The sequence below is a fragment of the Cetorhinus maximus genome, chromosome 13 (assembly GCF_964194155.1).
Source record: "Cetorhinus maximus chromosome 13, sCetMax3.hap1.1, whole genome shotgun sequence".
NCBI classification, from domain to species: domain Eukaryota; kingdom Metazoa; phylum Chordata; class Chondrichthyes; order Lamniformes; family Cetorhinidae; genus Cetorhinus; species Cetorhinus maximus.
The window spans coordinates 70346279-70634636 of NC_135891.1; the positions used below are offsets into that span (position 1 = coordinate 70346279).

General features: G+C 46.9%; 1 protein-coding gene across 2 annotated transcripts; it reads left to right on the forward strand.

The window, feature by feature from the left end:
* The first annotated feature begins 18991 nt into the window (after nt 1-18991).
* On the forward strand, nt 18992-224454 carry pcif1 (phosphorylated CTD interacting factor 1). Of its 2 annotated transcripts, XM_078555515.1 has the most exons (15): nt 18992-19137; nt 23043-23167; nt 77532-77663; nt 80270-80484; nt 119085-119239; nt 120525-120672; nt 127867-127950; nt 134614-134713; nt 174530-174692; nt 178587-178759; nt 185955-186041; nt 192129-192313; nt 202522-202615; nt 220465-220640; nt 223240-224454. In XM_078555515.1, the coding sequence occupies exons 1-15, from the start codon at nt 19011-19013 to the stop codon at nt 223466-223468; spliced, it is 2193 nt and encodes a 730-aa protein (XP_078411641.1). In that variant the 5' UTR covers nt 18992-19010; the 3' UTR covers nt 223469-224454. The 2 variants fall into 2 exon arrangements, with proteins under 2 accessions (XP_078411641.1, XP_078411642.1); XM_078555516.1 differs by lacking the exons at nt 220465-220640; nt 223240-224454 and adding an exon at nt 208631-208878.
* The last annotated feature ends 63904 nt before the right edge of the window (nt 224455-288358 follow it).

Genomic DNA, 288358 nt, shown 5'->3' on the forward strand with positions numbered 1-288358 from the left:
TTCATTATTCCAGTGTTAAAACTAGACAGAAGTATTAAGTTTGTGGAGAGTATACATTGGCCGTAGATCAGGAATTAGAAATGGGAGCGTATAGCAGGAGTAGGCCATTCAGCCCTTTGAGCCTGCTCCACCCTTCAACCAGACCATGGCTGATCATCTACCTCAACAGCACTTACCTGTGCTATCCCTTTATCCATTAATATCTTTAATATCTAGAAATCTATCCATCTGTCTTGAACATACTCAAGAACTGAACTTCCAAAGCCCTCTTGGAGTAGAGAATTCCAAAGATTCATCAACCTCTGAGTGAAGAAATTGCTCCTTGTCTCAGTCTTATAAGGTCCACCCCTTATTCTGGTTTTAGATCCCTCAGCTAGAGAAAACATCCTTCCTGCATCTACCCTGTTGTGCCCTTTAAGAATTTTGTAAGTTTCAATGAGATCATCTCTTATCCTTCAAAATTCTAGAGAATATATGTCCAGTTTTCCCAAGCTGTCCTCCTAGGATAATCCTGCCATCCTAGGAATAGTCTGGTGAACCTCCTATATAATACCTATATATCCAATTACAAATCCTGAAGCCCTATTTTCTCAGCTAAATGAAGTGCAAAATTGTTCGAGTGCCAATAGGGGCAACCTCCATCAATATGTCAGCACTATTACTCTACCAATTTATGTTGATATATTTGTTTACTATTTGGTGTTCCTTATGTTCGTTGGATTTGAAGGAACTGTGGATAATGTTTTCAGGAGGTCTTACCTAGGCTACTTGCCTGTGGCAGGGCAGGATGAATTAGAATTTGAAGACTGTTCTGATGCAAAATGTAGCAAATAAAAATGTGTTCTCCGGTAATTGGAATTTTGTTTTGGTAATGCTGAAGACCCTGATCCATGTCCCAAATTGGTCGAAGCTGATAAATAGGTCTTTTTCAGGTTGGCAAACTAATTAGTGGAGTGCCACAGGGATCAGTGCTGGGGCCTTAACTATTTACAATTTATATTAATGACCTGGATGAAAGGATTGTATTGTAACCAAATTTGCTGCTGATATAAGGATAGGTAGAAAAGCAGGCTGTGGGAAGGGTTATAGATAGGATGAGTGAGTGGGCAAAAATTTGGCAGATGGAGTATAATGTGAGGTTGTTCATTTTGGCAGGAAGAATAGAAAAGCAGAATATTATTTCAACGGGGAGAGAGAGTGCAGAATTACTGCGGTGGAGCGGGATCTGGGTGTCTTGTACATGAATCCTGAAAAGTCAGCATGCAGATACAGCAATTAATTAGAAGGCTAATGGAATGTTGGCCTTTATTGCGAGGGGGATGGAATATTAAAGTAGCAAAGTCTTGCTACAGCTGTTCAGGGTATTGGTGAGACCACACGTAGAGTATTGTATGCAGGTTTGTTCTCCTTATTTAAGGAGAGATATACTTGTATTGAAGGCAGTTCAGAGAAGGTTTGCTAGGCTGATTCCTGGGATGAATGGGTTTAGGGGTTGTCTTATGGGAAAAGGTTGGGCCTCTCCTCTTTGGAGTTTAGAAGAATGAGGAGATCTAATGAAACAAGATTCTGAGGGGGCTTGACAGGGTAGATACTGAGAGGATATTTCCCCTCTTGGGAGAATCTAGAACTGGGGGCACAGTTTTAAAATGAGGGAGCTCCCATTTAAAATTGAGATGAGGACTTAGATGGGAGCTTGCAGGTGATCATGTTCCCATTGTGTTTGATGTTGTCCTGGTGGTAGAGGCCATGGGTTTGGAAAGTGTAGTCGAAGGAGCCCTGGTGAGTTGCTGAAGTGCATCTTATAGATGGTGCGCGCTGCTGCCACTGTGCACCAGTTTGTGGAGGGAGTGAATGTTTAAGATGATGAATGGGTGCTGATCAAGTGGACTGCTTTGTACTGAATGGTGTTGAGTTTCTTGAGTGTTAGAGCTGCACTCGGGCAAGTGGAGAGAATTCTATCACACTCTTGGCTTGTTCCTTGTGTTATGACAGGATGGGAGAGTGCGTGAATTATCAAGCCCCACTACTCTACAGGCTGTACCATTAATATAAATGTTTAATTTTCTTACCGATATGGCCAATCGTGTACCTATACTTCTAGTACCCAGAAGAAAAGAGACTCTGACCAGGCTTCTTTCAAAAAACTCAATGATTAATTTAAAACAAACTTCTTTTAACAAAAACAAAAATAGCTGGAAAAACTCAGATTTCCAGCATCCACAGTATTTTGCTTTTACTACTTTTAACAAGTTGCAAATACTGGTTAACACACATTGTAATTGGGCAGTACGTTTATCTATCTCTTCTTACAGAATCCCCCCAGCACGCACGCAGGCACACACCCAGACAAACAAAGGACGAACAGTCTCTGCGGAGATGGGCTTTGGAGAATGGGAGTTATAAAACAAAGAATAAAGTTGATGGGGTGAGAACGCACCTTAGTCAAGTGATTTGGAATCAAATGTTGGCAGAAAAGACGGTGGGTGAACAATGGGCCACCTTTAAAGATAAGTTATTGCAGGCAATGTCATTGTATATTCCCTTGAAGGGAAAGGTAGGACAAATAAATCCAGAGCGCTCTGGATGACGAGAGAGAGAGAGGTGAGGATGAAAAGAAAGAAGCACATGTGCAACAGATGTCAGACTATAAGACATAGGAACAGAAGTGGGCCATTCAACCCATCGAGTCTGCTCTGCCATTCAATGAGATCTGGCAATCCTCAATTCCACTTTCCTGCTTTTTCCCCATAACCCATAATTCCTTTACCGATTAAAAATCTGTCTATCTCAGCATTGAAAATACCTAGTGACCCAGCCTCTATAGCCCTCTGCGGTAAAGAATTCCACAGATTCACTACCCTCAGGTAGAAAATACAATGGTAAATCAGGCTGACTATAGAAGGACCATGGGGAAGTGAAGAAACTAATAAGAAAAGCAAAGAGACCATGGAAAGAGACTGGCAGCTAGCATAAAATGGAATCCCAAAGTCTTGTATAAACATGTAAATAATGAGTGGTAAAAGCAATATTAGGAACAAAAAAGGGGACTTGCACATGGAGGCTGGAGAAATTGTGGAGGTATTGAACGAGTACTTTGCATCTGCCTTTACAAAGGATGAAGATGTTGTCCAGGCCGAGGTGAGAGAGGAGGTAACTGGTACACTAGAAGAATTTACATTTGAGGAGGTGGTGGTGTTAGGCTATCTTTACTTCAAATAGATAAGGACTGGATGAGATACATCCAAGGGTACTGAGGCAAGTGAGAGTGGAAATTGCAGAGGCACTAATGATAATCCTCCAGTCTTTAGACACAGGGGAGGTGCCAGAGGACTGGAGAATTGTGAATGTTATTCTCTTGTTCAAAAAGGGATACAAGGATAAAGCTGGCAACTACAGACCAGTCAGTTTGACCTCAGTGGCAGGGAAACTTCTGGAACCTATTATTCGTGATAAAAGTGATCATCACTTAGACAAGTGCAGAATAATTGAGGAAAGCCAGCGTGGATTTATTCAGGGAAAATCATGTTAACTGACTTGCTGGAATTTTTTGAGGTAACAGAGAATGTTGATAATGTAAATGCTGTTGATGTGTATATGGATTTTCAAAAGGCATTCAATACAGTGCCACACAACAGACTTTAATAAAATTCTAGGTCGTGGAATGAAAGGGAAAGTTGACACTTGGATAAGAATTTGGCTGAGTGACAGAAAGCAGAGTAGTTATAAATGGTTGTTTTTCAGATTGGAGGAAGGTTTGTAGTAGAATTCCCCATGGGTCTGTGTTGGGACCTTTACTCTTCCTGATATATATTTATGACCTAGACTGTGGCGTGCAGGGCATGTTTCAAAATTTGCAGATGATACAAAGATTAGAAATGTTGTCGATTGTGATGAGGATAGTCTTGAACTTCAAAAGGACATAGACATGTTGGTGTATTGGGCAGACAAGTGGCAGATGAAGTTCAATGCAGAGAAGTGTGAGGTGATCCATTTTGGCAAGAAGAATATAGAGAGACAGTATAGTATAAAGGGAGAAACTCTAAAGGAGGTGCAGGAACAGAGGACCTTGGTGTATATGTACATAGGTCATTGAAGATGGCAGGGCATGCTGAGAGAGCAATTAATAAAGCATATAATATCTTAGGCTTTATTAATAGGGGCATTGAGTACACGAGTAAGGAGGTTGAACTTGTATAAGACACTAGTTAGGCCTTATCTGGAGCCCTGCCTCCAGTTCTGGGCACCTTGAGGAAGGATGTGAAAGCATTGGAAAGAGTACAGAGGAGATTCACCAGAATGATTCCAGGGTTAAAGAACTGTAGCTATGAGGATATATTGGAGAGGTTGGGATTCTTTTTTTCCTTGGAGAAAAGAAGGATGAGAGGTGACTTGATAGATGTATTCAATCAGGGGTATGGGCAGGATACTTAGTGAGAACCTGTTCCCCCTCGAGAGCATCAAGAACTAGAGGGCACAGATTCAAAATAATTGACAAAAAGAGTAAATGTGATGAGTAAAAATTTTTTTCAGACCCCAACCACCCAGAGCGTAGCTTGAGTCTGGAACCAGCTTCCTGAAAAAGTGATGGAGGCAGGTTCGATCAAGGTATTCAAAAGGGAATTTGATTGCTACCTGAAAAGAAATAATGTGCAAGGTTATGGGGATAAGGCAGGGGAGTGGGACTAAGTGGAATGATCTTTCAGAGAGCCAGTGCAGACACAATGGGCTGAATGGCCGCCTCCTGCGCTGTAAAGATTGTGATTCCGGGTTTTGACGCTTTTGACTTGGAGCTTCCTTGTGTGAAGATGGGCTGCTGGTTCACAACTGAAGTTTTTTTCCTCTCAACCATGTGATTTCCAAGTTACCAATCTTTTTAGTTTTTTTCCTTCATCAGTTTGTGATTGCAGTTCAAAACAACCAGATCTTGAGTACCATGAAGGTCAAGTGATTTCTTGGAAGAGGCCTGCTTGCTGACAGTTCCAAAGTGAATTTATGACCTTTTTAAAAAAAATCCCAGGTTATCATCCAAATGTCCAGAGCATGCCATGTCCTTCCATTTTGTGAAAGAAAAATTCAGTCTTGAGAGATATGTTTCTAACATTTGGAGGTGATGGAGAGACTTTGGGGAGTCAGGTGGTGAGCTACTCGTCCCAGAATTCCCAGCCTCTGACCTGCCCTTGTAGCCACAGCAGTTCAGTTCAGTTTCCGGTCAATGTTAACCCCCAGGATGTTGGCGGGGGATTCAGAGAATAGTTACAGCACAGAAGGAGGCCATTTGACCTGTTGTCTGTACACTAAAGCCTAGTCATTAACGTATATCTGGTTAGATTCTCTCATTTTGGAGATGGTCATTGCCTGACATTTGTGTGGTGTAAATGTTACTTGCTACTTATCAACCCAATCCTGAATGTTAAAAACAAAAAGCTAAAAGCTACTGCGGATGCTGGAAATCCAAAACAAAACAAAAACAGAATTACCTGGAAAAACTCAGCAAGTCTGGCAGCATCGGCGGAGAAGAAATCAGTCAACGTTTCGAGCCTCCATGGCCCTTCGGCAGAACTGAAGCATAGTTTCAACAAGGGAGAAATATAAATTGGTTTAAGGTGGGTGGGGGGCGGGGGGGAAGAGACACATTGAGGGTGTGGTGTGAGCAGATAATAATCAAAAGATGTCACAGACAAAAGGGTCAAAGAGGTGTTGAAGGTGGTGGTCTTTGAGAAAATAACACTTTTAATTAGCACTTTTCTCAGACAAAGACCACCACCTTCAACACCTCTTTGACCCTTTTGTCTGTGACATCTTTTGATTATTATCTGCTCACACCACACCCTCAATGTGTCTCTTCCCCCCCGCCCCCCACCCACCTTAAACCAATTTATATTTCTCCCTTGTTGAAACTATGCTGCAGTTCTGCCGAAGGGCCATGGAGGCTCGAAACGTTGACTGATTTCTTCTCCGCCGATGCTGCCAGACTTGCTGAGTTTTTCCAGGTAATTCTGTTTCAATCCTGAATGTTATCTAGTCTTGCTGCATGTGGTGGGCATAGACTATTTCAGTACCTGAGGAGCTGCAAATGGCACTAAACACTGTGCAATCATCAACATCCCCATTTCTGACCTGGAGTTTGGGGGTTGGTGTGTGGTGGTGGTCATTGAAGCAGCTGAAGATGGTTGGGCTTAGGATGCTACCCTGAGGAATTCCTACAATGATTGGCCTCCCAACAACCATCTTCGTTGTTGTCCTCAAAGGTCCATCATTATCCTCCTCCTCAGTTCACAATACTTCCAAGTTTTGTGTCGCCTGCAAATTTTGAAATTGTGCCCTGCACACCAAAGCCCACGTCACTGATCAAGACCTAGATCAAGAAAAGCAGTGGTCTAATACTGACCCCTGGGAGAACCCTACTGTATACCTCCATCCGATCCAAAAAAACACACTCACCACTACTGCCACCTGTCACTCAGCCAACTTTGTATCCATGCTGCCATTGTCCCAGTGTCTGATCACTGGCATCTACCTGACAATGTGGAAAATTGACCAGGTAAGTCAACAGGAAGCAGGTGTTGTCGACAGTGCTATCAAGTGACACTTACTCAGCAATTACCTGTTCACTGACACTCGGCTTGGGTTCCGCCAGGGGTACTCTGCTCCAGACCTCATTACAGCCTTGCTCCATTCGTGGACAAAACAGATAAATTCCAGTGGTAAGGTGAGAGTGACTGCCCTTGACACCAGGAGGAAAAATATCCACTTGTTAGTGTCTTACTTAGACAAGCGGCAGACAAAACTTAATAAAACTTAGAGAGGTTCTGGTGATACATTTTGGCAGGAAGTGGAAGGAGTGGCAAAATAAAATATAACGGATACAATTCTAAAGGGGATGCAGGAGCAGAGGGACCTGAGGGTCCCTCGATTTGAAGGTGATGTCTATTCTGGGTTGTGAGTTTCTGCCATATGTCTTCATGTGACTAAACAAGCAGATTCTCAATCCACAGATTTTTAGGCACATGGGGCAGGATGTCCCGTGAGATAGGATCCCGAGTGCAGGATTTACTTCCTTTTCTTTCTGCCACTGATCTACCGCATTAAGATGTGACTCAAAGCATGATGCAGCTTGATGAACAAGTTGCTAGTTGGTAGCAAGCTCTGCCTGGTCATTAATGTATATCACTGCTGCCACACTTCAAGGAGAGCTTTAGAATATTTTTGAAGCTTTTTCTTTGTCCTCCCTGGAACGCTGGCCAGTTAAGAGTTGAGAAAACAGGACCTGTTTGACCTGGACACAGTGTCCAGCCCATCAAAGTTGATTTTGTAGGAGTTTTGCCTGAATGCTTGTGGAGCTGGCTGCATGATGGGCACTAGCATTTGTTCAGTGGTCATCCCATTTGAATTTGGAGGATGCAGCTGAGGCATTGCTACTGGAATTTCTCTAGTGTTCTTATGTGTCTCTGATACACAGCCCAGGTCTCACTGTAATACAGGAGTGTGGTAACGACAGCTACTCTGTACACTAGGACTTCAGTTGATGTGTGGCGGTCTATGTTGTCAAACACCCACTGCTGTAGTTCGTAGAAGACTGAGCTGGTGCAGTTGATCCAATGTTAGATCTCCTCGTCAATGGTGGCCTTTTGAGAGAGGTGGCTGCCAAGTTATGGGAAGCGCTCAGCATATTCCAGAGTCTCTCCTTCAACATATATTTGGTGGAATATTTGACTGACCAGGTGTGGGTTGATATGAGTTTTATTTTGGCAACATCCAAGCTTATTGTATGCGGAATCGAAAGAGATCGACATGCAATACACTCTGGTGCAGAGTGGCAACGACACTGCAGTCATCTGCAAACTGTAGATCGTGTATGTCTGTGGTGGCCAGTTTAGTTGGCACGGAGGCAACTGAGGTGAACGATTTTTCCATTTAGGTGGCATTTACTACTGACACCAGAGGGCAGCTGATCTTTGAAGTGAATAGTCACTGTCAGATTGTAAAGAGAATTGGGGCAATCTCACACCCTTGCTTGACACTTGTCTGGATTTTGAAGGTGTCTGTTTCAGATCTCCTAATCAAGACAATTGTACTTATCATCCATCACCATCATCATCGCCATGAAGCAATGGCAAGATTGTGATGAAGTTTGATCGAAAAGCAGAATACTGTGGGGCTGGAAACCTGAAATAAAAACAGAAAATGCTCAGAATACTCAACAGGCTATGGCAGCCTCTGTGGAGAGAAACAGAGTTAATGTTTCAGGTCTGTGACCTTTCATCGGATCTGGGAAAAGTTAGAAATGTAATAGGTTTTGAACAATGGGTGGGTGGGCCAAGGACAGAAGGAAGGTCTGTGATAGGGTTGGAAACAGGAAAGATTGAATGACAGAAGAGTTAGTCTTCCGGAGCGCCACGGAATGGTGACATGGGACATAAAAAGAAGCAAACTGTCTAGAGTAGGTGCGCTGCTGACTGAAAGCAAAAAGGGGGAGAAAAACGAAAGCAAGCAAAGAAAAGGAAACAGCAAATTGGGCGATCGCTTTGTGGACACCTCCATTCAATCTGATGTTTCCGTCCTTGGCCTACTGCACTATTCCAGTGAAGCTTAACGTAAGCTTGAAGAACAGCACCTCTTGTTTTGATTAGACACTTTACAGCCTTCAGGACTCAACATTGAGTTTAACAATTTCAAATCATAATCTTGGTGCCCATTTTGTTTCCTCTTCATGTGAGTCTGGAAGGCCATCAACTCAGTGAAAGATGCTCTTTGGCCTGCCAAAAACCTTTTGGTCTTCCAGTGCAAAGACTTGTTTACGACTAAGCGTTGCAGACTGCCACATTCCAAGGTCCAGGACTACATGCAGAGAGATGCAGTAAATTAGGAGCAGGAGTAGACCAGTCGGTCCCTCGAGCCTGCCCTGCCAATCAATAAAATCATGGCTAATCTCATTGTAACCTCAACTCCTCATTCCCACCTACCCCTGATAACCTTTCACCCCCTTGCTGATCAAGAATCTATCTAGGTCTGCCTTAAAAATATTCAAAGGCTCTGCTTCCACCACCCTTTTGAGGAAGAGTTCCAAAGACTCACCGCCCTCAGAAAAAAATTTTCCTCATCTCTGTCTTAAGTAGGAGACCCCTTATTTTTAAACAGTGATCCCTAGTTCTAGATTCTCCCACAAGAGGAAACGCCCTTTCCACACCCACCCTGTCACGACCCCTCAGGATATGTTTCAATTAAGTTGCCTCTGACTCTTCTAAACTCCAGCAAATACAACCCTAGCCTGTCCAACCTTTCCTCATAAGACAACCAGCCCATTACAGGTATTGGTCTAGAAAACCTTTTCTGAACTGTTTTCAATGTATTTACACCCTTCCTTAAATAAGGAGACCAGTATTGTACACAGTACTCCTGATGTGGTCTCATCAATATCCTATATAACTAAAGCATAATCTCTCTACTTTTGTATTCAATTCCCCTTGCAATAAACAATATTCTATTAGCTTTCCTCATCACTTGCTGTACCTGCATATTAACTTTTTACAATTCATACTCTAGGACACCCAGATCCCTCCATCTTCCGAGATGTAATCTCTCATCATTTACATAATATGCTGCTTTTTTATTCTTTCTACAAAAACGGACAATTTCACATTTTCCTACATTATACTCCAATTGCCAGATCTTTGCCCACTCGCTTAACCTATCTATATCCTTTTGTAGCCTCCTTATGTCCTCTTCACAACTTACTTTCTTGTCCATCTTTGTGTCATCACCAAATTTAGCAACCATGCCTTCGGTCCCTTCATCCAAGTCATTTATATAAATTGAGGAGTTGAGGTCTCAGCACTGATCCCTGTGGCACGCCACTCATTAGATCTTGCCAGCCAGAAAATGACCCATTTATGCCTACTGTTTCCTGTTAGCAGCTGATCTTCTATTCATGCCAAGATGTTACCCCTTACACTGAGCTTTTATTTTCCGCAATAACGCGGGCAGCTAGTGCAATGGGGAAAGGCCATTGTCAAAGGCCTTTCAACCATAGTACAGAGAGGCTGGACACTGAAGGACATTGTTAATATTGACTGTAATTGTAAATGTAGTAAGTAACATACAGTATTGGAAAAAAACTGGGGTTTTTTTGCACTTTATGTAATGTCAATTTTGGTCATGTACCTTTATAAATTGTATGAATAAAGTAAGTTGCTGAATTGTTTACTAAATACTTGTGTGCTTGGTTAGATATCAATTTTTTTTAACCTTATTGGTACTATTCAAAGCCAGGTGACACACCTAGAGAATAAAAGTACTTCAGTGGAGATTGGGTGCTAGTGTCAGCTGATGTTTAGTGAAATAAGTTGGAAGATTAAGGTTTCTGGAGTTACTTTTGGATTGGATGGGAATAAGTTATAGTAGATGCTTGTAACTAAAATTGTTTTTTCAATATTTAATGTTAAGTATTGGAAATGTAGATAAATCCATTTCTTCTATCGAACTTAACTCTTATTCGAACTTAACTCTTGATCTATTCAATTTCTGTTACACTGGGTTCTGTCATATTGAAAATTTAATAATACTATCTTGTAGACAAAAAGATAGAAGTCGTGTAATTTAAAGTTGCCGGGAAGGTGATTTAACTAACATGAAATGTTACCTTTTGTGAAAGGCTTGCAGGTTTGAACTAAGGGTTGTTTGTCCATTTTTAGGGTGATCTTCACTGATTACTTATTGAATATGTTTTAGGGGTGGGATAGTAGTAATTCCATTTAAGTAATATTGAATTAGTCCTTTGGCAGTGCAGACCTTGAGTATTGCTGGAAAAAGAGACTTTTTTGTTGAAGCTTTTCATCTTGCACTCAGGACAATTCACAAGAAAATACCAATGTCAGGGGAAACACCATATTTATACTGTATGAGAAGAGTGTGCTGATTGGTTGGCAAGTACACTCTGGTAGAGGCGTTGTCATGGAGATTGCACCAGTTGATGGTGGCCGACGTTAACTGCCAATCATTGTTTGAAATTTAAACCAGGCAGCTTAACTCTGGTCAAAACATTGTCCTGGGGAATGAACCAGCGAATGGATGTCACTTATTTTGTTTAGCTGAAACAGATGCAATGTGTGTACATGTTCTTTCTGCCTGTAAAGTACAGGGCCCTGTGTATTAATATATGTAGCTTCCAGTACATTCAAATGTGCCACACTGTGAGCCTGACTGACAATCTTAAATTGGTTGTCAGCATAATTCTTAGGTTTAAATTACAAACACTGCTTGGCAGTTAACTGTCGGTCGCCATCACCTGGTGCATTCTCCATGGAAACACCACCTCCACCAATCAGAGTCCACTTGCCAACCAATCAGCACCCTCTTCTCATACAGTATAAATGTGTTGTTTCCCCTGACATGGGTATTTTCTTGTAAGTGCAAGATGAAAAGCTTCGACAAAATATCTAATTTTTTCTGAAGTTTTGACTTTGTGCTTCTCTGCAGTTTGCAAACCAAATGAGGTGCCCATGCAGGAGTCCAGGTTAGATGGCCTGCTCTTGTTGCAGAAATGTCATAAATACACTCTCAGTTAAGGCAGATTGTATATATGAAGCACAACATCATTGAACTCCGTCATAGCTTTTGGATGGGTTCAGATCTAGTCCATTATATTTTGTTTTCCCCAAATATCTGGTATGGCTCATTGTTGATAATTGTCACCATTGCTGTTGTGGCTGATGCAGTCTGAGGTTTCTCAGATAAACTAGAGCTAATCAAAGAATAATTCTGCATGTCAGAAGAGCGAATATGGACAAACTTATTGCCTGATGGCCCCTCATTTCAGTCTGGGTAGCAGTGCTTTATTAACTGGCAAGGAAAATAATTGAGGCCCATATGTTGCATCTCCCTGTTACAGAGGGACAGGAAATGGGCATTTAAACCCTCGAACGTGTTCTGCCATTCAATGAGATAATGGCTGATCTGTGATCTAACTCCACACACCTGCCTTTGCCCCATATCCCATAATACCTTTAGCTAACAAATCTTGTAAGTTTTAAATCTAAGACTTATTGTTGATCTAGCATCAGTTGCCAATTGTGGAAGAATGTTCCAAACTTCTAACACCTTTTGTGCGAGGAAGTGTGTTTTCACTCCTAATTTTTCCCTAATTTCACTCCTGAAAGGTCTGGCTGTCTTGGGCTATGCCTTTTTGACCTAGATTCCCTAGCCAGCAGAAATAGTTTCTATTCTATCTGTTCCCCTTAATATCCTAATGTTTCATCAAATCACTCCTTAACTTTCCAAAATCCAGAGTATACAACTCTAGTTTGTGTAATTAATCCTTCTAATTTAATTCTTGGTGTCTAGATATCATTCTGCTAGATCTAAACTGCACTCCTTCCAAGGCCAATATAGTAAGCCCGTTTTAAGTTGCCCCATTTTTAGTTCTTCCGCTTTAACATCAATAGATTAATACGGCCTGTATTTATGTTTAACATTGAGCTTTGTTTTAATGTCTTTTTGCGCTGGGCCTGACCCAGTTGGTGTTCCTCTCCTCCCTGACCCTCCCACACTGGTTGTGGCCAGCTGGCTTTCCCTCCCCCTCAGCCGTGGCCAGCCCTCCCCTTCCCTTCCCTCCCTGTCATGGCTGCCAGATGAGCCGCAGATAAGTAAAAGGAGTTAGCATATTCCTTTTATATTTTAAATTTTAAAAAGTTTTTTTCTTTTACAAATATACAAATTTAACAATGTAAAGTATGTCAGCTTGCAGGGTACAATGTTTTGATGTATATATTCTGATGATAAAGGTTCTGTAGAACCTAACTACAGCTTTTACGATGGCTATAATGGGAAAATCTTAACATGTTTCATTTCAAGTTGCACCTTTCAATAATGCAACTACACTGATAATCAAGGACTTGCTGTATATCGTTCCTACGGCTCAGAATTGCGCACAGTGCACCAGGTGAAGTCTAACCAGGGCTTTGATTAACTGAAGCCTATCTCCTACCTCCTTGTATTCTAGTCCTTTAGATAGAAGGACCAGCATTCCATTAGCGTTTTGGATTTTTTTGTAAATTTTACAGGGTGTACATGAGCCTCCAAGTCTATTTTGGATCTCCAGTATTTCTGGTTTTTCACCATTTAGATTATCCTTGTCTATCTCTTTTAGATCCACATTGGATGACTTTCCATTTGCCTGTTCAGTAAATGGGAACTTTGCAATCATGCAGCAGCACCCTGCTGACTAAACTGTTAACTGCACGGCAAGGGCCACTTGCCCTGCTGAATAACTCCAACACACTATGCATGTTATGCTGTTAAATTAGCCTCTGTTCCAATAAATGAGTGATGATTTTGCCTTATTGTATCACATGTACTGCAGAACTTTTTTTTACAAAAAAGCACCTGCATTATTTTTGTTTTATCGGGATTTATGTGGTTGAATTGCTGAGTCTTTTCTTGCTTGACTTGAACCTGCAGACTTGATCAGCTGAATATTTAATGACCGCCCAGTTTTCTTTACTGTGCAGATGATCAGAGGTCTAGACTTCCCACCTGTGATCCTGTTATTTTTTTGGTGGGTCTGGGTGAAGTTGGAAAGGTTCTTTTAAATATATATAATATATTTTTACGTATACTATGGAAATGGAGGAAATTTGAGATTGCTGCTTTTGGAAGACATAAGGTATCCCTGTTAGGCTCAAGTACTCGGGAGAGGGAGTAGATCCCTTTTCTGGAGCATGTGCCTGTAGAAGTACTGACGGCATCATATTGCATAGGCTGAAAAAGATGACTTTTTTTTCAAGTTCACGATTTAGCAGGTGACATGAAAGCTTTATTCCAGTGCTGTGGTGAGTTTGAGTTGTGTATTAAAAACCCCAACTCCATTTCATCAGGACATCTCCTTCCTGCATTTAAATGAACCCCCACCCTAAAGTTCAGGTGGGGTTAAGGACGTATCTCAGTGGTGTATGGAAGTCCTGCCCTACTTGGGATGTTCCCAAGCAAAAGGAAGCTAGAAAGTCAAGGCCATAGTGTTCAGATGTATCTGCATTGGACAGATTGTGGACTTCACAAGTTGTTCCACTGTATGTTTACTGTTTTGAGATTCTCATTTGTACTTTTGACATCTTATCCTCTACAAACAAACAGTGCACTTCTTTACAAGTCCTGCCTATGCAGAGATAATTAGCCACGTTGGACAATAGGTATCTCTGTGTTGGAGATGGGTGGTTATACAGCTTGAGGGTCTCTACCCTGCATCAAGCATGAGGAAAGGTAGGGAGGCAGGCCTCCATGAACTACCAGAGCCTGTCTGGGTATTGAACCTGATGGGTTGGCATCGTTCTGCATGACACTTTAGCCGTCTAGTGACTCCTCAGATACTGCAGCAGTCTATGTCTATATGCAGCAAGACCTGGACAGTATTCAGGCTTGGACTGATAAGTGGCAAGTAACATTCGTGCCACAAGTGCCAGGCAATGACATCTCCAACAAGAGAGAATTTAATCATCTCCCTTGACATTCAATGGCATTACCATCACTGAATTCCCCACTATCAACATCCTGCGGGTTACCATTGATCAGAAGCTGAACTGGACTAGCCATATAAATACTGTGGCTACAGAAACGGGTGGGGGGGGTGGGTGGGTGTGGGTGAAGGGGGTTGGGGGGGGTGGGGGTGCGGTGTTGTCATTGGATTGGTAATCCAGAGACTCAGGGTAAATCCCACCACGGCAGATGGTGGAATTTGATTCGAATTCCACCATGTCTGATGGTGGAATTTGAATTCACTAAAAATCCAGAATTAAAAGTCTAATGATGACCATGAAACCATTGTCTTAAAAACTCATCTGGTTCATGATGTCCTTTAGGGAAGGAAATCTGCCATCTTCACCAGGTCTGGCCTACGTGTGGCTGCAGATCTGCAGTAATGTGGCTGACTCTTAAATGCCACTCAGTTGTATATAACCGCTAAAAAGGCAATAAAAAAGAATTAAACCAGACGGACCACCGGAAATGACAACAGCAAACCCAGCCCTGTCGACTGTCCTTACTAACATCTGGGGGCTTGTGCCAGAATTGGGAGAGCTGTCTCACAGACTAGTCAAGCAACAGCCTGACATAGCCATACTCATGGAATCATACCTTACAGGTCACGTCCCAGACACCACCATCACCAAAAGAGGTTGCGACACAGTGGTATACAGTCGGGAGCGGGTTGCTCTGGGAGTCCTCAACATCAATTCTGGATCCCATGAAATCTCACATGGGCAAGGAAACCTCCTGTTGATTATCATATTCCTCCCCCCCACCCCCAACCCCCCCTTGCTCAGCTGATGAACCACTATCTGCCCATGTTGAACACCGCTTGGAGGAAGCACTGAAGGTGGCAAGGGCACACTGTAATCTGGGTAGGGGACTTCAATACCCATCACCAAGAGTGACTTGGTAACACAGACTGAGCTGGCCGAGTCCTAAAGGACATAGCTGCTAGACTGGGTTGTGGCAGGTGATGAGGGAGCCAACAAGAGGGAAAAACATACTTGCCCTTATCCTCGCCAACCTGCCTGCCGTTGATGCATCCGTCCATGATGGTATTGGTAGGAGTGACCACAGCACAGCCCTTGTGGAGACAAAGTCCTGGCTTCACACTAAGGATACCCTCTGTTGTTGTGTGGCACTACCACTGAGCTAAATTTGATAGATTCTGAACAGATCTAGCAACTCGAGACTGGGCAACCATGAGGTGCTGTTGGCCATCAGCAACAGCAGAATTGTACTCGACCACAATCTGTAACCTCATGGCCCAGCATATCCCCCACTCTACCATTATCACCAAGCCAGGGGATCACCCCTGGTTCAATGAAGAGTGCAGGAGGGCATGCCAGGAGCAGCACCAGGCATACCTAAAAATGAGGTGTCAACCTGGTGGAGCTACAACATGGGACTACTTGTGTGCCAAACAGGATAAGCAGCAAGTGATAGACAGAGCTAAACGATTCCACAACCAATGGATCAGATCTAAACTCTGCAGTCCTGCCACAACCAGTTGTGAATGATGGTGGGCAATTAAGCAACTCCCTGGATGAGGCGACTCCACAAATATCCCCATCCTCAATGATGATGAGGCCCAGCACATCAGTGCAAAAGTTTAGGCTGAAGCATTCGCAACCATCTTCAGCCAGAAGTGCTGATCGGATGATCCATCTCGGCCTTCTCCGGAGGTGCCCAACATCACAGATGCCAGTCTTCAGCCAATTCGATTCAATCCATGTGATATCAAAGAACAGCTGAAGGCACTGGACACTGCAAAGGCTATGAGCCCTGACACCATTCCAGCAATAGTACTGAAGACTTGTGCTCCAGAACTTGCTGCGCCCCTAGCCAAGCTGTTCTAGTACAGCTACAACACTGGTATCTACCCAGCTATGTGGAAAATTGCCCAGGTTTGTTCTGTAGACACAAAGGATAGATTTATCCTGGCTAATTACCGCCCCATCACTCTACTCTCCATCAGTAAAGTGATGGAGGGGGTCACCAACAGTGCTATTAAGCAGCACTTGCTTAGCAATAACTGGCTCACTGATGGTCAAGTTTGGGTTCTTTCAGGGTCACTCAGCTTCTGACCTCACTACAGCCTTGGTTCAAACATTGACAAAAGAGCCGAATTCCAGAGGTGAGGTGAGAGTGACTGCCCTTGAACAAAGCAACATTTGACCAAGTGTGGCATCAAGGAGCCCTGGCAAACTGGAGTCAGTGGGAATCAGGGGGATAACTCTCTGCTGGTTGGAGTCATACCTAGCACAAAGGAGGATGGTTGTGGTTGTTGGAGGTCAATCATCTCAGCTCCAGGACATCACTGCAGGAGTTCCTCAAGGTAGCGTCCTAGGTCCAACCATCTTCAGCTGCTTCACCAATGACCTTCCTCCATCATAAGGTCAGAAGTGGGGATGTTCGCTGATGATTGTGCAATGTTCAGCACCATTCGCGACTCCTCAGATACTAAAGCAGTCTATGTCCAAATGCAGCAAGACCTGGACAATATCCAGGCTTGGGCTGACAAGTAGCAAGTAACTTTTGTGCCACACAAGTGTCAGGCAATGACCATCTCCAACAAGAGAGAATCTAATCATCACCCCTTGACATTCGATTATTAGTATTACCATTACTGAATCCCCTGCTATCAACATCCTGGGGGTTACCATTGACCAGAAACTGAACTGGATTAGCCATATAAATGCTATGGCTACAAGAGCAGGTCAGAGGCTAGGAATCCTGTGGCTAGTAACTCACCACCTGACTCCCCAAAGCTGTCCACCATCTATAAGGCATTAGTTGGAGGTGATAGAATACTCCCCACTTGCCTGGTTAAATACAGCTCCAACACTCAAGCTCGACACCATCCAGTACAGAGTCCTGCTTGACTGGCACCCCATCCAGCACCTTAAAGATTCATTCCCTCCACCACTGACGCACAGTTGCAGCAGCGTGTACCACCTATCAGATGCACTGCAGGAATTCACCAAGGCTCCTTCGGCACCTTCCAAACCTGCTACCTCTACCCCTAGAAGGGCAAAGACAGCAGACACATGGGACCACCACCACCTGGAAGTTTCCCTTCAAGCTGCACACCATCCTGACTTGGAAATATATCACTGTTCCTTCACTGTCGCTGGGTCAAAATCCTGGAACTCCTTCCCTAACCGCACTGTGGGTGTACCTATACCATGTGTACTGCAGTGGCTCAAGAAGGCAGCTCACCACCTTCTCAAGGGCAATTAGGGATGGGCAATAAATGTTGGCCCAGTCAGTGAAGCCCACATCCCATGAAAGAATAGAAAAGAAACTGAGCTAACATACCCCCACCAGAGGGAACTTTTCCCAGAGTTAATACTAGCCTTTTAATTGCAGGAAACTGCCTATTAGGTTTTCTGTTGCTATGTTCTATGTATTCAGTCTCTTAATTACAGAACCAGAGTTGTGCAGAGTTTATTTAACAATTAATATACACACATGCTTTAGGATTACCTGAGCTATGACACCAGAGCTAGGGGAATAGTAAGCACACCAATCAATGTTTGCGTACAGTTTGGAAAGCCCATTAAGGTATAAATCTGACGTGTCTTTCTCCAGGAGAAAAATAGTTATAATATTTTAACAATATCAAGCTCTCTTCCCCTCTTCCCTCTTTATTGTTCCTTGGAAACCACCTTCCTCCAATTTTGTTTGACGCACTTGTGAAGTGCAGCGGGAAGTTTATTACGTTAAAGGGGCTATATAAATGCAAATTGTTCTTGTTGACTAGTGACTTGAAATTGATCTTTTCTCAGCATCAAGAGTCTCCCTCTTTAAACACTGCTTCTCTGGCAGAATTCCATGCGCAAGGAACTATATCGTTTGACCCATCGTCAAAACAGTCTCTTCAATGTTGTTCTAACATGTCATACAAATTATTATGGAAGACATCACTGAACACTAATAAGGACCCATTCAGAATTAAACAACTGGTATACTCAGTGAAAATATCTACCTCCAAATGTTTACTCCCCCACCCCCCCCCACCCCACCCCGACAACCAGATTGTTCCTTGTTTAAAGAATAGATTAGCAGCCTGGGATAGATGAAACCATCTGTGTGTGTTCTGTAACATCCATGAGGCCTATTTTACATTGCTTAGTAACGGAAAAATACATGCACAACTGCTATCAAGCTGTGTACGATTTAAAACAGTAGTATTATCAGCTAGTTGTCAGGCTATATAGTAGGATGTAAAGCCTGTATCGTCAAGTGCTAGACACTTGCATCTTTGGTACTGGTTACTGTTTTTTTGCATTTTAATTTTACATTACATAGAATTAATGTTTGATTAGCTTGATTGTCTTGGGATTTAACAGATGGAAGTTTTACAAGCAGAAAAGCAACTCAATAAAATTCCAGCTCAAATAGGATGTTAACTGGCTGCTTGGAACAGTGTGTGATGTGGAGTGACTCTTGTTTTTATCCTCTTAGTTTGCAGGACAGATGTAAAAGAAATGGCAAGTGAAAACCACAGTGGTCTGCAAGTGGACCCCACGGTTATTGTCCAGCCAGTGGGTACAGCTAACAAGGGACAGCCCTCATCACCAAAGTCTGTCAAACCAGTGGCACAGGATCTGCCAGGTGAGAGCTGAGCCCCTCATTAATTCTAGACTCTGCTCTTTATTTCTGTTTGTAGCTCTAATCTCTCCATATATTCACTGGTTGGTACCCCACCTTGCAATCATTCTGTGGATACACATCCATATGTAGATGCCTAACATCTTTGGATGCAATATAGAATAGAAATTCTGATGAAAAGATCTTGACCTGAGATGTTAACTCTGTTTCACTCTCTACAGATGCATGACCTGTTGAGTATTTCCAGCATTTTCTGTTTTTATTTCAGATTTCCAGCACCCACCTTATTTTGCTCTTGTATTAGGATAGAGATAGCTGGCCAATTGTATATTTAGACATGTTTGCTACAGAAACTAGCTGCTCTATTCGGGTGTAGGAGGCACAGGAACCAGAGGGTTTAGTGATTTTTGGCATTTGTCTACAGTAATTTTACACTTCTAGACCTGGTCCCGACTCATGTGGCAGCAGTTTGGCTGTAATTAGCTCATAGTTTATATGAAGGACATAGGCGACCCAGTGAGTTGAGAGTTACAAAACATCGCTAACCTATTGAGAGCAGTATTGTGTTTGGGTGGCCTTATTTGGTACTGAGGGATGTTAATGGTTCTGTCCATGTGTTTAGGAGCAAATACTGTTGAGCCTGGGAATCGGACATTAAACCAAGGACCCTTTCTGTCATCCTGGGTGAACATGAAGATTCCCATGGCACTGGTTGAAGATCAGAAGAATTCTCTTGGTGTCCTGGCCAATATTTACCATGCAACCAACATGTCCACAAACATTTTAATCATTCATCTCTCTATCTGTGGGACCTTACTGTGCAGAAATTGACTGCTGCAGTAACTATACATCAACAAAAGTGAAATGATTTGGGATGCCCAGAGTTTGTGAAAGGTGCTATAGAAAATATAGATTGATCTGTTCCTCTGTTGACTGTGAAGCTCCTTGTGGTTTTCAACAAGAATTGTGCTGTACAAATCCAAGTTGTCAAAGGCATTGGAAAGCCTTTGAGGAGATGTTAGGAAATGGTGAGTATCAGTGTGTTTAGGGCGTGTCCAATTAAGGAAAGTGTTAGGGAGTTGGAAGGGGTTTTGATGAATTGCTGGTTGCCTAGGCATAACTATCAATGAGGTGCAAGTGCTGCTAGGTTCCTAAGTGCAGGTTTAAGAGGGATCTTTGAGTTCCTGTATGTCTATTAAAGATGGGCTAGTGAGAAGCAGCCAGTTTGTGCACAGTCAGCTCCCACAAATAAAAATGAGAAATTACTGGAGTATCTGTTTTAATATTTTGGTTAAAGAATAAATATTGACCAGGACACTAGGAGAACCAATTTTGGGGCTGTAATCCTTATTGTTGGTTTTAGCCTCCCTGTAAAGCTAATATTTATTAGGCTTTAGAGAGATTTTCATGTATCCTGACTCCTCTGCCATTTTTATACACTGTGCCTTCAAAATTGTTTCTTGTGAATCCATTCTGCTTCTGATGAAAAGTATTTCAGACAATGCCAATTTCTCTCAACGTATCATTTAACTTTGTCAAACACACTGTCTCATAATATAACTTCACCAATTTCTTTAACACAGCTGCATTCTATTCAGGAGAATGTATATCTTGTAACCTTTTCAGTGATTACAGAAGAGTTCGAAAAAGAGTATGCTTGGAGCACTGACACTATTTCTTCATAACTTTTCCCACTAAGTGTTTCTGCAGGTATCCGTCTGAGTAATAAAATTTTGCCATTTAACACATAGTAAAGCAGCAATTTGATTTTGTAAATGAACAACAAAACACCAGATAAATAACAGCCTCTGTCAGGAAGATATAATAATATTATTGGAATTTATTGGAAAATAGTGATGTGTGTGTGTGCGACTTAATTGGATTAAAGGCAGCTGGTCTGGAGGCTTTGATGTAACAAAAGAATAAGTTAGGTTTGAAATATTAAGTAGTTAAACATGGGGAAAGTTTAGAATGTAAGGTGTAAAAGAACATTTGCATTTTTAAATAAACCAGACTTGATAGTTTTCAGAGGAAGAGTGAAATGTGTCACCCAGCCAGGTGAAGTTCAGAAACCGTGTGTTTATTTTTCCCAAAGATTACTGGTAAAATTGGCACCATGATAAATTTTTATGATCAGGGAGTTGAAGTCCAAAGACAGTGAAATAGTGGGAATTTGCATTCAAAGGGGAAAATATGTATAAAGGAGCGAAGGCTGTGTGCAAAGGCAGGCATTTTTAAGATCTGAGAAGTGTGAAACACCTTCAGCATCTAAGCCTCAAGCTGCTGTCAACAAAGAGCTGAAGTTAAGGAAACTCACTTTGAATTGGATAGTTCAGGGTATCCTGTTTCTTTGCCTGGGTCTTTTAAAATCTATGTGTATTACTGTTGCCTTAATGAAGGTGTAACTGGGAGTCAGATTAATTAGGGGATTTGGAAATTTCTAGGTATATGTATGTGCTTAAAATCATTTCTCTTTTTAATAAATGTTTAATCTAGTTTTGTATAAACCTGTAAGGCCTGGTGGTCTTATTACTACTGAATTCAAAGCCCGCACCTCGAAACATACAAAAATAGTTGTGGCAGTTGTCTCAGGCTTCCCTCTGGGATTTGAACAATTTAGCATTTACCATCAGCTATGCCATAACAGCCTTGTGGTACTTTGATCACTTGCTGTTTTGTGACATGCCCTGTTTCTAATCTAATGTTGCCAGCAAATGGCAAACTAAATAAATGGAGCTGGCAAAGCATCAGAATGTTCTCGAAATGCATTGCCCATGGTAATAACCAGATCCACTGACTGCAAGAAGTGTAATTAGGAATTTGCCATCATTTTTTCCTGTTAACACTGTATAAGTGGAGATTTATCCTGAATCTTAGAAGACTGTCACTATGTGTTTTAGCTTTTTCAGATAGCAAAAGGCACTGTTGGAATTTGGTTTGATATACCTTAAAGCTGTTTGCCTAAACTCCCATTCTGAACTGCTGTAATGTTTGGTCTGTCCAGCTTGTTGCTGGCATAATGCTATCTATGAAATGAAATCTCCTGAAATAGGATGAGGAAGAATTTCCTATGCTTTATATCCAGATGTTATCAGTAAGATCATACAGTTGATTGGTATTGAATGTAGAGGTGAGTTTGCAGGGTGAAAATGCAGTTGATTAAAGCTCATCTAGGTAGAAGTGCCTCAATGGCTGATTCAATAATTTTTATGTGGTGACAGACTGAACCCTGCAGATCAGGAGGTCACAGTGAGCTTTCCACTTGATGCTGAGTTAAATGATCTCAGCAAGGAGGATGGAGTGGCACTAAATTGGGTTTGGAACCCTGTCTGCACATGCAGAATGTGGAGTGAGAATAAGTCTTTTTAACCAAGGTCTGCTGTGTGCCAACACGAGTTGTGATTAGTTTCATGTGGTCCCTGTTCTCCTGAATCTAGCCCAAACGTCACCAAGGGAAGATGGGGACGGGGTTAAAAAAAAACTGGGAAAAACAAAGCACTCAACTACTCGGACACATTTTACTGAAGATTCTTTCATTAGAAGTTGGAGAACAATGGGTTTAAGGGAGCCTTATATCAATCTCCCACCATTGATAGAAATCTTTAATCCCTTCTGCTTATTCTGAATTAGTGACTGCTACAGTAGGTTATCAACCCTGTAGTGGATAGATGAATCTCTTCCCTCAAAACAGCTGGCACAAGTTGTAGAGGTGTATGCCATGCCATATGCATACTTTTAAGCTAACCTAATAGAGCTATGATGCCTTGCCTCGATTCTGACTCAGCTATGGTTAAAACAAATTTCATAAGATTGTCATCTGGTGATGTTCATTTGTGGTTGACAGAAGGTGCATGTGTCTGTTAAATTTATTTAAACCAAAGCAGAGTTTTGATTATGATTATTTTCAGATGAACTGGTTCAGGCAGGATGGTCAAAGTGTTGGAGTAGGAGAGAAAACAGGCCATATTACTTCAACAAGTTCACCAACCAATCTCTCTGGGAAATGCCTGTGTTTGGACAGCATGACATCATTGTGAGTAACCAAGTTTTCTCTAACTGTACCCCGCAGGTCTTGCATATCAGTCAAACTGATTACCTCTTCCTGTTTGGCTTCAAACTTTCTGTAGTGGCTATTGCTAATGCAAAAAGCATTCTGTTTTCAGTGAACATGGGATCGGACACGTTCTCTAGCTGTGTGTGTCAGAAAATCATCTCCCAGGCATTTATAAAAACAGGGAATTGGTAAGTGTCAGTCATGGCTCAGTTGGTAGAACTCTCACCACTTGAGTCACAAGGTTCCAGGTTCAAGTCCCACTCCAGGACTTGGGCATAAAAATCAAAGTTGACACTTTACTCCAGCACTGAGGCAGTGCTGCACTTATGGAGGTGCAGTGTTTTGGATGAGAAATTAAAATGAGGCCCCATCTACCTGCTTGGGTAGATGCAAGACACGATTTGAACAGGGGGAGTTATTTTCAGTGTCCTGGCTAATCTGTCAATTAGCATCACTAGATCAGATTATCTGGTCATTATCACATTGCTGTCTGTGGGAGTTTGCTGTGCGCAAATTAGCTACTGCATTTCCTACATCAGTGACCTCACTTCAAAAGTATTTCACTGACTGTAAAGCACTTTGAAACGTCCAGTTAGGATGGTCACTGACTGACCTCGAGCATACCACATATGCGGCCACGCATTTGCAGACTTCTATTAAAATAAATTAAAAGTATTGATTTGAATCTTTCGCTCAAATGATTGAGAATACCTTACATAATCAACCCCATTATAGTGAGCTAAATTTGGGGAACTTAGCACATTTCCAACTTGTGGTCGGTGTTTTCTGGCCCTGTCGCGGGTGGGACCCGCCGTGGGCGAGGCGGCGCCCCAGCCAGAAGTCCATTGACTTGCAGTGGGACCGGAAGATTGCGGCGGCGGGCGGGGTGCAGAAAATCCCACCCTATAATGAGCCTTGGAGGGACTGAAGCACAATTTTAAAAAGCATCACCTGAGTTTTTTTTTTAACAGGAGCTATGTACAAATGTTGAGATTGCCAGTAACCTGATCTATTTTATGGACAACGCTAACCGGGTTGAGAATAGGAGAAAGGCACAGACACACATGGAGAGTTTTGACAGACATGGAGAGTTTTACCAGACTGTTCTTGTGTGTCTCCTCATGTCAGTTACTCGAAAGCAGTGTGCATCAGTGTGGCTCTAAGTCTATATTAAGCACGGGCAAGGTAGCGTGAGGGCGTCGTAAGGACACACACATGAATATGCCTGATCGGATCTTTGTGTGGACTGAGTTTTCGCAGGCACAGGCAGGACTAATAATTTTGATTTTAAATGCTTCCCCAAAGGCTGGGTGCTTCAAAATAAAAGTACCAGATGATAAATTGGTCAGTTCAAATTGGGTACTGGACAGAAGACAGACTACCTGAAAACCAACTGTCCAGTATCGAACCAAATAAATGGCTGCTCAAGCCCAGTGGCCATGAAATGTGCTATATAAATGCAAATCATTTTAAAATATTAGTTACTAATATTGGTATCTTACAGGCTGAACAATGTGATGGGGCCAATATTACAGAATAACCCTGAGCTTTCACAGATATCACAGTTGCCCTACATTTCATTCTGCCCTTTTCAGAGGGTTTTACCAAACACACAACTCAGCATCTGGAAATTAGACAGTTTTTTTCCTCATCTGTGTCCAGACAGATTACTGTAGCACTATCAGAATGTGATTTGGACAGATGAAAAGCCTGTGCCTGACTGGTTAGTTGGCCTTGCCCAATGCATTTTGACTGATTGGCTTGATATTTGCATTTAGATCATGCTACAATGCATATCCCAGAGATGTGTTTCTGTATAAATCTTTTAACTATTTCTTAGCAGGGATAGCCTTTGGCTTCCAACAGTTGCTACTGGTTTCACAAGGAATTGGTTTGACTGCACGTTCTGTACAAGTATAGCAACAAAGTACAGCTAATAATAAAGACACTAGCCTTATCTTCTAATTTGACATCACTAATTTATAGCCCATTTCAACAGTGCTTTTTTAATGTTCTATGCCCCCTCACACTATGGTGCCAGCGTTCCATTGGTATGTTGATTGTGCAGTGAATGTCATGAAAGCTATTTGTGCATCAGAACCAAATCTCATGCTGATGTACCAACCCACCACACACAACAGAAGTGATCCAGGAGTGTAGGACCATTTACCCTTGCCTAACCTGCAGAGCCCTACTGCTGTTCCAGCTGATATCAGCTAATTCCACATAGGTTGAACTTGGGAAGGTCCTGATCTGTGGCTCAATATTGCTTGTATGTTTGCATGATGCAATGTGCTGATTTGGCCCACTGAGTTATTGCAGGGTCATAAACCTTCAACAGGTTTGCAATGCATTATGTAAACGCACAGTGTCGTGAGTAAGGTTGGTGAGTTACAAACACATATAACTCTGAGAATATCATGTAGTGACATTAATGGAAATATGGCTTAAAAATGGTGAGGATTGGATGCTTAATATTCACAAGTACAAAGAGTTCAGAATAGATAGGGAAGGAAAAAGGGAGGTGGGATGTCAGTTCTGATTATGGAAGAAATTTTAGTGTTGGAAAGAGGATGCCTTTGAGGGGGCAAAGACAGAATCCATTTGGTACAAGTTAAGAAAAAAAGTATATGATCACACTACTGGGGCTATTCTGTAAGTCTCCAAATAGAGAGGGGAGCTAATCTGCAGGGAAATCAGATGTGCAAGAACTATAGAATCGTGATACTGAGGGACTTAAAGGGTAAGGAGGGGAAGGAATTTGGGAAATGTGTTCAGGAGAACCTTCTTGACCAGTAGTTTCTCGGTCCAACTAGGAAGAAGGCATTGCTGGACCTGGCGCTGGGGAATGAGGTGGACCATTGGACCAAGTATCTGTGGAGGAACACTTAACGTAAGAGTGGTCACCGTAGATTAGCAATGGAGAAGAGCAAGGAACAATCTAAAGTAGAACTTCTAAATTAGAAAAGGACTTACTTTAACGGGCTGAGAAAGGATCCAGCCAGGATAAAATGGAACCAAAAGAAAATCTGCAACGGAACAATGGGTGATCTTTAAGGAAATGTTTCAGGTACAGACTGGGTACATTCCAACAAGAGGGAAAAGCAGAGGAATCAAAGCCTTGGATGACGATTGAGACAGCATATGATGAAACAAAAATAAAGAAGGTGTATGATGCATGTCAAGTGAATTCTTCAAGCGTAAACCAGAGAAAATACAATAAGTTGAGAGGGAAAGTGAAGAGGAAAATAGGACTGGCAAAGAAAGAATATGATAATAGGATGGCAATTAACATAAAAGGGAATCGAAAAATCTCCTCTGGTATGTAATAGTGGGTGGTATGAGGTGGAGTAGGTCCTATTAGGGACAAAGAGGGTGATATAAGCTTAGAGGCACAGGGCAAGACTAGAATATTTGATGAGTATTTTGTATTAGTGTTTACTAAGGAAGAAGATTCTGACAAAATATCGTAGGTAATAGATGGGTGAAAATTGATAGGAAGGATGTACTGGAAAGGCTGGCTATGCTTTGATGGATAAGTCACCTGGTCCAGATGGCTTGCTTAAGGAAGTGGGATGGAGATAGCAGAAGGCCTTGCCTTAATCTTCCAATCTTGCCTAGATACAAGGGAGGTGCCAGAGGATTGGAGAGTTGAAAATGTGACACCCCTATTCAGGGTGTGAGGGCATTCCTAGTAACTATAGGCCAGTCTGTTTAACATCAGTGGTGGTAAGGTTTAGAAACAATAATCAGGGAAAAAAATCAACAGGCACTTGGAGAGGGTTGAATTAATTCAGGAGAACCAGCACAGATTTGGAAAAGGCAGATCATGCTTAACTAATTTAATTCTTTAATAAATTAACAGAGAAGGTTGATGAAGGAAATGCAACAGATATTGCCCATATAGATTTTAATAAAGTGTTTGACAAAGCACCACATAAAAGGCTGGTTGGAGGCCCAGGGATAGGAGGATCAGTGTCAGCTTGGATAAAAAAATTAGCTCAAGAAACCAGTGAGTTATGCTAAATGGTTGTTTTTCAGACTGGAGGATGGTAGACAGTGGTGTTTTCCAAGAGTCACTGCTGGGATCACTGCTTTTTTTTCTGATATATATAAATAACTTTGATATTGGAATGCAGATTAAAATTTCAAAATTTGCTATTGACACCAAACTTGGGAGGTGTGGCAAACAGGGAAGAGGAATGATGCATACCAGTCAATTGCAACATGACATAGGCTAGCAGAATGGGCGGACAAGTGGCAGGTGGAATTTAATATAAAAGTGAGAGGTGATGCATTTTGGCTAAATGGTTAGGGAGAGGTAATATAGATTTAATGGCACAGTTCTAAAGAGAGTGCAGGGACAAAGGGACCTGGGAGTTCATATGCATAGATCATTGAAGGTAACAGGACATTTAAAGAGAGTAGTTTGCAAAGTATATGGGATTTTGGCTTCATAAATAGAGGCATTGAGTACAAAAACGGGCAAGTTATGCAAAAGTTTTATAAAACTGTCGTTAGGCTGAAACTAAACTATTGAGTCTAGTTCTAGCACTTTAGGAAGGATGTGAGGATCATTGTGAGGGTGCAGAGGAGATTTACCTGAATGGTTCTGGGGATGAGGGATTTCAGCTACAAGGTTAGGTTGGGGAAGCTGGGATTGTTCTGCTTGGAATAAAGGAGATTTGATGGGAGGTGTAGAAGATTAATTTATAATAGGTATAGATGAGATAGACAAAGAAAAACTTTTCCCATTAGCTGATGTAGAAGGACCAGGGGGCACATTTAAGGTTTTGGGCAAGAGATGCAGCGAGCTGTAAGGAAGAACTTTTTCTGGCAACAAGTGGCAATTACCTTGAACTCAAAGCTTGGCCAAAGATGAAGGTTTTGAGGAGCATCCTAAAGGAGGAGAGAGTGGCGGAGAGGTTTAGGGAGTGAATTCCAGAGTTTAGGGCCTAGGCTACTGAAGTCTCCATCGCCAATGGTGAAACAATTAAAATCAGGGATGCTCAAGAGGCTAAAGTTAAAGAACAGATATCTTGGAGGGTTGTGAAGGCAGAACTCGGTGTGAGTTAGAACATAGGCAACAGAGCTTGGGATGATCGATTTTGGGATGATCAAGTTTGCTGAGGGTAGAATGTGGGAGGCTGTCCAATAGTATTTTGGAATAGTCCAGTGTAGAGGTAACAAAGGCAGATTTCTGCTTACCCAGTATTGGAAATCAGACAAACAGTCTGATAATTTAGAGACAGTGGAAGAGCTGGGTGTCGTCAGCGTACATGCGAAAACTGATGCTGTGTCTTTTCGGATAATGTCGTTGAGGGGCGCATGTAGATTAGAAATGGGTGGGGGCCAAGGATTGATCATTTGGGGGACACCAGAGGTAACAGTGTGGGAGCAGGAAGAGAAGCCATTGCAAGTGATTCTATGGCTACGATTAGATAGATAGGAATAGAACCAGGTGAGGGCAGTCCCACGCAGCTGAATAACAGTAGAAATGCGTTGGAGGAGGATGGTGTGGTCAACCAGGTCAAGAAGGATGAGGAGGGCTAGTTTATCTTTGTCATTGTCACATGGGATGTCATTTGTGACTGATAAAAGCTGTTTCGGTACTGTGGTAGGGGTGGAAAGCTGACTGGAGGGATTCCAGCATTGAGTTCTGGGAAAGATGGGAACGGATTTGGGAGACAGCAAGGAGTTATTGTAATGTATATTCTTGTCGTCTTTTATAATTATCACTCAGGTATGATTTTCGTGAATTGTGAACATTTCAGTATGCAAATCTAAGTAATGTATGTACTATCAATGAAGGCTCTTATTTGTATTACACCTTCGGAAGGAGAGGCAAAATGAAGGAAACTTAACCAAAAGAAGGCAGTTTGATGCTGAGGTAGAATTTCTCTCTGGTTGAATGTTGCAGCAAATATTTGGTTCTCTGAGTTTAAGATTAAGTACAGTGAAATGGACTCTAACTCAGCAATTAATGTCAACTGTATCTAGGGAGAATGGATCCAACTGGGATCATCAGAGAAAATGGAATGAGCAGCAGAGGGAGAATACCTCTGCTCAGGAGACTATTGGGCCACAGCGCACCGACCTACAGGTAGTGAGTGAAAGTCTAATTTCGAAGTGGTGTGCAAGATTCTAGAATCAATTATTCGGGATAGAATTAGTAGTCACATGGAAAATAATGGGTCGATAAGGAAGAGCTAGCATAGATTTCTAAAGGGGAAATCGTGTTTAACTAACTTGCTGGAGATTTTTTAACAGGTAACAGAAACGGTTGATGAGGGTAATGTTGTTGATGTGGCATATGTGGACTATGAAAAGGCATTTGATACTGTGCCACACAACCGACTTGAAAAAAGCTATTGCTCATGGAATAAAAGGGACAGCAATGTGGATACAAAATTGGCTGAAAAATAGGAAGCAGAGAGTAATGGCCAATGGATATTTTTCGGGCTGGAGGAAGGTTTGTAATGGAGTTCCCCAAGGGTTAGTATTGGGACCCTTGCTTTTCCTGATTTATATTAATGATCTAGATCTTGGTGTGCAGGGGACAATTTCAAAGTTTGTGGATGATACAAGCTGGGGAGTGTTGTGAACTGCGAGGTGGACTCTGTGGAACTTCAAGAGGACATAGACAAGTTGCTGGAGTGGGCAGATAGGTGGCAGATGAAGTTCAATGTGGAGAAGTGTGAGGTGATGCATTTTGATAGGAAGAACGTGGACAGACAATATAAAATAAGTGGTGAAATTTTGAAGGGGGTGCAGGAGCAGAAAAACTTAGGGGTATGTGTGCATAGATCATTGAAGGTGGCAGGACAGGTGGAGAGAGCAGTTAATAAAGCATATAGTATCCTGGGCTTTGTTAATAGGGGCATAGAGTACAAGAGCAGGGAGGATATGCTGAATTTATATAAGATACTCATTAGACCTCAGCTGGAGTATTGTTTGCAGTTCTGGGCACCACATTATAGGAAGGGTGTGAACACATTGGAGAGAGTGCAGAAGAGGTTTACAAGAATGATTCCAGGGGTAAGAAACTTGAGCTATGAGGATAGATTGGAGAGGTTGGGACTGTTTTCCTTGGAGAGGAGAAGGCTGAGAGGAGATTTGATAGAGATGCTCAAAATCATGAGGGGGCTAGACAGAGTAGATGGGCAGAAGCTTGTTACAACTCGTAAAGGATCAAGAACGAGAGGGAACAGATTTAAAGTGATTTGCAAAAGAAGCAAATGTGACGTGAGGAAAAAACTTTTTCACACAACGAGTGCTTCGGGTCTGGAATGCACTGCCTGGAAGTGTGGCGGAGGCAGGTTCAATTGAGGCATTCAAGAGGGCATTGGATGATTATTTGAATAGTAACAATGTGCAGGGGTACGGGGAAAAGGCAGGGCAATGGCACTAGGTCATAATGCTCATTTGGAGAGTCGGTGCAGACATGATGGGTCGAATGGCCTCCTGTGCTGTTAAGATTCTGTGAACTTCTGAGTTGAGCCTTGGGCCAAAATATAATTTGTTTTTCTCCAAGCTCTGTAGATTTCCAACTCTATAATGCTCAGTAGTACAACCTTGTAAATAAACCTGGGACAGAAACCCGTTAATTTTGGTTTTGCTTTTTCTTTACATTGTGTGGCTACTTGTTGCAGGCTTCACATTTTCACTGAAACTGATTTCTACTTCAATGCTGTGGACCTGTTTAAAAAAAAACTTTCCACAGAACATTCCCGTTATGGCAGTTACTGTTCCATGTTGAGTATCTTAAATTAATGTTCTTGTTTTGCAACTCTCTTCCTAAATATGAATTGTGGATAGATTCTGATGGCTGTTCAGTGCACTAATTATAAATATATTCTGTCATTTCTTTAAAGACCATGAAACTGTTGGATTGTAAAAACCCATCTGATTCATTAGCATCAATAATGTAATAAAATTTTCTGTCCTCACCCAGTCTTACGTGTGGCTCCAGACCTATAGCAATTTGGTTGATGCTTAACTGCCCTCTGAAATGGCCTAGCAAGCTACTCAGCTGTACCAAACCATTACAAAAAAGTTGGAAAGGTACAAACTGGATGGAGGACTCAGCATTGACTTAGGCACTGGAAGCAACTGTGCAGTTGACCCTGCAAAGTCATCCTCACCAAATCTGGGGACTTGTCCCAAAATTGGGAAGGCTGTCCCAGTAGACTAGTTGAGCAACAGCCTGACATCATAATGCTTAAAGAATCAGACCTTACAGCCAATATCCCAGTCTCCTCTATCATCATCCCTCTACGTCCTGTCCCATCAGAGGTGGTGACACAGTGGTTGTACAGTCAGGACGGAGTGCCTCTGGCCCTAGACCCGTGCCGTCTCCTGGCATCAGCTTAAACATGGGCAAGAAAACCTGCTGCGATTACCACCTACCTCTTTCTATCAGCTGATTAATTAATACTCCATGTTGAACATCACGTGGAGGAAGCACTGAGGGTGACAAGGACACAGAATGTACTCTGGGTTGGGGACTTCAATGTCCGTCACCAAGAGTGGCTTCATAACACCAATACTGACCAAGCTGGCTGAGTCCCGAAGGACATATCCACCAGACTGGGCTTGTGGCAGGTGGTAAGGGAACCAATCTACCTGTTGCAGATGCATCTGCCATGACAGTGTTTGTAGGAATGATCATCACACAGTCCTAGTGGAGACAAAGTCCTCCCTTCACACCCAGGATACTGTCCATTGTATTGTGTGGCACTACCACCATGCAAAATGGGATAGATTCAGACTAATGAAAGGTCATGACCTGAAACGTTAACTCTGTTTCTCTTTCCACAGATGCTGCCAGACCTGCTGAGTTTTTCCAGCATTTTCTGTGTTTATTTCAGATTTCTAGCATCCGCAGTATTTTTATTTTTTCTTTAGATTCAGAACAGATGTAGCAGCTCAAAACTGGGCCATTGGCAGCAGAATTGTTTTCGACCACAACCTGTAATCTCGTGGCTCCGAACAACTGTCACAACCGTTACCATTAAGTCGGGGGATCCACCCAGTTTCAATGAGAAGTGCAGGAGCAGCACCAGGTGTACCTAAAAATGACGTACCAACCTGGACTATATGCATGCTCAGCAGTGGAAGCAGCTTGTGATGGAGCAAAGCAATCCCACAACCAATGGATCAGATGAAAGCTCTGCAGTCCTGCCACATCTAGTTGTGAATGGCGGTGGATAATTGAACAACTAACCAGAGGAGGAGGCTCCACAAATCTCCCCATCCTCAATGGGGAAGCCCAGCATGACAGTGCATGAGATAAGACCGAAACATTTGCAATCATTTTCAGCCAGAAGTGCCAAGTGGACGATCCATCTTCCTTTGGGACTCAACCAATTTGGTCAGCAGTCATGCTATCGAGTCACTCTTAGTGATGGAGATTGAAGCCCCCCCATCCAGCGCAGATGCCAGTCTTCAACCAATTCAATTCACTCCATGTGATATCAAGAAACTGCTGATGGCACTGGCTATAGCAAAAGCTATAAAGCCCTGACCACATGCTGGCTGTGTACTGAAGACTTATGTCTAGAACTAGCCACGCCTCTAGCCAAGCTGGTCCGTCACAGCTACAACACTGGCATATACTGGTCATGTGGAAAATTGCCCAAGAATCTTTGGTCACAGAAGCATCCTATGAATCCCATCTGGCCAATTGCTGCCCCATCCAACTACTCAATCATCAGCAAAGTGATGGTGTCATTGATGGTTATCATGTGGTACTTACTCAGCTGATAACCTGCTCATCGATGCTCGTTTTGAGTTCCACCATCGCCTGTTGGCTCCTGAGCTCATTGCAGCCTTGGTCCAAACATGGACAAAAGAGGACACCTCCAGAGCTGCAGTGAGTGACTATCCTTGACATCAAGGCAGTATTTGAGTGTGTGGCATCAAGGAACTCTAGCAAACTGTAGTCAACGAGAATCAGAGGGAATATTCTCCACTGGTTGGAATCATATCTAGCACAAAGGAAGATGGTTATGATTGTTGGAGGTCAATCGTCTTGGCCCAGGACGTTGCTGCAGGAGTTCTTCAGGATTGTGTCCCAGGCCCAACCACCTTCAGCTGTTTCATCAGTGACCTTCCCTCCATCATAATATCAGAAGCAGGGATGTTCAGTGATTCCACAGTGTTCAATAACATTCGCGATTCCTCAGATACCGAAGCAGTCTGTGCCTGCGTGCAAGCAAGACTTGGACAACATTCAGGCTTGGACTGATAAGTGGCAAGTAACATTCATACCATTCAGGTGCCAGGCAACGACATCTCCAACAAGAGAGAATCTGATCATCTCCTCTTGACATTCAAAGGCATTACCATCACTGAATCCCCTGCTTTCAACAGACTGCGTTACCATTGACCAGAAACTGAACTGAACTAGCCATATAAATACTGTGTACAATAAGAGCTGAGCAGAGGCTGGGAATTCTCAGCTGGCTGCCAGAGCCTGTCCCCTATTTACAAGGCACAAGTCAGGAGTGTGATGGAATCCTCGGAACTTGCCTGGATGAGTGCAGCTCCAACAACACTCAAACTTAACACCAACCAGGACAAAGCAGCCCGCTTGATTAGCACCCTAATCACCAACTTAAACATTCACTACTTCCGCCACCACCAGTGCACAGTGGCAGCAGTGTGTACCATCTACAGGATGCGCTGCAGCAACTCACCAAGCCTCCTTCAGCAGCCCCTTTCAAACCTGCAGCCTCTGCCACCTAGAAGGACAAGGGCAGCAGACACATGGGAGCACCACCACCTGCAAGCTCCCATCCGAGCCATCCACCATCCTGACTTGGAGCTATATTGCAGTTCCTTCACTGTCGCTGGGTCAAAATCCTGGAACTCCCTTCCTAACAGCACTGTAGGTGCTCCTACACCACACGGACTGCAGAGGTTCAAGAGGATAGCTCACAACCACCTTCTCAAGGGTAGTTAGTGATGGGCAAAAAAGCTGGCTTAGCCAGGGTAACCCGCATCCCATGAATGAATAAAATAAATACAGACCTAGTTAGGAAATTGGCTGAGCAGCAGGAGACAAAGTAGGGATAGTGGGCTAATACCCTATTCTAATGGATGTGACTAGGGTGTCCCACAAGGATCTGTTTTGGGGTCTCAACCCTTCCATATATATTAATGACTTTGAGATAAAGAGAGACATATCCAAGTTTCTCAATGCCATCAAGATAGGCTGCATTGCCAGTAGTATAAATGGAAGCATCATATTACAAGGTTATTGGTAGATTAAGTGAATGGGTAAAACTGAAATGAATTTCAATATAGGCAAATGTGAGGTCATCCACTTTGGACCTAAAAAGGAAAAAACAGAGCACTTTTTCTAAAAAAAATAGTAACAGTGGAGATCCATAGAGCCTTGGGGGTGTAGTTACATGGATCATTAAAATTTCATGAATGGGCATGGAAAATAATCTGAAAGGCTAATGGAATTCTGGTCTTTTATATCTAGAGGACTAGAATACAAGGGGCTGGAAACCATGCTGCAGCTATACAAAACCCTGGTTAGACCACACCTGGAGTCACTGATTAATTCTGGGCACCACACCTTAGGAAGGATGTATATTAGCCTTTGAGGGATTTCAGCCTAAATTTACCTGTTGTAGTTAGTGAGGTGTGTTGGTGATTGAAGCTGAGACCATGACAACCTTCAACAGGCACCACAGAGCACCGGAGGAGTACCACCTGTGGTGCCTTCATGAGATCCTCCAAATCAGGTGGTCAGAAAGGCAGTTCAACAGCAGCATCCTCTCCAAGCCAACTTGCCCAGCATTGAGGCGCTAATCACTCAAAACTAGCTTTGATGGGCCAGCTGTGTAGTTTGTGTCTGACAGCAGACTCCTGAAACAACTGCTCTACTTTGATCTTGCTCACAGCAGGAGACTCCCAGGAGGACAGCCAAAATGCTTAGGGATGTCTTCAAAGCATCCCTGAAGAGGTCAACCATCCCTGCTAACTCATGGGAGTCCCTGGCTTGTGGCCAACCAAAATGGAGAGGACTCATCGAGTGATCCATTTTTAGGAAACTAACAGAATATAGAGATGCACAGTCCTAACTGTAGGGTACAAATCTAGAGATTATATTAAATTTTGTAAAACACTGCTTGAGCCACATACTGCCGTCTGTTGCCCTTAGTGTATTCTATATTTATGTTCAAGTCATCATGTAGCCTTAGAGCTTTGTCATTGGTTCTCATGCATTTCATTACTCTAGGAAGGTACTAATTCCAGTTGCAACTTACAATTGAAAGCCTTGGTGCACTCATGCTGAAAGGTATAAACCTAGCTGTATGGTGAATGATTACTGACTGCTAGGTAACATTGGCTGCTGGATGGGTATATGTCTGTCACTCTTGTACATGCTCCTTCAACCTGTGTGTGTATGCTGCTCTGCTGTTTGACCTGATGCTACAAAATCTAAGGGAATGGACATTTTAAATTCTACATTCATTTGAAAACAACATTTAGTGTCCTTGCCACTGGGCTGAATAGGGACTCCCTCCATCACCAGCACTCTATGGTTGCATTATGTCTAATGTACAGAACACACTGCAGCATCTTACCAAGTTTATCTGAACAGTAACTCCCTCCTCTGTAGCTCCTACCACCGTGAAGGACAAGAGCAGCATCATCTTGAGAACACCGTTACCTCCAAATTCCCCTTCAAGTCACATATCATCTATGACTTGGACATATGTCACCATTCCTCCTTTGTGCTGAGTCAACTCAAATTCCCTATGTACCCATAATGTGCTATACCTTCACATGGACTGCAACAGTTCAAAGAGCAAACTTACTACCACCACCACCTTAGGAGCTAGAGCGGGCAATAAATGCTGGTAAAGAAATAGAATATAGAAAGGGAAGTGTCCATTGGGCACTTCATTTCCCCCCTTGTAGCAAATGCCATCTAGCTCTCAGGTCTGGTTCCCTTTCTGACTTGCTCCCAGATAACCCCACACGGGCGTACAATCTTGTACTGCAAGCTCTGCTGAATTTAACTTTGAGCCACTGTTTTCACATTTGTCCCTTTTCTAATATCATAGGCCTTGAAGTCCCTGTAAAGTGTCCCCCTTAACTGTAACATTCTTTATAAGTAGTTGCACCTTACCTGTACCACCATCTATAAAGTGGTTACAACCTTACCTGTAGTATTCTCTTTAAACACTTGCTCCTTACATGTGGCATCAGTTGTGGCTCAGTTGGTAGCACTGTTGCCTTAGGGGCACAAGGTGGTGGATTTGTGCCCCACTTCAGGGCTTGAGTACAAAAGCCAAGGTGCATACTCCAGTGCAGTACCGAGGAGGTGCTGCATTGTCAGGGATGCAGTCTTTCAAATAAGACGTTAAACTGAAGCCCTGCCTGCCCCCTCAAGCAAATTTCTCTGGCACTATTTCAAAGAAAAGCAGGGGACATCCCTTGTTTCCCATCCATTTTTGTTTATCCATCACAAAAACTATATCTGGTCATTATCAGATTGCTATTTATGGGAGCTCGCTGTGTGCTGGCGCATTTCCTACATTACAACAAGACTAAACTTCAAATGTACTTCATTGGCTGTGAACTGCTTTGGGATGTCCTGCGATCATGAAAGGCACAGTAATAATCAATCTTTCTTTTTTTGCTGTAAAAGATTCCACTGTACTGTGCTTTCATGGATAATGTCTTATTTGCATACAGTGAAATGTGCACAGGTACAGTAGGCTCCATTTGTGTGTTTTATTTTCTGTGAAATGATGTTTGCATTGAAGGTGATATATAATGGTGTATTTTGCCTGACCTGGAATTCATAATGGCAATTTGGGTGCAAATGCACTTTTAAGGACTGTTGTTCCATTCAGTTCCTGCAGGTGGTGCTACTTAGCCTCTGAAAGTTAGTATTAAGAACATCACCACCTAGGGGGACCCAGACCTGCTACACCCAAGGGACAGTTGAGGGTGTGATGGTGGGGAGTGAAATAGGGCGTTGAAACTAGGCCAGAATTTGCTGTCTAAACAGAAGGGGTAATAGCTCTTTCCGTTATTTAAGGGTAAATGGTACAACAATTTCAGGCGAGTAGCAAATGCATGGTTAAATGTGAATATTCATGAGTTGCTGTGAGTTGTGTTCCTCTGCCATTGCCTTTATAAAAATGACAATTCACCCTTAGCCTCCCTGTTATTTTTAGGAACTTGCTGTTTTTGCCTATTAATTTCCCATTAAGCTCACCACAAAGTAAGTCTTGTCGTTAAACCTAGGTACCATTTTAATATCATTTTACATTGCTGCCAACCTCTATGGTACCATGAGTTAATTATTACAAATGTAGAGCCTCATTCCTTCAGATTTTGAATTTTTCAGGGAAACTAAAAAGTTAGATTTTCGTTTTTTTTCTTTTTCTTTCTGTCTCTCTTAATCCAACCTCTTTCCTTCTCTTTATTTATCTTTCTGTACCTGTACATTACATTCACCTTCCTTCTCAGTCCTTCTGTTTATTTCCCAATTCTTAAATCTGATTTGTTAAGATACCCTGTGGATTGCCTTATTCAGGTCCCAGATGCCTTGCTTCCCTTGTAGCACTTTTACTATCCCACACTTTCACTAACTTTGTGGGCAAAAGTATTTTAGGCTGAAGAGTAACAGGAGCAACTCTAACTGGTGGCACATTCTGTTAGATGCCCTGCTACAGCAAATTAAATCCATTGCTTTATGGTGCTAATTTTCTACTTGACTCTTATTCGTGGCCCTGAATATTCTGAGTTTACTGCATTGTTTGTTTATGATTCAGTCAGTACGATGTACCAGCACCAACATTTTTATCAAAAATGAACAATCTCCCATTGTGCTATTGTTGAGTTTGTGATCTAAATAGCTTTTTTTTCAGTTCTAGGCAAAGTAATATTGACAGTTTGCTACTGCATTGGTAAGTCTGATGGTTGAACCTGGGATACACTGATGACATTGTAATTTATCTTTTGTCCCTGAGGAAGCCTGTCCTTATCTATGGTTCTTAGAGTGTATGGGTAAAAAGAGAAAAAAATAAAAAGCTGAAATACAGACAGTGCTGGAAGTTACAGTAGGTCAGTTAACAAGTCAGGTTATCATTTTGGAGATGCGTCTTTTCATTAAATCTGAACATCAGCTCTGTTGAAGCATCACTGACCAGAAACAAAATAACCTGCCCTTGCTCTTTACAGATACAGACTGCTGTAGCATGCATTAACAACATTTTTTTTACTATGGGTACTCACTTCAAAACTTTGTCATTTTCACGTTTGCAATTGGCTAGCCATACTAAGCCAACTACATACAGGTGACTATATGCAGCATAAGTTGTGCATCAATCACGCCTTTCACACTGAATAAAACACTGCAAGATCTTTCTCACTCAGCGGATTCATATTTTTCTCTTGGGTGATCCCTCGGATCAAGGATAACTTCAATCCACTCCAGTTCAGTGGGTTCTGAGACAGAAAATAAATTTGCCCAACATGGGGCTTGAACCCATGAAACTGAGGTTAAGATAAAAGCAAATTTAGTGTGGATGCTGGAAATGTGAAATAAAAACAAGAAGTGCTGGAAATACTCAGCAGGTCAGGCAGCATCTGTGGAGAGAAACAGAGTTCATGTTTCAAGTCAAATATAACTTCAGAACTAAAGGGAGGTAGAAACGTGATGGGTTTTATACTGTTGAAAGCAGGGTGGGGGGGGGGAGGTGTAGAAAAAAAGGGAAGGTCTGGGATAGTGCAGAAGGCAGGAAAGATTAAATACCAAAGATACACAGAACAAAAGGCAATGGGAGTGGTAATGGTGGTTGTAACGAAAAAAGCATTGGTCCAGAATGTTCATGGCAGAAGAATGGACAGCTCTGTCTGAAAGCAAAAATATGATAGCGTGATAATTGCCAAAAAAAAATCAAAATGGAGGGCTGAGTGCATGATCTGAAGTTGTTGAACTCCAGAAGGCTTGTTGAGTCCAGAAAGCTGTATGTTACCTAATTGGAAGATAAGGTGCTGTTTCTCCTGTTTGCGTTAGTGTTCACTGGAACACTGCAGCAGGCCAAGTGCATAAATGTGAATGTGAGAGCAAGGTGGCAGATTAAACTGGCAAGCGACCAGAAGGTTGGGATCATCTTGCACACTGAGCAGATGTGTTCCACAAATAGTACTTCTGACATGTCTTCCTTTTTGCTGAACCAAGATTCCCCCTACCGGGGTTGACAGGGCTTTCAACCATGTCCGACACATTTCCCACACTTCTGCTCTCATCCCTTCCCCTCCCAGAATCTTGATAGGGGTTCCACTTGCCCTCACTTTCCACCCCACCAACTTCCATATTCACAGGATCATCCTCTGCCATTTCTACCACCTCCAGCATGATGCCACCACCAAACATATATTCCCCCTCTCCTCCACCCCTCCCCTGTCCCCTGTCAGCATTCCGAAGAGGACATTCCCTCCGTGACACCTTGGTACACATCTTACACCCAATAGCTTGCTCTTCGCATAGCATCTTCCTGATCAATTTCAGGAGCTGTAACACCTGCACCTTTACGTCCTCCCTCCTCACTGTCCAAGGCCCCAAGCACTCCATTCAGATGAAGCTGCGATTCACTTGCACTTCTTTCAATTTGGTCTGCTGCATTTACTGCTCACAATCCAATCTCCTCTACATTGGGGAGACTAAACGCATACTGGGTGACCGTTTTGTGGAACACCTTGGCTCAGTTCGCAAACATGACCCTGACCAGTGAAGCTCAACACAAGCTTGAGGAACAGATGGCATCTTCTGATTAGGCACTTTACAGCCTTCCGGTCTCAACATTGAGTTCAATAACTCCTATGAACCATGAACTCTGACCTCCATTTTGATTCATTTTTTGTCAACTGCCAGTCTCTGTCTTGTTTTCGTGTTTTTGTTTCAGACAAAGCTGTCCATTGTTCTACCATTAACACTACTCTGGACCAATGCTTTGTTTCTTTACTACAACTATTCCTACCCCCTTTGCCTTTTGTTGCCTGACATTTTTGTTGTTTAATCGCTCCTGCCCTTTAACCTATCCCGAGCCTTCCCTTTTGTTCTACCTCCCCTTCCCCTTTCAACTGTATAAAAATTATCACAGTTCTACCTCATTCGACTTGAAATACTAACTCTCTTTCTCTCTGCACAAATGCTGCCAGATTTGTTGAGTATTTCCAGCACTTTTGTTTTTACCCTGCAATTAAGATCCTCATGCTCTACCAACTGAGCTAGCTGGCCATATCCTACATTCATACAGCAGGATATTCCTCACTGAACAGACTCTCAGAAGCCATGAATACATTCTGCTGATAACGTGCTGCATAATCCTCAATAAGTATTGTGGAATTGGCCGAAGGCTGAGCTAGCACGTTGGAGGCAATGTTGAATTTTGTCACCTATGTCTGACCTCATCGAGTGGAGGCTCCCAAGATATGGAAATTAGACCACATTTTTCAGAACCTAACTCTTGACCTTAATGGATAGGGTGGGAGAGTTGTTGTTCTGTGGGAGCTGGTTGGAAGAGGACCTTCTGGGTGTTTAGTGAAAGGCCCATTTTTTCATATGCTTCCAAGAAGGAGTCAACAATGACCTGGAGCTCAGTTTCTGAGTCTGCATGCACACATGTGTCATCTGCATACTGAAGCTTGATGACTGAGGTTGGAGTGGTATTGGTTTTGGATTGGAGGCTGTGTATGTTGAACAGCTACCCCATAGTTTTGCAGATTATCTCCACGACTGTGCGTAATTTGCTAGAGGTGAGGTGCAGGATTGCAGTGAGGAAAATAGGGAAGAGAGTTGGTGCAGTGGCACAGCCTTGTTTGACCCCAGTCTTCACTGAGATAGGGTCTGTGTGGTTCTGTTGGTGAGGATCACAGCTTGCATGTCATTGTGGAGGATGATGACAAATATGGGGGCAGCCAAATCTGATGAGGATACTCCATGAGACTAAAGTCACGGTTTACCGGGCAGCAGCGATCTCCGCATTCCTATATGCTTCAGAGACTTGGATAACCTTCAGAAGGCACCTCAAAACACTGGAGAAGCACCACCAGGGGTGCCTTTCCAAGTTCCTCCAAATCTGGTGGCAAGAAATGTGGCCCAATTGCAGCATTCTCTCCTAAGCCACCTTGCCTAGCATCAAGGTGCTAATCACTAAAAACCTGGACTCCCAAAGCAACTGCTCGATTTGGAACTCAGTTGTGGCAGGAAAGGCAGGGAGCTCCCAGGAGGATATTGGAAACGCTTTTCAAGGGTGCTTTGAGGACATCTCTAGAGGTCAGGTGTCTCCACTGATTCATGGGAGTTGCCTTATGACTGGCCAAAATGGAAGGCACCAAACACATTGAGAGACTTCGTCAAGGAATGTGCAGAGGCAAAGTCATGGCATCGAGAAACATAAACTTCCAAACATTCCACCTGCCCAACCCTTCAAACACCACCCGCCCTGCATGTGGCAGAATCTGTAGATCTCTCATTGGATTTATCAGCCATCTCATTGAACCGAAGTGCAATCAAGTCATCCTCAATCCTGAGGGACTACCTAAGAGAAGAAGATTGTGGGATACTTTTCAGAGTGTGTATATGACTTCTCCCAAATAATTCATTCCATGAATCTTTTTGACCATTTGTCATGCACATAATTTATTTGCTTTCTTTCTGCCTGTAATCAGTATGTTTTATATGGAAAGAGGTGTGTCTTTTCTTACCCTTGGAAAGTGTATTCCAATTAAATAATTAAACAGCAAGCTTTTGTGAGTTTAAAATAAAGATTATTATTTATTCTCACATACTTATCCAAAATTAATGCAATTTCGCACACACAGTCTTCCTCCCTCTCTCTCGAACACACACATATATACATAAAGGATAACGATAGTGCACTTTTACAGATTACAGTTAATTCAGTCTCTAATTTACAATTTCTTGTCTCCCACATGGGAGGCCTGTGGTTTCTTGAATGATTTGGTGATTAAAAGTTGAAGTGAGGGTTGTGTAAAGCGAAGGGTTCACAGCAGGGTGTGAGATTTCTTATAGTCGAATATCTAGGAGGTTGGTTCTTAGGTGAGCTTTGAAACTGAAACAAGTTAAGTACTTTGGCTGCTTGATGACTTCCAGTTCATTTCAGAGTCTGGTTCTCAGACTGGCTGATGACTGATGGATCTGCTGGGCCCTGAATAAAAATGTGCAGTCCCTGAAACCAGTTTGATCACATGACCGCTGGGTTAACACTTATGAGGCCCACCTGATCTAGTTTGGATGGGAGAGGCCAACGTGATACAATGTACAATGGAAGTTGATGGTGGCCATTGAGTTTCGATCTTCTCTTTTGTCCAGTGTGAAACATGGGGTGGAATCTTCTGGTCCTGCCAGCAGCAGTGACCATGGTGGACGGGGGGAACTTAATTTGGCATAAGGCCAAATATCTGTTTTTCCAACGTCGGAATAAATTGTTGGAATTTTGTTCTCTGGATTTTCAAGGCGGGCAAAGCTTCCAACGAACAATGTGAGGAAGCCCTTCTGCGTGCTCATTAAAAGGCCACCTCGCCAAAATTAAGTTTCCCCCTCCAAGCCCTGCCAGTGAGAATTTAGAACGTTCAGTTTTACGACTGTATAAATGTGGCATGCACCTTGTGAACTTATTTCTTCCATGACTTTGAGATCAGTAGATGCTGCTTTTGCATTTTGGGGGACTGCTTGTGACCTCGCTCATAACCTCATTCATATCGGGTGCCAGTAGCAAAAGCTGGATATGGGAGGCAGGACCGGGGGGGAAGATTAGGCTGGATGGGGGTTGGGTGAGCAAGGATCAGCATAAGTGTGGGAGGCTGTTCTGGGAAGGAAAACAGAGTCTGGGCATGTTTAGAAGGGTGTCCTGGGAAGGAAATTGGATTCTTTGGGGCATCTTTAGAATGACATCATGGGAAGGAAGCTAGACTGATGCTTCGGGTTTTCAGTGGGTGAATGGCTGTCCAGGTGCCCTTTAAATGTGGTGCCGGACCTTCGAGTCCATGAGCTAACTGCGGGAGGGCGACTTGCTGCCTGCCCACGCCACAAGATTCACTGTACTTCACAGGGACACATATTTAATGAGCTGAACAGTGCAAGATTGCACGTGGTCAGTTGTCCTTACCCCAGCGGGAATCGTTCCACTTCCCTGCCTGCCGTTGAGCTTAGACTTCAGAATGGAAGAATCCGCCCATGGGGACAGGTAGTCTGAAACTCCATAGTCTATAGGTGTTGCCCATCCTTAAACAATGAGATGTGTGAATTCCACAAATGGCTGTGAGGTACCCTCCCCTATGTCCATATTTAATTAGGTATTCGCCAGAGATTTGACACTCTCTATAGTCCAAATGTCAGAAGCCACATGAATTCCAGCAGCCATCTTAACGTCTTGTTTGTGCCCAATTTTTAAAAGTATTGACTGAAAGTTCATAATATGATGTGCCTGTACTGGGCATGACACAAGATAGTGGCACAATTCATTTGTACAGCCATTGGGACAGCACTGTCATTGCCGAGTCACACTAGGTGTAGACAGCACCTTACTTCATACCTCAACATACTGTAGCAGAGTTAGTGATACCACTATTGAGCTAAACACTTAACATGGTACTGTTCTAGGCCCATGTTCCTTAATGTGGGTGATATTGTTATTGATTTGTGTTTCTTAGTGTGAGGGATACCACCCTAGACTCATGTTCCTTAATGTGGGTGATACCATTCTCGACTTACATTCTGTAGTGTGGGTGACATTGTTCTGGACAGATGTTCCTTTTGTGTGGGTATTATTGCTCTAGACTGACATTCCTTATTGTGGGTGATACTATTCTAGACTGATGTTCCTTAGTATGGGCAATGCTATTCTTGACTGATGTTACTTTGTGTGGGCAGTATTGCTCTAGAGTGGTATTCCTTAGTATGGGTGATGCTATTCTAGGTTGGCACTCCTTATGTGTGTAGTCCTGATGTAGACTGATGTTCCTTATTATGGAAGATACTGACCTAGACTGCTGTTCCTTTTGTATGCGTGATACTGCTCCAGACTGACTTTCCTTAGTATGGATGCTCTGTAATGGTCAGTATGATAAATGCAGTGCAGCACTGTGGGAATGCTGTTTTTCTGTCAGGACAGTAAATCAAGAGCAATGCATTTCTCCGAGTGATCTAGACAACATTTATCCCTCGACTAATATCACTAAAATGGTTTACCTAGTAATTTACCTCATTGCTATTTGTGAAACCTACCTGTGCTAGAATTGACTGTTGTATTTTCTTAATTTTATATTGACTATATGTTAGAAAAGTCCTAATTTTTTGTAAAGTTGAGAAGTCCTGAGACCATGAAAGGCTTGAGATAGAATCACAGAATCATATCAATGAAAATTATTTCTTTTATTTTCTATTGTAGCCTAGGTTTCCAACTGAAATTTTACTGATGGTGTTATCTGTTTAAAATTAATGGTTTAAACTTGTGTTATGACAGCACCAGTCTGAAATCCTGAACTCTTTCTTTGCTATGTGAGGAAGTCTAGTGGAGCAGTGGGTAGTGTCCCTGCCTCTGAGCCAGAATCTCCAGACTTGATGGCCATGGAGGGTGCATTCATAATTTGGACAAAAAATTTGATTATCAACCTGTAAATCCTTCCAATATGCCTATGGCAGGCAGTAAGAGTGGGAGAGTCTCCTGGTTAGTCATGCTTGATGCGGAGTGGTGTTCCCTCAAGCTATAGCCTCTGGTGACAGGCTAGCGACCTGTTCCAGGAAAAAAACTAGCTATGGAAACAGACCCAAGCATGTGTGCTTTACCTGCCTCATGGGCCACGAGGCGTGGGAAGAGAAAAGAAGAAATAAGGCCTTGCTATGAGCTGTGCAATACCCTATATAGCAATTTCACACCATTTCTTTCCTCTTTATCTTTTGAACATTGCAGGAATTTTCGATGCCTAATTCTCTATGTATCTTAGTAATGGTTGGCAAGGAGATTTCACTCTCGCCCCAATATTTTCAGCAAGGGTGCAGGGGAGGAAAACCGCTGAAGAACTTGGCAAAGCCAAGAATGTAGAACTGCTGCCAAAGTTAGTGTCAGGAGTTAGTTATCATTTTTGTGTTCTACTTCCCTCCCAGCATCTGCCAAATTGTTAGTCTGGCTAGAAGCTGGGTGGGAAAACAGCAGCAAGAGGCGGCAAGAAAGTCAATGAATGCGGCATGGCGGAGGGACATCGACCTTTGGGACTGGAAGGGGAGGGTAACTATTGGGGCTGGAGGGGGAGGAGGTTAACTATCGGGGCTGGAGGGGGAGGAGGGTAACTATCGGGGCTGGAGGTGGAGGAAGGTAACTATTGGGGCTGGAGGGGGAGGAGGAGGATATCAGTGCTGGAGGGGGAGGAGGGTAACTATCGGGGCCGGAGGAGGCGAACAGTAATTATCGGGGCTGGAGGAGAAGGGTAACTATCAGGGTTGGAAGAAGAGGAGGGTAACTATCAGGGCTGGAGGGGGAGGGGAGCTATTGGGGCTGGAGGAGGAGGAGGGTAACTATTAGGGCTGGAGGGAGAGGGTAACTCTCAAGCCTGGAGGGGGAAGGGGGAGAGGGGCTCTCAGGGCTGGAGGGGGAGGAGAGTAATTGTCAAGGCTGGAGGAGGAGGGTAACTATCAGGGCTGGAGGAGGAGGAGGGTAATGGGGCTGGAGGAGGAGAAGGTAATTATCGGGGCTGGAGGAGGAGAAGGTAATTATCGGGGCTGGAGGAGGAGGGTAACTATCGGCTGGAGGAGGAGGAGGGTAATGGGGCTGGAGGAGGAGAAGGTAATTATCGGGGCTCGAGGAGGAGGGTAACTATCGGGGTTGGTGGAGGAGGAGGGTGACTATCAGGATTGGAGAAGGGTAACTATCAGGGTTGGGAGGAGGAGGGTAATTCTCGGGGCTGGAGGAGAAGGGTAACTATTGGGGTTGGAGGAGGAAGGTAACTATCGGAGTTGGAGGAGGAGGACGGTAACTATTGGAGTTGGAGGAGGAGAAGGGTAAACTATAGGGGGAGGAGGGTAATTATTGGGGGTGGAGGAGGGTAAACTATCGGGGTTGGAGGAGGAAGGTAATTATCGGGGCTGGAGGAGGAGGGTAATTATTGGGGCTGGAGGAGGAAGTTAATTATTGGAGCTGGAGGAGAAGGGTAACTATTGGGGTTGGAGGGGGAGGATGGCAATTATCGGGGTTGGAGGAGGAAGTTAATTATTGGAGCTGGAGGAGAAGGGTAACTATCGGGGTTGGAGGGGGAGGAGGGTAAACTATCGGGGTTGGAGGGGGAGGAGGGTAGAAGGAGATTTGGAAAATAGTTTGACAATTCTTATATTGCTTTAATGAAACAATGAGATGAGAGCAATGGGAAAGCAGAGGCAGGAAAGTCTGAGGCTTTGGTAGGCCTGAGTGGCAGATACAAATGTGGGAATCTGGAGTCCCAGCTGGTGAAGGAAGAATTGCTGAAATACTAACAGATTGTAATTTAGTCACCAGGAAACAGCTTTCCTTTCCTATATTCTGAAATTTCTTTTTTGAAAGGCAATTTCTGTTTTTTAATCTTAGAAAAAACTTCTGATTGAACACCTCATAACTCCAGTGACATGAAACCCAATAAAAACGCCAACCTAATTTAGTGCTGATAAAATAATCAGATGGCATGAGAAATTGTTCAACAGTCAGCAGGACCAAAGCTGGTTGGTATTGAGGAACTGGGAATTCAATAAAAATGTTAATTAAAGAAGTTAGCATTTTCATTACTGGTGGGAAGGTTCTCAACAACACTAAAACCACCAGTCACTAATTACATTAACAGAATAAATGACAAAAGGAGGCTTACCTGCTGTAAAGATGATGAAGCAGCCAGCAGTAAATCAGATGGAAGCGTTTTACAGTCCTCCCCGGTGTTACACTGCCACGGAAGGCAGACACACAGTCAGTGTCTCACATCAAACGGCACAGAAGCAGGCCGCATCACTGCTAGTATTGATTATCTACCCTCCACTGTCTCATCTTCCAGTATGTGCACTGAAGCTACTCTGATGTGGAAGGAGATCACCCTCTCGGTGCAGGGAATGCAGTAAGGATAAAGAGAAATATTAATGCTGTAAATCTGTCCTAAAAGCAGAAAATATTGGGAATGGACAGCAGGTCAGTGGATATGCGAAAGATAAAGATCAGTTAAGAAAGGAGTATGAGCTGATAGAGTGGGTTAAACGGTATCTTTTTATCTTTGGCATCTGGCTTTAAATCCCCGCCCAGTTGATGGCTCTAAGGATCCACAATGCAGATTTTTTTTCAGTCATGGAATCCCTGCATGAAAGTGCGCCTAAATTGACAATCAAATGATCGAAGCCAAAGGACAGCTACTCTGTGGGAAACAGGAAAATAATATGCTGGGTTGTACCTCTGAGATTGAGCTTTACCCTTTCACTAACCCTGTGCTGTACCTGCCCTGGGGGAGTTCGTTGGGGACAGTGTAGAGGGAGCTTTACTCTGTATCTAACCCTGTGCTGTACCTGCCCTGTGAGTGTTTGATGGGGACAGTGTAGAGGGAGCTTTACTCTGTATCTAACCCTGTGCTATACCTCTCCTGGGAGTGTTTGATGGAGACAGTGTAGAGGGAGCTTTACTCTGTATCTAACCCTGTGCTGTACCTGCCCTGTGAGTGTTTGATGGGGACAGTGTAGAGGGAGCTTTACTCTGTATCTAACTCAGTGCTATACCTCTCCTGGGAGTGTTTGATGGAGACAGTGTAGAGGGAACATTACTTTGTATCTAACCCAGTGTTGTACCTGCCCTGGGAGTGTTTCAGGGGGCAGTGGACAGGGAGCTTTACCCTTTGTCTAACCCCATGCTGTACCTGTCCTGGGAGTGTTTGATGGGGACAGTGTAGAGGGAGCTTTACTCTGTATCTAACCCTGTGCTGTACCTGCCCTGTGAGTGTTTGATGGGGACAGTGTAGAGGGAGCTTTACTCTGTATCTAACCCAGTGCTATACCTCTCCTGGGAGTGTTTGATGGAGACAGTGTAGAGGGAACATTACTTTGTATCTAACCCAGTGTTGTACCTGCCCTGGGAGTGTTTCAGGGGGCAGTGGACAGGGAGCTTTACTCTGTATCTAACCCTGTGCTGTACCTGCCCTGGGAGTGTTTGATGGGGACAGTGTAGTTCAAGACTTAATCTTACCCCATGTGTACCTACCTGCCTTTGGAGTTTTTGATGGGGGCAGTGTAGAGGGAGTTTTACCCTGTGGTGTATCTGTCCTAGAAGTGTTTGATGGGATAGTGTAGAGGGAGCTTTTTATTGTATCTTAATGCATGCTGTACCTGCCCTGGAAGTGTTTGATGGGGACAGTGTAGAGGGATCTGCCTCTGTATCTAACCCCTGCACTGTCTCTGCCCTGGGAGTGTTTGATGGGGACAGTGTAGAGGGAACATTACTTTGTATCTAACCCAGTGTTGTACCTGCCCTGGGAGTGTTTCAGGGGGCAGTGGACAGGGAGCTTTACCCTTTGTCTAACCCCATGCTGTACCTGTCCTGGGAGTGTTTGATGGGGAGAGTGTGGAGGGAGCTTTACTTTGTATCTCACCCGTGCCGTACCTGTCCTGGGAGTGTTTGATCGGGACAGTGTAGAGGGAGCTTTAATTTGCAGCTACCCTGTGCTGTATTTCTGCTGGGAGTGTTTCAGGGGGCAGTGGACAGGGAGCTTTACCCTTTATCTAACCCCATGCTGTACCTGTCCTGGGAGTGTTTGATGGGGAAAGGGTAGAGGGAGCTTTACTCTGTATCTGACCCTGCGCTGTACTTCTCCTGGGATGTTTGATGGGGACAGTGTAGAGGGAGTTACCAGTGCTGTACCTGCTCTGGGAGTATTTGATGGTGACAGTGTAGAGGGAGCTTTACTCTGTAACGAACCCTGTGCTGTACTTCCACTGGGGGTGTTTGATGGGGACAGTGTAGCGGGAACTTTACTCTATATCGAACCCCGTGCTGTACCTGCTCTGGGAGTGTTTGATGGGGAGAGTGGAGTGGGAGCTTTACCCCATATCTAATGCTGTGCTGCCCCTGCCCTGGGAGTGTTTGATGGTGAAAGTGTAGAGGGAGCTTTACTGTTTCTAATCCCATGCTGTACTGGTTCTGGGAGCGTTTGATGGGGAAAGGGTAGAGGGAGCTTTAGTCTGTACCTAACCTTGTGCTGCACCTGCCGTCAAAGTGTTTGTTGAGGACTGCGTAGAGGGAGCTTTACTCTGTATCTAACCCCGTGCTGCACCTCTCGTGGGAGTCTTTGATGGGGACAGTGTAGAGGGAACTTTGCTCTATATCTAACCCCATGCTGTACCTGCCCTGGGAGTGTTTGATGGGGCCAGTTTAGAGGGAGCTTTACACTGTATCTAACCCCATACTGTACCTACGCTGTGAGTGTTTGATGGCGAGAGTGTAGACGGTGCGTTACCCTGTATTGAAACCCTGGCTATACCTATCCTGGATGTGTTTGATGGGGATAGTGCAGTGGTAGCTTTATCCTGTGTCTAACCCCATGTTGTACCTGCCCTGGGAGTGTTTGATGGGGACAGTGCAGAGGTAGCTTTATCCTGTGTCTAACCCCATGCTGTACCTGCCCTGGGAGTGTTTGATGGTGACAGTTGGAGTGAGCTTTACCGTGTATCTAACCCCATGCTGCACCTGACCTGGAAGTATTTAAAAACAAAAAGCTAAAAGCTACTGCGGATGCTGGAAATCCAAAACAAAAACAGAATTACCTGGAAAAACTCAGCAGGTCTGGCAGCATCGGTGGAGAAGAAATCAGTTAACGTTTCGAGTCTTCACGACCCTTCGGCATTTGATGGGAACAGTGTCGAGGGCGCTTTACTCTGTATCTAACCCCATTCTGTACCTGTCCTGGGAGTGTTTGATGGTGACACTGTTGATGGGGCTTTACCCTGTATGTTAGCCCCAGCAGTACCTACCCTGGGAATGTTTGATGGGGCCAGTGTAGAGGGAGCTTTATTCTGCATCTCACGCTGTGCTCTACCTGCCCTGGGAGCGTTTTTTTGGGGATAGTGTAGTTCGAGCCTTCATCTGTATCTAACCCCATATGTACCTGGGAGCGTTTGATGGGGACAATGTAGAGGGAGCTTTGCTCTGTATCTAACCCCGTGCTGTACCTGCCCTGGGAATGTTTGATGGGGCAGTTTTTTTTTCATTTTTAAAATTTGTTCTTGGGATGTGGGTTTCGCTGGCTGGGCCAGCATTTATTGTCCATCCCTAGTTGCCCTTGAGAAGGTGGTGATGAGCTGCCTTCTTGAACCGCTGCAGTCCATATGGTGTAGGTACACCCAGAGTGCTGTTAGGAAGGGAGTTCCAGCATTTTGACCCAGCGACAGTGAAGGAAGGGCAATATATTTCCACGTCAGGATGGTGAGTGACTTGGAGGGGAACTTCCAGGTGGTGGTGTTCCCATTTATCTGCTGCCTTTGTCCTTCTATATGATAGTGATTGTGGGTTTGGAAGGTGCTGTCGAAGGAGTCTTGGTGAATTCCTTGTGTAGAGGGAGCTTTACCCTGTATCTAACCTCATGCTGTACCTGCCCTGGGAGTGTTCGATGGGAACAAGGGATAAGGAGCTTCACTCTGCATCTTACCCCTGTGCTGTACCTTCCCTGGGAGGGTTTGATGGGGACAGTGTAGTGGGGAATTTACTCTGCATCAAACTGTGCTGCATCTGTCCTGGACATTTTTGATGGGGACAGTGTAGAGGGAGCTTTACCTTGTATCTAATCCCTTGCTATACCTGTTTGATACTGACACTGGAGCTTCAAGTTTCTTCCCAGTCGTATCAGTATTACTGGTTGTCATCAATGAAGTTGGTGCATGCTGGCTTGTTTACCCAGTAATTTCACCCTATGGTCTTTTCAGTTGCTGTATGCTGGTTCTGAGTGGAGCCTAACCATTCATACATCCAGTATGGTAGTAAGGAACAGAAACAGAATTACCTGGAAAAACTCAGCAGGTCTGGCAGCATCGGTGGAGAAGAAATCAGTTAACGTTTCGAGTCTTCATGACCCGCTTTTTGTTTTTATGGTAGTAAGGAAGTTTAGGTGGTCTGTTCACATTGTCAGTTCTTGGTCTGAATTTCCCCTCAGTGGTATTTGCACCCAATGTAAAGAGGTATTTTTTAGAAGCTGGTTGCAGCACAAATTTAGAAAAGGTGAAGAAAAGTATTTGAAATTGAGTGTATAATTTTTACCTTTGTAAAGACAATATTCCCAATGTTACTTTGGGATACGTGTTGGGGGGTGTGTGTGTGTGCGTGCGTGCGTCTGTGTGTGTGTGTGTCTGTGTGTGTGTGTGTCATGTGAGAGTGACTAATTTAATTAAACTGATGGTAGTCAGACTGCAACTTTAAATCATCAAAGGGGTAAGGTGTAAAAGCAGGCATTTTGAAGTAGAGATGGACAAGCTTAGATGGGATCCCAGTAGATACAGCATGAATAGGAATTTGCATTAGGAGATAGATAAAGAGTTGAATTTTTAGCTGTTGAATTTCAAAGAGACATAACAGGAAGTTTTACAACTGGCAAAGATCATAAATAAATAAAACAAAGTTATTTAGTTTATTTTTCCTGAAAGTGGTGGCCATAATGACAACATGAAAGATTTTTAGATTCTGGGAAAGGTAACTTTCAAAAGAAGGTTAAGAACAATGGGCTTAAAGATAAATGGCGAGAAAATATATTTATCGAAAGATTAAAAGCTGTATGAGGTGTCGCCATGTGATCTTGAAGAGTGTGCTGTGCGAATACAGTCCTGTGAAAAAGCAGCTCCCAGCCATCCCAGAGAAGTGTCTGATTGGTTCAGAAAGCAAGTTTCAAGCCTTGGATTTCCATTGTCGAGTGAGAAGGAGAGAGAAGCTTATGAAATACCTCCCCTATAGCAACGTTGGGTACCTTGCGGTAATATTACTGGATGTTGTATAGATTAAGAATCCATAAGGATTGTTGCCTGGAAAAGGGTGTTTATTGGTGAGTCTAGCTAAGTCGAAATCTTTTGGGAAAAGTTGTAAGACTAAATTTAACTGTATAACTAATCTTGTGTGTTTAAGTTTTCTTTTGTTAATAAATGTTTTAATTTAATAGTTAAAATCTCCAAAAGTGGCACTAGGATCTTTACTTCTACATATACCTCCTTGTAATAAATACAAATTGCAAAATCATTGTGATAGCCTGACCAAGTTTCCCTTTGGGATTTGGGCAGCCCGGTAAATACCACCTACCATATCACAACACCTTTCAGCTAACTTTTGATGTATTAAATGTATTTTGTCATTGAATGTATAATGATTTCTAGATCAAACTAAGAGAATATTGGTGTAAGGAGAGAAGCAGCTGGATCATTTGTTACAAACATTACTGAGAAGCTGACTGTACAAAAACTCATGCCAACAGTCCTTCAGACAAGCAAGTCCTTTAAGGATATGGGGCCTGAATAGTGTTTCCTCTGGTATTAATGTACAAACCATCTCAGGGTGTCCCACTGCCTCCAACTAGGAGCCCCCAGTCATAGCGTTACATGTTTCAGGTGGGATATGGGATCAGGGAGGTATAAGGGAAATAGAGTGGAAGTAATATAAACATTGGCACAGGCTGCTGAAGTGAGTGGACGGTTTCTATGTTGGCGATTCTATATGATTCTACATCCGTGGTAGAAAATGAGAGGAGGCTTGACCCAGAGAGCTGTAGACACCAGGGTGGCTGTACCTGCCATGATGCCACCAACCCGTATGTACACATCCTGGTGCACTTACCTTAGGAATGACTGTGGTAGATCGATTCTGCAGGCTGCCAGTCAGCACACTGCCACTTTCTGGTTTGTTTTATCCCGATGTAGAGAGACCATTGGTATAATACTATCTGTGACAGGCAACATTGTTTCCAATGCACTCAACATTTCAGCTTTCATTTCCTTCCAGTCTCATAATGGGCTTATCTGCACAATCCTCCAATTTCTTACCCATGACTGCACAGCAGAGGGCTCAACATTGCTATCTGTTTCATCTCCCTTGCCATTCCATCCCTTGGCTATACTTCATTTCCTCTCCTCATGTTGTATCTGCCACAAGCTTTGTCAGTTCATATTTTGCCCCAAAAGGCACATTTTAAATAACCTTCATAAAAATGAACACCTGCCTTGAATAATCGCATACCCTTTTTTGACTTTTGCAACGCAGTTAAGGATTAGCACATGGGCATAAAATTCCCCTTGGTATCTGAAATGGAACATGTTCCATTAGCCAAGAGGATAGGGTGTAACAGAGTGTTCTAACAGCAAGCTCATAATCAGGTTACTGGGGTGTTTAACAGAAGGAAGCATTATAATGAGTAGGATTTTAACAGTATGATAGCTAACAGACTCACAATGATGATGGTAGTAAATAGTCTGAATGGAGAGCCTTACATTGAAGGTGAGTTGTATGATGATAACTGAGCGGTATGTTATTTAATCTATTTCTCAAGTTTTTCTAAACCTGTAATACAATGTAACAAAATTCCTTTTCAATTTTATTACAGCAAATTATTAAGGATTTTTTTTTTGCTGACTATGAATCATTCTTGGGTATTGGGTCACGTCAGCCTGCATTGACACTCTGACCTTGGTCAAACAGGTCTAGGCTTCTGTCTGATACCAGTGCTCAATTTCTATATCCTGCGTACAAGGTGCTAACCTTGGCTCCTTGCTAGAACTCCTACCTCTGAGTCAGAGGATTGAAGATTAAAGAGACTTGAGCCCAAATCCAGGCTGATACTCCAATGCAGTACTGAGGGAGTGCTTCACTATCAGAGCTGCTGTCTTTTGGATAAGATGTCAAACAGAGGCCTTATCTGCCCTCTCTGGTGAATATAAATTATCCTCTGGCGCTATCGGTAAAAGCAACAGGTGTTCTCCTGGTATCCTGGTTAATATTCATCCCTCAGAATACATCACTAAAGCAGATTAACATTGCCATTTGTGGGACCTTCCTGTGCACAAATTGCCCATCCTGTCTCCCACATTGCATTATATGAATCACTACATTTCAAAAACACTTGATTGACTGAGTTTGTTCTTTGTTTCTTTTCTTCTGAGGACCCTTTCCAGACTAATATGGTACTACCTACATTGTCTTCTGTCCTTGCATAGCTTTTTGAAATGTGATGCCAGCTCAGAACTTAGCACAGTGGCTGAACGTGCTGGTTACTTAGGTTGTTAAATTCAGTTTCCACATACTTGAGAACTTTAAAGTTAGTTTGGAACAGAAATGTTCTCCTTAACAAGCGTGATAAGGAACTGACTGCAGTGCAGCATGCATCCTATAGAGGATGCAGCAAAAAGTACACAGAGCACAGGGCATGTAGTGAGTGGAGAGCGGTGAGTACAGAGGGTATAGCATAGGACGGTAGAGAGTCCAGTGATGGGAGTGTATGTAATTAGAGGAGCGCAGTGCTTCCCAAGCTGCTTTCCAATTTGACCCCATCTTAATACTTGAAAATTAACGTGACCCCATTATTGATCAACCTATAATAAATCATATGATAATCTGTATTTTTAAAGTACTTTGTAAAATGTTATTATTTTATGTATTTACCAGTCCATTACTTCAGCTGAGCCATTCCAGCTCATGGACCTTGGCCAGAAAGGAACGGATACTATTGACGTACACATTCAGTAATACTGATTTATAGTAACATCATACCAGGGTTCCCTAAAGCACCTTGACATCATTGATTTTAACATATGAATCAAATAAACTTTCAATTTTCTGTTAAGGATTTCAAATGAAAGAACAATATTTAAAGTCCCAGAAGTTGCAGTTTCACTCTGCATTGTTCTACACACAATGTAGCTTTGAATCAAATGGATTTAATTCACAAGGGAAGGGGCTTCTCTGAATGCGGAGCTGTGAACCTCTCATCCCAGGGAAAGTGGATAAGGAAGTGCTTTTGAACAGGCATTAAACATAATGTGTAACAGTTATTCGCCACTGTGGTTTCAGCCATGCTCTTTATATTCCCCAGCGAAGGATCAATGAAGGCCCTCTCACCCTCTCTGACCACACCCACTGTAATCAGTCCCTCTGCCCCCACACACACACTGTAATTGATCCCTCTCCCTGCTGCACACACTGTAGTCAGTCTTTATCCCCTGCATACAAAATATAATCAGGTCCTCTGCCCCCGACACATGGTGTAATCAGGCCCTCTCCTGCCGACACATGATGTAATCAGGCCCTCTCCTTCCGCACATACTGTCAGCCCCTCTACCCCAACACACACACTGTAACCTGTCCCTCTCCCCCTGCACACACACTGTAATCAGTCCTTTTCCGCTCGTGCACACATTGTAATGAGTTCCACTTCCCCTACGTGCACACTGTAATCAGCCCCTCTCCCCCTGTTCACACACTGTAATCAGTCCCTCTCCCCCTGCACAGACTGTAATCAGCCGCTCTCCCCCCGACACACACACGCACTGTAATCCATCCTTCACCCCGCGCACACACACTGTAATCATCCCCTCTCCACTGTGCGCACAGTAATCAGCCCCTCTCCCGTCACACACACACTGAAATCAGTCCCTCTCCCACCTGCATACAAGCAGTAATCTGCCTCTCTACCCCCCGTGCACAAACTGTAATCAGCCCTTCTCCCCCCACGCACACACTAATCTGCCCCTTTCCCCCACACACGAATTGTAATCAGCCCCTCCCCCCATGCGCACACACTGTAATCGGCCCCTCAACTCCCCTCCCCAACAAACACACTGCAATCAGCCACTGTCCCCCCACACACACGCTCTCCACCCCCCAACGCACACACTTTAATCAGACCCTCTCCCCCCGCACACAGACTATAATCAGTCCCTCTCCCCGAGCGCACAAACTGTAATCAGTCCTGCTCCACCACCCCCATGCACACACCATAATCAACTCCTCTCCCGCAAGCTCGCACACACACACACACACAGTCATCAGCCCCTCTGCCCCCTGCACACACACTAATGTGTTCCACTCCCCCTGCACGCACACTGTAATCAGTCCCTCTCCCCTACGCACGTGTTGTAATCAGCCCCTCCCCCACAGGCACACACTGTAATAAGCCCCTCTACATCCACCCCCCAACAAACACACTGTAATCAGTCCCTCTCCCCCCGCAGACACACTGTAATCAGCCCCTCTGCACAGACTGTAATCAGCCCCTCTCCCCCCACGCATACACTGTAATCAGCCCCTCTACCCTTGTGCGCACACTGTAATTAGTCCCTCTCCCCTGCACAGATGTGATCAACTCCTCCCCCCCCACACACACTGTAATCCGTCCTTCACCCCGTGCACACACGCTGTAATCATCTCCTCTCCAAAGTGCACACATTTATCAGCCCCTCTCCCGTCACACACACACTGAAATCAGTCCCTCTCCTTGGTGCATACACGCAGTAATCTGCCTTTCTTCCCCACACACACAATATAATCAGCCCCTCTCCCCCCGCGCACTCACTGTAATCAGCCCTTCTCCCCCCGTGCACTCAGTGTAATCAGCCCCTCTTCCCCCATGCACACATGCTAAGTAGTCCCTTTCCCCCATGTGCGCATTGTAATCAACCCCTCCCCCATGCGCACACTGTAATCGGCTCCTCAACCCCTCTCCCAGGAACACACGATAATCAGCCCTTCTCCCCCCGCGCACACACTGAAATCAGCCCCTCCTGCCTGCATATGTGCAGTAACCTGCCTCTCATCCCAACATACACACTGTAATCAACACCTCTGCACCTGCACACACATTGTAATCAGTCCCTCTTCACCCGCACTCACATAGTAATCAGTCCCTCTTCAACCGCATCCCACGCACACACTGTAATCATCCCCTTTTCCCTCCCGCACACACACTGTAATCAGCCCCCCTCCCCCCATGCACAGTTTGTAATCAGGCGTTCTCCCCCACACACACACACACTGTAATCAGTCCCTCTCCCCCCGCAGACACACTGTAATCAGCCCCTCTCCAACATGCACACATTTATCAGCCCCTCTCCCGTCACACACACACACACGCTGAAATCAGTCCCTCTCCCACATGCACACACGCAGTAAACTGCCTTTCTTCCCCTCACACACAATGTAATCAGTCCCTCTCCCCACCGTGCACTCACTGTAGTCAGCCCCTCTCCCCCCGCGCACTCACTGTAATCAGCCCCTCTCCCCCCGTGCACTCACTGTAATCAGCCCCTCTTCCCCCGCGCACACATACTAAGTAGTCCCTTTCCCCCATGTGCGCATTGTAATCAACCCCTCCCCCATGCGCACACTGTAATTGGCTCCTCAACCCCCCTCCCAGGAACACACGGTAATCAGCCCTTCTCCCCCCGCGCACACACTGAAATCAGCCCCTCCTGCCTGCATATGTGCAGTAACCTGCCTCTCATCCCAGCATACACACTGTAATCAACACCTCTCCACCCGCACACACATTGTAATCAGTCCCTCTTCACCTGCATCCCACGCACACACTGTAATCATCCCCTTTTCCCCCCGCACACACACTGTAATCAGTCCCTCTTCACCCGCACACACATTGTAATCAGTCCCTCTTCACCTGCATCCCACGCACACACTGTAATCATCCCCTTTTCCCCCCGCACACACACTGTAATCAGCCCCCCTCCCCCCATGCACAGTTTGTAATCAGGCGTTCTCCCCCACACACACACACTGTAATCAGTCCTTCTCCCCACTACAGACACACTGAAATCAGCCCCCCTCCAACATGCACACATTTATCAGCCCCTCTCCTGTCACACACACACACGCTGAAATCAGTCTCTCTCCCACATGCACACACGCAGTAAACTGCCTTTCTTCCCCTCACACACAATGTAATCAGCCCCTCTCCCCTCGCACACACACTGTAATCAGCCACTCTCCCCCCACACACACTATAATCAGCCCCTCTCCCCCCGGCGCACACACTGTAATCAGCCCTCTCCCCCCGCGCACTCACGGTAATCAGCCCTTCTTCCCCCGTGCTAACACTGAAATCAGCCCCTCCTGCCTGCATATGTGCAGTAACCTGCCTCTCATCCCAGCATACACACTGTAATCAACACCTCTCCACCCGCACACACAATGTAATCAGTCCCTCTTCACCTGCACTCAGACTGTAATCAGTCCCTCTTCACCCGCATCCCACTCGCACACTGTAATCATCCCCTTTCCCCCCCCATGCACGGTTTGTAATCAGGCGTTCTCTCCCCACACACTGTAATCAGTCCCTCTCCCCCCCGCAGACACACTGTAATCAGCCCCTCTCCCTCCATGCACACCTGTAATCAGCCCCTCTCCAACATGCACACATTTATCAGCCCCTCTCTTGTCACACACACACACGCTGAAATCAGTCCCTCTCCCACGTGCACACACGCAGTAAACTGCCTTTCTTCCCGGCACACACACTGTAACCAGCCCCTCCCCTCCACACACACTGTAATCAGCCCCTCTCCTCCCACACACACACTGTAATCAGCCCCTCTTCCCCCGCGCATACACTGTAATCAGCCCCTCTCCCCCCACGCACAAACTGTAATCAGCCCCTCTCCCCTCACCCGCACACACACCGTAATCAGCCCCTCCCCCCACAGGCACACACTGTAATCAGTCCCCCTATATCACCCCCCCCGTCGAACACACTGTAATCAGCCCCTCTCCTCCCATGCATACACTATAATCAACCCCCCGCCACGTGAACACACTGTAATCAGATCCTCTCCCCCCCACGAACACACGGTAATCAGCCCCTCTCCCGCCTGCATACATGCAGTGAGCTGCCTCTCTTCCCTACACACACTGTAATCATCCCCTTTTCCCCCCCATGCACGGTTTGTAATCAGGCGTTCTCCCCCCACACACTGTAATCAGTCCCTCTCCCCCCGCAGACACACTAATCAGCCCCTCTCCCTCCGTGCACACCTGTAATCAGCCCCTCTCCAACATGCACACATTTATCAGCCCTTCTCCTGTCACACACACACATGCTGAAATCAATCCCTCTCCCATGTGCACACACGCAGTAAACTGCCTTTCTTCCCCGCACACACACTGTAATCAGCCCCTCCCCCCCACACACACTGTAATCAGCCCCTCTCCCCCCACACACACACTGTAATCAGCCCCTCTTCCCCCACGCACACACTGTAATCAGCCCCTCTTCCCCCGCGCACACACTGTAATCAGCCCCTCTTCCCCCGCGCACACACTGTAATCAGCCCCTCTTCCCCCGCGCATACACCGTAATCAGCCCCTCCCCCCACAGGCACACACTGTAATCAGTCCCTCTATATCCACCCCCCCCGACGAACACACTGTAATCAGCCCCTCTCCTCCCATGCATACACTATAATCAACCCCCCGCCACGCGAACACACTGTAATCAGATCCTCTCCCCCCCACGAACACACGGTAATCAGCCCCTCTCCCGCCTGCATACGTGCAGTGAGCTGCCTCTCTTCCCCACACACACTGTAATCAGCCCTTCTCCCCCTGCACACGCACTGTTATCAGTCCCTTTCTCCCACATCCCAAGCACATACTGTAATCAGCCCCTCTCCCCCCGTGCACAGTTTGTAATCAGTCGTTCACCCCCCACACACACACTGCAATCAGTCCCTCTCCCCCCGCGCACACACATCTCCCCTCCAAAGCGCACACATTTATCAGCCCCTCTCCCGTCACACACACAGTGAAATCAGTCCCTCTCCTTGGTGCATACACGCAGTAATCTGCCTTTCTTCCCCTCACACACAATGTAATCAGCCCCTCCTCTCCCATGCACTCACTGTAATCAGCCCCCTTCCCCCGCGTGCACACACTGTAATCGGCACCTCAACCTCCCTCCCACGAACACACGGTAATCAGCCCTTCTCCCCCCGTGCACACACTGAAATCAGCCCCTCCTGCCTGCAGATGTGCAGTAACCTGCCTCTCATCCCAGCATACACACTGTAATCAACACCTCTCCACCCGCACACACATTGTAATCAGTCCCTCTTCACCCGCACTCGCACTGTAATCAGTCCCTCTTCACCCGCATCCCACGCACACACTGTAATCATCCCCTTTTCCCCCCCCGCACACACACTGTAATCAGCCCCCCTCCCCCCATGCACAGTTTGTAATCAGGCGTTCTCCCCCCCCCACACACACACACACACTGTAATCAGTCCTTCTCCCCCTGCAGACACACTGTAATCAGCCCCTCTCCCTCTGCACGCCCTCTGTAATCAATCCCTCTCCCCCTGCACAGACTGTGATCAGCTCCTCTCCACCCCCCACACACTTTAATCAGTCCCTCTCCCTCCGGGCACACATGGTAATCAGCCCCTCTCCCGTTGAACAGAAACTGAAAACAGCCCCTCTCCCGCGTGCATACGTGCAATAACCTACCTCTCATCCCAGCATACACACTGTAATCATCACCTGTCCCCATGCGCGCACACTGTAATAAGTCCCTCTCCCCCTGCAGACACACTGTAATGAGCCCTTCTCCCCTCCGCAAACACACTGTAATTAGCCCCTCTCCCTCTGCACACCCACTGTAATCAGTCCCTCTCCCCCTGCAGAGACTGTGATCAGCTCCTCTCCCCCACACACACACTGTATTCCATTCCTCACCCCGCGGCACACACTGTAATCATCCCCTCTCCCCTGCGCACACGGTAATCAGCCCCTCTCCCGTCGAACACAAACTGAAATCAGCCCCTCTCCCTCTGCACACACACTGTAATCAGCCCCTCTCCAACGTGCACACATTTATCAGCCCCTCTCCTGTCAGACACACACACGCTGAAATCAGTCCGTCTCCCACGTGCCCACACGCAGTAAACTGCCTTTCTTCCCCTCACACTCACTGTAATCAGTCCCTCTCCCAACGCACGCATTGTAATCAGCCCCTCCCCCCCCTACACACTCACTGTAATCAGTTCCTCTCCCAACGCACGCATTGTAATCAGCCCCTCCCCCCCACACACTCACTGTAACCAGTCCCTCTCCCCATCACATACACACTGTAATCAGCCCCTCTTCCCCCGTGCACGCACTGTAATCAGCCCCTATCCCCCCGCACGCACACATACGAAGTAGCCCCTTTCCCCGATACGCGCATTATCACCCCTCCCCCCATGCACGCACACTGTAATCGGCTCCTAAACCCTACTCCCCAATGAACACACTGCAATCAGCCCTTCTTCCCCCCGCACACACAGTGTAATCAGCCCCACTATACTTCCCCCCCCCTCCCGTGGACACACTGTAATCAGCCCGTACGCCATGCGCACATACTGTAATCGGCTCCTCAACCGCACTTCCCAACGAACACACTGTCCCTCTCCCCTCCCGGACACACTGTGATCTGTCCCTCTCCCCTCCCGGACACACTGTGATCAGTCCCTCTCCCTTCGCGGATGCACTTTGATCAGTCCCTCTCCTCTCCTGGATACACTGTGATCAATCCCCCTCCCCTCCCGGACACACTGTGATCAGTCCCTCTCCCGTCCCAGACACACTGTGATCAGTCCCTGTCTCTTCCCGGACACACTGTGATCAGTCCCTGTCCCTTCCCGGACACACTGTGATCCTTCCTTCTCCCTCCCGGACACACTGTGATCAGTCCCTCTTCCCTCCCGGACACACTGTGATCAGTCCCCCTCCTCCCGGAAACACTGTGATCAGTCCCTCTTCCCTCCCGGACACACTGTGATCATTCCTTATCCCTCCCGGACACACTGTGATCAGTCCCTCTTCCCTCCCGGACACACTGTGATCAGTCCCCCTCCTCCCGGAAACACTGTGATCAGTCCCCCTCCCCTCCCCGACGCACAGTCCCTCTCCCCTCCTGGACACACTGTGATCTGTCCCTCTCTCCTCCCAGACACAGTCCCTCTCCTCTTGGAAACACTGTGATCAGTCCCCCTCCTCCCGGAAACACTGTGATCAGTTCCTCACCCCTCCCGGACACACTGTGATCTGTCCCTCTCCCTTCCCGGACACACTGTCATCAGTCCCCCTCCGCCCGGACACACTTATCAGTCCCCCTCCACCCGGACACACTGTGATCTGTCCCTCTCCTCCCTGATACACTGTGATCAGTCCCCCTCCCCTCCCGGACACACTGTGATCAGTCCCCCTCCTCTCCCGGACACACTGTGATCGTCCCTCTCCCCTCCTGGACACACTGTGATCAGTCCCTCTTCCCTACTGGAAACGCTGTGTACAGTCCCTCTCCTCCTGGACACACTGTGATCAGTCCGTCTCCTCTCCTGGATACACTGTGAACAGTCCCTCTCCTCCTGGACACACTATGATCAGTCCGTCTCCTCTCCTGGATACACTGTGATCAGTCCTCCGCCTCCCGGACACACTGTGTTTAGTCCCCCTGCACCCGGACACACTGTGATCTGTCCCTCTTCTCCCGGACACACTGTGATCAGTCCGTCTCCCCTCCTGGACACACTGTGATCAGTCTCTCTCCCCTCCTGGTCACACAGTGATCTGTCCCACCCCTCCCGGACACACTCTGATCAGTCCCGCTCCCCTCCCGGACACACTGTGATCAGTCCCACTCCCCTTCCGGGTGCACTGTGTTCAGTTCATCTCCTCTCCTGGACACACTGTGATCAGTCCCTCTCCCCTCTTGGTCACACTGTGATCTGTCCCACTCCTCCCAGATACACTGTGATTTGTCCCTCTCCCCTCCTGGATACACTGTGATCTGTCCCACTCCTCCCGGACACACTCTAATCAGTCCCTCTCCTCTCCCGGACACACTGTGATCAGTCCCCCTCCACTCCCGGACACACCGTGATCAGTCCCTCTCCCCACCCGGACACACTGTGATAAGTTCCTCTACCCTGCCGGATACAGTGTGATCAACCTTTTCCCCTCCCGGACACACCGTGATCAGTCCCTCTCCCCACATGGACACACTGTGATAAGTCCCTCTCCCCTCCTGGATACACTGTGATCTGTCCCTCTCCCTTCCCGGACACACTGTGATCAGTCCCCCTCCCCTCCCGGACACACTGTGATCAGTCTCTCTCCCCTCCCGGACACACTGTGATCACTCCCTCTCCCCTCACGGACACACTGTGATCAGTCCCCCTCCCCTCCCGGACACGCTGTGATCAGTCCCCTTCCCCTCCCCAACGCACTGTGATCAGTCCCACTCACTTCCCAGACACACTGTCATCAGTCCGTCTCCTCTCCTGCACACACTGTGATCAGTCCATCTCCCCTCCCCGACACACTGTGATCAGTCCCTCTTCCCTCCTGGAAACTCTGTGATCAGTCCGTCTCCCCTCCCGGCTCCACTGTGATCAGTCCCTCTCCCCTCCTGGACACACCGTGATCAATCCCCCTCCCCTCCTGGACACACTGTGATCTGTCCCTCTCCCCTCCCGGAAACACTGTGATCAGTCCCGCTCCACTCCCGGACACACTGTGATCTGTCCCTCTCCTCCCGGACACACTCTGATCAGTCCCTCTCCCCTCCCGGACGCACTGTGTTCGGTCCCTCTCCCCTCCTGGATACACTGTGATCTGTCCCTCTCCCCTCCCAGACACACTTTGATCAGTCCCCCTCCCCTCCCGGACGCACTGTGTTCAGTCCCTCTCCACTCCTGGATACACTGTGATCACTCCGCCTCCTCCGGACACTCTGTGATCTGTCCCTCTCCTCCCGGACGCACTGTGATCAGTGCCTCTCCCCTCCCGGACGCACTGTGATCAGTCCCTCTCCCCTCCCGGATGCACTGTGATCTGTCCCTCTCCACCCGGACACACTGTTATCAGTCTCTCTCCCCTCCCGGACACACCGTGATCAGTCCCTCTCCCCACATGGACACACTGTGATAAGTTCCTGTACCCTGCCGGACACACAGTGATCAGTCTCTCTCCCCTCCCGGACACACAGTGATCAGTCTCTCTCCCCTCCCGGAAACACAGTGATCAGTCCCTCTCCCCTCCTGGACGCACTGTGATCAGTCCCTCTCCCCTCCTGGACTCACTGTGATCTGTCCCTCTCCTCTCAGACACACTCTGATCCGTCCCTCTCCCCACCCAGACAGACTGTGATCAGTCCCTCTCCCCTCCCGGACACACTGTGATCAGTCCCCCTCCCCTCCCCAACGCACTGTGATCAGTCCCCCTCCCCTCCCGGACACAGTGTGATCAGTCTGTCTCCTCTGCCGGACACTCTGTAATCAGACCCTCTCCCCTTCCGCACTCACTGTGATCGGTCCCTCTCACTTCCCAGACATACTGTCATCAGTCCGTCTCCTCTCCTATACACATTTGATCAGTCCATCTCCCCTCCCGGATACACTGTGATCCGTCCCTCTTCCCTTCTGGAAACTCTGTGGTCAGTCCCTCTCCCCTCCCGGATACACTGTGATAAGTCCCTCTCCCCTGCTGGACACACTGTAATCTGTCCCTCTCCCCTCCCGGACAACACTGTGATCAGTCCCCCTCCACTCCCGGACACACCGTGATCAGTCCCTCTCCCCACATGGACACACTGTGATAAGTTCCTCTACCCTGCCGGACATACTGTGATCAGTCCCTCTCCCCTCCCGGACACACTGTGATCAGTCCCCCTCCACTCCCGGACACACCGTGATCAGTCCCTCTCCCCACCCGGACACTCTGTGATCGGTCCCTCTCCCCTCCTGGATTCAGTGTGATCACTCCCCCTCCTCCGGAAACACTGTGATCTGTCCCTCTCCTTCCGGACACATTCTGATCAGTCCCTCTCCCTTCCCGGATACATTGTGATCAGTCCCCCTCCCCGCCCGGACACTCTGTGATCAGTCTCTCTCCCCTTCTGCACTCATTGTGATCAGTCCCTCTCCCCTCCTGGACACACTGTGATCTGTCCCTTTCCTCCCGGACACACTGTGATCACTCCCCTTCCACTCCCGGACACACTGCGATCAGTCCCCTTCCACTCCCGGACACGCTGTGATCAGATCCTTTCCCCTCCCGGATACACTGTGATCAATCCCCCTCCACTCCCGGACACACTGCGATCGGTCCCTCTCCCCTCCCGGACACACTGTGATCATCCCTTTCCCTCCTGGACACACTGTGATCAGTCCCCCTCCCCTCCCGGACACACTGTGATAAGTTCCTCTACCCTGCCGGACACACTGTGATCAGTCCCTCTCCTCTCCCGGACACACTGTGATCAGTCCCCCTCCACTCCCGGACAAATTGTGATCAGTCCCTCTCCCCACCCGGACATATTGTGATAAGTTCCTCTACCCTTCCGCACTCACTGTGATCAGCCCCACTCCCTTCCCAGACACACTGTGATCAGTCCCTGTCCCCTCCCGGACACAGTGTGATCAATTCGTCTCCCCTCCCGGACACACTGTGATCAGTCCCTCTTCCCTCCTGGAAACGCTGTGAACAGTCCCTCTCCTACTGGACACACTGTGATCAGTCCGTCTCCTCTCCTGGATACACTGTGATCAGTCCCTCTCCCCTCCTGCATACACTGTGATCACTCCACCTCCTCCCGGACACACTGTGGTCAGTCCCTCTCCACCCGGACACATTGTGATCTGTCCCTCTCCTCCCGGACACACTGTAATCACTCCCTCTCCTCTCCTGGAAACACAGTGATCAGTCCCTCTCCCCTCCCGGACGTACTGTGATCAGTCCCTCTGCCCTCCTGGACACACTGTGATCTGTCCCTCTCCTCCCAGACACACTCTGATCAGTCCCTCTCCCCTTTCGGACACACTGTGATCAGTCCCCCTCCCCTCCCCAACGCACTGTGATCAGTCCGTCTCCTCTCCCGGACACTCTGTAATCAGTCCCACTCCCCTTCCGCACTCACTGTGATCAGTCCCCCTCACTTCCCAGACACGCTGTCATCTGTCCGTCTCCTCTCCTGGACACACTGTGATCAGTCCATCTCCCCTCCCGGACACACTGTGATCCGTCCCTCTCCTCTCCTGGACACACTGTGATCAGTCCCTCTCCTCTCCCGGACAAACCGTGATCAGTCCCTCTCCCCACCCGGACACATTGTGATAAGTTCCTCTACCCTTCCGCACTCACTGTGATCAGCCCCTCTCCCTTCCCAGACACACTGTGATCAGTCCCTCTTCCCTCCTGGAAACGCTGTGAACAGTCCCTCTCCTACTGGACACACTGTGATCAGTCCGTCTCCTCTCCTGGATACACTGTGATCAGTCCCCCTCCTCCTGGACACACTGTGGTCAGTCCCCCTCCACCCGGACACACTGTGATCTGTCCCTCTCCTCCCGGACACACTGTAATCAGTCCATCTCCCCTCCTGGAAACACAGTGATCAGTCCCTCTCCCCTCCCGGACGCACTGTGATCAGTCCCCCTCTCCTCCTGGACACACTGTGATCTGTCCCTCTCCTCCCAGACGCACTCTGATCAGTTCCTCTCCCCTTTTGGACACACTGTGATCAGTCCCCCTCCCCTCCCCAACGCACTGTGATCCGTCCCATCCCCTTCCGCACTCACTGTGATCAGTCCCTCTCACTTCCCAGACACACTGTCATCAATCCGTCTCCTCTCCTGGACACACTGTGATCAGTCCATCTCCCCTCCTGGACACACTGTGATCAGTCCCTCTCCCCACATGGATACACTGTGATAAGTTCCTGTACCCTGCCGGATACACATTGATCAGTCTCTCTCCACTCCTGGACACACTGTGATCAGTCCATCTCCCCTCCCGGACACACTGTGATCCGTCCCTCTTCCCTCCTGGACACACTGTGATCAGTCCCTCTCCCCTCCTGGACACACTGTGATCTGTCCCTCTCCCCTCCCGGACACATTGTAATCAGTCCCTCTCCCCTCCTGGACACATTGTGATCTGTCCCTCTCCCCTATCCGGACACACTGTGGTCAGTCCCCCTCCACCGGACACACTGTGATCTGTCCCTCTGCTCCCGGACACACTGTAATCAGTCCGTCTCCCCTCCTGTAAATACAGTGTTCAGTCCCTCTCCCCTCCCGGACGCACTGTGATCCGTCCCTCTCCCCTCCTGGACACACTGTGATCTGTCCCTCTCCTCCCAGACACACTCTGATCAGTCCCTCTCCCCTCCCGGACACACTGTGATCAGTCCCGCTCCCCTCCCCAACGCACTGTGATCAGTCCCCCTCCCCTCCCGGACACAGTGTGATCAGTCCGTCTCCTCTCCCGGACACTCTGTAATCAGTCCCACTCCCCTCCCAGACACACTGTGATCCTACCCTCTCCCCTCCGGGACACACTGTGATCAGTCCCCCTCCACTCCCGGACACACCGTGATCAGTCCCTCTCCCCACATGGACACACTGTGATAAGTTCCTCTACCCTGCCGGACACACTGTGATCAGTCTCTCTCCCCTCCTGGACACACTGTGATCTGTCCCTCTCCCCTCCCGGACACACGGTGATCAGTCCCCCTCCACTCCCGGACACACCGTGATCAGTCTCTCTCCCCTCCTGGACACACCGTGATCAGTCCCTCTCCCCACCCGGACACACTGTGATCAGTTCCTCTCCCCTCTCGGACACAGTGTGATCAGTTCGTCTCCTCTCCTGGGCACACTGTGATCAGTCCCTCTTCCCTCCTGGAAACGCTGTGAACAGTCCCTCTCCTACTGGACACACTGTGATCACTCCCCCTCCTCCCGGACACACTGTGGTCAGTCCCCCTCCACCCGAACACACTGTGATCAGTCCCTCTCCCCTCCTGGACACACTGTGATCTGTCCCTCTCCTCTCAGACACACTCTGATCAGTCCCTCTCCCCACCCGGACAGACTGTGATCAGTCCCTCTCCCCTCCCGGACACGCTGTGATCAGTCCCACTCCCCTCTCGGACATACTGTGATCAGTCCCCCTCCCCTCCCCTCCCCTCCCCAACGCACTGTGATCAGTCCCCCTTCCCTCCCGGACACAGTGTGATCAGTCCGTCTCCTCTCCCGGACACTCTGTAATCAGACCCTCTCCCCTTCCGCACTCACTGTGATCGGTCCCTCTCACTTCCCAGACATACTGTCATCAGTCCGTCTCCTCTCCTGTACACACTGTGATCAGTCCATCTCCCCTCCCGGACACACTGTGATCAGTCCCCCTCCACTCCCGGACACACCGTGATCAGTCCCTCTCCCCACCTGGACACTCTGTGATCTGTCCCTCTCCCCTTCCGCACACACTGTGATCAGTCCCTCTCCCCTCCCGGACACACTGTGATCAGTCCGTCTCCTCTCCTGGATACACTGTGATCAGTCCCACTCCCCTCCTGCATGCACTGTGATCACTCCCCCTCCTCCCGGACACACTGTGGTCAGTCCCCCTCCACCGGCCACACTGTGATCTGTCCCTCTCCTCCCGGACACACTGTGATCAGTCCGTCTCCCCTCCTGGAAACACAGTGATCAGTCCCTCTCCCCTCCCGGACGCACTGTGATCAGTCCCTCTCCCCTCCCGGCCGCACTGTGTTCAGTCCCTCTCCCCTCCTGGATACACCGTGATCAGTCCCTCTCCCCTCCTGGTCACACTGTGATCTGTCCCATTCCTCCCGGATACACTGTGATTTGTCCCTCTCCCCTCCTGGATACGCTGTGATCTGTCCTTCTCCTCCTGGACACACTGTGATTAGTCCCTTTCCCTTCCCAGACACACTGTGATCAGTCCATCTCCCCTCCTGGATATACTTTGATCACTCCCCCTCCACCCGGACACACTGTGATCTGTCCCTCTCCTCCCGGACACACTGTGATCAGTCCCCCTCCCCTCCCGGACACACTGTGATCAGTCCTTCTCCCGTCCTGGATACACTGTGATAACTACCCCTCCTCCCGGACACACTGTGGTCAGTCCCCCTCGCCCCGGACACACTGTGATCTGTCCCTCTCCTCCCGGACACATTGTGATCATCCGTCTCCCCTCCCGGAAACACAGTGATCAGTCCCTCTCCCCTCCCAGACGCACTGTGATCAGTCCCCCTCCCCTCCTGGACACACTGTTATCAGTCCCTCTCCCCTCCCGGACACACTGTGATCAGTCTCTCTCCCCTCCTGGACACAACGTGATCAGTCCCTCTCCCCTCCTGGATACGCTGTGATCTGTCCCTCTCCTCCCGGACACACTGTGATCAATCCCTCTCCCTTCCCGGACACACTGTGATCAGTCCCTCGCCCCTCCTGGTCACACTGTGATCTGTCCCACTCCTCCCGGACACACTCTGATCAGTCCCGCTCCCCTCCCGGACACATTTTGATCAGTCCCTCTCCCCTCCCGGACGCACTGTGTTCAGTCCCCCTCCTTCCGGACACACTGTGATCAGTCCGTCTCCCCTCCTGGACACACTGTGCTCAGTCCCTCTCCACTCCTGGATACACTGTGATCACTCTGCCTCCTCCGGACACACTGTGATCTGTCCCTCTCCTCCCGGACGCACTGTGATCAGTCCCTCTCCCCTCCTGGACACACTGTTATCAGTCCCTCTCCCCTCCCGGACACACTGTGATCAGTCCCTCTCCCCTCCTGGACACACTGTGATCAGTCCCTCTCCCCTCCTGGTCACACTGTGATCTGTCCCTCCCCTCCCGGACACACTCTGATCAGTCCCTCTCCCCTCCTGGATACACTGTGATCTGTTCCTCTCCTCCCGGACACACTGTGATCAATCCCTCTCCCTTCCCGGACACACTGTGATCGGTCCCTCTCCCCTCCTGGACACTGTGATCACTCCCCCTCCTCCGGACACACTGTGATCTGTCCCTCTCCTTCCGGACACACTCTGATCAGTCCCTCTCCCTTTCCGGATACGTTGTGATCAGTCCCTCTCCTCTCCTGGATATACTGCGATCAGTCCCCCTCCCCGCCCGGACACTCTGTGATCAGTCTCTCTCCCTTTCCGCACTCACTGTGATCAGTCCCTCTCCCCTCCCGGACACACTGTAATCTGTCCCTCTCCCCTCCTGGACACACTGTGATCTGTCCCTTTCCTACCGGACACACTGCGATCACTCCCCCTCCCCTCCCGTACTCTCTGTGATCAGTCACTCTCCCCTCCCGGACACACTGTGATCACTCCCCCTCCCCTCCCGGACACACTGTGATCAGTCGTTTTCCCTCCCGGATACTCTGTGATAAGTCCCTCTCCCCTCCTGGATACACTGTGATCTGTCCCTCTCCCCTCCCGGAAACACTGTGATCAGTCCCCCTACCCTCCCGGACTCTCTGTGATAAGTCCCTCTCCCCTCCTGGACACACTGTGAACAGTTCCTCTCCCCTCCCGGACACACTGTGATCAGTCCGTCTCCCCACCCGGACACACTGTGATAAGTTCCTCTACCCTGCTGGACACACTGTGATCAGTCCCTCTCCTCTCCCGGACACACTGTGATCTGTCCCCCTCCACTCCCGGACAAACCGTGATCAGTCCCTCTCCCCACCCGGACACATTATGATAAGTTCCTCTACCCTTCCGCACTCACTGTGATCAGACTCTCTCCCTTCCCAGACACACTGTGATCAGTTCGTCTCCCCTCCCGGACACACTGTGATCAGTCCCTCTTCCCTCCTGGAAACGCCGTGAACAGTCCCTCTCCTACTGGACACACTGTGATCAGTCCGTCTCCTCTCCTGCATAAACTGTGATCCCTCCCCCTCCTCCCAGACACACTGTATTCAGTCCCCCTCCACCCGGACACACTGTGATCTGTCCCTCTCCTCCCAGACACACTGTAATCAGTCCGTCTCCCCTCCTGGAAAGACAGTGATCAGTCCCTCTCCCCTCCCGGACGCACTGTGATCAGTCCCTCTCCCCTCCTGGACACACTGTGATCTGTCCCTCTCCTGCCAGACACACTCTGATCAGTCCCTCTCCCCTTTCGGACACACTGTGATCAGTCCCCCTCCCCTCCCCAACGCACTGTGATCAGTCCCCCTCCCCTCCCCTCCCCAACGCACTGTGATCAGTCCGTCTCCTCACCTGGACACTCTGTAATCCGTCCCACTCCCCTTCCGCACTCACTGTGATCAGTCCCTCTCACTTCCCAGACACACTGTCATCAGTCCGTCTCCTCTCCTGGACACAGTGTGATCAGTCCATCTCCCCTCCCGGACACACTGTGGTACGTCCCTCTCCCCTCCTGGACACACTGTGATCAGTCCCCCTCCACTCCCGGACACACCATGATCAGTCCCTCTCCCCACATGGACACACTGTGATAAGTTCCTGTACCCTGCCGGACACACAGTGATGAATTTCTCTCCCCTCCCGGAAACACAGTGATCAGTCCCTCTCCTCTCCTTGACACACTGTGATCTGTCCCTCTCCCGTCCCGGACGCACTGTGATCAGTCCCCCTCCCCTCCCCAACGCACTGTGATCAGTCCCCCTCCCCTCCGCAACGCACTGTGATCAGTCTGTCTCCTCACCTGGACACTCTGTAATCAGTCGCACTCCCCTTCCGCACTCACTGTGATCAGTCCCTCTCACTTCCCAGACACACTGTCATCAGTCCGTCTCCTCTCCTGGACACACTGTGATCAGTCCATCTCCCCTCCCGGACACACTGTGATCCGTCCCTCTCCCCTCCTGGACACACTGTGATCAGTCCCCCTCCACTCCCGGACACACCATGATTAGTCCCTCTCCCCACATGGATACACTGTGATAAGTTCCTGTACCCTGCCGGACACACTGTGATCAATTTCTCTCCCCCCCCCTGGAAACACAGTGATCAGTCCCTCTCTCCTCCGGACACACTGCGATCAGTCTCTCTCCCCTCCCGGACACACCGTGATCAGTCTCTCTCCCCTCCCGGACACACTTTGATCAGTCTCTCTCCCCTCCCGGACACACTTTGATCAGTCCATCTCCCCTCCCGGACACAATGTGATCCGTTCCTCTTCCCTCCTGGAAAGTCTATGATCAGTCCCTCTCCCCTCCCGGATACACTGTGATCAGTCCCTCTCCCCTCCTGGACACACTGTGATCTGTCCCTCTCCCCTCCCGGACACATGGTGATCAGTCCCCCTCCACTCCCGGACACACCGTGATCAGTCCCTCTCCCCACATGGACACACTGTGATAAGTTCCTCTCCCCTGCCGGACACACTGTGATCAGTCTCTCTCCCCTCCTGGACACACTGTGATCTGTCCCTCTCCCCTCCCGGACACATGGTGATCAGTCCCCCTCCACTCCCGGACACACCGTGAACAGTCCCTCTCCCCTCTCGGACACAGTGTGATCAGTCCGTCTCCTTTCCTGCATACACTGTGATCACTCCCCCTCCTTCCGGACACACTGTGGTCAGTCCCCCTCCACCCGGACACACTGTGATCTGTCGCTATCCTCCCGGACACACTGTGATCAGTCCCTCTCCCCTCCTGCATACACTGTGATCACTCCCCCTCCTTCCGGACACACTGTGGTCAGTCCCCCTCCACCCGGACACACTGTGATCTGTCCCTATCCTCCCAGACACACTGTGATCTGTCCCTCACCCCTCCCGGGCACATGGTGATCAGTCCCTCTCCACTCCCGGACACACCGTGATCGGTCCCTCTCCCCGCATGGACACACTGTGATTAGTTCCTCTCCCCTCCCAGACACACTGTGATCAGTCCCTCTCCACTCCCGGACACACCGTGATCAATCCCCCTCCCCTCCCGGACACACTGTGATCAGTCCCTCTCCCCTCTCGGACACAGTGTGATCAGTTCGTCTCCTCTCCTGGGCACACTGTGATCAGTCCCTCTTCCCTCCTGGAAACGCTGTGAACAGTCCCTCTCCTACTGGACACACTGTGATCAGTCCGTCTCCCCTACTGCATACACTGTGATCACTCCCGCTCCTCCCGGTCACACTGTGATCACTCCCTCTCCTCCCGGACACACTGCAATCAGTCCGTCTCCCCTCCTGGAAACACAGTGATCAGTCCCTCTCCCCTCCCGGACGCACTGTGATCAGTCCCCCTCCCCTCCTGGACACACTGTGATCTGTCCCTCTCCTCTCAGACACACTCTGATCAGTCCCTCTCCCCACCCGGACAGACTGTGATCAGTCTCTCTCCCCTCGCGGACACACTGTGATCAGTCCCCCTCCCCTCCCGGACACACTGTGATCAGTCTCTCTCCCCTCGCGGACACACTGTGATCAGTCCCCCTCCCCTCCCGGACACACTGTGATCAGTCCCCCTCCCCTCCCCAACGCACTGTGATCAGTCCCCCTCCCCTCCCGGACACAGTGTGATCAGTCCGTCTCCTCTCCCGGACACTCTGTAATCAGTCCTTCTCCCCTTCCACATTCACTGTGATCGGTCCCTCTCACTTCTCCGACATACTGTCATCAGTCCCTCTCCCCTCCTGGACACACTGTGATCAGTCCCTCTCCCCACCCGGACACTCCGTGATCTGTCCCTCTCCCCTTCCGCACACACTGTGATCAGTCCCTCTCCCCTCCTGGACACAGTGTGATCAGTTCGTCTCCTCTCCTGGACACACTGTGATCAGTCCCTCTTCCCTCCTGGAAACGCTGTGAACCGTCCCTCTTCTACTGGACACACTGTGATCAGTCCGTCTGCTCTCCTGGATACACTGTGATCAGTCCCTCTCCCCTCCTGCATACACTGTGATCACTCCCCCTCCTCTCATACACACTGTGGTCAGTCCCCCTCCCCTCCTGCATACACTGTGATCACTCCCCCTCCTTCCGGACACACTGTGATCAGTCCGTCTCCCCTCCTGGAAACACAGTGATCAGTCCCTCTCCCCTCCCGGACACACTGTGATCAGTCCCCCTCCACTCCCGGACACACTGTGATCAGTCCCTCTCCCCTCACGGACACACTGTGATAAGTTCCTCTACCCTCCCCGACACACTGTGGTCAGTCCCTCTCCCCTACCGGACGCACTGTGATCAGTCCCTCTCCCCTCCTGGACACACTGTGATCTCTCCCTTTCCTCCCGGACACACTGTGATCACTCCCCCTCCCCTCCCGGACACACTGTGATCAGTCCCTTTCCCCTCCCGTACACACTGTGATCAGTCGTTTTCCCTCCCGGATACTCTGTGATAAGTCCCTCTCCCCACCTGGATACACTGTGATCTGTCCCTCTCCGCTCCTGGACTCTCTGTGATCAGTCCCTCTCCCCTCCCATACACACTGTGATCAGTCGTTTTCCCTCCCTGATACTCTGTGATCAGTCCCTCTCCTACCCGGACACACTGTGATCAGTCCCTCTTCCCTTCCGGACACACTGCGATTAGTCCCTTTCCCCTCCCGGATACACCGTGATCTGTCCCTCTCCCCTACTGGACACACTGTGATCAGTCCCCCTCCCCTCCCGGACACACTGTGATCAGTCCCCCTCCACTCCCGGACACACTGTGATTAGTCCCTCTCCCCTCACGGACACACTGTGATAAGTTCCTCTACCCTCCCCGACACACTGTGGTCAGTCCCTCTCCCCTCCCGGACACACTGTGATCTGTCCCTCCCCTCCCGGACACAGTGTGACCTGTCCCTCTCCCCTCCCGGACACACTGTGATCATCCCTTTCCCCTCCTGGAAACACTGTGATCAGTCCCCCCTCCTCCCGGACATACTGTGATCAGTCCCCTCCACCTGGATACACTGTGATCAGTCCCTCGCCCCTCCCGGACACAATGCGAACAGTCGTTTCCCCTCCTAGATACACTGTGATCTGTTCCTCTATCCCTGACACACTTTGATCAGTCCCGGTCCCTTCCCGGACACAGTGTAATCAGGCCGTCTCCCCTCCCGGAAACACTGTGATCAGTCCCTCTCCCCTCCCGGACGCAATGTGATCAGTCCCTCTCCTCTCCTGGGTACACTGTGATCAGTCCCTCTCCCCTCCCAGACACACTGTGATCATCCCTTTCCCCTCCTGGAAACACTGTGATCAGTCCCCCCTCCTCCCGGACATACTGTGATCAGTCCCCTCCACCTGGATACACTGTGATCAGTCCCTGTCCCTCCCGGACACACTGTGATCAGTCCCTCTCCCCTCCCGTACACAATGCGACCAGTCGTTTCCCCTCCTAGATACACTGTGATCTGTTCCTCTATCCCTGACACACTTTGATCAGTCCCGGTCCCTTCCCGGACACAGTGTAATCAGGCCGTCTCCCCTCCCGGAAACACTGTGATCAGTCCCTCTCCCCTCCCGGATGCAATGTGATCAGTCCCTCTCCTCTCCTGGGTACACTGTGATCAGTCCCTCTCCCCTCCTGGTCACACTGTGATCACTCCCCCTCCTCCCGGACACAATGTGATCAGACCCCATCCACCCGGTTACACTGTGATCAGTCCCCCTCCCCTCCTGGGCACACTGTGATCAGTACCCTCTCCCCTCCCAGACACACTGTGATCAGTCACCCTCCCCTCCCGGACACACTGTGATCAGTTCCTCTCCCCTCCCGGACACACTGTGATCAGTCGTTTTCCCTCCCGGATACTCTGTGATAAGTCCCTCTCCCCTCCTTGTCACACTGTGATCTGTCCCTTTCCTCCCGGACACACTCTGATCAGTTCCTCTCCCCTCCCGGACACACTGCGATCAGTCCCCCTCCCCTCCCGGACTCTCTGTGATCAGTCCCTCTCCCCTCCCGTACACACTGTGATCAGTCGTTTTCCCTCCCGGATACTCTGTGATAAGTCCCTCTCCCCTCCTGGACACACCGAGATCAGTCCCTCTCCCCTCCCGGACACACTGCGATTAGTCCCTCTCCCTTCCCGGATACACCGTGATCAGTCCCTCTCCCCTCCTGGACACACTGTGATCAGTCCCCCTCCCCTCCCGGACACACTGTGATCAGTCCCTCTCCCCTCATGGACACACTGTGATAAGTTCCTCTACCCTCCCCGACACAGTGTAGTCAGTCCCTCTCCCCTCCCGGGCACACTGTGATCAGCCCCTCTCCTCCCGGACACACTGTGACCTGTCCCTCTCCCTTCCCGGACACACTGTGATCATCCCTTTCCCCTCCTGGATACACTGTGATCAGCCCCCCTCAACCCGGACACACTGTGATCAGTCCGTCTCCCCTCCTGGTAACAGTGTGATCAGTCCCTCTCCCCTCCCGGACACACTGTGATCAGTCCCTCTCCCCTCCCGGACGCACTGTTATCAGTCCCTCTCCTCTCTCGTACACACTGTGATCAGTCGTTTTCCCTCCCGGATACACTGTGATAAGTCCCTCTCCCCTCCTGGATACACTGTGATTTGTCCCTCTCCTCCCGGACACACTGTGAGCAATCCCTCTCCCCTCCCGGAAACACTGTGATCAGTTCCTCTCCCCTCCCAGACACACTGTAATCAGCCCCTCTCCCGTCCCGGACATACTGTGATCAGTCCCTCTCCCTTCCCAGACACACTGTGATCAGTCCCTCTCCCCTCCCGGACATACTGTGATCAGTCCGTCTCCTCTCCCGGACACACTGTGTTCAGTCCCTCTCCCCTCCTGGACGCACTGTGATCAGTCCCTCTCCCCTCCTGGACATACTGTGATCAGTCCCTCTCCCCTCCCGGACACACTGTGACCAGTTCTTCTCCTCTCCCGGACACACTGTGACCAGTCCCTCTCGTCTCCCGGACACACTTTTACCAGTCCCTCTCCTCTCCCGGACACACTGTGACCAGTCCCTCTCCTCTCCCAGACACACTGTGACCAGTTCCTCTCCTCTCCCCTGCGCCTCCGCGCCTCCCCCCCCCCCCACCCCTGCACAACATACAGACACTGTAATGATCCACTCTTTCCCCACCCCATTCACCCACACACATGCATCATCCAACTGATGGTGGGCAGCGGGGAGGTGCACAGATCTGGCAGCCCTAGCCAATGTTTGGCTGCAGCACTGAAGGCGAGATTTTTAAATGACCTGTAGAAGGTGAAAAGCATTCCTGAGACAGTTCAAGGTTAGGGTGGGTGCTCCCTGGGCCTTGGTGCGGGGTGCACTCTCAGTGGAAAGAGAGCTCGTGACCCCAATCGTTGTTTCTGTGACCCCAGTTTGTGTCGTGACCCACAGTTTGGGAACTGCTGACAGAGAGGGTACAGCATAGGGAATTCAAAGTTTTTCAACATGTTAAGAGTTTAATACACATTGTGGCAGCACTAAAGATTTGATGGAAAAATCTTCATTATACATTCATGTAATATAACTAGTATTTTGTTTCTCTTGTAGTCTGATCCTCTTGGCTTAAATGCAACTGTGGAGTCAGGTGAAGGAGATTCAGCAGCTGATAGTGGACAACGGAAACGACGACATTCTGAGGATACCCAGCAGCAATCAGCGAATAGCTTCAAAAAACCCCGAGTACGTTTTACCTGATGTTTGAATGTGGTCTGCAAAAAGAAAACGTTGCATTCTCTCAGATCTATGTATCTGTCAATGAATATTTTATGCCCCTTTTACTTTGGCAACCTAGAATTCAGCAACAGAACTGCCATGTACATGAGTTTTTGTTGTAATGTAAGTGGGATGGTGTTGGAATATAGAATCATGTAAATTTGCAGCTTATAAGGAGGTGATTTGCACTATTGTGCCTATGTCTGCTCTTTGGCAGAACTATCCTGTTAGTCCCACTCCCCTGCTTTTTCACCATAGCTCTGGAAATTTTCCAACTTATTTGTCCAATTCTCTGAAAGCATTAATTGAATCTGATCCCACCACCCTTTCAGGCAGTACGTTCTCGATCATAACTAGCTGCATATAAATGAATTTCTTCATGTCATCTGTGACTCTTTTGCCTCTGTTCAAACCCAACTTCTCCAGCCTCTCCATATAACTGAAGTCCCTCGTCCCTTGCACCATTCTAGTACATCTTTTTAGCACCCTGTCTATTCTTAGATCTATTCTAGTTCTCATCTTCATTATCAGAAAATATAATGTCAGTTTCCATATGTATGCTGTGGATAGCCAGAACACCTCATCACCACAACTTTCTTGACTCTTTCATTGTGTCAAAATTGTCAGACTCCTGTCAGCACCCAATACTGGGTGGACTGAAATTTTCTCCCAACTAAATATTTGAAGACTGAAGCCATTGTCATTGATCCCTTGCTTCCCTCTCCTTGACAGCTGTATAAGGCTGAATCATTCTGTTTGCAATCTTTTGATCCTGAGATGAGCCACTGACCACATATCCATGCCAACTCTAAGACTGCCTATTGCCACCTCAGTAATATCGCCTGGCTCTGCCCCTGTGAAGAGGAGATGTTACACTCTCCGATCCCGCAACGACCACAGAGACTCAGGCTTCCTTTTAACCGGTTTTATTCAAGCATATGCAAGGGAGCCGCAATCATTCCTAAGAATGAAGACCCAGCTCCCTGATTGATTACATTTCATTACTTTTGTATCTTTTCTTATCATAACACATTTGAATACATTTGAATACATCCAATTGGTAGCCGACACACCAGTTCCATACTAACTCTATCCTATTGAGTACATAAACATGTGATTTTGCCAACCAATTATTCTAAAGAATGTATACATAATTATATTATCCAATCAGAATTAAAACACGTAGTCAAAGACCTTGGTTCTTACAACTCAAGACTGTTTGTGTTTCATCAAAGCCCCCTCTTTCATCTTTCCATATCTAAGCTAAAACCATCTGCCCCTTCCCCATGTGATTAATTTATGTCATACTTTTGTCTCCAGTCTGACTCTCAAGGCTGTGCAATGTTCATCTGGTAATCTTCAACTCTTAATATGTTTAGCAGCTATGTCTGCCTGGAGATTTTAGGGGTTTTTCAGTAAATTCTTGCTGTATTCTTTTTTTTAATATTTGTATATTTAATTCCCCCTAACACCCTGTCTCAGCTCATCAGTTGAACTCCTCATCCATGACTTTGTTACCTCGAGGATTGACTATTCCTGATTGACCTCCCATCCTTTTGGGGACCCGGCAGATGGTGGAATTTGAATTCAATAATAATCTGGAATTAAAAGACTAACAATGACAATGAAACCATTATTGATTGTCATAAAACCCCATCTGGTTCACTAATGTCCTTTAGGGAAAGAAATGTGCCGTCCTTACCTGGTCTGGCCTACATGTGACTGCAGACCCACAGCAATGTGGTTGACTCTTAAGTGCCCTCTGAACAAGGGCAATTAGAGATGGACATTAAATGCTGGCCTGGCCAGCAACACCCACATCCCATGAATAAAAAAAAAAGGCTGGGGATGGGGATTTAAGGTTGAAGTTGAGGGAGGAAAGAACAAAAGCCTGTGATAGGATAGAAAGCAGGATTGCTTAAATGACGAAAGGGATTATGGTGCAAGATAAAATGGGGTGGTCATGGGACAAGTAAACAGAAGATGAATTAAGATGTTGGGAGCTTCTTGTCTGCTTTTCAGCTGAAAATGTTATTAAACATTTGTTCCCTCTAACCAGCTAAAAATTTCAAGGTCTTCAAATACGCTATCTTTGACTACAGACTTTTAACAATTTCCTAACAACAGATGTTGAGCTAACTGGTCTATAAAGTTTGCTGACTTTCCCCTGTCACCTTTCTCAACTTGTGCCTTCATTAGAATGGTTGGGGACAATTTTCCTTTCACATTTAGTTGTGCACAGCCAGTTTTCTTTCGTGTTTTCAGGCACATGATCTATCATTTCCAGGTACCTGTCTGGTTGCACACCCATGCAGCTTATCAAGAACATTAGCTGTAGGTGAAATTAATGAAACTAATAAAAAAAATTGCTGGCTTTGACATAAAATGGTCTGTTTATTCATTCTCACCTGTTTGACGCTACAGAGCTATTTCACCTGTTGTTTCTACAAACTTATAGCTAAATGCTGCCATCGGTTAGGTTTACTGGATACAAATAATTTTCCTTGGGCTTAACTGTTGCAGAATGTTGTGATTGGACATAAAATATTATTTTTATTTTCATTTTCCTACAGACAATTGCACCATTAACTCCCACAACTCCGATAATTCCTATTTCTCCCATTGCTGTTGGCACTCCTAGCACACCTGTATCTCGAACAAGTGGAACTAATTTAGCTGAAGAAAAGCAACAGGCGGCACCGACATCGACACAAGCAGTGGCAGCAGCATCCTCCTCCTCATCATCATTGTCATCTATCCCTGCAGCTGCACCTATCCGTCCTACAGCGTAAGTGCATATCGTCAAATTCAGACTGCCAGGGAGTGCGAATCTCTGGGACTTTTAATCTTTATATTTATCACACAAAATTATATGCAGTATATTCATACAAACATTCAAATTAGGAGCAGAAGTAGGCCATTCGGCCCCTCGAGCCTGCTCTACCACTCAATGAGATCATGGCCGATCTGATTGTCGTTTCGAGTTCCACGTTCCCATTTACCTCCGATAACCTTTGATCCATTGCCTAACAAGAATCTATCTACCTGTGCCTTAAAAATATTCAATGACTCCAACTCCACCACATTCTGAGGCAGAGAGTTCCAAATATGCACAAGTCCCTGAGAGAAAAAATTTCTCCTCATCTCTGTCCTAAAAGGTCAACCCCTAATTTTAAAACAGTGCCTCCTACTTCAGGACACACCCACAAGAGGAAACATCCTTTCCGTATTCACCTTGTCGAGATCATTCAGGATCTTGTATACTTCAATCAAATCAGCCCTCACTCTTCTAAACTCCAGTGGAAACAAGCTCAGTCTGTCTAAGCTTTCCTCATAAAACAACCCGCTCATTCCAGGTATCAATCTAGTAAAGCTCCTCTGAACTGCCACCATTGAATTTACATCCTCCTAAAATAAGGAGACCAAAACTGCATGCAGTATTCGAGATGTGGTCTCACCAATGCCCTGTGTAACTGAAGCATAACATCCTTACTTTTATGTTCAATCCCTCTCGTAATAAAGGATAGCATTCCATTAGCCTTCTCCATTACTTGTTGTACCTGCAAACTAACTTTTTATGAGCCAAGCACAAGAACAACAAGATTACTCGGCACCTCGGAATTCGGCAGTCGTTCTCTATATAAGTAATACTCTGCTTTTTTATTCTTCCCGCCAAAGTGAACAATTTCACACTTGATTAGTGATCAAATGCAAACTGGAGTAGCATTAATGATGCAATCCAAACTGAGTAGAATTAGTGATTAAATCCAAACTCGAGTAGAGCTAATGACTAAATACAAAGTGGAGTAGGACTAGTGATCAAATGTAAACTGGAGTGATCAAATTCAAACTGGAGTAGGATTAGTGATCAAATCCAAACTGGAGTAAGACTAGTGGTGAAATCGAAACTGGAGTAAGACCCTAGTGATGAAATTGAAACTGGAGTAGAATTAGTGATTAAATCCAAACTGGAGTAGGATTAATGATCAAATCCAAACTGGAGTAGAATTAGTGGTCAAATTTAAATAGGAGTAGGATTAATGATCAACTCTAAACTAGAGTAGGATTAATGATCAAATCCAAACAGAAGTAGGATTAGTGATCAAATTCAAACTGGAGTAGGATTAGTAAACAAATCCAAACTGGAGTAGAATTCATGATAAAATCCAGGCTGGAGTAGGATTAATGATCAAATTCAAACTAGAGTAGGATTAATGATAAAATCCAGACTGGAGTAGGATTAATGATCAACTCCAAATTGGAGTAAAATTACTGATCAAATCTGAATTGGAGTAGGATGAATGATAAACTCCAAATTGGAGTAGAATTATTGATCAAATCCAAACAGGAGTCGAATTAATGAGCAAATCCAGACTGGAGTAGAATTAGTGACCAAATCCAAATTCAAGTAAGATTAATGATCAAATTCAAACTTCAATAGGATTAATGATCAAATCCAAACTGGAGTAGGATTAATGAACAAATCTATACGGGAGTAGGATTTCTGATCAATTCCAAACTGGAGTAGAATTAATTATCAAATCCAAACTGGAATAGGATTAATGATCAAATCCAAACTGGAGTAGGATTAATGATCAAATCCAAACTGCAATATGAATTAGTGATCAAATTCAAACTGGAGTAGAGTTAGTGATCAAATCCAAACTGGAGTAGGATTTGTGATCAAATCCAAACTGAAGTAGGATTAATGATCAAATCTAAACTGCAGTAGAATTAGTGATCAAATTCAAACTGCAGTAGAATTAGTGATCAGATTCAAACTGGAGTAGAATTAATGATCAAATACAAACTGGAGTAGGATTAATGATCAAATCCCAACTGGAGTAGGATTAATGATCAAATTCAAACTGGAATTGGATTTGTTATCGAATCCAACCTGGAGTAGGACTAGTGGTGAAATCGAAACTGGAGTAGGAGTAGTGATCAAATCCAAACTGGAGTAGGACTAGTGATGAAATCCAAACTGGAGTAGAATTAATGATGAAATTGCAACTGGAGTAGAATTAGTGATTAAATCCAAATTGGAGTCGAATTAGTGAACAAATCCAAACTGGAGTAGAATTAATGATCAAATCCAAACTGAGTAGGATTAATGATCAATTTCAAACTGGAGGAGAATTAGTGACCAAGTCCAAATTCAAGTAAGATTAATGATCAAATTCAAACTTCAATAGGATTAATGATCAAATCCAAACTGGAGTAGGATTAATGATCAAATCCAAACTGGAGTAGGATTTATGATCAATTCCAAACTGGAGTAGGATTAATGATCAAATCCAAACTGGAGTAGGATTAATGATCAAATCCAAACTGCAATATGAATTAGTGATCAAATTCAAACTGGAGTAGAGTTAGTGATCAAATCCAAACTGAAGTAGGATTAATGATCAAAGCTAAACTGCAGTAGAATTAGTGATCAAATTCAAACTGGAGTAGAATTAATGATCAAATACAAATTGGAGTAGAGTTAATGATCAAATCCAAACTGGAGTAGGATTAATGATCAAATCCCAACTGGAGTAGGATTAATGATCAAATTCAAACTGGAGTATAGTTAGTGGTCAAACCCAAACTGAAGTAGGATTAATGATCAAATCCAAACTGAAGTAGGATTAATGATCAACTCCAAATTGGAGTAGAATTACTGATCAAATCCAAACTGGAGTAGGATTAATGATCAAATCCAAACTGCAGTAGAATTAATGATCAAATGCAAACTGGAGTAGAATGATTGATCAAATTCAAACTGGAGTAGAATTAATGATCAAATCTGACCTGGAGTTGGATTAATGAGCAAATCTAATCTGGAGTAGAATTAGTGATCAAATCCAAACTGGAGTAGGATTAATGATCAAATCCAAACTGGAGTAGGATTGATGATCAAATCCAAAATGCAGTAGAATTAATGATCAAATCCAAACTGGTGTATATTCAGTGATCAAATCCAAACTGGAGCAGGATTAATGATCAAATCCAAACTGCAGTATGAATTAGTGATCAAATGCAAACTGGAGTAGAGTTAGTGATCAAATCGAAACTGGAGTAGGATTAGTGATCAAATCCAAACAGAAGTAGGATTAATGATGAAATCTAAACTGCAGTAGAATTAGTGATCAAATCCAAACTGGAGTAGGATTAATGATCAAATCCAAACTGTTGTAGGATTAATGATCAAATTCAAACTGGAATAGAATGACTGATCAAATCCAAACTGGAGGAGAATTAATGAGCAAACCCAAACATGAGTAGAATTAGTGACCAAATCAAATTCAAGTAACATTAATGATCAAATTCAAACTGGAGTAGGATTAATGATCAAATTCAAACTGGAGTAGGATTAATGATCAAATCCAAACTGCAGTAGAATCAGCGATCAAATCTAAACTTGAGTATATTCAGTGAACAAATCCAAACTGGAGTAGGATTAAGGATCAAATCTAAACTGCAGCAGGATTAATGATCAAATCCAAAATGGAGTAGGATTAATGATCAAATCCAAACTGAAGTAGGATTAATGATCAAATCTAAACTGCAGTAGAATTAGTGATCAAATTCAAACTGGAGTAGACTTAATGATCAAATCCAAACTGGAGTAAGATTAATGATCAAATCCCAACTGGAGTAGGATTAATGATCAAATTCAAACTGGAATTGGATTTGTGCTCAAATCCAACCTGGAGTAAGACTAGTGGTGAAATCAAAACTGGAGTAGGAGTAGTGATCAAATCCAAACTGGAGTAGGACTAGTGATGAAATCCAAACTGGAGTAGAATTAGTGATGAAATTGAAACTGGAGTAGAATTAGTGATGAAATCCAAATTGGAGTCGAATTAGTGAACAAATCCAAACAGGAGTAGAATTAGTGATCAAATCCAAACTGGAGTAGGATTAATGATCAAATCCAAACTGTTGTAGGATTAATGATCAAATTCAAACTGGAATAGAATGACTGATCAAATCCAAACTGGAGGAGAATTAATGAGCAAACCCAAACATGAGTAGAATTAGTGACCAAATCAAATTCAAGTAACATTAATGATCAAATTCAAACTGGAGTAGGATTAATGATCAAATTCAAACTGGAGTAGGATTAATGATCAAATCCAAACTGCAGTAGAATCAGCGATCAAATCTAAACTTGAGTATATTCAGTGAACAAATCCAAACTGGAGTAGGATTAAGGATCAAATCTAAACTGCAGCAGGATTAATGATCAAATCCAAAATGGAGTAGGATTAATGATCAAATCCAAACTGAAGTAGGATTAATGATCAAATCTAAACTGCAGTAGAATTAGTGATCAAATTCAAACTGGAGTAGACTTAATGATCAAATCCAAACTGGAGTAAGATTAATGATCAAATCCCAACTGGAGTAGGATTAATGATCAAATTCAAACTGGAATTGGATTTGTGCTCAAATCCAACCTGGAGTAAGACTAGTGGTGAAATCAAAACTGGAGTAGGAGTAGTGATCAAATCCAAACTGGAGTAGGACTAGTGATGAAATCCAAACTGGAGTAGAATTAGTGATGAAATTGAAACTGGAGTAGAATTAGTGATGAAATCCAAATTGGAGTCGAATTAGTGAACAAATCCAAACAGGAGTAGAATTAGTGATTAAATCCAAACTGGAGTAGGATTAATGATCAAATCCAAACTGGAGTAGGATTAATGATCAAATCCAAACTGCAGTAGAATTAATGATCAAATGCTAACTGGAGTAGGACTAGTGATGAAATCCAAACTGGAGTAGAATTAGTGATGAAATTGAAACTGGAGTAGAATTAGTGATTAAATCCAAACTGGAGTACGATTATTGAGCAAATCCAATCTGGAGTAGAATTAGTGATCAAATTCAAATTGGAGTCGAATTAGTGAACAAATCCAAACTGGAGTAGAATTAGTGATTAAATCCAAACTGGAGTATAGTTAGTGATCAAACCCAAACTGAAGTAGGATTAATGATCAAATCCAAACTGCAGTAGAATTAGTGATCAAATTCAAACTGGAGTAGAATTAATGATCAAATCCAAACTGGAGTAGGAATGAGTGATCAAATTCAAACAAGAGTAGGATTAATGATTAAATCTTAATTGGAGTAGGATTAATGATCAAATCCAAACTGGAGTAGGATTCATGATCAAATCCAAACTGGAGGATAATTGGTAATCAAATTCAAACTGGAGTTGAATTAGTGAACATATCCAAACTAGAATAGAATTCGTGGTTAAATCGAAACTGGAGTAGAATTAGTGATCAAATGCAAACTGGAGTAGGATTAATGATCAAATCCAAACTGCAGTACAATGATTGATTAAATTCAAACTGGAGTAGAATTAATGATCAAATCTGACCTGGAGTTGGATTAATGAGCAAATCCAATCTGGAGTAGAATTAGTGATCAAATCCAAACTGGAGTTGAATTAATGAACATATCCAAACTAGAGTAGAATTCGTGATTAAATTCAAACTGGAGTAGAATTAGTGATGAAATCCAAACTGGAGTAGAATTAATGATCACATCCCAACTGGATTAATCATCAAATTCAAACTGGAATTGGATTTGTGATCAAATCCAACCTGGAGTAGGACTAGTGGTGAAATCGAAACTGGAGTAGGAGTAGTGATCAAATCCAAACTGGAGTAGGACTAGTGATGAAATCCAAACTGGAGTAGAATTAGTGATGAAATTGAAACTGGAGTAGAATTAGTGATTAAATCCAAATTGGAGTCGAATTAGTGAACAAATCCAAACTGGAGTAGAATTAGTGATTAAATCCAAACTGGAGTAGGATTAATGATCAAATCCAAACTGCAGTAGAATTAGTGATCAAATTCAAACTGAAGTAGGATTAATGATCAAATCCAAACTGGAGTAGAATTAGTAATGAAATTGAACCTGGAGTAGAATTAGTGATTAAATCCAAACTGGAGTACGGTTATTGAGCAAATCCAATCTGGAGTAGAATTAGTGATCAAATTCAAACTTCAATAGGATTAATGATCAAATCCAAACTGGAGTAGGATTAATGATCAAATCCATACTGGAGTAGGATTTATGATCAATTCCATACTGCAAAATGAATTAGTGATTAAATTCAAACTGGAGTAGAGTTAGTGATCAAATCCAAACAAGAGTAGGATTAATGGTTAAATCTTAGCTGGAGTAGGATTAATGATCAAATCCAAACTGGAGTAGCATTCGTGATTAAATTCAAACTGGAGTAGAATTAGTGATGAAATTGAAACTGGAGTAGAATTAGTGATTAAATCCAAACTGGATTACGATTATTGGGCAAATCCAATCTGGAGTAGAATTAGTGATCAAATTCAATTTGGAGTCGAATTAGTGAACAAATCCAAACTGGAGTAGAATTAGTGATTAAATCCAAACTGGAGTATAGTTAGTGATCAAACCCAAACTGAAGTAGGATTAATGATCAATTCCAAACTGCAGTAGAATTAGTGATCAAATTCAAACTGGAGTAGGAATTAATGATCAAATCCAAACTGTAGTAGGATTAATGATAAAATCCAGGCTGGAGTAGGATTAATGATCAAATTCAAACTGGAGTAGGATTAATGATCAACTCCAAATTGGAGTAGAGTTACTGATCAAATCCGAATTGGAGTAGGATTAATGATCAAATTCAAACTGGAATTGGATTTGTGATCAAATCCAACCTGGAGTAGGACTAGTGGTGAAATCGAAACTGGAGTAGGAGTAGTGATGAAATTGAAACTGGAGTAGGACTAGTGATGAAATCCAAACTGGAGTAGAATTAATGATGAAATTGAAACTGGAGTAGAATTAGTGATTAAATCCAAACTGGAGTAGGATTATTGAGCAAAGCCAATCTGGAGTAGAATTAGTGATCAAATTCAAATTGGAGTCGAATTGGTGAACAAATCCAAACTGGAGTAGAATTAGTGATTAAATCCAAACTGGAGTATAGTTAGTGATCAAACCCAAACTGAAGTAGGATTAATGATCAAATTCAAACTGGAGTAGAATTAATGATCAAATCCAAACTGGAGTAGGAATGAGTGGTCAAATCCAAACAAGAGTAGGATTAATGATTAAATCTTAACTGGAGTAGGATTAATGATCAAATCCAAACTGGAGTAGGATTCATGATCAAATCCACATTGGAGGATAATTGGTGATCAAATTCAAACTGGAGTTGAATTAGTGAACATATCCAAACTAGAGTAGAGTTCGTGGTTAAATCGAAACTGGAGTAGAATTAGTGATCAAATCCAAACTGGAGTAGTATTAATGATCAAATCCAAACTGGAGTAGGATTAATGATCAAATCCAAACTGCAGTAGAATTAATGATCAAATGCAAACTGGAGTAGGACTAGTGATGAAATCCAAACTGGAGTAGAATTAGTGACGAAATTGAAACTGGAGTAGAATTAGTGATTAAATCCAAATTGGAGTCGAATTAGTGAACAAATCCAAACTGGAGTAGAATTAGTGATTAAATCCAAACTGGAGTATAGTTAGTGATCAAACCCAAACTGAAGTAGGATTAATGATCAAATCCAAACTGTAGTAGAATTAGTGATCAAATTCAAACTGGAGTAGAATTAATGATCAAATCCAAACTGGAGTAGAATTAGTAATGAAATTGAAACTGGAGTAGAATTAGTGAACAAATCCAAACTGGAGTAGGATTAATGATCAAATCCAAACTGCAGTAGAATTAGTGATCAAATTCAAACTGAAGTAGGATTAATGATCAAAGCCAAACTGGAGTAGAATTCGTAATGAAATTGAACCTGGCGTAGAATTAGTGATTAAATCCAAACTGGAGTACGATTATTGAGCAAATCCAATCTGGAGTAGAATTAGTGATCAAATTCAAATTGGAGTCGAATTAGTGAACAAATCCAAACTGGAGTAGAATTAGTGATTAAATCCAAACTGGAGTATCGTTAGTGCTCAAACCCAAACTGAAGTAGGATTAATGATCAAATCCAAACTGCAGTAGAATTAGTGATCAAATTCAAACTGGAGTAGAATTAATGATCAAATCCAAACTGGAGTAGGAATGAGTGATCAAATCCAAACAAGAGTAGGATTAATGATTAAATCTTAACTGGAGTAGGATTAATGATCAAATCCAAACTGGAGTAGGATTCATGATCAAATCCAAACTGGAGGATAATTGGTGATCAAATTCAAACTGGAGTTGAATTAGTGAACAAATCCAAACTAGAGTAGAATTCGTGATTAAATTCAAACTGGAGTAGAATTAGTGATCAAATCCAAACTGGAGTAGGATTAATGATCAAATCCAAACTGGAGTAGGATTAATGATCAAATCCCAACTGGAGTAGGATTAATGATCAAATTCAAACTGGAATTGGATTTGTGATCAAATCCAACCTGGAATAGGACTAGTGGTGAAATCGAAACTGGAGTAGGAGTAGTGATCAAATCCAAACTGGAGTAGGACTAGTGATGAAATCCAAACTGGAGTAGAATTAGTGATGAAATTGAAACTGGAGTAGAATTAGTGATTAAATCCAAATTGGAGTCGAATTAGTGAACAAATCCAAACTGGAGTAGAATTAGTGATTAAATCCAAACTGGAGTAGGATTAATGATCAAATCCAAACTGCAGTAGAATTAGTGATCAAATTCAAACTGAAGTAGGATTAATGATCAAATCCAAACTGGAGTAGAATTAGTAATGAAATTGAACCTGGAGTAGAATTAGTGATTAAATCCAAACTGGAGTACGGTTATTGAGCAAATCCAATCTGGAGTAGAATTAGTGATCAGATTCAAACTTCAATAGGATTAATGATCAAGTCCAAACTGGAGTAGGATTAATGATCAAATCCATACTGAAGTAGGATTTATGATCAATTCCATACTGCAAAATGAATTAGTGATTAAATTCAAACTGGAGTAGAGTTAGTGATCAAATCCAAACAAGAGTAGGATTAATGATTAAATCTTAGCTGGAGTAGGATTAATGATCAAATCCAAACTGGAGTAGCATTCGTGATTAAATTCAAACTGGAGTAGAATTAGTGATGAAATTGAAACTGGAGTAGAAATAGTGATTAAATCCAAACTGGATTACAATTATTGGGCAAATCCAATCTGGAGTAGAATTAGTGATCAAATTCAATTTGGAGTCGAATTAGCGAACAAATCCAAACTGGAGTAAAATTAGTGATTAAATCCAAACTGGAGTATAGTTAGTGATCAAACCCAAACTGAAGTAGGATTAATGATCAATTCCAAACTGCAGTAGAATTAGTGATCAAATTCAAACTGGAGTAGGAATTAATGATCAAATCCAAACTGGAGTAGAATTAATGATAAAATCCAGGCTGGAGTAGGATTAATGATGAAATTCAAACTGGAGTAGGATTAATGATCAACTCAAATTGGAGTAGAATTACTGATCAAATCCGAATTGGAGTAGGTTTAATGATCAAATTCAAACTGAAATTGGATTTGTGATCAAATCCAACCTGGAGTAGGACTAGTGGTGAAATCGAAACTGGAGTAGGAGTAGTGATGAAATTGAAACTGGAGTAGGACTAGTGATCAATTCCAAACTGGAGTAGAATTAGTAATGAAATTGAAACTGGAGTAGAATTAGTGATTAAATCCAAACTGGAGTAGGATTATTGAGCAAATCCAATCTGGAGTAGAATTAGTGATCAAATTCAAATTGGAGTCGAATTAGTGAACAAATCCAAACTGGAGTAGAATTAGTGATTAAATCCAAACTGGAGTATCGTTAGTGCTCAAACCCAAACTGAAGTAGGATTAATGATCAAATTCAAACTGGAGTAGAATTAATAATCAAATTCGAACTGGAGTAGAATTAATGATCAAATCCAAACATGAGTAGGATTAATGATTAAATCTTAGCTGGAGTAGGATTAATGATCAATTCCCAACTGGAGTAGGATTAATGATCAAATTCAAACTGGAATTGGATTTGTGATCAAATCCAACCTGGAGTAGGACTTGTGGTGAAATCGAAACTGGATTAGGAGTAGTGATCAGATCCAAACTGGAGTAGGACTAGTGATGAAATCCAAACTGAATTAGTGATGAAATTGAAACTGGAGTAGAATTAGTGATTAAATCCAAACTGGAGTACGATTATTGAGCAAATCCAAACTGGAGTAGAATTAGTGATCAAATTCAAATTGGAGTCGAATTAGTGAACAAATCCAAACTGGAGTAGAATTAGTGATTAAATCCAAATTGGAGTATAGTTAGTGATCAAACCCAAACTGAAGTAGGATTAATGATCAAATCCAAACTGGAGTAGGAATGAGTGATCAAATCTAAACAAGAGTAGGATTAATGATTAAATCTTAACTGGAGTAGGATTAATGATCAAATCCAAACTGGAGTCGAATCACTGAACAAATCCAAACTGCAGTAGAATTAGTGATCTAATCCAAACTGGAGTAGGATTAGTTATCAAATCCAAACTGAAGTTGGAGTAATGATCAAATCTAAACTGCAGTACAATTAGTGATCAAATTCAAACTGGAGTAGGAATTAGTGATCAAATCCAAACCAGAGTAGGATTAATGATCAAATCTTAACTGGAGTAGGATTTAGGATCAAATCCAAACTGGAGTAAGATTAATGATCAAATCCAAACTGGACTAGGATTAATAACCAAATCCAAACTGGTGTAGGATTAATGCTCAATTTCAAACTGGAATTGGATTCGTGATCAAATCCAAACTCGTGTAGAATTATTGCTCAAATCCAAACTGGAGTAGAATTAATGAACAATTTCAAACTGGAGTAGATTCTGTCAACAAATCCAAACTTCAGTACGATTAATGACTAAATCCAAACTGGAGTAGATTTAGTGACCTAGTGCAAATTCAAGTAAGATTAATGATCTCATTCAAACTTTAGTAGGATTAATGATCAAATCCAAACTGGAGTAGGATTATTGACCAAATTCAAACTGGTGTATATTCAGTGATCAAATCCAAACCAGAGTAGGATTAAGGATCAAATCCAAACTGGAGGAGGATTAATGATCAAATCCAAACTAAAGTAGGATTATTGATCAAATCCAAAGTGCAGTAGAATTTATGATCAATTCCAAAATGCAGTAGAATTTTTGATCAAATGCAAACTGGAGTAGGACTAATGATCAAATACAAACTGGAGTATGATTAATGATCAAATCCAAACTGGAGTAAGATTAATTATCAAATTCAAACTGGAGTAGATTTAGTGAACAAATCCAAACTGCAGTCGGATTAATGACTAAATCCAAACTGGAGTAGAATTAGTGACCAAATCCAAATTCATTTAGTATTAATGATCAAATTCAAACTGGAGTAGGATTAACTATCAAATCCAAACTGGAGTAGGATTAGTGATCAAATTCAAACTGGAATTGGATTCCTGATCAAATCCAAACTCGTGTAGAACTAATGATCAAATCCAAACTGGAGTAGGATTAATGACCAAATCGAAATTGGAGTAGGATTAATGACCTAATCCTAACTGGAGTAGGATTAATGACCAAATCCAAACTGGAGTAGGATTAACGATCAAATTCAAACTGGAATTGGATTCCTGATCAAATCCAAACTCGTGTAGAATTAGCGATCAAATCCAAACTGGAGTAGGATTAATGATCAATTTCAATCTGGAGTTGATTCTGTGAACAAATCCAAACTGCAGTAGGATTAATGACTAAACCCAAACTGGAGTAGAATTAGTGACGAAATCCAAATTCATTTAGTATTAATGATCAAATTCATTAATGACCTAATCCTAACTGGAGTAGGATTAATGACCAAATCCAAACTGGAGTAGGATTAATGATCAAATACAAACTGGAGTAAGATTAATGATCAAATTCAAACTGCAGTAGAATTAATGATCAAATCCAAACTGGAGTAGGATGAATGATCAAATCCAAACTGGAGTAGGATTAATGATCAAATCCAAACTGAAGTAGGATTATTGATCAAATCCAAAGTGCAGTGGAATTTATGATCAAATCCAAAGTGCAGTAGAATTTATGATCAAATGCAAACTGGAGTAGATTCAGTGAACAAATCCAAACTGGAGTAGGACTAATGATCAAATACAAACCGGAGTAGAATTAGTGACCAAATCCAAATTCATTTAGTATTAATGATCAAATTCAAACTTTAGTAGGATTATTGATCAAATCCAAACTGGAGTAGGATTAACTATCAAACCCAAACTGGAGTAGGATTAGTGATCAAATTCAAACTGGAATTGGATTCGTGATCAAATCCAAACTCGTGTAGAATTAATGATCAAATCCAAACTGGAGTAGGATTAATGACCAAATCCAAACTGGAGTAGGATTAATGACCTAATCCTAACTGGAGTAGGATTAATGACCAAATCCAAACTGGAGTAGGATTAACGATCGAATCCAAACTGGAGTAGGATTAGTGATCAAGTTCAAACTGGAATTGGATTCCTGCTCAAATCCAAACTCGTGTAGAATTAATGATCAAATCCAAACTGGAGTAGGATTAATGATCAATTTCAATCTGGAGTTGATTCTGTGAACAAATCCAAACTGCAGTAGGATTAATGACTAAACCCAAACTGGAGTAGAATTAGTGACGAAATCCAAATTCATTTAGGATTAATGATCAAATTCAAACTTCAGTAGGATTATTGATCAAATCCAAAATGGAGTAGGATTAATGATGAAACCCAAACTGGGGTAGGATTAATGATCAAATTCAAACTGGAGTAGATTCAGTAAACAAATCCAAACTGGAGTAGGACTAATGATCAAATACAAACTGGAGTAAGATCAATGATCAAATCCAAACTGGAGTAGAATTAATGATCAAATCCAAACTGCAGCAGGATTATTGATCAAATCCAAAGTGCAGTAGAATTTATGATCAAATACAAACTGCAGTAGAATTAATGATCAAATCCAAACTGGAGTAGAATTAATGATCAAATCCAAACTGGAGTAGGATTAATGATCAAATCCAAACTGAAGTAGGATTAATGATCAAATCCAAACTGGAATCGATTCAGTGATCAAATCTAAAGTGGAGTTAATTCTTCAGTGAACAAACCCAGACTGGAACATGTTTAATGATCAAAGCCAAACTGGAAAAGGATTAATGATCAAATCCAAACTGTAGAAGAATTAATGATCAAATCCAAACTGGAGTGGGATTAATGATCAAATCCAAACTGGAGTAGGACTAATGATCAAATACAAAGTGGAGTAAGATTAATGATCAAATCCAAACTGGAGTAGGATTAATTATCAAATTCAAACTGGAGTAGATTTAGTGAACAAATCCAAACTGGAGTAGAATTAGTGACCAAATCCAAATTCATTTAGTATTAATGATCAAATTCAAACTGGAGTAGGATTAACTATCAAATCCAAACTCGTGTAGAACTAATGATCAAATCCAAACTGGAGTAGGACTAATGATCAAATACAAAGTGGAGTAAGATTAATGATCAAATCCAAACTGGAGTAGGATTAATTATCAAATTCAAACTGGAGTAGATTTAGTGAACAAATCCAAACGAGTAGAATTAGTGACCAAATCCAAATTCATTTAGTATTAATGATCAAATTCAAACTGGAGTAGGATTAACTATCAAATCCAAACTGGAGTAGGATTAGTGATCAAATTCAAACTGGAATTGGATTCCTGATCAAATCCAAACTCGTGTAGAACTAATGATCAAATCCAAACTGGAGTAGGATTAATGACCAAATCGAAATTGGAGTAGGATTAATGACCTAATCCAAACTGGAGTAGGATTAATGACCAAATCCAAACTGGAGTAGGATTAACGATCAAATTCAAACTGGAATTGGATTCCTGATCAAATCCAAACTCGTGTAGAATTAGCGATCAAATCCAAACTGGAGTAGGATTAATGATCAATTTTAATCTGGAGTTGATTCTGTGAACAAATCCAAACTGCAGTAGGATTAATGACTAAACCCAAACTGGAGTAGAATTAGTGACGAAATCCAAATTCATTTAGTATTAATGATCAAATTCATTAATGACCTAATCCTAACTGGAGTAGGATTAATGACCAAATCCAAACTGGAGTAGGATTAATGATCAAATACAAACTGGAGTAAGATTAATGATCAAATTCAAACTGCAGTAGAATTAATGATCAAATCCAAACTGGAGTAGGATGAATGATCAAATCCAAACTGGAGTAGGATTAATGATCAAATCCAAACTGAAGTAGGATTATTGATCAAATCCAAAGTGCAGTGGAATTTATGATCAAATCCAAAGTGCAGTAGAATTTATGATCAAATGCAAACTGGAGTAGATTCAGTGAACAAATCCAAACTGGAGTAGGACTAATGATCAAATACAAACCGGAGTAGAATTAGTGACCAAATCCAAATTCATTTAGTATTAATGATCAAATTCAAACTTCAGTAGGATTATTGATCAAATCCAAACTGGAGTAGGATTAACTATCAAACCCAAACTGGAGTAGGATTAGTGATCAAATTCAAACTGGAATTGGATTCGTGATCAAATCCAAACTCGTGTAGAATTAATGATCAAATCCAAACTGGAGTAGGATTAATGACCAAATCCAAACTGGAGTAGGATTAATGACCTAATCCTAACTGGAGTAGGATTAATGACCAAATCCAAACTGGAGTAGGATTAACGATCGAATCCAAACTGGAGTAGGATTAGTGATCAAGTTCAAACTGGAATTGGATTCCTGCTCAAATCCAAACTCGTGTAGAATTAATGATCAAATCCAAACTGGAGTAGGATTAATGATCAATTTCAATCTGGAGTTGATTCTGTGAACAAATCCAAACTGCAGTAGAATTAATGACTAAACCCAAACTGGAGTAGAATTAGTGACGAAATCCAAATTCATTTAGGATTAATGATCAAATTCAAACTTCAGTAGGATTATTGATCAAATCCAAAATGGAGTAGGATTAATGATGAAACCCAAACTGGGGTAGGATTAATGATCAAATTCAAACTGGAGTAGATTCAGTAAACAAATCCAAACTGGAGTAGGACTAATGATCAAATACAAACTGGAGTAAGATCAATGATCAAATCCAAACTGGAGTAGAATTAATGATCAAATCCAAACTGCAGCAGGATTATTGATCAAATCCAAAGTGCAGTAGAATTTATGATCAAATACAAACTGCAGTAGAATTAATGATCAAATCCAAACTGGAGTAGAATTAATGATCAAATCCAAACTGGAGTAGGATTAATGATCAAATCCAAACTGAAGTAGGATTAATGATCAAATCCAAACTGGAATCGATTCAGTGATCAAATCTAAAGTGGAGTTAATTCTTCAGTGAACAAACCCAGACTGGAACATGTTTAATGATCAAAGCCAAACTGGAAAAGGATTAATGATCAAATCCAAACTGTAGAAGAATTAATGATCAAATCCAAACTGGAGTGGGATTAATGATCAAATCCAAACTGGAGTAGGACTAATGATCAAATACAAAGTGGAGTAAGATTAATGATCAAATCCAAACTGGAGTAGGATTAATTATCAAATTCAAACTGGAGTAGATTTAGTGAACAAATCCAAACTGGAGTAGAATTAGTGACCAAATCCAAATTCATTTAGTATTAATGATCAAATTCAAACTGCAGTAGGATTAACTATCAAATCCAAACTCGTGTAGAACTAATGATCAAATCCAAACTGGAGTAGGACTAATGATCAAATACAAAGTGGAGTAAGATTAATGATCAAATCCAAACTGGAGTAGGATTAATTATCAAATTCAAACTGGAGTAGATTTAGTGAACAAATCCAAACTGGAGTAGAATTAGTGACCAAATCCAAATTCATTTAGTATTAATGATCAAATTCAAACTGGAGTAGGATTAACTATCAAATCCAAACTGGAGTAGGATTCGTGATCAAATTCAAACTGGAATTGGATTCCTGATCAAATCCAAACTCGTGTAGAACTAATGATCAAATCCAAACTGGAGTAGGATTAATGACCAAATCGAAATTGGAGTAGGATTAATGACCTAATCCAAACTGGAGTAGGATTAATGACCAAATCCAAACTGGAGTAGGATTAACGATCAAATTCAAACTGGAATTGGATTCCTGATCAAATCCAAACTCGTGTAGAATTAGCGATCAAATCCAAACTGGAGTAGGATTAATGATCAATTTTAATCTGGAGTTGATTCTGTGAACAAATCCAAACTGCAGTAGGATTAATGACTAAACCCAAACTGGAGTAGAATTAGTGACGAAATCCAAATTCATTTAGGATTAATGATCAAATTCAAACTTCAGTAGGATTATTGATCAAATCCAAAATGGAGCAGGATTAATGATGAAATCCAAACTGGAACAGATTCAGTGATCAAATCTAAAGTGGAGTTAATTCTTCAGTGAACAAATCCAAACTGGAACATGTTTAATGATCAAAGCCAAACTGGAGACGGATTAATGATCAAATCCAAACTGCAGTAGAATTAATGATCAAATCCAAACTGGAGTAGGATTAATGACCAAATCCAAACTGGTGTAGGATTAATGCTCAATTTCAAACTGGAATTGGATTCGTGATCAAATCCAAACTCGTGTAGAATCATTGCTCAAATCCAACCTGGAGTAGAATTAATGATCAATTTCAAACTGGAGTAGATTCTGTGAACAAATCCAAACTTCAGTATGATTAATGACTAAATCCAAACTGGAGTAGAATTAGTGACAAAGTGCAAATTCAAGTAAGATTAATGATCTCATTCAAACTTTAGTAGGATTAATGATCAAATCCAAACTGGAGTAGGATTAATGATCAAATCTAAACTGGAGTAGGATTTAGGATAAAATCCAAACTGGAGTAGGATTAATGATCAAATCCAAACTGGAGTAGGATTAATGACCAAACCCAAACTGGAGTAGTATTAATGATCAAATCTGACCAGGAGCAGGATTAATAATCAAATCCAAACTGGAGTAGAATTAACGATCAAATGCAATTTGGAGTAGAATGATTGATCAAATTCAAACTGGAGTAGAATTAATGATCAAATCGAAACTGGTGTAGGATTAATGATCAAACCTGACCTGTAGTAGGATTAGTGAGCAAATCCAATCTGGGGTAGAATTAGTGATCAAATCCAAACTGGAGTAGGATTAATGATCAAATGCAAACTGCAGTAGAATTCGTGATTAAATCCAAACTGGAGTAGAACCAGTGATCAAATCCAAACTGAAGTAGGATTATTGATCAAATCCAAAGTGCAGTAGAATTTATGATCAAATGCAAACTGGAGTAGGATTAATGATCAAATTCAAACTGGAGTATATTCAGTGAACAAATCCAAACTGGAGTAGGACTAATGATCAAATCCAAACTGGAATAAGATTAATGATCAAATCCAAACTGCAGTAGAATTAATGATCAAACCCAAACTGGAGCAGGATTAATGCTGAAATCCAAACTGAAGCAGGATTATTGATCAAATCCAAAGTGCAGTAGAATTTATGATCAAATGCAAACTGGAGTAGGATTAATGATCAAATCCAAACTGGAGTAGGATTAATGACCTAATCCCAACTGGAGTAGGATTAATGACCAAATCCAAACTGGAATAGGCTTAATGACCAAATCCAAACTGGAGTAGGATTAATGATCAAATACAAACTGGAGTAAGATTAATGATCAAATTCAAACTGCAGTAGAATTAATGATCAAATCCAAACTGGAGTAGGATTAATGATCAAATCCAAACTGGAGGAGGATTAATGATCAAATCCAAACTAAAGTAGGATTATTGATCAAATCCAAAGTGCAGTAGAATTTATGATCAATTCCAAAGTGCAGTAGAATTTATGATCAAATGCAAACTGGAGTAGATTCAGTGAACAAATCCAAACTGGAGTAGGACTAATGATCAAATACAAAGTGGAGTAAGATTAATGATCAAATCCAAACTGGAGTAGGATTAATTATCAAATTCAAACTGGAGTAGATTTAGTGAACAAAGCCAACTGCAGTCGGATTAATGACTAAATCCAAACTGGAGTAGAATTAGTGACCAAATCCAAATTCATTTAGTATTAATGATCAAATTCAAACTTCAGTAGGATTATTGATCAAATCCAAACTGGAGGAGGATTAACTATCAAATCCAAACTGGAGTAGGATTAGTGATCAACTTCAAACTGGAATTGGATTCCTGATCAAATCCAAACTCGTGTAGAATTAATGATCAAATCCAAACTGGAGTAGGATTAATGACCAAATCCAAACTGGAGTAGGATTAATGACCAAATCCTAACTGGAGTAGGATTAATGACCAAATCCAAGCTGGAGTAGGATTAATGATCAAATTCAAACTGGAGTTAGATTAATGATCAAATTCAAACTGCAGTAGAATTAATGATCAAATCCAAACTGGAGTAGGATTAATGATCAAATCCAAACTGAAGTAGGATTATTGATCAAATCCAAAGTGCAGTAGAATTTATGATCAAATCCAAAGTGCAGTAGAATTTATGATCAAATGCAAACTGGAGTAGATTCAGTGAACAAATCCAAACTGGAGTAGGACTAATGATCAAATACAAAGTGGAGTAAGATTAATGATCAAATCCAAACTGGAGTAGGACTAATTATCAAATTCAAACTGGAGTAGATTTAGTGAAGAAATCCAAACTGCAGTCGGATTAATGACTAAATCCAAACTGGAGTAGAATTAGTGACCAAATCCAAATTCATTTATATTAATGATCAAATTCAAACTTCAGTAGAATTATTGATCAAATCCAAACTGGAGCAGGATTAACTATCAAATCCAAACTGGAGTAGGATTAGTGATCAAATTCAAACTGGATTTGGATTCCTGATCAAATCCAAACTCGTGTAGAATTAATGATCAAATCCAAACTGGAGTAGGATTAATGACCAAATCCAAACTGGAGTAGGATTAATGACCTAATCCTAACTTGTGTAGGATTAATGACCAAATCCAAACTGGAGTAGGATTAACGATCAAATCCAAACTGGAGTAGGATTAGTGATCAAATTCAAACTGGAATTGGATTCCTGCTCAAATCCAAACTCGTGTAGAATTAATGATCAAATCCAAACTGGAGTAGGATTAATGATCAATTTCAATCTGGAGTTGATTCTGTGAACAAATCCAAACTGCAGTAGGATTAATAACTAAACCCAAACTGGAGTAGAATTAGTGACGAAATCCAAATTCATTTAGGATTAATGATCAAATTCAAACTTCAGTAGGATTATTGATCAAATCCAAAATGGAGTAGGATTAATGATGAAACCCAAACTGGGGTAGGATTAATGATCAAATCCAAACTGGAATAGATTCAGTGATCAAATCTAAAGTGGAGTTAATTCTTCAGTGAACAAACCCAAACTGGAACATGTTTAATGATCAAAGCCAAACTGGAGTAGAATTAATGATCAAATCCAAACTGCAGTAGAATTAATGATCAAATCCAAAATGAAGCAGGATTATTGATCAAATCCAAAGTGCAGTAGAATTTATGATCAAATGCAACCTGGAGTAGGATTAATGATCAAAACCAAACTGGAGTAGGATTAATGATCAAATCCAAACTGAAGTAGGATTAATGATCAAATCCAAACTTGAATCGATTCAGTGATCAAATCTAAAGTGGAGTTAATTCTTCAGTGAACAAACCCAGACTGGAACATGTTTAATGATCAAAGCCAAACTGGAAAAGGATTAATGATCAAATCCAAACTGCAGTAGAATTAATGATCAAATCCAAACTGGAGTAGGATTAATGATCAACTCCAAACTGGAGGAGGATTAATGATCAAATCCAAACTAAAGTAGGATTATTGATCAAATCCAAAGTGCAGTAGAATTTATGATCAATTCCAAAGTGCAGTAGAATTTATGATCAAATGCAAACTGGAGTAGATTCAGTGAACAAATCCAAACTGGAGTAGGACTAATGATCAAATACAAAGTGGAGTAAGATTAATGATCAAATCCAAACTGGAGTAGGATTAATTATCAAATTCAAACTGGAGTAGATTTAGTGAACAAATCCAAACTGCAGTCGGATTAATGACTAAATCCAAACTGGAGTAGAATTAGTGACGAAATCCAAATTCATTTATTATTAATGATCAAATTCAAACTGGAATTGGATTCCTGATCAAATCCAAACTCGTGTAGAACTAATGATCAAATCCAAACTGGAGTAGGATTAATGACCAAATCGAAATTGGAGTAGGATTAATGACCTAATCCTAACTGGAGTAGGATTAATGACCAAATCCAAACTGGAGTAGGATTAACGATCAGATTCAAACTGGAATTGGATTCCTGATCAAATCCAAACTTGTGTAGGATTAATGATCAAATCCAAACTGGAGTAGGATTAATGATCAATTACAATCTGGAGTTGATTCTGTGAACAATTCCAAACTGCAGTAGGATTAATGACTAAACCCAAACTGGAGTAGAATTAGTGACGAAATCCAAATTCATTTAGGATTAATGATCAGATTCAAACTTCAGTAGGATTATTGATCAAATCCAAAATAGAGTAGGATTAATGATGAAATCCAAACTGGAATAGATTCAGTGATCAAATCTAAAGTGGAGTTAATTCTTCCGTGAACAAATCCAAACTGGAACATGTTTAATGATCAAAGCCCTACTGGAGAAGGATTAATGATCAAATCCAAACTGCAGTAGAATTAATGATCAAATCCAAACTGGAGTAGGATTAATGACCAAATCCAAACTGGTGTAGGATTAATGCTCAATTTCAAACTGGAATTGGATTCGTGATCAAATCCAAACTCGTGTAGAATCATTGCTCAAATCCAACCTGGAGTAGAATTAATGATCAATTTCAAACTGGAGTAGATTCTGTGAACAAATCCAAACTTCAGTATGATTAATGACTAAATCCAAACTGGAGTAGAATTAGTGACAAAGTGCAAATTCAAGTAAGATTAATGATCTCATTCAAACTTTAGTAGGATTAATGATCAAATCCAAACTGGAGTAGGATTAATGATCAAATCTAAACTGGAGTAGGATTTAGGATAAAATCCAAACTGGAGTAGGATTAATGATCAAATCCAAACTGGAGTAGGATTAATGACCAAACCCAAACTGGAGTAGTATTAATGATCAAATCTGACCAGGAGCAGGATTAATAATCAAATCCAAACTGGAGTAGAATTAACGATCAAATGCAATTTGGAGTAGAATGATTGATCAAATTCAAACTGGAGTAGAATTAATGATCAAATCGAAACTGGTGTAGGATTAATGATCAAACCTGACCTGTAGTAGGATTAGTGAGCAAATCCAATCTGGGGTAGAATTAGTGATCAAATCCAAACTGGAGTAGGATTAATGATCAAATGCAAACTGCAGTAGAATTCGTGATTAAATCCAAACTGGAGTAGAACCAGTGATCAAATCCAAACTGAAGTAGGATTATTGATCAAATCCAAAGTGCAGTAGAATTTATGATCAAATGCAAACTGGAGTAGGATTAATGATCAAATTCAAACTGGAGTATATTCAGTGAACAAATCCAAACTGGAGTAGGACTAATGATCAAATCCAAACTGGAATAAGATTAATGATCAAATCCAAACTGCAGTAGAATTAATGATCAAACCCAAACTGGAGCAGGATTAATGCTGAAATCCAAACTGAAGCAGGATTATTGATCAAATCCAAAGTGCAGTAGAATTTATGATCAAATGCAAACTGGAGTAGGATTAATGATCAAATCCAAACTGGAGTAGGATTAATGATCAAATCCAAACTGGAGTAGGATTAATGACCTAATCCAAACTGGAGTAGGATTAATGACCAAACCCAAACTGGAGTAGTATTAATGATCAAATCTGACCAGGAGTAGGATTAATGAGCAAATCCAAACTGGAGTAGAATTAACGATCAAATGCAATTTGGAGTAGAATGATTGATCAAATTCAAACTGGAGTAGAATTAATGATCAAATCGAAACTGGTGTAGGATTAATGATCAAATCTGACCTGTAGTAGGATTAGTGAGCAAATCCAATCTGGGGTAGAATTAGTGATCAAATCCAAACTGGAGTAGGATTAATGATCAAATGCAAACTGCAGTAGAATTCGTGATTAAATCCAAACTGGAGTAGAACCAGTGATCAAATCCAAACTGAAGTAGGATTATTGATCAAATCCAAAGTGCAGTAGAATTTATGATCAAATGCAAACTGGAGTAGGATTAATGATCAAATTCAAACTGGAGTATATTCAGTGAACAAATCCAAACTGGAGTAGGACTAATGATCAAATCCAAACTGGAATAAGATTAATGATCAAATCCAAACTGCAGTAGAATTAATGATCAAACCCAAACTGGAGCAGGATTAATGCTGAAATCCAAACTGAAGCAGGATTATTGATCAAATCCAAAGTGCAGTAGAATTTATGATCAAATGCAAACTGGAGTAGGATTAATGATCAAATCCAAACTGGAGTAGGATTAATGACCTAATCCCAACTGGAGTAGGATTAATGACCAAATCCAAACTGGAATAGGCTTAATGACCAAATCCAAACTGGAGTAGGATTAATGATCAAATACAAACTGGAGTAAGATTAATGATCAAATTCAAACTGCAGTAGAATTAATGATCAAATCCAAACTGGAGTAGGATTAATGATCAAATCCAAACTGGAGGAGGATTAATGATCAAATCCAAACTAAAGTAGGATTATTGATCAAATCCAAAGTGCAGTAGAATTTATGATCAATTCCAAAGTGCAGTAGAATTTATGATCAAATGCAAACTGGAGTAGATTCAGTGAACAAATCCAAACTGGAGTAGGACTAATGATCAAATACAAAGTGGAGTAAGATTAATGATCAAATCCAAACTGGAGTAGGATTAATTATCAAATTCAAACTGGAGTAGATTTAGTGAACAAATCCAAACTGCAGTCGGATTAATGACTAAATCCAAACTGGAGTAGAATTAGTGACGAAATCCAAATTCATTTATTATTAATGATCAAATTCAAACTGGAATTGGATTCCTGATCAAATCCAAACTCGTGTAGAACTAATGATCAAATCCAAACTGGAGTAGGATTAATGACCAAATCGAAATTGGAGTAGGATTAATGACCTAATCCTAACTGGAGTAGGATTAATGACCAAATCCAAACTGGAGTAGGATTAACGATCAAATTCAAACTGGAATTGGATTCCTGATCAAATCCAAACTTGTGTAGAATTAGCGATCAAATCCAAACTGGAGTAGGATTAATGATCAATTACAATCTGGAGTTGATTCTGTGAACAATTCCAAACTGCAGTAGGATTAATGACTAAACCCAAACTGGAGTAGAATTAGTGACGAAATCCAAATTCATTTAGGATTAATGATCAAATTCAAACTTCAGTAGGATTATTGATCAAATCCAAAATAGAGTAGGATTAATGATGAAATCCAAACTGGAATAGATTCAGTGATCAAATCTAAAGTGGAGTTAATTCTTCCGTGAACAAATCCAAACTGGAACATGTTTAATGATCAAAGCCCTACTGGAGAAGGATTAATGATCAAATCCAAACTGCAGTAGAATTAATGATCAAATCCAAACTGGAGTAGGATTAATGACCAAATCCAAACTGGTGTAGGATTAATGCTCAATTTCAAACTGGAATTGGATTCGTGATCAAATCCAAACTCGTGTAGAATCATTGCTCAAATCCAACCTGGAGTAGAATTAATGATCAATTTCAAACTGGAGTAGATTCTGTGAACAAATCCAAACTTCAGTACGATTAATGACTAAACCAAACTGGAGTAGATTTAGTGACCTAGTGCAAATTCAAGTAAGATTAATGATCTCATTCAAACTTTAGTAGGATTAATGATCAAATCCAAACTGGAGTAGGATTAATGACCAAATCCAAACTGGAGTAGTATTAATGATCAAATCTGACCTGGAGTAGGATTAATGAGCAAATCCAAACTGGAGTAGAATTAACGATCAAATGCAATTTGGAGTAGAATGATTGATCAAATTCAAACTGGAGTAGAATTAATGATCAAATCGAAACTGGTGTAGGATTAATGATCAAATCTGACCTGTAGTAGGATTAGTGAGCAAATCCAATCTGGGGTAGAATTAGTGATCAAATCCAAACTGGAGTAGGATTAATGATCAAATGCAAACTGCAGTAGAATTCGTGATTAAATCCAAACTGGAGTAGAACCAGTGATCAAATCCAAACTGAAGTAGGATTATTGATCAAATCCAAAGTGCAGTAGAATTTATGATCAAATGCAAACTGGAGTAGGATTAATGATCAAATTCAAACTGGAGCATATTCAGTGAACAAATCCAAACTGGAGTAGGACTAATGATCAAATCCAAACTGGAATAAGATTAATGATCAAATCCAAACTGCAGTAGAATTAATGATCAAACCCAAACTGGAGCAGGATTAATGCTGAAATCCAAACTGAAGCAGGATTATTGATCAAATCCAAAGTGCAGTAGAATTTATGATCAAATGCAAACTGGAGTAGGATTAATGATCAAATCCAAACTGGAGTAGGATTAATGACCAAATCCAAACTGGAGTAGGATTAATGACCTATCCCAACTGGAGTAGGATTAATGACCAAATCCAAACTGGAGTAGGATTAATGACCTATCCCAACTGGAGTAGGATTAATGACCAAATCCAAACTGGAGTAGGATTAATGATCAAATACAAACTGGAGTAAGATTAATGACCAAATCCAAACTGGAGTAGGATTAATGATCAAATACAAACTGGAGTAAGATTAATGATCAAATTCAAACTGCAGTAGAATTAATGATCAAATCCAAACTGGAGTAGGATTAATGATCAAATCCAAACTGGAGTAGGATTAATGATCAAATCCAAACTGAAGTAGGATTATTGATCAAATCCAAAGTGCAGTAGAATTTATGATCAAATGCAAACTGGAGTAGATTCAGTGAACAAATCCAAACTGGAGTAGGACTAATGATCAAATACAAACTGGAGTAAGATTAATGATCAAATCCAAACTGGAGTAGGATTAATTATCAAATTCAAACTGGAGTAGATTTAGTGAACAAATCCAAATTGCAGTCGGATTAATGACTAAATCCAAACTGGAGTAGAATTAGTGACCAAATCCAAATTCATTTAGTATTAATGATCAAATTCAAACTTCAGTAGGATTATTGATCAAATCCAAACTGGAGTAGGATTAACTATCAAATCCAAACTGGAGTAGGATTAGTGATCAAATTCAAACTGGAATTGGATTCCTGATCAAATCCAAACTCGTGTAGAATTAATGATCAAATCCAAACTGGAGTAGGATTAATGACCAAATCCAAACTGGAGTAGGATTAATGACCTAATCCTAACTGGAGTAGGATTAATGACCAAATCCAAACGGGAGTAGGATTAACGATCAAATCCAAACAGGAGTAGGATTAGTGATCAAATTCAAACTGGCATTGGATTCCTGCTCAAATCCAAACTCGTGTAGAATTAATGATCAAATCCAAACTGGAGTAGGATTAATGATCAATTTCAATCTGGAGTTGATTCTGTGAACAAATCCAAACTGCAGTAGGATTAATGACTAAACCCAAACTGGAGTAGAATTAGTGACGAAATCCAAATTCATTTAGGATTAATGATCAAATTCAAACTTCAGTAGGATTATTGATCAAATCCAAAATGGAGTAGGATTAATGATGAAACCCAAACTGGGGTAGGATTAATGATCAAATCCAAACTGGAATAGATTCAGTGATCAAATCTAAAGTGGAGTTAATTCTTCAGTGAACAAACCCAAACTGGAACATGTTTAATGATCAAAGCCAAACTGGAAATGGATTAATGATCAAATCCAAACTGCAGTAGAATTAATGATCAAATCCAAAATGAAGTAGGATTATTGATCAAATCCAAAATGCAGTAGAATTTATGATCAAATGCAACCTGGAGTAGGATTAATGATCAACTTCCAACTGGAGTAGATTCAGTAAACAAATCCAAACTGGAGTAGGACTAATGATCAAATACAAACTGGAGTAAGATTAATGATCAAATCCAAACTGGAGCAGGATTAATGCTGAAATCCAAACTGAAGCAGGATTATTGATCAAATCCAAAGTGCAGTAGAATTTATGATCAAAGCCCTACTGGAGAAGGATTAATGATCAAATCCAAACTGCAGTAGAATTAATGATCAAATCCAAACTGGAGTAGGATTAATGACCAAATCCAAACTGGTGTAGGATTAATGCTCAATTTCAAACTGGAATTGGATTCGTGATCAAATCCAAACTCGTGTAGAATCATTGCTCAAATCCAAACTGGAGTAGAATTAATGATCAATTTCAAACTGGAGTAGATTCTGTGAACAAATCCAAACTTCAGTACGATTAATGACTAAACCAAACTGGAGTAGATTTAGTGACCTAGTGCAAATTCAAGTAAGATTAATGATCTCATTCAAACTTTAGTAGGATTAATGATCAAATCCAAACTGGAGTAGGATTAATGACCAAATCCAAACTGGAGTAGTATTAATGATCAAATCTGACCTGGAGTAGGATTAATGAGCAAATCCAAACTGGAGTAGAATTAACGATCAAATGCAATTTGGAGTAGAATGATTGATCAAATTCAAACTGGAGTAGAATTAATGATCAAATCGAAACTGGTGTAGGATTAATGATCAAATCTGACCTGTAGTAGGATTAGTGAGCAAATCCAATCTGGGGTAGAATTAGTGATCAAATCCAAACTGGAGTAGGATTAATGATCAAATGCAAACTGCAGTAGAATTCGTGATTAAATCCAAACTGGAGTAGAACCAGTGATCAAATCCAAACTGAAGTAGGATTATTGATCAAATCCAAAGTGCAGTAGAATTTATGATCAAATGCAAACTGGAGTAGGATTAATGATCAAATTCAAACTGGAGCATATTCAGTGAACAAATCCAAACTGGAGTAGGACTAATGATCAAATCCAAACTGGAATAAGATTAATGATCAAATCCAAACTGCAGTAGAATTAATGATCAAACCCAAACTGGAGCAGGATTAATGCTGAAATCCAAACTGAAGCAGGATTATTGATCAAATCCAAAGTGCAGTAGAATTTATGATCAAATGCAAACTGGAGTAGGATTAATGATCAAATCCAAACTGGAGTAGGATTAATGACCAAATCCAAACTGGAGTAGGATTAATGACCTATCCCAACTGGAGTAGGATTAATGACCAAATCCAAACTGGAGTAGGATTAATGACCTATCCCAACTGGAGTAGGATTAATGACCAAATCCAAACTGGAGTAGGATTAATGATCAAATACAAACTGGAGTAAGATTAATGACCAAATCCAAACTGGAGTAGGATTAATGATCAAATACAAACTGGAGTAAGATTAATGATCAAATTCAAACTGCAGTAGAATTAATGATCAAATCCAAACTGGAGTAGGATTAATGATCAAATCCAAACTGGAGTAGGATTAATGATCAAATCCAAACTGAAGTAGGATTATTGATCAAATCCAAAGTGCAGTAGAATTTATGATCAAATGCAAACTGGAGTAGATTCAGTGAACAAATCCAAACTGGAGTAGGACTAATGATCAAATACAAACTGGAGTAAGATTAATGATCAAATCCAAACTGGAGTAGGATTAATTATCAAATTCAAACTGGAGTAGATTTAGTGAACAAATCCAAATTGCAGTCGGATTAATGACTAAATCCAAACTGGAGTAGAATTAGTGACCAAATCCAAATTCATTTAGTATTAATGATCAAATTCAAACTTCAGTAGGATTATTGATCAAATCCAAACTGGAGTAGGATTAACTATCAAATCCAAACTGGAGTAGGATTAGTGATCAAATTCAAACTGGAATTGGATTCCTGATCAAATCCAAACTCGTGTAGAATTAATGATCAAATCCAAACTGGAGTAGGATTAATGACCAAATCCAAACTGGAGTAGGATTAATGACCTAATCCTAACTGGAGTAGGATTAATGACCAAATCCAAACGGGAGTAGGATTAACGATCAAATCCAAACAGGAGTAGGATTAGTGATCAAATTCAAACTGGCATTGGATTCCTGCTCAAATCCAAACTCGTGTAGAATTAATGATCAAATCCAAACTGGAGTAGGATTAATGATCAATTTCAATCTGGAGTTGATTCTGTGAACAAATCCAAACTGCAGTAGGATTAATGACTAAACCCAAACTGGAGTAGAATTAGTGACGAAATCCAAATTCATTTAGGATTAATGATCAAATTCAAACTTCAGTAGGATTATTGATCAAATCCAAAATGGAGTAGGATTAATGATGAAACCCAAACTGGGGTAGGATTAATGATCAAATCCAAACTGGAATAGATTCAGTGATCAAATCTAAAGTGGAGTTAATTCTTCAGTGAACAAACCCAAACTGGAACATGTTTAATGATCAAAGCCAAACTGGAAATGGATTAATGATCAAATCCAAACTGCAGTAGAATTAATGATCAAATCCAAAATGAAGTAGGATTATTGATCAAATCCAAAATGCAGTAGAATTTATGATCAAATGCAACCTGGAGTAGGATTAATGATCAACTTCCAACTGGAGTAGATTCAGTAAACAAATCCAAACTGGAGTTGGACTAATGATCAAATACAAACTGGAGTAAGATTAATGATCAAATCCAAACTGGAGTAGAATTAATGATCAAATCCAAACTGGAGTAGGATAAATGATCAAATCCAAACTGAAGCAGGATTATTGATCAAATCCAAAGTGCAGTAGAATTAATGATCAAATACAAACTGCAGTAGAATTAATGATCAAATCCAAACTGAAGTAGGACTATTGATCAAATCCAAAGTGCAGTAGAGTTTATGATCAAATCCAAACTGGAGTAGGATTAATGACCAAATCCAAACTGGAGTAGGATTAACCGTCAAATCCAAACGAGTAGGATTAGTGATCAAATTCAAACTGGAATTGGATTCCTGCTCAAATCCAAACTCGTGTAGAATTAATGATCAAATCCAAACTGGAGTAGGATTAATGATCAATTTCAATCTGGAGTTGATTCTGTGAACAAATCCAAACTGCAGTAGGATTAATGACTAAACCCAAACTGGAGTAGAATTAGTGACGAAATCCAAATTCATTTAGGATTAATGATCAGATTCAAACTTCAGTAGGATTATTGATCAAATCCAAAATGGCGTAGGATTAATGATGAAATCCAAACTGGAATAGATTCAGTGATCAAATCTAAAGTGGAGTTACTTCTTCAGTGAACAAATCCAAACTGGAACATGTTTAATGATCAAAGCCAAACTGGAAAGGATTAATGATCAAATCCAAAGTGCAGTAGAATTTATGATCAATTCCAAAGTGCAGTAGAATTTATGATCAAATGCAAACTGGAGTAGATACAGTAAACAAATCCAAACTGGAGTAGGACTAATGATCAAATACAAACTGGAGTAAGATTAACGATCAAATCCAAACTTGAGTAGGATTAGTGATCAAATTCAAACTGGAATTGGATTCCTGATCAAATCCAAACTCGTGTAGAATTAATGATCAAATCCAAACTGGAGTAGGATTAATGACCAAATCCAAACTGGAGTAGGATTAATGACCTAATCCTAACTGGAGTAGGATTAATGACCAAATCCAAGCTGGAGTAGGATTAACAATCAAATCCAAACTGGAGTAGGATTAGTGGTCAAATTCGATCTGGAATTGGATTCCTGCTCAAATCCAAACTCGTGTAGAATTAATGATCAAATCCAAACTGGATTAGGATTAATGATGAAATCCAAACTGAAGTAGGATTATTGATCAAATCCAAAGTGCGGTAGAATTTATGATCAAATGCAAACTGCAGTAGAATTAATGATCAAATCCAAACTGGAGTAGGATTAATGATCAAATCCAAACTGAAGTAGGATTATTGATCAAATCCAAAGTGCAGTAGAATTTATGATCAAATCCAAAGTGCAGTAGAATTTATGATCAAATGCAAACTGGAGTAGATTCAGTGAACAAATCCAAACTGGAGTAGGACTAATGATCAAATACAAACTGGAGTAAGATTAATGATCAAATCCAAACTGGAGTAGGATTAATTATCAAATTCAAACTGGAGTAGATTTAGTGAACAAAGCCAACTGCAGTCGGATTAATGACTAAATCCAAACTGGAGTAGAATTAGTGACCAAATCCAAATTCATTTAGTATTAATGATCAAATTCAAACTTCAGTAGGATTATTGATCAAATCCAAACTGGAGTAGGTTTAACTATCAAATCCAAACTGGAGTAGGATTAGTGATCAACTTCAAACTGGAATTGGATTCCTGATCAAATCCAAACTCGTGTAGAATTAATGATCAAATCCAAACTGGAGTAGGATTAATGACCAAATCCAAACTGGAGTAGGATTAATGACCAAATCCTAACTGGAGTAGGATTAATGACCAAATCCAAGCTGGAGTAGGATTAATGATCAAATACAAACTGGAGTTAGATTAATGATCAAATTCAAACTGCAGTAGAATTAATGATCAAATCCAAACTGGAGTAGGATTAATGATCAAATCCAAACTGAAGTAGGATTATTGATCAAATCCAAAGTGCAGTAGAATTTATGATCAAATCCAAAGTGCAGTAGAATTTATGATCAAATGCAAACTGGAGTAGATTCAGTGAACAAATCCAAACTGGAGTAGGACTAATGATCAAATACAAAGTGGAGTAAGATTAATGATCAAATCCAAACTGGAGTAGGACTAATTATCAAATTCAAACTGGAGTAGATTTAGTGAAGAAATCCAAACTGCAGTCGGATTAATGACTAAATCCAAACTGGAGTAGAATTAGTGACCAAATCCAAATTCATTTATATTAATGATCAAATTCAAACTTCAGTAGAATTATTGATCAAATCCAAACTGGAGCAGGATTAACTATCAAATCCAAACTGGAGTAGGATTAGTGATCAAATTCAAACTGGATTTGGATTCCTGATCAAATCCAAACTCGTGTAGAATTAATGATCAAATCCAAACTGGAGTAGGATTAATGACCAAATCCAAACTGGAGTAGGATTAATGACCTAATCCTAACTTGTGTAGGATTAATGACCAAATCCAAACTGGAGTAGGATTAACGATCAAATCCAAACTGGAGTAGGATTAGTGATCAAATTCAAACTGGAATTGGATTCCTGCTCAAATCCAAACTCGTGTAGAATTAATGATCAAATCCAAACTGGAGTAGGATTAATGATCAATTTCAATCTGGAGTTGATTCTGTGAACAAATCCAAACTGCAGTAGGATTAATAACTAAACCCAAACTGGAGTAGAATTAGTGACGAAATCCAAATTCATTTAGGATTAATGATCAAATTCAAACTTCAGTAGGATTATTGATCAAATCCAAAATGGAGTAGGATTAATGATGAAACCCAAACTGGGGTAGGATTAATGATCAAATCCAAACTGGAATAGATTCAGTGATCAAATCTAAAGTGGAGTTAATTCTTCAGTGAACAAACCCAAACTGGAACATGTTTAATGATCAAAGCCAAACTGGAAATGGATTAATGATCAAATCCAAACTGCAGTAGAATTAATGATCAAATCCAAAATGAAGTAGGATTATTGATCAAATCCAAAGTGCAGTAGAATTTATGATCAAATGCAACCTGGAGTAGGATTAATGATCAAATTCAAACTGGAGTAGATTCAGTAAACAAATCCAAACTGGAGTAGGACTAATGATCAAATACAAACTGGAGTAAGATTAATGATCAAATCCAAACTGGAGTAGAATTAATGATCAAATCCAAACTGGAGTAGGATAAATGATCAAATCCAAACTGAAGCAGGATTATTGATCAAATCCAAAGTGCAGTAGAATTAATGATCAAATACAAACTGCAGTAGAATTAATGATCAAAACCAAACTGGAGTAGGATTAATGATCAAATCCAAACTGAAGTAGGATTAATGATCAAATCCAAACTGGAATCGATTCAGTGATCAAATCTAAAGTGGAGTTAATTCTTCAGTGAACAAACCCAGACTGGAACATGTTTAATGATCAAAGCCAAACTGGAAAAGGATTAATGATCAAATCCAAACTGCAGTAGAATTAATGATCAAATCCAAACTGGAGTAGGATTAATGATCAACTCCAAACTGGAGGAGGATTAATGATCAAATCCAAACTAAAGTAGGATTATTGATCAAATCCAAAGTGCAGTAGAATTTATGATCAATTCCAAAGTGCAGTAGAATTTATGATCAAATGCAAACTGGAGTAGATTCAGTGAACAAATCCAAACTGGAGTAGGACTAATGATCAAATACAAAGTGGAGTAAGATTAATGATCAAATCCAAACTGGAGTAGGATTAATTATCAAATTCAAACTGGAGTAGATTTAGTGAACAAATCCAAACTGCAGTCGGATTAATGACTAAATCCAAACTGGAGTAGAATTAGTGACGAAATCCAAATTCATTTATTATTAATGATCAAATTCAAACTGGAATTGGATTCCTGATCAAATCCAAACTCGTGTAGAACTAATGATCAAATCCAAACTGGAGTAGGATTAATGACCAAATCGAAATTGGAGTAGGATTAATGACCTAATCCTAACTGGAGTAGGATTAATGACCAAATCCAAACTGGAGTAGGATTAACGATCAAATTCAAACTGGAATTGGATTCCTGATCAAATCCAAACTTGTGTAGAATTAGCGATCAAATCCAAACTGGAGTAGGATTAATGATCAATTACAATCTGGAGTTGATTCTGTGAACAATTCCAAACTGCAGTAGGATTAATGACTAAACCCAAACTGGAGTAGAATTAGTGACGAAATCCAAATTCATTTAGGATTAATGATCAGATTCAAACTTCAGTAGGATTATTGATCAAATCCAAAATAGAGTAGGATTAATGATGAAATCCAAACTGGAATAGATTCAGTGATCAAATCTAAAGTGGAGTTAATTCTTCCGTGAACAAATCCAAACTGGAACATGTTTAATGATCAAAGCCCTACTGGAGAAGGATTAATGATCAAATCCAAACTGGAGTAGGATTAATGACCAAATCCAAACTGGTGTAGGATTAATGCTCAATTTCAAACTGGAATTGGATTCGTGATCAAATCCAAACTCGTGTAGAATCATTGCTCAAATCCAAACTGGAGTAGAATTAATGATCAATTTCAAACTGGAGTAGATTCTGTGAACAAATCCAAACTTCAGTACGATTAATGACTAAACCAAACTGGAGTAGATTTAGTGACCTAGTGCAAATTCAAGTAAGATTAATGATCTCATTCAAACTTTAGTAGGATTAATGATCAAATCCAAACTGGAGTAGGATTAATGACCAAATCCAAACTGGAGTAGTATTAATGATCAAATCTGACCTGGAGTAGGATTAATGAGCAAATCCAAACTGGAGTAGAATTAACGATCAAATGCAATTTGGAGTAGAATGATTGATCAAATTCAAACTGGAGTAGAATTAATGATCAAATCGAAACTGGTGTAGGATTAATGATCAAATCTGACCTGTAGTAGGATTAGTGAGCAAATCCAATCTGGGGTAGAATTAGTGATCAAATCCAAACTGGAGTAGGATTAATGATCAAATGCAAACTGCAGTAGAATTCGTGATTAAATCCAAACTGGAGTAGAACCAGTGATCAAATCCAAACTGAAGTAGGATTATTGATCAAATCCAAAGTGCAGTAGAATTTATGATCAAATGCAAACTGGAGTAGGATTAATGATCAAATTCAAACTGGAGCATATTCAGTGAACAAATCCAAACTGGAGTAGGACTAATGATCAAATCCAAACTGGAATAAGATTAATGATCAAATCCAAACTGCAGTAGAATTAATGATCAAACCCAAACTGGAGCAGGATTAATGCTGAAATCCAAACTGAAGCAGGATTATTGATCAAATCCAAAGTGCAGTAGAATTTATGATCAAATGCAAACTGGAGTAGGATTAATGATCAAATCCAAACTGGAGTAGGATTAATGACCAAATCCAAACTGGAGTAGGATTAATGACCTATCCCAACTGGAGTAGGATTAATGACCAAATCCAAACTGGAGTAGGATTAATGACCTATCCCAACTGGAGTAGGATTAATGACCAAATCCAAACTGGAGTAGGATTAATGATCAAATACAAACTGGAGTAAGATTAATGATCAAATCCAAACTGGAGTAGGATTAATGACCAAATCCAAACTGGAGTAGGATTAATGACCTAATCCTAACTGGAGTAGGATTAATGACCAAATCCAAACGGGAGTAGGATTAACGATCAAATCCAAACAGGAGTAGGATTAGTGATCAAATTCAAACTGGCATTGGATTCCTGCTCAAATCCAAACTCGTGTAGAATTAATGATCAAATCCAAACTGGAGTAGGATTAATGATCAATTTCAATCTGGAGTTGATTCTGTGAACAAATCCAAACTGCAGTAGGATTAATGACTAAACCCAAACTGGAGTAGAATTAGTGACGAAATCCAAATTCATTTAGGATTAATGATCAAATTCAAACTTCAGTAGGATTATTGATCAAATCCAAAATGGAGTAGGATTAATGATGAAACCCAAACTGGGGTAGGATTAATGATCAAATCCAAACTGGAATAGATTCAGTGATCAAATCTAAAGTGGAGTTAATTCTTCAGTGAACAAACCCAAACTGGAACATGTTTAATGATCAAAGCCAAACTGGAAAAGGATTAATGATCAAATCCAAAGTGCAGTAGAATTTATGATCAATTCCAAAGTGCAGTAGAATTTATGATCAAATGCAAACTGGAGTAGATACAGTAAACAAATCCAAACTGGAGTAGGACTAATGATCAAATACAAACTGGAGTAAGATTAACGATCAAATCCAAACTTGAGTAGGATTAGTGATCAAATTCAAACTGGAATTGGATTCCTGATCAAATCCAAACTCGTGTAGAATTAATGATCAAATCCAAACTGGAGTAGGATTAATGACCAAATCCAAACTGGAGTAGGATTAATGACCTAATCCTAACTGGAGTAGGATTAATGACCAAATCCAAACTGGAGTAGGATTAACAATCAAATCCAAACTGGAGTAGGATTAGTGGTCAAATTCGATCTGGAATTGGATTCCTGCTCAAATCCAAACTCGTGTAGAATTAATGATCAAATCCAAACTGGATTAGGATTAATGATGAAATCCAAACTGAAGTAGGATTATTGATCAAATCCAAAGTGCGGTAGAATTTATGATCAAATGCAAACTGGAGTAGGATTAATGATCAAATTCAAACTGAAGTAGATTCTGTGAACAAATCCAAACTGGAGTAGGACTAATGATCAAATACAAACTGGAGTAAGATTAATGATCAAATTCAAATTCAAGTAGGATTAGTGATCTAATTCAAACTGGAGTAGGATTAGTGATCCTATCCAAAGTGGAGTAGCACTAGTGATCAAATCCAACCTGGAATTTTATTAGTGATCATTTCTACCATGAGCTTCCAGTGTTTCCCAAATTTCAAAGTGGTTATCCCTTAACATATCTCGATGTTTGATGTGCCTGTTCTGCCTAGGGCATGATCCTGATCCAATTCCTGAATACTCTCCAGATCCCAACACAGACCACTCTAGATCCCACTCCAGATCTCATCCAGAGCACACTCCAGACCATGCTCCAGATCCAGTTCCACATCACTCTCCAAATTCTATTCCAGGTCACTCTCCTCAAATCCCATTCTAGGTCACATGCCAAATCCCATTCCAGATCACACCTCAAATCCCATTCCAGGTCATGTTCCAGATGCCATTCCAGGCCACTCCAAATCTCATTCCAGGCCACACTCCAAATCCCATTCCAGGCCCACACTCTAAATCCCATTCCAGGTCATGTTCCAGATGCCATTTCAGGTCACCCTGCAGAGTGAAGCCCAAGCTCAGCTCTCATAATAAACGTGTTGAAGATGGGAAATTTACTGTTGATGATTTGGTGCAGTTAGAGGTGGGAGGTCATGTGATGAAACCTCCAGGAATATGGCCATCCAGAGTTGGCAACTCTAGTGAAGGTTGAATTCATTCAACGGATGAGGAACCTGTATTTAAGACTGGTTATGTCAGATGGTGCAAAAGAAAACAGTTCTCAGATGTGAGTGGGAAGTTGCATAAAGGCTGCTGAACCACGGTGCGTTGGGGCTGAACCACGGTGACATGGGGCTGAACCACGGTGCATTGGGGCTGAACCACGGAGCACTGGGGCTGAACCACGGTGTGCTAGGGCAGAACCACGGTGCACTGGGGCTAAACCACGGTGCATTGGGGCTGAACCACGGTGCATTGGGGCCGGACCACGGAGCACTGGGGCAGAACCGCGGTGCACTGGGGCAGAACCGCGGTGCACTGGGGCTGAACCACGGAGCACTGGGACTGAACCACGGAGCACTGGGGCTGAACCACGGTGCACTGGGGCTGAACCACGGTGCACTGGGGCAGAACCACATTGCACTGGGGCTGAACCACGGTGCATTGGGGCTGAACCACGGTGCATTGGGACAGAATCACGGTGCACTGGGGCTGAACCACGGTGCACTGGGGCTGAACCACGGTGCACTGGGGCTGAACCACGGTGCACTGGGGCTGAACCACGGTGCACTGGGGCTGAACCACGGTGCACTGGGGCTGAACCACGGTGCACTGGGGCAGAACCACGGTGCACTGGGGCAGAACCACGGTGCACTGGGGCAGAACCACGGTGCACTGGGGCTGAACCACGGTGCATTGGGCCTGAACCACGGTGCATTGGGGCTGAACCACGGTGCATTGGGACAGAATCACGGTGCACTGGGGCAGAACCACGGTGCACTGGGGCAGAACCACGGTGCACTGGGGCTGAACCACGGTGCACTGGGGCTGAACCACGGTGCACTGGGGCTGAACCACGGTGCACTGGGGCTGAACCACGGTGCACTGGGGCTGAACCACGGTGCATTGGGGCTGAACCACGGTGCATTGGTGCAGAATCATGGTGCATTGGGGCAGAATCATGGTGCATTGGGCCAGTAACTTGATCTTTTTAAATTATAATATAATAAAAGCAAAATACTGTGGATGCTGGGAATCTAGAACAAAAACAAAAATACCTGGAAAAACTCAGCAGGTCTGACAGCATCTGCGGAGAGGGATACAGTTGACGTTTCGAGTCCGTATGACCCTTCATCAGAACTAAGACATATAGAAATGAGATGAAATATAAGCTAGTAGAAGGGGGTGGGACAGGAGAGCTTGATAGGGGGCCAGAGATAGGTGGAGGCCAAGAAGAGACTGCCAAAAATGTCATAGACAAAAGAACAAAGGGGTGTTGACGGTGGTGATATTATCTAAAAGATGTGCTAATGGGGACATTAAGGGAAGCAAGCTAGTGGCAGATGGCCCTAGTGCATGTGGGGTGGGGGGAAGGGATCGAAATGGGCTAAAAGGTGCAGATGAAACAATAGATCGAAATAAATTTAAAAATAGGAGGGAAGAGAAAAAAATAGTTGTAAAAAAAAAAGATACATTATTGGAAAAGGGGGGATCGGAAAGGGGGTGGGGATGGAGGAGAGAGTTCATGATCTGAAATTGTTGAACTCAATATTAAGTCCGGAAGGCTGTAGAGTGCCTAGTTGGAAGATGAGGTGCTGTTCTTCCAGTTTACGTTGAGCTTCACTGGAACATTGCAGCAGGCCAAGGACGGACATGTGGGCACGAGAGCAGGGTGGTGTGTTGAAATGGCAAGCGACAGGGAGGTCTGGGTCATGCTTGCGGACAGACCGAAGGTGTTCTGCAAAGCGGTCACCCAGTCTGCGTTTGATCTCTCCAATGCAGAGGAGACCGCATTGGATTAAATTATTGGATTTAAATTATTACTGCTGAATCACGGTGCATTGGGGCAGAATCACGGTGCATTGGGACAGTAACTTGATCTTTTAAAATTATTTATGTACAGGTTCAGCTAAACACAGCTATTATCAACAGAGTTTAAATGAGAGAGTTTGATTATAGTAGTGACATGGGACTATATGGAGTTCAGCCTTGTTTGTTTTACCTAGATTTTCAGTGAATTGACTCTGTAACCTCGGATTATGTGAAGCTCAGTTTACAATCTCTGTGTTGCAGTGTGTACTGGGACCTTGATATTTCAACTAATGCAGTGATTAAGGAGCGCCCTCCGATCGAGCTGCTTCCACCACACCCAGATGTGGAGATATTAAGAGCACAGCTGACAGTGAAACTGAGGCAACACTACCAGGAGCTCTGCCAACAAAGAGAAGGTAATCCCCACAGCTGGCAAGGGTTTAAACATGTTCTGTTCCATGCACTGATGTTACTCATCCTGATGAGCACAAAAAATAATTAGAAAGCAAAAAATTGATGTTTCCTACTTCAGGCTTTTTTCCAGTATAGAGAGCTTTATTTTCCCATTCTTTCTATTTTCCATATGGGATTTAGGCCCTTTGACAAACAATACCTATACTTAGAATAAAAGCAATTAGTCTGCACTATTTGTGCAACACAATCCCCATTTAACGTTGTGCTAAAATTTTTCTCTGGTCCAAAGGTGTTAGCTGCAGCTCAGTGGCAGCACTTGCGCCTCTGAACCAGAGGGTTGTCAGTTCAGAGTTGAGTACCTAATCTAAGCTGACCATCCAGTACTGGGGGAATGCTACACTGTTGGTGATATCTTTATTTGGGTGAGCCATTAAACGGAGGCCCCATCTGCCCTCTCTGTTGACCTAAGAGATTCTGTTGCACTACCTGAATAAGCGAAGATCTTTTCCAGGGTCCTGAGCAATATATATCCATTACTCGTCACCACTAAAACAGATTACCTGGTCATCTATTGTGTTGCTGTATGTGGGCGCTTGCTGTGCATAAATTGACTGTTATATTTCCCTAAATTGCAACAGTAGTGATACTTCCAAAGTACTGCATTGGATGTAAAGAACTTTGGGTGTTTGTAAGTAACTTTTAGTCTACATATTGCTTTACGTGCTGGCCTAGGCATTGAATATTATAGACAAGTTAACTTTGGAGGGTATCACAGCCAAACTGACCCTGTCCTCATCCAACATCCAATGTGAACTTCCCAGCCCCTCATTGCACAACAAGTGGAAGGAGCAGGAATATTGGCATCCTACCATTGAGACAAGCTGTGGTGCCTTCACTGCCATCTTGACTTTAATCAAACAACTCAGCACAGACCAAAAATCAAATTTTGGAATATTTTACTGCCTCTACCAACAAAAGGAATTTGTCAGGGAAAGATGTTCTTCTGACTTTTCACATCTTTCATTGCTTGTGTGGCGCCTGTTTTCATTTAAAGAACTATGATTACACTACTTGATTTACTCAGGCATTAGTTAATGATGGGCTAGTTGTGGTAAGGTTTTGCCATATAATGCCTAGTAGGTACCGCTTGAACTAAGAGGAAATGGAATTTTGATCCTCCTTCCATAGCAACCGTAGAAACATTCCATCTTCAGACAAGGTTTCCAACTGTTGGATATGAGAAGGGTCTGTGAATCCTGCTTAACACCAGTTTGATTGCTCTGGCAGGGATTGACCCACCTCGCGACTCTTTTAATCGCTGGCTCCTGGAGCGCAAGGCGATCGACAAAGGCAAGGACCCATTGCTACCCAGTGATTGTGATCCTATCGTCTCTCCCTCTATGTTTCGTGAAGTAATGAATGACATTCCCATCAGGTAACCGAATATTTCCTTTTGTGATACAGGCTATGAGAAATATTATGCCTTCTAATGAAGTAAAGCAAGTTTCCTCCATACAAATCCCTTTCACATATAAGCCTTCCCTAGCAGTGTCACCTCCAAACATGCCTGGCTCCATACAGCAACCCCTGCATCACCACCACCCCCAACAGGTGCTGAGTTTTTCCAGCTATTTTTGTTTTTGTGTAAAAAAAGGTTCGTCTGTGCACCATTTTTCAAGCAAGTTATTGCAGCATGAAGCAGCTTCAAATCTGATTTACTGGCTGTGTTTCAGTACTGTTATACCATTGCTTTTCCTTCTCTTGGTAACATTTAATCCTGCTGATAACAATTCTAATAATCCATTGACAAATGCAGAAAACTATTGTCAGCGTGGTCTGCCTGCTGCTCCAACAGCCACTTGTTCTGTAAAACAGTGAGAAAATAAAATAGGAGTAGTTTAAGATATGGCAGAGCAGGTGTGTGTCTGAACTGAAGAATATGGGAGTTTGTGGACATTGACATTGCCTCGAGCAAACATGTCTGCAGGAGATCTCTCCATCTTGAATCTCTCAGGCTCAGAGCTGCATAAGAAATACGGAGGAATTTCTGGACAGTTTTATCCTCAATACAGTCACACCCCAGAGTTTCCCCCCTACACATTCTATACTCTTCTAGGGCTTCCGGTGTTTTGAGCCCTGGTATCTGCCATAAGCCTCCCTTTTTCTCTTTATCCAATCCTGTATGTCCCTCGACATCCAGGGTTTCCTGGATTTGTTGGTCCCACCCTTTATCTTTACTGGAATATGTTGGCCCTGTACTCTCCCTGTTTCCTTCTTGAATGAGTCCCACTGCTCTGACGCAGATTTACCTGAAAGTAGCTGCTCCCAGTCCACTCTGGCCAAATCATATCTGATCTTATTAAAATCAGCCTTCCCCCAATTTAGAACACTGATTTCTGGCCCATCCTTGTCCTTTTCCATAACAACCTTGAATATAACGGAGCTATGATCACTATCCGCAAAATGCTCCCCACTGATACCTCCACCACTTGCCCGGCTTCATTCCCTAAAATTAAGTCCAGGACCACCTCCTGTCTTGTAGGACCTCCTACGTACTGACTTAAAAAGCTCTCCTGGATGCATTTTAAGAATTCTGCTCCCTCTAAACCTATCAACTATGACTAACCCAGTTAATGTTGGGGAAGTTGAAATCCCCCACTATTACTATCCTATTATTTTTACACTTCTCTGAAATTTGCCTACGTATCTGCTCTTCTATTTCTCTCTGACTGTTTGGGGGCCTATAGTACACTCACAGCAATGTGATTGCTCCTTTTTTGTTTTTCAGTTCTACCCATATGGCTTCATTTGAGGAGCCTTCTAAGATGTCATCCCTCCTTACTGCTGTAATTGATTCCTTGATCAATATTGCGACACCCCCTCTTTTACCTCCTTCCCTGTCTCTGCTGAAGACCCTATATCCTGGAATATTGAGCTGCCAATCCTGCCCCTCTCTCAACCATGTCTCTGTGACAGTAATGACATCACACTTCCATGTGTTCATTTGTGCCCTCAACTTACCTGCCTTATTCGTCAGACTCCTTGCATTAAAATAAATACCATCCAACCTTGCCAAACTCCCTTGTGCCTTAACTGGCCTATAATTTCTATGCCTTATTTTATTTCTCATTTCTAGATGTTCTTCTATTCTCTCCTTCAATAGGCATTACATTAGTTTTCCTACCACTGATGATAAGATGACTGGTCTATAATTAATTCCCTGGGCAAGTTCTGTTCCCACTTCTTAAATATTAGAATTACATTAATTATTTGCTAGCCTTTGGGCACTACACCTTTTTCTAATGAATTATTAAGTATGAGTAGTAGTGCCTCTGCTATCTCTTCCCTAGATTATTTTAAAATACATGGATGCAATCCATCCAACAGGGGCCTTATCCTCTGAGTTTGATTCGTTTATTCATTACATCCAGTTGTTTTTTATTTTAAATGCACTTATCTCATTTCTCAGCTCATCATTCAATATCATGTCTGCCTGTTCTATCTCCCTGGTAAAAACCAAAGCAAAATAATTAGTTAATATTTCTGCCATCTCTCTGTAGTTTCCTGTGGTATTATCTTGTCTTTCCCTTAATAGTCCTATTCCCAATACAGCCCTTTTTGATGGATATGCCTGTAAATTATTTCACTATTTTGTTTTATGCTCCTTATTAATTTAATTTCATAGTTCCTCTTTTCCTTCCTCATTTTTTATTATTACGCAATTCCCTAATTTATCTGCATGTCTCTTCCTCCCCCTCCCTTCCACTGTGAGGTGGTCTGTAGTTGACACTGATCAGTGAGATCCTTTTTCTTTTCTCTCTGTCCATATGGATTCTATTTTTGTTTTGCTGATAGCTGTGTTCCTTTTTTCTACTGTCACTGCTACCATGAATAAGTACAGCTACTTCACCTCCCCTTTTTCTTCTCTATCTTCTCTAAATATGTTATAACCGGCAATGTTTAATTCCCAGACCTGACCGTTCTGTATCCATGGGAAGAATTTTCCCCCCGGCGTTGGGGTGGGGGGGGGGGGTGGAGGAGTTCAGGAGCGGGCGCGTGCAGGTGCGCCTCCGATCAAGGGCGCGCTGCCATTTTATGTGGGCGGGCCTTCCCATCGTGACGTCTGCCAGGAATCGCTATGCACTCCCTGTGCTGGGGGGGGTGGGATTCCCTCAGCCGGGAGTGCACTCTTTTGCACGTGCGCGCGAAAGAGTGCACTCATCTCACTGAAGCTAAGTGCTGCCTCAGGGAAATTGGCGCCAAATTCAAAAATGGTCAATGCACAAAATTAAAATTTCCCTGATATGTCCCCTCATGTGACACTGTACATGAGTTAGGACATGTCCATAACTTTCATTCAAACTTTTATTAAATTTTTAAAAACCGACATGAAACTTCACCCCACCCATGGTTGAGGTTTCATGCTTTTTCTGAAGCCCGCTAGGGCTCCCGGCCTGCCCGCCAACCTTAAGGTTGGACGGGCAGGTTCATTAACTAGCTCAATTACTTATTAAATGGCCTCAATTGGCCATTGACAGGTCGGCGGGCGCGCAGCTGATTCGGCTGCGCCCCCGCCGACCTGAAACTGAAAATGGAAATGACGCGGGTGACGTCGGAATTTCTGCCCGACATCATCCCACGTCATTTTACGCATCGGCGAGCGGGCCCCGGCCCTGCTCGCCGACCTCAATATCCTGGCCCATGTCTTTGTAATCCCAACTATGTCTGGTTCCTCCCAACACATGATTGCCTCCAGCTCCCTGTTTTATTATGGACAGTGTGTATTTCTGTACAGACATTTTAACTAATTTTTAACAGGATTTCCTCTCACTTTATGTTTAAGCATCTTTTTAGATTCCCATTCTATACCACCATTGATTCCCTTGCCATCAATGTCCTCCCTTATTTACTATGTTCTCTCACCCTGTTTTGTTTACATTTAGGCTGCTTCCGTTTCTTGGAGATCCCTCCCCACATCTTACCAGTTTAAAGCCTTTGTCATCTCCCTATTTACCTTTTCTGCCAGGGCACGAGTCCCATCCCAGTTCAGGTGGAATCCATCCTATCGGTAAAGTTCCTTCCTGTGCCAGAACTGGTGCCGGTGTCCCATGTAAAGGAGCCCCTCTTTCCCACACCATCCCTTTAGCCATGTTAATTCTGATCTATCTGCTCCTATGCCAATTTGACATGTCTCAGGTATTAATCCAGAGGTTATTACCATCAAGATCCTGATTTTTAATTTAGGTTCAAATTCCTGACACTCTTTCAGCAGAACTCTCTCCCTGTGCCTGTCTTTGTCATTTTTTCCAACATGGACCATGACAACTGGATTTCCCCCCTCCCTTTTGAAGTTCCTCTCCAGTCACCATGAGTTACCCCTTACCCTGGCACTGGGTGAGCAACACACTCTTCGGGATTCTTGTTCTGGGCTGCGGTGGACCCTGTCTATCCGTCTAACTATAGAGTTTCCTATTATTGCCATCAAACCCCCAGTCAGGCTGCTGAGCTACGGTGCCTTGGTCTGCAATTTACCTGTTCTCCCTTCAGTCTTTTTCCTTGTCCTCACAGGTAGCAAGTACATCGTACCTGTTAGGACCAGTGAATGCACCTGTGCCTCCTCCTCAAACTTTCTAAATCCCCGCTACGTGGCTCCCTATCAGTCACGCTTACCTTTTCCTCTGGGGTGTAACTGTATTCAGCCCTGGGGAGATGTCCTTAACCCTGGCACTGGGCAGGCAACACAGCCTTCAGGACTCACGCTCACTGCTGCAGAGAACAATATCTATCCCCCTAATTATACTGTCCCCTACCGCTACTACATTCCCATTTCCTCCCTCCACTTGAATGACTCCCTGTACCATGGTGCCGTGGTCATTTGACTCATCCTCCCTGCCATCCCTGCTCTCATCCACACAACTTGCAAGAACCTTGTAACTGTTGGACAGTTGCAGGGGCCGAGGCTCCTCGAACGCTTTCCCCTGGGTCCCTAAATCTGCTTCACCTGCGGTCACACTCTCCTGTTCCTGATCATAGACCAAATTTGAATTACCTAATCTGAGGGGTGTGAACGCCTCCTGGAGCAAAGTGTCCAGGCAACTTTCCCCCTCCCTGATGTGGCGCAATGTCTGCAGCTATGACTCCAGCTCCTTAACTCGGACCTGAAGTTCCTTAAGCTGCAAAGAAAAGGTATTGCAGGCAATGTCAAGGTATATATTCCTTTGAATGGGAAAGGTAGGACAAATAAATCCAGAGTGCCCTGGATGATGAGAGAGATAGAGGTGAAGATGAAAAGAAAGAAGTGCGCATACGACAGATGTCAGGTAGAAAATACAATGGGGAATCAGGCTGAATATAGAAGGACCAGAGGAAGTGAAGAAACTAATAAGAAAAGCAAAGAGAGAGCATGAAAAGGAGGCTGGCAGCTAACATAAAATGGAATCCCAAAGTCTTCTACAAGCATGTAAATAATAAGAGTGGCAAAAGCAATATTAGGGCTGATTAGGAACAAAAAAGGCGACTTGAATGCGGAGGCTGAAGGAATAGTGGAGGTATTGAACGAGTACTTTGCATCTGTCACTACAAAGGACGAGGATGCTACCCAGGCCGAGGTGACAGAGGAAGTAACTGGTACACTAGAAGAATTTACAATTGAGAAAGAGGAAGTGTTAGAAAGGCTATCTTTACTTAAAATAGATAAGGTACCAGGACCGGATGAGACGCATCCAAGGGTACTGAGGTAAGTGAGAGTGGAAATTGCAGAGGCACTAGTGATAATCTTCCAGTCTTCCTTAGACACAGCGGTGTTACCAGAGGACTGGAGAATTGCGAATGTTACACCCTTGTTCAAAAAGGGGTGCAAGGATAATGCCGACAATTACAGAGCAGTCAGTTCAGCCTCAGTGGCAGGGAAACTTTGGAATCTATAGTTCGGGATAAAATCGATCGTCACTTAGACAAGTACAGGATAATTAAGGAAAGCCAGCATGGATTCATCAAGGGAAAATCATGTTTAACTAGCTTGCTGGAGTTTTTTGAGGAGGTAATGGAGAAGGTTGATAAGGGAAATGCTGTTGATGTGGTGTATATGGATTTTCAAAAGCATTTGATACAATGTGACGCAACAGACTTGTGAGTAAAATTCTAGGTCATGGAATAAAAGGTAAAGTAGGCACTTGGATAAGAAATTGGCTGAGTGACAGGAAACAGAGAGTAGTGATAAATGGTTGTTTTTCAGATTGGAGGAAGGATTTTGGTGGAGTTTCCCAGGGGTAAGTGATGGGACAATTCCCCTTCCTGATATATATTAATCACAGATTCTTTACAGTGCAGAAGGAGGCCATTCGGTCCATTGAGTCTGCACTGGCTCGCTGAAAGAGCATTCTACCTAATCCCACCTAGACTGTGATGTGCAGGGCGTGATTTCAAAATTTGCAAATGATACAAAGATTAGAAATGTCGATTGTGATGAGGATAGTCTTGAACTTCAAAAGGACATAGACATGTTGGTGGATTGGGCAGACAAGTGGCAGATGAAGTTCAATGCAGAGAAGTGTGAAGTGATCCCTTTTGGCAGGAAGAATATGGTGAGACAGTATAGTATAAAGGGAGAGACTCTAAAGGAGGTGAAGGAACAGAGGGACCTTGGTGTATATGCACATAGGTCATTGAAGATGGCAAGGCATGATGAGAGAGTAGTTAATAAAGCATTTAGTACCTTAGAATTTATTAAAAGGGGCATTGAATACAAGAGTAAGGAGGTCATGTTAAACTTCTATAAAACACTAGTTAGGCCTAATCTGGAGTACTGCATCCAGTTCTGGGCACCATACTTGAGGAAGGATGTGAAGGCATTGGAGAGAGTACAGAGGAGATTCACAATAATGATTCCCGGGATAAGGAACTATGGCTATGAGATAGATTGGCGAGGTTGGGATTCTTTTTCTTGGAGAAAAGGCGGCTGAGAGGAGACTTGATAGAGGTATTCAAGATCCTGAGGGGTATGGACAGGGTAAATAGTGAAAAACTGTTCCCACTCGAGAGCATCAAGAGCTAGAGGGCACAGATTCAAAATAATTGGCAAAAGGAGTAAATGTGATGTGAGGAAAAAAATTTCCACCCAAAGGGTGGTTGAAGTCTGGAACGAACTTCCTGAACGGGTGGTGGAGGCAGGTTCGACTGAGGTATTCAAAAGGGAATTGGATTGCTATCTGAAAAGAGAGAATATGCAGGGTTACTGGGATAAGGCAGGGGAGTGGGACTAAGTGGAATGCTGTTTCAGAGAGCCAGTGCAGAGTTGATGGGCCAAATGGCCTCCTTCTGCACTGTAAAGATTCTGTGATTCATTGAGACACCCCTAGTAAAAAAACTCCTCCCATTAAAAAACTCCCCATACTGAGACCCCCGATTAAAAAACTCACCACACTGAGACCCCTGACAGCCAAACACTCTCCACACTTGGACTTGTATCCAAACAGCTTCCCTTTTTGTGAAGATCTGTTGGAAGGATCAAGCTATAATTGATAAAGATTTAGCTTCAAGCTTTGTTATGAATTTTTTCAATGTGGCATTGCTTTCTGCGTTTATGGTGGAATGCTGAAATTGACATGTAGCTTTGTACTTACTTTTATAGATTGTCTCGCATTAAGTACAGGGAGGAAGCCCGGAGACTGCTTTTCAAATATGCTGAGTCTGCAAAGCGAATGATTGAATCCAGGTATTTTCTGTTTATTTGTTTTTGGGATGTGAGCATCGCTGGCAAGTTCAGCATTTATTGCCTATCTCTCATTGCCCTTGAGAAGGTGGTGGTGAGCCGCCTTATTCAAGTGCTGCTGACCATCTGGTGTAGGTACACCTACAGTTCTTGTGCTGTAGCAGTTTGTCACAACTCAGTGGGTTGCTGGTCTGTTTCATAGGGCAGTTGAGAGTCAACCACATGGCTGTGGATTTGGAGTCATATGAAGGCCAGAGTGGGTAAAGATTGCAGATTTCCTTCACTGAAGGACATTCCTGAACCAGATGGGTTTGATGATCATGATCATTATTACGAGACTCATTTTATGGCAGATTTATTAATTAAATGTAAATTCATCCAGGTACCTTTGTGAGATTTGAACTTATGTCTCTGGAGCATCAGTCTGGGCCTCTAGACTACTAATTCAGTAACAGGAACATTATGCTACCGTTGCCTTTCTCAGGGTCAGCCTTTTAGACAAACTCTCATGGATTTTGTGGGGTCAGATAAATTCAGACTCTGGGATTTCTCAGGGTCACATATGCAGACAGATACTCTCTGCGATGCTTTCTGGGTCAGATATTAAGACAGGCTGTGATTTCTCAGTGTCGGATGTTCTGGGAATTCTCGATGTTGGATATTCAGGCAGATTCTGGGAAAACAGTGTTGGATAGTCAGACAGACTCTGGGAATTCTCAGTGTTGGATAATCAGACTGACACAGGGAGTTCTTGATGTTGGATATTCCGACTGATTCGGGGAATTTTCAGTATTGGATATTTAGACAGATTCGGGAATTCTCAGTGTTGGATATTTAGACAGATTCGGGGAATTCTCAGTGTTGGATTTTCATATAGATTCGGGGAATTCTCAGTGTTGGATATTTTGACAAATTCAGGGAATTCTCAGTGCTGGATATTTAGACAGACTCTGGGAATTCTCAATGTTGGATATTCATATTGATTCGGGGAATTCTCAGCATTGGATATTTAGACAGACTTGGAATTCTCGATGTTGGATATTCAGACTGACTGTGGGAATTCTCAGTATCAGATATTCAAACCTACTACATACGAACATACGAAATGGGAGCAGGAGTAGGGCATTCAGCCCCTCGAGCCTGCTCCACCATTTCAGCTCCACGGCTGATCTGATTGTGGCCTCAACTCCATTTTCCTGTCTACTTCCATACCCTTTGACTCCCTTGTCAATCGAGAATCTCAGCCTTAAAAATATTCAGTGACCTTATCTCCACTGCTCTCTGGGGCAGACCAATGACCCTCTGAGAGAAAACTCATCTCCATCTCTAGTTCTAATCTCTCCCACAAGGGGAAACATCCTCTCACCATCCCCCCTATCAATTTCCCATAGGACCTTATATGGTTCCATAAGATCATTTCCCATTCTTCTAAATTCCAATGGATACAGACCCAACCTGTCCAACCTCTCCCCAAAAGGTAACTCCTTCATCCCAGGACTCAGTTGAATGAACCTTCGCTGAACTGCTTCTAATGCATCTTTTCTCAAGTAAGGAGACCAAAACCATGCGCAGTACTCCGGATGTGGCCTCACCATGTCCTATACAATTTTGGCAAAAACTCCCTACTTTTATATTCCATTCCCTTTGAAATATTCCATTTGCCTTCCTAGTCACTTGCTATACCTGAATACTAACGTTTTGTGATCATGTACCAGGACACCCAGATCCCTCTATACTGCAGAGTTTTGCAATCTTCTCCATTTAAATAATACATTGCTTTTCTATTCTCCCTGCCAAAGTGGACGAGTTCACATTTTCCCACATTATACTCCATCTGGCAATTCTTTGCCCACTCACTTAACCTGTCTATATCCTTTTGTAGACTCTTTATGTCTTCCTCACAATTTATTTTCCTATCTATCTTTGTGTCATCAGCAAATTTAGTAACCATACATTCAGTCCCTTCATCCAAGTCACTTATATAGATTATAAATTGTTGAGGCCCCAGCATTGATACTTGTTGCACTCCACTGGTTACACCCTGCCAACCCGAAAATGACCCATTTATCCCTACTCTCTGCTTCCTGTTAGCTAACCAACCTTCTACCCATGATAATGCTACCCCCCTACACCATGAGCCCTTACTTTGCATTAAGGTTTTCTAAGTGCCCTGCTATAACCTGCTTAATAATAGATTCTAACATTTTCCCTGTGACAAATGTTAAGCTAACTGGCCTGTAGTTACCTGCTTTCTGTCTCCCTCCTTTCTTGAATATTACTATTTTCTAGTCTGTTGGGACATTTCCAGTATCTAGGGAATTTTGGAAAATTATAACCAATGCATCTACTATGTCCACAGGCACTTCTTTTAAGACACTAAGATGAAGTCCATTAGGTTCTGACGACTCGTCAGCCTCTAGCTCTAATAATTTTCTCAGTGCCTGTTCCCTGGTGATTGTAATTAGTTTAAGTGCCTCCCATACTTTCACTTCTTGATTTAGAATTATTTCTGGGATGTTATTTGTGTCTTCTACAGTGAAGACAGACACAAAATATCTGTTCAACGCTTCAGCCATTTCCTGTAATTAATTCCCCAGGATCACTCTCTAGAGGACTCCTGCTCCGTTTAGTTGCTCTTTTCCCTTTTAAATAGCTATAAAATCTGGGAATTCTCAGTGTCAGGTAGTCAGACTCAGGAATTTGTCGATGTCAGATATTCAGACAGACTCAGGTGAGACATTCGGACAGATTGTCTTTGGAACATTATCAGCGTTAGCTATTCAGACAGACTCTCTATGGGGTGTTCTTGAGATCAAACATTCAGACAGGTTTTGGGATTTCTCAGTGTCAAATATTAAAACAAACACTGGAATGTTCTCAGGGTCAGAAAATCAGGCAAGCTATGGGATGTGATGAAAGACTATGGGATGTACCCAGCATCAGTATTCATACAGACTTTATGGGCAGAATTTTGCCTTCATCGGGTGGGGGTAGTCTTGAAGCCCACGATCGGGGCCAGACCGCGATTCCACACTGGCGGGCCAATTAAGGCCCACCCAGCATGAACTAGGTGCTGCAGCGCTCAGTGCTGCCTGTGTGGGGGGGGGGGTGGCAGGTGAGGAGGGTGAGCGCGCAAGTTTGCACATGTGTGCAGGTACATGCTCAAAAAGCTCCCTGAGGCAGCTCCGTACCTCAGGGAGATGAACAGTTTTGAAAATAAAAAATAAAGAATTTTAAGGCGTTAAAACTCTGTCACATGAAGGACCAGAGGGGAAGTAAGGATGTGACTTTGTCACATGAAGGACCAGAGGGGAAGTGAAGATGTGACTCTGTCACATGAGCAGGAACATGTAAGAAATTAGAACGAAATTTAAAAAAAATTTTTAATGACGGATTGAAACCTCATCCCGCCCGTGGATGAGGTTTCGCAAAATATGCAAAAGCTGCCTGGCAGTTTTGCCTGCCGGCCAACTGTATGATTGGACGGGAGGCAAAAAATTTAATTTAATTGGATTGTTAACGGCCTTAATAGGCCTTTTAATTTTCAGCGGGCGCACTGCCAACTCCCGCGCGTGCCCGCTGACCGAAATATCGCACAAGTGCTCGATGACGTCGGGACTCTCACCCGATGCCATCACATGCCATTTAGCGCTCGAGCGGGTTGGGTGCGTGCCCACCCGCTCAGTGAAAAATCCTGGCCTATGGGAAGTCAGACGCTGAGTGATCCACATGTGCTTCAGTAAGTGTCACTGGGTAGGAATGATCCTGGGGTTTGGAAACACACTGGTTCGATTAACTTTTCTTACCTTGTGCATTTGAACTGTGAACTCATGCAGCAATGCAACTATAGCTTCTTTCCTTCCAAACTTGGTTGCTGAGAACATTACAAGCTAGCATGTGCTGCATATTGTTACAGGCCTCTTAGTGGGCCATGAATATTTGGAATTCTCTACCGAGAGAGCTGTGGATATATGTTGAATATATTCACAGCTGAGATCAATAGATTTTTGCGCAGTAGGGAAATTAAGGGATATAGGGATCAGGCTGAAAAGTGGAGTTGATGTAGAAGTTCAGCCATGATCTTATTGCATTGTGGAGCAGAGTCGAGGAGCTGTATGACTTACTCCTACTCTTATTTATTATGTTGTTATCATAAACACAGAACATAATGGTCTTGAGTTTCCAGATTAGACAGAATTGGCAATCTGGGTTCAGAGTCCACCAAAATTACGCTAGTTTTGAAGTGCCTTTTTCTCATTGGTTTCTGGTCAAATGTCGCTAAACATAACAAAAACAGAAACAGAAATACCTGGAAAAACTCAGCAGGTCTGGCAGCATCGGCGGAGAGGAGCACAGTTGACGTTTCGAGTCCTCATGACCCTTCAACAGAACTAAGTAAAAATAGGAAAGGGGTGAAATATAAGCTGGTTTAAGGGGACTGGGGGTTGTTGGGACAAGAAGCCAGTAATAGGTGGAGATAACCAAAAGATGTCACAGACAAAAGGACAAAGAGGTGTTGAAGGTGGTGATATTATCTAAAGGAATGTGCTAATTAAGGGTAGAAAGCAGGACAAACAAGGTACAGATAGACCTAGTGGGGGTGGGGTGGTGAGAAGGAATACTAAAAAGGCTAAAAGGTAGAGATAAACAATGGGTAGAAATACATTTAAAAATAATGGTAATAGGTGGGAAAAGAAAAATCTATATAAATTATTGGAAAAAACAAAAAGGAGGGGGAAGAAACGGAAAGGGGGTGGGGATGGAGGAGAGAGTTCATGATCTAAAATTATTGAACTCAATATTCAGTCCGGAAGGCTGTAAAGTGCCTAGTCGAAAGATGAGGTGCTGTTCCTCCAGTTTGCATTGAGCTTCACTGGAACAATGCAGCAAGCCAAGGACAGACATGTGGGCATGAGAGCAGGGTGGAGTGCTGAAATGGCAAGCGACAGGGAGGTCTGGGTAATGCTTGCGGACAGACCGAAACATTGTCTCTAAATTTTGTCGCTAAACATAAAATCTGCCATGAACCATCGCAATTCAACAGTGTTTTAGAAAATAATTTAAGAGGAAAATTTATTTTAAAAATATTCCTTGCTGTACTTAAGAGTGGTAGCTTGGTGCAGTTTTATTAATATAGCTGAAACTGGGTTTATCACAAAAAAATAAGCACTTTTAATCAGTGTTCCGTTTGCCATCTGTGAGTAACTCAGTTTTAAATAACTGAAAATGACAGTAAAACATTATACTGAGCCATTTACTAGTTGTATTGGTGTACAGTAGTCAGTTTCTTAGTAAATGAACGAATAACTCTGAAGGCTTTTAAAACATTTCTGGTAATGTCCTTGCACTGAAAAAAAAGGATTAATTTTAGGAGCTTCCTCGAAGGCTTGCAACTGGGTACAGTGATACGCTCTGCATGATCCTTCTACCACGCTGAAGGCAAATTTGTAACACATCATGAATGAGGAAACTCTCAAGACCTGGAATGGCAGCTGCTGGAATGTGTTACTTGGAGGCCAAGTCTGAAAACATGAAAGCTTACATATGAACAGTTTGGTGCCCAACATATTCAGCAGAGACACTTTTCTTACCTCGTGCATTTGAACTGTGAACTCATGCAGCAATGCAACTTTAGCTTCTTTCCTTCCAAACTTGGTTGCTGAGAACATTACAAGCTAGCGTGAGCTGCATATTGTTACAGGCCTCTTAGCAGGCCATGGATATTTGGAATTCAAGTGCTGCTGAAGCCGTGTTTTTTCCCCAGCTGGATCCATTGTTTGATGTGATGTGATTATATCATAGACAGGAGATTGTGGCAGAGCTTTCACACTTTCTTTGGGAAATTGTGCTGCTCAAAGTGCCAATCATGAGAATTTCTGGTACCTGCTGTCCATTAGGCAAAACACTGAAACCTGTGCCAATCACATATCTAATGACTGATTAGTAACTATCATTTGGGGAGGGAGAGACATGAGGTATCTTTGAGCTTAAATGGCTTCCAGGTAGGTGCACATCTGCCAATGAAATATTGGCAGATGACCTGTATGGCAGACAATGTAATCTGATAGCCAAGTTAAGTGGACCCACAGTACTGTTGATTGAGAAGGACATTGTTAATGATTTAGCAGCCATCCTGGCTATTACCAAGGTCTCTGGTATGAATGCCACCAAGAGCTGGGATATTTCCCAGTTGACACCGACTGTAAACAGTGCTGAAATGAATAAAGTGATCCAAATGAGACGAGGTATGTGCACAAACTTGGGCAGGGGGAGGGGATGATGCAGACCCTAAACCTTATATCTTGCCATCCTTTGCTTCTGGATGTATGTAGGTGACATGTTACCTGAAAGAGAAGGATGTATGCATCATCCTGATCAGGCAGTGGATTTCTCATATCTAGTGAAGCCTGTAATTGTGGCGATAGATTTCTGCACATGTCAGACAACAGATGGACCAGAAAAAAACGCTAACATCTTTTAGTTGTACTGGAATTTTTCCCAAAGATGTTGAAGGCGTACACGGAATAGATAATAATAAAAGAAAGAGGCTTTCAGGCCATGGGAAGGATCTTGGCTCGTCCTATTGTGCAGTCAATAGATCTGTGTATGTCAGTAACCAATGTGTGCCTCTTTCTGTCCTGCTCACTGAATCTGGTTCCTCCCCAGAAATGCTACCCCAGATGTCAGGAAAACTGTGAAGTGGAATGTTGAAGATACTTTCAACTGGCTACGAAAGGAACCATCTGCCACAAAGGAAGATTATATGGTAAGGGCAAGATTACAAGGTAAGAGGACAGTGGTTGGGTAAGGGGGTGGTGCCCAGGTCAGTAGTACCAGGGGGATATGATGGACACGTCAGGGGAATGACGGCTGGGTCAGGGAACCAGGGGATACGATGGCTGGGTCAGGGGAGCAATGGCTGAATCAGGGGATACGATGTCCAGATCAAGGGATACAATGGCTAGGTCAAGGAAATGGTGGTCGGGTCAGAGAACCAGGGAAACAATGGCTGGAGGGGAGTGATGGCCGAGTCAGGGGAACGTTGGCCAGGTCAGGGGAATGATGGTTGAATTAGGGGATACGAAGGCCAGATCAGGGATATGATGGGCAGGTCAGGGGAATGATGGCCGGGTCAGGGAACCAGGGATACGATGGCCGGGTCAGCAGATATGATGATTGGATCAGAGAACCAGGGGCATGCTGGCCGAGTCAGGGAAACAGTGGACGGGTCAGGGGATACAACAGCCGGGTCTGGCATATGATGGACAGGTCAAGGGATACGATGGCCGGGTCAGGGGAGATGATGGCCGGATCAGAGGATATGTAGCCTTGATCTGGCCATCGTATCCCCAAATAGGACATCGTATCGCTTGACCCAGCCATCGTATCCCCTGACCCGGCCATCGTATTCCTTGACCCGGCCATCGTATCCATTGAACCAGCCACCTCTTGCCTGACCCAGCCATTGTATCCACTGAACTGGCCATCACTTCCTTGAACCAGCCATCATATACCCTGACCCGGCCGTTGCTCCCTTGGTTCCCATACCCGACCTGAGCCGGCCACTGTATGCACTGAACCAGCTATCTCTTCTTTGACCTGCCATCGTACCCTGATCTGGCCATCATATCCATAATCTGGTCATCATATCCCTGACCTGGCCATTGTATCCACAAGGCGGCCATCCTATCCCTTCACCCAGCCATTGTATCCTCTGTCCTGGCCATCATATCTCCTGACCCAGCAATCGTGTCCCCGGTTCCCTGATCTGACCACCATATGCCCTGACCTGGCCATTGTTTCCCTGGTTCCCTGACCGATTAGGAGAATAGTGGTCGGGTCAGGGAACCATGGGAACACAGGCTGGGTCGGAGAAACAATGGGCAGGTCTGGGATAGAATGGCTGGGTCGGGATACGATGGCCGGGTCAGGGAATACGATGGCCGGGTCAGGGGATACGATGGCCGGGTCAGGGGATACGCTGGCGGGTCAGGGGATACGATGTTGGGGTCAAATGATACAATGGCCGGGTCAAGGGATACGATGGCCGGGTCAGGGGATACGATCGCTGGGTCAAGGAATAGGATGGCCAGATCGGTGATACAATGGCTGGATCAATCTGTACGATGGCCGGTTTGGGGATACAATGGCCAGATCAGGGATACGTTGGCGGGTCAGGGGGCATGATGGGCCAGTCGGGAGAATGATGGTCGGGTAAGGAAGCCATGGGAATGCTGGCCAGGTCAGGGTAGCGACGGCCGAATCAGGGGAACAATGGCAGCTCACTGTATATGATGGCCGGGTCAAAGAAATGATAGCTGGGTCAGGGGAACAATGATGGATCAGGGTATACGATGGTCGGGTCAGGGAAACGATAGCCGGGTCAAGGAAGTGATGGCTGGGTCAGGGATACAATGGACAGGTCGGGGGATACGATGGACAGGTCAAGATATACAACGACGGGGTCAGGAAATACAATGGCCGGGTCAGGGGATATGATGGCCGGGTCAGGGGATACAATGGCCGGGTCAGGGGATACAATGGCCGGGTCAGGGGATTGGATGGCCAGGTTGGGGATACGATGGCTGGGTCAAGCAATACTTTGGCCGGTTTGGAAATACGATGGTGGGTCAGGTGATATGATGGGCCAGTCAGAAGAATGATGGCTGGGTCAGGGAACCATGGGAATGCTGGCCAGGACAGGGTAGCGATGGCCGAATTGGGAACAATGGTGGCTCACTGTATATAAGGCCGGGTCGGGGAAACGATGGCCAGGCGGGGAAACGATGGCCGGGTCAGGGAAACGATGGCCGGGTCAGGGAAACGATGGACGGGTCAGGGGATACGATGGTGGAGTTAGGGATACAATTGACTATCGGGGATACAATGGCCGGGTCAGGGAACCAGGGGAATGACGGCCGGTTCAGGGGATATAATAGCCGGGTTGGGAATACAATCACGGGGTCAGGGGATAGGATGGCTGGGTCAAAGAATACGATGGCCATGTCAGGGAATACGATGGCCGGGTCAAGGGATTGGATGGCTGGGTCAAGCGATACAATAGCCAGTTTGTGGACACAATGGCCAGATCAGGGCTATGATGGTGGATCAGGGGATTTGATGGGCCAACTAGGAGAATGATAGTCGGGTAAGGGAACCATGGGAACGCTGGGCGGGTGAGGGTAGTAATGGCTGAATCAGGGGAACAATGGCAGGTCAGGCTATATGAGGGCCGGGTCAGGGAAACAATGTCCGGGTCAGGGAAATGATGGACGGGTCTGGGGAAACGATAGACAGGTCAGGGGAAACGATGGTGGAATGAGGGATACAATTGACGACGGGGATACGATGGCGGAGTCAGGGGATATGATGGTCGGGCTGGGGATACGATGAACAGGTCAAGGGATGCAATGGCGGGGTCAGGGGATATGATGGCCGGGTCAGGAAACCAGGGGAATGATGGCCAGGTCAGGGGATACAATGGCCGGGTCGGGAATACAATGACGGTGTCAGAGAATATGATGGCTGGGTCAAGGAACACAATAGCCGTGTCAGGGAATACGATGGCCGGGTCAAGGGATTGGATGGCTGGGTCAAGCGATATAATGGCCAGTTTGTGGACACAGTCGCCAGATCAGGGCTATGATGGTGGATCAGGGGATACGATGGGGCGATTAGGAGAATGATGGTTGAGTTAGGGAACTATGGGAACGCTGGGGACATCTGGGTAGCGATGGTTGAATCAGGGGAACAATGGCGGGTCAGGCTATATGATGGCCGGGTCAGGGAAACAGAGTCCGGGTCTGAGGATATGATGGCTGGGCCAGGCTACATGATGGCCAGGCCGTGGTTACGACGGCAGGCTCAGGGGTTATGATGCCAAGTCAGGGGAACGATGGCCTGGTCAAGGGATATGATGGCCGGTCAATAGACACGATAGCCGGTCAAAGGATACGATGACTGGGTCAGGAGATACGATGGCTATGTAAAGGGATACGATGGCCGGGTCAAGCAGTACAATGGCTGATTTGGGGATACGATGGTCAGATCAAGGCTACGATGGTGGGTCAGGGGGTATGATGGGCCAGTCAGGAGAATAAAAACAAAAAACTACTGCAGATGCTGGAAATCCAAAACAAAAACAGAATTACCTGGAAAAACTCAGCAGGTCTGGCAGCATCGGCGGAGAAGAAAAGAGTTGACGTTTCGAGTCCTCATGACCCTTCAGCAGAACTGAGTATAGTTAGGAGAGGGGTGAAATATAAGCTGGTTTAAGGTGGGTGGGGGGGAGAAGTTGAGGGGGGTGGTGGTTGTAGGGACAAGCAAGCAGTGATAGGAGCAGATAATCAAAAGATGTCACAGACAAAAGGATCAAAGAGGTGTTGAAGGTGGTGATATTATCTAAGAAAATGTGCTAATTAAGAATGGATGGCAGGACACTCAAGGTACAGCTCTAGTGGGGGTGGGGTGGAAAGACTGACAAGGTATTAGTTGTAGATTTTAAAATAATGGAAATAGGTGGGAAAAGAAGAATCTATATAAATTATTGAAAAAAACAAAAGGGAGGGGGAAGAAACGGGGTGGGGATGGGGGGAGGGAGTTTAAGATCTAAAGTTGTTGAATTCAATATTCAGCCCGGAAGGCTGTAAAGTGCCTAGTCGGAAGATGAGGTGCTGTTCTTCCAGTTTGCGTTGGGCTTCACTGGAACAATGCAGCAAGCCAAGGACAGACATGTGGGCAAGAGAGCAGGGTGGAGTGTTAAAATGGCAAGCGACAGGGAGGTTTGGGTCTTTCTTGCGGACAGACCACAGGTGTTCTGCAAAGCGGTCGCCCAGTTTGCGTTTGGTCTCTCCAATGTAGAGGAGACTGCATTGGGAGCAACGAATGCAGTAGACTAAGTTAGGGGAAATGCAAGTGAAATGCTGCTTCACTTGAAAGGAATGTTTGGGCCCTTGGACGGTGAGGAGAGAGGAAGTGAAGGGGCAGGTGTTGCATCTTCTGCGTGGGCATGGGGAGGTGCCATAGGTGGGGGTTGAGGAGTAGGGGGTGATGGAGGAGTGGACCAGGGTGTCCCGGAGGGAACGATCCCTACGGAATGCCGCCAGGCGGGGTGAAGGGAAGATGTGTTTGGTGGTGGCATCATGCTGGAGTTGGCGGAAATGGCGGAGGATGATCCTTTGAGTGCGGAGGCTGGTGGGGTGATAAGTGAGGACAAGGGGGACCCTACCATGTTTCTGGGAGGGAGGAGAAGGCGTGAGGGCGGATGCGCGAGAGATGGGCCGGACACGGTTGAGGGCCCTGTCAACGACCGTGGGTGGAAAACCTCGGTTAAGGAAGCAGGAGGACATGTCAGAGGAACTGTTTTTGAAGGTAGCGTCATCGGAACAGATGCGACGGAGGCGAAGGAACTGAGAGAATGGGATGGAGTCCTTACAGGAAGCGGGGTGTGAGGAGCTGTAGTCGAGGTAGCTATGGGAGTCGGTAGGCTTGTAATGGATATTGGTGGACAGTCTATCATCAGAAATTGAGACAGAGAGGTCAAGGAAGGGAAGGGAAGTGTCAGAGATGGACCATGTGAAAATGATGGAGGGGTGGAGATTGGAAGCAAAATTAATAAATTTTTCCAGGTCCAGACGAGAGCATGAAGCCGCACCGAAGTAATCATCGATGTACCGGAGAAAGAGTTGTGGGAGGGGGCCGGAGTAGGTCTGGAACAAGGAATGTTCCACATACCCCATAAAGAGACAGGCATGGCTGGGGCCCATGCGGGTACCCATAGCCACACCTTTTATTTGGAGGAAGTGAGAGGAGTTAAAGGAGAAATTGTTTAGTGTGAGAACAAGTTCAGCCAGACGGAGGAGAGTAGTGGTGGATGGGGATTGTTCGGGCCTCTGTTCAAGGAAGAAGCTAAGGGCCCTCAGACCATCCTGGTGGGGGATGGAGGTGTAGAGGGATTGGACGTCCATGGTGAAGAGGAGGCGGTTGGGGCCAGGGAACTGGAAATTGTTGATGTGACGTAAGGTGTCAGAGGAATCACGGATGTAGGTGGGAAGGGACTGGACAAGGGGAGAGAGAAGGGGGTCAAGATAACAAAAAATGAGTTCCGTGGGGCAGGAACAGGCTGACACGATCGGTCTGCCGGGACAGTTCTGTTTGTGGATTTTGGGTAGGAGGTAGAAGCGGGCTGTCCAAGGTTGGGCGACTATCAGGTTGGAAGCTGTGGGAGGAAGATCTCCAGAGGAGATGAGGTCAGTGACAGTCCTGGAAACAATGGCTTGATGTTCAGTGGTGGGGTCATGGTCCAGGGAGAGGTAGGAGGAAGTGTCTGCGAGTTGACGCTCAGCTTCCGCGAGGTAGAGGTCAGTGCGCCAGACAACAACAGCACCACCCTTGTCAGCAGGTTTGATGACAATGTTGGGGTTGGACCTGAGAGAACGAAAGTCAGGAGAATGATGGTTGGGTAAGGGAACCATTGGAACATTGGCCAGGTTAGGGTAGCGATGGCCAAGTCAATGGAGCAATGGCGGCTCACTGTATATAATGGCCGGGTCAGTGGAACGATGGCCGGGTCAAGGGATACATTGGCCGGGTCGGGGATACAATGGCCAGGTTATGGGATACGATGGCTGTTTCGGGGATACGATGGCTGGCTCATGCGATATGATGACCGTGTCGGGGTTACGAAGTCCCGGTCAGGGTTTTGATGGCCGGGTCGGGGATACGATCGCCGGGTTAGAGGTTACAATGGTCAGGCTAGGGGATGCGATGGCCTGGTCAAGGGATTGGATCGCCGGGTCAGGGGATACGATGGCCGGATTGGGGATAAGATGGCTAGATCATGGCTATGATGGCGGATCAGGGGATATGATGGGCCAGTTAGGAGAATGATGATCAGGTCAGGGAACTGTGGGAACCGGGTAGCGATGACTGAATCAGGGGAACAATAGACGGGTCAGGGTATATGATGGCTGGGTCAGGGAAACAATGGACGGGTCAGGGAGATACGATGTCCGGGTCGGGGATATGATGGCCGGGTCAGGGGATACGATGGCCGGGTCACGAATACGATGGTGGGGTCAGGGTATGCGATGGCTGGATCAGGGAATATGATGGCCGGGTCAAGGAATACAATTGCTAGGTCAGGGGATTGATTGGATGGCCGGGTCAGGGTTACGATGGTTGGCCATGCGATACAACGGCCAGTTTGGGGATAGGATAGCCAGATCAGAGCTACGATGGCAGATTAGGCGATACTATGGCCAGGTTAGGGGATACAATGTCGGGGTCAAATGATACGATGGCCAGGTCAAAGGATACGATGGCCGGGTCGGGGACACGATGGGCCAATTGGCAGAATAATGGAAGGGTCAGGGAACCATGGGAATGCTGGCCAGGCCAGGGTAGTGATAGCTGAATCAGGGGAACGATGGCGGCTCACTGTATGTGATGGTTGGTTCAGGGAAACGATGGACAGGTCGGGGGATACGATGGCAGCGTCAGAGATACAATGGCCAGGTTGGGGATACGTTGGACAGGTCAAGGGATAAGATGGACAGGTCAAGGGATACAATGATGGTGTCAGGAGATACGATGGCTGAATCAGGGGATACAATGGCCGGGTGAAGGGATACAATGGCGGGGTAAGGGGATTCAATGGCCGCATCGTGGATATGATGTCCAGGTCAGGGAGCCTGGGGAGCGATGGCCAGGTCAGGGGATATGATGGCACATCGCGGATACGATGTTCGGGTTAGGGAGCCAGGGGAGCGATGGCTGGGTCAGGGGATACAATGGCCCCGTCAGGGGTTTGATGACCGGGTCAGGGGATAAAGTGTCAGGGTCAAATGACACAATGTTCGGGTCAAATGATGCGATGTCCGGCTCAAACGAAACAATGGCCGGGTCAAGGGATACACTGGCCGGGTCAGGGGATATGATGGCTGGGTCAAGGGATACATTGGCTAAGTCAAGGGATACAATGGCTGGGTCAAGGGTTTGATGGCCGGGTCATGGATACGATGGCTAGGTCAAGCGATACTTTGGCCAGTTTGGAGATACAATGGCGGGTCAGGTGATACGATGGGCCAGTCAGGAGAATGATGGCCGGGTCAGGGAACCATGGGAATGCTCTCCAGTTCAGGGTAGCGATGGCCGAGTCAGGGGATCAATGGCGGCTCACTGTATATGATGGCCGGGTCAGGGAAACGATGGCCGTGTCAAGGGATACAATGGCCAGGTCGGGGATACGATAGCTGTGTCAAGCGATACGATGGCTAGGTCAAGGGATACGATAGCCAGATCAGGGGATATGATGGTCGGGTCAAGGGATACATTGAACGGCATGGCACTGGGAAGTTCTGAGGAACAAAGGGACCTTGACGTGTGCGTCCATAGATCTCTGAAGGCAGAGGGGCATGTTAGTGGGGTGGTGAAAAAGGCATATGGGACACTTGCCTTTATCAATCGAGGCATAGATTACAAAAGTACGGAGGTCATGTTGGAGTTGTATAGAACCTTGGTGAGGCCACAGCTGGAGTACTGTGTGCAGTTCTGGTCGCCACATTATAGGAAGGATGTGATTTCACTGGAGGGGATGCAGAGGAGATTCACCAGGATGTTGCCTGGGATGAAACATTTAAGTTATGAAGAGAGGTTGGATAGACTTGGCTTGTTTTCGTTGGAGCAGAGAAGACTGAAGGGCGACCTGATCGAGGTGTACAAGATTATGAGGGGCATGGACAGGGTGGATAGGGAGCAGCTGTTCACCTTAGTTGAAGGGTCAGTCACAAGGGGGCATAAGTTCAAGGTGAGGGGCAGGAGGTTTAGGGGGGATGTGAGGAAAAACTTTTTTACCCAGAGAGTGGTGACGGTCTGGAATGCACTGCCTGGGAGGGTGGTGGAGGCGGGTTGCCTCACATCCTTTAAAAAGTACCTGGATGAGCACTTGGCACGTCGTAACATTCAAGGCTATGGGCCAAGTGCTGGTAAATGGGATTAGGTAGGTAGGTCAGGTGTTTCTCACGTGTCGGTGCAGACTCGATGGGCTGAAGGGCCTCTTCTGCACTGTGATTCAAGGGATACAATGGCTGGCTCAGGGATACGATGGCCGGGTTATGGGATACGATGGCTGTTTCAGGGATATGATGGCTGGCTCATGTGATACGATGGCTGGGTCTGGGTTACGATGGCCAGATCGGGGTTATGGTGGCCAGGTCAGGGGTTATGATGGCCGGGTCAGGGGATACGATTGCAAGGTCAAGGGATACAGTGGCCGGGTCAGGGAATACGATGGCTGGTCAAGGGATACAATGGCCGGGACAGGAGTTACGATGGCCGGGTCGGGAATACGATGGCTGGGTCAAGGAAAATGATGGCTGGGTCAGGGGATACGATGGCCGGGTAAAGGTATACGATGGCCATGTCAGCGAATACAAAGGGATACAATGGCTGGGTCAAGGGAAACCATAGCCGGGCAGGAGATACGATGGCCGCATCAGGGATTCGATGGACAGGTCAAGGGATACGATGGCCGGGTCAAGGGAATGATGGTTGAGTCAAGGGAATGATAGCAGATCAAGGAAACGATGGCTAGTTCAGGGAAACGATGGCCTGGTTGGGGGATACAATGGCCGGATCGGGGAAATGATAGCCTGGTCAGGGGATATGATGGCTGGGCGAGGGAATACGATAGCCGGGTCAGGGTATATGATGCACCGAGCAGTGGAAGATTATAGATAAGGAAAGGGGCAATTACACCGTAAAGATTACATAATACCTCTTGAATTAACAGAGTGGGTAGCTGAATGCAGTGCACATATGGACTTTCAAAAGGCACCTGATAAAATATCTTATATTAGACTTGTTCACAAAATTGAAGCACGTGTGATTAACAGGACAGTAGCAGCATGGATACAAAACTGGGCAAAGGACAGAAAGTGGAGAGTAGTGAGGAACAGTTCTTTTTCAGACTTGGGTGAAGTATATAGGGGTGGGTATTGGGACCACAGCTCTACTTGTTATAAGTTAAGGACCTGGACCTGGGTAGGCAGGGCATAATTTCAAAATTCAGACGAGCAGAGGGAAAAACTATGAAAGACTATGCTTCCTAGCCGTAAATCCCCCAACACGTGGAAAGTTTCTCTCTATCTACCCTATATCTTCCACTAAATATCTTAAAAGCTTCAAACTTTCTAAATTCCAGGGAATAAAACCCTAGTTTGTGTGATCTGTCCTCATAATTTAACCCTTGGAGTCCAGATATCTTTCTGGTAAATCGATGCTGCACTCCCTACAATGCCATTACGTCTTCCCAAAGATGTGGTGCCCACTCAGGTGTGGTTGGCCCAGTTGGCTGGATGGCTGGTGTGGATCAGCTGGTGCCAACAGCTCAGAGTTTGATCCTCGTTCCAGCTGGGGTGGATTCGGGATCTACCTCCTTGCCCTATCCATGGTGGAGGTTGTGGCACTGTGGGTCAGACCTGCCTTTGGGCAGAGAACTGAAGAAGAAGATATAAAGACTAGCATCCCATTAGCCATTTTGATTATTCTCTGTACTTGTTCGTGTCACTTCAATGACCTATGTACCTGGACCCCCACTCTCCAGTCTCTTTGGACCTCCTTTCTAGCTTTTCACATTTACCAAGTTTCAGATCCAGTGATTGATCTTGCATTTATCTACATTGAAATCCAATTGCCACAGTTTTACCCATTCATTTGATCTTTCCATATCTCTGTAATTTTATGCTTCCATTCACACTGCTTCACATTGCAGTGGTTGCTGGTTTTGAGACACTGTACCTAGATCAGTGTCATTAGCACTTTAGCTAACAGTCTGTTATAAGGGACCTTGTCAAATACCTTCTAAAGATCTTTAGAAATAATATCCACAGACTTTTCCCTGTCTACCACTTTAGTCACCTCATCAAAAAATTTGGTTACATTCGTCAGACATAATCTACTCTTTATAAATCCATGTTGGTTCTCTCTGATCAGCAGAAAATTTTCAGGGTCTTCAGTCACCCTATCCATAATTATAAGCTCTCCAATTTCCTAACAACAGATTTTAGGCTAAGCAGTATGTAATTTCCTGGTTTTCCTGTCACCTTTCTTACTAAGTGGAGTGACATGGGCAATTTTCCAATCTAAAGGAAAGGTTCCTGAATTGAGAGAACTTTGAAAGATTATAGTTAGGGCATCTACGTCGATCTCACCGGCTTCCTTTAAAACCCTGGGACGGAAACCATCTGGTCAAGAGAATTTGTTACTCTTTAATGCTGTTGTTTTCTTCATTTATGATATTTTGTTTACATTAATTTTGGTGAGTTCAGGTCTCTGATTCAATATCAGTTTCCTTGGGCTGTATGACCTGCCAACCTATTTCTCTACTGTAAACAATGATACAGTAATTATTTAGTTTTTTTGCCATTTCCTGATTTTCATGGAGAATAACACCGTTACAGGTAGTGTCTCAAATCTGGATTTCTGAAAACTGGCGATATCCAAAAAAGGGAATTTTATTTAAGTTCCATGCATGAATTTTACTTATTATTAGATGAGTAGAATAACTTACCAGCTAGCTTGTCAGCTAGGTGCTGCATTGGCGTGGTGGCACACCAACTAGTTATCAGCCTTGCATGTCTATCTTTTTCCAGGCTCCAAGTGGTCTGAGTGATCTTTGAGCCATACCAACCTGGCCTGAACTGCCTGACCTGAAAACCAGCAAGTTCTGAAATCTGGCATGGTCTGGGTCCCGTGGTTGCTGGTTTTAAGACACTGTACCTAGATCAGTTTTCAAGAAGCAGACATTGCTCCCTGCCTCCCCCCCTCACCCCCACCTGTCTCATTAGTTTGAATCAGCCTTAGTAGCTGTTTTACCTTCCTACCTTTCAAACACTTCATTGAACTCAGTCTTATTATGATGGCTATTAGATAATTGTCCATTAACCATTAGGCTGTTAACTAAATCTGGTTCATTGCTCAGAACTAAATCTAAATTGGCATTCCCCTCGTTGGTCTAAGGACATACAGTCGCAAAAAACTATCCTGGACATACTCAAGAAATTCACTGCCCTTCACGCCAGGGAGAAGAGACGTAAAGCGATGAGTGCTAATGGGGAAGTCAGGCTCCTAGAGAATTTGGTGTTAATGGGGAAATTAGGGCCATAGGGTGTTATTTTATGCCCTTCCCCTTGGTGAGTTTGGATGCAGGAATGGCATTTAATCAGGCAGGATGATGGCGAATGGTGACTCCACCACTTTCCCGCCTCCACCCCAATTAAGTCTTTGGCGGGAAGGCCCATGGTAGGCCTTCCTGCCCCGCTGCCAACTGCAATTAATGCCCACTTAAGGGTCTCATCCCATTGCCACTGGTAAACCAGCAGTAGGCAGGCCTATCACCACGCAGGGGGCATGACAAGCAAACCCATGCAAATGGTCACCCAGTGCCCCGTCCCTTGTTCAAAGACACTCTACCTGATTGAGGGACCCAGCATTGGGGAAGGAGCGCAGTTGCTGAGAGCCATTCCTCCCCTGAGAGCCACTCCTCCCCCTGTCTTTGCTGCCAAACCCCAATACCTGTTTCCCCTGTGACTCCCACCCCACAAAACCCCTCTTGCCATTATTTACCTCTGGTCTGGGTAGATCCACGACCCTGGTCTTCCATTGAGTGTATTTCCTGCAGCAGCCACCGCTTTCCCAGTGGCTCTGCTGAGCAAAAGAACTGCCGGCCTCTGATGAGCCAGCAGCTTTCTGGAGCAGGACCTCCTGCCCCCAGGGTCCTTGAATCTGTAGAAGGGCCACCATGGACTGTTAATTGCCTGATTGGCTTGTAATTTGGTGGGGCTTCCCCACACAAGACAATGTGGGTCTCTCGCCTGCTCTCTAGCCAGTGGACAAGACCCTCATCGCTTCCATGAGATTTCCCCCCGCAGATTGATGGGCGTTAATGGGGAAACCAGGGTCATAGAGGGATCGGTGTTAATGTGGTAATTTGGGTATTAGGGAAATGTGTGTAATTAGAGTACCAGAGACATGTGTCCTTGGGGGAGTTAGGTTCATGGAGGGCAGGGCATTAACGCAAGTGCCAGAGGGATGGGTGTTAATGAAGGATTTGAGGTCATAGAGGGACAGATGTTGATGCGGTAATTAGGATCAAAGAGTGTTAATGATGGATTCAGGATATTTGAGGGATGGTGTGATTTGGGTACTAGAGGGATGGGCATTAATGGAAGAATTTAGGTCAGGATGACGGACGGTGATAGGAGAATTAGGATCAGAGAGGGATGGACATTAATGAAAATATAAGGGTCATTGAGAGATGAGCGTTAATGGTGGAATTAGAGTACTAGACAAATGGGCAGTAATGAAGGAATTAGGGTCAGATGGATGGGTGTTAATTGTGGAATTCAGGACTACAGGAATGTATGTTAATGAGGAAATTAGGGTCATAGAGGGACTACCATGAGTGGAAAAATTAGGGTCAAGGGGGCAGGTGTTAATAGATAATTGGGGTATAGGATTTAAGAAAGTGAGCGTTAATCAGAGAATTAGAGAATGAGAGGGATAGTATTAATGGCAAAATGAGGCTGTGGAGAGATGGATGTTAATGAGAGCGTTGCGGCACTAGAGGGACAGGCATTAATGAGAGAATTAGTGTCTTAGAATGATGAGCATTAATGGTGGATTTAGGGTATTAAAGGAATATCTTAGTGGAGGAATTGGAGCACCAGAGGAATGGACATTAATGTGGTATTAGGACATTAGAGGACTGGATATTAATGGGGTATTAGGGCACTAGAGAAATGGATATCAATGGGATATTAGGGAAATAGAGGAATGGATATTAATGGGGTATTAGGGCAGTTGAGATCTGGATATTAATGGGGGTATTAGGGCGCTAGAGGAATGAATATTAATGGGGTATTAGGGCACTAGAGGAATGAATATTAATGGGGTATTAGGGCACTAGACAAATGGATATTAATGGGGTATTAGGGCATTAAAGGATGGATATTTATGGGTTTAGTGCCCTAATACCCCATTAATATTCATTCCTCTAGTGCCCTAATACCCCATTAATATTCATTCATTCATAATGGGGTATTAGGGCACTAGAGATTGGATATTAATGGGGCATTAGGGCACTAGAGGTATGCCCCATTAATATCCATCCTCTAGTGCCCTAATACCTCATTAATATCCAATCTCTAGTGCCCTAATAACCCATTACTATCCAATCTCTCGTGCTCTAATACCCCATTAATATCCATCCTCTAGTGCCCTAATACCCCATTAATATCTGCCCCTCTAGTGCCCTAATACCCCATTAATATTTGCCCCTCTAGTGCCCTAATACCCCATGAATACATCCTCCAGTGTCCTAATTCCCCGTTAATATCCATCCTCTAGTGCCCTAATACCCATAAATATCCATCCTTTAATGCCCTAATACCCCATTAATATCCATCATCTAGTGCCCTAACACCCCATTGATAACTGCCCCTCTAGTGCCCTAATACCCCATTAATATTCATTCCTCTAGTGCCCTAATACCCCATTAATATTCATTCATTCATAATGGGGTATTAGGGCACTAGAGATTGGATATTAATGGGGTATTAGGGCACTAGAGATTGGATATTAATGGGGTATTAGGGCACTAGAGGTTGGATATTAATGGGGCATTAGGGCACTAGAGGATGGATATTAATGGGGTATTAGGGCACTAGAGGTTGGATATTAATGGGGTATTAGGGCACTAGAGATTGGATATTAATGGGGCATTAGGGCACTAGAGGTTGGATATTAATGGGGTATTAGGGCACTAGAGATTGGATATTAATGGGGCATTCGGGCACTAGAGGTTGGATATTAATGGGGTATTAGGGCACTAGAGATTGGATATTAATGGATTATTGGGGCACTAGAGGGGCAGATATTAATTGGGGAATTAGGGCAATAGAAAGCAAATTAGGATCATAGAAGAATGGACTTTTATGGGGAGTGAATACACTGGAATTTTTTTCTTTTATGGGCTAATTAGAAGGTAATAGAAGGTTGCTTCTTCGTGTGACAAAGTAATACTAGTGGGAGTGGCTTTAATGCAGCAGTGAAGGTACACGAATGGTGGGCTTCAATGGAAAAATTAGGGTGCTACAGGGTTGTACCTTAATGGGATCATTTTAGTACAAGAGGGATTGATGTTGATTGAAGAGTGACAGTGGGAATTTCCTTGGGGCTTCTCTTATTGCAATGATACAAGTTTGCATGCATAAATGTTTTATACACTGAATTTACAGCGGCTAAATGGGCAAAGCTCCAAGGAAATTCATATTGTTAATACATCAGCAAGATGGGTGTCAATGAAGGAGTTTGAGTTTTGGAAGAAGTGATGAGTTGGAAATTTATAGTTCTTGATTAATAGCTTGGGTGCTAGGATGGATTTAGAGGGACTAAATTATGTTTTCTTACACTTGACTTCTCTTACCCTCTCACGTAAGCATATATTCCTCACAACATCCCCCAAAAAGGACAGTTAGGATAGCCATCTCTCCACTTCTGCACAAACTCAACCATCTCTCCACTCCTGGTCAGGCACAGGCAGCTCTAGAACCCTGGTCAGGCAAAGGCAGCTCTCCAAACCTGTTCAGGCACAGGCATCTCTCCACTCTTGGTCAGGCGCAGGCAGCTCTCCACCCCTGGTCAGGCAAAGTCATCTCTCCGCCCCTGGTCAGGCACAATCAGCTCTCCACCCATGGACAAGCACAGTCAGCTCTCCACTCCTGGTCAGGCACAGTCAGCTCTTTACTCCTGTACAGACACATTTAGCCCTCCACTCTCTTCAGGCACAGTCAGCTCTCCACGCCTGGTCAGGCACCGTCAGCTCTCCAACACTGGACAGGAACAGTCAGCTCTCCACCCCTGGACAGGGACAGTCAGCTCTACACTCCTGGTCAGGCACAATCAGCTCTCCAGTCCTGGACAGGCACAGTCAGCTCTCCACTCCTGGTCAGGCACAGTCAGCTCTCCACTCCTGGTCAGGCACAGTCAGCTCTCCACTCCTGGTCAGGCACAGTCAGCTCTCCACTCCTGGACAGGCACAGTCAGCTCTCCACTCCCTGTCAGGCACAGTCAGCTCTCCACTCCCTGTCAGGCACAGTCAGCTCTCCACTCCCTGTCAGGCACAGTCAGTCCTCCACTCCTGTACAGACACAGTCAGCTCTGCACTCCTGGACAGGCACAATCAGCTCTCCAGTCCTGGACAGGCACAGTCAGCTCTCCATTCCTGGTCAGGCACAGTCAGCTTACCACTCCTGGAGAGGCACAGCCAGCTCTGCACTCCTTGACAGGCACAGTCAGTTCTGCACTCCTGGTCAGGCACAGTCTGCTCTCCACTCCTGGTCAGCCACATTCTGCTCTCCACTCCTCGTCAGTCACAGTCAGCTCTCCACTCCTGGACAAGCACAGTCAGCTCTGCACTCCTGGTCGGGCACAGTCAGCTCTCCACTCCTGGTCAGGCACAGTCAGCTTACCACTCCTGGAGAGGCACAGTCAGCTTACCACTCCTGGACAGGCACAGTCAGCTCTGCACTCCTGGACAGGCACAGTGAACTCTCCACTCCTGGACAGGCACAGTCAGCTCTCCACTCCTGGTCAGGCACAGTCAGCTCTCCACTCCTGGTCTGGCATAGTCAGCTCTCCACTCCTGGTCAGGCACAGTCCGCTCTCCACTCCTGGACAGGCACAATTAGCTCCCCACTCCCGGACAGGCACAGTCAGCTCTGCACTCCTGGACAGGCACAGTCAGCTCCCTACTCCTGGTCAGGCACAGTCAGTTCTCCACTTCTGGTCAGTCACAGTCAGCTCTCCACTCTTGGTCAGGCACAGTCAGCTCTCCAGTCCAGGACAGGCACAGTCAGCTCCCCACTCCTATACAGACACAGTCAGCTCTCCACTACTGATCAAGCACAGTCAGCTCTCCACTCCTGTACAGACACAGTCAGCCCTCCACCCTGGTCAGGCGCAGGCAGCTCTACACCCCTGGTCAGGCAAAGGCAGCTCTCCAACCCAGGTCAGGCACAGGCATCTCTCCACTCCTGGTCCGGCACAGTCAGCTCTCAACCACTGGACATGCACAATCAGATCCCCACCACTGGACAGCCACAATCAGCACTCCACCCCTGGTCAGGCACAGTCAGCTCCCCACTCCTTGACAGGCACAATCAGCTGTCAACCGCTGGTCAGGCACAATCAGCTCTCCATTCCTGGTCAGGCACAGTCAGCTCTCCACTCCTGTACAGACACAGTCAACCCTCCATTCCTGGTCAGGCACCATCAGCTCTCCACTCCTGGACAGGCACATTCAGCTCTGCACTCCTGGACAGGCACAGTCAGCTCTGCACTCCTGGACAGGCAGAGTCAGCTCTCCATTCCTGGTCAGACACAGTCAGATTACCACTCCTGGAGAGGCACAGTCAGTTCTGCACTCCAGGACAGGAGCAGTCAGCTCTGCACTCCTGGTCAGGCACAGTCTGCTCTCCACTCCTGGTCAGCCACATTCTGCTCTACACTCCTCGTCGGCACAGACAGCTCTCCACTCCTGGACAAGCGCAGTCAGCTCTCCACTCCTGGTCAGGCACAATCGGCTCTCCACTCCTGTACAGACACATTTAGCCCTCCACTCTCTTCGGGCACAGTCAGCTCTCCACCCCTGGTCAGGCACAGTCAACTCTTCACCACTGGACAGGCACAGTCAGCTCTGCACTCCTGGACAGGCACAGTCAGCTCTGCACTCCTGGACAGGCACAGTCTGCTCTCCACTCCTGGTCAGCCACATTCTGCTCTACACTTCTCATCAGGCACAGTCAGCTCTCCACCACTGGACAGAAACAGTCAGCTCTCCACGCCTAGATAGGGACAGTCAGCTCTACACTCCTGGTCAGGCACAATCAGCTCTCCAGTCCTGGACATGCACAGTCAGCTCCCCACTCCTGTACAGACACAGTCAGATCTCCACTACTGCTCAGACACAGTCAGCTCCCCACTCCTGGTCAGGCACAGTCAGTTCTCCACTTCTGGTCAGTCACAGTCAGCTCTCCACTCCTGGTCAGGCACAGTCAGCCCTCCACTCCTGTACAGACACAGTCAGCTCTGCACTCCTGAACAGGCACAGTCAGCTCTCCAGTCCAGGACAGGCACAGTCAGCTCCCCACTCCTATACAGACACAGTCAGCTCTCCACTCCTGGTCAGGCACAGCCAGCTCTCCACTCCTCTGCAGACACAGTCAGCCCTCCACCCTGGTCAGGCACAGTAGTCTCTCCACCCCTGGTCAGGAACAGTCAGCTCTCCACCCATGGACAGGGAAAGTCTGCTCTCCACTCCTGGACAGGGACAGTCAGCTCTCCAGTCCTGGACAGGCACAATCAGCTCCCCACTCCTGTACAGACACAGTCTGCTGTCCACTCCTGGTCGGGCACAGTCAGCTGTGCACACCTGGACAGGCACAATCAGCTCTCCACTACTGATCAAGCACAGTCAGCTCTCCACTCCTGTACAGACACAGTCAGCCCTCCACCCTGGTCAGGCGCAGGCAGCTCTACACCCCTGGTCAGGCAAAGGCAGCTCTCCAACCCAGGTCAGGCACAGGCATCTCTCCACTCCTGGTCCGGCACAGTCAGCTCTCAACCACTGGACATGCACAATCAGATCCCCACCACTGGACAGCCACAATCAGCACTCCACCCCTGGTCAGGCACAGTCAGCTCCCCACTCCTTGACAGGCACAATCAGCTGTCAACCGCTGGTCAGGCACAATCAGCTCTCCATTCCTGGTCAGGCACAGTCAGCTCTCCACTCCTGTACAGACACAGTCAACCCTCCATTCCTGGTCAGGCACAATCAGCTCTCCACTCCTGGACAGGCACATGCAGCTCTGCACTCCTGGACAGGAACATTCAGCTCTGCACTCCTGGACAGGCACAGTCAGCTCTGCACTCCTGGACAGGCAGAGTCAGCTCTCCATTCCTGGTCAGGCACAGTCAGCTTACCACTCCTGGAGAGGCACAGTCAGCTCTGCACTCCTGGTCAGGCACAGTCTGCTCTCCACTCCTGGTCAGCCACATTCTGCTCTACACTCCTCGTCGGCACAGACAACTCTCCACTCCTGGACAAGCACAGTCAGCTCTCCACTCCTGGTCAGGCACAATCGGCTCTCCACTCCTGTACAGACACATTTAGCCCTCCACTCTCTTCAGGCACAGTCAGCTCTCCACCCCTGGTCAGGCACAGTCAACTCTTCACCACTGGACAGGCACAGTCAGCTCTACAATCCAGGTCAGGCACAGTCAGCTTACCACTCCTGGAGAAGCACAGTCAGCTCTGCACTCCTGGACAGGCACAGTCAGCTCTGCACTCCTGGACAGGCACAGTCTGCTCTCCACTCCTGGTCAGCCACATTCTGCTCTACACTCCTCATCAGGCACAGTCAGCTCTCCACCACTGGACAGGAACAGTCAGCTCTCCACCCCTGGATAGGCACAGTCAGCTCTACACTCCTGGTCAGGCACAATCAGCTCTCCAGTCCTGGACATGCACAGTCAGCTCCCCACTCCTGTACAGACATAGTCAGATCTCCACTACTGCTCAGACACAGTCAGCTCCCCACTCCTGGTCAGGCACAGTCAGTTCTCCACTTCTGGTCAGTCACAGTCAGCTCTCCACTCCTGGTCAGGCACAGTCAGCTCTCCACTCCCGGTCAGGCACAGTCAGCCCTCCACTCCTGTACAGACACAGTCAGCTCTGCACTCCTGAACAGGCACAGTCAGCTCTCCAGTCCAGGACAGGCACAGTCAGCTCCCCACTCCTATACAGACACAGTCAGCTCTCCACTCCTGGTCAGGCACAGCCAGCTCTCCACTCCTGTACCGACACAGTCAGCCCTCCACCCTGGTCAGGCACAGTAGTCTCTCCACCCCTGGTCAAGAACAGACAGCTCTCCACCCATGGACAGGGAAAGTCAGCTCTCCACTCCTGGACAGGGACAGTCAGCTCTCCAGTCCTGGACAGGCACAGTCAGCTCCCCACTCCTGTACAGACACAGTCTGCTGTCCACTCCTGGTCAGGCACAGTCAGCTGTGCACACCTGGACAGGCACAATCAGCTCTCCACTACTGATCAAGCACAGTCAGCTCTCCACTCCTGTACAGACACAGTCAGTCCTCCACCCTGGTCAGGCGCAGGCAGCTCTACACCCCTGGTCAGGCAAAGGCAGCTCTCCAACCCAGGTCAGGCACAGGCATCTCTCCACTCTTGGACCGGCACAGTCAGCTCTCAACCACTGGACATGCACAATCAGCTCCCCACCACTGGACAGCCACAATCAGCACTCCACCCCTGGTCAGGCACAGTCAGCTCCCCACTCCTTGTCAGGCACAATCAGCTGTCAACCCCTGGTCAGGCACAATCAGCTCACCATTCCTGGTCAGGCACAGTCAGCTCTCCACTCCTGTACAGACACAGTCAACCCTCCATTCCTGGTCAGGCACCATCAGCTCTCCATTCCTGGTCAGACACAGTCAGCTTACCACTTCTGGAGAGGCACAGTCAGTTCTGCACTCAAGGACAGGCACAGTCAGCTCTGCACTCCTGGTCAGGCACAGTCCGCTCACCACTCCTGGTCAGCCACATTCTGCTCTACACTCCTCGTCGGCACAGTCAGGTCTCTACTCCTGGACAAGCACAGTCAGCTCTCCACCCCTGGTCAGGCACAGTCAACTCTTCACCACTGGACAGGCACAGTCAGCTCACCAATCCAGGTCAGGCACAGTCAGCTTACCACTCCTGGAGAAGCATAGTCAGCTCTGCACTCCTGGACAGGCACAGTCAGCTCTGCACTCCTGGACAGGCACAGTCTGCTCTCCACTCCTGGTCAGCCACATTCTGCTCTACACACCTCATCAGGCACAGTCAGCTTACCACCACTTGACAGGAACAGTCAGCTCTCCACCCATGGACAGGGAAAGTCAGCTCTCCACTCCTGGACAGGGACAGTCAGCTCTCCAGTCCTGGACAGGCACAGTCAGCTCCCCACTCCTGTACAGACACAGTCTGCTGTCCACTCCTGGTCAGGCACAGTCAGCTGTGCACACCTGGACAGGCACAATCAGCTCTCCTCTACTGATCAGGAACAGTCAGCTCTCTACTCCTGTACGGACACAGTCAGCCCTCCAACCTGTATAGGCCCAGGCAGCTCTACACCCCTGGTCAGGCAAAGGCAGCTCCCCAACCCTGGTCAGGCACAGGCATCTCTCCACTCCTGGTCCGGCACAGTCAGCTCTCCACCACTGGACATGCACAATCAGGTCCCCACCACTGGACAGCCACAATCAGCACTTCACCCCTGGTCAGGCACAGTCAGCTCCCCACTCCTTGACAGGCACAATCAGCTGTCAATCCCTGGTCAGGAACAGTCAGCTCTCCACTCCTGGTCAGGCACAGTCAGCTCTCCACTCCTGTACAAACACAGTCAACCCTCCATTCCTGGTCAGGCACCATCAGCTCTCCACTCCTGGACAGGCACATTCAGCTCTGCACACCTGGACAGGCACAGTCAGCTCTGCACTGCTGGATAAGCACAGTCAGCTCTCCACTCCTGGTCAGGCACAAACAGCTCTCCACTCCTGTACAGACACATTTAGCCCTCCACTCTCTTCAGGCACAGTCAGCTCTCCACCCCTGGTCAGGCACAGTCAACTCTTCACCACTGGACAGGCACAGTCAGCTCTCCAATCCAGGTCAGGCACAGTCAGCTTACCACTCCTGGAGAAGCACAGTCAGCTCTGCACTCCTGGACAGGCACATTCTGCTCTACACTCCTCATCAGGCACAGTCAGCTCTCCACCACTGGACAGGAACAGTCAGCTCTCCACCCCAGGATAGGGACAGTCTACTCTCTACTCCTGGGCAGGCACAGTCAGCACTACACTCCTGGACAGGCACAGTCAGCTCCCCGCTCTTATACAGACACAGTGAGCTCTCCACTTCTGGTCAGGCTCAGTGAGCTCTCCACTCCTGGTCAGGGACAGTCAGCTTTCCCCCCCTGGACAGGCACAATCAGCTCTCCACTCCTGGACAGGCACAGTCAGCTCCCCACTCCTATACAGACACAGTCAGTCCTCCACCCTGGTCAGGCAGAGGCAACTCGACACCCCTAGTCTGGCAAAGGCTGCTCTCCCACCCTTGACAGGCACAGACAGCTCTCCACACCAGGGCAGGCACATTCAGCTCTCCACTGCTGGACAAGGACAGTCAGCTCTGCGCTCCTGGGCAGGCACAGTCAGCTCTCTATTACTGGAAAGGCACTGTTAGCTCTCCATTCCTGGACAAGCACTTTCAGCTCTCCAATCCTGGACAGGCACAGTCAGCTCTCCACCCCTGGAAAGGGACCGTCAGCTCTCCACTCCTGGGCAGGAACAGTCAGCTTCCAATCCTGGACACACACAGTCAGCTCCCCACTCCTTGATAGGCACAATCAGCTGTCAACCCCTGGTCAGGCACAGTCAGCTCTCCACTCCTGGTCAGGCACAGTCTGCTCTCCACTCCTGTACAGGCACAGTCAGCTCTCCACTCCCGGACAGGCACAGTCAGCTCTCCTACCCTAGGCAGGCACAATCAGCTCTCCACTCCTGGTCAGGCACAGTCAGCTATACACTCCTGGTTAGGCACAGTCAGCTCTCCATCCGTTGACAGGCACAGTCAGCTCTCCAGCCCAGGGCAAGCACAGTCAGCTCTCCACTCCTGGGCATGCACAGTCAGCTCTCCACTCCTGGACAGGCACATTCAGCTCTCCACCTTTGGACGGGCACAGTCAGCTCTCCACACTTGGACAGGCGCAGTCAGATCTCCACTCCTGGACAGACACAATCAGCTCCCCACTCCTATACAGACACAGTCAGCTCTTCACTCCTGGTCAGGCACAGTCAGCTCGCCACTCCTGGACAGGCACCGTCAGCTCTCCAATCCTGGTCAGGCACAGTGAGCTCGTCTCCTGTACAGACACAGTCTGCCCTCCACCCTGGTCAGGCACAGTCTTCTCTCCACTCCTGGACAGGCACAGTCAGCTCTCCACTCCTGGGCAGGCAAATTCAGCTCTCCACTCCTGGACAGGCACAGTCAGCTCTCCACCCCAGGGCAGGCACAGTCATCTTCCCACTCCTGGGCAGGGACAGTCAGCTCTCCACTCCAGGACAGGCATAGTCAGCTCTCCACTCCTGGTCAGGCACAGTAGACTCTCCACTCCTGGTCAGGCACAGTCTGCTCTCCACTCCTGGACAGGCACAGTCAGCTCTCCACTTCTGGTCAGGCACAGTCAGCTATCCACTCCTAGTTAGGCACAGTCAGCTCTCCACCCCTTGACAGGCACAGTCAGCTCTCCAGCCCAGGGCAGGCACAGTCAGCTCTCCACTCCTGGGCATGCACAGTCAGCTCTCCACTCCTGGACAGGCACAGTCAGCTCTCCACTTCTGGTCAGGCACAGTCAGCTATCCACTCCTAGTTAGGCACAGTCAGCTCTCCACCCCTTGACAGGCACAGTCAGCTCTCCAGCCCAGGGCAGGCACAGTCAGCTCTCCACTCCTGGGCATGCACAGTCAGCTCTCCACTCCTGGACAGGCACAGTCAGCTCTCCACCCTTGGACGGGCACAGTCAGCTCTCCACACTTGGACAGGCACTGTCAGATCTCCACTCCTGGACAGACACAGTCAGCTCCCCACTCCTATACAGACACAGTCAGCTCTCCACTCCTGGTCAGGCACAGTCAGCTCTCCATTCCTGGAGATGCACAGTCAGCTCTCCACTCCTGGACAGGCGCAATCAGCCCTCCACTCCTGGTCAGGCGCAGTCAGCTCTCCACTCCTGGACGGGCACCGTCAGATCTACACTCCTGGACAGGCACAGTCAACTCTCCACTCCTGGTTAGGCACAACCAGCTGTCGCACTCCTGGTCAGGCACAGTCAGCTCTCCACTCCTGGTCAGGCACAGTTTGCCCCCCCAGTCCTGGTCAGGCACAGTCAGCTGTACATTCCTGTACCGGCACAGTCAGCACTCCACTCCTGCAGAGGCTCAGTCAGCTCTCCGCACCTGGGCTGGCACAATCAGCTCTCCACTCCTGGTCAGGCACAATAGACTCTCCGCTCCTGGTCAGGCACAGTCTGCTCTCCAGTCGTGGTCAGGCGCAGTCAGCTCTGCACTCCTGGACAGGCATAGTCTGCTCTCCACTCCTGGTCAGTCACAGTCTGCTCTCCAGTCCTGGTCAGGCACAATCAGCTATCCTCTCCTGGTCAGGCACACTCAGCTCTCCACCCCTGGTCAGACACAGTCAGCTCTCCACTCCTGGACAGGCTCAGCCAGCTCTGCGCTCCTGGACAGGCACAGGCTGCTCTCCACTCCTCGACAGATACAGTCAGCCCATGACAGGCACAGTCAGTTCTCCACCCCTGAACAGGCACAATCAGCTCTCCACCCCTGGTCAGGCACAGTCAGCTCTCCACTCCTGGTCAAGCACAGTCAGCTTTCCACTCCTGTACAGACACAATCAGCCCTCCACCCTGGTCAGGCACAGTCAGCTCTACACTCCTGGACTGACAGAGTCAGCTCTCCACTCCTGGACAGGCACAGTCAGCTCTGCACTCCTGGACAGGCACAGTCCGCTCTCCACTCCTGGACAGGCACAGTCAGCTCTGCACTCCTGGACAGGCACAGTCCGCTCTCCACTCCTGGACAGGCGCTGTCAGCTCTCCAGTCCTGGTCAGGCACAGTCAGCTCTCCACTCTTGGTCAGGCCAAGTCAGCTCTCCTCTCCTGGTCAGGCACAGTCAGCTCTCCACTCCTGGTCAGGTACAGTCTGCTCTCCACTCCTAGGTAAGCATAGTCACCTCTCCACTCCTGGACTGTCACAGTCAGCTCTCCACTCCTGTACAGGCACAATGAGCTCTCCACTCCTAGAGATGCACAGTCAGCTCTCCACCCCTGGGCAGGCACAATCAGCTCTCCACTCCTGGTCAGGCACAGTCAGCTCTCCACTCCTGGTCAGGCACAGTCTGCTCTCCAGTCCTGGTCAGGCACTGTCCGCTCTCCACTTCTTGACAGGCACAATCAGCTGTCAGGCACAGTCACCTCTCCAGTCCTGGACAGGCACAGTGTGCTCTTCACTCCTGGACAGTCACAGTCAGCTCTCCACTACTGGACTGTCACAGTCAGCTCTCCACTCCAGTACAGGCACAGTCAGCTCTCCACTCCTGGTCAGGCACAGTCTGCTCTCCAATCCTGGTCAGGCACTGTCCGCTCTCCACTTCTTGACAGGCACAGACAGCTCTCCACCCCTGGACAGGCACAATCAGCTCTCCAATCCTTGACAGGCACAATCAGCTGTCAACCCCTGGTCAGGCACAGTCAGCTCGCCACTCCTGGGCAGGCACAGTCAGCTCTCCACCCCATGACAGGCACAGTCAGTTCTCCACCCCTGGACAGGCACCATCAGCTGTCCACCCCTGGTCAGGCACAGTCAGCTCTCCACTCCTGGACAGGCACAGTCATCTCTTCACTCCTGGACAGGCACAGTCAGCTGTCCACTCCTGGTCAAGCACAGTCAGTTCTGCGCTGATGGACAAGCACAGTCAGCTCTGCACTCCTGGACAGGCACAGTCAGCTCTCCATTCCTGGAGATGCACAGTCAGCTCTCTACTCCTGGACAGGCTCAATCAGCCCTCCACTCCTGGTCAGGCACAGTCAGCTCTCCACTCCTTAACAGGCACCGTCAGCTCTACACTCCTGGACAGGCACAGTCAACTCTCCGCTCCTGGTCAGGCACAGTAGACTCTCCGCTCCTGGCCAGGCACAGTCTGCTCTCCAGTCGTGGTCAGGCGCAGTCAGCTCTGCACTCCTGGACAGGCATAGTCTGCTCTCCACTCCTGGTCAGTCACAGTCTGCTCTCCAGTCCTGGTCAGGCACAGTCTGCTCTCCGGTCCTCGTCAGGCACCGTCTGCTCTCCAAACCTGGTCAGGCACAGTCTGCTCTCCACTCATGGACAGGCACAGTCAGCTCTCACTGCTGGACGGGCACAGTCAGCTCTCCACTCCTGGACAGACTCAGTCACATCTCCACGCCTGGTCAGGCACTGTCAACTCTCCACTCCAGTTCAGGCACATTCTGCTTTCCACTCCTGGTGAGGCACAGTCATCTCTCCACTCATGTACAGGCACAGTCAGCTCTCCACTCCTGGTCAGGCACAGTCAACTCTCGACTCCTGTAGAGACACAGTCAGCCCTCCACCCTTGTCAGGCACAGTCAACTCTCCACTCCTGGACAGACACAGTCAGCTCTCCACTCCTGGACAGACACAGTCAGCTCTCCACTCCTGGACAGGCACAGTCGGCTCTGCACTCCTGGACAGGCACAGTCAGCCCTCTACTCCTGGACAGGCACAGTCAGCTCTCCATTCCTGGATTGGCACAGTCAGCTCTCCACTCCTGGATTGGCACAGTCAGCTCTCCACTCCTGGAAGGCGCAGTCAGCTATCCTCTCCTGGTCAGGTGCAGTCAGCTCTCCACACCTGGACAGGCGCTGTCAGCTCTCCGGTCCTGGTCAGGCACAGTCAGCTCTCCACTCTTTGTCAGGCAAAGTCAGCTCTCCTCTCCTGGTCAGGCACAGTCAGCTCTCCACTCCTGGTCAGGTACAGTCAGCTCTGCACTCCTGGACAGACACAGTCAGCTCTCCACTCCTGGACAGACACAGTCAGCTCTCCACTCCTGGATTGGCACAGTCAGCTCTCCACTCCTGGACTGGCACAGTCAGCCCTCCACTCCTGGACAGGCTCAGTCAACTCTCCACTCCTGGACAGGCACAGCCAGCTCTCCACTCCTGGTCCGGCACAGTCAGCTCTCCACCCCTGGACAGGCACTGTCAGCTTTCCACTCCTGGACAGGCACAGTCAGCTTTCCACTCCTGTACAGGCACAGTCAGCTCTCCACTCCTGGAGATGCACAGTCAGCTTTCCACCCCTTGTCGGGCACAATCAGCTCTCCACTCCTGGTCAGGCACAGTCTGCTCTCCACTCCTGGTCAGGCACAGTCTGCTCTCCAGTCCTGGTCAGGCACTGTCAGCTCTCCAGTCCTGGATTGGCACAGTCAGCTCTCCTCTCCTGGACAGGCGCAGTCAGCTATCCTCTCCTGGTCAGGCACACTCAGCTCTCCAATCCTTGACAGGCACAATCAGCTGTCAACCACTGGTCAGGCACAGTCAGCTCTCACTCCTGGACGGGCACAGTCAGCACTCCACTCCTGGACAGGCTCAGTCACATCTCCACGCCTGGTCAGGCACTGTCAGCTCTCCACTCCTGTTCAGGCACATTCGGCTTTCCACTCCTGGTCAGGCACAGTCATCTCTCCACTCATGTACAGGCACAGTCAGCTCTCCACTCCTGGTCAGGCACAGTCAGCTCTCTACTCCTGTACAGACACAGTCAGCCCTCCACCCTTGTCAGGCACAGTCAGCTCCCCACTCCTGGACAGACACAGTCAGCTCTCCACTCCTGGACAGGCACAGTCGGCTCTGCACTCCTGGACAGGCACAGTCAGCCCTCCACTCCTGGACAGGGACAGTCAGCTCTCCACTCCTGGACAGGCACAGTCAGCTCTCCACTCCTGGACAGGCACAGTCAGCTCTCCACTCCTGGATTGGCACAGTCAGCTCTCCTCTCCTGGACAGGCACAATCAGCTCTCCAATCCTTGACAGGCACAATCAGCTGTCAACCCCTGGTCAGGCACAGTCAGCTCGCCACCCCTGGGCAGGCACAGTCAGCTCTCCACCCCATGACAGGCACAGTCAGTTCTCCACCCCTGAACAGGCACAATCAGCTCTCCACCCCTGGTCAGACACAGTCAGCTCTCCACTCCTGGACAGGCACAGTCATCTCTGCAGTCCTGGACAGGCACAGTCAGCTCTCCACTCCTGGTCAAGCACAGTCAGTTCTGCGCTGATGGACAAGCACAGTCAGCTCTGCACTCCTGGACAGGCACAGTCAGCTCTCCATTCCTGGAGATGCACAGTCAGCTCTCCACTCCTGGACAGGCACAGTCAGCTCTGCACTCCTGGACAGGCACAGTCCGCTCTCCACTCCTGGACAGGCGCTGTCAGCTCTCCAGTCCTGGTCAGGCACAGTCAGCTCTCCACTCTTGGTCAGGCCAAGTCAGCTCTCCTCTCCTGGTCAGGCACAGTCAGCTCTCCACTCCTGGTCAGGTACAGTCTGCTCTCCACTCCTAGGTAAGCATAGTCACCTCTCCACTCCTGGACTGTCACAGTCAGCTCTCCACTCCTGTACAGGCACAATGAGCTCTCCACTCCTAGAGATGCACAGTCAGCTCTCCACCCCTGGGCAGGCACAATCAGCTCTCCACTCCTGGTCAGGCACAGTCAGCTCTCCACTCCTGGTCAGGCACAGTCTGCTCTCCAGTCCTGGTCAGGCACTGTCCGCTCTCCACTTCTTGACAGGCACAATCAGCTGTCAGGCACAGTCACCTCTCCAGTCCTGGACAGGCACAGTGTGCTCTTCACTCCTGGACAGTCACAGTCAGCTCTCCACTACTGGACTGTCACAGTCAGCTCTCCACTCCAGTACAGGCACAGTCAGCTCTCCACTCCTGGTCAGGCACAGTCTGCTCTCCAATCCTGGTCAGGCACTGTCCGCTCTCCACTTCTTGACAGGCACAGACAGCTCTCCAACCCTGGACAGGCACAATCAGCTCTCCAATCCTTGACAGGCACAATCAGCTGTCAACCCCTGGTCAGGCACAGTCAGCTCGCCACTCCTGGGCAGGCACAGTCAGCTCTCCACCCCATGACAGGCACAGTCAGTTCTCCACCCCTGGACAGGCACCATCAGCTGTCCACCCCTGGTCAGGCACAGTCAGCTCTCCACTCCTGGACTGTCACAGTCAGCTCTCCACTCCAGTACAGGCACAGTCAGCTCTCCACTCCTGGTCAGGCACAGTCTGCTCTCCAATCCTGGTCAGGCACTGTCCGCTCTCCACTTCTTGACAGGCACAGACAGCTCTCCACCCCTGGACAGGCACAATCAGCTCTCCAATCCTTGACAGGCACAATCAGCTGTCAACCCCTGGTCAGGCACAGTCAGCTCGCCACTCCTGGGCAGGCACAGTCAGCTCTCCACCCCATGACAGGCACAGTCAGTTCTCCACCCCTGGACAGGCACCATCAGCTGTCCACCCCTGGTCAGGCACAGTCAGCTCTCCACTCCTGGACAGGCACAGTCATCTCTTCACTCCTGGACAGGCACAGTCAGCTGTCCACTCCTGGTCAAGCACAGTCAGTTCTGCGCTGATGGACAAGCACAGTCAGCTCTGCGCTCCTGGACAGGCACAGTCAGCTCTCCATTCCTGGAGATGCACAGTCAGCTCTCCACTCCTGGACAGGCTCAATCAGCCCTCCACTCCTGGTCAGGCACAGTCAGCTCTCCACTCCTTAACAGGCACCGTCAGCTCTACACTCCTGGACAGGCACAGTCAACTCTCCGCTCCTGGTTAGGCACAACCAGCTGTCGCACTCCTGGACAGGCACAGTCAGCTCTACACTCCTGTACCGGCACAGTCAGATCTCCCCTCCTGGAGAGGCACAGTCAGCTCTCCACCCCTGGGCTGGCACAATCAGCTCTCCACTCCTGGTCAGGCACAGTAGACTCTCCGCTCCTGGCCAGGCACAGTCTGCTCTCCAGTCGTGGTCAGGCGCAGTCAGCTCTGCACTCCTGGACAGGCATAGTCTGCTCTCCACTCCTGGTCAGTCACAGTCTGCTCTCCAGTCCTGGTCAGGCACAGTCTGCTCTCCGGTCCTCGTCAGGCACCGTCTGCTCTCCAAACCTGGTCAGGCACAGTCTGCTCTCCACTCATGGACAGGCACAGTCAGCTCTCACTGCTGGACGGGCACAGTCAGCTCTCCACTCCTGGACAGACTCAGTCACATCTCCACGCCTGGTCAGGCACTGTCAACTCTCCACTCCAGTTCAGGCACATTCTGCTTTCCACTCCTGGTGAGGCACAGTCATCTCTCCACTCATGTACAGGCACAGTCAGCTCTCCACTCCTGGTCAGGCACAGTCAACTCTCGACTCCTGTAGAGACACAGTCAGCCCTCCACCCTTGTCAGGCACAGTCAACTCTCCACTCCTGGACAGACACAGTCAGCTCTCCACTCCTGGACAGACACAGTCAGCTCTCCACTCCTGGACAGGCACAGTCAGCTCTGCACTCCTGGACAGGCACAGTCAGCCCTCTACTCCTGGACAGGCACAGTCAGCTCTCCATTCCTGGATTGGCACAGTCAGCTCTCCACTCCTGGATTGGCACAGTCAGCTCTCCACTCCTGGAAGGCGCAGTCAGCTATCCTCTCCTGGTCAGGTGCAGTCAGCTCTCCACACCTGGACAGGCGCTGTCAGCTCTCCGGTCCTGGTCAGGCACAGTCAGCTCTCCACTCTTTGTCAGGCAAAGTCAGCTCTCCTCTCCTGGTCAGGCACAGTCAGCTCTCCACTCCTGGTCAGGTACAGTCAGCTCTGCACTCCTGGACAGACACAGTCAGCTCTCCACTCCTGGACAGACACAGTCAGCTCTCCACTCCTGGATTGGCACAGTCAGCTCTCCACTCCTGGACTGGCACAGTCAGCCCTCCACTCCTGGACAGGCTCAGTCAACTCTCCACTCCTGGACAGGCACAGCCAGCTCTCCACTCCTGGTCCGGCACAGTCAGCTCTCCACCCCTGGACAGGCACTGTCAGCTTTCCACTCCTGGACAGGCACAGTCAGCTTTCCACTCCTGTACAGGCACAGTCAGCTCTCCACTCCTGGAGATGCACAGTCAGCTTTCCACCCCTTGTCGGGCACAATCAGCTCTCCACTCCTGGTCAGGCACAGTCTGCTCTCCACTCCTGGTCAGGCACAGTCTGCTCTCCAGTCCTGGTCAGGCACTGTCAGCTCTCCAGTCCTGGATTGGCACAGTCAGCTCTCCTCTCCTGGACAGGCGCAGTCAGCTATCCTCTCCTGGTCAGGCACACTCAGCTCTCCAAACCTTGACAGGCACAATCAGCTGTCAACCACTGGTCAGGCACAGTCAGCTCTCACTCCTGGACGGGCACAGTCAGCACTCCACTCCTGGACAGGCTCAGTCACATCTCCACGCCTGGTCAGGCACTGTCAGCTCTCCACTCCTGTTCAGGCACATTCGGCTTTCCACTCCTGGTCAGGCACAGTCATCTCTCCACTCATGTACAGGCACAGTCAGCTCTCCACTCCTGGTCAGGCACAGTCAGCTCTCTACTCCTGTACAGACACAGTCAGCCCTCCACCCTTGTCAGGCACAGTCAGCTCTCCACTCCTGGACAGACACAGTCAGCTCTCCACTCCTGGACAGGCACAGTCGGCTCTGCACTCCTGGACAGGCACAGTCAGCCCTCCACTCCTGGACAGGGACAGTCAGCTCTCCACTCCTGGACAGGCACAGTCAGCTCTCCACTCCTGGACAGGCACAGTCAGCTCTCCACTCCTGGATTGGCACAGTCAGCTCTCCTCTCCTGGACAGGCGCAGTCAGCTATCCTCTCCTGGTCAGGCACACTCAGCTCTCCACCCCTGGTCAGGCACAGTCAGCTCTCCACTCCTGGACAGGCACTGGCTGCTCTCCACTCCTGGACAGATACAGTCAGCTCTCCACTCCTGGACAGGCACAGTCAGCTCTCCACACCTGTTCAGGCACAGTCAGCTTTCCACTCCTGTACAGACACAATCAGCCCTCCACCCTGGCCAGGCACAGTCTGCTCTACACTCCTGGACTGACACAGTCAGCTCTCCACTCCTGGACAGGCACAGTCAGCTCTGCATTCCTGGACAGGCACAGTCAGCTCTCCACTCCTGGACAGGCGCTGTCAGCTCTCCAGTCCTGGTCAGGCACAGTCAGCTCTCCACTCTTGGTGAGGCCAAGTCAGCTATCCTCTCCTGGTCAGGTACAGGTAGCTCTCCACTCCTAGACAAGGATAGTCACCTCTCCACTCCTGGATAGGCACAGTCTGCTCTTCACTCCTGGACAGTCACAGTCAGATCTCCACTCCTGGACTGTCACAGTCAGCTCTCCACTCCTGTACAGGCACAGTCAGCTCTCCACTCCTGGAGATGCACAGTCAGCCCTCCTCCCCTCGGCAGGCACAATGAGCTCTCCACTCCTGGTCAGGCACAGTCAGCTCTCCACTCCTGGACAGACACAGTCAACTCTCCACTCCTGGACAGGCACAGTCGGCTCTGCACTCCTGGACAGGCACAGTCAGCCCTCCACTCCTGGACAGGCACAGTCAGCTCTCCAATCCTGGACAGGCACAGTCAGCTCTCCAATCCTGGACAGGCACAGTCAGCTCTCCACTCCTGTAATGGCACAGTCAGCTCTCCACTCCTGGACAGGCGCAGTCAGCTATCCTCTCCTGGTCAGACACACTCAGCTCTCCACCCCTGGTCAGACACAGTCAGCTCTCCACTCCTCGACAGATACAGTCAGCTCTCCACTCCTGGACAGGCAAGGTCAGCTCTCCGCTCATGGTCAAGCACAGTCAGCTTTCCACTCCTGTACAGACACAATCAGCCCTCCACCCTGGTCAGGCACAGTCAGCTCTACACTCCTGGACTGACAGAGTCAGCTCTCCACTCCTGGACAGGCACAGTCAGCTCTGCACTCCTGGACAGGCACAGTCCGCTCTCCACTCCTGGACAGGCGCTGTCAGTTCTCCAGTCCTGGTCAGGCACAGTCAGCTCTCCACTCTTGGTCAGGCCAAGTCAGATCTCCTCTCCTGGTCAGGCACAGTCAGCTCTCCACTCCTGGTCAGGTACAGTCAGCTCTCCACTCCTAGGCAAGGATAGTCACCTCTCCACTCCTGGACAGGCACAGTCTGCTCTTCACTCCTGGACAGTCACAGTCAGCTCTCCACTCCTGGACTGTCACAGTCAGCTCTCCACTCCTGTACAGGCACAATCAGCTCTCCACTCCTAGAGATGCACAGTCAGCTCTCCACCCCTGGGCAGGCACAATTAGCTCTCCACTCCTGGTCAGGCACAGTCAGCTCTCCACTCCTGGTCAGGCACAGTCTGCTCTCCAGTCCTGGTCAGGCACTGTCCGCTCTCCACTTCTTGACAGGCACAATCAGCTGTCAGGCACAGTCACCTCTCCACTCCTGGACAGGCACAGTGAGCTCTTCACTCCTGGACAGTCACAGTCAGCTCTCCACTACTGGACTGTCACAGTCAGCTCTCCACTCCAGTACAGGCACAGTCAGCTCTCCACTCCTTGAGATGCACAGTCAGCTCTCCACCCCTGGGCAGACACAGTCAGCTCTCCACTCCTGGTCAGGCCCAGTCTGCTCTCCAGTCCTGGTCAGGCACTGTCCGCTCTCCACTTCCTGACAGGCACAGCCAGCTCTCCACCCCTGGACAGGCACAATCAGCTGTCAACCCCTGGTCAGGCACAATCAGCTGTCAACCTCTGGTCAGGCACAGTCAGCTCGCCACTCCTGGGCAGGCACAGTCAGCTCTCCACTCCTGGTCAGGTACAGTCTGCTCTCCACTCCTAGGTAAGCATAGTCACCTCTCCACTCCTGGACTGTCACAGTCAGCTCTCCACTCCTGTACAGGCACAATGAGCTCTCCACTCCTATAGATGCACAGTCAGCTCTCCACCCCTGGGCAGGCACAATCAGCTCTCCACCCCTGGTCAGACACCGTCAGCTCTCCACTCCTGGACAGGCTCAGCCAGGTCTGCGCTCCTGGACAGGCACAGGCTGCTCTCCACTCCTCGACAGATACAGTCAGCTCTCCACTCCTGGACAGGCACAGTCAGCTCTCCACTCCTGGTCAAGCACAGTCAGCTTTCCACTCTTGTACAGACACAATCAGCCCTCCAACCTGGTCAGGCACAGTCAGCTCTGCACTCCTCGACTGACAGAGTCAGCTCTCCACTCCTGGACAGGCACAGTCAGCTCTGCACTCCTGGACAGGCACAGTCCGCTCTCCACTCCTGGACAGGCGCTGTCAGCTCTCCAGTCCTGGTCAGGCACAGTCAGCTCTCCACTCTTGGTCAGGCCAAGTCAGCTCTCCTCTCCTGGTCAGGCACAGTCAGCTCTCCACTCCTGGTCAGGTACAGTCTGCTCTCCACTCCTAGGTAAGCATAGTCACCTCTCCACTCCTGGACTGTCACAGTCAGCTCTCCACTCCTGTACAGGCACAATGAGCTCTCCACTCCTAGAGATGCACAGTCAGCTCTCCACCCCTGGGCAGGCACAATCAGCTCTCCACTCCTGGTCAGGCACAGTCAGCTCTCCACTCCTGGTCAGGCACAGTCTGCTCTCCAGTCCTGGTCAGGCACTGTCCGCTCTCCACTTCTTGACAGGCACAATCAGCTGTCAGGCACAGTCACCTCTCCAGTCCTGGACAGGCACAGTGTGCTATTCACTCCTGGACAGTCACAGTCAGCTCTCCACTACTGGACTGTCACAGTCAGCTCTCCACTCCAGTACAGGCACAGTCAGCTCTCCACTCCTGGTCAGGCACAGTCTGCTCTCCAATCCTGGTCAGGCACTGTCCGCTCTCCACTTCTTGACAGGCACAGACAGCTCTCCACCCCTGGACAGGCACAATCAGCTCTCCAATCCTTGACAGGCACAATCAGCTGTCAACCCCTGGTCAGGCACAGTCAGCTCGCCACTCCTGGGCAGGCACAGTCAGCTCTCCACCCCATGACAGGCACAGTCAGTTCTCCACCCCTGGACAGGCACCATCAGCTGTCCACCCCTGGTCAGGCACAGTCAGCTCTCCACTCCTGGACAGGCACAGTCATCTCTGCACTCCTGGACAGGCACAGTCAGCTGTCCACTCCTGGTCAAGCACAGTCAGTTCTGCGCTGATGGACAAGCACAGTCAGCTCTGCGCTCCTGGACAGGCACAGTCAGCTCTCCATTCCTGGAGATGCACAGTCAGCTCTCCACTCCTGGACAGGCTCAATCAGCCCTCCACTGCTGGTCAGGCACAGTCAGCTCTCCACTCCTTGACAGGCACCGTCAGCTCTACACTCCTGGACAGGCACAGTCAACTCTCCACTCCTGGTTAGGCACAACCAGCTGTCGCACTCCTGGTCAGGCACAGTCAGCTCTCCACTCCTGGTCAGGCACAGTTTGCCCCCCAGTCCTGGTCAGGCACAGTCAGCTCTACACTCCTGTACCGGCACAGTCAGCTCTCCACCCCTGGACAGGCACTGTCAGCTTTCCACTCCTGGACAGGCACAGTCAGCTCTACACTCCTGTACCGGCACAGTCAGATCTCCCCTCCTGGAGAGGCACAGTCAGCTCTCCGCCCCTGGGCTGGCACAATCAGCTCTCCACTCCTGGTCAGGCACAGTAGACTCTCCGCTCCTGGCCAGGCACAGTCTGCTCTCCAGTCGTGGTCAGGCGCAGTCAGCTCTGCACTCCTGGACAGGCATAGTCTGCTCTCCACTCCTGGTCAGTCACAGTCTGCTCTCCAGTCCTGGTCAGGCACAGTCTGCTCTCCAGTCCTCGTCAGGCACCGTCTGCTCTCCAAACCTGCTCAGGCACAGTCTGCTCTCCACTCCTGGACAGGCACAGTCAGCTCTCACTGCTGGACGGGCACAGTCAGCACTCCACTCCTGGACAGACTCAGTCACATCTCCACGCCTGGTCAGGCACTGTCAACTCTCCACTCCAGTTCAGGCACATTCTGCTTTCCACTCCTGGTGAGGCACAGTCATCTCTCCACTCATGTACAGGCACAGTCAGCTCTCCACTCCTGGTCAGGCACAGTCAACTCTCGACTCCTGTAGAGACACAGTCAGCCCTCCACCCTTGTCAGGCACAGTCAACTCTCCACTCCTGGACAGACACAGTCAGCTCTCCACTCCTGGACAGACACAGTCAGCTCTCCACTCCTGGACAGGCACAGTCGGCTCTGCACTCCTGGACAGGCACAGTCAGCCCTCTACTCCTGGACAGGCACAGTCAGCTCTCCATTCCTGGATTGGCACAGTCAGCTCTCCACTCCTGGATTGGCACAGTCAGCTCTCCACTCCTGGAAGGCGCAGTCAGCTATCCTCTCCTGGTCAGGTGCAGTCAGCTCTCCACACCTGGACAGGCGCTGTCAGCTCTCCGGTCCTGGTCAGGCACAGTCAGCTCTCCACTCCTGGTCAGGTACAGTCAGCTCTGCACTCCTGGACAGACACAGTCAGCTCTCCACTCCTGGACAGACACAGTCAGCTCTCCACTCCTGGATTGGCACAGTCAGCTCTCCACTCCTGGACTGGCACAGTCAGCCCTCCACTCCTGGACAGGCACAGTCGGCTCTGCACTCCTGGACAGGCACTGTCAGCCCTCTACTCCTGGACAGGCACAGTCAGCTCTCCATTCCTGGATTGGCACTGTCAGCTCTCCACTCCTGGATTGGCACAGTCAGCTCTCCACTCCTGGAAGGCGCAGTCAGCTATCCTCTCCTGGTCAGGTGCAGTCAGCTCTCCACACCTGGACAGGCGCTGTCAGCTCTCCGGTCCTGGTCAGGCACAGTCAGCTCTCCACTCTTTGTCAGGCAAAGTCAGCTCTCCTCTCCTGGTCAGGCACAGTCAGCTCTCCACTCCTGGTCAGGTACAGTCAGCTCTGCACTCCTGGACAGACACAGTCAGCTCTCCACTCCTGGACAGACACAGTCAGCTCTCCACTCCTGGATTGGCACAGTCAGCTCTCCACTCCTGGACTGGCACAGTCAGCCCTCCACTCCTGGACAGGCTCAGTCAACTCTCCACTCCTGGACAGGCACAGCCAGCTCTCCACTCCTGGTCCGGCACAGTCAGCTCTCCACCCCTGGACAGGCACTGTCAGCTTTCCACTCCTGGACAGGCACAGTCAGCTTTCCACTCCTGTACAGGCACAGTCAGCTCTCCACTCCTGGAGATGCACAGTCAGCTTTCCACCCCTTGTCGGGCACAATCAGCTCTCCACTCCTGGTCAGGCACAGTCTGCTCTCCACTCCTGGTCAGGCACAGTCTGCTCTCCAGTCCTGGTCAGGCACTGTCAGCTCTCCACTCCTGGTCAGGCACAGTCAGCTCTCTACTCCTGTACAGACACAGTCAGCCCTCCACCCTTGTCAGGCACAGTCAGCTCTGCACTCCTGGACAGACACAGTCAGCTCTCCACTCCTGGACAGGCACAGTCGGCTCTGCACACCTGGAGAGGCACAGTCAGCCCTCCACTCCTGGACAGGGACAGTCAGCTCTCCACTCCTGGACAGGCACAGTCAGCTCTCCACTCCTGGACAGGCACAGTCAGCTCTCCACTCCTGGATTGGCACAGTCAGCTCTCCACTCCTGGATTGGCACAGTCAGCTCTCCTCTCCTGGACAGGCGCAGTCAGCTATCCTCTCCTGGTCAGGCACAGTCGGCTCTGCACACCTGGAGAGGCACAGTCAGCCCTCCACTCCTGGACAGGGACAGTCAGCTCTCCACTCCTGGACAGGCACAGTCAGCTCTCCACTCCTGGACAGGCACAGTCAGCTCTCCACTCCTGGATTGGCACAGTCAGCTCTCCTCTCCTGGACAGGCGCAGTCAGCTATCCTCTCCTGGTCAGGCACACTCAGCTCTCCACCCCTGGTCAGGCACAGTCAGCTCTCCACTCCTGGACAGGCACTGGCTGCTCTCCACTCCTGGACAGATACAGTCAGCTCTCCACTCCTGGACAGGCACAGTCAGCTCTCCACTCCTGTTCAGGCACAGTCAGCTTTCCACTCCTGTACAGACAATCAGCCCTCCACCCTGGTCAGGCACAGTCTGCTCTACACTCCTGGACTGACACAGTCAGCTCTCCACTCCTGGACAGGCACAGTCAGCTCTGCATTCCTGGACAGGCACAGTCAGCTCTCCACTCCTGGACAGGCGCTGTCAGCTCTCCAGTCCTGGTCAGGCACAGTCAGCTCTCCACTCTTGGTGAGGCCAAGTCAGCTATCCTCTCCTGGTCAGGTACAGGTAGCTCTCCACTCCTAGACAAGGATAGTCACCTCTCCACTCCTGGATAGGCACAGTCTGCTCTTCGCTCCTGGACAGTCACAGTCAGCTCTCCACTCCTGGACTGTCACAGTCAGCTCTCCACTCCTGTACAGGCACAGTCAGCTCTCCATTCCTGGAGATGCACAGTCAGCCCTCCTCCCCTCGGCAGGCACAGTCAGCTCTCCACTCCTGGTCAAGCACAGTCAGTTCTGCGCTGATGGACAAGCACAGTCAGCTCTGCACTCCTGGACAGGCACAGTCAACTCTCCACTCCTGGAGATGCACAGTCAGCTTTCCACCCCTTGTCGGGCACAATCAGCTCTCCACTCCTGGTCAGGCACAGTCTGCTCTCCACTCCTGGTCATGCACAGTCTGCTCTCCACTCCTGGGCAGGCACAGTCAGCTCTCCACCCCATGACAGGCACAGTCAGCTCTCCACCCCATGACAGGCACAGTCAGTTCTCCACCCCTGGACAGACACAATCAGCTCTCCACCCCTGGTCAGGCACATTCTGCTCCCCACTCCTTGCCAGGCACAATCTGCTGTCAACCCCTGGGCACAGTCAGCTCTCCACTCCTGGGCAGGCACAGTCAGCTCTCCACCCCTGCTTAGGCACATTCAGCTCTCCAGCCCATGACAGGCACTGTCTGCTATTCACCCCTCAGCAGGCACAGTTCATCCTCCACTACTGGTCAGGCACAGTCAGCTCTCCACTCCTGGAGAGGCACAGTCAGCTCTGCACTCCTGGACAGGCACAGTCAGCTCTCCACTCCTGGATTGGCACAGTCAGCTCTCCACTCCTGGTCACGCACAGTCAGCTCTGCGCTAAGGGACAGGCACAGTCAGCTCTGCACTCCTGGACAGGCACAGTCAGCTCTCCATTCCTGGTGATGCACAGTCAGCTCTCCACTCCTGGACTGGCACAATCAGCCCTCCACTCCTGGTCAGGCACAGTCAGCTCTCCACTCCTGGACAGGCACCGTCAGCTCTCCACTTTTGGACAGGCACAGTCAACTCTCCACTCCTGGTCAGGCACAGTCAGCTCTCCACTCCTGGTCAGGCACAGTCTGCTCTCCACTCCTGGACAGGCACAGTCAGCTCTCCACTCCTTGTCAGGCACAGTCAGCTCTCTACTCCTGTACAGACACAGTCAGTCCTCCACCCTTGTCAGGCACAGTCAGGCCTCCACCCCTGGTCAAGCAGAGTCAGCTCTCAACTCCTGGACAGGCACAGTCAGCTCTCCACTCCAATACACGCACAGCCAGCTCTGCACTCCTGGTCAAGCACAGTCAGCTCTCCACTCCTGGACAGGTACAGTCAGCTCTCCACTCCTGAACGGGCACAGTCAGCTCTCCACTCCTGGACAAGCACGGTCACATCTCCACTCCTGGACAGGCACAGTCAGCTCCCCACTTCTATACAGACACAGTCAGCTCTGCACGCCTGGACAGGCACAGTTAGCTCTGCACTCCTGGACAGATACAGTCAGCTCCCCACTCCTGGACAGATACAGTCAGCTCTCCACTCCCGGACAGATACAGTCAGCTCTCCACTCCCGGACATTCACAGTCAGCTCTCCACTCCTGGACAGGCACAATCAACTCTCCACTCCTGGATTGGCACACTCCGCTCTCCACTCCTGGTCAGGCACAGTCAGCTCTCCACTCTTGGTCAGGCACAGTCAGCTCTCCATTCCTGGTCAGGCACAGTCAGCTCTGCACTCCTGGACAGGCACAGTCAGCTCTCCACTCCTGGATTGGCACAGTCAGCTCTCCACTCCTGGACAGGCACAGTCAGCTCTCCTCTCCTGGTCAGGCGCAGTCAGATCTCCACTCCTGGACAGGCACAGTCTGCTCTCCACTCCTTGACAGGCACAGTCTGCTCTCCACTCCTGGACAGGCACAGTCTGCTCTCCACTCCTTACAGGCACAGTCTGCTCTCCACTCCTGGTCAGGCACAGTCTGCTCTCCCCTCCTGGTCAGGCACAGTCAGCTGTCCACTGCTCAACAGACACTGTTACATACCCAAATGTATGCATTTCACCTCAACGGGCCCCTCACACTCTATCTATTGCTTCCCGAGATCTTTATGAATGCAGTTGCTTCCCCGTTCTGCACCAATGGAAAGGTAGATTTCTTCCACTTTGCACTTAACGCACTGACAGCCCGCGTCCACACGAGCTCAGAATTATCTTTAACTTTGTGCAGATTTTATTGCCACTCATATCCATATATGTAGAACTTCCTTTCCACATGTCATATCCATACCATGAGAGAGTACATGAACAGGATTGATGCTTGATGCTGAGAAACTGGAGTTCATTACTGAAGAGGCATGACAACAGGGAGAATGGAAATGACTCTTTTAACACCCTTTACAGAAGTTGGTTTCCAGATGTGTGCAGTCACCTGCTCTGTTGAACAAATTCCTGACTCAGACTTTTGCTTGAATGCAGGAGAGACTTGAACACTTGCGGAAACAGTGTGGGCCCCATGTGGCAGCAGTGGCTAAAGATTCTGTGGAAGCAATCTGTGGGAAGATCTACTACATATCTGGTGAATACGTGAAGCGAGTCCAAGAGAAGCATTTAGCATTACTCAAAGAGTGCAATATATCAGGTGAGAGAGCCACACAGGCAGAAATGGAAAACTGCTGCTGAAGCTGAAACCATGGGCAGAATTTTGCCCTTGGCGGGGGTGCTCGACGGGGGCGGTTGGGAAGTCGACCACCGCCTGCAATCGGCACCACACCGCGATTTAACGCGGGTGAGGCAAGTTAAGGCCCGCCCAGCATGGAACACAAGCGGCAGCGCCGAGAGCTACCTGTACGGGTGAGGAGAGGAGGGCGAGCAGGCATAGCACGGACTTCACACATGCGTGCGAAAGAGTGCTTCAATCTCCCTGAGGCACAGAGCTGCCTCAGGGAGATGAAGCACTGTTTAAAAAAAATTATGAAGAAAATTAAAATGTCATAAAACATGTCCTCTCATGTGACATGTTTTTAATTCAAGTGTAAATTTTTTTTTTTTTTTTTTTATTTGCTTTAGGAAACCTCAACCCACCCGTGGAAGAGGTTTCCTAAAAAATGCAAAGGCTGCTTGGCCTTTTCCCCTGCCCCTCAACCGCCAGCACAATCGTTAACTTAATGGCCTTAACAGGCCTTTTAATTGTCGACCGAACTATCGCGAGTGTACACGATATCAGCACGCTTGGCTGACGTCAACACGCTTTATTTCACGCTCGGGCGTGTCGAGCATGTATCTGCACGCTGAGCGAAAACTCCTGCCCCCTGTAGCAAATAAGCACATTTAAAAGCAGACTTATATCTTTGCAAATCACCAATTTTTGTTTAATTCATTCTCGGGTGTGGTGTTACCTGGAAAGTTGTTGAGTCTTTTCAGAGAGCAGTTATGAGTCAACCATGTTGAAGTCACATGTTAGCCAGACTGGGTAAGGAGATTAGTGGGTTTTTACTACAGTCCAGTGGCCTCATGGTCAGTTTTACCTACACCAGATTTTTAAAACTAAATTCAAATTTATCAAACTGCTATGGCAAGATTTGAACTCTTCAGCATTAGTTGAAGCCATTGGATTACTCGGCAAGTATCATAATCATTAAACCACCGTTCTGCTGTAAACCACAATGTTCTTAGAAAGCACAGTGTTTGACATTCTTTTAATCATTCAGCACTGTTCATCTTTATCTCTCTTCCATTGTGTTGATTGATCTCTCTCTGTGTCACTCTGTGTTGGGTCATCTCATAAGAGCAGGATTTGGCTGTTTAGCCCCTCAAACCTGTTCCACCATTCAATGATCTGCAACCTAATTCTGTACACCTGCCTTTACCCCATATCCCCTGATCCTCGAAGACCTTTGGTTGACAAAAATGATCAATCTCAGTTTTAAAATTAACAATTAATATCAATTGCCATTTGTGGCAGAGAGTCCCAAACTTCTACTACTCTTGTGTGTAGAATTGTTCCTAATTTCACTCCTGGCCCACATTTTTAGACAATGCCCCCCTCATCCTAGACCCCCCCCAGCAAATTATAGTTTCTCTCTATTTACCCTATTTGCTCCCTTTAATAGCTTCAAAACTGCAATCAGGTTACTCCTTACCTTCTAATGTTCAGTGAATACAGCTCTAGTTTGTCTCCCCTGTATCACCCTCTGCTGCTTCAGTTCATCTCTCCCGGTATCACTCTCTGTTGGTTCATCTTCCCACTCCCCCTGTTTCACTCTCTGATAAAACAGTGTGTGGAAGAAGTGCAAAATCCTCATCAGTTAGTCAATCAGAAATGAGTTTGGTATATAGGCCAAGTCCTAGGCTTGAGGCATGACCATTACCGTGGATGGGAGGGGAAGTAAGGACAGAAATAACCTCAGCTTTCCTACAGTGATCTCAGTGAACATGGGGTAAGAGTGGTGTGTCTGTTTTGCTGTGGCCCTCCAACCCTTCTGGCCAACAGAAGCTGGAATATCACTTCTAAGGAGGAAAGGATGGTACAATATTACTTTTTCAGCTACTGATCTCAGGAAGTGGGTGGTTGCATTAGTTTTCTTTCACTGTACTCGGGCCAGTTTGCAGCTTCATTGGAAATATGAGGCATTAGCAGGTATCTACTTAAACGCTATTATGATGGCTTCTAAGGATCTCTCGTAAGGGTTAGTAAAGTTATTGATTTGCTGGTGATTGGAGTTTACACAGTAGACAGGGAAATTGAGACGAGAGCTGATCAGGACAGGGAAACTAAACAAAATCTTACGACCAGTTAAGACAGTTTGCTGCTAATAATGACATTACTGTTCATTCTTTTATGTCCTATGACATCTGTGTAATTACCAAACTTTAAACAATAGAGATTGAATAAAAAAGGAGTTCCATTTATATAGCACTTTTTAGGACCACCAGACACATCAAACCACTTTACAGGCAATGAAGTAATATAGGACATGCAGCAGCCATTTTAAACTCAGCAAACTCCCACAAACAGTAATGTGATAATGACCAGATAATGTTTTTATTTTATGTTGAATGAGGGTAAAATACTTGCTAGGATATTGAGGATAACTCCATTGCTCTTCCTCAAATAGTGCCATGGGATCTTTTACAACCACTCGAGCAGGCAGATGGGGCTTCTGTTTAAGGTCTCACCTGAAGAATGGCACCTCCCACAGCGCAGCACTCTCCCAATACGGAACGGAGTGTCCGCTTTGATTTTTGTGCTCAAGCCCCAGACTGGAATTTGAACATGAAACGTTGTGGCTCAGAAGCGAGAGTGCTACCAGCTAAATCGAATGTATCAATGATTTAGACTTAAATGTAGGGGCATGAATAAGAAGTTTGCAGATGATACAAAAATTGGCTGTGTGGTTAATAGTGAAGAAGAAAGCTGTAGATTTCAGGAAGGTATCACTGGACTGCTTGGGTGAGTAGAAAAGTAGCAAATGAAATTCATTCTGGAGAAGTGTGAGGTAATGCATTTGGGCAGGGCAAAGAAGGCAAAGGAATGTATAATAGTATGTTATTGAGAAGAATGGAGGAACAGAGGGATCTTGAACTGCATGTCCACAGATCCCTGAAGGTATCAGGATAGGTAGGTAGGTAGTTAAGAAGGCATACTGGATACTTCCCTTTGTTAGCTGAGGCATAGAATATAAGAGCACGGAGGTTATGCTAGAAGTGGATAAAACACTAGTTAGGCCACAGCTAGAGTACTACATACAGTTTTAGTCACTACTTTACAGGAAGGATGTGATTGTAATAGAGAGGACACAGAGGAGCTTTACAAGGATGTTGCCAGGAGTGGAGAATTATAGCAATGTGGTAAAATGGGATAGGCTGGGTTGTTTTCTTTAAAACAGAGGGGGCGGAAGGGAGGTTTAATTGAATGTGTAAAATTATCAGGATCCTAGATGGGAAGGGCCAATTCTATTGAAAGGTCAGTGATTCGGAGCATAGACTTTTGGTAATTGGTAGAAGATTAGAGGGGAGTGGAGGAGTTTTTTTTTACCCAAAGGGCGTTGGGGGACTTGAACTCACTGCCTGAAAGGGTGTTAGAGGCAGAAACACTGCATTTAAAAATACTTGGATATTTACTTGAAGCATTGTAGCAATTGTTTCCTCTAAGCTGCATGGAAGCCTATGCAACACAGAGGTTCCTGCACAGGTCAAGCACAAGTCGTCCCTTCTAAGTTACTGCAATGAGTGACAGTGTAAAAAGAATTTAAGGGCCTGTGCACTTAAGTGAATAGGCCATGCACAAGCAAAAAAAAATGAGGGAACGTTGGCTGTAACACACACAGCTACAGACCAAGAACTGGAAAGTAGGATTAGGCTGGATAGCTCTTTTTCAGCTAGCACAGACGTGATGGACCAGCTGGCCTTCTATGCTGCAAAATTCTATGATTTTGCATTATATCATTAATTTCAGGTTTCATTTTCTCTACAAACGTTGCTCTGGTTTCTAATTGATAGTTATGAACCCGCCCTGCTGTTTGCTTTCCCACAGAAGAAGTGGAGAGACCGGAGGTAATGGACAGATTGGTATACTGTTACCCTTTAAGACTCGCATTCCCCACAACCCCACTCCCACGTGTTGATTTGCACTTTGAGAATGAAGTTGCCTGTATACGGTATAAAGGAGAAGTTAGAAAAATCAGCCGGAACTACTTGAATAAACTGGTAAGTCATTGATTTATTATTTTACCTGACCATGCATGGTGGGAGAGTATGAAATGTCCTTTGCTTTGCACTACCTGAGAGATGATAGTTCTTCTGCTATGATGTAGAGTTACATATATTTACAGCACAGGAAGAGGCCATTTGGCCCAACTGGTCTATGCCACCGTTCATGCTCCACATGCGCCTTCTCCCACTCAACTTCAGCTAATCCTATCAGCATATCCTTCTATTCCTTTCCCCCTACTGTGCTTATCCAGCTGCTCCTTAAATAATCTCATTTATCTCAACTATTCCCTGTGATAGCAACATCCACTTTTTTACCACTCTTTGCTTAAATTAGTTTCTCTTGAATACCTGATTGGATTTATTGGTGATCATATTATGTCTCCTAATTTTGATCTTTCTCACAAATAGAAACATCTTCTATACCAAGCCCCTGAGTAATTTTAAATACCTCTATCAGATCACCCACCTGTTTTCACTTTTTGAGAGAAAGGAGCCACAGCCTGCGCAGCCTTTCCTGGTCAATATAACCTTTCAGGTCTGGTGAATCTTCCTTTCATCTTCTCTAATGCCTCTATATGCTTTTTGTAATATGAAGACCAGAACCGCACCCCATATTCAAATTGTGGTCTAACATGACTTCTCTGCTTTTCAATCCTACTCCTCTAGAAATGAAACCCTTTGCTTTCAACAGCCATGTTAACCTGGATCACACTTTTTATTGAATTCTGTATCCTTAGATCCCTTTGCTATTTGCATCCCATTGAGATGCTTATATCCAAGCAGTAGGCAGCCTTCATATTCATCCTTCCAAAGTACTACACATATCCAAAAAACTGAGAGGACATGCAAGGATTTGTGCTATTCTTATGAGCAATTTATGGTATCAGGTGTTTTGCTTGTCCCTGGCCATTGCTATATTTATAAGAGAACGGACAAGGTTTTCATCCAGCATTCTACCTGAAATTAGGCATTACAGCAGTGAGAAATGAAGACAATAGAAAGCATGTTTAAGTTGGTGGGGGTAAAAGTCTCTTGGGCCTTTCTGCCCCCATTAAGTTGCCACCGCCTCCTCCTGGTACTGCAGCAGGTGTACCCTTGAAACACTGCCGAGCAGCTGGGGGCTAAATAAAAACGCAGAACCGTAAGGGTAATAATCTCTGGATTACTACCTGAGCCACTTGCAAATTGGCATAGGGTAAATAGAGAGGTAAATGTGTGGCTCAAAGATTAGTGTGGGAGAAATATGTTCCAATTCGTGGGGCACTGGCACCAGTACTGGGGAAGGAGAGAGCTGTTCCGTTGGGACGGGCTTCATTTGAACCATGCTGGGACCAGTGTCCTGGCGAATTGTAAAACTAGTGTTGTAGATAGGACTTCAAACTAATTAGTGGGGGGGGGGAGGGTTCAATTGAAGGGAAGTTTAAAAAATCAAAAAGAAATGAGAAAGCAGAGGTGCAGGGTAGAAAAGAGGCGAACGATAATCAAAGTGTGACAGGAAGGGGCAGAAAATATAAGAAGAGTCCATCAGAAATTAGAACCAGAATGAGTAATAATGGTAAAAAGTCAAAGCTTAAGGCTCTTTATCTGAATGCACGCAGCATTTGTAACAAGATAGATGAGTTGACGGCACAAACAGAAATAAATGTATATGACTTGATAGCTATTACAGAGACGTGGTTGCAGGGTGACCAAGACTGGGGACTCAATATTCAAGGGTACGTTGTGGAAAAATAGGCAAAAAGGAAAAGGAGGTGAGGTAGCTTTGTTAATAAAGGAAGGTATCAGTGCAGTGGTGAGTAGTGATATAGGTGCAATAGATTGTGACGTGGAATCAGTTTGGGTGGAAATAAGGAATAACAAGGGAAAGAAGTCATGGGTGGGAGTCGTCTGTAGGCCCCCGAAGAGTTGCCTCACTGTAGGACCAAGTATAAATCAGGAAATTGTGGAGGCGTGTAAGAAGGGCACTGCAACTGTCATTGGTGATTTTAATCTGCATGTTGACTGGGCAAACCTGATTGGCAGAGGTAACGTGGAAGATGAATTTGTTCGGTGCATCAGGGATTGTGTCTTAAGAGGAATACGTTGCAGACTCTACTCGGGTCAGGCTATTTTAGATCTAGTAATGTGTAATGAGGTAGGATTAATAAGAGACATCATAGTTAAGGATCCTCTATGGAGTAGTGATCACAACATGGTAGAATTTCAAATTCAGTTTGAGGGCGAGCAACTCGGGTCTCAAACCAGTGTCCTGATCTTAAATAGGGGCAGTTACAGAGGTTTGAAGAAAGAGTTGTCTAAAGTGGGCTGGGAAAATAGATTTAGGGGAAGGTCAGTGGATGAGCAGTGGCAACATTTAAGCAGATATTTCATAAAGCTTAGCAAAAATTTATCCCGGTCAAAAAGGACTCGATAAAAAGGATGAACCACCCGTGGTTAACAAAGGCGGTCAAGGAGAGTATCCAATCAAAAACTAAGGCATACAAAGTGGCGAAAACTAGTGGTAGGTCAGAGGATTGGGAATTTTTTAGGAACTAGCAGCAGATGACTAAAAAGCTAATAAAGAGGGAGAAAATTGATTATGAAAGTAAATTGGAAAGAAATATAAAAACAAACAGCAAAAGCTTCTACGGATATATAAAAAGAAAAAGAGTAGCTAAAGTGAGCATGGGACCATTGGAGGATGCGACTGGAGAATTGATAACAGGGAACAGGGAAATGGCAGATAACTTAAACCAATATTTTACATCGGTCTTCACCGTGGAGGACACTATAAACATCCCAAAGATATCAGACAAGCAAGGAGTTAATAGGAGGAAAGATCTTATAACAGTCTTTATCATGAGGGACAAAGTATTTGACAAACTAATGGGACTAAGGCAAACAAGTCGCTAGGGCCTGATGGCCTGTATCCAAAGGTTTCAAAGGAAGTAGCAGCAGAGATAGTGGAGGCATTGGTCGAAATATATTCCAGAACTCACTGGATTCCGGGAGGGCCCCAGCAGATTGGAAAACCACTGTTCAAGAAGGGAGGGAGACAAAAAGCAGGAAACTATAGGCCAGTCGGCCTAACATCTGTCATTGGGAAAATGCTAGAGTCCATTATTAAGGAAGAAATAGCAGGACATTTCGAAAAGCTTAACGCAATCAAACAGAGTCAACATGGTTTTGTGAAAGGGAAATCATGTTTGACAAATTTGCTAGAATTCTTTGAGGTTATAACAAGCAGAGTTGATAAAGGGGAACCGGTAGATGTAGTGTATTTGGATTTCCAGAAAGCATTCGATAAGGTGCCACATATAAGGTTATTGCACAAGATAGGAGCTCATGGTACTGGGGTTAATGTATTAGCATGGATTGAGGATTGGTTAACACACATAAGACAGAGTTTGGATTGATGGGTCTTTTTCAGGTTGGAAAGACGTAACTAGTGGAGTGCCACAAGGATCAGCCCTAGGGCTTTAATTATTTGCTATCTATATTAATTTGGAGGAGGGGAAGAGTGTAATGTATCCAAATTTGCTGACAGTACAAAAATAGGTGAGTGGGCATGACTGCGATGAGGACATAAGGAATCTGCAAGGGGACATAGGTTGAGAGAGTGGGCGAAAACTTGGCAGATGGAGTTTAATGTAGGGTAGTGTGAGGTCATGCATTTTGGTAGGAAGAATCAAAAGGTGGACTATTATTTAAATGGAGAGAGACTCCAAAAAATTGCAGCACAGAGGGGTCTGGATGTTCTAGTGCATGAAACACAAAAAGTTAGCATGCAGGTGCAGCAAGTAATTAAGAAGGCAAATGGAATTTTGGCCTGCATTGCTAGTTTAAAAATAAGGAAGTCTTGTTAAAACTGTACAGGGTGTTGTTGAGGCTGCACCTGGAGTACTGTGTACAGTTTTGGTCCCCATATTTAAGAAAGGATATAGTGGCATTGGAGGCAGTTCAAAAGAGATTCACTAGGTTGATTTCAGGGATGAAGGGATTGACTTACCAAGAACGGCTAAACAGATTAGGCCTTTATTCATTAGAGTTTAAAAGAATGAGGGGTGATCTTATTGAAACATACAAGATTCTGAGGGGGCTTGACAGGGTAGATGTTGGGAAAACATTTCCACTAATGGGAGAATCTCGAACTAAGGGAGATAGTTACAGAATAAAGGGACACTCATTTAAAACTGAGATGTGAAGGAATTTCTTCTCTCAGAGGGTAGTGAATGTTTGGAATTCTTTACCCCAGAGAGTTGTGGAGGCTAAATCACTGAAAGTATTTAAAGAGGAGCTGGATAGATTTTTGAAATATCGGGGCGTTGAGGGCTATGAGGAGCTGGAACGAAAGAGGAGTTGAGGCCCGGTTCAGATCAGCCATGATCTTATTGAATGGCAGGGCAGGCTTGAGAGGCTGAATGGCCTACTCCTGCTCCTATTTCTTATGTTCTTATGACTTCTGTCCAGTACCTACCAACAATAAGGCACTATAGTCAGACACAGACCAATACTGAGGCACTGCTTGAATAAATAGATAATTTGCTTAACCCTACCCCAACCCCAGAATCTAACAACCAGATTTTCCCTGATTCCCATTGACTCCACTTTTGCTAGGGCTCCTTGATGCCACACTCAGTCAAATGCTGCTTTGATGTTAAGGGCAGTCACTCTCACCTCACCACTGGAGTTCAGCTCTTTTGTTCATGTTTGGACCAAGGCTTTTAAGAGGTCAGTAGCTGAGTGACCCTGGCGGAATGCATACTGAGCGTCAGTGAGCAGGTTATTGTTAAGCAAGTGCTGCTTGATAGCACTGTTGATGACCCTTCCATCACTTTACTGATGATGGAGAGTAGACTGATGGGGCGATAATTAGCCTGGTTGGATTTGTCTTGCTTTTTGTGTACAGGACATACCTGGGCAATTTTCCACATAGCTGGATAGTGTTGTAACTGAACTGGAACAGCTTGGCTAGGGGCGCGGAAAGTTCTGCAGCACAAGTCCTCAGTACAATTGCCAGAATATTGTCAGAGCCCTTAGCCTTTGCAGTAACCAGTGCCTTCAGTCGTTTCTTAATATAGTGTGGAGTGAATCGAATTGGCTGAAGATTGGCATCTGTGACGCAGGGGACCTCTGGAGGAGGCGGAGGTGGATCACCCACTCGGCACTTCTGGCTGAAGACTTGCAAATGCTTAAGCCTTATCTTTTGCACTGATATGCTGGGCTCCTCCATTATTGAGGAAGGGGATATTTGTGGAGCCTCCTCCTCCAGTGAGTTGTTTAATCATCCACCAACATTCTCGACTGGATGTGGCAGGACTGCAGAGCTTAGTTCTGATCCATTGGTTGTGGAATCACTTAGCTCTGTCTATCACTGCTGCTTATGCTGTTTGTCATGCAAATAGTCCTGTGTTGTAGCTTCACCAAGTTGATACCTCATTTTAGGTATGCCTGGTGCTGCTCCTAGCATGCCCCCCTGCACCCTTCATTGATCCAGGGTTGATCCCCTGGCTTGGTGGTAATGGTAGAGTGGGGGATATGCCGGGCCATGAGGTTACAGATTGTGTTAGAGTACAATTCTGCTGATGCTGATGGCACACAGCGCCTCATGGTTGCCCAGTCTTAGGTTGCTAGATCTGTTCGAAATCTATACCTTTTAGCATGGTGGTAGTGCCACACAACACGATGGAGGGTACCCTCAATGTGAGGATCCACAAGGACTGTTCGGTGGTCACTGCTACTGATATTGTCACGGACAGATGCATCTGTGGCAGGCAGGTTAGTGAGGACGAGGTCAAGTATGTTTTTTTATCTCTTGTTGGTTCCCTCACCACCTGCCGCAGACCTAGCCTAGCAGTTATGTCCTTTAGGACTCAGTCAGCTCGGTCTGTAGTGGTGCTACCGAGCCACTCTTGGTGATGGACATTGAAGTCCCACACCCAGGGTACATTCTGAGCTCTTGCCACCCTCAGTTCATCCTCCAAGTGGTGTTCAACATGGAGGAGCACTGATTCATCAGCCGAGGGAGGGTGGTACGTGGCAATCAGCAGGAGGTCTCCTTGCTTGTATTTGACCTGATGCCATGAAACTTCATGGGGACCGGAGTCGATGTTCAGGACTCCCAGGGCAATTCCCTCCCGACTGTATACCACTGCACCACCACCTCTGCTGGGCCTGTCCTGCCGGTGGGACAGGACATACCCAGGAATGGTGATGGTGGTGTCTGAGACATGATCTGTAAGATATGATTCCGTGAATATGACTGTATCAGGCTGTTGCTTGACTCGTCTGTGAGACAGCTCTCCCAATTTTGGCACAATCCCCCAGATGTTAGTAAGGAGGACTTTGAGGGATCTACAGGATTGGGTTTGCCGTTGTCATTTCGATGCCGGTTTCATTCCTTTTTATTGATTTTTGTAGCAGTTTGATACAACTGAGTGGCTTGCTAGGCCATTTCAGAGGGCATTTAAGAGTCAACCACATTACTGCAGATCTGAAGTCACATGTAGGCCAGACAAGTAAGGACGGCAGATTTCCTTCCCTAAAAGACATTAGTGAACTAGATGGATTTTTATGACAATCGGCAATGGTTTCATGGTCATCATTAGACTTTTAATTCCAGATCTTTATTGAATTCAAATTCCGCCATCTGCCTTGGTGGGATTCAAACCCATGTCCCCAGAGCATTACCCTGGGTCTCTGCATTACCAGTCCAGTGACCATACCACTATGCCCACTGCCTTCCCCTTTTTGATGATGGATTAGTTAATTCATTGAATGAGACACTTTCACCCTGGCTTGGACACTGTTCATTCCTTTTGGAAGCTTGGGTTTAAATCTCGACCTGACTAACAAGGTGAATTAGTTCTAAGTGATATGGGCAAGCAACTGTGACCTACTTTCTGTTGAACATGAAACTACAGCATGGAACAGGATTCACTGACAAACATATTGCAAGTATAAGTAATTAGACATTTTTGACAAAATTAGCAGAGCTGTACTCACTGCACTGCAGGGCTAAAAGTTGGCACCGTACTCTTCCATTGCAACCTCCAAATCATGCACCCATCGAATCAAGTGAAGCCACGGCTATAGTGCAGGACTTCCTATTTCAATACTTCTCTTGTACAAACTTGCTGACTTTGTTTTTGGATGAAATCAACAAAACAATTATTTAGAAATTAAAAGTATTCTGTCATGTCATTTTTAGGAACAGCTCTATAGGTACAGTTGTGTTGATGATGTGCGATTTGAAAAGTTCTTGACAAGAGTCTGGTGCTTACTCAGGAGATACCAGGTAAACTGCAAACCTCTTTCTGAAAGTTATTAATGTCTTCCTGTATTCTGTCACATTCTTCCTCAGTATTAACTATACTCCAATTTCCAGTTGGCTGCAAATTTTGAATTTGTACTTCTGATAATTGAATCCAGATCATTTATAGAGATGCGGACCCATTGCACTGGTCCCAGCAATGACACTATTTCTCACCTTTTACCAATTGGAATAACTACCTTTAACCCTGCTTTCTGTTTTCTGATGTGTAGCCAACTTTCCATTCCACTACTTACTCATCTTATTCATCTTACTGATCTTACATCTTACTGATCATGCTTACTGATCTTACTCATGTTGTATGTTATCGAACCTTTTGGAAATACAAATATATTACATCTTCTACAACATTTGTTTACTCTTTATGTTACCACTTCAGGGGATTTAATAAGGTTTATCAAGCATGACCTTTCAGTCATGATAATAGGTTAACCAGCTCTGAGGAAATAAAATAGGGGGCATTTTGATTGGGGAGGGGTGGTTCTTGATAACCCATTCATAAAATAATTAGGTTCCACGTGTGAGACACCATTTAACAACTGATGATTGCACTCCTAGAAAAATTTGTACCCTTTTTACTGCATCACCAGAGAGATCCTCTATTAATTCAGATAACGTGCATCATTTTTGGATTTCAGAGGCGGACTGCACCTCTAAGTAAACCTACTGCCATCTCAAACCATCATTGTGTAATGCTGCAGAGGGCAGGGTGTTTCATCCAAGTGATTGAATTTGAGCTGAGAGGAGACAATATTCAACATTCCAAGTTGGTTAGTTTAGCATCTATGTCACATGGCTCAATGTGAATGGCAGCATTAAGGGAAAAGCGGCATCCCTGGTATGACTGAAAATACAGTGAACACTTATATAGGAAACACAGTGGACAATTTGTACATGGTAAGGTCCCAAAAAAGTAGTGAGATAATGACCTGATAATTTATTTTAAATGATGCTCATTAAGCAATAACTACTCAGTAGAATACCAGTGATAACTTCACTGCTATTACTGGAATGGTGCCGTGGAATCTTTGACATTCACCTGAGAGGGCAAATGAAGCCTCGGTTTGACACCTCAGATAGCGCAACACTTCCTTAGTACTACACTGGAGTGTCAGCTTAGATTATGTGCTCTAGCCTCTGGAGTTGGATTTGAACCCACAAGCTTCTGATGCGGAGGTGAGAGTGTCTCAAAATAAGCCAAAGTTTCATGTTAGTCTATTTTTGTTACCATAAACGCTTGAACATTGCACACATTTTCTAAAGACAAAACTACACAGTTAAAAGCATTTGTTAAAGGCTGCTAAAGACACAAATTCCACCTAATCAAAGACACCTGCTCTCCCAACAAACCATTCTTAACCCACCACCCAACATCAACTAAGATAAAAGCAAAATACTGCGGATGCTGGAAATCTGAAACAAAAACAAAAATACCTGGAAAAACTCAGCAGGTCTGACAGCATCTGCGGAGAGGAATACAGTTGACGTTTCGAGTCTGTATGACTCTTCATCAGAACTAAGGAAATATAGAAATGAGGTGAAATATAAGCTGGTAGAGGGGGGTGGGACAGGTAGAGCTGGATAGAGGGCCAGTGATAGGTGAAGGCAAAGAAGAGATTGCCAAAGATGTCAAAGACAAAAGGACAAAGGGGTGTTGACGGTGGTGATATTACCTAAGGACTGTGCTAATGGGGACATTAAGGGTAGCAAGCAGAACATGCTAGTGGCAGATGGCCCTAGTGGGTTCACCCACTAGCTTGTCCTGCTTGCTACCCTTAATGTCCCCATTAGTACATCCCTTAGATAATATCACCACTGTCGACACCCCTTTGTCCCTTTGTCTATGACGTCTTTGGCAAACTCATCTTTGCCTTCACCTATCACTGGCCTTCTATACAGCTCTACCTGTCCCGCCCCCCCTCTACCAGCTTATATTTCACCTCATTTCTATATTTCTTTAGTTCTGATGAAGAGTCATACAGACTCGAAACGTCAACTGTATTCCTCTCCGCAGATGCTGTCAGACCTGCTGAGTTTTTCCAGGTATTTTTGTTTTTGTCCCAACATCAACTGTTCGATGCAACCATGATCAGTTTTACTCTGCAAAGAATTCAACTCAACAGAAAGTGTGGTTAAGTCCAATATATTCCCCTCCTCTCTTCAATGGAAATGAAGTACATTTCTGAACTGTTTGATCCGAGGGCCCTTTCAGGATCTCTGCTTGTTTCAACATCAGGCAAATTTGGACGAACCGAAGAAGTGAATAGTAACTTAGCAAAAGCCACTCGTCTGTTTCTAAACTGCAGTTAATGCTGCAGAATCTACAGGTTTTGTGATTCAGAATCCAGAGTTTGAGTTAAATCTGGGTCCAGATCAAGATGAGCAAATGGTGGAACAGCAAATAGCAGCTTGACATCGAGGTGAGGCACACATGGCAGAAGGGACTGATGAAGCACCAGGATCAAGGAGTGGAGACTCCAGAGTCCCTGACAGCAGACTGATGGCTTGCAGCCCAGAGGTACAAATGCTGAAAGGAAGCTGTTACAAGCAACTCCAGTTCCTGAAGCATAAAGCAGACCCAGGTGCCAGTGGAGACCCTCAAAGGATATGCGGATTTTTATCTAAATATGCAAGTGTTCATTCATGAAATGCCAATAATGATTTGACAGTAAATTGGAACATGAAAGATTGAACTCACTTGAATTTAGTGATTTAAGAATTGATTTATTTTATTCCAATATTTGGAGTAGCTAGCAATATCATTGTTTGGAGTTGAAAGAATCAAACAGGAAATTGTTATAAGTGTCTAGTGCAGAAACGATGGGCCAAATGGCTTCCTTCTGTGCTGCAACAATTCTGTGAATCTGTGTAATACCAGAAAAATCATAGATATGTTTTCTGTCTGATAGGGAGATATATCATGCTGATACCTGAGTTCACACACAATCAGTTATTTAATACTATACAGTACTCAGGTATTAGATACTGTAAGGGATTCCATTATCTTTCCTAGTACTGAGATTAGGCTAAATGGTCTACAATTTACTGGATGGTGTTCTCCCTCTTTATATAAGGTTATTACATTAGTTGTTGATCAGTCCTCTGCCACAGTTTCCTTTGCTAATGATTTTATATATATATGTTGTAGGGCCTCTGCTATCTCCTAATTTATTTTAATTTGCGCAGATCCAATCAAAGACATCCAAAGTGTTTGTTTACACCTAAAACACCACAACAAAATCCCTGCCACTTACCTGAGGCAAGCACCCAAAATAGCCTCCCCGTAATATGTAAACGACCTGACCCTGAAATTTCTGGCCTTTGTTTTATAGTGGGACTGTCAGCCCAGCATATACATTGGTCATAGACATTAATTTGCACCCATGCTGTTCCTGCATGATGTTGAGGAAAAAATCTGTGAGGGAGTCCTGCCCCAAAATTCCGGAACTCCCTTCCAGACAACACAGTGGATGTACCTACATCGCATAGACTGCAGCGGTTCAAGAAAGCGGCTCACCACCACCTTCTCAAGAGCAGTTGGAGATTGGCAACAAATGCTAACCACGATGCCCACATCCCATGAAAGAATAATTTTTAAAATTGCGGCACAGATGGAGGACATATGGCTAATTGAGTCCATTTCGGAGAACTGTGCAATACAATAGTCCCTGACAGTGCAAGAGCCCCTTGCAATGCAATCATACCATGCAGTGCAGTAGCCCTGTGCATTGGAATAGCTCTATACAATGCATAGTGTCATGCCAGTAAAGGCATGTTATATTCATAACTTTTAAAACATCAACTGTGCTCAGTGTTGAATCTTCTGGAAATAACCTTTCTTTTCAAAGTGGATAATGATGGGCTGCAAAAGATGGCAGCTGAGGGTCACCTGACTCACGGTCTGTGGATTCAAAAACTGCCACACTATCTCAAAAGGACACATTCCAGACTAGAGGTGTCAGTACCGATCTCCTGAAACCATCCAGAAGGGTATTTCCTGACTTGAATGGGTCGTTCTGAATATAAGACGATGATTGTCTGAAACGCACACCCCCAGCCCCCCAAAGCTGCATGCCTGCAAACAATAACCCAGGTTGTGGCAAAGCAACCTAAGCCCACAGTATTTGGAGAGGGAAACTGAGAAATCACATGGTAAGATAGTCATGTTGGTCTCCCTAATTAAATTTTTAATTGCTGTCTGCACAACAACTGCAGAAGCAGAAAGAGCAGTAACCATACCATTAAGAGCTGGAGACAGTAATATCGTAAGGTCTCCAAGCCTGTTCCTTTTCAAGTTCAACAATACAGCCAAACAACCTCCTGGTAACAAGGCTACAAGTAACTTTCTTTTCTTTATTCTTTAATGGGACGTGGGTGTTGCTGGCAAGGTCAGTATTTGTTGCCCATTCCTAAATGCCCTTGAACTGGCTTGCTAGGCAATTGCAGAAGGCAGTTAAGAGTTAGCCACATTGTGTGGGTCTGGAATCACATTTAGGCCAGACCAGGCAAGTTTGGCAGATTTCCTTCCATAAAGGACATTAGTGAACCAGATGGGATTTTATGACAATCAATGATAGTTCCATGGTCACCATTACTGAGATTAGCTTTCAATTCCAGATTAATTAATTGAATTCAAATTCCACCAGCTGCCTTAGCAGGATTTGAACCCATGTCTCCAGAACATTAGCCTGGGCTTCTGGATAACTGGTCCAGTGACATTACCACTATACCACCATCTTCCCCCAACTAACTCTGTGACCTAGAGGAAGACCATCTCCTCGAGAGAACCCTGCAACAACTCTACTTCAGCAATTGAATTCCCCTTCAGGAGTGGAAAAACCTCTTCTTCACCAGGCCTGCACTGTGTTTTCCAAGACAAGCCAATCATGTGAATTATGAACTATTCTTTTGTTTATAACTGTAAATTTTTTAAAAATTCATTCACGGGATGTGGGCTTCACTGGCTGGGCCAGCATTTATGGCCTTCCCTAGTTGCCCTTGAGAAGGTGGTGGTGAGCTGCCTTCTTGAACCACCGCAGTCCATGTGGTAAATGTGCACTATTCTCTTTAACTGTGTGTATGTGTGTGTTTCTGAGTGAGCGAGTGATGTTGTGTTAGATTCTCGGGGTGAACGCGTGAATAAATAATCCTCTTTATTTAAACTCACGAAAAGCTTGCTGCTGATTATTCAAATTGTCCACACACTCAGGGATTAAGAAACGCACACCTCTTGTCAAAAAAAACACTGATTACGAACTGTAAGGGAAGGTAACAGGGATTTCAGTTCTCTCTCATCCATGCCTGTAACAGTAGCCTTGTGCAGTTGAATAGCATCTTGCAGTGCAATAGTCACTTGCACTGCAGTAACCCTATGCAATGCAATAATGTCTTGCAATATATAGACCTGTGTGATGCAATTAGGCCCTTACAGTGTAATTTCTCCTTGTGGTTCAATTACCCCTTGCAATGCAACAGCCATTATATAGTCATAGAGTCACTACAGCACAGAAGGAGGACATATGGCTCATTGAATTCATGCCAGCTCTGTTGAGGAATCCAATCAGTCTCATTCCCCTGCTCTATCCCCATAGATTTATAAGTTCACTTCTGTCAAGTGCCCATCCAGTTGCCTCCTGACCACCATTGACAAACACAAGCTCCTTGCATTGTAATAACCCTTCACAGCCCATTGCAATGACCAGGGTGCTGTTTATAATTTTGAAACTGCACCAGTTTTCTTCTATTTCAAGCTGACATGAGGAATCTGTGTAATGTACATGTTACAAAAATGCCTGTAAAACAAAGAAATAGGGTTACTAGAAACATTGATATTTGGCTGGCTATATTATGGAGAATTGTTAAAGCAGCATTGCAGGAGCACCTGTACAATTCTGAGAAAGTTGGTCACTGCTGTAGTATTTTTCTTGATAGCTACACAACAGTAAGTTTCAATACTGTGATTGACTACAGTTTATCATCAGTAAATGATGCAGGTTGTGCTAACAATTGATAGTGTAAGGATTTTACAGTGCAGTATTTGTTTTGTTTCAGTCCATGTTTGGTGTTGGGATACACGAAGGCACTGGTTTTCAGGGGGCTCTACCAGTATCTGTGTTTGAAGCTCTGAACAAACAATTTGGCGTAACATTTGAGTGTTTTGCCTCACCACTGAACTGTTATTTCAGACAGTACTGCTCTGCGTTTCCTGACACCGATGGCTACTTTGGATCCAGGGGGTGAGTCGAACTTAATCACTTAATTCTAGTATATTGAGAATATTGTAGATGTCTCAGTATGTTGGAGAAGAAATCAGTCAACATTTCGAGTCTTCACGACCCTTTGGCAGAACTGAAGCATAGTTAGGAGAAAGATGAAATATAAGCTGGTTTAAGGTGGGGGGGCGGGGGGAGAGAGAGAAGTTGAGGGTGTGGTGATTGTGGAGATAAGCAAGCAGTGATAGGAGCAGATAATCAAAAGATGTTACAGACAAAAGGATCAAAGAGGTGTTGAAGGTGGTGATATTGTCTAAGAAAGGTGCTAATTAAGAATGGAAGACAGGACACTCAAGGTACAGCTCTAGTGGGGGTGGGGTGGAAAGACTAACAAAGTTTTAGTTTTAGATTTAAAAATCTAAAACTTTGTTAGTCTTTCCACCCCACCCCCACTAGAGCTGTACCTTGAGTGTCCTGTCTTCCATTCTTAATTAGCACCTTTCTTAGACAATATCATCACCTTCAACACCTCTTTGATCCTTTTGTCTGTAACATCTTTTGATTATCTGCTCCTATCACTGCTTGCTTATCTCCACAATCACCACACCCTCAACTTCTCTCTCTCCCCCCGCCCCCCCACCTTAAACCAGCTTATATTTCATCTTTCTCCTAACTATGCTTCAGTTCTGCCGAAGGGTCGTGAAGACTCGAAACGTTGACTGATTTCTTCTCCACCGATGCTGCCAGACCTGCTGAGTTTTTCCAGGTAATTCTGTTTTTGTTTTGGATTTCCAGCATCCGCAGTAGCTTTTAGCTTTTTGTTTTTATCTCAGTATGTTGTGTTCAGTCTGTTAATAAACCTTCCGTCAAAAGCCAGGAGGGGTGCTTTGGTTATTTTTTTTCTGGGTCTTTTTTGTAATTTTATAACTTCTAAAGTTTCTTATCTTGACTGTGATGATTTGCACTTTATTAATTTATTTCAGGAATGTTTTTTGTATGTGTTTTTTCTCTTGGGTCTTTCTTACCTACTTCATATCAGTTTCTGATATCTGTCTCGCATATCTCTCTTGTTTCCCTGTGTGTCTCCATTTTTCAAATTTCCCTTTTCATGCTTCTCAATCTCATGCATTTCATTTTTCATCTGTGCCTCTCGCTATGGGGTAATTTTCACCTAATCTGCCTGGAAGGAACAGAACCTATTTGGGTCATACTCTTGTTTTATTCCTGGCCTCATTTTATTCTTCATTAGATTCAATGGAGTGCAAAATCAGGCAGGGTGTAAATGTGAATGTCTCTTATATGAACGTCACTCTGTATCTCTTGTTTCCCCCTCTCTGGTGCCTCTTACTTTCTTGTTGTTTATGTATCGCTCACTGTTGTATTTTTAATATGACTTTTATTTCTTTTTCTTTCTCTCTCTCTCACTCCCATATCTCTCTTTCATGTCTCTCATTCCCATGTGTCTCTTTCTTTCATCTCCATGTCGGGTTGTCTCCCTCTGCCACCTCTATGTTGCTCATTCTCTTTCACTCCCAGATAACTGTCTCTCACTTCTATCTCGCTCTCTCTCTTGCTCTCAGGGATTCTATGGGCAGAATTTTGCCCTAGTTGGGCATGGTGGGTGGGCCTGAGAGCGGTCGTGAAAGTGACCGCCGCCTGCAATTGGGGCCCGACCGCGATTTCACACTGTCTGGCCGATTAAGGCCCGTTGAGTGTGAAGCACGCGCTACAGCACTCAACGCTGCCTGTGGGAGAGGAGCGGGAGTTCGCGCATGCACGCGGGTGCATGCAGGAAAGTTCCCTGAGACACAGAGTAGCCTCAGGGAGATGAAGATTTTTGAAAGTAAAAAAGAAAGATTTTAAAAATGTTAAAAACATGTCCCCTCATGTGACTCTGTCACATAAGCAGGGACATGTTATAAATGAATTTTAAATGTTTATTTTATTTTATTTGCTGTTGGAAACCTCATCCCGTCCGTGGATGAGGTTTCTTAAAAAATTCAAAGGCCGCTTGGCCTTTTCGCCTGCCAGCCAACCATAAGGTTGGATGGGCAGCAAAAAATTGAACTTGGCTATTACTTTAATGGAGTTAATAGGCCGCTTAATTGTTGGCGGGTGCACTGTCAACTCCCATGAACGCCCACCAACCGAAATATTGCACGATGACGTTGGGATGCTTGCCCATCGTCATCGTGCGTCATTTTACACTCGTTCGGATCCGTGCGCCCGCCCAACAAGCGCAATATTCTGCCCCATGATATTTTGCATTCTCCTCCATGATTTGTACTTCCTTAGAATTTTTCATCTTTTATTGTTACTTTAAAATTTGCACTTTATGGTGATCGCTTACTGAGATGAAGAACATCAGAGGTGGAGAACTGCACACTTTGAGCATTTCCATGCCAACAGCAAGTGTCCTGGGGAAGTGTAGCACAAGTTAGATGTAAAGTTTTCTGAGCCATCCTATAAGCACTCCTGGTTAGGTCCATGATCGTTCCATCTATTCCATCCCCAGAAAATTGCCAAGTTGATTATAATATTAAAACAGGAAATTCAGGCCAAAACAGCATCTATGGAGGACGGAATAAAGTTAACGTTTCAGACATAACTCCTCGATCCAATGGAAAGATATTTGAGATGATTGGTTCATCTATAATATCTTCCTCTTGTGTAGAAAGTGCAGATGTCCTGTAGCAGACCTTAAAACAGATCTGTGGCTTTGTCAGCTATTTGATACCTAGCCACTTTTACCTGCATATATTCCATGTCGTACAACTCACTGGCGATCCCTGTCTGATGGGTGAAGCGAGTTTTCAGACCTCTACAAATGGCATTTAATTTAACTGTCAGAAGATGTGCATAGGTTTATTTTATTTTACTAATTCCTTGTGAGAATTACCTTGCTTTAACAAAGCACCTTGCCACTCACCTCTTAATCTAACCTCTTTCAACACTTTCTTCTTTGCACAATCTTAATTCTTTCCTGCTGGCTTGTACAGAAATAAATTTCATCAAATCATCACTACAAAGCCATGTATATAAAGTTGCAAACTCTCTTATCCAGTAAATCCATATCAATACCCAGTGTACCCATATAACAGCACTCCAAAACTGATGCCTAAACAGTGGTTTTTAAATGTTTAGGATAACTTCCTTGCTTTTCTATGAATCTATGCACAAAGCCTAGGGCCACATAGGTTTTTTTTAAAAGCTTTATCAACTTGTCCTGCAACATTCAAAGATTTCTGTATGTACCCACTCAGGTTGGATAGGAATTTTTCAGTGTTTCTTCCCCCTTATTGGTCCTAGGTTTTTCTGTTTTTGCCCCTCTCAGAAGATTTCATGGCTGCGAGAGGGTAAGAAGTGTCTAGAACCAGCCATCATGAGTATGGAGCTTGGTGTACCTGCATCAATTCCCAATATTTTTGTATCTGTACCCGGCGTCCAATCCTCAGTGCTGGGCATCTCAGTATTAATATCTGTAAACCCATGATCAATACCTAGGGGCAGTAGTATAAATAATGAGAGTACTGAAATGAATGGTAACATTTTAATTAGGATACAGGAACAGAGAGATATACGTACAGAATTGAACGACTAGTAAGACCAACTGTTCCATCAAGCTTGCCAACGCTCATGATGCACAGTATTCAGAATGTACCAGCAATGTCGCCCTGACAAATCCCTTCAGACTATCACATATCTTGTTTGGAAGATATTGATTACTAACCAAACCAAATTAGTCAATGGTAGATGAATCATAGTCCAACAATAAGTGAAGAGCAGCTGAGCAAACCTGAGGTGCATGCAGCATTATATCACTAGGACTGCTTTATTTAATGTTAAATATTAACTATTTCACTAAAAGTAATTTGATTATTAACAATTGGCAGAATCTAAATCATTGAGAGCCTATTTCACTATGATGTAGTTGGATGTCTCTTAGTGATAAGGTGACAGGGTCTATCCGAGATAACAGTTCAGTTTTAGTGAGTTTAAGTTCAAACTCTTACATTCAGTGCATCACCTCTAAACCTCAAGTTTTGAGGCTGCTTCCTATTGATGTGAGCATAAAAATCATTGAATGAAAAGAAAAATACTGCAGAAGCTGGAAATCTGAAATGAAAACAGGAATTGTTGGAAATGTTCAACAGGTCAGGCAAGTTCTATGGAGAGAAGAAGAAAGTGTAAGTGTTTCAGGTTGATGACTATTCCTCAAAACCCCATTGCTGGCCTGTATAAGTAGCAGCAGCAACAGCCTTGTGAAATACTGCTTTCATCTATGAAGCTCTGTGCCTTTTTAGCTGTGAACCATTGTTAACACCTTTCTTCAGCCATACTCTTTTGACTTATCTAAACTGACCTGTGCTGTAATCTTTTCAAACAGTTGTTCTATTGTACTTAACACACAATACCTCAAGGATCTATCATTTTTATCCAAGGCCCAAATATGATTGATCCAAAGAGGATGAATCCCTTTTTGTTTGGTCAGTATCACCTGCTTCTCTTTGCAGGGAGCTGACATTTTACCTGCATGCTGGAAACATATATGCTAACTGATATACCTCTGCTCAGACATTCCTATTTTTCCCATTTCTTGGAGAGCTAGAATGTATAAGAAGCACAATGTGTGGACACTGAGCAATTACAAAGCAGATCTCCACAGCTTTGCCTCCATTGGATGAAACTGACTCTCAACCTGCTTCAAGCATTTTCGGAGTAAATTTCACCCCTCTGTCCAAAACCATTCAATTTTGTTGTTTTTTTATGTGGAGCGTGAGTAAACCAGGTAGAATGATAGATGTATCCAGCTTGGATCACGTTAGATTTTCCACCCGTGGTATGCTGATCCTTATTATTTGAATGCAAATCAGCTTCCTCCTACAGAGCTCGCTTGCAACTTACTCTTTCCTTTGTAACCTACTGGGCTGGTATTCCTGTGTATTCCAGGATGAGTGCAGCACTGTTCAGGACAGGAAATCTGAAATAGACTGTATTTCTGAGCTGGTGCTATTTTTTACAGGGAGAGAGAGTTTATACAGTGAGCGGGTTTATATAGTGAGTAAATTTACAACAGCAGCTTGCATTTATGTGGCACTTTAATGTATAAAATGGTCCAAGCTGTGTGGCAGATACATAATCAGATAAAAATTGACACTAAGCTAAATAAGGTAAGGTACATAAGATGACTGATGGCTTGGTCAAAGTAGTACATATAGGAACATAGGAACAGGAGTAAACCATTTAACCCCTCGAACTTGTTCCACCATTCAGTGAGGTCATGGCTGATCTGTGGCCTGGCTCCACATACTTTCCTTTTCTCCATATCCCTTAATACCATTGGATATAACACAATCTTTCGATTTCACATTTAAAATTTGCAATTGGTCTAGTTTCAATTACCCTTTACAGAAGAGAGTTCCAAACTCCTACCAGCCTTTGTGTGTGCGAGTGCTTTCTAATTTCACTCCTGAAAGGGCTGGCCCTAACCAGCAGAAATAGGTTCTTTCTACCTACCCAATCTGTTCTCCTAATGTCATGAAAACTTCAATCAAATCACTCCTTGGCCTACTAGATTTCAGGGATTATTTATGTAATCTCTCTTCATAATTTAACTCTTTGGGTTCAGGCATCATTCTGGTAAATCTCTGCAGCACTGCATCCGAAGCCAATACATCCTTCCTGAGATGTGGTGGCCTGAACTGCTCAAAGTGTTCCAGTCTAACCAGGGCTGAAGCTTGCCTTTTAATCCCTTGTATTCTGCTTCTCTAGATATATAGGAATCATTAGACTTTTTCTGATTATTTTCTATATCTGTGATATTTTCATGATCTATGTACCTGGACACCCAAGTCTCTATCGATCTCCACTGTTTCTAGATTTTCACCATTTAGAAAGTATCCTCTGGGTGACCTCACATTTGCCTATAGTGAAATCATTTTGCTATAGTTTTGCCCATTCACTTAATCTATTGATATCTCTTTATAATTTTTAAATTCCATCTACACTGTTTACAGTGCTGCCTATCTTTCTGTCTTTGGCAAATTTGGATATGTGGCTTTCTATTCCATCATCTAAGTCGTTAATGAATACAGTGGAGTCCTCAACTCAGATCCTTATAGGACACCACTAGCCACATATTACCCATTATTCTTACTCTGTCTCCTGCTACTACACCAATTTTCCTAACCAGATAATAACTTGCCTTCAATTCCCTAGGCTTCCACTGTAGCTAACAGTCTCTTATGAGGGATTTTGTCAAATGCCTTCTGGAAACCATGCAACTAACATCCTTTGACATTCTGCTGTCCCCTACTTTAGTTGTTTCTTCAAAAAATTCAGTCATATTCGTCAGGTATGGCCTACCCTGTACAAATCCATTCCAGCTATCTCAGACCAGCTGAAAATTTTCAAATGTTCAGTCAATTTTATCTGTAATTCATTCATGTCTGCTCTGCCCGAAGGTATGTCCTTTGTTCATTGTCTGCTGTTATTTTATCCTGAGCTGTTTTCTTGGCAGTTTTTTTGTCAATACTGGTTTGCCATTACCTTCCATTCTCAGGAGCAGTGCGCAGCGGCAGGTGCCAAGTGTACCTCAGCTGGAATGGGAATCGAACCTACGCTGTTGCCGTTAATCTATTTCACACACTAGCCATCTAGACAATAGAGCTAATGACACCCCCCTCCCCACCCTTAATTATAGACCGTAGTAATTTTCCGGTAACAGATGCTAGGCTAATTGGTCTAAAATTCCCTAATTTTCCCCTCTTACCTTTCTTAAATAGCAGGGTGATATGTGCAGATTTTCCAATCTAAAGAAATGGTTCCTGAATTCAAGAAAACTTTAGAGGATTACAGTGAGAGCATCTGCAGTTTTTTTCCCTACTTCCTTTAAAACTCTAAGATGGAAACCATCTGGTCCTGGGGATTTGTCGATCTTTGGTGCCACTGTTTTCTTCATTATTGTTACTTTGCTTGTTATTTTTGGTGAGTCCCTGTCCATGATTCAATATTACTTGGGATGTCTGACATGCTGGCCTCTTCCTTTACTGAAAATATTAACACACAAGAATATTCAAGATGCCTACCATTTCCTTATTTTCAGTGACAATATCACTGTATCCAAGGGGTCCACCTTGCTCCTGACCAACCTCCTTTTCCTAATGGTAAAAATTATTTGTGCTAATTTTGACATCCCTTTGCAAGTTTCTTTTCATATTCTCTTTTCGTAGCTCTTAGTATCTGCTTTGTCACTCTTTGCTGATCTCTGTGTCTTCCCATTTGCCAGGATCTGTGGTATTTTTGTATGCTTTCTCTTTTAATCTTATGTTGTCTCTTACCTCTTTAGCTGTCCATGGCTATGTCTTTTGACAAGTAGAGTTCTCGCCCTTTAGGATATAAATTGGTTCTGTACCATGTTAAATTCTTTTCGAACACCTCCCACTGATCTTCTGCTTTTTTCACACATTAACAGGTTTGCCCATTTAACTGTGGACACTCTCATCATATGGAAGGCAGCCATACTTAAATCTAGAACTTAGTAGCTGATTTGCCTTTCTCTCTTTCAAACACTGTGTTGAACCCTATCATATTATGATCGTTTCTAGATAAATGTTCACCCTGTTGGGATAAGTGTTAGGCTGTTAGCTAAATCTGGTTCTTGCTCATTACTGCATCTAATCTGGCCTGCCCCCTTGTTTGTTCTAGAACATATTGTTGCAGAAAACTCCAGGGCACACTGAGGAAATTCACTACCTTTCTGCCATGTGGTAGTGTACTTATACCAATCTATATGAAAGTTAAAATTCCCCAATACAACCACCCTGCCTTTGCTACATGCTTGTCTAAACTCTGCATTTATATGATCTACTACTTCACTGCTGCTACCAGGAGGCCTTTCCCAAACTCTCTTTACAATCTTAAATCCTTTCCTATTTCTTAATTCTACTCAATGTCTCCACTGCCTGTTTACGTCTCATTATATCCCCTCTTATCACTGAAGTGATTTCATCTTAATGACTAAGGCTGCTTCTCCCCATCTATCATTTTCCCGATCTTTCCTGTGGACCTTATAACCCGGAAGATTTAGTGCCCAGCCCTGACTGTCTTGCATTCGTGTCTTAGTAATGGTTACCGCATCATCATTTCCAAGTTGAATTTATGCCTGCAATTTATTCAGTTTGTCCCTTCATACTCCAAACCTCTGTTTAAGGAATGCTTATTTGGGCTGAATACCCTAACTTCTCTTTTAGCTCCAATGTTTCGTTCACATGTTTCTTATTTCCCTCTCATGGTTTAATCATTTTACATCTTTGTTTTCCCTTTACCTTCATTGCCTGTTACTCTATTCCCTTCCATTTTATTTACTTTTTGAACGATTATTATTACTACCCCTTCGTGGCCCCCACTCCCCCTCTCCACCCACTCCCCACCTAATTTACTAGTTTAAAGTCCTCCTGACCACCCTATTAATACTTTCATTCTTTCTGTGAGGACCCTGGTCCCAGCCTGATTCGGGTGGAGCCATTCTAACAGTACAGTTTCTTCCTGTCCTAGTACTAGTGCCTGTGTCTCATGAAATGGAACCCTCTTTCCCACACCACTCCTTCTGCCACAAGTTCTCCCCCACCCTCCCCATTCTGCTTAGCCCTATACTAATTTGCACGTGGCTCAGGTAATGATCTAGAGATTATAATCCTTGAAGTCCTGTTCTTTAATTTAGTTCCGAGTTCCTGGAACTCTCCAAACAAGACCTCTTGCCTACTCTACCCTATGTTGTTGGTTCCAACATGGATCACAACAACTAGATCCTCCCTCCCTCACTCTCCAATATCCTTTCAGTCTGGTTCGAGCGGTCCCTCACTTTGGAACCAGGTAGGCAACATACTATGTGGGATTCTCAATCCTGCTTATACAAGGATGCTGTTTATCCCCCTTTTTTATTGAGTCCCCTCCAAATACGATTTTATGCTTCCCTTCCTCCCCCCCTTACCCCCATTGGACAGCCACCTGCTCCAAGGTGCCAAGGTCCACATTCTGTCTGTCCTTCTGACAGTCTTTATTCTTCTTCTCACAAGTAGCAAGTACAATTGTACCTGTTGAATAGGATCAGTTTCAGTGGTTCCTCGTTCTCTAGCTTACCTAGGTCCCCATTGCTCTGCACAGTATGTACACTATCAGTCACACCAGCCCCATTCTGAATCTGCACCTCTCTATGAGGGGTGACTGAAGTCTGGAACAAAGTGGCCAGATACTGCCCTGCCTCCCTTACGTGTCAGAGTGTCTCCAGCTCACATCCAGCTAAAGGACTCTAACCCAGGGAGATTCAAGATGGAGACATTTACTGGAGATGTGTTGCTCTGGATAACCTTGCTGTCCACATACTGCAGTACTGCAGCCTGTTCTGCCATATTGTTTACATCTATTTGTTAGCTTGTTGTAAGATTTTTTTCTACACACTAACTTACACTAAGCACTAAAACACTGGAAACAAATTTTAAAATACTTACTGCCTCAAATTTTCACAAACCATGACAAGTATTGTAGACAAATTGCAACCCCTCTTTCCTCTCTGCATCAAGCCCCCACTTGTACCAACTTCACAACTTCTGCACTGTTTTTTGATCATTTTGAGTGTCAAAAAGAAGTAGAGATTTAGAGAGGGAATTTCAGAGTTTAGAGCTTCTGTATTTAAAGGCATGGCCGCCTGTAGAGGGGTGAAGGGAGCTGGGATGCATCAGAGGACAGAATTGGATGAATGCAGAGTGCTCAGATGGTTTTAGTACTGGAGAAGATTACAGACAAGTGAGGAGTGAGGCAATTGGAGGGATTTAAATACAAGGATGAGAATTATAATATTGATGCATTGGCTCCTGGTCCACCAAGTAGTCCTTCACGCAATAGTTTGCATGGAGAGAGGGATGAAGAATCACTTTGCACAATGAGAGACGGTTTAGACACAGTGAAATATGGTTCATCCACAGCTGTGGGAGAAGGTCAGATCCCTGAGACTGTGCTGTGAGTGAGGGTCTGATCGCTGTGTTTGAGCTGTAAGTGTTAGGTCTCTGTGTTTGCTGAAGATGATGGTTTGATTGTGCTATGTGCAAGTATGTTCTGATTGTTCCACAGTGTGAGGGACCATGTCTTATGTGTGTTGTGCCTTTTCCTGTATACCTGTCTGTTGAGCTGATACTGAACAGTGTGAAAGCTGCCACTTGTTTTCTCTTTTACAGCTCATTCTTGACTTTCTCACCAGTCAGCGGCTCCTTTGAAGCAAATCCTCCGTTTGGTGAAGAACTGATGGAATCTATGGTCACACACATGGAGGTGAGGGTCTGAGGTGTTAGCCTGCACTATCAAAATGGACTGGGTATAGGACAAGGCTTGTATCAATGCTCAGTTGAAGTGTTTTGTTTAAAGTATCAAGAACTTTAATAGCAAGTTGTATGACCACAGATCTGATAACATCACTGGAAAAAATGAATGACTTGCCCAAATGAATGATTTCTATTTGGAGGTCAGATTATGATGAGAGTATTATTTCTGATATTCATTGTGAAACCTTGCCTTTAGGCAGGTTTTAGCTTACAGTGTAATGATGTTCATGTACTTCAGATGACCAAAGGCCATCAGTCTCATTCATAGTTGCCCCAATTACTCGCTTCGCAGTCCAGTTACCAATTGAGGAAATCTGTGTCAAAAATCCCTCTCCAGCCACTGTAAAGCAATGAGGCAAACACTAGGAGGCCCCAACCTCTTGGTTATTGGCCTAAAATCCTCCCTTTGATCTCCTAGTTCTCCAGAGATATGCAGAATGCCACCTTGAAGGGAGTCAGCCCTCATTAGCACCTCCGGGATGCTGTTCCAGACACAGTGGGAGAAAAGTAAAACTCTCATATCCAACCTCACTATCTGATGCCTCAATTTAATGGGTGGTTTCAAACTGTGCCAGCCCTAACAGCTCAAATAACCTGTGCCCTAAATAATTGTAGTTTGAATCAGAATCTTTCGAAGTGAATTGAAACCTAAGGCGTAAAGCTTATCTTATACTCAGCCGGCGGGATTTTCCACACCCGCCTGCTGCCGCGATCTTCCAGTCACGCCACAAGTCAATGGACTTCTGGCTGGGGCACCACCTCACCCACGACGGATCGCACCTGCAACGGTGCTGGAAAATCCCGGCCAGTGTATTTAAGCTAAAATTAACTTTGTTGCCCTTCTCTGTACCATGTCAAGAGCCAAGATGGCCTATTTGAGGTGGGAAGGGAATGGGGCTATAGTACTTGAATTATTAGTGCACTATCAGTGACCAATCCAAGACTTTCTACCCTTCGGTCACCTTTAACTTATGCCCACCCATTTTATACTCTATGCATGAAATCTTTGAATTTTTGTGCATAACTGCACACTTACCTATATTGAAGGACATTATGGAAAAAGAATATTCAACATGCTCAGGTGAAGTCATATATCTACAGCTTTTAGTGTTGTGTTCTAAAAATGGCATCCATTTTTACATATAAATCATTTAAAGCATGTGATTACCATCAGCTTGCACTAACCAGTGATGTGTTGTAATGGTGAACGTACCACTTGCTCTCCTGGTGTTACGTGATACGATTGATGTGAGCGGGCCCTGAGATGTCAGATGTGTTGGGCATGGGCCCGGATTTGCATCTCTGAGGTGGGAATTGAGGGATGAGAATAATCCCTCAGCCATGATCCCACCTCCGTCACCAGGCTGCCGGGAAACAGGACTTTCCAGCAGCCATAGTCTTGATTGACCTAGAGTTGGACCTACCACTGGAGACAGCAGGCCCGAGGGGGGTCAGAAGTAGGATGATTCCAGAATGGGCAAATTAAAAGGCCTGGAAAAACTCAGCAGGTCTGGCAGCATCGGTGGAGAAGAAAAGAGCTAACGTTTCGAGTCCACATGACCCTTCAACAGAACTGAGTGAAGTTAGGAGAGGGGTGAAATATAAGCTGGTTTAAGGTGGGGGGCGGGGGGAGAGAAGTTGAGGGTGGGGTGGTTGTAGGGACAAGCAAGCAGTGATAGGAGCAGATAATCAAAAGATGTCACAGACAAAAGGACCAAAGAGGTGTTGAAGGTGGTGATATTATCTAAGAGAATGTGCTAATTAAGAATGGATGGCAGGACACTCAAGGTACAGCTCTAGTGGGGGTGGGGTGGAAAGATTGACAAGGTATTAGTTGTAGATTTAAAAATAATGGAAATAGGTGGGACAAGAAAAATCTATATAAATTATTGAAAAAAACAAAAGGGAGGGGGAAGAAACGGGGTGGGGATGCGGGGAGGGAGTTTAAGATCTAAAGTTGTTGAATTCAATATTCAGCCCGGAAGACTGTAAAGTGCCTAGTCGGAAGATGAGGTGCTGTTCCTCCAGTTTGCGTTGGGCTTCACTGGAACAATGCAGCAAGCCAAGGACAGACATGTGGGCAAGAGAGCAGGGTGGAGTGTTAAAATGGCAAGCGACAGGGAGGTTTGGGTCTTTCTTGCGGACGGACCGCAGGTGTTCTGCAAAGCGGTCACCCAGTTTGCGTTTGGTCTCTCCAATGTAGAGGAGACCGCATTGGGAGCAACGAATGCAGTAGACTAAGTTAGGGGAAATGCAAGTGAAATGCTGCTTCACTTGAAAGGAGTGTTTGGGCCCTTGGACGGTGAGGAGAGAGGAAGTGAAGGGGCAGGTGTTGCATCTTCTGCGTGGGCATGGGGAGGTGCCATAGGTGGGGGTTGAGGAGTAGGGGGTGATGGAGGAGTGGACCAGGGTGTCCCGGAGGGAACGATCCCTACGGAATGCCGCCGGAGGGGTGAAGGGAAGATGTGTTTGGTGGTGGCATCATACTGGAGTTGGCGGAAATGGTGGAGGATGATCCTTTGAATGCGGAGGCTGGTGGGGTGATAAGTGAGGACAAGGGGGACCCTATCATGTTTCTGGGAAGGAGGAGAAGGCGTGAGGGCGGATGCGCGGGAGATGGGCCGGACACGGTTGAGGGCCCTGTCAACGACCGTGGGTGGAAAACCTCGGTTAAAGAAGAAGGAGGACATGTCAGAGGAACTGTTTTTGAAGGTAGCGTCATCAGAACAGATGCGACGGAGGCGAAGGAACTGAGAGAATGGGATGGAGTCCTTACAGGAAGCGGGGTGTGAGGAGCTGTAGTCGAGGTAGCTGTGGGAGTCGGTAGGCTTGTAATGGATATTGGTGGACAGTCTATCATCAGAAATTGAGACAGAGAGGTCAAGGAAGGGAAGAGAAGTGTCAGAGATGGACCTTGTGAAAATGATGGAGGGGTGGAGATTGGAAGCAAAATTAATAAATTTTTCCAGGTCCCGATGAGAGCATGAAGCAGCACCGAAGTAATCATCGATGTACCGGGGAAAGAGTTATGGGAGGGGGCCGGAGTAGGACTGGAACAAGGAATGTTCCACATACCCCATAAAGAAACAGGCATAGCTGGGGCCCATGCGGGTACCCATAGCCACACCTTTTATTTGGAGGAAGTGAGAGGAGTTAAAGGAGAAATTGTTCAGTGTGAGAACAAGTTCAGCCAGACGAAGGAGGGTAGTGGTGGATGGGGATTGTTCGGGCCTCTGTTCAAGGAAGAAGCTAAGGGCCCTCAGACCATCCTGGTGGGGGATGGAGGTGTAGAGGGATTGGACATCCATGGTGAAGAGGAAGCAGTTGGGGCCAGGGAACTGGAAATTGTTGATGTGACGTAAGGTGTCAGAGGAATCACAGATGTAGGTGGGAAGGGACTGGACAAGAGGAGAGAGAAGGGAGTCAAGATAACGAGAAATGAGTTCCGTGGGGCAGGAACAGGCTGACACGATCGGTCTGCCAGGACAGTTCTGTTTGTGGATTTTGGGTAGGAGGTAGAAGCGAGCCATCTGAGGTTGGGCGACTATCAGGTTGGAAGCTGTGGGAGGAAGATCTCCAGAGGAGATGAGGTCAGTGACAGTCCTGGAAACAATGGCTTGATGTTCCTCCTGCCTCTCCCTGGACCATGACCCCACCACGGAACATCAAGCCATTGTTTCCAGGACGGTGAAAATTAAGACACTTAATCTGGGGCGTGCTCTCAATGATCTGCAACAATTTTAAATGGGTCATTAATAGGAGTGGGTTTGGTTTCCACCTCTGCCCTTTCCTGCACTGTGCAAAATGGCATTGGGTGAAAACAGAAAGTGGTGTCCAGCTGCCCCACTTAGCGGCCCTTTCTTGCTGTTCCACCTTCGTTTGGTCCTGTTTCAGAACTGCAAAATCTGGCTCATGGTGTTAGATGTTGCAGATTATCTGTCTGCAGTCCAGTAAACTTACTTATTTGAGATGGAGACTGGATGGTTAATAGGAAATCTATAAAAGCATAGAAAATAGAAACTAGGTCATTCGGCCCTTCAAGCCTGCTCCGCCATTCAATATGATCATGCCTGATCCTCTATCTCAACACCATACTCCCGCTCTCTTCCCATACCCCTTGACGCCTTTAAAGTCCAGAAATCTATTTATTTCCTTCTTAAATATATTCAGTGACTTGACCTCCACAGCCTTCGGTGGTGGAGAATTCCACAAGTTTATCACCCTCTGAGTCAAGAAATTTCTCCTCATCTCAGTCCTAAATGGCCTACCCTGTATCCTGAGATCGTGACACCTTATTCTAGACCCCCCAGCCAGAGGAAACACCATCCCTGCATCCAGTCTGTCCAGCCCTGTCAGAATTTTATATGTTTCAATGAGATCCCCTCTCATTCTTCTAAACTCCAGTGAATACAGGCCTAGTCAACCCAATCTCTCCTCATACGAGAATCCTGCCATCCCAGGAATCAGTCTGGTGAACCTTCGCTCCACTCCCTCTATGGTAAGTATATTGTTTCTTAGGTAAAGGGACACCTAAGCAAGGAGACCAAAACTGCACACAAAACTCCAGGTGTGGTCTCGCAGTAAGACATTCTTGTTCCTGTACTCAAATCCTCTTGCAATGAAGGCCAATATACCATTTGCCTTCCTAACTGCTTGTAACTTTTTTTATTTATTCATGGGATGTGAACACTGCTGACTAGGCCAGCGTTTATTACCCATCCCTAATCTCTCAGAGGGCATTTTTAAAAGTCAGCCACATTGCTGTGGGTCTGGAGTCACATGTAGACCAGACCAGGTAAGGATGGCAGATTTCCTTTCCTTAGTGTCTTTATGACAATCAGCAATGGTTTCATGATCATCATCAGACTTTTAATTTCAGATTTTTTTTAAATTGGATTCAAATTTCACCATCTCTCATAGTGGGATTTGAACTTGTGTTCCCAGAGCATTACCCTGGGTCTCTGGATTACTAGTGCACTGACAATACCACAAAGCCACCACAAGGACACCCAGGACCCTTTGTACATCAACATTTCCCAATCTATCACCACTTAACTAATACTCTGCCATTCTGTTTTTCCTGCTGAAGTGGATAACTTCACTCTTATCCACTTTATATTGCATCTGCCATGTATTTGCCCATTCACTCAACTTGTCTAAATCGCCTTGAAGCCTCTTTACATCCTCCTCAGCACTCACATTCCCACCTAGTTTTGTGTTGTCAGCAAACCTGGAACTACAATAAATTCCCACCGTTTGTGGGGCTTGCATTCCCACAAAATCTCACAAACGACGAAATAGTGAATGGGGAATGTGTTTTTGAATAGGACTCAATTAGATAGGTTCCAGCCATTGCAAGGGCAGCATTGGTTTGGGCAGTATTGTGTGCAGTACCTGTATACAACAGACAGGGGAGCCTCTGAGCAATACATCAGTGAAGATTTCAAATTGAATCGGGTATTAGTTTTGATGAAAGATCTTTTGGTAAATGATATTTTCGGTTGGAGGGAAAGCAGAAAACCCAAAGGATTTGAGTATTATTTCATCACAGTGGTGTCACCGCAATGACAATTGGGTATTTTGCTTGGACTTCTATAAAAAAATACTCAACCCACTATCCCCTTGCACCGCTACCCTGGTTTCTACTGTCTACTGGCTCGATGTTGCAGCCAGATGAATTCATTCCCTTCCTGACTGGTGGGCTGCCTCAGAGTCTTTTAAGCAGTCGCAGCTCTTGTTAATGTGGCTGATGTTAATGCGGCCCAACCACCAAGTTGGTTTAAGCTTCTCGCTGAACCTATATGTACATCGCTTGACCAATCACTGCAGAAAACTAAAAACATATCCCTTTGCTTAAATATGCTGAGAGTATGGCCGAGATTTTCAATTCTGGATTGAGAAGCTGCCCGCCAGTTCAGTTCAAGGTACAATCCTCACATGCCGTGTTCCTGACATTCCCACCCAGATTTTCAAATGGCCATGCCAATTAATGGCAGGGAGGGCTTCACGATCCCATAAAGGATGGCAGGAAGGCTTCCCGAGAGCTGGAGGGCCAAAGGGAGGACCTCCAGCCCTGACATATCGGCAGCCCCTCTGGTTGAGGCAGGAACTGGCTGCCCACGATGCAGAAAGAGAGGGTGTCTCAATATGAAGAAACCGCGGATAACTGAACATTGCTCACGCAATGAGCGAAGCGGTGTACAGAGAACAAAGCGTGGGTAAGTGAAAACGCAAGCCAGGAAGGTGCGAACGATGGGACTTTACTGTGTTACATTTGGTTCCCTCATCCAAATCATTGATATACATTGTGAGTAGCTGGTGCCCAAGCACTGATCCCTGCGGTACCCCACTAGATACCGCCTGTCACTCCGAAAAAGACCCATTTATTCCTACTCTGTTTCCTGTCGGTTAACCAATTCCCAATCCATGCCAATATATTATCCCCCAATCCCATGTGCTTTAATTTTGCACATTAACCTCTTACGTGGGACTTTATCAAAAGCTTTCTGAAAATCCAAATACACCACACCCACTGGTTCTCCCTTATCTATTCTACTAGTTACATCCTCAAAAAACTCCAGTAGGTTTGTCAAACATGATTTCCCTTACATAAATCCATGTTCACTTTGTTTAATCCCATTGTTATTTTCTAAGTGTCCTGTTATTGCATTCTTTATAATAGACTCTAGCATTTTCCCTACCACTGATGTTAGGCTAACTGGCCTGTAATTCGCTGTTTTCTCCCTTCCTCCTTTTGTTAAATAGTGGGGTTACATTTGCTACCCTCCAATCTGCCGGGACTGTTCCAGAATCTACAGAATTTTGAAAGATAACGACCAACGCATCCAGTATTTCCATGGCCATTTCCAGTACCCTGGGATGTAGATTATCAGGCCCTGGGGATTTATTGGCATTCAGTCCCATTAATTTCTCCAGTACTATTTTTTTACGAATAATAATTTCCTTCAATTCCTCCTTCTTACTAGACCCTTGGTTCCCTAGCATTCCTGTGAAGTTATTTGTGTCTTCTTCCATGAAAGTAGTTGTTTAATTGCTCTGCCATTTCCTTGTTCCATATTATAAATCCTGCTATTTCGGACTGTAAGGGACCTACATTTGTCTTCACTAATCTTTTTCTTTTCCATACTTATAGAAGCCTTTACAGTCCGCTTTTATGTTCCTTGCAAGTTTACTCTCATACTCTATTTTTCCCCTCTTAATCAATCTCTTGGTCCTCCTTTGATGGATTCTAAACTACTCTCAATTCTCAGGTTTGCTACTTTTTCTAGCAACTTTATATGACACCTCTTTGGATCTAATACTATCCTTAATTTCTTTTGTTACCCATGGTTGGGCAGCTTTTTCTGTTGTGTTTTTGTGCCAGAAGGAAATATACAACTGTTGCAATGCATGCATTTGATCCTTAAATATTAGTCATTGCCTATCCACCTTTTAATGAAGTTCCCTAATCTATCGTAGCCAACTCTCATACCTTTGTAGTTTCCTTTGTTTAGATTTAGGACCCTGGTTTTAGATTGGATTACTTTCCATCCTAATGAAGACTTCTATCATGTCATGGTCACTCTTCTCTAAAGGATCCTGCACAACAAGATGATTAATTAACTCCTTCTCATTGCACAATACCAAATCTGGGATAGCCTGTTCCTTAGTTGGTTCCTCGACGTACTTGTCAAAAAAACACCTCGTACACACTCCAGGAATTCATCCGCCACAGTATTATTGCTAATTTGGTTTGCCCAGTCTATATGTAGGTTAAAGTCACCCATGATTACTGTAGCACCCTTGTTACATGTATCTCTAATTTCCTGTTTAATGCCATCCCCGACCTTATCACTACTGTTTGGAGGCCTATAGACAACTCCCACTAATGTTTTCTGCCCCTTGTTGCTTCTTAGCTTCGCCCAGACTGATTCTACATCTAGATTTTCTGAGCCAATATCCTTTCTCATTATTGCATTGATTTTGTACTTAACTAACAACAACACCCCACCTCCTTTTCCTTTTTGCCTGTCCTTTCTAAATATCAAATATCCTTGGATATTCAGTTCCCAGCCTTGGTTCACCCTGCAGCCACATCTCCGTAATCACAATCATATCAAACTCATTTACATCTATTTGTGCTGGTAATTTGTTTATCTTATTGTGAATGCACCATGCATTCAGATACAGTGCCTTTAGACTTGTCTTTTTAACAGTTTAACATTTTTTTTTGTACTATGACCCTATTTGCTGCTAGCCCTTGTTTCCTCTGCCTTCCATTTTTGCTTTCTATTTTTACGTCTTTCATTTCTATCTTTGTTTCCCTCTCTTGTATCTCCTCGCTCAGGTTCCCATCCCCTTGCCAATCTAGTTTAAACCTTCCCCCACAGTACTAGCAAATACACCTGTGACGATATTGGTCCTGGTCCTGCTGGGGTGCAACCCATCCAGCTTGTACAGGTCCCATCTTCCCCAGAATTGGTACCAATGCCTCAGGAATCTAAATCTCAACCTCCTACACCATCTCTCCAGCCACGCATTCATCTGATCTATTTCCCTATCCCTGATCTCACTAGTGGGTGGCACTGGGAGTAATCCTGAGATTACTACCTTTGAGGTCCTGCTTTTTAGTTTATTTCCTAGTCTCCTATATTCTGCTTCCAGGACCTCATCCCTCTTTTTACCTATGTCATTGGTATCGATATGGACCACGATCTCTGGCTGTTCACCCTTCCCCCTTCAGAATGTCCTGCAGTCACTCAGTGACATCCTTGAACCTGGCACCAGGGAGGCAACATACCATTCTGGTGTCATGTCTGCAGCCATAGAAATGTCTATCTGTTCCCCTTACAATCAAATCCCCTATCACTATTGCTCTCCCACTCTTTTTTTCTCCCCTTACCACTCGTGATGCCACAGACTTGGCTATTGCTGCATTCCCCTGAGAAGCCCTCGTCCCCAGCAGTATCCAAAATGGAAAATCTGTTAGAGAGGGAGATGGACCCAAGGAGTTCCTGCCCTACCTGCCTGGTGCTTTAACTCTCTGGCGGTCATCCATTCCCTTTCCGCCTGTGCACTCTTTACTTGCGGTGTGACCACCTCACTGTACATGCTATCCGCGAAGATCTCAGCCTTGCGATGCTCCACAGTGACTCCAGCCGCAGCTCCAGCTCTGAAATGTGGATTTCAAGTAGCTGCAGCTGGAGACATTTCCTGCACACGTGATTGCTCTGGACACTGGAAGTGTCCCTAACTTCCCACATCTCACAGGAGGAGCATTCCACATGGCTGAACTGCCCTGCCATGGCTTACCCTTAAATTATTCTCTTTGCTTTCCCTTCCTCCCCTAATTCCCATAATCACCCAACTCCCAGACTCTCTATTCCAAGTTGCACTCAAGTGCTAAGTCATACTAAGTTGGCTGGTTTTATATGTTCCTAAGACAAAGGCTAGCTGACCCAGCTACAGAGGAACCAGTTTCAGCTGCTTCTTTAATTGACTAAGCCCAACCGCTCACCCAATGGAGAGCTTGTTAAAACCCAGGCTAAGGTGGGAACTTCAGAATTTAAACTGTAGATTTCAGTTAAATGCTCACTACATACAAAATTAGATTTTTACAAAAAGATTGAAAAAAATTAAGACTCCTTACTCACCATCCACCAGCCTTCTGTCCTCCTATCCATAGTGTTGAGTACTTTGGGAAGTTAGCAGTGGCAGAGAAGCTGAGCGCTAGTAATTGTCCCTTAACCATAATACATGAAATCACCTTGTCTTCACTTAAAATCATAAGAGTTTATAAAAATCAAAAAGGGGAAACTGTTTTATTTTTATTATTTCTCCCCCAGCAAAGAGGTAAATATTAATGGCAACCTATTTCTGTTAATTCTGAGAGTGCTTAGGAACATAGGATGAGACCATTCAGACCCTCAAGCCTGTTTCTTTGCCATTCAATTGGATCGTGACTGATCAGTGTCATAACTCCATCTACCTGCCTTGGTTCTGTAACCCTTAATACCCTCGCCAAACAAAAACCTATCAGTCTCAGTTTAAAATGTTCAATTGATCTGCAGCCTCAAGAGCTTTTTGCAGGGTGAGGGTTCTAGATTCCCACTACTCTGTGTGTAGAAGTGCTTTCTGACGCCACCCTTGATTGTCCTAGCTCTAATTTGAAGGTTTTGCCCCCTTGTTCTGGACTATGATTTGTTTACTATATTACAGCCGCCATGGTGCAATGTAGTGATCTCAGTGCTGAGCTATGTACGGGGAGAGTAGTACTTTAGTCTACCCAGCGTTCTGTTATTGGAAAGCAATTTCCCTATATTACAGCAGTTACTACACTTCAAAAATATTTTACTGGGGTGAATCATTTTGGGATATCCTGATGCCATGAAAGACACACTTTCAACATAGGTCCTTTCCTTTCATTTAATGGAAAGTGAGGCAGTCCGTGAGGTTGGTTGTTAATTTTCTCAGACCGTATTCAAATTAACATTCTCAACAGGAACTACTTGCATTTATATAGCACCTTTAAAGAAGTAAAACATCCCGAGGAGCTTCACAGGAGCACCATCAAACAAAATTTAACACCAAGACACAAACGGAGTAATTAAGACACATAAGCAAAAACTTAGTCACAGAGATAGATTGTAAGGAACATCTTCACAATGGAAAAAGAGGCAGAGAGGCTTAGGAAGGAAATTGCATAATTTAGGGCTTTGGTTGCTGAAGGAAAATGGAGATGTGCAAGAGGCCAGAATTAGAGGAGTGCTCATGTCTTGGAGGGTTGTAGGGCTGGAGGAGATTACAGGGATAGGGAGGGTCTAGACCATGAGGGATTTATAAGCGAGGATGCTGTGCAACACTGCAAAATCTGCCCCCACCCTGTGCTTTAACCTATTCATCCAAATGTAGAACATAAATGTCATATCTGACTTTGCTTTTCCCACAATGGCACATAGTGGAATTCCTGGATGGGTCCAGCCATTTTAATTAATAGAAAAATATTGCACAGTATGAGACTGACTCCTCCTTTCGGAAGTGCAAGGTCAAAGGGTTACTTCAGTGAATCTGGGAGGGTATAGGAGAGTCTGAGCTAACCAGGGGCCTCATGCTAGTTCTTTTAAACAGAAAAGACCAAGAACTGTAAAAAATTAGCAGCAGAAAAATTTGTCAACCTAGTTAGGGGGAAAGAACATGCAAGACTGACCCATTAAGAGTTTATTCCTAATACAAAGCATATAACCATGGTTCCCTTCAACTCCTACTCTATTCAGTGTTGTAGCTCAGCTGCTTGTCTCCCAATATTAGCAACAGTTCCATTCTGTTGCTGATGCAGGTGCAATCCCAACGTTCTCCTCCAGTGAAAAACAAAAAAGCAGTTCCATGTACTATAAGATTGATCTTATTGGCAACCTTGTAAATAAGGCCCAAACCATTTGCTCACCATGAAAGTTTGATGCTGAAATAGGGCACATCAAAGACATCCTGCAGGATAATGGCTACCCTGACCAGATCATTTCGCACTGTATATCGTGCAAACTCATGAACAGCCCTGAAAAGTGCCCAGTCTACCTCAGATTACCCTGGAAGGGCAAGGTACCCTAAAAGTTTGAGCAACAGGTGAAACTAGTTGCTATGCAGTAGCAACCTGAGTGGTATTCGCCACTAACACAATGCTGCCGCCAAGCCAAAAAGACGTTCTGCCTATCACACAAATGGGTAATGTGGTACATGAATTTCAGTGCCAGTGCGATGCCAGGTATGTAGGCCATACGTCCCAAAGATTGGCAGATCATATCAAACAGCATGTCCCTTCCGCTGTTTGCAACAGGCAGTGTACAGACCGTACCCAACCAACCTGTCCTTGCAAAACTCAAAACGCAGTGTCCAACATTAGATGTGATTCCGCGATTGGACAACATTTGCTAAATATTCCTCAGTGTGCTAAGAATTATGCTGACGACCAATTTAAGATTGTCAGTTGGACTCACAGTGTGGCACATTTGCGTGTACTGGAAGCTACATATATTAATAGGCAGGGCCCTGTTCTTTGCAGACAGAAAGAACGTGTACACACATTGCGCCTGTTTCAGCTAAACAAAATAAGTGACAGCTATTCCGTTGGTTCATTCCCCAGGCCAATGTCTTGATCAATCAGAGTCAAGCTGTCTGGTTTAAATTTCAAACAATGCTTGGAAGTTAACTGCCAGTCACCATCAACTGGTGCATTCTCCATGGCAACTCCAATCAGAATCCGCATGCCAACCAATCAAAGTCCACTTGCCAACCGATCAGCATTCTCTTCTCACACAGTATATGTTGTTTCCCCGACACTGGTATTTTCTTGCGAATTGTCCTGATGAGTGCAAGATGAAAAGCTTCAACAAAAATGTCTCTTTTTTCAGCAAAAGCACTTCTTTTTATTCGTCATTAATAACCTGCTGATGGAATCACAGAAATCATTAGCAGGCTGTTAAGCCGAGATCAAAGAAACACTCACCCTTTCCATATTTCACGAACTGAATGCTGTAACCCATTCAATTTCCAAATCTACCAGACCTTTGAGTTACATACACTCCAACTGGATGTTTACAATGTTCGTTGCACTATCTGATAGAGAAGAAGCAAAACATTAGAATCAGATCTAACCCACACTATTTGGAAGAGAAATACAGAAAATCTAAAATTGCTGGATAGCACAGTCCATATACTTATCAATCCTTTTTCAAAGTAGTTAAACCCTAAGATCCCTCAGCAACATGTGTAGGCACCCTGAACTGCCATGACGGCATCTGGGAGACAGCATCCCAGCCCTCACTCCTCATTACAGTGATAACCCCAACAAGACCATGAAATCATAAATCAATACCTGATCCATATACCAAAACAATAACTGTAAAATTATACACGAAGACCATATAATTATGTACAAATAGTAAAACTACAAAATGATATAGCAAAATAGAACAATTGATTGGTATCCCAGTACAATAATTTGCAAACCATAGGTCATTGCCATAACTGCAAAATGATACATAAATATCATAAAATATTACAGCTGTAAAGGTACCTAACCATGAAATTATATACCATAACCACTAAATCATAAAGTAAACTAACATTGGCACCAAATTGACATCCCTCTCGCAGACCAGTATGCAGTCAAGATGTTAAGATGGCTTGAGTCATGAGGAGAGTCAAGATTTGGACGATCTACAGACTCATTTGATTGTACTAGATCTCCAGATGGCTGTTTCGAAGACTATAAGGTGAAAAAATCCACTACCACATTAAGTGTTGCTAAACTTAAAACAGCCAGAATGAAAGATCGCTTCCATGAATCTTTGGAAAATCAAGTCAGTATTGTCAACACGACTTCCAGCAACATTCAAATGAACTGGAAAAACTTTAGGGATGCTTTTGCAGCTAGTTAAGACCCTACGACCACAAACCAGAAAACACCATGACTGGTTTGATGAGAGCAATATAGAGACGCTGAATTGCTCTGTGAAAAATTGACCCTTTGTCAAACATCTGTCATCAACACCAGAGAAAGTTGTATATAACAGTCAAAATAATGAGCTATCAAAGAAAGTTGAGGACATCCAGATGATTACTGACATGCATGAAAAGGTTCTATGAGATACTGCAAACTGTCTGTGGCCTCCTGTCTCCTGATAAGTGTTGATGACTACACCTTATTAACTGACAATATCCTAATTTTGGATAGTTGGGCTAACCATTCTAACCATTTTAAGAGTCTACTTAACTGGATGGCCTGCATAGAAAATAAGGTCATAAATCAGCTATCTCCCAGTCCATTAGTAATGCCTCTTGCTGAAGAAACTCATGTTTCTTGAGATCATTAAGGCAGTAGAGTCTCTCCAGTGGCAAGGCACCAATGCTACGCTTGCTGAGATATATTAAGCAGGGGGGCACCAACCGGTTCACTCTCTCATCTTTACCAGTTGATGGGCAAAAATAAATCATCCTGCAAGAGTGTAGAGATGCATCCATTATCCATCTAATCAAACACAAGAGCAGTAGGTATCTTTGTAAAAATCCCTTCTTATCATTGCAGGGAAAATCCTTGCTAGGATCATTTTAAACTGTTACATCAGGAATTTAGCTGCTAAGTTGTTGCCTGACAGCCAGTGTGGATTGAGAAGAGGCAAAGGTACGACTGATATGGTCTTTACCGCCATACAAGCTCAGGAAAAGGCTTGAGAACAAAACACTGGGCCTTTATTGTGTCTTTGTTGATCTTACAAAGATCTTTGATACAGTCAGCAGAGAGGGCCTTTGCAAAATGCTGGCCAATGTTGATTATCTCAAGCAGCTTAACCTGATGATGCAACAGTCCCATAATGGAAGATAGTGACGTTTCCATCCCCTTACCTGTCTCCGATGGAGTTCAACAGGGTTGTATTCCAGCTCCCATCTTAGTACCTTGTTTGTTTCTATGCTTGCTTATGCCTGGAGGAACCTGGATAAAGGAGTGCTCGTTCACTTCAAAATGAATGGCAATGTACAATTTCCATCATCTACACTCAAAAACTCAGATCTCTGAAAAATTGTTTGGGAGTTCTCATTACCTGTTGATTGCGCTGTGGGTGCCCACACTGAAGAGGGCCTTCAAGTCATACTCAATCATTTCTAGATTCTTGTAAAAAATATGGCCCCACCATCAATCTGCAGAAGACAGAAGTTATATTTCAGACAGCTGATCTGGAAAAACTTATGAGCCACCCAATATTACTATTGCATATGCTATCTGCAGTGGACAGGTTCACCTACCAAGGAAGCATCATGTCACGTACTGTATTCTTAGATGGTGAAGAGAATTGTAGGTTTTTTTTTTCAAATCCAGTAATATCATTGGAAGGTTCCATGTGAGGTAATGTGATTAAAAGAGCATTAAATTATCAACAGAAGTTAAAGTCTAGAAAGCAATTGTTAGACAGCTTACTTCGTATGTGCAATAGCTAAAGGATGTACAGTCGCCAAACAGAAAACTCAGTCACCTCCACCTCAGAAAGATGGTGAATATTCAACAGTGGTTTAGGATTACGAACACTGAGAAAGATTATATATGTCAAACAGAGAGACAGTGGTAGTAAAAGCACAGTCAAGGTGGGGTAATCACATAGTCCAAATACCTGATACTAAACTTCCCAAGAAGATGACATGAAGCTTGGTAAATGCTCTTGTGGAAGTCCATTCAAAAGATAAAAGGGTTGCCTAAAGACCAATCTAAAATAATGTGGCATTTCAGCTGACACATGGAGTTATGATGCTTACTTTAAGAAACTGGCAACAAATAATTAATGCTTGCACAAGAAAGCTTGAAGCAAGATGTGGCTAGCTAGCCAAAGAAGAACCCAAAGGAAATCAAGGAAAGGTCAGCCTAATTTGAAAAGAAGTGGTGTGCAATTTGGATTTATTTTAAGGAGACCTTGAGGAATATAGTGTGAGTTTATATTGAAGCAGGCTTTATTCCTAATTGGGTATGGAACTTGGACAGTTGTGCACGTATAGTCACCACACTGATAATCCAATAAAGTCTTCATAGCCACTGTGAAATTTGGAGACAAAACAAACACCAACATGTACAAACCACCTAAGGTCAAGTGCCCCCCTTTCAGTATTACCCTTTACCACTCATTCTGAAGTCCTTGCTGCCGATTTCAACAGCCATTACAGCCATGGGGATGGAATCCAGTTGATGAAGCAGGTGAACAACTGTTAGCCTGGGTCCACTGCTGGTGGTCGCCATCTACTCCATGATGCCAAGCAACCAGGCACCTTCCACTCATGTAGATGGAGAAAGGATTACAATCCAGATCTCTGCATTGTCTCTAGGGATGGTAACAGGTGCCCTCTTCTTGCATCGTGGAAGATCCTTCCTCACTTTTTCACACACAGCATCGGCTAGCCTTGATCAACAGTAGAATAAAGGTGCCTCTAATTACATCCGAACCTATGCCAGAGATAAGGGAGGTAACCAGACCAGTTTTGAGCTAAAGCTAAGAGATATCTTGGACTCGAGTTGGTTAAGAGCGCAGTGATACAGACTTCATTCCAACAAGCTGCTTGATTTCACAGGTAACATGAACAGACAGGATAAAGTTTACAGTGAAATTCAATATACTTCTGAAAATTCCTCAGATCATAGACAATAACAAAGCATGCCACACTATCTCTGTTAATGAACTAATCTTACTTTACTGACTGAAATTAGTTGGTGCCAAACTTGGAGACAGAGTTCTCTTTTCTGCGGTTGACACAATTCCAGATTACTAGAAGCTAGAGATGGTCCCCCTTCTTAACTGGACAGGAAACCAAAAGCCAAGTTCCTGACCCTACCATGGCTCTCTGTGTCAAAGTATTGGCCAGTTGACTTATCAATCACACTGGCCACCATCATCAGAGGTGTAGGATTCCCGTCAGTTATCACCCACTGGGGTCTCCTGAATCCATTCATTGCACAATAAAAACTTGTGTGTTCTGTTGATTTAACCTCATGCTGAATTTAATTTGAGATGAATTACCTGAAATGCCTTACAGGTTAACTAGCCAATATTCCTGAAACATGACAAGCTGGATGCATTGGTAGAGGGATTAGGTACAAATAAAAATGAATGCTTAGTTGCTTCCTAAGGTGTTGATCAAACTCTTGTAGATAGTGTGTCATTCAAGGCAAAAAGATGTTTTTCCTCAGATGAGGAATTGGAATTGTGAGGTTCCACAATTGTGTGGGCTTGTTTCAATGAAAAGAAGAGATTTTATGGTGATATATTGGAAATTTTCAAATTGTTTAGTATGATAAAGCATTCATAAAAAGACAACAGTAAGGGGAGCAGTTAGTCTTGCATAATTATACTCTGAGTAATAGAATTGTAGACTTAGGTTCCAGGAAATCTCATTCAAGTAGATGATGGGAAGGTAAATAGTTGTTGCCAACGGATATGGTCAGAATGTGAATAGATGAGTTGAGAGGTATGATGAGAAGGTGGGAGGGTGATATTGAGGATATGATGAGAAGGTGTAGAGATGAAGTTGAGGGATATTCTGAAAAAGTGGATTCTGAAGGCTGGTGGGTTTGAGAGGGTGGTGGTTTGAGAGGATGATGAGTTTGAGAGGATGTGAGGGTGGTGGGTTTGAGAGGTTGGTGAGTTTGAGAGGTCGATGGGTTTGAGAGGTTAATGAGTTTGAGAGATTGGCGGGTTTGAGAGGTTGGTGAGTTTGAGAGGTTGGTGAGTTTGAGAGGTTGGTGAGTTTGAGAGGTTGGTGAGTTTAAGCGGTTGGTGAGTTTGAGAGGTTGGTGAGTTTGAGAGGTTGGTGAGTTTAAGCGGTTGGTGAGTTTGAGAGGTTGGTGAGTTTGAGAGGTTGGTGAGTTTGAGAGGTTGGTGAGTTTGAGAGGTTGGTGAGTTTGAGAGGTTGATGAGTTTAAGCGGTTGATGGGTTTGAGAGGTTGATGAGTTTAAGCGGTTGATGGGTTTGAGAGGTTGGTGAGATTGAGAGGTTGGTGAGTTTGAGAGGTTGGTGACTTTGAGAGGTTGGTGAGTTTGAGAGGTTGTTGAGTTTGAGAGGTTGGTGAGTTTGAGAGGTTGATGAGTTTAAGCGGTTGATGGGTTTGAGAGGATGGTGAGTTTGAGAGGTTGGTGGGTTTGATGTGAGGGTGGGTTTGAGAGATTGAGGTCATTCAGAAAGGCACTGACTTGCCCTGTGGATGAAAACTCTGAAGTTGGGTGACCTATGAACCTGTTAACCTATTCCTTTTTTTTTGCCTTCAAACAGGAGCTGTTGGGAAGCTCTAGCGAGCCACTTTCATTCATAGTGTTCATCCCTGAATGGAGGAACCCTCCAACAGCAGCTCTCGTCCGAATGGAGGAGAGCAAGTTTAAACGACACCAAATCCTTGTTCCAGCCTATGAGCACGAGTACAGGAGCGGGGCACAGCACATCTGCAAAAAGTAAGATTTACAGCATCACCTGGTCATGGCATGGCTGGCAGACAAATGGGCTGTGTGATCTATGTTTATCTTATTTACAAATTATATCTACCTGTCATGGACTGAGGATGGGGATTGTGCACAGAGTAATTAATAATGATGGGAGAGTCACAGGATGGGGGAGGGCCACAGGGTGAGAGGGAAGAGTCACAGGATGAGGGGCGAGAGTCACGGGGTGAGTGGGGAGAGTTACGGGGTGAAGGGGGAGAGTTACAGGATGTGGGGGAGAGTTACAGGGTGAGGGAGAGTGTGTCATGGGGTGGGGGGGAGAGAGTCACGGGGCGAGGAGGGAGTGTCACAGGGTGTGGGGGGAGAGTCATGGGGTGAGGGGGGAGAGTCACGGGGGGAAGGGGGAGAGTTGCGGGGTGAGGGGGAGAGAGTCGCGGGTGAGGGGCAGAGAGTCGCGGGGTGAGGGGGAGAGAGTCGCAGGGTGAGGGGGAGAGAGTCGCGGGGTGAGTGGGAGAGAGTCGCGGGTGAGAGGGAGAGAGTCGCGGGGTGAGGGAGAGTCGCGGGGTGAGGGGGGGAGAGTCATGGGGTGAGGGGGAGAGAGTGGCAGGGTGAGGGGGAGAGAGTCACGCGGTGAGGGAAGAAGGTCGCAGGGTGAGGGGGAGAGGGTCAAGGGGTGAGGGGGAGAGAGTCGCGGGGTGAGGGGAGAGAGTGGCGGGGTGAGTGGGAGAGAGTGGCGGGGTGAGGGGGAGAGGTTCACGGGGGGAGAGGGTCGCGGGGTGAGGGAGAGGGTCGCGAGGTGAGGGAGAGTGGAGGGGTGAGGGGGAGAGGGTCACGGGGTGAGGGGGAAAGGGTCACGGGTGAGGGGCAGAGAGTCGCGGGGTGAAGGGAGAGTCGCGGGGTGAGGGGAGAGAGTCACGGGGTGAGGGTCACAGGGTGAGGGGGAACAGTCACGGTGAGGGGGGAGAGTCACGGGGTAAGGGGAGGGGACGAGGGGGGAAGTCACAGGGTGAGGGGGAGAGCCACAGGGTGAGGGTCAAGGTGAGGGGGGAGAGTCACAGGGTGAGGGGGGGAGTGTCACGGGGTGAGGGGGGAGAGTTACGGGGTGAGGGGGAAGAGTTATGGGGTGAGAGGGGAGAGTTACAGGATGAGGGGGAGAGAGTCACAGGATGAGGGGGAGAGAGTCACAGGGTGAGGGGGGAGAGTCATGGGGTGAGGGGGAGAGTCGCGGGGTGAGGGGGAGAGAGTCATGGGGTGAAGGGGGAGAGAGTCGCGGGTGAGGGGCAGAGAGTCGCGGGGTGAGGGGGAGAGAGTCGCAGGGTGAGGGGGAGAGAGTCGCGGGGTGAGTGGGAGAGAGTCGCGGGTGAGAGGGAGAGAGTCGCGGGGTGAGGGAGAGTCGCGGGGTGAGGTGGGGAGAGTCATGGGGTGAGGGGGAGAGAGTGGCAGGGTGAGGGGGAGAGAGTCATGGGGTGAGGGGGAGAGAGTCACGCGGTGAGGGAAGAAGGTCGCGGGGTGAGGGGGAGAGGGTCAAGGGGTGAGGGGGAGAGAGTCGCGGGGTGAGGGGGAGAGAGTCATGGGGTGAGGGGGAGAGAGTCATGGGGTGAGGGGGAGAGAGTGGCAGGGTGAGGGGGAGAGAGTGGCGGGATGAGGGGGAGAGAGTGGCGGGGTGAGGAGGAGAATGTCGCGGGGTGAGGGGAGAAAGTGGCGGGGTGAGGGGGAGAGAGTGGCAGGGTGAGGGGAGAGAGTGGCGGGGTGAGTGGGAGAGAGTGGTGGGGTGAGGGAGAGAGTGGCGGGGTGAGGGGAGAGAGTGGCGGGGTGAGGGGGAGAGGTTCACGGGGGGAGAGGGTCGCGGGGTGAGGGAGAGGGTCGCGAGGTGAGGGAGAGTGGAGGGGTGAGGGGGAGAGGGTCACGGGGTGAGGGGGAAAGGGTCACGGGGTGAGCGGGAGAGAGTGGCGGAGTGAGGAGGAGAGGGTCACGGGGTGAGGGGGAGAGGGTCGCGGGGTGAGGAGGAGAGGGTCACGGGGTGAGGGGAGAGGGTCGCAGGGTGAGGGGGAGAGGGTCGCGGGGTGAGTGGGAGAGGGTCACGGGGTGAGGGGAAGAGGGTCACGGGGTGAGGGGGAGAAGGTCACGGGGTGAGGGGTAGAGGGTCATGGGGTTAGGGGGAGAGGGTCTCGGGGTGAGGGGGAGAAGGTCATGGGGTGAGGGGAGAGAGTCATGGGGTGAAGGGAGAGGGTCTCGGGGTGAGGGGGGGAGAGGGTCATGGGGTGAGGGGAGAGGGTCACGCGTTGAGGGGAGAGGGTCAAGCGGTGAGGGGAGAGAGTCACAGGGTGAGGGGAGAGGGTCACGCAGTGAGGGGGAGAGGGTCTCGGGGCGATGGGAGAGAGTCATGGGGAGAGGGTCACGCGGTGAGGGGGACAGGGTCTCGGGGTGAGGGGAGAGGGTCTCGGGGTGAGGGGAGAGAGTCATGGGGTGAGGGGAGAGGGTCACGCGGTGAGAGGGGAGGGTCACGCGGTGAGGGGAGTGGGTCACGTGGTGAAGGGAGAGTCACAGAGGAGAGGCTGCCCATTATGATTTGAGATGAGCGATCTAAAAACTGTGTTTTGTTTATTTGTAGGGAGGATATCTATTATAAAGCTGTGCACTCTACAGCTCTCATCTTCCTGCAGAATGATGCTGGGTTTGCGAAATGGGAGCCCTTGCCAGAGCGGGTCCAGCAGCTAATGGCAGCCTATAAATTGACAGGAAAGTCATCCTCCTCCTCGTCCTCGTCCTCCTCATCGACAGCTGGTGAGAAAGACCAGGAACAGAGTCGGGACCAAAGCAGCAATACCGAGCATCATTGAAATGCGATTGAGGGCGTGTGCAAGACATAAGCAGCTCAGAGCAGTTAATACCGTGCGTGGTTCTAAACAGGTGGACTCAATACAAGCTGCAAAACCATTGTCGTCACCAGCAAGCAATGTACATAATGTACAGTGTCTTTCAAAACAGAACCAGAGTTCTGGGTTCTTAATGTTTCTGTTTGTTGTTTTTATTTTTATTGAGGTGTTTAGGGGAGCGAAGCAGAATATGTCTGTGTAATATATTCCATGGAAATATTTCATAACAGAATACCGTGTCAGTTTTATCAGCTTTCTTTTTTTTTTGAGATTATGCAATTCTGCCTAATATTTTTTTAAACTTTACGAATAGTGGCTGCAGACATTTTCCATTTAACGCAGGAATTTCTTTTCAATGCAGAGAATTAAGTGTAAGTGTACAAACTGATGGATAGGAATTGATTGGTGTTTCTGTAAGAAGTGTTGCTTCTTGTTGACCTGTGTAGACTGTATCTCTGAATTGTTCAACGGCAGCTCCACTCACTGAACGTTTGAATGTACAGCATCCAGCACAGCCCTCACATTTAACCCTTCACTGGCAAAGGGGAATTAGATAAACTTCTGAAGGGAAATAATGAAGGCTACAGGGAAAGAACAAGGATATGGGATTATGGCAGAGCGCTCCATATGAACGGTAGGCAGCATGGGCTCCTTCTGTGCTGAGTCCTCTTCAATCAGGTTCGAGGAGATTCTCATTAAGCACCCAGATTCCTGTCTATGTGGTTAGTTTCATTGATTGTTTAAATAATAAGGTCTCCCAACTGTGCAGCAACCTGTGGATGCAGAGCATTCGATTCAGGTAAATGGGAACCCTCTGCCAGTGATGAACTTTTAGTGATGATTATAGAGTAACTAGAATTCAGTACTATTCTCAGCTAGGCCAGCCAGCAAAGGGTTAAATATAGAGTTGCTCCACTTGAAAGGTGTGGCTCAATAAAATGTCCTGTTAAAGAGCAACTGAGACTGTAAGGTATTGTATACCCATACGTTGCTTCAACTACAGACCCAAGCACCAGAAAGGCCAGATTATCAACAATTTTGGTTCTTGACTTTTGCTATCTCGCTAAGAGGACCTGATATCAAAATGGCAGGGCAGCACTGGTTACTCATAATGAAACCACTTGACAGGTTCAGCTACACAGGATTGTGAGTAATGGTTCAGCGCTGTACTGCAGACTGAACACCCATCCCTTAGCGGTTACTGTCACATGTGGAGATCTGGCTGATCTGTGCAAGGCTGTAACCCAAGCAATATCCTGACAGTCTTACTGTAACAGTACACAACATCACGTTGAGATTGTTTCTAATTAACAGAGTCCATTGACCCTTACAGGTTGAATAAGCAGCTTCCAATTACAAAACTTTAAAACAGCAACTGTGCAAAGTGAAGGGCTGGAGTGTGCTTGTAGTTAATTTGTGTGGCAAAAGAGAGCATTGGGATAGCTGAAGAGGATTTGACTGTGCTACAATTAAATTTTTTTAAATAGATAGTATATAAACACAAAATGCTGGAAATACTCAGCAGGTCTGGCAGCATCTGTTGAGAGAGAAACAGAGTTAACGTTTCAGGTCTGAAACCCTTCGTCAGAACTGGAAAATGATACATCCGATGAAGGCTTACAGACTAGAAACTTTGACTCTGTGATTCTCCCCACAGATGCTGCCAGACCTGCTGAGTATTTCCCTTTTTTTTTCAGATTTGTAGCATTTTACTTTGGATATATAGCTTAGTTTATTCCCCAGTAACGGCACAGAATATCCTATCACAACACGCATCCAATCTGTCAGTTTAAGCTGGTTATCTCAGCTTTGTCATTACTTGGCATGGGATTATCCATCAGCCTGTAATCCAGATACTGTCTTGTCACCTTGTTGCTCCATTACCCTATGGCCCACTCACTGTCCTGGAACTGCATAAAGAAACCTTTTAGTCAGTGTTCATTTTATTAAAATTGTATACGGTAGCAACCATGTGTAATGAGGAATGCAGTTAAGAGTTTAATAACAAACAACTTCTTTCTGGATCTGAAGTGTGGGAGACCCTTAAAATCACCACTATGGCACAATCCACATGACTTGTATCCTACATTACACTCAATCTAATCAGAGTGCTGGTCTTTATTTACCACTCCTATCCACTGGATCTCCTGGTGCCCTGTTTGGAGTGCCTCTAGTTTCCTGTTGTAGGACCTCCCTCACATTGCTGTTCAATGTTAAGATGAACATTCTTACAGGTGGCTTTTGACACTATGGGCTAGATTTTACACTCCCTTGCTGGAGGGTTTGATCGCGGGAGAGGGAGCATGTAAAATCCAATGCATGGCCTTCCTGACCTGTCTGAAGTTTTACAGGGGGTGGGGTAGCCTGTCCACCCTTGGGCCACTTAAGGGTTTCATCCCACCCCTGCTGATATTTTACCTCCCCGCGGTGGGAGGCCATCGCCATGCAGGAAGCCCAACAGCTTTAGCTGGGTGTGCTGGTGTCAGGCAAGGGGTCAGGAGCCTCCTTTGCAGGCCCCTGAGCCCATCGGAGACCCCCCAAAGGTCATTTTCCCCTTTAACCCTCCACTCCTGGCCTTTTGAACCCAGACCTCACCCTCCCCACTCCCCCTCCTTGCTGCAACCCTGTCTGTGGAGGATCCTCAACATTGGGGGATACCTGTAGTCCCAGCAGTGGATCCCGGTTGCGCAGCTGGGACTACTTGATTGGCTGACAGCTATATAAGGCAGGACTTCCTTCTGAGATAGGGGTGGAAGACTCACCTTAAAACAATTAATGTTGCTCCCAGTGCTACGTTGCTGTGGGGCAGCCATTGGGATCATGGGAGGGCTTTTATCCAGGTGGGGATGTGGTTGGGGGAAGGGACCACGACGCCCCATAAAATCCAGCCCGATAATATATATGTAGTATATATGAATCTGTATAGACACAATATACTCCATAAAACCCTCTCTTCCTACTTGCCTGCTTTCTGTCTGGCTGTTTTACAAATTTCTTTACAGTCTTTTGTCCCTTATGTTTGTTTATTTCTTTCCATTGATTGCCTCTTTCTTTCAGGTCAGTAGCCTTTAATGCAAGACAATGCATTGGGTACTATTCAACAGACTTCTTGAACTCACCATCCAACCCTATCCCGCCTTCTGCTGATGTGTGCACTCTGCCACCATCACTATCCTGCAGATCACAGGCTCTTGTGTTTACACTTTTGGTCCTATTGTACCACAGTGGCTGAATTGCTGCATCTTCATCCCTTCTGTGCACTTTAATGGAGCAATCAAATCTTGTTTGTTTCTTCATATCTCTCGCAAATCTCAATTCTTACCTTGGATGCCTCCACATGTTGACCTTCTAGACCTTACTATCTCCACTGACTCCAAGAGGAAGCTCTTCCTCACTAAATTTGCACCAGGATGCCAAATTCATCCTCAGAAACTCCAATAACTATAAAACCCTAATTTATACAAAAATTGAGTTCTGTCTCTATCTAACACATTTGCATATTAAATCTGAACAGAAGCCTCTAGTTCTCGACTCCCCAACCAGGAGAAACACCCTTCCAGCAATTACCCTAACAAGGTCTTTAAGAATCTTATATTTCAATGATATCACCTTTTATAAACCCCAGGGTATCTGGTCCCTGTTTACACAATCTCTCCTCACACGACAATCCCCTCATTCCAGGAATCAGTCTAGGACACCTACATTACGCTCTCTCTAAGGCTAGTATATCCTTCAATGGGTAAAGAGACCAAAAGCACACAGTGGTCGAGGTGTGATCTCACCAAGGCCTTATATAATTGTAGTGTCTTCTTCAATCAAACACTCCAATCCCTTTGTAATTAAGGCTAATATACCATTAGCCTTCCCAGTTACTTGTACCTGCATTATAACTTTCTGTGATTCATATACAATAAAGTGCAGGTCTCTGAATAACATTTCCTAATCTCTCTCAATTTAAATTAAATTAGAAGTTAATCAGTGTTCTCACCCCGCCTGACTCCTTGTTCTGTGGCATCATTTGACAGTTTATCCCTGTTGTGTTATTGGGTCATTACCGCTCTCGCTGTGTTCTCGATTATTACTGCTGTCACTGTGTTTTCGATCATTACTGCTCCCGCTGTGTCTTCAGTTCATTACGGCTCTCGCTGTGTTCTCGATTATTACTGCTCTCGCTGTGTTCTCGATCATTACTGCTCTCGCTGTGTTCTCGATTATTACTGCTCTCGCTGTGTTCTCGATTATTACTGCTCTCGCTGTGTTCTCAATCATTACTGCTTTTGCTGTGTCTTTGGATCATTACTGCTCTTGCTGTGTTTTCAATCATTATTGCTCTCGCTGTGTTCTTGATCATTACTGCTCTCGCCGTGTTCTCGATCATGACTGCTCTCGCTGTGTTCTCGATCATGACTGCTCGCTGTGTTCTCGATCATTACTGCTCTCGCTGTGTTCTCGATCATGACTGCTCTCGCTGTGTTCTCGATCATGACTGCTCTCGCTGTGTTCTCGATCATTACTGCTCTCGCTGTGTTCTCGATCATGACTGCTCTCACTGTGTTCTCGGGTCATTACTGCTCTCGCTGTGTTCTCAATCATTACTGCTTTTGCTGTGTTGTCAATCATTACTGCTCTCGCTGTGTTCTCGATCATTACTGCTCTCGCTGTGTTCTCGGGTCATTATTGCTGTCCCTGTGTTCTTGGGCCATTACTGCTGTCCGTGTTCTCGGGTCATTACTGCTGTCCCTGTGTTCTCGGGCCATTACTGCTGTCCCTGTGTTCTCGGGTCTTTACTGCTCTCACTGTGTTCTCGGGTCTTTACTGCTCTCACTGTGTTCTCGGGTCATTATTGCTGTCCCTGTGTTCTCGATCATGACTGCTCTCGCTGTGTTCTCGATCATTACTGCTCTCGCTGTGTTCTCGATTATTACTGCTCTCGCTGTGTTCTCGGGTCATTACTGCTCTCGCTGTGTTCTCGGGTCATTACTGCTCTCGCTGTGTTCTCGGGTCTTTACTGCTCTCACTGTGTTCTCGGGTCATTATTGCTGTCCCTGTGTTCTCGGGTCATTACTGCTCTCGCTGTGTTCTCGATCATTACTGCTCTCTGTGTTCTCAGGTCATTATTGCTCTCGCTGTGTTCTCGGGTCATTACTGCTCTCGCTGTGTTCTCGATCATTACTGCTCTCGCTGTGTTCTCGATCATTACTGCTCTCGCTGTGTTCTCGGGTCATTACTGCTCTCACTGTGTTCTCGGGTCATTACTGCTCTCGCTGTGTTCTCGGGTCATTACTGCTCTCACTGTGTTCTCGATCATGATTGCTCTCACTGTGTTCTCGATCATGACTGCTCTCACTGTGTTCTCGATCATGACTGCTCTCGCTGTGTTCTCGGGCTATTACTGCTCTCGCTGTGTTCTCGGGTCATTACTGCTCTCACCGTGTTCTCGGGTCATTACTGCTGTCCCTGTGTTCTCGGGTCATTACTGCTCTCACCGTGTTCTCGGGTCATTACTGCTCTCATTGTGTTCTCGGGTCATTACTGCTGTCCCTGTGTTCTCGGGTCATTACTGCTCTCACTGTGTTCTCGGGTCATTACTGCTCTCACCGTGTTCTCGGGTCATTACTGCTGTCCCTGTGTTCTCGGGTCATTACTGCTCTCACCGTGTTCTCGGGTCATTACTGCTCTCACCGTGTTCTCGGGTCATTACTGCTGTCCCTGTGTTCTCGGATCATTAATGCTGTCCCTGTGTTCTCGGGTCATTACTGCTCTCGCTGTGTTCTCGGGTCATTACTGCTCTCGCTGTGTTCTTGGGTCATTACTGCTCTCGCTGTGTTCTCGGGTCATTACTGCTCTCACCGTGTTCTCGGGTCATTACTGCTGTCCCTGTGTTCTCGGGTCATTACTGCTCTCACCGTGTTCTCGGGTCATTACTGCTCTCATTGTGTTCTCGGGTCATTACTGCTCTCACTGTGTTCTCGGGTCATTACTGCTGTCGCCGTGTTCTCGGGTCATTACTGCTGTCCCTGTGTTCTCGGGTCATTACTGCTCTCCCTGTGTTCTCGGGTCATTACTGCTCTCGCCGTGTTCTCGGGTCATTACTGCTGTTCCTGTGTTCTCGGGTCATTATTGCTGTCCCTGTGTTCTCGATCATGACTGCTCTCGCTGTGTTCTCGATCATTACTGCTCTCGCTGTGTTCTCGATTATTACTGCTCTCGCTGTGTTCTCGGGTCATTACTGCTCTCCCTGTGTTCTCGGGTCATTACTGCTCTCGCTGTGTTCTCGATCATTACTGCTCTCGCTGTGTTCTCGATTATTACTGCTCTCGCCGTGTTCTCGGGTCATTACTGCTCTCCCTGTGTTCTCGGGTCATTACTGCTCTCGCTGTGTTCTCGGGTCATTACTGCTGTCCCTGTGTTCTCGGGTCATTACTGCTGTCCCTGTGTTCTCGGGTCATTACTGCTCTCCCTGTGTTCTCGGGTCATTACTGCTCTCCCTGTGTTCTCGGGTCATTACTGCTCTCCCTGTGTTCTCGGGTCATTACTGCTGTCGCCGTGTTCTCGGGTCATTACTGCTGTCCCTGTGTTCTCGGGTCATTACTGCTCTCCCTGTGTTCTCGGGTCATTACTGCTCTCGCCGTGTTCTCGGGTCATTACTGCTGTTCCTGTGTTCTCGGGTCATTACTGCTCTCGCTGTGTTCTCGGGTCATTACTGCTGTCCCTGTGTTCTCGGGTCATTACTGCTGTCCCTGTGTTCTCGGGTCATTACTGCTCTCCCTGTGTTCTCGGGTCATTACTGCTCTCCCTGTGTTCTCGGGTCATTACTGCTGTCCCTGTGTTCTCGGGTCATTACTGCTCTCCCTGTGTTCTCGGGTCATTACTGCTGTCCCTGTGTTCTCAGATTATTGTTTCTCTCGTTATGCTTTCGGATCATTCCTCCTCTCGCGTGTTCTTGGGTCACTGATACATCTTAATGTCTCATCACTAACTTTCTGTGATGAATGGATAAGGACACATGGCTCCCTCTGAATGCAGGCCTTTCCTAGTCTCACCATTCAAAAAATATAGTGCTTTCTAATTTTTTTTCCTAAGTGGATAACTTCACCCTTCCCCAGATTATATTCCATCCACCAGGTTCTTACCCACTCACCCAACTTGTCTGTATCTCTTTGCAGCCTCCATACAGCTTACTTTCCCACCCAACTTTGTATTGTCTGCAAACTTGGACTCTCTCTATGTTCTGTCCCTCACTGGCTTGGCTCAGGATGTGAGGGTGTGTGGATAATTGCACATTCTTGGATTGTTGATGAACTATGTTGTCCACTTGCCAGTACCTTCACTTTGTGCAGAGGTTGTTATGTTTTGTCTTCTAATTGTTTCTGGTTGATTTGAAGAAGTTAGAAAAGGGATACAGCCAACCAGAACACTTCTGAATTACTAGTGACCGTAACCTTGCACTGATGGCACATGGCTCAATGTAGTTGTGTATCTGAAAATCGCACTTATTATTGAGCATGCATCGAAATGGGGATTGTACAGATCTGAGGCTGAACTGAGCCTGTACAGTGATGTGTTATCCAGTCCTGGACTCGGCAGTGTGTGCACAGTGGCGCAGTCCTGGAGTGAGGCATCTTATGCGCAGCAGGAACACTCAACACTAACTCAGTTCTCCAGCATTGCAGTATCAGTGTCTGTTATCAGACTGTGTGGGATTCTGGTGGGAAGATGATGAAAGGCTCAGTTCTCCCACTGCCTCTCCTCGACATGTTTTATCTGTAGTGTTTATTTTTGTATTTATTTTGTTACTCTTTTTAAATTGTATTTTAAGAAATACAGATTTAAGTATATGTGCTGACTAATTGGTAAAAAGATTGATGGTGCTTTGTGGTCAGGTTTGGGATCATATTGAGATAATGTCACATGCAGTGGGATCCTGGCACTGAACCAGGCACCTGTTTTCTATTAACACTAGTGAATGTCATGTGAACCCACATCTAATCGATCAACTCTGTAAAGTCATGTCCAATGATCCAGTTGACCTCTTTTTCTAAGTAACACATAGATCAGATCCCCTTGTTGGTTTCAAAATCTTTACTTACAGAAGGAAAATTTCAACACCAGAATTAAAAATATACTGAGATTAGAATTGTCCTAATTTCTTTTGGAACAAAGTGTGAATTAAGATAAGTCAGGCTCTCAAATCCCCTCACTGGAAACAAACAGATTATCTCAACAGGTGAGAAACAGCAATGCTTTCTACAATTACAACCTGACAACAAGTAGATCTCAGAGTCACTCTGTGCTGGATATCAGCTCCCGGGATCACACTGTGCTGGATATCAGCTCCCGGGATCGCACCATGTTGTAGTTCAGATCTCGGGATCACACTGTGTTGGAGTTCAACTCCAGGGGTTACAGTATGCTGTAGTTAAATTCAACTCCTGGAGTCACTCTGTGCTGAGCTCAGCTCCGGGAATCACTCTGTGCTGGGCGCAGCTCTGGGAGTCACTCTGTGCTGGGCGCAGCTCCGGGAGTCACTCTGTGCTGGGCACAGCTCCGGGAGTCACTCTGTGTTGGGCGCAGCTCTGGGAATCACTTTGTGCTGGGCGCAGCTCTGGGAGTCACTCTGTGCTGGGCACAGCTCCGGGAGTCACTCTGTGTTGGGCGCAGCTCTGGGAGTCACTCTGTGCTGGAGTTCAGTCCCGGGAGTCACTCTGAACTGGAGTTCATCTCCAGGGGCTACGGTATGCTGCAGTTCATTTCAACTCCCCGAGTCACTATGTGATGGAGTTCGGCTCCAGGTGTCGCTCTGTGTTACGGTTCAACTGCCGGAGTCAATCTGTTCTGGACTTCAGCTCCCATAGTCACTCTGTGCTGGAGTTCAGCTCCATGAGTTAAACTGTGCTGGGTTCGGCTCCATGAGTCACTCTGCGCTGCAGTCCAGGTCCAGGAGTCACTCTGCACTGTGCTCAGCTCCTGCAGTCACTCTATGCGGGGGCTCAGCTCCGGGAGTCACTCTGTGCTGGGGTTCAGCTCCAGAAGACAGTCTGTGCTGAGATTCAGCTCCTGGAGACACTCTGTGTGGGAGTTCAGTTCCTGGAGTCACTCTGTGCTGGAGTTTAGCTGCTGGGATCACTCTGTGCTGGAGTTCAACTCTGGGAGTCGCTCTGCTGGAGTTCAGTTCCTGGAGTCACTCTCTGCTGGAGTTCAGCTACGGGAGTCACTCTTTGCTAGGATACAGCTCCGGGAGTCAATCAGTGCTGTGGTTCAGCTCCCAGAGTCAATCTGTGCTGGGGTTCAGCTCCGGGAGCCACCCTGTGCTGGACTTAAGCTCCAGGGGTTATGGTGTGCTGGAGTTCAGTTCAAATCCCGGAGTCATTCTGTGCTGCAGTTCAGGTCCAGGAGTCACTCTGTGCTGGGGCTCAGCTCCCAGAGTCACTCGGTGCTGGAATTCAGGACCTGGGATTGCACTGTGCTGGAGATCAGATCCCATAGTCACTCTGTGCTGGAGTTCACCTGTAGTCACTCTGATGGAGTTCAGCTCCGGGTGTCATACTGTGCTAGGGTTCAGCTCCCTGAGTCACTCTCTGCTGGACATGAGCTCCCGGAGTTAATCTGCATTGGACTTCAGATCTCGTAGACACTCTGTGCAGGAGTTCAGCTCTGGGATACAGTCCGTACTGGGATTCAGCTCCTGGAGTCGCTCTTTGCAGGGGTTCAGCTCCTGAAGCCACTCTGTGCTGGAGTTCAGCTCCCTGAGTCACTCTGTGCTGGAGTTCAGTTCCTGGAGTCATTCAGTGCTGGGGTTTAGCTCCTAGGATCACTCTGTGCTGAAGTTCAACTCTGGGAGTCACTCTGCTGGGATTCAGCTCCAGGAGTCACTCTGTACTGGGTTCTCGATCATTACTGCTACAGTCACTCTATGCGGGAGTTCAGCTCCGGGAGTCACTCTGAGCTGAAGTTCAACTCTTGGAGTCACTCTATACTGGAGTTCAGTTCTCCGGAGTCACTCTGTGCTGGAGTTTAGCTCTTGGGATCACTCTGTGTTGGAGTTCAACCCTGGGAGTCACTCTGCTGGAGTTCAGTTCCTGGAGTCACACTCTGCTGGAGTTCAGCGACGGGAGTCACTCTGTGCTGGAGTTCAGCCTCGTGAGTCACTCTGTGCTGGAGTTCAGCTCCTGGAGTCACTCTGTGCTGGAGTTCAGCTTCCGGCGTTACTCTGTACTGGGGTTTAGCTTCCAGGGTCATTCTGTGCTGGGGTTCAGCTCCCGGAGTCACTCTGGCATGGATTTCAGCTCCCCGAGTCTGTCTGTGCTGGGGTTTTGCTCCCTAGATCACTCCGTGCTGGAGTTCAGCTCCAGGGGTAACAGTATACCGTAGTTAAGTTCATCTCCTGGAGTCACTCTGTGCTGGACTCAGCTTCGGGATTCACTCTGTGCTGGTTTCAGCTGCAGGAGTCAATCTGAACAAAGAACAAAGAAAAGTACAGGACAGGAACAGGCCCTTCGGCCCTCCAAGCCTGCGCCGATAATATTGCCCGTTAACTAAAACATTTTGCACTTCCAGGGTCCGTATCCCTCTATTACCATCCTATTCATGTATTTGTCAAGCTGCCTCTTAAACACCACTATCGTACCTGCTTCCACCACCTCCTCTGGCAGCGAATTCCAGACACTCACTGCCCTCTGCGTAAAAAACTTGCCCCGCACATCTCCTCTAAAGTTTTCTCCTCTAACCTTAAATCTATGTCCCCTAGTAATTGACTCTTCCACCCTGGGAAAAAGCTTCTGACTATCTACTCTGTCCATGCCACCCATAATCTTGTAAACTTCTATCAAGTCGCCCCTCAATCTCCGTCGCTCTAGTGAGAACAATCCGAGTTTCTCCGACCTCTCCTCATAGCTAATAACCTCCAGACCAGGCAGCATCCTGGTAAACCTCCTCTGCACCCTCTCCAATGCCTCCATATCTTTCTGGTAATGTGGCGACCAGAATTGCACGCAATATTCCAAGTGTGGCCTAACCAAGGTTCTATACAGCTGCAGCATGACTTCCCAGCTTTTATACTCAATACCCCTGCCAATGAAGGCAAGCATGCCATATGCCTTCCTGACTACCTTATCCACCTGCGTTGCCACTTTCAGTGACCTGTGGACCTGTACACCCAGATCCCTCTGCCCATCCATGCACTTAAGGTTTCTGCCTTTTACTGTATAATTCCTAACTGTATTAGACCTTCCAAAATGCATTACCTCGCATTTGTCCGGATTAAACTCCATCTGCCATTTCTCCGCCCAAGTCTCCAACCGATCTATATCCCGTTGTATCCTTTGACAATCCTCTTCACTATCTGCAACTCCTCCAACCTTAGTGTCATCTGCAAACTTACTAATTGCTCAGTTACATTTTCCTCCAAATCATTTACGTATACTACAAACAGCAAAGGTCCCAGCACTGATCCCTGCGGAACACCACTAGTCACAGCTCTCCATTCAGAAAAGCATCCTTCCACTGCTACCCTCTGTCTTCTATGACCAAGCCAATTCTGTATCCATCTTGCCAGCTCACCTCTGATCCCATGCAACTTTACCTTCTGTACCAATCTGCCATGAGGGACCTTGTCAAAGGCCTTACTGAAATCCATGTAGACAACATCCACTGCCCTTCCATCGTCGATCATCTTTGTAATTTCCTCGAAAAACTCGATCAAGTTAGTGAGACACGACCTCCCCTTCACAAAACCATGCTGCCTCTCACTAATACGCCCATTTGCTTCCAAATGGTAGTAAATCCTGTCACGAAGAATCTTCTCCAATAATTTCCCTACCACTGATGTAAGGCTCACCAGCCTGTAATTTCCTAGATTATCCCTGCTACCCTTCTTAAACAATGGAACAACATTGGCCATTCTCCAGTCCTCTGGGACCTCACCTGTAGCCAGAGAGGATACAAAGATTTCTGTCAAGGCCCCAGCAATCTCCTCCCTTGCCTCCCTCAGGACTCTGGGGTAGATCCCATCTGGACCTGGGGACTTATCCACCTTAAAATTCTTCAAGACGCCTCACACCTCCTCCTTTTTGATCTCAATATGATCTAGGCTATCTACACACTTCCCTAAAAAAAAAGAGAAATCCTTCTCTTTGCTGGAGATAAGGTCCCGGAGTCAATCTGCTCTGGACTTCAGCTCCGTAGTCAGTCTGTGCTGGAGTTCAGCTCCAGGAGTCACTCTGGGCTGGATTTCAGCTCCCGGAGTCAGTCTGTGCTGGAGTTCAACTCCTGGAGTCATTCTGTGCTAGCGTTCAGTGCCGGGGGTCACTCTGTGTTGAAGTTCTGCGAGTCAGTCTACATGGGAGTTCAGCTGCTGAAGTCACTCTGTGCTGAAGTTCAACTCCTGGAGTCACTTTATGCTGGAGTTCAGTTCCAGGATTCACTCTGTGCTGAGTTTAGCTCCTGGGATCACTCTGTGCTGGAGTTTAACCCTGGGAGACACTCTGCTGGAATTCAGTTCCTGGAGTCACTCACTGCTGGAATTCCGCTCCCGGAGTCAGTCTGTGCTGGAGCTCAACTCCTGGAGTCACCCTGTGCAAGCGTTCAGCTCCAGGAGTCACTCTGTGCTGAAGTTCAACTCCCCGTGTCAGTCTGGGCTGCAGTTCAACTCCTGGAGTCACATTGCTGAAGTTCATCTCCTGTGCTGAGCTCAGCTCCCAGATTCAATCTGTTCTGGATGTAAGCTCCCGTAGTCACTCAGTGCTGGCGTTCATCTGCAGTCACTCTGTGCTGGACATCAGCTCCCGTATCTACTCTCTGCTGGAGTTCGGCTCCTGGAGCCACTCTGCGCTGGAGTTAAGCTCCTGGAGTCACTCTGTGCTGGAGTTCGGCTCCTGGAGTCACTCTTTGCTGGGCTTGAGCTCCAGGAGCTACTCTATGCAGGAGTTCAGCTCCTGGAGTCACTCAGTGTTGGAGTTATGCTCCCAGAATCACTCCGTACTAGAGTTTAGCTCCCTGGATCACTCTGTGCTGGAGTTACATTCAACTCCGGAAGTCACTCTGTGCTGTCCTCAGCTCCGGGAGTCACTCAGTGTTGGAGTTCAGCTCCTGGAGTAAATCGGTGCTGAGCTCAGCTCCCGGAGTCAATCTGTTCTGGATGTAAGTTCCCGTCATCACTCAGTGCTGGACATCAGCTCCCGTATTTACTCTCTACTGGAGTTCAGCTCCTGAAGTCACTCTGTGCTGGATATCATCTCCAGGAGTCATTCTGTGCTGGTGTTCAGTTCCTGGACTCTCTCTGTGCAGCGCTTTAGCTCCTGGGATCACTCTGTACTGGATTTCAACTCTGGTAGTCACTCTGCTGGAGTTCAGTTCCTGGACTCACTCTGTGCTGAAGTTTAGCTCCTGGGATCACCCTGTGCTGGATTTCAAATCCGGGAGTCAATGTGCCGAAGTTCAGTTCCTGGAGTCACTCTGTGCTGGAGTTCAGCTACGGGAGTCACTCTTTGCTGGGTTTGAACTCCAGGAGTCACTCTGTGCTGGAGTTCAGTTCCAGGAGTCACTCTGTGCTGGGGTTCAGCTCCCGGAGTCAGTCTGTGCTAGCGTTCAGCTCCAGGAGTCACTCTGTGCTGAGGTTCAGCTCCTGGAGTCACTCTGTGCTGGACGTCCGCTCCCGGAGTCATTCTGTGCTGGAGTATAGCTCCTGGGATCACACTGTGCTTGAGTTCAACTCCTGGAGTCACTTTGTGCTGGAGTTCGGCTCCCGGAGTTACTCTGTGCTGCACTTTCACTCCTGGGATCACTTTGTGCTGGATTTCAGCTCCAGAAGTCACTCTGTGCTGGAGTTCAGCTCCCAGAGTCACTCTGTTCTGGAGTTCAGTTCCTGGACTCACTCTATGCTGAAGTTTAGCTCCTGGGATCACTCTGTGCTGGATTTCAAATCCGGGAGTCAATGTGCCGAAGTACAGTTCCTGGAGTCACTCTGTGCTGGAGTTCAGCTCCCGTAGTCACTCTATGCGGGAGTTGTGCTCCGGGACTCACTCTGTGCTGAAGTTCAACTCCTGGAGTCACTCTGTGCTGAAGTTCAACTCCTGGAGTCACTCTGTGCTGGAGTTCAGTTCCAGGAGTCATTCTGTGCTGGAGTTTAGCTCCTGGGATTACTCTGTGCTGGAGTTCCACCCTGGGAGATAATCTGCTGGAATTCAGTTCCTGGAGTCACTCACTGCTGGAATTCCGCTCCCGGAGTCAGTCTGTGCTGGAGCTCAACTCCTGGAGTCACCCTGTGCAAGCGTTCAGCTCCAGGAGTCACTCTGTGCTGAAGTTCAACTCCCTGTGTCAGTCTGGGCTGCAGTTCAACTCCTGGAGTCACATTGCTGAAGTTCATCTCCTGTGCTGAGCTCAGCTCCCAGATTCAATCTGTTCTGGATGTAAGCTCCCGTAGTCACTCAGTGCTGGCGTTCATCTAGAGTCACTCTGTGCTGGACATCAGCTCCCGTATCTACTCTCTGCTGGAGTTCGGCTCCTGGAGTCACTCTGTGCTGGGGTTAAGCTCCTGGAGTCACTCTGTGCTGGAATTCAGCTCCTGGTGTCATTCTGTGCTGCAGTTCAGCTACGGGAGACACTCTTTGCTGGGATTTAGCTCCCGGAGTCACTCCGGGCTGGAATTCAGCTCCCAGAGTTAGTCTGTGCTAGTGTTAAATTCCCGGAGTCACTCTGTGCTGGAGTATAGCTCCTGGCATCACGCTGTGTTGGAGTTAAACCCTGCGAGTCACTCTGCGCTGGAGTATAGCTCCTGGCATCACGCTGTGTTGGAGTTAAACCCTGCGAGTCACTCTGCGCTGGAGTATAGCTCCTGGCATCACGCTGTGTTGGAGTTAAACTCCGCGAGTCACTCTGCGCTGGATTTCAGCTCCTAGAGTCTGTGCTGGAGCTCAACTCCTGGAGTCACCCTGTGCAAGCGTTCAGCTCCAGAAGTCATTCTGTGCTGAAGTTCAACTCCCTGAGTCAGTCTGGGCGGGAGTTCAACTCCTGGAGTCACTGTGCTGAAGTTCATCTCCTGTGCTGAGCTCAGCTCCCGGAGTCAATCTGTTCTGGATGTAAGATCACGTAGTCACTCAGTGCTGGCGTTCATCTTGAGTCACTCTGTGCTGGACATCAGCTCCCGTATCTACTCTCTGCTGGAGTTCAGCTCCTGGAGTCACTCTGTGCTGCAGTTCAGCTACGGGAGTCACTCTTTGCTGGGATTTAGTTCCGGGAGTCAGTCTTTGCAGGAGCTCTGCTCCCAGAGTCACTCTGTGCTGGAGAACAGCTCCTGGAGTCACTCTGGGCTGGAATTCAGCTCCCGGAGTTACTCTGTGCTGCAGTTTCATTCCTGGGATCACTCTGTGCTGGATTTCAACTCCGGAAGTCAATGTGTGCTAGAGATCAGCTACGGGAGTCACTCTTTGCTGGGATTTAGCTCACGGAGTCACTCTGTGCAGGAGTTCAGCTCCCAGAGTTACTCTGTGCTGGTGTTCAACTCGCGGAGTCACGCTGTGCTGAAGTTCAACTCCTGGAGTCACTTTGTGCTGGAGTTCAGCTCCTGGAGTTACTCTGTGCTGCAGTTACACCACTGGGATCACTCTGTGCTGGATTTCAACTCCGGAAGTCACTTTGTGCTGGAGTTCAGTTCCCAGAGTCACTCTGTGCTGGGGTATAGCTCCTGGGATCACACTGTGCTGGATTTCAGCTTCGGGAGTCAATCTTTGCTGGGATTGAGCTCCGGGAGTAACTCTGTGCTGAGTTCAGCTCTGCGAGTCAGTCTACGTGGGAGTTCAGCTCCTGGAGTTACTCTGTGCTGCAGTTTCACTCCTGGGATCACTCTGTGCTGGGTTTCAAATCCGGGAGTCACTGCCGAAGTTCAGTTCCAGGAGTCACTCTGTTCTGGACTTCAGTTCGAGGAGTCACTCTGTGCTGGAGTTTAGCTCCTGGGATCTCTCTGAGCTGGAGTTCAACCCTGGGAGACACTCTGCTGGAGTTCACATCCCAGAGTCACTCTGTGCTGGAGCTCAACTCCTGGAGTCACCCTGTGCAAGCGTTCAGATCCAGGAGTTACTCTGTACTGGAGTTACTCTGTGCTACAATTTCACTCCTGGGATCACTCTGTGCTGGATTTCAACTCCGGAAGTCAATGTGTGCTGGAGATCAGCTACGGGTGTCACTCTTTGCTGGGATTTAGCTCCGGGAGTCACTCTGTGCAGGAGTTCAGCTCCCAGAGTCACTCTATGCGGGAGTTTTGCTCCGGGACTCTCACTGTGCTGAAGTTCAACTGCTGGAGTCACTCTGTGCTGGAGTTCAGTTCCAGGAGTCACTTTGTGCTGGAGTTCAGCTCCCGGAGTTACTCTGTGCTGCAGTTTCACTCCTGGGATCACTCTGTGTTGGATTTCAACTCCGGAAGTCAATGTGTGCTAGAGATCAGCTACGGGATTCACTCTTTGCTGGGATTTACCTCATGGAGTCACTCTGTGCAGGAGTTCAGCTCCCAGAGTTACTCTGTGCTGGTGTTCAAATCGCGGAGTCACTCTGTGCTGAAGTTCAACTCCTGGAGTCAATTTGTGCTGGAGTTCAGCTCCTGGAGTTACTCTGTGCTGCAGTTACACCACTGGGAGCACTCTGTGCTGGATTTCAACTCCGGGAGTCACTCTGCTGGAGTTCAGTTCCTGCAGTAACTCTCAGCTGGAGTTTAGCTCCTGGGATCACTCTATGCTGGGATTTCAGCTACCGGAGTCATTCTGTGCTGGAGTTCAACTCCTGGTGTCAGTCTGTGCTGAAGTTCTTCTCCCAGAGTTACTCTGTGCGGCACTTTCACTCCTGGGTCACTCTGTGCTGGATTTCAACTCCAGAAGTGACTCTGTGCTGGAGTTCAGCTCCCTGAGTGACTCTGTGCTGGAGTTCAGATCCCCGAGTCACTCTGTGATTGAATCAGCTCCTGGAGTCACTCTGTGCTGGAATTGTACTCCTGGAGTCACTCTGTGCTGGCGGGCAACTCCAGGAGTCACTCTGTGATTGAATCAGCTCCGGGAGTCACTCTGTGCTGGATATCATCTCCAGGACTCATTCAGTGCTGGGGTTTAGCTCCTGGGATCACTCTATGCTGGTACTTCAGCTACCGGAGTCATTCTGTGCTGGAGTTCAACTCCTGAAGTCACTCTGTGCTGGAATTGTACTCCTGGAGTCACTCTGTGCTGGAATTGTACTCCTGGAGTCACTCTGTGCTGGAATTGTACTCCTGGAGTCACTCTGTGCTGGCGGTCAATTCCTTGAGTCACTCTGTGCTGAAGATCAACTCTTGGACTCAACCTGTTCTGGACTTCAGTTCCCGTAGTCATTCTGTCCTGGAATTATGCTCCGGGAGTCACTCCGTACTGGGATTCAACTTCTGGAGCCACTCTATACGGGACTTCAGCTCCTGGAGTCACTCAGAGTTGGAGTTAAGCTCCGGGAGTCACTCTGTGATGGAGTTCAGATCCCAGAGACACTTTGTGCTGGAGTTTAGCTCCTGGGATCACACTGTGCTGGAGTTCAATTCCAGGAGTCACTCTGGGCTGGAGTTCAGCTCCGGGAGTCACTCTTTGCAGGGATTGAGCTCCGGGAGTCACTCTGTGCTGGATATCATCTCCAGGACTCATTCTGTGCTGTAGTTCAGTTCCTGGAGTCATTCAGTGCTGGAGTTTAGCTTCTGGGATCACTCTGTGCTGGATTTCAACTCCGGGAGTCACTCTGCTGGAGTTCAGTTCCTGCAGTAACTCTGAGCTGGAGTTTAGATCCTGGGATCACTCTATGCTGGAGTTCAATTCCAGGAGTCACTCTGGGCTGGATTTCAACTCCGGGAGTCACTCTGTGGAAGTTCAGTTCCTCGAGTCACTCTGTGCTAGATTTCAGCTACGGGAGACACTCTTTGCTGGATTGAGCTCCGGGAGTCACATCGTGTTGGAGTTCAGCTCCGGGAGTCACTCTGTGCTGAGGTTCAGCTCCCGGAGTCACTCTGGCCTTGATTTCAACTACCGGTGTCACTGTGTGCTGAATTTCAACTTCTGGAATCACTCTGTGCTGGAGTCCAGCTCCGGGAGTCACTCTGTACTGAAGTTCAACTCCTGGAGTCACTCTGTGCTGGAGTCCAGCTCCGGGAGTCACTCTGTACTGAAGTTCAACTCCTGGAGTCACTCTGCTGGAGTTCAGTTCCTGGAGTAACTCTGAGCTGGAGTTTAGCTCCTGGGATCACTCTATGCTGGGATTTCAGCTCCTGGAGTCACTCTGTGCTGGAGTTCAACTCCTGAAGTCACTCTGTGCTAAAGTTCAACTCCTGGAGTCACTCTGTGCTGGAATTGTACTCCTGGAGTCACTCTGTGCTGGAGTTCAACTCCTGAAGTCACTCTGTGCTAAAGTTCAACTCCTGGAGTCACTCTGTGCTGGAATTCAATTCCAGGAGTCACTCTGGGCTGGATTTCAACTCCGGGATTCACTCTGTGCTGGAGTTCAGCTCCCAGAGTCACTCTGTGCTGGAGTTCAGCTCCCAGAGTCACTCTGTGCTGGAGTTCAGATCCCAGAGACACTTTGTGCTGGAGTTTAGCTCCTGGGATCACACTGTGCTGGAGTTCAATTCCAGGAGTCACTCTGTGCTGGAGTTCAACTCCTGGAGTCACTCTGTGCTGGAATCAGCTCCTTGAGTCACTCTGTGCTGAAGATCAACTCTTGGACTCAACCTGTTCTGGACTTCAGTTCCCGTAGTCATTCTGTCCTGGAGTTCAGCTCTGGGAGTCACTCCGTACTGGGATTCAACTTCTGGAGCCACTCTATACGGGACTTCAGCTCCTGGAGTCACTCAGAGTTGGAGTTAAGCTCCGGGAGTCACTCTGTGGTGGAGTTCAGCTACGGGAGTCACTCTGTGCTGGGTTCGGCTCCGCGACTCATTCCACGTGGGAGTTCAGCTCCATAAGTCACTCTGTGCTGGAGTTCAGCTCCCACAGTCACTCTGTGCTGAAGTTCAACTTCTGGAGTCACTCTGTGCTGGATTTCTGCTACCGGTGTCAGTCTGTGCTGGTGTTCAGTTCCCGGAGTCACTCTGTGCTGAAGTTCAGCTCCCTGAGACACCCTGTGCTGGAGTTCAGCTCCCTGAGACACCCTGTGCTGGAGTTCAGCTCCCTGAGTCACTCTGTGCTGGAGTTCAGCTCCCTGAGTCACTCTGTGCTGGAGTTCAGCTAAGGGGGTCACTCGGTGCTGAAGGTCCACTCTTGGACTCAAGCTGTGCTGGACATCAACTCCCGTATTTACTCTCTGCTGGAATTCAGCTCCTGGAGTCACTGTGCTGGAGCTCAGCTCCCTATGTCACTCTGTGCTGGAGTTCAATTCCCGGAGTTACTCTGTGCTGGATTTCAGCTACCGGTGTCAGTCTGTGCTGGAGTTCAGTTCCTGGAGTCACTCTGTGCTGCACTTCAACTCCTGAAGTTACCCTGTGCTGACGGTCAACTCCTGGAGTCACTCTGTGCTGGATTTCAGCTACCGGTGTCAGTCTGTGCTGGAGTACAGCTCCGGGAGTCACTCTTTGCTGGGATTTCAGCCACCGGAGTCATTCTGTGCTGGAGTTCAACTCCTGGAGACACTCTGTGCAGAAGTTCAACTCCTGGAGTCACTCTGTTCTGGATTTCAGCTACCGGAGTCACTCTTTGCTGGAGTTCAGTTCCTGGAGTCACTCTGTGCTGGAGCTCAGATCCGGGCGTCACTCTTTGCTGGGATTTCAGCTACCGGAGTCACTCTGTGCTGGAGTTCAGCTCCCTGAGACACTCTGTGCTGGAGTTCAGCTCCGTGAGACACTCTGTGCTGGGTTCAGCTCCCTGAGACACTCTGTGCTGGTGTTCAGCTCCCTGAGACACTCTGTGCTGGGTTCAGCTCCCTGAGACACTCTGTGCTGGGTTCAGCTCCCTGAGACACTCTGTGCTGGAGTTCAGCTCCCTGAGACAATCTGGGCTGGGTTCAGCTCCGCGAATCACTCCACATGGGAGTTCAACTCCTGAACTCACTCTGAGCTGGTATTCAGCTCCCAGAGTCACTCTGGCATGGATTTCAGCTACCGGTGACACTCTGTGTTGAAGTTCAACTCCGGGAGTCACTCTTTGCTGGGATTTCAGCTACCGGAGTCATTCTGTGCTGGAGTTCAACTCCTGGAGTCACTCTGTGCTAGCGTCAGCTACGGGGGTCACTCGGTGCTGAAGGTCCACTCTTGGACTCAACCTGTGCTGGACATCAACTCCCGTATTTACTCTCTGCTGGAATTCAGCTCCTGGAGTCACTGTGCTGGAGCTCAGCTCCCAGAGTCACTCTGTGCTGGAGTTCAGCTCCCAGAGTCACTCTGTGCTGGAGCTCAGCTCCCTGAGTCACTCTGCTGGAGTTCAGCTCCCTGAGTCACTCTGTGCTGGAGTTCAACTCCCAGAGTCACTCTGGCCTTGATTTCAACTACCGGTGTCACTCTGTGTTGGAGTTCAACTCCTGGAGTCACTCTGTGCTGGATTTCAACTCCGGGAGTCACTCTGCGGAAGTTCAGTTCCTCGAGTCACTCTGTGCTAGATTTCAGCTACGGGAGACACTCTTTGCTGGGATTGAGCTCCCAGCTGAGGTTCAGCTCCTGGAGTCACTCTGGCCTTGATTTCAACTACCGGTGTCACTGTGTGCTGAAGTTCAACTCCTGGAGTTCAGCTCCTGGAGTCACTTTGTGCTGGAATCAGTTCCTGGAGTCACTTTGTGCTGGAATCAGTTCCTGGAGTCACTTTGTGCTGGAATCAGTTCCTGGAGTCACTTTGTGCTGGAATTCAACTCCGGGAGTCACTCTGTGCTGGAGTTCAACTCCGGGAGTCACTCTGTGCTGGAGTTCAACTCCGGGAGTCACTCAGTGCTGGAGTTCAGCTCCCACAGTTACTCTGTGTTGGTGTTCAACTCCCGGAGTCACTCTGTGCTGGATATCATTTGCAGGAGTCACTCTTTTCTAGAGTTCAGCTCGCAGAGTGACTCTGTGCTGGAGTTCAATTCCGGGAGTTACTCTGCTGGATTTCAGCTACCGGTGTCAGTCTGTGCTGGAGTTCAGTTCCTGGAGTCACTCTGTGCTGAAGGTCAACTCTGGGTTTCACTCTTCTGGAGTTCAGCTCCGGGAGTCACTCTTTGCTGGGATTTCAGCTACCGGAGTCATTCTGTGCTGGAGTTCAACTCCTGGAGTCACTCTGTGCTGGATTTCAGCTACCGGTGTCAGTCTGTGCTGGAGTTCAGTTCCTGGAGTCACTCTGTGCTGAAGTTCAACTCCTGGAGTCACTCTGTGCTGGAGTTCAACTCCTGGAGTCACTCTGTGCTGGAGTTCAACTCCTGGAGTCACTCTGTGCTGGATTTCAGCTACCGGTGTCAGTCTGTGCTGGAGTTCAGCTCCCGTAGTCACTCTGTGCTGGAGTTCAGCTACGGGAGTCACTCTGTGCTGGAGTTCAGCTACGGGAGTCACTCTGTGCTGGAGTTCAGCTCCCTGAGTCACTCTGTGCTGGAGTTCAGCTCCCTGAGTCACTCTGTGCTGGGGTTCAGCTACGGGAGTCACTCTGTGCTGGAGTTCAGCTACGGGAGTCACTCTGTGCTGGAATTCAGCTCCCTGAGTCACTCTGTGCTGGAGTTCAGCTCCCTGAGTCACTCTGTGCTGGAGTTCAGCTCCCTGAGTCACTCTGTGCTGGAGTTCAGCTCCCTGAGTCACTCTGTGCTGGGGTTCAGCTACGGGAGTCACTCTTTGCAGGGATTGAGCTCTGGGAGTCACTCTGTGCTGGAGTTCAGTGCCGAGAGATCCACTGTGCTGCAGTTTCACTCCTGGGATCACTCTGTGCTGGATTTCAACTCCGGAAGTCACTCTGTGCTGGAGTTCAACTACAGGAGTCCCTCTTTGCTGGCATTGAGCTCCCGGAGTCACTCTGTGCTGAGGTTAAGCTCCTGGAGTCACTCTGTGCTGGACCTCTGCTCGCAGAGTCACTCTGTGCTGGAGTTCAGCTCCTGTAGTCAATCTGTGCTGGGTTCAGTTCTGCGAGTCATTCCACGTGGGAGTTCGGCTCCCTAAGTCACTCTGTGCTGGAATTCAATTCCTGGAGTTACTCTGTGCTGGCTTTCAGCTACCGGTGTCAGTCTGTGCTGGAGTTCAGTTCCTGGAGTCACTCTGTGCTGCGCTTCAACTCCTGAAGTCACCCTGTGCTGACGGTCAACTCCTGGAGTCACTCTGTTCTGGATTTCAGCTACCGGAGTCACTCTGTGCTGGAATCAGCTCCTGGAGTCACTCTGTGCTGGATTTCAACTCCGGGAGTCACTCTGTGGAAGTTCAGTTCCTCGAGTCACTCTGTGCTAGATTTCAGCTACGGGAGACACTCTTTGCTGGGATTGAGCTCCGGGAATCACATCGTGTTGGAGTTCAGCTCCGGGAGTCACTCTGTGCTGAGGTTCAGCTCCTGGAGTCACTCTGGCCTTGATTTCAACTACCGGTGTCACTGTGTGCTGAAGTTCAACTCCTGGAGTTCAGCTCCTGGAGTCACTTTGTGCTGGAATCAGTTCCTGGAGTCACTTTGTGCTGGAATTCAACTCCGGGAGTCACTCAGTGCAGGACTTCAGCTCCCACAGTTACTCTGTGTTGGTGTTCAACTCCCGGAGTCACTCTGTGCTGGATATCATTTGCAGGAGCTACCAGTGTCAGTCTGTGCTGGAGTTCAGTTCCTGGAGTCACGCTGTGCTGGAGTTCAGCTCCGGGAGTCACTCTTTGCTGGGATTTCAGCTACCTGAGTCATTCTGTGCTGGAGTTCAACTCCTGAAGTCACTCTGTGCTGGATTTCAGCTCCTGGAGTCACTCTGTGCTGAAGTTCAACTCCTGGAGTCACTCTGTGCTGAAGGTCAACTCCGGGTGTCACTCTGTGCTAGATTTCAGCTACCGGTGTCAGTCTGTGCTGGAGTTCAGTTCCTGGAGTCACTCTGTGCTGAAGTTCAACTCCTGGAGTCACTCTGTGCTGAAGGTCAACTCCGGGTGTCACTCTTCTGGAGTTCAGTTCCAGGAGTCACTCTGTGCTGCAATTTCACTCCTGGGATCACTCTGTGCTGGATTTCAACTCCGCAAGTGATTCTGTGCTGCAGTTCAGCTGCTGGAGTCACTCTGTGCTGGAGTTCAGCACCCGTAGACACTCAGTGCTGGAGTTCAGCTCCCTGAGTCGCTCTGTGATGGAGTTTATCTCCCGGAGTCACTCTGGGCTGTATTTCAGCTACCGGAGACACTCTGTGCTGGAGTTCATCTCCCTGAGTCACTCTGTGCTGGAGTTCAGCTCCCTGAGTGACTCTGTGCTGGAGTTCAGCTCCGCGAATCACTCCACATGGGAGTTCAACTCCTGAACTCACTCTGAGCTGGTATTCAGCTCCCAGAGTCACTCTGGCATGGATTTCAGCTACCGGTGACACTCTGTGTTGAAGTTCAACTCCGGGAGTCACTCTTTGCTGGGATTTCAACTACCGGAGTCATTCTGTGCTGGAGTTCAACTCCTGGAGTCACTCTGTGCTAGCGTCAGGTACGGGGGTCACTCTGTGCTGAAGGTCCACTCTTGGACTCAAGCTGTGCTGGACATCAACTCCCGTATTTACTCTCTGCTGGAATTCAGCTCCTGGAGTCACTGTGCTGGAGCTCAGTTCCTGGAGTCACTCTGTGCTGGAGTTCAGCTCCCTGAGTCACTCAGTGCTGGAGTTCAGCTCCCTGAGTCACTCTGTGCTGAAGCTCAGCTCCGAGAGATCCACTGTGCTGCAGTTTCACTCCTGGGATCACTCTGTGCTGGATTTCAACTCCGGAAGTCACTCTGTGCTGGAGTTCAACTACAGGAGTCTCTCCTTGCTGGCATTGAGCTCCCGGAGTCACTCTGTGCTGGATTTCAGCTCCTGTGATCACTCTGTGCTGGAGTTCAGCTCCTGGGATCACTCTGTGCTGGGTTCGACTCCGCGAGTCATTCCACGTGGGAGTTCGGCTCCATACGTCACTCTGTGCTGGAATTCAGCTCCCGGAGTCACTCTGTGCTGAAGATCAACTCTTGGACTCAACCTGTTCTGGACTTCAGTTCCCGCAGTCATTCTGTCCTGGAGTTCAGCTCCGGGAGTCACTCCGTACTGGGATTCAACTTCTGGAGCCACTCTATGCAGGAGTTCAGCTCCCCGAGCCACTCTGTGCTGGAGTTCAGCTCCCCGAGCCACTCTGTGCTGGAGTTCAGCTCCCCGAGCCACTCTGTGCTGGAGTTCAGCTCCCCGAGCCACTCTGTGCTGGAGTTCAGCTCCCCGAGCCACTCTGTGCTGGAGTTCAGCTCCCCGAGCCACTCTGTGCTGGAGTTCAGCTCCCCGAGTCACTCTGTGCTGGAGTTCAGCTCCTGGAGTCACTCATGTGCTGTATTTCAGCTAGCGGTGTCAGTCTGTGCTAGAGTTCAACTCCTGGAGTCACTCTGTGCTAGCGTTCAGCTCCGGGAATCACTCTGTGCTGAAGTTCAGCTCCTGGAGTCACTTTGTGCTGGAATCAGCTCCTGGATTCACTCTGTGCTGGAATTCAACTCCTGGAGTCAATCTGTGCTAGCGCTCAGCTCCGGGAGTCACTCTGTGCTGAAGATCTACTCTTGAATTCAACCTGTTCTGGACTTCATCTCCCGTAGTCACTCTGTCCTGGAGTTCAGCTCCGGGGGTCACTCGGTACCGGGATTCAACTTCTGGAGCTACTCTATGCAGGAGTTCAGCTCCTGGAGTCACTCATTGTTGGAGTTATGCTCCCAGAATCACTCTGTACAAGAGTTTAGCTCCCTGGATCACTCTGTGCTGGAGTTATGTTCAACTCCGGAAGTCACTCTGTGCTGTCCTCAGCTCCGGATGTCACTCTGTGCTGGAATCAGCTCCCGGAGTCACTCTGTGATGGAATCAGCTCCTGGAGTCAGTCTGTGCTGGAATTGTACTCCTGGAGTCACTCTGTGCTGGAATTGTACTCCTGGAGTCACTCTGTGCTGGAATTGTACTCCTGGAGTCACTCTGTGCTGGAGTTCAGCACCCACAGTCACTCTGTGCTGAGGTTCAGCTCCCGGAGTCACTCTGTGATGGAATCAGCTCCTGGAGTCACTCTGTGCTGAAGATCAACTCTTGGACTCAACCTGTTCTGGACTTCAGTTCCCGTAGTCATTCTGTCCTGGAATTATGCTCCGGGAGTCACTCCGTACCGGGTTCAACTTCTGGAGCTACTCTATGCAGGAGTTCAGTTCCTGGAGTCACTCAATGTTGGAGTTATGCTCCCAGACTCACTCTGTACAAGAGCTTAGTTCCCTGGATCACTCTGTGCTGGAGTTACGTTCAACTCCGGAAGTCACTCTGTGCTGTCCTCAGCTCCGGGTGTCACTCTGTGCTGGAGTTCAGCCACGGCAGTTACTCTTTGCTGGGATCGAACTCCAGGAGTCACTCTGTGCTGGAATTCAGCACCCAGAGTCACTCTGTGCTGAGGTTCCTGGAGCACTCTATACGGGACTTCAGCTCCTGGAGTCACTCAGAGTTGGAGTTAAGCTCCAGGAGTCACTCTGTGCTGGAGTTCCACTCCCTGAGTCACTCTGGCCTGGAGTTCAGCTCCTGGAGTTACTCTGTGCTGGTGTTCATCTCCCAGAAGCACTCTGTGCTGGAGTTCAGCTCCCGGAGTCACTCAGAGTTGGAGTTAAGCTCCTGGAGTCACTCTGTGCTGGAGTTCAGCTCCCAGAGTCACCCTGGCCTGGAGTTCAGCTCCCTGAGTCACTCTGTGCTTGGTTCAGCTCCGCGAGTCACTCCACGTGGGAGTTCAGCTCCCTGAGTCGCTCTGTGCTGGATTTCAGCTCCCGGAGACAGTGTGTGCTGGCGGTCAACTCCTGGAGTCATTTTGTGCTGGAGTTCTGCTCCCAGAGTCACACTGTGCTGGAGTACAGCTCCCGGAATCACTCTGGCCTGGATTTCAGCTATCGGAGTCAGTCTGTGCAAGCGTTCAGCTCCGGGAGTCAGTCTGTGCTGAAGATCAACTCTTGAACTCAACCTGTTCTGGACTTCATCTCCCGTAGTCACTCTGTCCTGGAGTTCAGCTCCACGAATCACTCCAAACCGGGATTCAACTTCTGGAGCCACTCTATGCAGGAGTTCAGCTCCCTGAGTCACTCTGTGCGGGAGTTCAGCTCCCTGAGTCACTCTGTGCTGGAGTTCAGCTCCCTGAGTCACTCTGTGCTGGAGTTCAGCTCCCTGAGACACTCTGTGCTGGAGTTCAGCTCCCTGAGTCACTCTGTGCTGGAGTTCAGCTCCCGGAGTCACTCTGTGCTGGGGTTCAACTCCCGGAGTCACTCTGTGCTGGAGTTCAGCTCCCTGAGTCACTCTGTGCTGGGGTTCAGCTCCCTGAGACACTCTGTGCTGGGTTCAGCTCCGCGAATCACTCCACATGGGAGTTCAACTCCTGAACTCACTCTGAGCTGGTATTCAGCTTCCGGAGTCACTCTGGCATGGATTTCAGCTACCGGTGACACTGTGTTGAAGTTCAACTCCGGGAGTCACTCTTTGCTGGGATTTCAGCTACCGGAGTCATTCTGTGCTGGAGTTCAACTCCTGGAGTCACTCTGTGCTAGCGTCAGCTACGGGGGTCACTCGGTGCTGAAGGTCCACTCTTGGACTCAACCTGTGCTGGACATCAACTCCCGTATTCACTCTCTACTGGAGTTCAGTTCCTGGAGTCACTCTGTGCTGGAGTTCAGTTCCTGGAGTGACTCTGTGCTGGAGTTCAGTTGCCTGAGTCACTCTGTGCTGGAGATCAGCTCCCTGAGTCACTCTGTGCTGGAGTTCAGCTCCCTGAGTCACTCTGTGCTGGAGTTCAGTTCCTGGAGTCACTCTGTGCTGGAGTTCAGCTCCTGGGATCACTCTGTGCTGGGTTCGACTCCGCGAGTCATTCCACGTGGGAGTTCGGCTCCATAAGTCACTCTGTGCTGGAGTTCAGCTCCCGGAGTCACTCTGTGCTGGAATTCAGCTCCCACAGTCACTCTGTGCTGAAGTTCAGCTCCCGGAGTCACTTTCTGCTGGTGTTCAGCTCCCGGAGTCACTCTGTGCTGGAGTTCAGCTCCCTGAGTCACTCTGTGCTGGAGTTCAGCTCCCTGAGACAATCTGGGCTGGGTTCAGCTCCGCGAATCACTCCACATGGGAGTTCAACTCCTGAACTCACTCTGAGCTGGTATTCAGCTCCCTGAGTCACTCTGTGCTGGGCTTCAGCTCCCTGAGTCACTCTGTGCTGGAGTTCAGCTCCCGGAGTCACTCTGTGCTGGAATTCAGCTCCCTGAGTCACTCTGTGCTGGAGTTCAGCTCCCTGAGTCACTCTGTGCTGGAGTTCAGCTCCCTGAGTCACTCTGTGCTGGGGTTCAGCTACGGGAGTCACTCTTTGCAGGGATTGAGCTCTGGGAGTCACTCTGTGCTGGAGTTCAGCTCCGAGAGATCCACTGTGCTGCAGTTTCACTCCTGGGATCACTCTGTGCTGGATTTCAACTCCGAAAGTCACTCTGTGCTGGAGTTCAACTACAGGAGTCTCTCCTTGCTGGCATTGAGCTCCCGGAGTCACTCTGTGCTGGATTTCAGCTCCTGGGATCACTCTGTGCTGGAGTTCAGCTCCTGGGATCACTCTGTGCTGGGTTCGACTCCGCGAGTCATTCCACGTGGGAGTTCGGCTCCATAAGTCACTCTGTGCTGGAATTCAGCTCCCACAGTCACTATGTGCTGAAGTTCAGCTCCCGGAGTCACTCTGTGCTGGAGTTCAGCTCCCACAGTTACTCTGTGTTGGTGTTCAACTCCCGGAGTCACTCTGTGCTGAAGATCCACTCTTGAATTCAACCTGTTCTGGACTTCATCTCCCGTAGTCACTCTGTCCTGGAGTTCAGCTCCGGGAGTCACTCCGTACCGGGATTCAACTTCTGGAGCCACTCTATGCAGGAGTTCAGCTCCTGGAGTCACTCAATGTTGGAGTTATGCTCCCAGAATCACTCTGTACAAGAGTTTAGCTCCCTGGATCACTCTGTGCTGGAGTTACGTTCAACTCCGGAAGTCACTCTGTGCTGTCTTCAGCTCCGGATGTCACTCTGTGCTGGAGTTCAGCCACGGCAGTTACTCTTTGCTGGGATCGAACTCCAGGAGTCACTCTGTGCTGGAATTTAGCACCCAGAGTCACTCTGTGCTGAGGTTTAGCTCCCGGAGTCACTCTGTGCTGGAGTACAGCTCCCTGAGTCTCTCTGGCCTGTATTTCAGCTCCTGGAGACAGTCTATGCTGGCGGGCAACTCCTGGAGTTACTCTGTGCTGAAGTTCAACTCCTGGTGTCACTCTGTGCTGAAGTTCTTCTCCCAGAGTTACTCTTTGCGGCAGTTTCACTCCTGGGATCACTCTGTGCTGGATTTCAACTCCTGAAGTAACTCTGTGCTGGAGTTCAGCTCCCGGAGTCGCTCTATGCTGGAATCAGCTCCTGGAGTCACTCTGTGCTAGCGTCAGCTACGGGGGTCACTCGGTGCTGAAGGTCCACTCTTGGACTCAACCTGTGCTGGACATCAACTCCCGTATTTACTCTCTGCTGGAGTTCAGTTCCCTGAGTCACTCTGTGCTCGAGTTCAGCTCCTGGAGTCACACTGGGCTGGAGTTCAGCTCCCTGAGTCACTCTGGGCTGGAGTTCAGTTCCTGGAGTCACTCTGTGCTGGAGTTCAGCTCCTGGGATCACTCTGTGCTGGGTTCGACTCCGCGAGTCATTCCACGTGGGAGTTCGGCTCCATAAGTCACTCTGTGCTGGAATTCAGCTCCCTGAGACACTCTGTGCTGAAGTTCAGCTCCCGGAGTCACTTTCTGCTGGTGTTCAGCTCCCGGAGACACTCTGTGCTGGAGTTCAGCTCCCTGAGTCACTCTGTGCTGGAGTTCAGCTCCCTGAGACAATCTGGGCTGGGTTCAGCTCCGCGAATCACTCCACATGGGAGTTCAACTCCTGAACTCACTCTGAGCTGGTATTCAGCTCCCTGAGTCACTCTGTGCTGGGCTTCAGCTCCCTGAGTCACTCTGTGCTGGAGTTCAGCTCCCAGAGTCACTCTGTGCTGGACTTCAGCTCCCTGAGTCACTCTGTGCTGGAGTTCAGCTCCCTGAGTCACTCTGTGTTGGAGTTCAGCTCCCTGAGTCACTCTGTGCTGGAGTTCAGCTCCCTGAGTCACTCTGTGCTGGAGTTCAGCTACGGGAGTCAGTCTTTGCAGGGATTGAGCTCTGGGAGTCACTCTGTGCTGGAGTTCAGCTCCGAGAGATCCACTGTGCTGCAGTTTCACTCCTGGGATCACTCTGTGCTGGATTTCAACTCCGGAAGTCACTCTGTGCTGGAGTTCAACTACAGGAGTCTCTCCTTGCTGGCATTGAGCTTCCGGAGTCACTCTGTGCTGGATTTCAGCTCCTGGGATCACTCTGTGCTGGAGTTCAGCTCCTGGGATCACTCTGTGCTGGGTTCGACTCCGCGAGTCATTCTACGTGGGAGTTCGGCTCCATAAGTCACTCTGTGCTGGAATTCAGCTCCCACAGTCACTCTGTGCTGAAGTTCAGCTCCCGGAGTCACTCTGTGCTGGAGTTCAGCTCCCACAGTTACTCTGTGTTGGTGTTCAACTCCCGGAGTCACTCTGTGCTGAAGATCCACTCTTGAATTCAACCTGATCTGGACTTCATCTCCTGTAGTCACTCTGTCCTGGAGTTCAGCTCCGGGAGTCACTCCGTACCGGGATTCAACTTCTGGAGCCACTCTATGCAGGAGTTCAGCTCCTGGAGTCACTCAGTGTTGGAGTTATGCTCCCAGAATCACTCTGTACAAGAGTTTAGCTCCCTGGATCACTCTGTGCTGGAGTTACGTTCAACTCTGGAAGTCACTCTGTGCTGTCCTCAGCTCCAGATGTCACTCTGTGCTGGAGTTCAGCCACGGCAGTTACTCTTTGCTGGGATCGAACTCCAGGATGTCACTCTGTGCTGGAGTTCGGCACCCACAGTCACTCTGTGCTGAGGTTTAGCTCCCGGAGTCACTCTGTGCTGGAGTACAGCTCCCGGAGTCTCTCGGGCCTGTATTTCTGCTCCTGGAGACAGTCTGTGCTGTCGGGCAACTCCTGGAGTTACTCTGTGCTGAAGTTCAACTCCTGGTGTCACTCTGTGCTGAAGTTCTTCTCCCAGAGTTACTCTTTGCGGCGGTTTCACTCCTGGGATCACGCTGTGCTGGATTTCAACTCCTGAAGTAACTCTGTGCTGGAGTCCTGCTCCCTGAGTCACTCTGTACAGGAGTTCAGCTCCTGGAGTCACTCTGTGCTGGAATTGTACTCCTGGAGTCACTCTGTGCTGGAATTGTACTCCTGGAGTCACTCTGTGCTGGAATTGTACTCCTGGAGTCACTCTGGGCTGAAGATCAACTCTTGGACTCAACCTGTTCTGGACTTCAGTTCCCGTAGTCATTCTGTCCTGGAGTTCAGCTCCGGGAGTCACTCCGTACCGGGTTCAACTTCTGGAGCCATTCTATGCAGGAGTTCAGCTCCCCGAGCCACTCTGTGCGGGAGTTCAGCTCCTGGAGTCACTCATGTGCTGTATTTCAGCTAGCGGTGACAGTCTGTGCTAGAGTTCAACTCCTGGAGTCACTCTGTGCTAGCGTTCACCTCCGGGAATCACTCTGTGCTGAAGCTCAACTGCTGGAATCACTCTGTGCTGGAATCAGCTCTTGGAGTCACTTTGTGCTGGAATCAGCTCCTGGATTCACTCTGTGCTGGAATTCAACTCCTGGAGTCAATCTGTGCTAGCGCTCAGCTCCGGGAGTCACTCTGTGCTGAAGATCCACTCTTGGATTCAACCTGTTCTGGACTTCATCTCCCGTAGTCACTCTGTCCTGGAGTTCAGCTCTGGGGGTCACTCGGTACCAGCATTCAACTTCTGGAGCCACTCTATGCAGGAGTTCTGCTCCTGGAGTCACTCATTGTTGGAGTTCTGCTCCCAGAATCACTCTGCAGAAGTGTTTAGCTCCCTGGATCACTCTGTGCTGGAGTTACATTCAACTCCGGAAGACACTCTGTGCTGTCCTCAGCTCCGGATGTCACTCTGTGCTGGAGTTCAGCCACGGGAGTTACTCTTTGCTGGGATCGAACTCCGGGAGTCACTCTGTGCTGGAGTTCAGCACCCAGAGTCACTCTGCGCTGTATTTCAGCTACCGGAGTCACTCTGTGTTGGAGTTCAGCTCCCTGAGTAACTTTGCGCTGGGTTCAGCTCCGTGAGTCACTCCGCGTGGGAGTTCGGCTCCTGGAGTCACTCTGTGCTGGCGTTTAGCTCCCGGAGTTACTCTGTGCTGCAGTTTCACTCCTGGAATCACTCTGTGCTGGATTTCAACTCCGCAAGTGATTCTGTGCTGCAGTTCAGCTGCTGGAGTCACTCTGTGCTGCACCTCAGCACCCAGAGTCACTCTGTGCTGGATTTCAGCTCCTGGAGTCAGTCTGTGCTAGCGTTCTGCTCCGGGATTCACTCTGTGCTGAGGTTCAGCTCCCGGAATCACTCTGTACTGGAGTACAGCTCCCGGAGTCACTCTGGCCTGTATTTCAGCTCCTGGAGGCAGTCTGTGCTGGTGGGCAACTCCAGGAGTCACTCTGTGCTTAAGTTGAACTCCTGGTGTCAGTCTGTGCTGAAGTTCGTCTCCCAGGGTTACTCTGTGCGGCAGTTTTACTCCTGGGATCACTCTCTGCTGGATTTCAACTCCAGAAGTGACTCTGTGCTGGAGTTCAGATCCCTGAGTCACTCTGTGCTGGAGTCCTGCTCCCTGAGTCACTCTGTACAGGAGTTCAACTCCCAGAGTCACTCAGTGCGGGAGTTCAGCTCCCGGAAGCACTCTGTGCTGGAATCAGCTCCTGGAGTCACTCTGTGCTGAAGATCAACTCTTGGACTCAACCTGTTCTGGACTTCAGTTCCCGTAGTCATTCTATCCTGGAATTATGCTCCGGGAGTCACTCCGTACTGGGATTCAACTTCTGGAGCCACTCTATACGGGACTTCAGCTCCTGGAGTCACTCAGCGTTGGAGTTAAGCTCCGGGAGTCACTCTGTGATGGAGTTCAGCTACGGGAGTCACTCTTTGCTGGGATCGAACTCCGGGAGTCACTCTGTGCTGGAGTTCAGCACCCAGAGTCACTCTGTGCTGGATTTCAGCTCCTCGAGTCAGTCTGTGCTAGCGTTCTGCTCCGGGATTCACACTGTGCTGAGTTTCAGCTCCCAGAGTCACTCTGTGCTGGAGTTCAGCTCCCAGAGTCACTTTGTGCTGGAGTTCAGCTCCCTGAGTCACTCTGTGCTGGAGTTCAGCTCCCTGAGTCACTCTGTGCTGGAGTTCAGCTCCCAGAGTCACTCTGTGCTGGAGTTCAGCTCCCTGAGTCACTCTGTGCTGGAGTTCAGCTCCCTGAGTCACTCTGTGCTGGAGTTCAGCTCCCTGAGTTACTTTGTTCTGGAGTTCAGCTCCCTGAGTCACTCTGTGCTGGAGTTCAGCTCCCTGAGTCACTCTGTGCTGGAGTTCAGCTCCCTGAGTCACTCTGTGCTGGAGTTCAGCTCCCTGAGTCACTCTGTGCTGGAGTTCAGCTCCCTGAGTTACTTTGTGCTGGAGTTCAGCTCCCTGAGTCACTCTGTGCTGGAATTCAGCTCCCTGAGTCACTCTGTGCTGGGTTCAGCTCCGCGAGTCACTCCACGTGCGAGCTGGGCTCCTGAAGTCACTCTGTGCTGGATTTCAGCTCCCGGAGACAGTCTGTGCTGGCGGTCAACTACTGCAGTCATTCTGTGCTGAAGTTCAACTCCTTGAGTTACTCTGTGCTGGAGTTCAGCTCCCGGAGTTACTCTGTACTGGAGTTCAGCTCCCGGAGTTACTCTGTGCTGCAATTTCAGTCCTGGGATCACTCTGTGCTGGATTTCAACTCCGCAAGTGATTCTGTGCTGCAGTTCAGCTATGGAAGTCACTCTTTGCTGGGAGTGAGCTCCGGGAGTCACTCTGCGCTGTCATCAGCTCCGGATGTTATTCTGTGCTGGAGTTCAGCTCCTGGAGTGAATTTATTCTGGACTTAAGCTCCCTTAATCACTCAGTGCTGGAGTTGATCGGGAGTCAGTCTGTGCTGGACATCAGCTCCCAGATTTACTCTCTGCTGGAGTTCAGCTCCTGGAGTCACTGTGCTGGAGTTCAGCTCCTGGAGTCACTCTGTGCTGGAGTTCAGCTCCCCGAGTCACTCTGTGCTGGAGTTCAGCTCCCTGACTCACTCTGTGCTGGACTTCATCTCCCGTAGTCACTCTGTCCTGGATTTCAGCTCCGGGGGTCACTCGGTACCAGGATTCAACTTCTGGAGCCATTCTATGCAGGAATTCTGCTCCTGGAGTCACTCATTGTTGGAGTTCTGCTGCCAGACTCACTCTGTACAAGAGCTTAGCTCCCTGGATCACTCTGTGCTGCACTTACATTCAACTCCGGAAGACACTCTGTGCTGTCTTCAGCTCCGGATGTCACTCTGTGCTGGAGTTCAGCCACGGGAGTTATTCTTTGCTGGGATCAAACTCCGGGAGTCACTCTGTGCTGGAGTTCAGCTCCCTGAGTAACTTTGCGCTGGGTTCAGCTCCGTGAGTCACTCCACGTGGGAGTTCGGCTCCTGGAGTCACTCTGTGCTGGCGTTTAGCTCCCGGAGTTACTCTGTGCTGCAGTTTCACTCCTGGAATCACTCTGTGCTGGATTTCAACTCCGCAAGTGATTCTGTGCTGCAGTTCAGCTGCTGGAGTCACTCTGTGCTGGACTTCAGCACCCAGAGTCACTCTGTGCTGGATTTCAGCTCCTGGAGTCAGTCTGTGCTAGCGTTCTGCTCCGGGATTCACTCTGTGCTGAGGTTCAGCTCCCGGAATCACTCTGTGCTGGAGTTCAGTACCCGTAGTCACTCAGTGCTGGAGTTCTGTGCCCTGAGACACTTTGTGCTGCAATTTCACTCCTGGGATCACTCTGTGCTGGATTTCAACTCCGCAAGTGATTCTGTGCTGCAGTTCAGCTGCTGGAGTCACTCTGTGCTGGACTTCAGCACTCAGAGTCACTCTGTGCTGGATTTCAGCTCCTAGAGTCAGTCTGTGCTAGCGTTCTGCTCCGGGATTCACTCTGTGCTGAGGTTCAGCTCCCGGAATCACTCTGTACTGGAGTACAGCTCCCGGAGTCACTCTGGCCTGTATTTCAGCTCCTGGAGGCAGTCTGTGCTGGTGGGCAACTCCAGGAGTCACTCTGTGCTTAAGTTCAACTCCTGGTGTCACTCTGTGCTGAAGTTCTTCTCCCAGAGTTACTCTGTGCGGCAGTTTCACTCCTGGGATCACTCTCTGCTGGATTTCAACTCCAGAAGTGACTCTGTGCTGGAGTTCAGCTCCCTGAGTGACTCTGTGCTGGAGTCCTGCTCCCTGAGTCAATCTGTACAGGAGTTCAACTCCCTGAGTTACTTTGTGCTGGAGTTCAGCACCCTGAGTCACTCTGTGCTGGGTTCAGCTCCGCGAGTCACTCCACGTGCGAGCTGGGCTCCTGAAGTCACTCTGTGCTGGATTTCAGCTCCCGGAGACAGTCTATGCTGGCGGTCAACTACTGCAGTCATTCTGTGCTGAAGTTCAACTCCTGGTGTCAGTCTGTGCTGAAGTTCGTCTCCCAGAGTTACTCTTTGCGGCAGTTTCACTCCTGGGATCACTCTGTGCTGGATTTCAACTCCAGAAGTGACTCTGTGCTGGAGTTCAGATCCCCGAGTCACTCTGTGCTGGAGTCCTGCTCCCTGAGTCACTCTGTACAGGAGTTCAACTTCCAGAGTCACTCAGTGTGGGAGTTCAGCTCCCGGAGTCACTCTGTGCTGGAATCAGCTCCTGGAGTCACTCTGTGCTGAAGATCAACTCTTGGACTCAACCTGTTCTGGACTTCAGTTCCCGTAGTCATTCTGTCCTGGAATTATGCTCCGGGAGTCACTCCGTACCGGGATTCAACTTCTGGAGCCACTCTATACGGGACTTCAGCTCCTGGAGTCACTCAGCGTTGGAGTTAAGCTCCGGGAGTCACTCTGTGATGGAGTTCAGCTACGGGAGTCACTCTTTGTTGGGATCGAACTCCGGGAGTCACTCTGTGCTGGAGTTCAGCACCCAGAGTCACTCTGTGCTGGAGTTCAGCTCCTCGAGTCAGTCTGTGCTAGCGTTCTGCTCCGGGATTCACACTGTGCTGAGTTTCAGCTACCGGAGTCACTCTGTGTTGGAGTTCAGCTCCCAGAGTCACTCTGTGCTGGAGTTCAGCTCCCAGAGTCACTCTGTGCTGGAGTTCAGCTCCCGGAGTCACTCTGTGCTGGAGTTCAGCTACGGGAGTCACTCTGTGCTGGAGTTCAACTTCCAGAGTCACTCAGTGTGGGAGTTCAGCTCCCGGAGTCACTCTGTGCTGGAATCAGCTCCCTGAGTCACTCTGTGCTGGAGTTCAGCTCCCTGAGTCACTCTGTGATGGAATCAGCTCCTGGAGTCAGTTTGTGCTGGAATCAGCTCCTGGATTCACTCTGTGCTGGAATTCAACTCCTGGACTCAATCTGTGCTAGCGCTCAGCTCCGGCAGTCACTCTGTGCTGAAGACCCACTCTTGGATTCAACCTGTTCTGAACTTCATCCCCCGTAGTCACTCTGTCCTGGAGTTCAGCTCTGGGAGTCTCTCCGTACCGGGATTCAACTTCTGGAGCCACTCTATGCAGGATTTCAGCTCCTGGAGTCACTCAGAGTTGGAGTTAAGCTCCTGGAGTCACTCATTGTTGGAGTTATGCTCCCAGAATCACTCTGTACAAGAGTTTAGCTCCCTGGATCACTCTGTGCTGGAGTTACGTTCAACTCCGGAAGTCACTCTGTGCTGTCCTCAGCTCCGGATCTCACTCTGTGCTGGAGTTCAGCTACGGGAGTCACTCTTTGCTGGGATAGAACTCCGGGAGTCACTCTGTGCTGGAGTTCAGCACCCAGAGTCACTCTGTGCTGGAGTTCAGCACCCAGAGTCACTCTGTGCTGGAGTTCAGCACCCAGAGTCACTCTGTGCTGGATTTCAGCTCCTGGAGTCAGTCTGTGCTAGCGTTCTGCTCCGGCATTCACTCTGTGCTGAGGTTCAGCTCCCGGAGTCACTCTGTGCTGGAGTACAACTCCAGGAGTCACTCTGTGCTGAAGTTGAACTCCTGGTGTCACTCTGTGCTAGGGTTCTTCTCTCAGAGTTACTCTGTGCGGCAGATTCACTCCTGGGATCACTCTGTGCTGGAGTTCAACTCCTGTAGTCACTCTGTGTTGAGGTTCAACTCCTGGAGTCACTCTGTGCTAGCGGTCAGCTCCGGGAGTCAATCTGTGCTGAAGTTAAACTCCTGGAGTCACTCTGTGCTGAAGTTAAACTCCTGGAGTCACTCTGTGCTGAAGTTAAACTCCTGGAGTCACTCTGTGCTGTAGTTAAACTCCTGGAGTCACTCTGTGCTGGAGTTCAGCTCCTGGAGTCACTTTGTGCTGGAATTCAACTCCTGAAGTCAATCTGTGCTAGCGGTCAGCTCCGGGAGTCACTCGGTACTGAAGATCCACACTTGGATTCAACCTGATCTGGACTTATCTCCCGTAGTCATTCTGTCCTGGAGTTCAGTTCCGGGAGTCACTCCGTACCGGGATTCAACTTCTGGAGCCACTCTATGCAGGAGTTCAGTTCCTGGAGTCACTCAGTGTTGGAGTTATGCTCCCAGAATCACTCTGTACAAGAGTTTAGCTCCCTGGATCACTCTGTGCTGGACTTACATTCAACTCCGGAAGACACTCTGTGCTGTCCTCAACTCCGGATGTCACTCTGTGCTGGAGTTCAGCTACGGGAGTCAGTCTGTGCTGGATTTCAGCTCCTCGAGTCAGTCTGTGCTAGCGTTCTGCTCTGGAATTCACACTGTGCTGAGTTTCAGCTACCGGAGTCACTCTGTGTTGGAGTTCAGCTCCCTGAGTAACTTTGTGCTGGGTTCGGCTCCGCCTGTCATTCCACGTGGGAGTTCGTCTCCTGGAGTCACTCTGTGCTGGCGTTCAGCTCCCGGAGTTACTCTGTGCTGCAGTTTCACTCCTGGGATCACTCTGTGCTGGATTTCAACTCCGCAAGTGATTCTGTGCTGCAGTTCAGCTGCTGGAGTCACTCTGTGCCGGACTTCAGCACCCAGAGTCACTCTGTGCTGGAATTCAACTCCTGGAGTCACTCAGTGTTGGAGTTATGCTCCCAGAATCACTCTGTACAAGAGTTTAGCTCCCTGGATCACTCTGTGCTGGAGTTACGTTCAACTCCGGAAGTCACTCTGTGCTGTCCTTAGCTCCGGATGTCACTCTGTGCTGGACTTCAGCTACGGGAGTCACTCTTTGCTGGGATCAAACTCTGGGAGTCACTCTGTGCTGGAGTTCAGCACCCAGAGTCACTCTGTGCTGGATTTCAGCCGCTGGAGTCAGTCTGTGCTAGTGTTCTGCTCCGGGATTCACTCTGTGCTGAGGTTCAGCTCCCGGAGTCACTCTGTGCTGGAGTACATCTCCCCGAGTCACTCTGGCCTGTATTTCAGCTCCTGGAGACAGTCTGTGCTGGCGGGCAACTCCAGGAGTCACTCTGTGCTGAAGTTCAACTCCTGGTGTCACTCTGTGCTGGAGTTCAACTCCTGTAGTCACTCTGTGTTCAGGTTCAACTCCTGGAGTCACTCTGTGCTAGCGTTCAGCTCCAGGAGTCACTCTGTGCTGAAGTTAATCTCCTGGAGTCACTTTGTGCTGGAATCAGCTCCTGCATTCACTCTGTGCTGGAATTCAACTCCTGGAGTCAATCTGTGCTAGCGGTCAGCTCCGGGAGTCAATCTGTGCTGTAGTTAAACTCCTGGAGTCACTCTGTGCTGGATTTCAGCTGCTGGAGTCAGTCTGTGCTAGCGTTCTGCTCCGGGAGTCACTCTGTACTAGAGTACAGCTCCCGGAGTCACTCTGGCCTGTATTGCAGCTCCAGGAGTCATTCTGTGCTGAAGTTCAACTCCTGGTGTCACTCTGTGCTGGAGTTCTTCTCCCAGAGTCACTCTGTGCAGCCGTTTCACTCCTGGGATCACTCTGTGCTGGATTTCAGCTCCTGAAGTGACTCTGTGCTGGAGTTCAGATCCCCGAGTCACTCTGTGCTGGAGTTCTGCTTCCTGAGTCACTCTGTACAGGAGTTCAGCTCCCAGAGTCACTCTGTGCGGGAGTTCAGCTCCTGGCAGCACAGGAGTTTAGCTCCCTGGAGCACTCTGTGCTGGAGTTACGTTCAACTCCGGAAGTCACTCTGTGCTGTCCTCAGCTCCGGGTGTCACTCTGTGCTGGAGTTCAGCCACGGGAGTTACTCTTTGCTGGGATCGAACTCCGGGAGTCACTCTGTGCTGGATTTCAGCACCCAGAGTCACTCTGTACTGGATTTCAACACCGGAAGTCACTCTGTGCTGGAGTTCATCTCCCCGAGTCACTCTGGGCTTTATTTCAGCTACCGGAGTCACTCAGTGCTGGAGTTCAGCGCCCTGAGTAACTCTGCGCTGGGTTCAGCTCCGCGAGTCACTCCACATGGGAGTTCGGCTCCTGAACTCACTCTGTGCTGGAATTCAGCTCCCGGAGTCACCCTGGCCTGGATTTCAGCTCCCAGCGTCACTATGTGCTGAAGATCCACTCTTGGATTCAACCTGTTCTGGACTTCATCTCCCGTAGTCACTCTGTCCTGGGGTTCAGCTCCGGGAGTCACTCCGGACCAGGATTCAACTTCTGGAGCCATTCTATGCAGAAGTTCAGTTCCTGGAGTCACTCATTGTTGGAGTTATGCTCCCAGAATCACTCTGTACAAGAGTTTAGCTCCCTGGATCACTCTGTGCTGGAGTTACGTTCAACTCCGGAAGTCACTCTGTGCTGTCCTCAGCTCCGGATGTCACTCTGTGCTGGAGTTCAGCTACGGGAGTCACTCTTTGCTGGGATCGAACTCCGGGAGTCACTCTGTGCTGGAGTTCGGCCGCTGGAGTCAGTCTGTGCTAGCGTTCTGCTCCGGGATTCACTCTGTGCTGAGGTTCAGCTCCCGGAGTCACTCTGTGCTGGAGTACATCTCCCCGAGTCACTCTGGCCTGTATTTCAGCTCCTGGAGACAGTCTGTGCTGGCGGGCAACTCCAGGAGTCACTCTGTGCTGAAGTTCAACTCCTGGTGTCACTCTGTGCTGGAGTTCTTCTCCCAGAGTTACTCTGTGTGGCACTTTCACTCCTGGGATCACTCTGTGCTGGATTTCATCTCCTGAAGTGACTCTGTGCTGGATTTCATCTCCCCAAGTCACTCTGTGCTGGAGTTCAGCTCCCAGAGTCACTCTGTGCTGGATTTCAACTCCGGAAGTCACTCTGTGCTGGAGTTTAGCTACGGGAGTCACTCGTTGCAGGGTTTGAGCTCCGGGAGTCATTCTGTGCTGGAGTTCATCTCTCCGAGTCACTCTGGGCTGTATTTCAGCTACTGGAGTCACTCTGTGTTGGAGTTCAGCTCCGCGAGTCACTCCACATGGGAGCTCCGCTCCTGAAGTTACTCTGTGCTGGCGTTCAGCTCCCGGAATTACTCTGTGCTGCTTTTTCACTCCTGGGATCACTCTGTGCTGGATTTCAACTCCGCAAGTGATTCTGTGCTGCAGTTCAGCTGCTGGAGTCACTCTGTGCTGGAGTTCAGCATCCGTAGTCACTCAGTGCTGGAGTTCAGCTCCCTGAGTCACTCTGTGATGGAGTTTATCTCCCGGAGTCACTCTGGGCTGTATTTCAGCTACCGGAGTCACTCTGTGCTGGAGTTCAGCTCCCTGAGTCACTCTGTGCTGGGTTCAGCTCCGTGAGTCACTCCACATGGGAGTTCCGCTCCTGAAGTCACTCTGTGCTGGAATTCAGCTCCCGGAGTCACTCTGGCCTGGATTTCAGCTACCGGTGTCACTATGTGCTAAAGTTCAACTCCTGGAGTCATTCTGTGCTAGCGTTCAGCTCCGGGAGTCAATCCGTGCTGAAGTTAAACTCCTCGAGTCACTCTGTGCTGAAGTTCAGCTCCTGGAGTCACTTTGTGCTGGAATCAGCTCCTGGAGTCAATCTGTGCTAGCGCTCAGCTCCGGGAGTCACTCTGTGCTGAAGATCCACTCTTGGATTCAACCTGTTCTGGACTTCATCTCCCGTAGTCACTCTGTGCTGGAGTTCAGCTCCGGGAGTCACTCTTTGCTGGGATTTCAGCTACCGGAGTCATTCTGTGCTGGAGTTCAACTCCTGGAGTCACTCTGTGCTGGAATTCAACTCCTGGAGTCACTCTGTGCTTGAATAAGCTCCTGGGGTGACTCTGTGCTGGAATTCAACTCCTGGAGTCAATCTGTGCTGGAGTTCAGCTCCTGGAGTCACTCTGTGCTGGAATTCAACTCCTGGAGTCACTCTGTGCTAGCGTCAGGTACGGGAGTCACTCTGTGCTGAAGGTCCACTCTTGGACTCAAGCTGTGCTGGACATCAACTCCCGTATTTACTCTCTGCTGGAATTCAGTTCCCGGAGTTACTCTGTGCTGGATTTCAGCTACCGGTGTCAGTCTGTGCTGGAGTTCAGTTCCTGGAGTCATTCTGTGCTGGAATTCAACTCCTGGAGTCAGTCTGTGCTGGAGTTCAGCTCCTGGAGTCATTCTGTGCTGGAATTCAACTCCTGGAGTCAGTCTGTGCTGGAGTTCAGCTCCTGGAGTCACTCTGTGCTGAAGGTCCACTCTTGGACTCAAGCTGTGCTGGACATCAACTCCCGTATTTACTCTCTGCTGGAATTCAGCTCCTGGAGTCACTGTGCTGGAGCTCAGCTCCTGGAGTCACTCTGTGCTGAAGGTCAACTCCGGGTGTCACTCTTCTGGAGTTCGGTTCCTGGAGTCACTCTGTGCTGGAGTTCAGCTCCGGGAGTCACTCTTTGCTGGGATTTCAGCTACCGGAGTAATTCTGTGCCAGAGTTTAATTCCTGGAGTCACTCTGTGCTGAAGTTCAACTCCTGGAGTCACTCTGTGCTGGATTTCAGCTACCGGTGTCAGTCTGTGCTGGAGTTCAGTTCCTGGAGTCACTCTGTGTTGAAGGTGAACTCCGGGTGTCACTCTCTTGCAGCTCAGTTCCTGGAGTCACTCTGCGCTGGAGTTGAGCTTCGGGAGTCGCTCTTTACTGTATATCATCTCCCAGAGTCACTCTATGCTGGATATCATCTCCTGGAGTCACTCTGTGCTGGATATCATCTCCCGGAGTCACTCTATGCTGGATATCATCTCCCGGAGTCACTCTGTGCTGGATATCATCTCCCGGAGTCACTCTGTGCTGGATATCATCTCCCGGAGTCACTCTGTGCTGGATATCATCTCCCGGAGTCACTCTGTGCTGGATATCATCTCCCGGAGTCACTCTGTGCTGGATATCATCTCCCGGAGTCACTCTATGCTGGATATCATCTCCCGGAGTCACTCTGTGCTGGATATCATCTCCCGGAGTCACTCTCTGCTGGAGTTCAGCTCCCAGAGTCACTCTGTGCTGGATATCATCTCCCGGAGTCACTCTGTGCTGGACTTCTGCTCCCGGAGTCACTCTATGCTGAAGTTTAGCTCCTGGGATCACTCTGTGCTGGAGTTCAGCTCCTGTAGTCACTCTGTGCTGGGTTCGGCTCCGTGATTCATTCCTCGTGGGAGTTCGGCTCCTGAAGTCACTCTGTGCTGGAGTTCAGCTCCCACAGTCACTCTGTGCTGGAGTTCAGCTCCCGGAGTCACTTTCTGCTGGTGTTCAGCTCCTGGAGTCACTCTGTGCGGGAGTTCAGCTCCCACAGTTACTCTGTGTTGGTGTTCAACTCCCGGATTCACACTGTGCTGGAGTTCAGCTCCCGGAGTCACTCTTTGGTGGGATTTCAGCTACCGGAGTCATTAGAACCATAGAACCATAGAACACTACAGCACAGAAAACAGGCCAATCGGTCCTTCTAGTCTGTGCCGAAATATTATTCCGCTAGTCCCATTGAACTGCAGCTCGTCCATAATCCTCCAGACCTCTTCCATCCATGTATCTATCTAATTTATTCTGAAAACTTAAGAGTGAGCCCGCATTTACCACGTCAGATGGTAGCTCGTTCCACACTCTCACCATTCTCTGAGTGAAGAAGTTCCCCCTAATGTTCCCCCTAAACCTTTCCCCTTTCACCCTAAAGCCATGTCCTCTCGATTTATTTCTCCTAATCTTAGTGGAAAGAGCCTACTCGCATTTACTCTGTCTATACCCCTCACAATTTTGTAAACTTCTATCAAATCTCCCCTCATTCTTCTACGCTCCAAGGAATAAAATCCTAACCTGTTTAATCTTTCACTGTAACTCAACTCCTTAAGACCCGGCAACATCCTTGTAAATCTTCTCTGCACTCTCTCAATCTTACTGATATCCTTCCTGTAGTTAGGCAACCAGAACTGCACACAATACTCCAAAGTTGGCCTCACCAATGTCTTATACAACCTCACCATAACATCCCAACTCCTATACTCAATACTTTGATTTATGAAGGCCAGTATGCCAAAAGCTTTCTTTACAACCCTGTCTACCTGTGACGCCACTTTCAGGGAATTATGTATCTGAACTCCCAGATCCCTTTGTTCCTCCGCACTCCTCAGTGCCCTACCATTTACTGTGTATGTCCTACCTTGGTTTGACCTTCCAAAATGTAACACCTCACACTTTTCCGCATTAAATTCCATCTGCCATTTTCTGGCTCATTTTTCCAGTTGGTCTAGATCTCTCTGCAAGCCTTGAAAGCTTTCCTCGCTGTCCACAACGTCTCCAATCTTAGTGTCATCAGCAAACGTGCTGATCCAATTCACCACATTATCATCCAAATCATTGATATAGACAACAAACAACAATGGTCCCAGCACAGATCCTTGAGGCACACCACTAGTCACAGACCTCCAGTCTGAGAAGCAATCATCCACTACCACTCTCTGTCCTCTCCCACACAGCCAATTTCGAATCCAGTTTACAACTTCTCCATGGATACCAAGTGTCTGAACCTTCTGAACTAACCTCCCTTGTGGGACCTTGTCAAAGGCCTTACTAAAGTCCATGTAGACAACATCCACAGCCTTTCCTTCATCTACTTTCTTGGTAACCTCCTCGAAAAACTCTACAAGGTTCGTTAAACACGACCTACCACGCACAAAGCCATGCTGACTATCCTTAATCAGCCCTTGGCTGCCCAAATAATTATATATCCGATCTCTCAGAACACCTTCCAATAATTTACCTACTACTGACGTCAGGCTCACTGGCCTGCAATTACCTGGTTTACGTTTGGAGCCTTTTTTAAACAACGGAACAACATGAGCTACCCTCCGATCCTCCGGCACCTCACCCGTGGCTAAGGACATTTTAAATATTTCTGCCAGGGCCCCTGCAATTTCTACACTAGTCTCCCTCAAGGTCCGAGGGAATACCATGTCAGGCCCGGGGGATTTATCTACCTTTATTCGCTGTAAGGCAGCAAGCACCTCCTCCTCTTTAATCTCTATATGTTCCATGAAACTACTGCTCGTTTCCCTTCCTTCCTTATACACTATGCCAGTTTCCTGAGTAAATACTGATGCAAAAAAACTGTTTAAGATCTCCCCCATCTCGTGAGGCTCCACACATAGACGACCACTCTGATCTTCAAGGGGTCCAATTGTGTCCCTTTCTATCCTTTTACTCCTAATATACTTGTAGAAACCCTTCGGGTTTACCTTCGCATTATCTGCCAAAGCAACCTCATGTCTTCTTTTTGCCTTCCTGATTTCCTTTTTTAGTATTTTCTTACATTTTCTATACTCTACAAGTACCTCATTTGCTCCTTGTTGCCTATTCCTGCTATACACCTCTCTCTTCTTCTTAACCAGATCACCAATATCCCTTGAAAACCAAGGTTCCCTATGCCTGTTAACTTTGCCTTTAATCCTGACAGGAACATGCAAACTCTGCACTCTCAAAATTTCGCCTTTGAGTGCCTTCCACTTACTGAACACATCCTTGCCAGAAAACAACTTATGCCAATCCACTCTTCCTAGATCCTTTCTCATTTCCACAAAATTGGCCTTTTTCCAATTTAGAATCTCAACTCGAGGACCAGACCTATCATTATCCATAATTAGCTTAAAACTAATGACATTATGGTCACTGGACCCAAAATGTTCGCCTACACATACTTCTGTCTCCTGACCTGTCTGGTACCCTAATAGGAGATCAAGTATTGCATCCTCTCTCGTTGGTCCCTCTATATATTGATTTAGAAAACTTTCCTGAACACGTTTGACAAACTCCAAGCCATCCAGCCCTTTTACAGTATGGGAGTCCCAGTCAATATGTGGAAAGTTAAAATCTCCTACTATCACAACTTTCTGTTTCTTACATTGGTCTGCTATCTCTCTACAGATTTGCTCCTCCAATTCTCTCTGACTATTGGGCGGTCTATAATACAACCCTATTAGTGTGGTCACACCTTTCCCGTTCCTCAGCTCCACCCATATGGCCTCTGTAGATGAGCCCTCCGGGCTGTCCTGCTTGTGCACAGTTGTGATATTTTCCCTGACTAGTAATGCCACTCCTCCCCCTTTCATCCCTCCCCCTCTATCACGTCTGAAACAACGGAACCCCGGAACATTGAGCTGCCAGTCCTGCCCCTCCTGCAACCAAGTCTCACTAATAGCAATAATGTCGTAATCCCACGTGCCAATCCACGCCCTAAGCTCATCTGCCTTTCTGACAATACTCCTTGCTTTGAAATAGATGCACCTGAGAACATTTCTATCATGTACGTACCCTTGATTTCTGTCTATACATGCATTCCTCGCTTGACTTTTATCCTCCTCCATCTCACTATCTGCTCTAACACTCTGGTTCCCCTCCCCCTGTAAATCTAGTTTAAATGCCCCAGAGCAGCACTAGCAAACCTACCCGCAAGGATGTTAGTCCCCCTCCAGTTCAGGTGCAAACTGTCCCGTCGGAACAAGTCCCACCTTCCCTGGAACAGAGCCCAGTTGTCCAGAAACATGAAGCCCTCCCTCCTGCACCATCTCCTTAGCCACGTATTTAGCTGCATTATCCTCCTATTTCTAGCCTCACTAGCACGTGGCACTGGCAGCACTCTTGAGATCGTAACCCTGGAGGTCCTGTCCTTCAACTTTGCACCTAACTCCCTAAACTCTCTTTGCAGGGCCTCCTCCTCCTTCCTATCCACGTCATTGGTCCCTACATGGACCACGACATCTGGCTGCTCACCCTCCCTCCTGAGAATACTGAAAACTCGATCCGAGATATCGCGGACCCTGGCACCAGGGAGGCAACAGACCATCCGGGATTCTCGATCTCTCCCACAGAACCTCCTATCTGTCCCCATAACTATCGAATCCCCTATCACTACTGCTCCCCTCTTTTCCCTCCCGCCTTTCTGAGCTGAGGGTCCAGCCTCGGTGCCAGAGACGCGACCACTACAACTTGTCCCTGGTAGGTCGTCCCCACCAACAGTATCCAAAACGGTATACCTATTGTTGATGGGAACGGCCACAGGGGTGCTCTGCTCTTTCTGTCTATTCCTCTTCCCTCTCCTGACATTCACCCAGCTGCCTGCCTCCTGACTTTTAGGGGTGACTGTCTCCCTGAAACTCCTGTCTATTACTGCCTCTGCCTCCCGTATGATCCGAAGTTCCTCCTGCTCCAGTTCCCTAACTCGGCTTCTCAGGAGCTGCAGCTGGATGCACCTTTTGCAGGTGTAGTCATCAGGGACAATTGTGCTGTCCATGACTTCCCACATGCTGCATTTGGAGCACTCGACTGCCCCAACTGCTGCCTCCATTACCTACTCCTAATTTACTTAAGAGGACTTTACCCGGCCCTACCCCACTGGGAGCAAGCTCGTCCTCAGCCCTGCTCGCCTAAGCCTCTCGAGCCAAAGCCTCAAAGCTCCACTCCTTCACTGGGCCACTCACCCACTGGCCGCTCACAGGCTGGCCGCACCTCTTCAGCTTCCCCTCCTTTTATTTTCAATCTCCGCACTCTTTTTCACCTGACCTGCCTTCAAGATCTGCGCTCTTTTTCAAATATTGAGTGCAAGAGTCCTTCTCCTCGATTCCCTCCTGAGTTGTGGTGACTGCGCTGACTTCTCCCAGAATGCTTCAGTCACTTCTCACCAGCGCCCTCTGTTGGATGCCCTTCTTCCTGTTGAGTGCAAGAGACCTTCTCCTCGATTCCGTCCTGAGTTGTGGTGACTGCGCTGACTTCTCCCAGAATGCTCCAGTCACTTCTCACCAGCTACGGATTTCAGCTACCGAAGTCATTCTGTGTTGGAGTTCAACTCCTGGAGTCACTCTGTGCTGGAGTTCAGTTCCTGAGGTCACTCTGTGCTGAAGGTGAACTCCGGGTGTCAATCTTCTGGAGTTCAGTTCCTGGAGTCACTCTGTGCTGGATTCAGCTCCGGGAGTCACTCTTTGCTGGGATTTCAGCTACCGGAGTAATTCTGTGTTGGAGTTCAACTCCTGGAGTCACTCTGTGCTGAAGTTCAACTCCTGGAGTCACTCTGTGCTGGGGTTCAGCTCCTGGAGTCACTCTGTGCTGGGATTTCAGCTACCGGAGTCATTCTGTGTTGGAGTTCAACTCCTGGAGTCACTCTGTGCTGAAGTTCAACTCCTGGAGTCACTCTGTGCTGGGGTTCAGCTCCTGGAGTCACTCTTTGCTGGGATTTCAGCTACCGGAGTCATTCTGTGTTGGAGTTCAACTCCTGGAGTCACTCTGTGCTGGAGTTCAGCTCCTGTAGTCAGTCTGTGCTGGACTTCTGCTTGCGGAGTTACTCTCTGCTGCAGTTTCACTCCTGGGATCTCTCTGTGCTGGATTTCAACTCCGGAAGTGTCTCTGTGCTGGAGATCAGGTACGGGAGTCACTCTTTGCAGGGATTGAGCTCCGGAAGTCACTCTGTGGCTGGTGTTCAGTTCCCAGAGTCACTCTGTGCTGGAGTTCAGCTCCCGGAGTCACTCTGTGCTGGAGTTCAGCTCCCGGAGTCACTCTGTGCTGGAGTTCAGCTCCCGGAGTCACTCTGTGCTGGAGTTCAGCTCCCTGAGTCACTCTGTGCTGGAGTTCAGCTCCCGGAGTCACTCTGTGCTGGAGTTCAGCTCCCGGAGTCACTCTGTGCTGGAGTTCAGCTCCGGGAGTCACTCTGTGCTGGAGTTCAGCTCCCTGGGTCACCCTGTGCTGGGTTCAGCTCCACGAGTCACTCCACGTGGGAGTTCGGCTCCTGAAGTCACTCTGTGCTGGAGTTCAGCTCCCGGAGTCACTCTGTGCTGGAGTTCTGCTAGCAGAGTCACTCTGTGCTGGAGTACAGCTCCCTGGAATCACTCTGGCCTGGATTTCAGCTACCGGAGACAGTTTGTGCAAGTGTTCAGCTCCAGGAGTCAGTCTGTGCTGAGGTTCCGCTCCCAGAGTCACTCTGAGCTGAAGTTTAGCTCCTTGGAAAACACTGTGCTGGAGTTCAACTCCGGGAGTCACTCTGTGCTGGAGTTGAGTTCCCAGAGTCACTCTGTGCTGGAGTTCAGCTCCCGGAGTGACTCTGCGCTGGATATCATCTCCAGGACTCATTCTTTGCTGGAGTTGAGTTCCTGGAGTCATTCTGTGCTGGAATTTTGCTCCTGGGATCACTCTGTGCTAGATTTCAACTCCGGGAGTCACTCTGCTGGAGTTCAGCTCCCAGAATCACTCTGCACTGGAGTTCAGTTACCGGAGTCACTCTGTGCTGGAGTTCATCTCCCTGAGTCACTCTAGCCTGGATTTCAGTTCCCGGAGTTGCTCAGTGCTGCAGCTTCACTCCTGGGATCACTCTGTGCTGGATTTCAACTCCAGAAGTCACTCTGTGCTGGAGTTCAGCTATGGGAGTCATTCTTTGCTGGGATTGAACTCCAGGAGTCACTCTGTGCTGGACTTTAGCTCCCAGAGTCACTCTGTGCTGGAGTTCGGCTCCCAGAGTCACTCTGTGCTGAAGTACTGCTCCCGGAGTCACTCTGGCCTGGATTTCAGATCCCGGAGACAGTCTGTGCAAGTGTTCAGCTCCCGGAGTCAGTCTGTGCAAGTGTTCAGCTCCGGGAGTCAGTCTGTGCTGAGGTTCAGCTCCCGGAGTCACTCTGTGCTGAGGTTCAGCTCCCGGAGTCACTCTGAGCTGGAGTTTAGCTCCTTGGATCACACTGTGCTGGAGTTCAAATCCGGGAGTCACTCTGTGCTGGAGTTCAGCTCCCTGAGTCACTCTAGCCTGGATTTCAGTTCCCGGAGTTACTCTGTGCTGGAGTTTCACTCCTGGGATCACTCTGTGCGGGATTTCAACTCCGGAAGTCACTCTGTGCTGGAGTTCAGCTATGGGAGTCATTCTTTGCTGGGATTGAACTCCGGAAGTCACTCTGTGCTGGAGTTCGGCTCCCAGAGTCACTCTGTGCTGGAGTACTGCTCCCGGAGTCACTCTGGCCTGGATTTCAGCTCCCGGAGACAGTCTGTGCAAGTGTTCAGCTCCGGGAGTCAGTCTGTGCTGAGGTTCAGCTCCTGGAGTCACTCTGAGCTGGAGTACAGCTCCTTGGATCACACTGTGCTGGAGTTCAACTCCGGGAGTCACTTTGTGCTGCAGTTGAGTTCCCAGAGTCACTCTGTGCTGGAGTTCAGCTTCCGGAGTAACTCTGTGCTGGAGTTCAGCTCCCGGAGTCACTCTGTGCTGGATATCATCTCCAGGACTCATTCTTTGCTGGAGTTGAGTTCCTGGAGTCATTCTGTGCTGGTGTTTTGCTCCTGGGATCACTCTGTGCTGGATTTCAACTCCGGGAGTCACTCTGCTGGAGTTCAGCTCCCAGAATCACTCTGCACTGGAGTTCAGTTACCGGAGTCACTCTTTGCTGGAGTTCAACTCGCAGAGTCACTCATGAGCTGTATTTCAGCTACCCGTGTCAGTCTGTGCTGGAGTTCAACTCCTGGAGTCACTCTGTACTAGCGTTCAGCTCCGGGAGACACTCTGTGCTGAAGCTCAGCTCCTGGAGTTACTCTGTGCTGCAGTTTCACTCCTGGGATCACACTGCGCTGGATATCAACTCCGGAAGTCACTCTGTGCTGGAGTTCAGCTCCCAGAGTCACTCTGTGCTGGAGTTCAGCTCCCAGAGTCACTCTCTGCTGGAGTTCAGGCCCAGAGTCACTCTGTGCTGGAGTTCAGCTCCCTGAGTCACTCTCTGCTGGAGTTCAGCTCCCAGAGTCACTCTCTGATGGAGTTCAGCTCCCAGAGTCACTCTCTGCTGGAGTTCAGCTCCCAGAGTCACTCTGTGCTGGAGTTCAGCTCCCTGAGTCACTCTCTGCTGGAGTTCAGCTCCCAGAGTCACTCTCTGCTGGAGTTCAGCTCCCAGAGTCACTCTCTGCTGGAGTTCAGCTCCCAGAGTCACTCTCTGCTGGAGTTCAGCTCCCTGAGTCACTCTGTGCTGGAGTTCAGCTCCCTGAGTCACTCTGTGCTGGAGTTCAGCTCCCAGAGTCACTCTGTGCTGGAGTTCAGCTCCCAGAGTCACTCTGTGCTGGAGTTCAGCTCCCAGAGTCACTCTGTGCTGGAGTTCAGATCCCTGAGTCACTCTGTGCTGGAGTTCAGCTCCCAGAGTCACTGTGCTGGAGTTCAACTCCCAGAGTCACTCTGTGCTGGAGTTCAGCTCCCTGAGTCACTCTGTGCTGGAGTTCAGCTCCCAGAGTCACTGTGCTGGAGTTCAACTCCCAGAGTCACTCTGTGCTGGAGTTCAGCTCCCAGAGTCACTGTGCTGGAGTTCAACTCCAATAGTCACTCTGTGCTGGAGTTCAACTCCAATAGTCACTCTGTGCTGGAGTTCAACTCCAATAGTCACTCTGTGCTGGAGTTCAACTCCAATTGTCACTCTGTGCTGGAGTTCAACTCCAATAGTCACTCTGTGCTGGACATCAGCTCCTGTATTTACTCTCTGCTGGAGTTCAGCTCCGGGAGTCACTCTGTGCTGGAGTTCATCTCCCGGAGTCACTGTGGGCTGGCTTCAGCTACCGGTGTCAGTCTGTGCTGGAGTTCAGTTTTTGGAGTCACTCTGTGCTGAAGGTGAACTCCGGGTGTCACTCTTCTGGAGTTCAGCTCCCGGAGTCACTCTGTGCTGGCATTCAGCTCCGGGAGTCACTCTGTGCTGGAGTTCAGCTCCCGGAGACACTGTCTGCTGGATTTCAGCTCCATGAGTCGCTCTGTGCTGGAATTCAGCTACCGGAGTCATTCCATGCTGGAGTTCTGCTCCTAGAGTCACTCTGTGCTGAGTTCTGCTCCTGGAGTCGATTTGTTCTGGATTTAAGCTCCCTTAGTCACTCAGTGCTGGAGTTCATCTGGAGTCACTCTGTGCTGGACATCAGCTCCCGTATTTCCTCTCTGCTGGAGTTCAGCTCCTGGAGTCACCCTGCGCTGGAGTTCTGCTTCCAGAGTCACTCTCTGCTGGAGTTCAGCTCATGGAGTCACTGTGCTGGAGTTCAGCTCCTGGAGTCACTGTGCTGGAGTTCAGCTCATGGAGTCACTGTGCTGAAGTTCAGCTCCTGGAGTCACTGTGCTGGAGTTCAGCTCCTGGAGTCACTGTGCTGGAGTTCAGCTCCTGGAGTCACTGTGCTGGAGTTCAGCTGCTGGAGTCACTGTGCTGGAGTTCAGCTGCTGGAGTCACTGTGCTGGAGTTCAGCTGCTGGAGTCACTCTCTGCTGGAGTTCAGCTCTCTGAGTCACACTTTGCTGGATTTCAGCTCCCGGAGTTGCTCTGTGCTGCAGTTTCACTCCTGGGATCACTCTGTGCTGGATTTCAACTCCAGAAGTCACTCTGTGCTGGATTTCAGCTATGGGAGTCACTCTTTGCTGGGATTGAGCTCCGGGAGTCGCTCTGTGCTGGAGTTCAGCTCCCAGAGTCACTCTGGCCTGGATTTCAGCTACCGGAGACAGTTTGTGCAAGTGTTCAGCTCCGGGAGTCAGTCTGTGCTGAAGTTCCGCTCCCGGAGTCACTCTGAGCTGGAGTTTAGCTCCTTGGATCACACTGTGCTGGAGTTCAACTCCGGGAGTCACTCTGCGCTGCATTTGAGTTCCCAGAGTCACTCTGTGCTGGAGTTCAGCTTCCGGAGTCACTCTGCTGGAGTTCAGCTCCCAGAATCACTTTGCACTGGAGTTCAGTTACCGGAGTCACTCTGTGCTGGAGTTCAACTCGCGGAGTCACTCATGAGCTGTATTTCAGCTACCCGTGTCAGTCTGTGCAGGAGTTCAACTCCTGGAGTCACTCTGTGCTAGCGTTCAGCTCCGGGAGTCACTCTGTGCTGGAGTTCAGCTCCCAGAGTCACTGTGCTGGAGTTCAGCTCCCAGAGCCACTGTGCTGGAGTTCAACTCCTGGAGTCACTCTGTGCTAGCGTTCAGCTCCGGGAGTCACTCTGTGCTGGAGTTCAGCTCCCAGAGTCACTCTGTGCTGGAGTTCATCTCCCGGAGTCACTGTGGGCTGGGTTCAGCTACCGGTGTCAGTCTGTGCTGGAGTTCAGTTTTTGGAGTCACTCTGTGCTGGATTTCAGCTCCATGAGTCACTCTGTGCTGGAGTTCAGCTACCGGAGTCATTCCCATGCTGGAGTTCTGCTCCTAGAGTCACTCTGTGCTGAGTTCTGCTCCCGGAGTCGATTTGTTCTGGATTTAAGCTCCCTTAGTCACTCAGTGCTGGAGTTCATCTGGAGTCACTCTGTGCTGGACATCAGCTCCCGTATTTCCTCTCTGCTGGAGTTCAGCTGCTGGAGTCACTCTGCGCTGGAGTTCTGCTTCCATGGTCACTCTCTGCTGGACTTCAGCTCCTGGAGTCACTGTGCTGGAGTTCAGCTGCTGGAGTCACTCTCTGCTGGACTTCAGCTCCTGGAGTCACTGTGCTGGAGTTCAGCTCTCTGAGTCACACTTTGCTGGATTTCAGCTCCTGGAGTCACTCTGTGCTGCAGTTTCACTCCTGGGATCACTCTGTGCTGGATTTCAACTCCGGAAGTCACTCTGTGCTGGATTTCAGCTATGGGAGTCACTCTTTGCTGGGATTGAGCTCCGGGAGTCACTCTGTGCTGGAGTTCAGCTCCCAGAGTCACTCTGGCCTGGATTTCAGCTACCGGAGACAGTTTGTGCAAGTGTTCAGCTCCGGGAGTCAGTCTGTGCTGAAGTTCCGCTCCCGGAGTCACTCTGAGCTGGAGTTTAGCTCCTTGGATCACACTGTGCTGGAGTTCAACTCCGGGAGTCACTCTGCGCTGCATTTGAGTTCCCAGAGTCACTCTGTGCTGGAGTTCAGCTTCCGGAGTCACTCTGCTGGAGTTCAGCTCCCAGAATCACTTTGCACTGGAGTTCAGTTACCAGAGTCACTCTGTGCTGGAGTTCAACTCGCGGAGTCACTCATGAGCTGTATTTCAGCTACCCGTGTCAGTCTGCGTTGGAGTTCAACTCCTGGAGTCACTCTGTGCTAGCGTTCAGCTCCGGGAGACACTCTGTGCTGAAGCTCAGCTCCTGGTGTTATTCTGTGCTGCAGTTTCACTCCTGGGATCACACTGTGCTGGATTTCAACTCCGGGAGTCACTCTGCTGGAGTTCAGCTCCCAGAATCACTCTGCACTGGAGTTCAGTTACCGGAGTCACTCTGTGCTGGAGTTCATCTCCCTGAGTCACTCTAGCCTGGATTTCAGTTCCCGGAGTTGCTCTGTGCTGCAGTTTCACTCCTGGGATCACTCTGTGCTGGATTTCAACTCCAGAAGTCACTCTGTGCTGGAGTTCAGCTATGGGAGTCATCCTTTGCTCGGATTGAACTCCGGGAGTCACTCTGTGCTGGACTTCAGCTCCCAGAGTCACTCTGTGCTGGAGTTCGGCTCCCAGCGTCACTCTGTGCTGGATTTCAACTCCAGAAGTCACTCTGTGCTGGAGTTCAGCTATGGGAGTCACTCTTTGCTGGGATTGAACTCCGGAAGTCACTCTGTGCTGGAGTTCGGCTCCCAGAGTCACTCTGTGCTGGAGTACTGCTCCCGGAGTCACTCTGGCCTGGATTTCAGCTCCCGGAGACAGTCTGTGCAAGTGTTCAGCTCCGGGAGTCAGTCTGTGCTGAGGTTCAGCTCCTGGAGTCACTCTGAGCTGGAGTACAGCTCCTTGGATCACACTGTGCTGGAGTTCAACTCCGGGAGTCACTTTGTGCTGCAGTTGAGTTCCCAGAGTCACTCTGTGTTGGAGTTCAGCTCCCGGAGTCACTCTGTGCTGGATATCATCTCCAGGACTCATTCTTTGCTGGAATTGAGTTCCTGGAGTCATTCTGTGCTGGTGTTTTGCTCCTGGGATCACTCTGTGCTGGATTTCAACTCTAGGAGTCACTCTGCTGGAGTTCAGCTCCCAGAATCACTGTGCACTGGAGTTCAGTTACCGGAGTCACTCTGTGCTGGAGTTCAACTCGCAGAGTCACTCATGAGCTGTATTTCAGCTACCCGTGTCAGTCTGTGCTGGAGTTCAACTCCTGGAGTCACTCTGTGCTAGCGTTCAGCTCCGGGATACACTCTGTGCTGAAGCTCAGCTCCTGGTGTTACTCTGTGCTGCAGTTTCACTCCTGGGATCACTGTGCTGGATATCAACTCCGGAAGTCACTCTGTGCTGGAGTTCAGGCCCAGAGTCACTCTGTGCTGGAGTTCAGCTCCCAGAGTCACTCTCTGCTGGAGTTCAGCTCCCTGAGTCACTCTCTGCTGGAGTTCAGCTCCCTGAGTTACTCTGTGCTGGAGTTCAGCTCCCAGAGTCACTCTCTGCTGGAGTTCAGCTCCCAGAGTCAATCTGTGCTGGAGTTCAGCTCCCAGAGTCACCCTCTGCTGGAGTTCAGCTCCCAGAGTCACTTTGTGCTGGAGTTCAGCTCCCTGAGTCACTCTGTGCTGGAGTTCAGCTCCCAGAGTCACTCTGTGCTGGAGTTCAGCTTCCAGAGTCACTCTGTGCTGGAGTTCAGCTCCCTGAGTCACTCTGTGCTGGAATTCAGCTCCCGGAGTCACTCTCTGCTGGAGTTCAACTCGCGGAGTCACTCATGAGCTGTATTTCAGCTACCCGTGTCAGTCTGTGTTGGAGTTCAACTCCTGGAGTCACTGTGCGCTGGGTTCAGCTACCGGTGTCAGTCTGTGCTGGAGTTCAGTTTTTGGAGTCACTCTGTGCTGAAGGTGAACTCCGGGTGTCACTCTTCTGGAGTTCAGCTCCCGGAGTCACCCTGTGCTGGCATTCAGCTCCGGGAGTCACTCTGTGCTGGCATTCAGCTCCGGGAGTAACTCTGTGCTGGAGTTCATCTCCCGGAGACACTGTCTGCTGGATTTCAGCTCCATGAGTCACTCAGTGCTGGATTTCAGCTCCATGAGTCACTCTGTGCTGGAGTTCTGCTCCTAGAGTCACTCTGTGCTGAGTTCTGCTCCCGGAGTCGATTTGTTCTGGATTTAAGCTCCCTTAGTCACTCAGTGCTGGAGTTCATCTGGAGTCACTCTGTGCTGGACATCAGCTCCCGTATTTCCTCTCTGCTGGAGTTCAGCTCCTGGAGTCACTGTGCTGGAGTTCAGCTGCTGGAGTCACTGTGCTGGAGTTCAACTCCTGGAGTCACTCTGTGCTGGAGTTCAGCTCTCTGAGTCACACTTTGCTGGATTTCAGCTCCTGGTGTCACTCTGTGCTGCAGTTTCACTCCTGGGATCACTCTGTGCTGGATTTCAACTCCGGAAGTCACTCTGTGCTGGATTTCAGCTATGGGAGTCACTCTTTGCTGGGATTGAGCTCCGGGAGTCACTCTGTGCTGGAGTTCAGCTCCCAGAGTCACTCTGGCCTGGATTTCAGCTACCGGAGACAGTTTGTGCAAGTGTTCAGCTCCGGGAGTCAGTCTGTGCTGGACTTCTGCTCCCGGAGTCACTCTATGCTGAAGTTTAGCTCCTTGGATCACTCTGTGCTGGAGTTCAGCTCCTGGGATCACTCTGTGCTGGAGTTCAGCTCCTGGGATCACTCTGTGCTGGAGTTCAGCTCCTGGGATCACTCTGTGCTGGAGTTCAGCTCCTGGTATCACTCTGTGCTGGAGTTCAGCTCCTGGGATCACTCTGTGCTGGAGTTCAGCTCCTGTAGTCAGTCTGTGCTGGACTTCTGCTCGCGGAGTTACTCTCTGCTGCAGTTTCACTCCTGGGATCTCTCTGTGCTGGATTCAACTCCGGAAGTGTCTCTGTGCTGGAGATCAGGTACGGGAGTCACTCTTTGCAGGGATTGAGCTCCGGAAGTCACTCTGTGGCTGGTGTTCAGTTCCCAGAGTCACTCTGTGCTGGAGTTCAGCTCCCGGAGTCACTCTGTGCTGGAGTTCAGCTCCCTGAGTCACTCTGTGCTGGAGTTCAGCTCCCGGAGTCACTCTGTGCTGGAGTTCAGCTCCCTGAGTCACTCTGTGCTGGAGTTCAGCTCCCGGAGTCACTCTGTGCTGGAGTTCAGCTCCCTGGGTCACCCTGTGCTGGGTTCAGCTCCACGAGTCACTCCACGTGGGAGTTCGGCTCCTGAAGTCACTCTGTGCTGGAGTTCAGCTCCCGGAGTCACTCTGTGCTGGAGTTCTGCTAGCAGAGTCACTCTGTGCTGGAGTACAGCTCCCTGGAATCACTCTGGCCTGGATTTCAGCTACCGGAGACAGTTTGTGCAAGTGTTCAGCTCCAGGAGTCAGTCTGTGCTGAGGTTCCGCTCCCAGAGTCACTCTGAGCTGAAGTTTAGCTCCTTGGAAAACACTGTGCTGGAGTTCAACTCCGGGAGTCACTCTGTGCTGGAGTTGAGTTCCCAGAGTCACTCTGTGCTGGAGTTCAGCTCCCGGAGTGACTCTGCGCTGGATATCATCTCCAGGACTCATTCTTTGCTGGAGTTGAGTTCCTGGAGTCATTCTGTGCTGGAATTTTGCTCCTGGGATCACTCTGTGCTAGATTTCAACTCCGGGAGTCACTCTGCTGGAGTTCAGCTCCCAGAATCACTCTGCACTGGAGTTCAGTTACCGGAGTCACTCTGTGCTGGAGTTCATCTCCCTGAGTCACTCTAGCCTGGATTTCAGTTCCCGGAGTTGCTCAGTGCTGCAGTTTCACTCCTGGGATCACTCTGTGCTGGATTTCAACTCCAGAAGTCACTCTGTGCTGGAGTTCAGCTATGGGAGTCATTCTTTGCTGGGATTGAACTCCAGGAGTCACTCTGTGCTGGACTTTAGCTCCCAGAGTCACTCTGTGCTGGAGTTCGGCTCCCAGAGTCACTCTGTGCTGAAGTACTGCTCCCGGAGTCACTCTGGCCTGGATTTCAGATCCCGGAGACAGTCTGTGCAAGTGTTCAGCTCCCGGAGTCAGTCTGTGCAAGTGTTCAGCTCCGGGAGTCAGTCTGTGCTGAGGTTCAGCTCCCGGAGTCACTCTGTGCTGAGGTTCAGCTCCCGGAGTCACTCTGAGCTGGAGTTTAGCTCCTTGGATCACACTGTGCTGGAGTTCAAATCCGGGAGTCACTCTGTGCTGGAGTTCAGCTCCCTGAGTCACTCTAGCCTGGATTTCAGTTCCCGGAGTTACTCTGTGCTGGAGTTTCACTCCTGGGATCACTCTGTGCGGGATTTCAACTCCGGAAGTCACTCTGTGCTGGAGTTCAGCTATGGGAGTCATTCTTTGCTGGGATTGAACTCCGGAAGTCACTCTGTGCTGGAGTTCGGCTCCCAGAGTCACTCTGTGCTGGAGTACTGCTCCCGGAGTCACTCTGGCCTGGATTTCAGCTCCCGGAGACAGTCTGTGCAAGTGTTCAGCTCCGGGAGTCAGTCTGTGCTGAGGTTCAGCTCCTGGAGTCACTCTGAGCTGGAGTACAGCTCCTTGGATCACACTGTGCTGGAGTTCAACTCCGGGAGTCACTTTGTGCTGCAGTTGAGTTCCCAGAGTCACTCTGCGCTGGAGTTCAGCTTCCGGAGTAACTCTGTGCTGGAGTTCAGCTCCCGGAGTCACTCTGTGCTGGATATCATCTCCAGGACTCATTCTTTGCTGGAGTTGAGTTCCTGGAGTCATTCTGTGCTGGTGTTTTGCTCCTGGGATCACTCTGTGCTGGATTTCAACTCCGGGAGTCACTCTGCTGGAGTTCAGCTCCCAGAATCACTCTGCACTGGAGTTCAGTTACCGGAGTCACTCTTTGCTGGAGTTCAACTCGCAGAGTCACACATGAGCTGTATTTCAGCTACCCGTGTCAGTCTGTGCTGGAGTTCAACTCCTGGAGTCACTCTGTGCTAGCGTTCAGCTCCGGGAGACACTCTGTGCTGAAGCTCAGCTCCTGGAGTTACTCTGTGCTGCAGTTTCACTCCTGGGATCACACTGCGCTGGATATCAACTCCGGAAGTCACTCAGTGCTGGAGTTCAGCTCCCAGAGTCACTCTGTGCTGGAGTTCAGCTCCCAGAGTCACTCTCTGCTGGAGTTCAGGCCCAGAGTCACTCTGTGCTGGAGTTTGCTCCCTGAGTCACTCTCTGCTGGAGTTCAGCTCCCAGAGTCACTCTCTGCTGGAGTTCAGCTCCCTGAGTCACTCTCTGCTGGAGTTCAGCTCCCAGAGTCACTCTGTGCTGGATATCATCTCCCGGAGTCACTCTGTGCTGGACTTCTGCTCCCGGAGTCACTCTATGCTGAAGTTTAGCTCCTGGGATCACTCTGTGCTGGAGTTCAGCTCCTGTAGTCACTCTGTGCTGGGTTCGGCTCCGTGATTCATTCCTCGTGGGAGTTCGGCTCCTGAAGTCACTCTGTGCTGGAGTTCAGCTCCCACAGTCACTCTGTGCTGGAGTTCAGCTCCCGGAGTCACTCTGTGCTGGAGTTCAGATCCCTGAGTCACTCTGTGCTGGAGTTCAGCTCCCAGAGTCACTGTGCTGGAGTTCAACTCCCAGAGTCACTCTGTGCTGGAGTTCAGCTCCCAGAGTCACTGTGCTGGAGTTCAACTCCCAGAGTCACTCTGTGCTGGAGTTCAGCTCCCTGAGTCACTCTGTGCTGGAGTTCAACTCCCAGAGTCACTCTGTGCTGGATATCATCTCCCGGAGTCACTCTGTGCTGGAGTTTAGCTCCTGGGATCACTCTGTGCTGGAGTTCAGCTCCTGTAGTCACTCTGTGCTGGAGTTCAGCTCCCAGAGTCACTGTGCTGGAGTTCAACTCCAATAGTCACTCTGTGCTGGACATCAGCTCCTGTATTTACTCTCTGCTGGAGTTCAGCTCCTGGAGTCACTCTGTGCTGGAGTTCATCTCCCGGAGTCACTGTGGGCTGGGTTCAGCTACCGGTGTCAGTCTGTGCTGGAGTTCAGTTTTTGGAGTCACTCTGTGCTGGATTTCAGCTCCATGAGTCACTCTGTGCTGGAGTTCAGCTACCGGAGTCATTCCCATGCTGGAGTTCTGCTCCTAGAGTCACTCTGTGCTGAGTTCTGCTCCCGGAGTCGATTTGTTCTGGATTTAAGCTCCCTTAGTCACTCAGTGCTGGAGTTCATCTGGAGTCACTCTGTGCTGGACATCAGCTCCCGTATTTCCTCTCTGCTGGAGTTCAGCTGCTGGAGTCACTCTGCGCTGGAGTTCTGCTTCCATGGTCACTCTCTGCTGGACTTCAGCTCCTGGAGTCACTGTGCTGGAGTTCAGCTCTCTGAGTCACACTTTGCTGGATTTCAGCTCCTGGAGTCACTCTGTGCTGCAGTTTCACTCCTGGGATCACACTGCGCTGGATATCAACTCCGGAAGTCACTCAGTGCTGGAGTTCAGCTCCCAGAGTCACTCTGTGCTGGAGTTCAGCTCCCAGAGTCACTCTCTGCTGGAGTTCAGGCCCAGAGTCACTCTGTGCTGGAGTTTGCTCCCTGAGTCACTCTCTGCTGGAGTTCAGCTCCCAGAGTCACTCTCTGCTGGACTTCAGCTCCCAGAGTCACTCTCTGCTGGAGTTCAGCTACCAGAGTCACTCTCTGCTGGAGTTCAGCTCCCTGAGTCACTCTGTGCTGGAGTTCAGCTCCCAGAGTCACTCTCTGCTGGAGTTCAGCTCCCTGAGTCACTCTCTGCTGGAGTTCAGCTCCCTGAGTCACTCTCTGCTGGAGTTCAGCTCCCAGAGTCACTCTGTGCTGGATATCATCTCCCGGAGTCACTCTGTGCTGGACTTCTGCTCCCGGAGTCACTCTATGCTGAAGTTTAGCTCCTGGGATCACTCTGTGCTGGAGTTCAGCTCCTGTAGTCACTCTGTGCTGGAGTTCAGACCCCTGAGTCACTCTGTGCTGGAGTTCAGCTCCCAGAGTCACTGTGCTGGAGTTCAACTCCCAGAGTCACTCTGTGCTGGAGTTCAGCTCCCTGAGTCACTCTGTGCTGGAGTTCAACTTCCAGAGTCACTCTGTGCTGGAGTTAAGCTCCAATAGTCACTCAGTGCTGGGGTTCAGCTCCCAGAGTCACTCTGTGCTGGAGTTCAGCTCCCAGAGTCACTCTGTGCTGGAGTTCAGCTCCCAGAGTCACTGTGCTGGAGTTCAACTCCAATAGTCACTCTGTGCTGGAGTTCAACTCCAATAGTCACTCTGTGCTGGACATCAGCTCCTGTATTTACTCTCTGCTGGAGTTCAGCTCCTGGAGTCACTCTGTGCTGGAGTTCATCTCCCGGAGTCACTGTGGGCTGGGTTCAGCTACCGGTGTCAGTCTGTGCTGGAGTTCAGTTTTTGGAGTCACTCTGTGCTGAAGGTGAACTCCGGGTGTCACTCTTCTGGAGTTCAGCTCCCGGAGTCACTCTGTGCTGGCATTCAGCTCCGGGAGTCACTCTGTGCTGGCATTCAGCTCCGGGAGTCACTCTGTGCTGGAGTTCAGCTCCCGGGGACACTGTCTGCTGGATTTCAGCTCCATGAGTCACTCTGTGCTGGATTTCAGCTCCATGAGTCACTCTGTGCTGGAGTTCTGCTCCCGGACTCGATTTGTTCTGGATTTAAGCTCCCTTAGTCACTCAGTGCTGGAGTTCATCTGGAGTCACTCTGTGCTGGACATCAGCTCCCGTATTTCCTCTCTGCTGGAGTTCAGCTGCTGGAGTCACTGTGCTGGAGTTCAGCTCCTGGAGTGACTCTGTGCTGGAGTTCAGCTCTCTGAGTCACACTTTGCTGGATTTCAGCTCCTGGTGTCACTCTGTGCTGCAGTTTCACTCCTGGGATCACTCTGTGCTGGATTTCAACTCCGGAAGTCACTCTGTGCTGGATTTCAGCTATGGGAGTCACTCTTTGCTGGGATTGAGCTCCGGGAGTCACTCTGTGCTGCAGTTTCACTCCTGGGATCACTCTGTGCTGGATTTCAACTCCGGAAGTCCCTCTGTGCTGGATTTCAGCTATGGGAGTCACTCTTTGCTGGGATTGAGCTCCTGGAGTCACTCTGTGCTGCAGTTTCACTCCTGGGATCACTCTGTGCTGGATTTCAACTCCGGAAGTCACTCTGTGCTGGAGTTCAGCTCCCAGAGTCACTCTGGCCTGGATTTCAGCTACCGGAGACAGTTTGTGCAAGTGTTCAGCTCCGGGAGTCAGTCTGTGCTGAAGTTCCGCTCCCGGAGTCACTCTGAGCTGGAGTTTAGCTCCTTGGATCACACTGTGCTGGAGTTCAACTCCGGGAGTCACTCTGCGCTGCATTTGAGTTCCCAGAGTCACTCTGTGCTGGAGTTCAGCTTCCGGAGTCACTCTGCTGGAGTTCAGCTCCCAGAATCACTTTGCACTGGAGTTCAGTTACCAGAGTCACTCTGTACTGGAGTTCAACTCGCGGAGTCACTCATGAGCTGTATTTCAGCTACCCGTGTCAGTCTGCGTTGGAGTTCAACTCCTGGTGTCACTCTGTGCTAGCGTTCAGCTCCGGGAGACACTCTGTGCTGAAGCTCAGCTCCTGGTGTTATTCTGTGCTGCAGTTTCACTCCTGGGATCACACTGTGCTGGATTTCAACTCCGGGAGTCACTCTGCTGGAGTTCAGCTCCCAGAATCACTCTGCACTGGAGTTCAGTTACCGGAGTCACTCTGTGCTGGAGTTCATCTCCCTGAGTCACTCTAGCCTGGATTTCAGTTCCCGGAGTTGCTCTGTGCTGCAGTTTCACTCCTGGGATCACTCTGTGCTGGATTTCAACTCCAGAAGTCACTCTGTGCTGGAGTTCAGCTATGGGAGTCATCCTTTGCTCGGATTGAACTCCGGGAGTCACTCTGTGCTGGACTTCAGCTCCCAGAGTCACTCTGTGCTGGAGTTCGGCTCCCAGCGTCACTCTGTGCTGGATTTCAACTCCAGAAGTCACTCTGTGCTGGAGTTCAGCTATGGGAGTCACTCTTTGCTGGGATTGAACTCCGGAAGTCACTCTGTGCTGGAGTTCGGCTCCCAGAGTCACTCTGTGCTGGAGTACTGCTCCCGGAGTCACTCTGGCCTGGATTTCAGCTCCCGGAGACAGTCTGTGCAAGTGTTCAGCTCCGGGAGTCAGTCTGTGCTGAGGTTCAGCTCCTGGAGTCACTCTGAGCTGGAGTACAGCTCCTTGGATCACACTGTGCTGGAGTTCAACTCCGGGAGTCACTTTGTGCTGCAGTTGAGTTCCCAGAGTCACTCTGTGCTGGAGTTCAGCTTCCGGAGTAACTCTGTGCTGGAGTTCAGCTCCCGGAGTCACTCTGTGCTGGAGTTTCACTCCTGGGATCACTCTGTGCGGGATTTCAACTCCGGAAGTCACTCTGTGCTGGAGTTCAGCTATGGGAGTCATTCTTTGCTGGGATTGAACTCCGGAAGTCACTCTGTGCTGGAGTTCGGCTCCCAGAGTCACTCTGTGCTGGAGTACTGCTCCCGGAGTCACTCTGGCCTGGATTTCAGCTCCCGGAGACAGTCTGTGCAAGTGTTCAGCTCCGGGAGTCAGTCTGTGCTGAGGTTCAGCTCCTGGAGTCACTCTGAGCTGGAGTACAGCTCCTTGGATCACACTGTGCTGGAGTTCAACTCCGGGAGTCACTTTGTGCTGCAGTTGAGTTCCCAGAGTCACTCTGTGTTGGAGTTCAGCTCCCGGAGTCACTCTGTGCTGGATATCATCTCCAGGACTCATTCTTTGCTGGAGTTGAGTTCCTGGAGTCATTCTGTGCTGGTGTTTTGCTCCTGGGATCACTCTGTGCTGGATTTCAACTCCGGGAGTCACTCTGCTGGAGTTCAGCTCCCAGAATCACTCTGCACTGGAGTTCAGTTCCCAGAGTCACTCTGTGCTGGAGTTCTGCTAGCAGAGTCACTCTGTGCTGGAGTACAGCTCCCTGGAATCACTCTGGCCTGGATTTCAGCTACCGGAGACAGTTTGTGCAAGTGTTCAGCTCCAGGAGTCAGTCTGTGCTGGAGTTCAGCTCCCTGAGTCACTCTAGCCTGGATTTCAGTTCCCGGAGTTGCTCAGTGCTGCAGCTTCACTCCTGGGATCACTCTGTGCGGGATTTCAACTCCGGAAGTCACTCTGTGCTGGAGTTCGGCTCCCAGAGTCACTCTGTGCTGGAGTACTGCTCCCGGAGTCACTCTGGCCTGGATTTCAGCTCCCGGAGACAGTCTGTGCAAGTGTTCAGCTCCGGGAGTCAGTCTGTGCTGAGGTTCAGCTCCTGGAGTCACTCTGAGCTGGAGTACAGCTCCTTGGATCACACTGTGCTGGAGTTCAACTCCGGGAGTCACTTTGTGCTGCAGTTGAGTTCCCAGAGCCACTCTGTGCTGGAGTTCTGCTAGCAGAGTCACTCTGTGCTGGAGTACAGCTCCCTGGAATCACTCTGGCCTGGATTTCAGCTACCGGAGACAGTTTGTGCAAGTGTTCAGCTCCAGGAGTCAGTCTGTGCTGAGGTTCCGCTCCCAGAGTCACTCTAGCCTGGATTTCAGTTCCCGGAGTTGCTCAGTGCTGCAGCTTCACTCCTGGGATCACTCTGTGCTGGATTTCAACTCCAGAAGTCACTCTGTGCTGGAGTTCAGCTATGGGAGTCATTCTTTGCTGGGATTGAACTCCAGGAGTCACTCTGTGCTGGACTTTAGCTCCCAGAGTCACTCTGTGCTGGAGTTCGGCTCCCAGAGTCACTCTGTGCTGAAGTACTGCTCCCGGAGTCACTCTGGCCTGGATTTCAGATCCCGGAGACAGTCTGTGCAAGTGTTCAGCTCCCGGAGTCAGTCTGTGCAAGTGTTCAGCTCCGGGAGTCAGTCTGTGCTGAGGTTCAGCTCCCGGAGTCACTCTGTGCTGAGGTTCAGCTCCCGGAGTCACTCTGAGCTGGAGTTTAGCTCCTTGGATCACACTGTGCTGGAGTTCAAATCCGGGAGTCACTCTGTGCTGGAGTTCAGCTCCCTGAGTCACTCTAGCCTGGATTTCAGTTCCCGGAGTTACTCTGTGCTGGAGTTTCACTCCTGGGATCACTCTGTGCGGGATTTCAACTCCGGAAGTCACTCTGTGCTGGAGTTCAGCTATGGGAGTCATTCTTTGCTGGGATTGAACTCCGGAAGTCACTCTGTGCTGGAGTTCGGCTCCCAGAGTCACTCTGTGCTGGAGTACTGCTCCCGGAGTCACTCTGGCCTGGATTTCAGCTCCCGGAGACAGTCTGTGCAAGTGTTCAGCTCCGGGAGTCAGTCTGTGCTGAGGTTCAGCTCCTGGAGTCACTCTGAGCTGGAGTACAGCTCCTTGGATCACACTGTGCTGGAGTTCAACTCCGGGAGTCACTTTGTGCTGCAGTTGAGTTCCCAGAGCCACTCTGTGCTGGAGTTCAGCTTCCGGAGTAACTCTGTGCTGGAGTTCAGCTCCCGGAGTCACTCTGTGCTGGATATCATCTCCAGGACTCATTCTTTGCTGGAGTTGAGTTCCTGGAGTCATTCTGTGCTGGTGTTTTGCTCCTGGGATCACTCTGTGCTGGATTTCAACTCCGGGAGTCACTCTGCTGGAGTTCAGCTCCCAGAATCACTCTGCACTGGAGTTCAGTTACCGGAGTCACTCTTTGCTGGAGTTCAACTCGCAGAGTCACACATGAGCTGTATTTCAGCTACCCGTGTCAGTCTGTGCTGGAGTTCAACTCCTGGAGTCACTCTGTGCTAGCGTTCAGCTCCGGGAGACACTCTGTGCTGAAGCTCAGCTCCTGGAGTTACTCTGTGCTGCAGTTTCACTCCTGGGATCACACTGCGCTGGATATCAACTCCGGAAGTCACTCAGTGCTGGAGTTCAGCTCCCAGAGTCACTCTGTGCTGGAGTTCAGCTCCCAGAGTCACTCTCTGCTGGAGTTCAGGCCCAGAGTCACTCTGTGCTGGAGTTTGCTCCCTGAGTCACTCTCTGCTGGAGTTCAGCTCCCAGAGTCACTCTCTGCTGGACTTCAGCTCCCAGAGTCACTCTCTGCTGGAGTTCAGCTACCAGAGTCACTCTCTGCTGGAGTTCAGCTCCCTGAGTCACTCTGTGCTGGAGTTCAGCTCCCAGAGTCACTCTCTGCTGGAGTTCAGCTCCCTGAGTCACTCTCTGCTGGAGTTCAGCTCCCTGAGTCACTCTCTGCTGGAGTTCAGCTCCCAGAGTCACTCTGTGCTGGATATCATCTCCCGGAGTCACTCTGTGCTGGACTTCTGCTCCCGGAGTCACTCTATGCTGAAGTTTAGCTCCTGGGATCACTCTGTGCTGGAGTTCAGCTCCTGTAGTCACTCTGTGCTGGAGTTCAGACCCCTGAGTCACTCTGTGCTGGAGTTCAGCTCCCAGAGTCACTGTGCTGGAGTTCAACTCCCAGAGTCACTCTGTGCTGGAGTTCAGCTCCCTGAGTCACTCTGTGCT

Coding starts and splice junctions, on each gene's coding strand:
- pcif1 (XM_078555515.1), top strand. CDS start 19,011: ATGGCAAGTGAAAACCACAGTGGTCTGCAAGTGGACCCCACGGTTATT. Junction 127,951..134,613: donor AAGCGAATGATTGAATCCAG/GTATTTTCTGTT, acceptor GTTCCTCCCCAG/AAATGCTACCCCAGATGTCA. Junction 192,314..202,521: donor GGCTACTTTGGATCCAGGGG/GTGAGTCGAACT, acceptor TCTCTTTTACAG/CTCATTCTTGACTTTCTCAC.